General features: G+C 37.4%; 9 protein-coding genes and 1 long non-coding RNA gene across 10 annotated transcripts; 1 reads left to right on the top strand and 9 right to left on the bottom strand.

Annotated features, from left to right (window-relative positions):
- The first annotated feature begins 4,951 nt into the window (after positions 1-4,951).
- Positions 4,952-8,901, top strand: LOC119188828. The gene is made up of 3 exons (XR_005112129.1): positions 4,952-5,332; positions 5,917-6,076; positions 8,693-8,901. It is a non-coding gene; the product is annotated as an uncharacterized LOC119188828 (long non-coding RNA).
- LOC115454061 (probable ATP-dependent RNA helicase DHX35) lies at positions 7,195-68,839 on the bottom strand. Its single transcript, XM_037436841.1, has 17 exons — positions 68,650-68,839; positions 67,515-67,780; positions 22,880-23,044; positions 19,372-19,452; positions 19,180-19,239; positions 17,354-17,516; positions 16,127-16,224; positions 15,420-15,569; positions 14,856-14,952; positions 14,212-14,353; positions 13,493-13,612; positions 11,862-12,028; positions 10,598-10,725; positions 9,667-9,813; positions 9,187-9,277; positions 8,718-8,868; positions 7,195-7,340 (listed from the first exon to the last, which is right to left on the bottom strand). Exons 1-17 carry the CDS (start codon positions 68,681-68,683, stop codon positions 7,226-7,228), a joined length of 2,175 nt encoding a protein of 724 aa, XP_037292738.1. The 5' UTR covers positions 68,684-68,839; the 3' UTR covers positions 7,195-7,225.
- Positions 35,357-55,210, bottom strand: LOC115453083 (ceramide phosphoethanolamine synthase). The gene is given in 2 exon segments (XM_037436845.1): positions 35,357-54,594; positions 54,596-55,210. Coding segments are annotated over 2 exon segments (1,116 nt in total). The 5' UTR covers positions 54,742-55,210; the 3' UTR covers positions 35,357-53,624.
- A 1,969-nt stretch (positions 68,840-70,808) lies between the features above and the next one.
- LOC115453086 lies at positions 70,809-74,433 on the bottom strand. Its single transcript, XM_030181728.2, has 3 exons — positions 74,219-74,433; positions 73,682-73,777; positions 70,809-72,897 (listed from the first exon to the last, which is right to left on the bottom strand). Exons 1-3 carry the CDS (start codon positions 74,288-74,290, stop codon positions 70,861-70,863), a joined length of 2,205 nt encoding a protein of 734 aa, XP_030037588.2. The 5' UTR covers positions 74,291-74,433; the 3' UTR covers positions 70,809-70,860.
- Positions 74,434-74,596: 163 nt separating this feature from the next.
- On the bottom strand, positions 74,597-79,718 carry LOC115453084. The gene is made up of 4 exons (XM_030181727.2): positions 79,604-79,718; positions 78,676-79,015; positions 77,819-78,537; positions 74,597-77,629 (listed from the first exon to the last, which is right to left on the bottom strand). Exons 1-4 carry the CDS (start codon positions 79,658-79,660, stop codon positions 74,633-74,635), a joined length of 4,113 nt encoding a protein of 1,370 aa, XP_030037587.2. The 5' UTR covers positions 79,661-79,718; the 3' UTR covers positions 74,597-74,632.
- Positions 79,719-82,350: 2,632 nt separating this feature from the next.
- Positions 82,351-86,575, bottom strand: LOC115453082 (lactoylglutathione lyase). Its single transcript, XM_030181725.2, has 5 exons — positions 86,356-86,575; positions 86,171-86,243; positions 84,505-84,728; positions 84,018-84,128; positions 82,351-83,307 (listed from the first exon to the last, which is right to left on the bottom strand). Exons 2-5 carry the CDS (start codon positions 86,237-86,239, stop codon positions 83,187-83,189), a joined length of 525 nt encoding a protein of 174 aa, XP_030037585.1. The 5' UTR covers positions 86,240-86,243; positions 86,356-86,575; the 3' UTR covers positions 82,351-83,186.
- Positions 86,576-87,053: 478 nt separating this feature from the next.
- On the bottom strand, positions 87,054-87,898 carry LOC115453081. The gene has a single exon (XM_037438302.1). It carries the CDS (start codon positions 87,777-87,779, stop codon positions 87,249-87,251), a length of 531 nt encoding a protein of 176 aa, XP_037294199.1. The 5' UTR covers positions 87,780-87,898; the 3' UTR covers positions 87,054-87,248.
- An 11,572-nt stretch (positions 87,899-99,470) lies between these two features.
- Positions 99,471-248,062, bottom strand: LOC115453087. The gene is made up of 7 exons (XM_037436634.1): positions 247,711-248,062; positions 247,462-247,626; positions 105,723-105,886; positions 103,912-104,146; positions 101,257-101,346; positions 100,720-100,785; positions 99,471-100,193 (listed from the first exon to the last, which is right to left on the bottom strand). Exons 3-7 carry the CDS (start codon positions 105,872-105,874, stop codon positions 99,471-99,473), a joined length of 1,266 nt encoding a protein of 421 aa, XP_037292531.1. The 5' UTR covers positions 105,875-105,886; positions 247,462-247,626; positions 247,711-248,062.
- On the bottom strand, positions 234,863-239,425 carry LOC119188784. Its single transcript, XM_037436632.1, has 3 exons — positions 237,248-239,425; positions 236,286-236,612; positions 234,863-235,255 (listed from the first exon to the last, which is right to left on the bottom strand). Exons 1-3 carry the CDS (start codon positions 238,778-238,780, stop codon positions 234,863-234,865), a joined length of 2,253 nt encoding a protein of 750 aa, XP_037292529.1. The 5' UTR covers positions 238,781-239,425.
- Positions 248,063-258,042: 9,980 nt separating the features above from the next.
- On the bottom strand, positions 258,043-261,164 carry LOC115453439 (glucose dehydrogenase [FAD, quinone]). Its single transcript, XM_030182129.2, has 3 exons — positions 261,052-261,164; positions 260,450-260,583; positions 258,043-259,574 (listed from the first exon to the last, which is right to left on the bottom strand). Exons 1-3 carry the CDS (start codon positions 261,161-261,163, stop codon positions 258,054-258,056), a joined length of 1,767 nt encoding a protein of 588 aa, XP_030037989.1. The 5' UTR covers position 261,164; the 3' UTR covers positions 258,043-258,053.
- Between the last annotated feature and the right edge of the window lie 27,194 nt (positions 261,165-288,358).

Here is a 288,358-nt window from a genome sequence, read left to right as displayed (position 1 = left end):
CTGCTTTCCGAACTGGAAGAGTTAATATTGACGGAATCTAAATAATGTATAACATTTTACAGGGTCAAATAAAAATATTTTATTTCATTGCTTTAGTACCACAGTCAACGCGTAGAAAACTAAATTATGCAGTTCTTTTTCTATTTTATGAGAGAACGGAAAATGTTAAAAAATTCCACCCTGTATTTCTCTTATAAAATATTCCTTTGAAAATTTATTACACTTCTAGAGTCTTGGGTTAATTACATTGTCCGACATTTTTTTTTAACATTTCATTATAAAAATATAATATTTTCCTCAGCATTTTAGTAAACATGAACGCAAAAAAAAGATAATTACAAATAGTTTACGTCGTTAATATTGGCGGAACGATACGAGCTAATTTGGTGTTGCGTACACGCGTCCACATTATCTAATCGTTAAATAGATTCGTATAAACAGCAAATATATATGATATTTATAAACAATTGCTAATTTAAATTAAAAATATTTTTATACGTGTCTACGCACTTTTACTTGTTAATTTTGCATAAAATTATCGCTTTTGTTTGCTAATTTCATTACGTGAAGTTCAATATGCGAAAAATTAAAAAAAAATCGCCATGAAATTTGAGCCCTATGACATTATCTTTACTAATATATAAAACTGAAAGTTTTTTTTGTTTGAATGCGACAACCTCAGGAACTACTAATACGATTTTGAAAATATTTTACTAATAGGAAGCTGTATTACTCCTTAGTGCTAGGTATAGGCACTTATTGTCTTGGGAACATATAAAAGGCTTTTTTTATCCCTAAAAAAACTCACAAGGGCGGAGCCGCGAGCAAAAATTTGTTTTTATGCAAAGAACAATGTACATACTCATCAAAATGATTGGCATAATAGACTTAGGGTCTTCACAACTTCCGAGTAAAAGCTATTCGTCACGTAAGTAAATGTATGAGTCGACCAAATATAGAAGTCGTACTCTAATTTAGGCTTTGAAATGGTAATAAAATGAATACTATAGCTGTTTGATACAATAACTGCCTAATAGAATATTATTAAAACTTTAACAGGCACTTATAATCTTACATAGGTATTATAAGAGGTGATGACTGGTTGCAGCTTTGCATTTCGAAGTTCTGGGTAACGAATTACTTTTACTTCTGTTACCATTAGGCGACGTATCTGTTTCATTTCGCTATGTGCGCTGAAATGTAATAAAATGTTTGATAAAATTATACTGGTAGCAGGATATATTTTATATCCGCCCGGATAGCGACCACTGTACACAGGGTGGTAAAACACTCCATAGTGGCTCACGTTAGTGTGTCGCGTTCCGGAATTAGCCTTATATCCGGTTCCAACAGGCCGACATAACAGTGTCGACTGTCGAGAGGTAATCATCTCTCGTCAGTCGACACTGTGAACTCTACTTCACTTAGCGTCAGATGTAGTGCGGTCACGTTGTCATGCCGGTATGGAGAAATTATCTTTGGAATTTTACAGAGTAGTTAATAACTGTATATCTAGAACTTATTTGGCGTCAATAGATAGTCAGGTAGTTCATGTGGTAAATTAAAAACAACCAGATATTAGTTTATTTTCGTTGCTATCTCCGAGCTGTTATCTCAGTAAACAGTAGGAATATATTTTCGTACACAATATGTCCGGGTTTGAATCGTGAACTCATAATGGTTTTCCTAATTACATATATTAGTATCATGCTTTTATTCGAGGTAGGAAGTGTAAGATAGACTTCCTCTTGTTCAGTACACAATGCCTTTTACTGATGTTACTGGTGGTATGTCTCTCATAGGTGAGAGTTCGCCTGGGTCGGTACCACCTTAATTTTCTACTTCTGCCGCCAAGCAGCAGTGTGTAGTCACTGTTGTATTCCGGTTTGAACATTGTAGCCAGTGTTACTACTGGACATAATGAGACTTAACATCTCATGTGTCAGGATGGCGAGCGCAGAGGAATACCTAACAATACTTTGTAATCCAAGGTGTTGGATGGTGTTTCTACTGTTTATGGGCGGTCGTATCGCTTATCATCAGGCGAATGGCAAGCTGGTCTCATCACTCGAAGCAATAATAAAAAGTAATAATAGAGGGCAAGTTTATTACAATTTACTGAACACAATTCCACACTGATACTGAACAGAAAAACCTATTTTCACTTTTCCTAGGGAATCGAATTGTCTAACGACTTCTCTGGGTGTTCCAACCCCGAGCAAATCTTATAATAGACACAAGAAGAAAATTAATGTTTCCAAATGCGAATCTTTTATTTGATTCATTTCGTTGCGAACTACGACTGTTTCGTCAGACGCTCGGAGCTTCACCATCAGTGTCATAATGTGGGCTGCCGATCCTGGCTTGCAGGAGTTGCAGTGGTGGGTGTAAGGGCGCGGAAGTCATACCAAAAATGCTTGCGAGAATCATAAATCAAAACATAGTATTGTCATTTCATATGTGTAGTTAATATTTCATCAATTATCAAGTTCCGTGTTTAGTTGACTACCTTGGTGGCGTAGTTATAGCTACTGCAGGCGCGGTACGGCAGCCCTCTGAGGTCCTGGGTCGAACCCATCCCCAGTCGGGAAAGTGATATTTGGGTTTTACTGCTCAATATCAGCACGGAGTCTGGAATTTGTGCCCGATATGGCGATAGGCTCGCCCCCTATCACATCCTGGGACGGAACACACTTGGCGAAAAGTGAGTGTCCTGGTTGCACCTGTCCATACCCTTTCGGGGATAAATTCGTGATGGTGTGTGTGTGTGTGTGTATCAAGTTCCCTTTCTGTGGACAGTTTACCTATAATTTTTCTCTAATTAAGCGGCGTAAATAAATATTATCGCTATAAAACGAAGTCCATATTGGTCCGGGTGCGCGTTCTTAACCCCAGATAATGATCGGTTAGGTAAACCAACGTAGGAAATAACTTTGAATGTCACCTGGCCATATCTAGGCAGAGATAAGTATAAAGCTGAAAGATTTCAAAACTGACCAATCAGCGCCCTTAGTAAGTCCCAAAAGAACGCGACTCGTAAGTCGATGTTTCATTTTAATGTTTGTGATTGTTCCAGAGACTAATGCGTTAGTCACGTGGTAGTATCTCAACCAATCACAAAAAACGACATGGAGTCATTTTTGGCCACATTCTAAGCAAATAGAATGTTTCTGACATTCTTACAACGAAATTAATTTGGATTGGTTCATCTCAGGATTAGAGATAAAAAGTATAATCCCCATGTCGGATATAGTGATATTGGGGAAGCTAGGAGTCGCTTTTGTTCCCGGTAAATGGCAAGATTCGCCTCCTATTACATAGAATATAATATAGCTGGTTAAATGTGGCTGTCAAATTTTTGGCTACGTTTAAAAAGAGAAAAGCGTGATCCTACGTTTTATATACTGATTTTGATAAATAGATGCAAGGCAATGGGCATATTGACAACTCTCCCCTCCACTCATTCTGAGTTGATTCTTATTCTTCCTCCACACTTCCTTACCACCTATCTTTTCCCGCTTTCTTCCACGGCCCTGCAGGCACTAAGCCGGGGGAACCAGTATACCGTTCGCAGATTTCCCACAGTGTTGATGGAGGGTCTGTACTAAAAAAAAAAACCCACCGGTACGCAACGTAGTCTGTTGTGATTGTCATTATTTGGTTTTCTATAGGTTATACCAGGGGCCGGGGTCTAGTGTCTTCGCAAAGATAAAATCTATTTACTATTTCCTATATTGGACTCATTTGAGGGCGTGACCGCTCCATACCAAAACAAAGAAAGTGATTCACCCAATTTACAGTTGTGGAATTCTCACTCGTACGTTGAACTTGCCCTAATGTTAGATAAAAACACGTCAAAATAAAACTAACCTACAAACGGTTCGGTTAATGCACCCGAATTTAAGCATAAATACTTGACATTATTTACTCAAATCGTTCTCAGAAATCCCCGTGACTTCGATTAAATAATAGTATGTTTTTAATTTGTGTATTTTGAAGATTGTATAGGTGTCGCGTAGACGGTGTCAATTTGATTCCGAGAATCACTAGAACTATGAAATTGAACGTTGCTTATGTAAGGTTTTATATACGTATGAGTAATGATTTCTTATGTTTACGCGCATGTTAGACATTAAAATTAAACTATTTTTCTTTTTCCGACGTTTCGAAGACTTTGAGCCTTCATGGTCACGGGGGACTGAGGTATTAGTCTTCGTAAACAACACACCTCAAGTCAACAACAACAATAAAATGCGAAAAATAGTTTAATTATAATACGTATGGGTAAATTCGTCTGGTATGCTCCTTTTACAAAAACCTCAGAGAAGTAGCTTCGCCTCTGTGTAAAATGCAATCAACGGCTTTTTCTGCTTTTGGTTGAAGAATTTGAATGAAATCAGAAATTTATGTCACACACAAATCTTTTAGCCATGAAACCTGACCATCTTGCAGGAGTCCCCCTGCGTCCAACGATGCGCTTGCGAGTACGCGGTCTCCATTCGAGAACTTTTTGTCTCATCTACCATCAGTTCTGCGAAGTATTTGCCCTAATCACTGCCACTTTGCTAATCCGCTTTAATGTCAGCAACTTTCGTTCTTCTACGGATCTGTTATGATTTAATCGCGAAGACAAACACCGAGTGTATTTCTCTCCATGGCTCGCTAAGCCAATGTAAACTGTCTTAAACGGCTCTTAGTACAGGACCTGATTTCAGATTCGAACCTAGGAATTGGGATGTTGCAATCCACAAACTAAATGGACAGCAAATATGTGCGTATTTATTACCATATATAATTAGAAACCACCTCGCAATTTAATAAATCTTGTTAGAAATACGCACGAAAGTACAACTTGATTTTGGATTTGAGTCCAGAATGTGTCGATCACAAACCAAATGGACAGCAAATATGTGCGTATTTATAACCATTGACGAAAATAGAGCAAAAACAACAAGTAAATGTTCTGCAGACACAACAAATGAGTTCGTCTGTTAATGTAAACAAGCGGTTAATTGTAAGGATAAATAGAGTTCGCGGGTTGACCCCGTGTTGTAATTATTAAAATACTTTCTGTAGTTATGTGGAGGACTAATAATAACCGCTCCACCTCTCTCCATTAATCAAAAGGCTACCAGCTCGATATACAAATGTCATATTGTTCTAAATATTTATGTTTATTGATGCAGAATAATTATGTAATGTTATATGGAGAAGGAGAGTGAAAATAATCGTATTGAAGATATAGAAGTTAAAATGTATTGTGCACAGAAATTACTGTGAAATGAAAACTGTACCACCAGTTTGCAAAGCAGTTCCCACTAGTGAAGAACGGGTAAGAAACTTTGGTGTTGCTTTTTTCAAAATTAGTTTAAGGTATAAATCACAGTGCATGATACAAAACATTTTTTTATTGTTATTTAGATCAGTTCATTCATATACTCGCAAAAAAAGTAGTCAATTTAAAACTTTCATAGGAGTGCACAACCCTTTTCGGAATCATGTGCACTCTGGTACTAAAGATGGTTCATACTAACATGATATAACCAAGAAATGCGTCAACTTTTGGCATTCTTACTTCTTGTTGAGCCCCATTAATATAAAATATTAACTGATATGATACCACTGTTTTTTAGACTATCGTGTTCCGGTTTAAAGTATTGTAAATGTTTAGGGCAGTATGAAACGTGACATTTAAATAAATCTTGATAAAGAGTACACAGAGCTTATTTCATTGAAGCAGTTTGTGACTCTTTTAATTGCTTTGAATGACGGGAGCTTGTCGTTCACCTGATGGTAAGCGATACGACCGCCCATAAACAGCAGAAACACCATCCAACACATCCAATTACAAAGTATTGTTTGGTATTCCATTGCGATCGCTATAATGATACATGAGATGTTAAGTCTTATGTCCAGTAGTTACACTGGCTACAAGTCCATCAAACCGGAACGCAACAGTGACTACACAATACTGCGGCAGAAATACATTGCGGTGGTACTTACCCAGGCGGACTGTCACATATGAGACCTACCACCATAACAGAGAGTCAGTTTGGGATTGTCCATTAAAAAGGCTGTGAGTATACATATATAATTTCACTTGTATCACTATCATGTTAGACTAAAGTGAGAGTGTCGATTTACCATACATTGTGGCTGCTGATGGTAAAAATTCATCCCTCATGAGAAGTACTAGAGTCTTGACCCGCCAGTGGGAGGAACAGAGGGATGAGACATTTCCTCGATAACTCACCGCTCGTTATCAATGCAATTAGTGGCGACTCGTGTTTTAATTAAACCGTTTATCGCGGCCATTTATATCTCAAGTAAACAATGTCACCGATACGTCAGCGAGGTCAAGCGTTATACCTGGTAGGTGTTGGTTCAGATGCTAATAATAGCTGGGTATTCTTTGCTGGGTATGGGTTTCTTGTACTACTGGTTTAGGTCCTAGTTTACTACACTACGCTGTACGCTGGCCTAGTACGATGGCAGATTTCTCATAATTACTTTAGAAATTCTTATGGAGAATTTTGTTTATGCGTGATATGCGATTTGTGATCAATATCTAAAAATCAGATTTACTTTCTTTAATCTTAGTATAGATTCTTGGATATGTAGGTTTGCTAATGTTTTTCATCAAATTGACAAACCACACATTACTCAAGAAAAGATTTTTGCCCTAGGTTTTGTAACGAATTTTCGTCTCGACAGCCCGTTCTATCTACCACCAGTGCGGGATATTTCACGCTAGGTGTATTCCTTAACTCATGTAGTGAATCTAAATTCTGGTGTGATAGCATACACCTAACGTGTGAAAATGGGGGCTACGCTAGTACGTTTCAAATGACAGCTGCGTGTGGACTATGTAGATCACACCGTACGTGTATTGTCGCACTGTTTTAGAATTTATACACCATTGTAGTTTTTTTTTATTCCTGGTGTACAATGTCGGTTTGACATTGCGCTTTATAACACACAACAGGTGCCTGAACAAGATCAACGTATTAAATAAGGATGGAAATAAAATATTATTTTTTTTTTATCGTGAAATCGCGCTCATTTACACACACCAGGTGTCTGAACGAGACCAACGTATTAAATAAGGATGGAAATCAAATAACATTGTTTTTTATCATGACATCGCGCTTTTTAACACACTACAGGTGTCTGAACGAGATCAACGTATTAAATGAGGAAATACTTTTTTTTTTATAATTTTATTTCAAGTCTCGGTGTAGTAATGCGGCGCTATCTCGAGCAGCCAGTCCTTCTGTATCACCATGAGGTCCCGCATGTACGTCTTGTCTCCCGTACTTTGCACGCTCGTGAACACCACCCTGGAATGAGATACCATACTAAAGATGGTTCCACAGTAGGATCCAGCGTATGCACTTAAAACCAATATAGTGACCCATGTAAGTGTGTTGCGTTCTGGGATCACTCTGTGTATATCCGGCCAAACAGGCCGACATAATTGTGTCGACTGGCGAGGGTTAGTTATCTCTACTATGTCCTGCATGTATCAGTACAGTGCCCGTATAAAAAAAGTTCAAACTTAGCTACCCGGGTGTACCTTTTATGACATTTTTAGTTCCCCAAATTTTTCATTATTTTTGCTATTTACGCAATGACAAAGCCTAGGGACCCTCTGTGGCATTTATATTAGTAGTTTATTTATATGCATATTTATGACGTTTTGTTTTTTTTCTAATCTATACTATTATATAAAGCTGAAGAGTTTGTTTGTTTGTTTGTTTGAACGCGCTAATCTCAGGAACTACCAGTCCAAATTGAAAAATTCTTTTTGCGTTGGATAGCCCTTTGTTCGTGGAGTGCTATAGGCTATATATCATCACGCTATACCCAATAGGAGCGGGGCAGTAATGGCTAATCTCAGGAACTACCGATCCAAACTGAAAAATTCTTTTTGTGTTGGATAGCTCTTTATTAGTGTAGTACTATAGGCTATATATCATCACGCTATGACCAATAGGAGCGGAGCAGTAATGGCTAATCTCAGGACCTATCGGTCCAAACTGAAAAATTCTTTTTGTGTTGGATAGCCCTTTGTTCGTGGAGTGCTATAGGCTATATATCATCACGCTATGACCAATAGGAGCGAAGCAGTAATGACTAATCTCAGGAACTACCGGTTCGAACTGAAAAATTCTTTTTGTGTTGGATAGCTCTTTATTAGTGTAGTGCTATAGGCTATATATCATCACGCTATGACCAATAGCAGCGGAGCAGTAATGAAACATGTTGCAAAAACGGGTAAAAATTATTAGTTTTGAGAGCTTCCGTTGCGTGCGCTGCGTAAACGGTTAAAGTTATGCAACAATGATGTATGACGGGATTATTCCTCTTAAAAAGTTCTAAAAAATATATTATAAAAACAAAGTCCCCCGCTGCATCTGTCTGCCTGAACGTGTTAAACTCAAAAACTACCCAACGTATTAAGATGAAATTTGGTATGGAGACAGTTTGAGACCCTGGGAAGAACATAGGCTCCCGGGAAACTACTACTTTTATAACGGAAAACTTTAGCCTGAAAAATTTTATAACGCGGGCGGAGCCGCGGGCAAAAGCTAGTCAATAAATATTTGAACAAGCCGCATGCACTTATGAGTTGTATTTTTAAATAAGTGTATATTACAACCGAGTCTGTATCTATGATTTATAATTCCAGGGTGTATATGTACAGACTCCCTTACCACTTGGGCTGCTGCGTCCTGTAGAGGCAGCTGTCGGGGCTGATGTGTAGTGCGGCGCCGCGGATGCTCCTGTAGGTGGCGTCGGTGCTGAGACTCGCCGCCTGCGGGATGTGGCCCGACAATACACACTTCATTATGCGTGTGCATTTTGCTGCAACAAAAAAATAAAATAAGGTCAATATTACAGATTCCATTATTTCATGATTCCTGAGAGAGTTGAATACTCGTATGGGTATTATAAAAAAGATTAACTATTTTGCGAGTATATGAATGAACTGTTCTTAATAATACGTATATATATTTTTTCTCTATATCATGCACTATCAAAAATAATTGATTCGTCACGTTAATTTTCAGAGAACAGTAATATTACTTATACGACACAGAAGCATATCTACAGCATTGCAATAAAAAGAAACAAGTGACAAAACAATTATTGAGAATTCAAATTAAATAATCGACAACTCACCCGTCCCCAAATCTATTCCTTCAAAAGTTTTGTTCTCCATCTGGAACTTTCCTTTTAAAAGTTTCTCCAAACTCTCTCTTATTTCGAATGCCTGAAAAGATATCACCTATTAATACCAGCTCTGTATTATATACTTTCGCACAAATAAACCTTCTTTTCTTTAAAGGTTTAAGCCTTAGTCCTCCACCTTGACCTAATGCAGGCAAACTTCACATATCTTCGAAATTCTTATGAACAATTATAAAGTACGTAGGATTCCTCTTGACATATTTCCTTTACCGTTAAAGCGAGCAATAGTGACAAAGTTTACTGAATAACTCTAAACACGAATAGTAATAAAATGCTGAATTCTACGATTTTAATTCGAGAAAAGACATTCAGGTGGGTATACCTGAAAACAAACGCTAGCTGCCCCTTAAATTATAAAATTCATAACAGCGCCATCTATCAGCGCAATCGTCAGAACCACTTTTACATTACCTTCTCCATGACCTTGTAATTGAGGTACATTTTCTGACACCAGTCTTTGCACGCCTTCCTTGATCTGTGTTGATCGGAATGCGATGATTTTAGTTTAATGTAAGCGTCCATTATGTTTAAATACATTATTATGTCGCCTTCAGCCACCTAGAAATACAAATAGCATTAATTTTATCTTACTTATATAAAAGTAAAAGTTTGTTGTTTGGGTATTTGTTTAAAAATAAACACAGAAACCTTTGAACGATTTTGTATGAAATTTGGCACATAAGACTTTTTTTACGTAGACACAGTAAAGTGAACCGTCTGCACATGACGGTAAGCGTTACCCGGTTCAGATAGAGTGTTGACGGACGAGAAATGATTACCCCTCGCCAGTCGACACAATTACGCCGGCCTGTTGGAACCGGATACACACAGGCTGATCCCGGTACGCGATACACGTGGGTCACTATGGCGGGTTTGACACCTTGTGTACGTTGGTCGCTATCTGGACGGATTCGAGTATTCTACCACCAGCAAACCATGTTCTAGTTTAATTCAAAGACTACTTCTGCGTTTAAGATGTTTCACACGAAGGACGAGTTGCAGAAGTGGTCTTAGGAGGACGCGAGGCGGTCAACCAGCCGAGACTTAGCCTGATGCCTTGGCAGACCTTTTCTTACTATCTTACCTACGAAACTATCAAGACTGAAGAACTTTCTTTTGCTCCTTTTATAAGTCAAATACGATTTGTAATAATTGCTTGTTATATTGAAAGAGACGGTAACAAAGGAGTAATAGTTTTGACGGACCATAGTGCAGCATGAAGAAAAGTTTCGATTCACAAGATTTATGTTAACATTCCAATAGTTCCGCTCGAGGTCCCGCGTCATTTATGGCTGCCATTGACCATAAGAGAGAATCAAGATGTTCAGTTACAGTTGCTTACTTCAAAGTTATTCCTTCTAGATATCCTAGCTGCGACTACCCCTTTCCCACTGCTGGGCTTGGCGAACACTCCGTCCACTTGCAACATGGCGGCTATAGACAACGCCTCGTCGATACATCCGAATTCGCCTGTAATTAAAACAGTTTAGATTTAAGTTGTTAAAGGCGATAGGTTACTTGAGAATGGAATGGATTGCTTGGAATTTTTTTTTAAGTAATAAAATTTAAAATATTGACTTCTCTCGAAGAAAGAGAGAGTGAGATAAAGGGAGAGACAAGGGGCGAGAGGGTTTAAAGAGGGGGTGTATGGGGGCGATAGTCTAGTTGGGTGTGGAGCGGACTGCCGAGACGAATGTCCGCAGGTTCAAATCCCAAGGGCACACACCTCTGACTTTTCTAAAATCATGTGTGTATTCTTTGTGAATTTATCGTTCGCTTTAACGGTGAAGGAAAACATCGTGGGGAAACTTGCACATCTGAGAAGTTCTCTATAGAAATTTCGAAGGTGTGTGAAGTCTACCAATCCGCACTAGGCCAGCGTGGTGGACTAAGGCCTAATCCCTCTCAGTAGTAGAGGAGGCCCGTGCTCAGCAGTGGGCAAGTATATATTACAGGGCTGATATTATTATTATTATTATATGGGGGCGAAGAGTAGAGGTAGTGGGAAAGAGGTGGGAGATAGAGTTAATAAAAATATAGTAGTTAATTTTTAAATATTCTATGAAATGAATCACTACTAATTGACTGCTTCGGTAGCGTAACAACTTAGGTCACGGCTACAAGTCTCGGTTGTGATATATAGGGTTTACTACTACAGGGCCATTTTGACATTGCGTTAAAAAAATAACTATATATTTGTCTTATTCAATACAACACTTCACCATAAATTATTATAAGTATAGATGTAAAGTAATAAAAAATGTTTCCAACATTTTTTTTATTGTTGTTAATGCCGAGACGAGCTTGCCGTTCGCCTGATGATAAGCGAAACGACCGCCCGTAAACAGAGAAACACCAACACCTTGAATTACAAAACGTTGTTTGATATTCCACTGCGCTCGCCATATTGAGACATCAGATGTTAAGTCTTATGTCCAGTAGTTACACTGGCTACAATGTCCTTTACAACAGAACACAACAGTGACCACACACTGCTGCTTGGCGGCAGAAATAGACATTGTGGTGGTACCTACCCAGGCGGACTCTCACATACGAGAGACCTACCACAAGTCTAATAAATATAACTATAATATAAAATGACTTACCGCTGTTGCACAGCATCTTGGCACACATGGGTTTAACAGGCAATTCTGCCATGTAAACCCCAGTGTGTGGGGTCAGATCTCCTTGCTTGTCTATGGCCTTTAAAGCGTATAGAGTTTCTAGACTAGAGAGCAAGCTCTTAGCTGGAGGGGGAGTGGGGAATGTGAACCTGGAAAAAAGATTAATGGAGATGGTAAAATAGCTTGATCTATGTCTGCCGAAAAAATATGCCTATATTATAATTATTACCAGTTCTGTATTGTATACTGTTCCACTGAATAATTGAATTGGAAACCAATCATTTGTTTTACCCCGGGCAAATATTTATTTTGGAAAAACATTTTTAAACGAAACTGTGAAAACAAAAGCTAGTGTAAAATAAATTTCTCAGCTTATCTCGCGTGAAATTTGGTCCTAAATGCAATGCTTTTAAAAATCTATTTGCAAGTTTTTGGGTCATAAAATGGCCAATATGCATTGACTTATACTCTATAGACACGTACATCCATATAAACTATTTGTTCAAAATCTGAACTAAAATGACAACCAAAACGGCACTGTCATAATCTATTTATTCACTTGAACAACAAATAATTTTACTAATATTTTTATTCACATCCAAGTTTGCACTTAGACTTAGTTTTTATATTATGAGCGCACTCCGTTCCTTTTTACTGGCGACCTTTTATTTTTTAGGTATCCATGGCGCCGCCCTTGGGGTTATGACCCGTCAAGCCCCCCACCTTCCATCTAAAAAATTCAAAGTTTTTTCACGTATTTTGCGGCCCCAAACCTTTACCAACTTGTGACTGTGTAAAATATTTGGGTCTACATCTAGACCGTAGACTAACATGGGCCAAGCACATAAAGGCGAAAAAAAAGGAGGCTACCATTTTATATAAAAATTTTACGTGGTTAATAGGACGAAAATCGCAATTATCGCTGTGTAACAAGCTATTGATTTACAAAGCCATTATAAAACCGATATGGGCTTATGGCATAGAGCTGTGGGGCTCTGCTAATAACTTGAATATAGAAATTCTACAAAGATTCCAGAATATTGTCCTTCGTTTCATATCCAGTGCAGCCTGGTTTGTGCGTAATACAGAAATCCATAAGTATCTAGAGATGCCTACAGTAAAAGAGGAGGTTAACAAGAACAGTATACGCTATAAGGAGAGACTTATTGAACATACAAATGACCTAGCTAAAAAGCTCCTGAACACACATGAAAATGTAACTAGACTAAAATGATGGCACATATTTGATCTGAGGGTCTAAGATAGCACCTGAAGGTGACTCTTAATGGAGAATTACCTGAATACAATACCCCACCGAGATCACATCTAATTATGGCTAAGAAAGCCGATTGTAGATGGAACAGACAGGGAAAATAAAAAAAATAAAAATTGCGGCCCCACTAAACGAGTAAAGTAATCTAACTAACGATGTGACTTAACATCTTGTTTCAGGGTGTCGAATGGAATGCCACGCAGTTCTCTGTAACTCAATCCTTTAAAGTATTGCTATTGTTTATGGATGGTGGTATCTCACTCTCAGGCGAGCGGCATGCCAGTTTCGGCATTAAAAAAATAATGGTGCAATGAAGTAATTTTAAGTATAAAATATTTACCTTAATAAGTTATGTATGCCCAACGCCTTGAGCTGCAGCAGGACAGAGGAGAGGTCGCTGCGACACATCTCGGGGGGCACGGAGGGAGGCAGCTTGTCGTACTCCGCCTCTGTGTATAATCTGTAAAGATACGTTTTTTTCTTGTAATAACATAGTAACTGTTTAATCCCTATGTCGGGCAGTGATATTGGATTTTACTGCTTGCTTAATATCAGCCCGGATTCTAAAATAAGTGGTGGATATGACGATAGGCTCTGGTGATAAGTCTCTCATATGTGAGAGTCCGCCTGGGTAGGTATTACCGCAATGTCTATTTCTGCCACCTGGCAGCAGTGTGTAGTCGTTGTTGTTGTAGTTGGAGGACATTGTAGCCAGTGTAACTACAGGACATAATAAGACTTAACATCATGTCTCAGGATGACGAGCAGTGGAATATCAAACAATACTTTGTATGTCAAGGTGTTGGTGTTTCTACTGTTTATCGGTCGTATCGCTTACCATCAGGCGAACGGCAAGCTCGTCTCGTCATACAAGGTAATAAAAAAAAAGCTCATCTATGACATCATGGGACATGGCGACAACGACCCCTTTAGAGTGACATAACTTTTGGAGCCCCCCCCCCCCTGGGAGCGTACAGCGCGTACACGGGTCGCATGGGGGGGGGGGGAATCAATATTGTAAAAAAAATTGTTACGTAATCTTTGAAGGCCCCAAAGTACCTGTAGCACTTGCCGCGTCCGGTGCGTCCGGCCCGGCCCGCTCTCTGTATGGCGTTGTTGCGTGAGACCGCGCACACGGCGAGGCTCTCCACACCCACCGCGGGATCGAAGTACGGCAGCTTGTGGAAGCCGCAGTCTATCACTACAATTCATAATACACAAAATACTTACACACAGACCAAGAAAAGGGGGGGGGGGGGCAAAGAGAGAGAGGGAGGAAAGAGAGAAATAGAGAACTTACAGAGGCAGAGAGATACAGAGAGAGAACAGAGAGAAATAGACATAGATGGAGAAATGCGCGCAAACAGGCAGAGACGATGAAAACAAATTTATAAAAAAAAATGCTTTTTAATATTAGTATTTGTCTACAGATTACGTATAGCTGCTGTATTTTATTTATACATCGAGCGGTTTCAGAAGGGATAGTAAAGGAAAAAAATGCAAAGGTATAATTTTTTTATTCGAGCTTGACAGATGGTTGCGCTATATTTTTTAACCAAGTAGAAATGATTGTTATGTGTCCGCTACCTGTCCATCTACCCTTAGGACAGAATGTAATAGAAAAGACTATAATATTGACCAAAACTATATTCAAAATGAAATCTTTCCGATACAGAATCCTACGGTAGATCAAGAACCCTTACCATATACCACTCCAGGTATGGTGACGCTGGTCTCGGCTATGTTGGTGGCCAGCACCACCTTCCTCACGTTATGTGCCGCCGACTGAAAGGCGCGCACCTGCCGACCGACAGTACGCGCTTTTGTTAAGAGTGTATCAGTAATAACTCAATTAATCACCTATTTTCTTTTATACTGCACTGCAAAGTCACTCTATTATGGTAATTGAAGTGACGTTCAGGTCAGATATTGATAGTCGAGAGATGATTATCTCTCGTAAGTTGACACAATTATGCCGGCCTATACGTATGTTGACAGCTGCCGAAAAGTGGATGTACTAGTTACCTCTGCCCTACATTTCAGTGCAGAATTAGGCGTGTACGTTTGTATGTGTATGTTTGTACGTGTGCGTATGTCTCTCTCTCTCTCTCTCTCTCTCTCTCTCTCTGTGTGTGTGTGAGTGAGGGAGAGAGAGAGAGAGAAAGCGCTTATGTTCGCGTACGAATGTGTGTGTGTGTGTGTGTGTGTGTGTGTGTGTGTGTGTGTGTGTGTGTGTGTGTATATATGTGAGTGTGTGTGTGTGTCACCTGTCGATGGTGTGGCAGACTGCCGTAGAGCGGCACGACGCTAAGGTCGGCAGCTCGCATGCCGCTGGGGAAGTGTCGGCGGAGCTTGTTCTTCTCGTTGTTGTCGTCGGCGTACAGCTGCAGCTTCTCTAGAGCTATATTTATTTCTTCCTGAAAAGTGGACATTAGAAGAATTTAGAAAGATTCTTATGGGATTGCTTCGGAGGCGTAATTGTATTACATTACGATTGAGGATTGGGAGGGAACGGAGGGATGTTGTGCTGGCTCAGTTCGATTTCAGGGTCGGGTAAAGAAATACTGTTTGTTTTTTAAATTGGCCGGACCTTTTATGATATGGCGATAAGTTCGGCGTCTATCACATCATGGGACGGAATACACAAGTCAAAAGAGGGTGGTCTGGTTACACATTTGCCTACCCCTCCGGATAAAGGTGTAAGTGTGTATAATTTTACAGAACTTTGTAGTGCAATCAGTTCTTGCTATTTTTATTAATAAAACACTTTAATCATCATTCAAATATTTCAAAAACGCAAACCAATAAAAATAATAGCATAAGGATTTCCTAGACTCAGAGTTATCATTATATTATCTATATTATAGTATTTTCGATCAGTTTTTGCTATTTTTTATAAACAGGCGCTTAATATACATAAAAATGAAACCCAAAAATTAATAATAAGACAATCTCAGTATAACAAAATACGTACTTGAGAGGTCAAAAAAGCCAGAATGTCTCCGAACGGCTCCCCTTCGTGTACTTTGATGACCGTGTCAACCGTCGCTTGTACGTAGTCGGGCACTGGTTCTGTAAACATAAAATTCAACAAACCTTCTATGAATTTTTTTGGTTGCACATCAATTACTTAACTAGAGTTCTAAAAGCGCCAAAGCCAGCGACCAAATTAATTATTGAGTATTACTAGCGGTTAAAAAAGATTTCCAGACCTGCATATTGGAAGAATATTCTTATAATAAAGCGACGATAGCCTACTTAAGAGTGGAGAGGTCTACCCACACGAATGTCCGCAGGTTCAAAAACCAAGGGCACGCACCTCTGACTTACCAAAAGGTATGTGTGTATTCTTTGTGAATTATTGCTTGCTTTAACGGCGAAGGAAAACATCGTGAGGAAACCTGCATACTTGAGAAGTTCTCTAGAGGAATTTTGAGGGTGTGTTAAATCTACCAATCCGCACTACAGCGACTAAGGTCTAATCCCTCTCAGTAGTAGAGGAGGCCCGTGCCCAGCAGTGGGACAGTATATAATACAGGGCTGATATTATTATTATATTACTATTTTTTTATGGATTTGAATGACGAGATGTGTTTGTCGTTCGCCTGATGGTGAGCGATACGATCGCCCATAATCAGCAAAAACACCATCCAACACCTTGAATTACAAAGTATTCCACTGCGCTCGCCATCCTGAGACATGAGATGTTAAGTCTTATTATTTCCAGTAGTTACACTGGCTACAATGTCCCTTAAACCGGAACACAACAGTGACTACACATTGATGCTTGGCGGCAGAAATAAACATTGCGGTGGTACCTACCTAGGCGGACCCTCACACATGAGAGACCTGCCACCAGTAAAATACTTCAGTAATTAGTTCCCTTTATAACAGGGGTAGCCAACCGGTCGATCGCGACTTCAAGTCCAGTCGATCGTGGTAAGGCAAAAATATAAATATGTAGAACAGACCGCGCAACATGCCTAATCACTAACTGCTGCACGCATCGTCTTGTATCATTTTTTAATCAAAATAATAATAAATTGTGCACTGAACTATGTTGTTTCATTTAAGATTTCATGATGTATGTAGCTTGGTAGATCGCACAGTGTATCATCAGTGAAAAGTAGATCTTGGGTCTTACCAAGTTGGCCAACCCTGCTTTATAACAAAGCGGGGAATGAGTAGATGTTGCAAGTACCTTCAGCATACAGTATGTCTATCGGATGCGTCCGCCCCTGCATCGCCATTATGACCGAAGTGCTGGGTTTGGTTCCGCGCTTGTCCGACAGGTCGAAGAACTCCTTCAGGAACTCCGCGTCCATTGTGGCTGATGATATCACTAGCTTGAGGGTCTTGCGTTTCTGGAATATTTTTGTTTTTTAAACATTCAATTATTTTTAATGATTAAACAATTTATGATATTTAACAGTAATTTCTACAAAATTATAAATCTCTATAGATATGATTCAGCGCGGAAATCCACGCCGTATCTACATAGGCGTTGGCCCAACTCCTTGACAAACTCCCTGGCCTCCGCACACCAATCACCAATAAGTATAATACATCAATAGGTATAATATTATGTAGACTAATACTATAACATATTCAAATAAATGGAATTACAAACACACAACATATTTTGCTATTGGATATTAATGATGCATTCATGACGTACTTATATAGAATTAGCGACCCGCCCCGGCTTCGCACGGGTGCAATATTCTCCACTATTTAATGGATGTTATTATACATATAAACCTTCCTCTTGAATCACTCTATCTATTAAAAAAAACCGCATCAAAATCCGTTGCGTAGTTTTAAAGATTTAAGCATACAAAGGGACATAGGGACAGAGAAAGCGACTTTGTTTTATTACTATGTAGTGATTAGTCTCCGCGATTTTTTTTTATACGGGCAATATTCGGCAAATACCTCACTGCTCCTGATGGTAACTGGAGAGGGGTCCAATAGAATTTCAACTGACGAGGTGATTACCCCTCGGCAGTCGACATAATTATGTCTATTGAAACCGAATATACACAGGCTGATCCCAGACACGTGGGCCACTATGGCGGGTTTTAACACCCTGTGTACGGTGGTCGCTATCCGGGATATAAAATATATCACCAGCAGTTCCGAGAAATTAATTCCTTGAACTTGTCGATGTTACGTTATCGATGTGATAAATGTATTTCGCACTTTCGCCACCATATTACCTACATCGATAACTTAATATCGGTAAAATTGCTGCATTAAATCATTCAGTTAACATTCATAGGGTTCCTTGGAGCTTGCGCGCGAACTATATGCAATGTATATAGGTTAGGGATATCTTTCTATTTACTTATTATATCATACTAGCATTTGCCAACGACTCCGCCGATGATGATAATGATGATGATGATGATGATGATAAAGTTTTTCCGGGATCAAGATTTCCATTATAAAACTCATGCTATATATTTGCTCGGGATTGCAACTTTAACTGTTTACGTAGCGCACGCAACGAAAGCTCTCAAAAGTAATAAATTTTCCCAGTTTTTGCAACATTTTTCATTACTGCTCCGCTCCTATTGGTCATAGCGTGGTGATATATAGCCTATAGCCTTCAACGAACAAAGAGCTATACAAGACTAAAATATTTTTTCAGTTCGAACCTTCAGTTCCTGAGATTAGCTTGTTCAAACAAACAAACTCTTCAGCTTTGTATAATAGTATAGATTATTAGTACATGGAAGAGTCGGTAGGGGTCGACTACACCGAACCTTTGAAAGTCAGATAGATATCTTTCATTCCTAGTAAAGGCTAGATCAAAAGTGCCCTGAACCCGGGAGAATGCATGAAAATATTGATGAAGGCGGAGGAAGCGAGAGAAGTATGCCAGAATCGTGCAAAATGGCAATCTATAATCTCTGCCTACCCCTACGGGACAGAGGCGTGATACTATGTATATATTTATTTTCTAATCCAAGGTATGTGGAATCTTCCTATCAGCTTCCCAAGATAGTAAACTAAATTACTTACCTTGGCAATTTTTTTCAGTAGACCCATCAAGACATCTGTCATTTGAGAACGCTCGTGGACCTGCAGATATAAAATCAAACAATAAAATATTTACACCAGCCTAAACTTTACTGGTGGTAGTCCAAGTCCAATCCAAGAAAAATGTCCAACAAGAGATGTAGTATAGCATATACCTGTATGCTGTCAACTCACCTCGTCCAGCACAATGCAGGAGTACTGCATGAGCAGTGGCGAGGCGAACATCTCTCGTAGAAGAACGCCTTCCGTCATGAACTAGAAAAAAAGATGGTTTAAGTATACTTATTCCTTACCATTAATAATAACGAAGATGTGAATTTGGTCGCCTAATGTAAATGTATATATCAGCCCTGTATTATATACTGTCCCACTTTTGGGCACGGACCTCCTCTACTACTGAGAGGGATTAGGCCTTAGTCCACCACGCTGGCCTCGTGCGGATTCGTAGACTTCACACATCCTCGAAATTTCTACAGAGAACTTCTCTGGTATGCCGGTTTTCTCACGATGTTTTCCCTCACTGTAAAAGCAACGATAATTCTCAAAGAATACACACATATTTTTTTATAAAAGTCAGAGGTGTGTGCCTTTGGGATTAAACCTGCGGACATTCGTCTCGGCAGTTCGTTACACAACCAACTAGGCTATCGCATATCGCAATGAAAATGTATGCATATTATTAATTCTTATTCGATCTACTGCGATACAGCCTGGAGCCTGGTGCAGTGATCGCCGTGAACTGATGTCATATGTTCTTGTATCTTGTTTAATAAACAAATAAACCACACTTTGGTTGTGTCTTTATCCGAAAGGCATGCCTTCTATTATAGGGGAGACTAGGCTGGAACACATCTCTTGTCAGTCGACATGTTACCTGATTCCTACAATCAACGTTAATTGCAATAACTTTGCCGCGACCGTAAATAAATTTATCGCTTTCATACATCTCTGTCTATCCCTGAAAAATGGCGTGATCTTATTGTCCTTCTTTACTCGAAAGGTTTTCCTGATTGTAATAAAAATCAGTATACGTTGAAGAGATCATAGTTGACATCAATCTAAGAGTTTTCCGATGTATCTCTGAAGTTAAGGGTCCAACAACAATGAAATTTATATAGGACCACACGAAGCACCAGCTTTCAAATAAAAAAAGAATGTTCGAAATCGGTTCATCCAGTCAAAAGTTCTGAGGTAAGAAACCCACAAAAAAAACATACAGTCGAATTGAGAAGCTCCTTTTTTTGAAGTCGGTTAAAAACAAAAAATAAATTCTTTCTAACAAAAAGATATTGAATACAAGTCCCTAATACACAAACATGAACGTTGGAAACCGGAACCACGGTCATGGTAATCTTAAGACGCCTTTTTGCTTGCAATCTTGACCTATTGAGGTGTTTTTTGTTACAAACCGGGGACCGTTAAGTCTTTGTAAGCATTATCCATTCAAACTATGCCGCAATTATTAGTTAGTTGAGAAATCGTTATTCCAAATCTCTTACGCATAAAGTTCTGTACAGTAGCAGTGTACCAGTAGCACGAATAATAAAGAATTCAAACAGCATTACCTACGGAAAAAATGCTCTAAATACTGGAGGGAGTTAAAGTTTAACCCCCTTATTCATAGACGTTATTTATCTAAGGACGGAATATTGCTGTGATAACAAGTCTGTTTCTCAGCTTTGTTTATCTGACAGCTTGCTGTTTGTTCAGCGTTGTTTATCTGACAGCCAACTAGATTCAAGTTGTATCTCAATATTAGCCAATCACAACGGCCCTATGTCTACGCACTGCGAAGGCTGCCAAGCAGTCAGCACTGAGAAACAGACTTGTTATCACAGCAATCTTCCGTCCTTAAATAAATAACGTTTATGAATGTGGGGGTAAGCATTTGTTTTAATTATTATTTTTTTTTAATCTTTTTTGCACATGAATATAAAAATTTTATGAGAAAAGTTTATTGTAAGATGTTATATTCGGCGGGTACTGCGTATATTTTGAAATAATGAGGTATGACATTTCAACATTTCCTGGCCTTTTCTTCTCCTCTCATCCTAAAAGGGTACCTTCTCTTTCCCCCACATTTTCCCCAGATATTTTTTCCCGAATCCGTGCAGCGGTCTCTGCATTTACTTCTAACCGACATTCATCATTTTTACAAACATTCACCATTATAATATTAGTAAAAGATGAGAAGAGACAAATTCCATTTAAATGAAGTATATTTTACAAAAATACTGTCGCGTGCGAATTCTACACAGTAATGTATGTAATTAGTGACATCCATTAATTAAAGTATTTGGGTATCGAGGTCACGTGGGTCATGGCTGTTCGCACACTTAAAAGGGAATACTGGCACGTGTTGCTATATGAGGCTAAAATATTTTTTGAATGCTTTAAAAATAATAAATAAATTGATTTGATTTGAATTGATATGACGAGACAATCTTGCCGTTCGCCTGATGGTAAGCGATACGACCAGAAACACCATTCAACACCATGAATTACATAGTATTGTTTGGTATTTAACTGCGCTCGCCATCCTGAGACATGAGATGTTAAGTCTTATTATGTCCAGTAGTTACATTGGCTATAATGTGACATGGACTGATCAATACTATCCTTGAGCTATACATCGTCACAATGGTAAGCAAGGTACTCCTCTACTGAGAGGATTTAAGCTGTACCACCACGTTATAGTTCGGGCAGACTTCACATACCTTCGAAATTCTTATGAACAATTCTCAGATATGTGGACTGATCGATACTATCCTTGAGTTATATACCATCTCAATGGTAAGCAAGGTCCCTCTCTACTGAGAGGGTTTAAGCCTTAGTCCGCTGTAGTCTCGGCAGACTTCACATACCTTTGAAATTCTTACAAACAATTCTCAGATATGAAAATTTCCTCAAGTTGTTTACCTTCACTGTTAGCGAGTTTAAAATTTACAAACAACACTTAACTTTGAAAAGTCAGAAGAGTGAACTGGGTTTATTTTTGCAGATCTTTGTGTCAGCAGTCCGTGCAAATTCCGACTATCATGTTTAAATTATTTATGCCTTTTTCATGATATGCAAGTATAATGCTATTTGAGTAATTATATTTTACTAGAAATCATATTAGAGCGGCGATAGCCTACTTGGGTGTAGAACGGACTGCCAAAACAAATTTCCGCAGGTTCAAATCCTAAGGGTACACACCTCTAACTTTTCTAAAAATTATGTGTGTATTCTTTGTGAATTATCGCTTGCTTTATCGGCGAAGGAAAACATCGTGAGGAAACCTGCATACCTGAGAAGTTCTCTATAGGACTTTTGAAGGTGTGTGAAGTGTACCAATCCGCACTAGGTCAGCGTGGTGGATTAAGGCCATTAGGCCTTAATACAGTAGTAGATGCCCGTGCCCAGTAGGACAGTATAAAATACGGGACTGATATTATTATTTTTTAGACATCACATTAATAAGATATTCGGTAGATTTTTAAATGTAAGTCTGGAAAAATGAATTGTAATTTCTTCTTACAATATTTTGTACGCTACACAGGCCAAACATGATTGGACACTATATATTTATATTTGAACAACTTGCACCTTCTGTATGCTTATGTTTTACGAAGAAATTTGACATAATGGGTGATTTGTAAAACCCGACCATATTTCGTAACGCATTATAATCTATACATACCACTATCCCCGTCTCTGTCGTGCGCACGCTCATCATGGCGGCCGCGTATCCAACGCTCGCGCCCACCGCCTCGCCGCGCTCCTCGGCCACGCGGCACGCGAGCGACACCGCAGCGGTAACGCGCGGCTGCGTCACGCACACCTTGTGTCCTATCTCCTGCAGGTACTGGAAATTAGATTAGGTTATCACTTCCATGATATATTCAGTTTGTGCACCGTGAGATCAGAAGAAAAATAAGTAAGTAATTGAAGTGTATTTTAAGCAGTCCCGGATCTTGAATTTTTTGGAGGCGGGACAAAATCTGGATAATGTCGCCCCCGACCACCTATATTTTTACCTTTGTCATCATCATCATTTCGCGCCGCGCGGGAAATAATTTATGTGTTTAATGTACTGAACGTCGCAGTAGTCAAAGTTGGGTTAATGATGAGTCGTGTATGCGTCTGCCAAGAGTGAATCCCCCTTCCCCCCTAGATCCGGAGCTGATTTTAAGAGAAATATCCAAAAATATAAAGGTGGTATTTTCTTGCAAGTGAATCAGGCTAAGTAGTTGGTACCCAACACTTACGAAATAATTATTACAAAGTATAATGTGGCTTTACCTTGTGTAAGACAAAGTAAAGTCATATAATGCAAAATCCAGTTGTTACTGTTTAGAGGTCATCCATAAATTAAATTACAAATTCGTCACACGAATTTGATGATTTTTCGACCTTTCTCCCCGTCCTTGTCGCACGTGGGCACATTTGCAGTTCTCCCTTGGTGTGACGTCACATGTTTTGCACTTTTACACGTATATGTATAGCCAGAGGTAGAATATAATTTCAAGCTTTACAATTAATGCTCTGTATTATTATCGAAGAAATTGCCATGTGACGTCACAAAACTTATGACCCCCACTTCCTTGTCAAATAATGTCACACTTCGTTGACGCCTCTCCCGCTCTTAATGTGTGAGGTAACTTATAGATGCTTCTTTATGAGCGATTACCATCAGGCTCATAAGTTTTTCGTCTCATTACTTGTATAAAATATAAAATATATAAGAAGATTAACATTCAAGTCCTATGCTCAATACGACGATAGGCGCTATTAGAGATTCACTTCATAAGGATATAACCTCGAAGTGGCTACCTCTAGACGGTCACGTGATTTTGTGTGTGTAAGAAAGTGAATTGAGTAGCTAACACGAATTACGCGCAATAGTATACAATCAGATAGGTTTTGTATAAGTAAATTTTAATATGGAAATTTTAATAACGTCCCGTGATCGTATTTAGTTAAATAAGGTGTTATGATGACATCGAGAGCGTGTCAACTTCGAATATATCGTGTGACAATGATAACAGTAAACTCAAAATGTATAGGAGTCGGCAGCACGAATCCGTTTTTGACGTAAAATATTGTCTAACAACTGTAGATAAATACTTACCCCCTTATTCATTGACATTTTTTATCGAAGGACAGAGCATTGCTGTGATAATAAGTCTGTTTCTCAGCTTTGTTTATCTGACAGCCAATTAGATTCAAGTTGTATATCAATATTAGCCAATCACAGCGGTCCTATGTCTACGCACTGCGAAGGCTGCCATGCCGTCAGCACTGAGAAACAGACTTGTTATCACAGCAATGCTCTGTCCTTAGATAAATAACGTCTATGAGTAAGGAAGTTAAACTTTAATGATATAAATACTTGGCGTAGTTCTTTATTCGTGCTTATAGAATTGCTTCTTCCTTGCGATCTGAGATTCAAATTCTCATGTGACCTACACTTATATAAAGACTAGTATACGTCATTTTGTGTCATGTCATTTGAATTATCATAACGATATTAACCAGATGGTGTGGCGAATGACCTTTAGTTTTATTGTAACGTTCAAGGTTGCTTCACGTTCGGTTTGCATTTACAATGTTCCACAAATATTGGTAGGTTTGTACAATATCTCGGGAAAATATATAGCAGGATTTATATCTATCATGCGGACGAAGCCGCGAGCAAAAACTATGTATTATGAGAGTAAAAGCTTTACTTTAATTCCTAGTAGAATTGACACGGGTGACGTGCCGAGTAAAAGCTAAGTAATTTATACTATTTTACAAATTGACAGCCTCGGTGGCGTAGTTGTTTTATATGCGTGGTACGTCCACTGCTCTGACGTTCCGGGTTCGAATCCCGGGTTGGGCAAAAAAATTGGGATTTACTGCTTACGGAGCTCTCGGAGTTTGCATTTTGTGTCCGATATTTAGCTCACCCCCATGACATCATGGGACGGAGTACACTTGGCCAAAAGTCTGCCATGCCTCGTTGCCTACCGCTTCGGGGATAAGGCGTGATGTGCGTATAAACAAAGCCACGGTTAGAACATAGTTCACAAGACTAACCTTTACAAATGAATTAAAAAGTACAATAGAAGAAGGTTATTTGACGAAAAAAGATTTTTTAGTCTACTTAGTAAAAAAGTCAGCGGTGTACGTAGTAGCACACAATTATGTTACCTAATATTATATTAGTAAGGTCTAAAATTGCTTACTACAGAATACAATAACCAGTCACGTTTTTTGTATTCCAGTATCGTCAAACGATTATATTTTTTATCTAACTCACTTAAGGTTTGATATTGCTTATTTAATCATTTTCGGTATTTATTTTTGTTTCCTGTCGTATGAAACAGTGTGTTAGATAATAATATATTTCTCTAATCGTTGATGTGTCACCCTCTCTCAGTGACCGTCCTGAGCCGAGGTTCGAAACCCGTCAGTGGGTGGTCGCTTAAATTCAGAGTTGCGAGCGCCTAACCGCCATTCCATCTATACATCACTACATAGTATAAAACAAAGTCGCTTTCTCTATCCCTACCTTTGTATGTTTAAATCTTTAAAACTACGCAACGGATTTTGATGCAGTTTTTTTTAATAGATAGAGTGATTCAAGAGGAATGTTTATATGTATAAAACATCCATTAAATAGTGGAGAAATATTGCACCCGTGCGAAGCCGAGGCGGGTCGCTAGTAATATTATAAAAACAATGTCCTCTTTTCTGTCTGTCTGTATATTATCGATTTTTTCAAAATCTACTTAACGGATGTCTATGAAAGTTGGTATGGAGATAGTTTAAGACCCTAGGTAGGTTATAGGCTACTTTCTATTCCAGGAAAATATAGAGCGGGACTTTTCTCCCTATAGCTTTTTTCGATCTCAGAAATAGAACAAAGATTTTTCTAACATACTTGCAAATGATTTCTTCATATTCGGAATCGGATTGAAGATTGACATTGGGATCGTTTATTTAAAACCGTTGTATAGCGCTCGACATATAGTCTGATTTGTAATTAAATTTTTAAATAAGATTTTTGCAACATAAGTAAGAATTAACATAGGACCTTGAAATACTCAGTCAGTTAAATTACTGCGTGGCACTGAACTGCGCACGACACCCTAAGGCATTAGATTCTATCTCTAATTTTACTTAATAACGGTTAAAAATAAACCGTCCGCCCGTGACCACGAAGGCTGCAGTCTTCGAAACGTCAGAAGAAAATTATAATATATAAAACCACGATAAAATCCGAAAAATATTTTCATTTCCATTTCGCGTAAACATACTAAATCATTATATAAAAAAAGATTTATTACCTCGATAAACTTACTGAAGATAGCCAAATCTTTTCGACGTTTAAAAGTTACTTCAAAATAGAAATTGATAATACTTCAACAGCAGTTTATTTAGCTTGCATTCAAATATGAAAAGTCACGCGACCGCTCTCAAAAGTTTAAATGATATCGTTTCATCGACTTGCTTGTAAGTCTGCTGACCACACATAACAGTCCGTAACGACGATACGATGCTAATTTATGTAGAAACGAAAGGTTGGGACTAAGAAGTTATCGGTATTTCATACGATGTATTAATTGTACATCGTAATAAATACCGAGGTACCCTTTCTTTTCGCGGGGAAAAACTGCGTTATCGCTAACACCACATGGAGGGGTAAGTGGAAATACCCAGGCCCAACCCTTTGCCCTGCGCGGCACCGTGGCCCTACTGCGCCTGATGGAAGTGGAGTGGGGTCCAATAGAATGTCGATTGTTGAGAGATGATTACCCCTCGACTATCGACAGAATTATGCCTGTTGGAACCGGATATACACAGGCCGATCCCGGAACGCGACACTTACGTGGCCACTATGGCGGGTTTTAACACCTTGGGTACGGTGGTCGCTTTCTGGACGTGTATAAAAATCCTACCACCAACTACACATCATCATCAGCCGCAGGATGCCCACTGCTGAACATGGACCTCCCCAAAAGATTTCCAGATCGACCTATTGTAAGCGGTTCGCATCCAGCGACCTCCTGCGACTTTTATGAGATCATCTGTCCACCTCGTGGTTGGACGTGTGACGCTGCGCTTGCCAGTTCGTGGCCTCCACTCCAGAACCTTCTTGCCCCATCGGCCATCAGTTCTGCGAGCTATCTGCCCTGCCCACTGCCACTTTAGCTTTCTAATCCGATGGGCTATGTCGGTGACTTTCTTCTACGGATCTCCTCATTTCTGATTCGATCGTAGAGAAACACCTAGCCCTCTCCATAGCTCGCTGAGCGACTGCTTATACGGCCCATATTTAGAGCTTAGCTCATAGCTCGGCTATACAATATACATACCGCACTCTTAATAAAATAATGATCTATTTCAAAATTATTAATTTGTGGCAGTCTTCGGAAAACTGATTTTTGTTTGTTACCTTTTCTTTTGATGTTACTATAAAATTGACCTTATTAAAGATAGGTAAAAAATGAAACGTATAGCATGAAAAAAAGGGAAAAACTAAAAGGTCGCAAACAGAAATTGGTTGTTTGACGATTCCCACAAATTGGCAATTTTTGAATGGCTCATTATTTTATTAAGAGTGCGATACATAAACGCACCATTCTACATAGACATTTACCACTCATTTCACAATAAAACTCAAAAGAGAAAAATCTTAATTGTTGAAAATCAACATATTACGTTACAAAGTTAAGGTGATAATGAAGTCATTAAATACCCATAAATCATACACTAATGGTAATTAACATTATAACCTGAAGACATTGTCTGACAAATAGGGTTGCCATTCCAAGGAACAATAAACATTTCGTACGGCAAAACATAGGGTTGGTACTTTATGGAAATTTTATTTTAGTATTAAAGAGAAATAGTATTTCTTTATACAAATTGCTGAAAATATTCTTTAGTAAGTAATGAAATGGATATCGCGATGTTGAACACCTACCTGGGCAGGCAAAACGACACACAAATTACAACTTTAAAACAATATACAAAACGTATGAATTCGTGAAACACTCGTATTATACATGTTAATTAACATATTTAACACATGTGACAATGTTTTTTAAAATGTCTTTGAACAAATGGAAATCTTTCGTGAATTTAAAAATGGTTTAAACACGTCCATGTGTGACGAAAATGGACATACATGGAATCGAATTTACATATTAATAATTATATCCAACATTTATACACTCTATACAATTGTACTATGCATACAAGCACTTTTTTCCCTCTATAGCAGCACTTTTTTCCTGCTATGGAGGGAAAAGAACAATTAATATTTCCAACTCCTCCCTATCTTTCTATTTGATTAATTTCGTTGCGGGATAATGACATCATAGTTTTCCCTGAGACTCGCCGAGCTTCACTGCTCGGTGTCATAAATGCGTGCCACTGCTGATCCTGGCTTACAGGAGTTGTAGTGGTGGGTGTGAGGGCGGGAAATTCTCGTAAGCATTTTTTTATACGGGCAGAACAAAGTGATGCCACCGACGTGCATTTTTTTAAAATATATCCAAAAATATCAGTATTTCTCTTAAGTAAAAACTGAATTTATTAAACAATACTTATCATTATTATCTAATACCAACAGCTTCTTCTTGTAAACAGGCTTTATCAAGAAAATTTTGCATTATAGACACTAGGGCAGCCATTGATATATGGTAACCATACAAGCGTAAGGAAACATTATGGTAGTGCCCATGACCCAATTTTAAGAGAGACTTCGTTATCAAGACCCATGACCTCATTCAAAGAATTCCTGTACATGAAGTGGACGAAATATACACGTCACCAGTATTCGAACTGGTTGTCCCACATACTCAATGACTCACCCGCCATATGTTCAAATAATCATCTTATACATTGTTCAAACGGACGGCTTGTAAGCGCCACTGGTCATAATAGTAATCTTTGTACTGTTCAAAACAATTTGGAGAATATGATTTTGGACTTTTCTATAGTTTAAACTACAGTTGAGTATTGTTGGTAATCACTGCTTCGGTGGCGTAGTTGTAATTATACACGGTAGGAAGATGACTACTGCGTTGAGGTCCTGGGTTCGAATCCCGGGTCGGGCCGAAATAATTGTGACTGGGTTTTTCCATCTTAAAAAACATTACTCAGTCGCAGCTCGGAGTTAGGTGATGTGATACCCCCGTACCTCAGAAAGCACGTAAAGCCGTTGGCCCTCCGCCTGATCCCTCTCCAGTCATGTCAGATTGCCGCCTCACCGGATTATGGGAGCGAAAGAACAGAGATTGCAGCTGTATATTGCACACACAGTTATACACTATAGTATCTTCTGCGTACCGAGCTGACCTCTGTTGAGATTGGCCGCCGCAGCCGAAATTTCGGCTAGGAGGATTCAATGTTGGTAATGCACATATAATGACGTACGGAGTCGAGACGTGGACCCTGACTATGGGGCTAATCCATAAGCCTAAAGTCGTTCAACGTGCTATGGAAAGAGCCATGCTCAGAGTCTCTCTGAAGGACATAATTCGGAACGAAATGATCCTTTAAAGAACCAAGGTGACCGACATAGCTTTGAAAGTAAGTTGAAGTGGCCATGGGTTGGCCACATATGTCGCAGAACATAACCGCTGGAGTAAGCGTTCTGGAGTGGAGACCGCGTCTTGGCAAACGTAGCGTGGGACGCCCTCTGGCCAGATGGCGGGACGACTTACACAAGAGGGCAGCGACTGGATGCATTAAGCAGCAGACCAGGCTCTGTCCCGTATCTTGGTAGAGGTCTATGTTCAGCAGTGGATTACAACGGGCTAATGATGATGATGATGATGATGAATACACAGACCCGAATATATATCAAAAAGTTATAAGCCGTTCAATTTCGGTACAAGGAGTATCAAGATACGGGAAAAGAATCGCTATATGCACACGTGACGTCATCTGGGATTAGGATGCGTGCGAAAGAAAGAGATGAAGCGATGTCCCCACTACACGCCCACCCCAGCACATTGCAATATTTAAAAATGAATTACTACCTCATTTCTAAACCAATTATCGTGGAGTTTTCACATCTGTTATTTGTCTATTTGCTGTTGCATCTATACTAATATTATAGAGGAAGTTTGTGAGTTTGTTTGTAGTTTAGTAAGGGCTAATAATCTCAAGAATTGCTGAACCGATTTTGAAATTCTTTTACTAATAGCGAGCTACATTAATCCTGAGTACTATAGGCTACTTTTTATCTTTTTTTCCGTTGTACTTAGGATAATGTACAAAACCCAACTTAGGAAACTACTCCATTAGAGTTTTGATATTCATATATCCTGGTGTTGTTTGTAATTTAAATATATTGATGACATCAGTGGCGTGAGTAGTTGTATTGCGTGCGTGTTCTAGCGCATTGAGGATTTTGATTCGATCGTGGGTCTGGGAATGTTAAAATGGTATTAGTTCTACTCAATCAGCTTGGAATCTGGATTTTGCGCGATAAATGGTAATAACCTTGCCATTTTATAGGGATTTTTTTTATGTTATTTCTTTGAATGACAAGACGAGCTTGCCGTTTGCCTGATGCTAAGCAATACGACCGCCCGTAAACATAAAAATCATCATACAACACCTTGAATTACAAAGTATTGTTTGGTATTCCATTGCGCTCGCCATCCTGAGACATGAGATGTTAAGTCTCATAATGTCCAGTAGTTACACTGGCTACAATGTCCTTCAAACCGGAACACAATAGTGACTACACATTGCTGCTTGGCAGCAGTATTAGATATTGCGGTGGTACCTACCCAGGCGGACAGTCACATATGAGAGACGTACCACCTTAGCATATGACACACAGGCCGGCATAATTGTGTTAACTGGCAAGAGATAATCATATCTCGACACTCAACATTCTATCTGAACCCCACTCTGCTAACAATTACCTGCACATTGTGACATTTGGACACACAGTGGGACATTTTGCTTTGCCCGTGCATAAGAAATATATAGCTGAGATGTGAGTATGTTAACCTCTGCCTACCCTTGAACAGGGAAAAGGCGTGACGGTATGGTTATGCTCGTTTGCGGTTTGTGGTCTGCTTGTTCATCATTCAGTTGAATAAAAAACAGTCGTAAAATACATTTTGCGTTTATCTCCAATGTTACATGTGGGCGGATGTACCGATAGTGATTTAGCTTCGCATTTACCATCAGTCCTGTATTGAATGTATTATAGGGCTTTCCACAATTATTGTCGAATATATTATAATAATATCAGCCCTGACTGCCTCGGTGGCGTAGTTGTATTGCATGTCCGGTACAATAGCGCTCTGAGGTCCTGGGTTCGAATCCCGGGTCGGGCAAAGTGATATTTGGGTTTTTCTACTCAGTATCAGCCCGGAGTCTGGAATTTGTGCCCGATATGGCGATAGGCTCGCCCCCTATCACATCATGGGACGGAACATACTTGGCGAAAAGTGGGTGCCTTGGTTGCGCCTCTGCATACCCCTTCGGGGATAAATGCGTGATGTTATGTATGTATGTATGTAATATCAGCCCTGGGCACAGGCCTCCCCTACTACTAAGAAGGATTAGGCCTTAGTCCACGCTGGCGTAGTACGGATTGGCAGACTTCACAATTCAAAATTCTTTTAGAAAGCTTCTAAGGTATGAAGATCGTTCATCACGATATTTTCCTTCACCGTTAAAGCAAGCGATAATTCACAAAGAATACACATTACTTTAGAACTCAGAGGTGCGTGCCCTTGGGTTTTGGACCTGCGCACATTCGATTCGCTTGTCCAATAGGATATAAAATACCTATTTTCCATTTGTATAATTATGTTTTACATAATCAAATTATTTCATGATTCCTGAGAGGGTTGTGCACTCGTATGACAAATGAAAACGTAGTTTTGCAAGGAAATAAATGAACTAATCTAAACAAATAAAGTGTTATAATTGCCTTTCTTGCTTCGTCGTAGTAGAGTAAAAAATAAAAAACAAATTGTAATTTTTCTTTGGGTTATGCACTGTATCTACTTTATACTTCTGAACTGATTTGGAAAAAAGCAACATTAGAGTTTGCCCGTTCTTCTCTGGTGAAACTGCTTTCCGAACTGATAGTATAGTTAATTATTGGCAGAAAATAAATAATGTTTTAAAATTTTATAAATTAATTTAAATATAGTTAGGTACATAATCAATAATCATACTACGGCAAGAGCGGGATATTTTTCCTGTTACTTAGTCACTAGAATCTTAATCATGTTTTAAATATGAATTCAAATTATTTACTTCATTTCAATATATACTTAAGTAAATAATCATGGACCCTGTAGGGCACGATAATGTAGAAGAGTGGAAGACACTTTCGCTATATTTATTTTCTATATTTATTCTTTCTTTCTATCTTTATTTTAAAAATTGCAGTGATAGCTTAGTTGGGTGTGGAACGGATTGGCGAGACGAATGTCCGCAGGTTCAAAACACAAAGGGCACACATCTCTGACTTTTCTAAAATTATGTGTATTGTAACGACACAGCACATGCCAAGCAAATCCAGCCATGCAGCCATTTGTCCAAGCCAAAGCCAAAGCTAAAGCCATGTCACGGAGGTTGAATGCTGCAACTTCCACTCGAGCCAGCCAGCAGTATCAATATTGCCTACGGTCCGCCGTTGATGTTCGTGACATGTCATCTAACTGTTAAATGACGGGTATAAAACCCAAGGCATTAATTTCAATGGACATTCAATTATGTGCACTAGTATAAGGCGAAACGCTGTCCGTCTAATATAAGAATTAAATCATTTGCATTTATATTCCACCTTTCTGTTTTAGTATATTCTTTGTGAATTACAGCTTGCTTTAACAGTAACGGAAAACATCGTGAAGAAACCTGCATACCTAAGAACTTCTCTATAGGAGTTTCGAGGGTGTGTGAAGTGTACCAATGGGCCAGCGTGGTGGACTAAGGCCTAATCCTTCTCAGTAGTAGAGGAGGCTCGTGCTCAACAGTGGGACAATATATAATACAGGGCCGATTTATTATTATTATTTATTCTTTATTCTATCAAAGAAGTAGTCAGTGCCAGTCTTCTCAATAGGCCGTATAGACCGCGGTCTACGGGTTTTTTTTTATTGCACACAGGACTTACGGGGCAACACAAACTTCACTTTTGGAAAGGCGCTGAATGCGCAGTAATTATGACTTTCTACGATTCCACCTATCCAGACATTATCCCGATAGGAACGCCTTGACTATGGCTCCAGCATTGCAATGTCCTTTGCGAAGCAGATGCCGTATGCTACCAAGAGGACCGCTTGCTCGTTTGCCTACAAACGCAATAAAAATCATCATTTTTGTATAACTAACATTTGGGTTATTTACCTCTGCCTACCCCAGGATGTATTGTTAGTCAGCATCCTCGGTAACTTCCCTTTACTTCATATCATTACCTAGTTAACGGTTTTCCTTGTACAGATAAGTACCAAGAATTACAATACAATAAAGTTCATATTTGCTTGTTTGTTTTAAACTTATCAATTACTGGGCCCTTATTCTGTATGATTGTGTAAACGCGTAACGCGGCCGTGTCATGTTATCTTCGAGAAATGTGCGTGGAATGGTATTCTGTAAGCCAAATTTCTATAGTCCTAAACATGACGCGTTGTGTTACGTGCTTGTTACACACTGTCAAAATAACGTGCGGGATAGAGAATTAGGCCCCTGGTATGACAAAATAAATAATGTTAACATTCAACACATGTATGATCATTTGATCTAATAAAATCATTACACTAACTATATTTGTTACTGAAATTTTAAACTTATCTAACCTAACCTAACCTAACCTAACCCCTCCCTCCAGGCAATTCTTGTGCGCTCGGTCACCACACTGAATGCACACTCATGCACGAGGAGACATTTGTCGCGGCCCTAGGCACACAATTAAGTGTGTATACCTCTTTGTTTCCAATTCTCATTGAGGCCTATAAGGGCTCTAGAGACTTTACCGCCCTCACACCCACCACTACAACTGCTGTAAGCCAGTAACAGCAGTGGCACGCATTTTATGACACCGAGCGGTGAAGCTCGGCGAGTCTCAGGGAAAACTAATTTGTTATTATCCCGCAAGGAAATTAATCAAATAGAAAGATAGGGAGGAGTTGGAAACATCAATTGTCCACTACCCTCCATAGCAAAGCGGGAGACAAAATAATGAACATAGGAGGCGGTTTAACCTCTAGGATAGGGACGTTTACAACTAGAGAAGCTGGTTATAAAGCACCCCGGATAAAATTTAAATTCAAAGAAAGGGTCCTATCCTATAAGGGCTCACGAACGGTTCCTAGCCTAATCCCCTCCTCCCATCTTAAGAGGATTCCTTATCCTTCCCCCACATTTCCTTCACAGCTATCCCCTCCCAACTTTCCTCTAGGATCCTGCAGTCGCTAAGCCCGGGGGTTCTAGAATCCCATTCGCGGGTTTCCCCCGGTGTTAAAAAAACTAATAAAATTACTATACGAACTACATTTGTTATTGAAATTTGAAACTAACCTAACCTAACCAATGTCTAACTTTATATTGTTTCCATGCTAGTAATATTAACAGTTTAGGACAATCAAATGGCCTTGAGAATTTTCAATACATTTTTGGCACACGAGTTACGACCGGGAATATGCAAATTTACGAATAATTGCTTTCAAAATCAATTTTAGGATTTTTCCTTCATTTTAAAATACTAAAATGTTCTTTATTAAATTTTCTATCTAATCGTGTTGGATGTAAATTAATATGTGTACTTTAGGAAGAGATGCACGGAATCAACAATGTAAATGGCATTTTTATTTTTTTATTTTTTTAAGGACACTGCAAAATGCCTCCACTGCATCTGATGGTAAGTGGAGTGGGTCCAATAGAGTATCGACTGACGAGAGATGATTACCCCTCGACAGTCGACACAATTATGTTGGTCTGTTGAAGAATTAATGAAACAATAGATCCACATTTAGTAACAGATTTCAGGAATATCATGTTTTATTTATATGTATTATAAATTTTCAAATTAATATATTTTAAAATACGGTTCTTTTTATTTTAATCAAAATCACTTCAGTTCCTAACAGTATAAGGCATTTCATTGTACATTTTTAAAGGTTAATAAATGAAGAAACAAACGTTTTCAATAACATTTATTTTTAAATATCTGGACTTTATTAACAAATTCGTAAAATGGCATATTTGTTCTCCAAACTAATTTAAACAAAAACGAAATTGACATAATAATTACAATAGTGTTTAAACTTGAAGTTTCAGTAGCAATCAATGTATTAAACATAATCATTTTCGTCTTACCGTCAAGAAAGAAGAAAAAAAAAACATTATACAACTAATAACAAGTATCAAAACTAAACGAACGCAATACTTTTTTTGATACATCGCAAAAATCGGACCAATCAGAATAAAGGATTTTTTGTCATTTTTACAAATTAATTATTTTGATTAGTTTATACTCTTTACAGGAGGCCGTTGTACACCAGTGGACTACCTGTGGCTGATATGGTGTTCTTACAAATCACCTATTTTTAGTAGTTTATTCTCTTTAGAGAAGAGCGTTGCACAGCAGTGGGCTACTTGTGTGCTGTGGCTGATAATAAATGGGAAGAATCCCTAATGAATAGTGAATTATAAATACACTAATTGCTACTAAAATACATTATTAGCTTAACTCTGACATCACAGATACGCATATATTCTATTTTAATAATAATAATTAAATTATTTTACTTTAACAGTCACATAATTACAATTCACATTTCAAATTACGTATAACTTAAGTTCAAGTAAACACCGCGAGATGGCGCTATAACAAATTTATACATTAAGAAACTAAGATTATTTGCATGACTTCTAATCTCTAAAAAAAAAAAGAATTCAAAGAAAAGCCCTAGTATTATGGACGTATTTTCGTCTACCCATAGCAATATAATTAGATTGAAGGCAATTCGAATGGGCCACATCTTGGCACATTGCCACGTGTATTGAGCACAGAAGGCCGCACGATTCTTGCTCTTCAGAATGTCAATGATCCGATTTTGGGGATTTCTTACATTATTTTTAATACTCCGTATAACAAGTTATATTTATGTCTTACGTCTTGGGCCGGTTATGTAGTTGCTAAGGGAATAATTTATTGATTATTAATAATAAATACTAAAAATAACCCGCATATTTTTGACTCCGTACAAGTCCTTACTATAAAGTGTTCTTGTATACATATCAGCTTAAAATTAACATCCACACTTGGATCAAATGTTGGTTCACAATCTACGGCCATTTTCAACAAACGATCTCAAACTTTCGATCCAAAACCAATCAAAATAAGTAAGTGTAAGCATGTTTAAAATCCTTTTTCGTACGGCCATGGCAATGTGACCTCACTGCACCTGATGGTAAGTGGAGTGGGGTCCAATAGAATGTCGACTGACGAGAGATGATTACCCCTCGACAGTCGACACAATTATGCCGGCCTGTTGGAACCGGATATACACAGGCTGACCCCGGAACGCGGCACACTTACGTGGGCCACTATGGTGGGTTTTAAAACCTTGCGTACGGTGGTCGCTATCCGGGTGGATATAATATATTCTACCACCAGCTAAACTTGTACTAGTTCTGATTGGTACATTATCAATGGATCGAAAAATCGATTGCGATCGTTCATAGAAATCGGTAGTTAACGCAGTATCCATTCATAACAAATAAAACTACATAAGTCGTATATTTACAAAAATTAAAGGCACGTTTCACAAACTTTTATTTACATTAACGACAGTTAAGCTTCACGACTGCAATATATACAGTCTTACTTATAAAAATAAAAAAGCTATGTTTAGTTCAAACACAAATTTCCTCGATCAGCTGTAAGTTAAAACCCGCCATCTTGCCTTTTAATAAGGTTTAAACTAGGAAACCGCTGATGTTTTTGACAGCTATTTAAGCAATTCTTAACCATCTTTAATGCTAAAATACGTTTATAAGTAAGACTGATAAAGTTAACAATATCACACATTTTTCATACACTTTACAAGCTTTTTCTCCTATTTTTACAATGTAAATATGGACTAAATTGTTACAAATATAAGACCGAACAAAAGTATTGAAGAATTGTCTATTGTACGGATTTTTTTTCCAAATTTTTTTTTATTCACACCTTGTTTAAATAAAAAAAACTTTTTTTATTCGCGTAAAATATACAATTCTCAATTGTCTTTTAAGACTACAACAAATAAATAGTGCTAAGTCATTAAAATGGATTAGATTTGGTAAGTAATACATCTCTTTGCTAAATACACGTTTGAAATATTGTTTCTTCTCTTTCATTCCTTAAACATTTAATGTAAGGAAGAAAGTGACAAAACTATTATTAATATTACATTTTTAAATATATTTGTCATATTTAGAATTTAGGTTTGGTTAAAAATATTTTATAAGTATCATTTTCACCATCGATTTATAATCAGTATATAGCATTTTATATATCTTTTTGTACTATTAATGTTAACTTTAGATGTGAACTTCGCCCATAATAAGCAGTTGTCGCGAAATTTTCAAAAAAAATACTCTGATCGAATATTTGGTCATAATTCATAGCGCATATTTAATGAATGGTAAGTGGATGATAATATAACGGTTTAACCAGCCGATTTGTTGTCCAGTCGTATAAAAATGATCTGGATTCGAGAAGTGTATTCTTGGGAGCAATATATTTCATTTTTTTTTTAAAAGAGAATAAGCAAAATCTGCGCTATCCACCTTTTAAAAGCATTAAATTAGACTATAAAAGAAGCAACTCTTTTTTATGTTTCTACAGCCATGATATAATACAATCTATAGGTACAATGTCTTGGAAACTGGCACATAAAATACACTGTAATTTACTGATAATCTTTAAAACGTAGTTAATTTAAGTGATTAGTTATTATAAAAATATAAAAACACGTAGGTAAGTAACATAAAAATGAGGAACATCCGAAGAATTAGCTGATTATTCAGTTCAAAGTTCAAACTTCAGAAACGAGGTAATTATAAGCAATTATCTAAAAAACATTGCGCCTTGATATTTTTGTATTGACGAGTGACACACGCTTCTATCCCGGAAAGGTTGGCAGAGACGCAACTAAGGCACCTACTTTGTGTATTCCGTCTCATGATGTGATAGGGGGCGAGCCCATTGCCATATCAGGCACAAATTCCAGATTCCGGGCTGACACTGAGTAGAAAACCCAACATCTCTTGACGAATGAGTCAAAAATATTATTAATTATTAGAAGCGAGTTAATGTGTTTTAAATTGTTATTTTAACCTCCTTTTTGGTACACCTAATCTATGACAAGAACTATTTACTTGGTTACACGATAAACTAATTAGACCTTTTTAAATAACTTGTTTTGACTTTAGACCGCGTGATCTACAGTGACGTATTATTTCTGCATCGTCGATTGAGAAATTTAAGTTTATTTTCTTTGTAAACCTAAGTTGGAATAATTCATCAAACTTTTGTAATTTATCAAGAATGCAAACTATGATGAGATTATGAGAAATCAAAAACAATCACTTAAAACTTTAGTAATATAGTGCAGTGTATTTACTTGCCCATAATACTGGTAACCGTGCACAATGTATCTACTTAATAACATTTTAAACATTCACTAACTATGTAGTCTAAGTCAGATGTTCAATAATTGGTTCTATTCGCTTAAGCGAATATTTTATCGAAAATTTTACCTAGTTTAAAAAAACATAGAAAAAAGTGCTAACTTTAAATATGTAATGAAATTAGGGTAGCAAAAAAATGTTGCTTACGTCAATTAGCCTTTCCCCTTCTATATATATTTTTAGTGTAGCATAATACTATCAAAAATGTAAAGTCCAAGACACTGGCATATTTATTATTCATGAAACATGATAATTATACTCAAAGAACTAGTTCTGTTTTTAAAAGAGTACAGCCTCTTTGGAATGTTCCTAAAACCGCGACTCGTTATTCGATGTTTAAATTTGGTGTTTGTGATTGGTCGAGAGAGCAATGCGTCAGTCACGTGGTAGTCTCTCGACCAATCACAGTGTAACTACACGGAGTCTTGTTTTTTTTAGGCATTCTAAGCACACAGAATAGTATTTCAAACAGCATTTGTAACGCTCGCATTTTATTGTGCAATATTCAATTTTGTATTCATATTGTAACTGACTTTTACACGACCAACACTTCAGCCCCCCCGTGACTATGGCTGCAGTCTTCGAGACGTCGGGAGAAAATAATAATGTAAGAAACCGGGATAAAATCAGAAAAATAGTTTTATTTCAAAATTTAAGTATTTAACATGAAGCCTAGAGTTTTTAAGTATTACTAACATATCGCGCGTCAATACTTTGTTACAATAAACAAGACGTTTCACAAATCTATTAGTCACATATTATGTCGTATGAAGTGTACTTTTATTAAGAATAAAGAAATAAAGCATGATATAATAATTAAAACAGAATAAAAATTGGATTCCATAGAATTAATGGCATTTAAAATTCAGACATGTATATGTCAAGTGAATTATTGAGTTAAGAAAAATGGGATAAAGAAAGTGTAAGAGGAAGATAGAGCGAAAAGTCGTCCTAATGAGGACATAAAATAACAATAGTAAAATAAACGTAATACTACGCGATAATAACTGACTTTTTATATTTTTTATGAGTTAATAAATTTTATAACTTAACACTTTATAACGATGTATTTACACTAACATTGTATTATTTATTAAGCACGTAAAGCCGTTGGTCATGCGCGTGATCTCTCCCCGCTCATGTCGGGTTGCCGTCTCACCGTACTATGAGAGTGAAGGAACAGAGAGTGCTTGTGTATTGCGCACATTTGTGCACTATAATATCTTCTGTGTACTTGGCCGATCTCCGTTACCGAAATTCTACTAGGAGGGATTCATTCATTATTTATTACAAAGACTTACAAAGAAAGCAATATGAAGGAGAAAGAGGTGCTCTTGACGTGATGCTATGTTGTTTGTTTCTCGTATCATTGCCTGGGTAATTATTAGCATATTGTCAAGTTCTAGTAAATCTAGGACTGAATTTTTTTATACGGCCATTGCAAATAGTCCCCGCTGCGCCTGATAATAAGTGGAGTGGGGTCCATCAGAACGTCGACTGACGAGAGATGATTACGCCTTGTCAGTCAACACAATTATGCCTGTTGGAACCGGATATGCACTGGCTTATCCCGGAACGCGACACACATGGGCCACTATGGGTTTAACACCTTGTGTAGGTCGATATTCGGGCAGATATAAAATACATCCTAACCCCAATTATACCTTAAGTGGACTTTTAATATTTACAGGTCAAACATTTGTCATAACAGAATTGAACCGTGTTGTTTCGACCAGTCGCATCCGCTATGCCACAGAAACTCATTCCATTTTTAAACATCCACAAATTTTTTATCAGTATATTCCGCGCACGCGTTCCACAAACATTTTGTTATTTTAAACATATGTAAGGAATTCACTCGTGGTGAGTTTCTCATATGTGAGTCCGCCTGGGTAGGTACCACTGTAATGTCTATTTCTGCCGTCAAGCAGCAGTGTGTCGTCACTGTTGTGTTCCGGGTTGAAGGACATCGTAGCTAGTGTAACTACTGGACATAATAAGACTTAACATCTCATGTCTCAGGATGGCGAGCGCAGTGAAATACCAAACAATATTTTGTAATTCAAGGTGTCGGATGGTGTTTCTATTGTTTTTGGGCGGCCGTATCGCGCATTACCAGGCGAATGACAATTTCGTCTCGTTATTCAAAGCAATAAAAAAAATATTTAAAGGAACAAACTTGGAATATACGTATGGCAAGGAAGCATGCTACAAAATAGTATATATTTTTTTAATTAATCAATAATAATACGAGCAACCCGCTCGTCTGATGATAAGCGAGACCATTCCAACAGACACACCCGCCGAACTTAGAATAGTGTAGTTTGCTTTATTTAATTTTGAACATTATTTTATATGTAACAGAGAATAATATTGATAAATTAAATACAGCGAAACTGAAAATATCCTCTATTTAATTTGTTTTGTTACAAAGTAATGCGGTTGCTATGATGTCACAGAGTAGAAGAAAAAAAAAGCCTAAAAAGGCAAAGTGTGAGCAAGCCTTCAAAGGTGCTAAATTAAAAATTACATTCAACAAATGTGAAAAAAAGTCTGTAAAATTAGTGTCAATATTGGTTAAATAATAAAGAAGTTATTCATATTTAAAATATTGTCGAGTTAAAGCGGGGACATGGTTGGGTTCTTGTGCTATCTCTTTCCTACGCACGCAGCGTTACGGCCGATGACACTCGGTGACGTCACAGTTTGTTATTACTATTATTTGACAACTCATTCCACCAAATTTCAAAGTCATTAGATTTTGGATGACATAAATTTTTGATATATTTATTTAATTACTTAACTACCATATTACAATGCACTACATGACACTTCACTGCACTCGTCACCCTAAGACATAGACGTTAAGGCTCACAATGTTCAATATTTAACGTACGCATTCGTCCAAATTCCGACCTATCAGTTCATGATAAAGAATGAATCATCACAAAATTCTCTTTCATTTGAAATGTCACGGCCCATGGCTGAATGCGATAACCCAATATTTTTATCACAAATAAATGAAATAAAAAATATATATGTTAGCAATTGTATAATTATTCTATTGTTAGGCACACACCTTCTATACTGATAAGTGTAGGGTTTAGTTTATCCGTATCTTACTGCAGTACGGTTGTGCGTACTGCGCGCATTCCAAAACCCTAATTCAAAATTTTATTTTACGCCTTATATTTATATCGTGTATATTTTTTTGTAATCGGTTTTTTAACAAAGGTGTCACAAAAAAAATGACAATATCTGTCAAAAATCCTACCAAAAATCGTGCTTACAATAACAATTACCGCATTAATTTGTACTAACGACAGCGTGGGTCGATAGGTTATAAATCTTAACTGATATAAACGAAAATGAACTGTATTCCGTAATGGTAAGGCACATAATGTGTTAAGTGTGAGTAGACACGCAAAACAGCCAAGTTCCTTAGCCCAAACACAATGTATTGACCGTTGGCGGGACCTTGAATGGGCAGACATTGAGTCTGTGATTTTTTTCTCAGATTTCATTGTGGATACGCGAGGCGACACAAATTTAATTATGTATACGATTTTTTATAAGAATCTTTTATGTATCTTCAAAACCTCCTATGATTAGAATACATTTGCCATATATTCTAAATATCAGTCATTTAATTTGACTAATAATAGCGGAATTAGATGGTAATATACTAGAATAAATACACAAAACGGTCAAAAATAAACCGCCTTCAAAAACTCCTAAAAACTAAAAATAAATTACCTATATACTGATTACCGTTATTTTAGATTCGGTGACTAAATATTTTTTTTAAAAGGAAAAACCGAGTCTCTATTATGTTTAGCCCGATCTGGGATTCGAATCCGATACCTCAGCGCGGTAGTCGTACTCAAGCCGCATTATTTTTTGCTTTGAATGACGAGACGAGCTTGCCGTTCGCCTGATGGTAAGTGATAGGATCGCCCGTAAACAGTAGAAACACCATCCAACACCTTGAATTACAAAGTATTGTTTGATATTCCACTGTGCTGGCCATCCTTCCATCTGTGTAGGCATTACAACTACAACGACGAGGCAGTCTTGCTACTGTACATGGACAGGCGAATAGCTTACCATCAAGGAAGTGGCGGATAGTCATTCATTTCTATAAAAAATCTGATATGTGTCCCCACTTCACCTAATAGAATGGAGTGGGGTCCAATAGAACGTCAACTTACGAGAGATGATTACCCCACGACAGTCGACACAATTATGGCGGCCTGAACCGGATTTAGGAACACGACACACTTTTATGGGCCGCTATTTCGGGTTTCTAACTTGTGTACGGTTGCTATACGGGCAACACCAGCAAAATTTTGAATATTGGCAGCCAATTAGCATAATATCACGATGAATTGTTACCACGCGGCGTCATGGGGATTGATCGTAACACCTTAATAGTATCCGGTTATTGTATTATAAAAAATTATCATTTCTTGATAATCTATATTATCATTTATATTCATGCAATAAGGTATGTTTTTAAGCTTAGCAATAGTTTGACGCCGTATTAGATATGGTTTATGAGTCAAGTGTTTTTATCCCATCATACTATATAAATAAATATGAACAATTCGTGGAAAATCGATTTATTAACTAGCTTCTACCAGCGGATTTGTTTGTACCTTTCACTGGATCAAACTGGCTTATGGATTTCGGGATAACACAAACATCACGCCTTTAGTTCCGATAGGGTAGGCATAGTTGTTGATCCCATGATGTGATATGACCTATCCCCATGTGAGGCAACTAATTCCAGACTCTGGGCGGATATTTAACACAAAAACATCACTGCCCGATCAGGGTTTCGAACCCAGGATCTTCTAGCGGTGGACCACGCTCGCAATACGTATGTATAATGGGCTAAATGAATGTCTGTCATTAATACATTAAATAATACAAACGCTCTATTCGAATCAATCCGTTCATTGGTAAAAGCAGTAAGAAAATCCGTTCGTTAATTTTTGAGTTTATCACATTCAGACAGACGCGGCGAGGGTCTTTCTTTTTAATTACAATTAAATCCAATTTAAGAGGCAGTCTTAATGTTAGTAGGCCAACACAAAGAACTAGATAGAACCGATCCAACTACAATCCAGTTTACACTTTCTCTCTACGAGCTTTAAATGTATTTGCAAAATTTCACTTAGATAATCGAGTTAGTTTGCTCTCATTTTAATGTGACCTTTATTTGTCAATAATTAAGTCCCACAATTTATATGAATTTAAAAAAAGTATTTTAAAATAACACTAGCGACACGCTGCGACGCGTGGTCTCCCCACTCTATATGCGGCATCTAGGGAGCCCATGAACATTTGGCCTTCTTGAGAGATGAATAATTTTATCCCGGTCTGCATCAAAAGGTGATTGTGGTATTTTTGTCGCATCATTAAGTTGTGGAACAGTTAACCGGCATACGTTCCACCCCTTTTGCTGATGGTAGAATATATTTTATAACCGCCTGGATAGCGACCACTGTACACCAGATGTTAAAACCCGCCAGAGCAGCCCACATAATTAGTCACGTTTCGAGATCAGCCTGTATACATCTGGTTCCAACAGGCCGGCATAATTGTGTCGACTGTCGAGGGGTAATCATCTCTCGTCAGTCGACATTCTATTGGACCCCACTTACCATCAGGTGCAGTGAGGTCACTTTGACGTGCACGCATACAAAAAAACTTATTTCGTCCTTCAAGTTGAGTGTGCAGAAGCAATTATCGGGTCGGCATTACGACTTTCGTCCTTTGCCAGTGGACATTTTTCTTTACACTTAACACCATCGCCAAGTAACATTCCTGAGCATTTAATTAAAAAAAAATTATATCTTACTTAATTTTTTTCTTAAATACTTAATGTATGCTGTGTCTTAGATATAAGATACACATTGTTTCATACCATATTTTATTTTTATTTTAAGCAGTAATTGGTTTATGTGTTATCTTTTTTGTAGAACTTATAATAAATAAATAAAAAAAAACAATATCTGATGACGTGTTCAATGCAAGTTTGATGATTCAGTTTTAGGTAGTGTTGTTAATGGGTTGCCATGGCTTTTATTATGCAAGCGAAGTCCTCGTCATTTTAATTGTATAAAAATATATAAGAGAAAGTAAGGAAATAAACACATCATTAGAATTATAATTAGTTAGAATGTTAGCATAGGTAAGTTAATGATAATAATTCCTATTTAATTTTATATTTCACTCCACTTTCCAAAAGGAGGTAATGTTTTCACACATAAATAGAGACGACTAACGACCTGCCCCGGCTTCGCACGGGTGCAATGCTACAGAAAAACTGTGAACGTTGTATATAAAAACATAGCGGCCCGCTCTGGCTTCGCACGGGTATAACATAACAAAATAACAGTATTTCTCCATTATTTAATGGATGTTATTATACATATAAACCTTCCTCTTAATTCACTCTATCTATTAAAAAAAAAACCGCATCAAAATCCGTTGCGTAGTTTTAAAGATTTAAGCACACATAGGGACAGAGAAAGCGGCTTTGTTTTATACTATGTAGTGATATACCACTGGCAAACGGTCCATACAATCTAGTTCCTAATGCCTTCCCTTCTTGTAGTATTTATGTAGAATCTAATTATCATTAGAACGATTTGTAGACCGCGTTCATGGCTATTAGTATATGTTGTGACGGGCTCCCTTTTGGAAAACTTCACCTTTTACCACTGCGATATACCCCTACATTTTCGCACCGCCTTCAATCTCCGTGAAGTAAGAAATCCAAATATATTTCCTTAAACAAAAAGAACTTCATGTATACAGGGTCATCTTGACATCGTGTTATTAGATGAATCCACATATTTATCTACTTGGCAATATCACTTAACAATAAAATACTTGAGCTGTAGATGTAAAATAAAAAACTGTAAGTTTCGAACAAAATAAATATTAACAAAAAGGAATTATAACTTTACGCGCCCTAAAGCTACTACTACTACACTAAGAAAATTCGTTGCAGCGGCTACATCATAATATCAGTCAGAATTACACTCACGCACACGTCATATTCGCAGTAAACTACAAAATGATAAAAAAATCAGAAAATTAAAACCAGGATTTTTCGGTGAAAATATTAGTTATTAATCGATGATTTTTGAAACAATGTCAGCAAAGGTGAAGACGAGTATGTGGTTTCATTTAGTAACGCAATGTCAAAATGACTCTGTATACGGTCAGCCGACACACTACTGTTTTATGTGGCTTTAAAATATTCTTGTCTCGTGCGCGATGACGGAATGGTTTAAAAACTCCGATATAACTTATGTAGGTAGACTGGCGAATGCGTTGAACCGGTTCTAGTTTGCAAACACAATGTTCTTTACACACGGGTACGTTTTGAGTTAATGAGTAAGGCTGTACATATTTTTTAACTAACAACACAATGAGCCGCTCTTCTGTTGGTAAGAGATACATCCTTACACAATTATATAACCGTCCTAAACTTACAAAGCATAGTTTGGAGCTACTTTCTACTAATCTATATCTATACATATTATAAAACAAAGTCCCATTTTCTGTCTGTCTGTATGTGATCGATTTTCTCAAAATCTACTGAACGGATTTTCATGAAATTTGGTATGGAGATAGTTTAGGACCATGGGAAGGTTATAGGATTTAAAGCGGGACTTTTATACTGGAAAACTTATTTACGCGGACGAAGCCTAGATCAAAAGCTAGTTTAAAATATTAGAATGCCTCCTTAGTTTGTCTCCGCTTTGCTATGAAGTGGAATTAATATTTCCCACTTCTCCTTATCTTTATACTTGATTTCGTTACGGAATAAAGACAGATTAGTGTTCCCTGAAACTCGGCGAGCTTCATCACTCAATGTCAGACAATGCCACTGCTGATCCTGGCTTACAGGAGTTCTACTAGTGGGTGTGAACGTGGTTAGTCTCAAAAATATTTTGCTAAAGAAATCTGCAGTGTATAACTATCAAAAGTAGTAGTTTATTTAGGAAAAATCTTAAGCGACGTGAACAAAACATTCATCATTTCAGCCGGGAATCGTCCTCTGCTTTACATAGTCCTCCCCCATTGAGCGCCACAGGGACCGGTTCTGGACCGCCCTCATCCATCGGACTCCGGCGACCCTCAAAGCAAAACATTACAAATAAAGAATCGAACTAGTATCCCATCACGAGTCTACCCATTGAGCCCTTTAGTATAAGCAAATACTTCAAACGCCGCCATAAAAAGATCAATCCTATAACAGCATATCAAGGCAAGTTTGAAAAAAGCGCCGTCAATTCAAATGGTATAACGCGCGCACAAAAAATGAGCCTTGGACCGCGAGCACGCGACCTTATACGTTCGAAACTGGTTTAGGCAACGCTTGTCTAACGGTGACGAGTCTGCACATTCATACAGGTAGCGGGTTGGATTCCCGCTTCGTGATATCTAAATGAAACGAAGTTTAGTTTTTGGTTTTATTATTGACGTATATTCTATAGACACGAACGTCCCTATAAACTATTTGTGCAAAATCTGAATTAAAATGGCAACCAAAACGTCACTGTTATACCCTATTTATTCACTTGAATAGATAATTGTACATATTTGACTAATATTTTTTATTCAAATTCAGGTTTACACTTCTCGAATTCTTATATCATGAGCGCCACTCCGTACACAACCACAAGCTGTGATTATTGACCATACTAAAATCAGTTTGAATGGATTGCAGTTCAATTCAGTTGAACACAGTGAATGTTCGGAACGACAAATCTAGTACGTAGTACATATATATCGATGGGTTTTATAGACTGCTAACACCTATAATTACAAGCATAGTGTGGCAGAAATATATAAAGCTGAGGTTTGTTTGAATGCGCTTATGTCAGGAATTACTAATCCGATTTTGAAATATTTTCACTAACAGTAAGCTACATTACTCCTGAATGCTACAGCCTATTTTTTATCCCGCGAAAACGTAAAACGGGACTTTAATCCCGGAACACTTTTCACGTAAAGTTGTGAGTAATATCAAATACATTTTGATAAAAATATATGACTTAATAGATGAACAGATAGTCACTGTATTTATTCTTATAAAGATTAATGCAGTTATCGCGAAATTGTGTAAATATATCAATATAATCTACGGTTATGTCGATAAACTCTTCATATAATCGGGAATTCTCAGAAACTTTTGTGAACTTTTCGCAAAATTTCATTCGGAGTTTGCGATTGGACTTTGTGCCTTGTGTATGTAGCTATAGATTCGATTATCACAATGTCATATAACGACGTAAGAATAGTGGATCAACCCATATAGTTAGCTATAGACTGGACATCAGAAAAAATATGAAGTATTTTACATTGTTTTGCTATTTCGTGGCAGATTGAGTAACCATCGCATGAGCGCAATTTTTTATTTTATTTATTTATTTGTTTGGACAACCAACAAAACTATTTGTAACATTACAGTAAGTAATTGCTGCAGTGCTGTTTTAATTACAGGCTGTCACAGCATGAATATATTATTACCAGTAAACTATTGGCTGCACCATAAGCGCATTTTGTATGACAATCTTCCCAATGTCCAGTCTATATAATTTTACAACTCTGGGATGAACAATAAAACAAAAATCTTTGAGTGACAAATCTAGAAAAGATGCGACATTTACGGAAACACAAATACAGTACTCGGCAGATCACATTGCACATTGATCGATGAGAAAGACAATCGGCAAATCAGCGACGATATCTCGTATCTATAGTAATATATAAAGCTGAAGGGTTTGTTTGAACGCGCTAATCTCAAGAATTACTAAGCTGATATTGATTTTTTTTCACTAATAGCTACATTATTCTTGAGTACTATAGGCTTTTTATCCCGAGTAAATGTTTATCCCGGACAATCTTTTCCCCGTGGACGTAGCTTTAGCAAAAGCTCGTTATATTATAAGACTTCAATTGATTTCAATAAATGCCTTACGAATCAAATTGCTAGAAGCTTCCAAATTTATAATATTAAAGCAAAAAAAAATATTTATGAAATATTTTATCTTTACTTTAGTTGTTCCAATGTTTAATAATGTGCGTATTGTTTCGTTAATTTCATAGCGAAATTGTCATTAATTTTGATTCCGTGCATCTCCTGTAAGTAAACATCACTTTAATTTACAACCAACACTATTATATAGACTATTTAATAAATATTTTTGTAATACAAAATAAAAAAAAAAAACTATAATTGTTTTTTTTTTTCAAGAGATAATCTGTATTCTTTCTTGCATATTCCCGCCTATAGCTCACACCGCCTACTACGCAACGAATCACTCAAAGCCGTTTGCTCGAGAAGCCTTTAACTATAAAGTTTATTATTCACAGCCGAATGCGCGATATTATATCTTTATTCTACAACTCGATGAGTTAACAATATTCGTAAACTTTTTAAATTGTAAAATATATTTTAACTTTATCAATTGTAAAATGCTACCAATATAAACATTATCATTACGAACACTGCAATAAAATGCTAATAAAAAAAACGTAAATGAAGTGTCCTCCGCATAGACTATAGAGCATCGACTAGAGATGATTGTCCGTCATCAGTCGACACAATTATGCCGGCTTGTTTGAAACTGCATATTTGATAATAGCAAATAGGTATAGACGTATATTCTATAGGCACGAACATAAAAACTATTTGTTCAAAATCTGAGCTAAATGGCAACCAAAACGTCACTGTTGTAACCTATTTATTCACTTGAACAATAAATAGTTTTACTTATTTGGCTAATATTTTTTATTCAAATCCAGGTTTACAGTTAGACTCGCGTTTTTATATTATGAGTGCCATTCCGTAAACAACCACAAGCATCAATATTGACACCATACTAAAATCAGTTTGAATGGATTGCAGTTCAATTTAGTTGAACACAATGAATGTTGGGAACGACAAATCTAGTACGTAGTACATATACATCGATGCATATAGGTTAGTACCCGCATTCGCAAATCGCAACACATTTTGTAGGCAAGGTCAGGGTTCTTCTCCTTTTACAGGGCCAAACCGTCTTTTTGGAATAACAGGCGTTTTATCGAAGGATACCTTTGGGTAAATAGTGGATCTATTGAACCTTTTACTGCTATCGAAGCAGTCCTATTTCAACGCGCGTAATTGCTAAAAAACGAATTCTCCCCATAAGCGATGTAGTGGTCTCTGAACTTGTTTATTTCTTCCGCCTACAATGTACAATGTTGCATTCAAGTTTAATAATACACTAGCTTTTGCACGCGGCTTCGCCCTCGTGAAGGAGTTTTGCGGGATAAAAGTCCCGCTATATATTTTCCCGGGATAGAAGTAGCCTATAACCTTCCCAGGGTCTTAAACTATCTCCATACCAAAATTCATAAAAATCCGTTCAGTAGATATTGAGAAAATCGATAACATACAGACAAAGAGGAAAGGGAACTTTGTTTTATAATAATTATACAAGCTGTCCCACTGAACCTGATGGTAAGCGAAGTGGTCCCAAGTCAATCAAGTTGCTAAAGTTGTTTAAAAAAAAATAATTACATTGACATTTCGTGTTGCTAAGAGAATATCTCGAAATCCGGTATTTTATTACTAAAACAAGTTTTTGACTGGTTTTAGCATTATCGTTAAAAATTTATTTATGTTTATTTAGAGGCGGATTTTAATTATCCAAACAGTGAAATAAATTTTGTAATTTTATCACGGTTTATATTATAATTTTCTCCCGAAGTTTCGAAGACTTTGCAGCCTTCGTGGTCACGGGGGGACGGAAACCGTGTTTCAGTTTAATGTGTAACATTCGCTTAAACATAAGAAAGCATTATATCTAAGCAGTGTAAAATCTCTTCACTTTTATCACACTAGTTAGCAATTTAGATGAATACGCAAACAAATATTCAATACAATGTTTAATTTTAATAAGGCATTGACTCCAAAATTCGATACAAAAATATATAGGCTAAATATTTTTTTAGTGGTTTTTGAAGGCTGTTTAATTCTTTGGAACAATTTTTATAAAATGTAAATATGGTTAAGAATGCTTATTTTATACTGAGCAGGATAAGTACATTATGGTGAAAGTTTAGATTTATTTAAAATAGTTAGACGATATAAATTGAACACCGCGTCGTTTAAAAATAAACGCAACGTATTAATCAGCTTGTTCACATACAATTCAAACATATATTTTTTTATGAGTGCACGGCCAAATGACCTCTCAGCACCTGATGGTAAGTGGAGTGACGTCCAATAGATTGACTGACGAGAGATGATTACACCCTCTACAGTCGACACAATTATGCCTGTTGGTACCGGATATATCCAAGCTGATCCCGGAACGCGACACTCTTAAAGTTACTATGGCGGTTTTAACACCTTGAGATGATCGGAATCCGGGCGAATATAAAATATATCCTACCAACATTATTCAATTAAAATAATCAAATGTTTTGACACTGACAAATTGTACATAGCAAACGATAAAACAGTAAATCAAGTAAAGTTATTATCAGTATTTAAATTTAATTATTTGCGGTGCAAAATATTGAATCCGAAAGGTAATCCTCTTTTGTTTCAAGCACCGGTTAATGACGTTTCATGAGAGTGCGATAATCATCGTCACGATGACAAAAGCTACCGTATGCGCTGACTATAAAGCTCAGTTTAATTTAGCAACAAATTCGCAGAAGTTGACTCAACAAAAAAAAAATTATCTAATCATCAAAGCAGGCTAACTTCTGCTTTTACCCAGCGGACGTCCCGTATGCGCCGAAGAAGGCCGTGGGTTTTGGTTGCTATGTAGCTGTGAGGTATACAGGAGTTAGGGACTTGGTCTTATGCTCGCTCGGATGATGCTATATTCCCGAGTGTTGACATTAGGCTGTAAGACCGGTGAAACCAACATAACCGTTCTGTTTTATAATGTACTGCACCTAATTTATACATTTCAACCGATTCAGAAAAGAGAAATACCCGAGTTTTTTGCTTGTTCTTGAAATTAAAAATTTACGAAATTTATATAATTTTTAATATTTCGTTAATTTGAATAAATTATTTAAGTTCATTACTTGTATTTACTGATTATTATACGACGTCAATGATACAAATAAATATTTTACCGTATTTTTATTGGTAGCAAAGTAAGAAAACCGATGTCGATTTTATATTATTTTTTTATACAAAAATGCACTATAGGACGAATTTTCGGATAATTCTGACAGCTCACAGATAAATATTATATAACTGTTTACCTTGTTTGGAAAAATATAATAGGAACAATTGTTACTGTAACCGATGTTATTTATTCATAAGCTTTGTACCAAAAATGTAACCAAATATCTGTACTTAATAAATATATTTAATAGCTAATTGAGGCAATTTTATATTGTCTTATAGAAAATGTTAAAAAGAAGACTATTAGATACTAGCTTTTGCCTGCAACTCCGTCCGCATGATAGCATTTTCTGGGATAAAAATTAGCCTATAGCACTTAGGAGTAATGTAGCTTCCTATCAGTGAAAGAATTATCTAAATCGGTTCAGTAGTTCCAGAGTTTATCCCCCGCAAACATAGTTACACACATTTGCTCTTTATAATAGTATAGATGACAGTGTAATGTAACGCGATAGTACGTTATATTCGTGTAAATAGCATGGAATGACATTGTGCTAATTTCAATTGTCTTAAACGCGATGGGGCGCGTTACGTGTGTGTTACGAACTGTCAAAATAACGTGTGAGATAGGGAATCGAGGTCCTGGGGCCTTATTCTCTATCCCGCATGTTATTTAACAGTGCGTAACAAGCACTTAACACAACGCATCATGTTTAGGACTATAGAAATTTGGCTTACAGAATGCCATTCCACGCACATTTCTCGAAGATAACATGACACGGCCGCGTTACACGTTTACACTATCATACAGAATAAGGGTCCTGGTGTGTTATTTTCATAATCCTGATCGATTTTATCTATTTTACAATTAAATTCGGGCGCATGGGAGCCCAGCGCTGTCCGCGGCTTATACCTGAAGGTACTAATATGATAATATGAAGGTACATTATTTCTCAATGCTATTTTTTTGTTTATGTGGGAATGTGACTCGGGTGGAGTTGCTAGCGAAAGCTATTAATTGAAATAGATATTTGTTTACATTTTTGGTATGAAACTATTAGACAGTGTACATAAACATAATTTTAAACTATCGATACTTTAATCGATAATTCGATGGTTGAAAGGCTCATCGTAAGCATCATTTTTTGGGATATTGAGTCTTATACATATCTGGAATCAGCGCAGTTTTCTTTGTTTGCAACGAGCAAAACTTTTCGATAAATAAATGTCGCTTAAATTTAGCTTTACAACCGATCAAGTTCATGCGTATACGAACCTCAACACTATTAAGTCTTTACAAAGTCACTAATATCACTAGCGATCTGATTATTATCTAGACTTGAGGAGATCACGCCAAGGCGTAGTGCAGGACGCCTGAATGATGGATAGATGCGGGCTGAGTTACCCAAAAACGAAGACCGCTCATTTATGAAGGCAATCCAACACTTATTGTCGGTAGGTTTTAAAGTACCAAGACTTAGCATATTTGGGCTATTCCTCCTGCAATGAGGGATCATTCACCCCCAACCTAGGTTATTCATACCCTGGTAGCTCGGAACAATGATCATCGACCATCACCATCCATCACATACGACTTCAAATTCTCCACTAAATACTCCGAAACCCCCACTGCAGCTGCGAGGAAAAGGTACCCCGTAAAATGGACGGCCTTGAGGAAACACCAGGTTTTATCGCAGAAAACAGCAAGAGATAACGCATGGAGGTAACTGTGGGGGTTCACGATCCTCCAAAGACCGGTAGCCGAGAAAAACACGCCAGATTTGAAGATCGTCTCGCGCCGTACCACGTCGTATTCCGTGCAGTTCTCCAACAACTCTTGGTAGATGTCTATATACCTGTTCCAAGATAGAGAAGACAGCACCATCTGTCCAGAAAATAAGCCAACAACTTGTACTATCCTTTGGAAAGGGACTTTAGTTTTGTACGATATGCCGTTGTCTTGATGATCTTTTTCTATGTCCTCTGTGGAGTTGATCTCTTTGAGCTGGTGGTAAGGAAGCGTGCTGACTGGTGTCCCTTTATAACCTCGTCTTGGTGGGTTGTTTTTCAAATAGATTAATATCCCAATCATCATGGCCACTACGCCGATGAGATCGCATATTCCATCCACCCAATACCCTAGTGTGCCGACTTCGGACCTCTCTCCTTTTATGTGCTTCCTTTCTCTAGCAACATGACCATCTAGATCGTCGAGGAACATTCTTAACTGGAATAGAACTATGCCAAATCGTCTTGCAGCTAAGCTCTGACAGGTAAGAAGTTTCGCGCCGAGGAATGCCACGAAAACGTGAAAGAACGAGATCATGTTTGGCGTTATAAACAACATTCTATCCGATATGTCCAACCCTATATCCACAATGGCACACAAAGGGCCGTAAATAAAATGGTTTATGTGATCAACCATTAACGCCTTCACGGTGGGGTGGCACAGCGGGTTTATACTGCACGGTATCCAGGTGACATCTTCGTAATTCGGTCGGATTGAACTCTTTGCGGTTGTTGTTGTCGTGCGTCAAATTCCCCGTAATGTTTTCGAATGCATCGATTCTATAATTCTGTATTCTGAGAAACAGGAACGTATCCATGCATATGCAGTACACTAAACCGGAGAATAACAACACCGTGAGGACCTTACTCGCCTGCGATGATGGCCACATCATTTTGCTATGCAAGTTTATTTCAGTCAGGGACGTATTTCTATGGCTTCGCGTAAACAATGCCGTTTTCTGGGACAAATGGTGTCGTGGCGTGGTTTAAACCAACATACGCAATGAACTATTAATAAAAACCATAATCTTTAAAAAGATGCTGCACGCGTTTCGACCATCCGCGTGTTTTTATTCCAAATCACATCGCATTTGTAAAACAGCGAGTTTGCTATATGTTACAAGGCACTTTGTTATTGTAATTGTTTTTGTGTACACAGATCACTGAACAACATCCATCGGCAGTTTGTAAAGCGTGGGTACGTTTTTGGTGATAAATCTCGCGTAATGTTGCCGCATGGGCGGGTAGAGCGAGCGCAATGCGTACGCAACGGTCGACGGCGCGAGACTGGCGGCCGATCGAAGTGACGGGCGTTTCCCGCCAAAACCGCTGTCAAACTGACGCCCGACAGTAAACAACGCGTGTGGGACACTGGCTGGCGCTAATTGCCTTTTATTTCTTTTTAATTAACTTTAAATGTGTTCTTTTGTTTTTTTTTCGTGTTAATGATCGAAGGTTGATTGTCGACAAACCCGTCGAACCAGTTTATGGTAATCAATCAAGCGAGCAGCATTTTGGGTAATTAGTAAATTCATGTCAATAATGTAATTACGGTAGGTACATCCGATGAAATATAATAAAAACTCATTTGTGTCGACACGTCTTAAAGGTTTTTTTAGTGTTATATATTTTGCATAGGTAATAAATATATTTGGTAGTATATACCTAAAAATCCAACCCACAGTATGGTCGAAAACAGCCCCGGATCTATGGGAGGGCAAACCGGGGCCCATGCAACGGGCTGCGAATTCAGGGGACGGCAAATGCAAACTTTGACTACTGAGACATCCAGAACACAACAGACATAAATTATTTCACGCAGGACGCGAAATAATGATGATGACAAAGGTAAAAATATAGGTGGTCGGGGGCGGCATTATGCAGATTTTGACGCGCCTCCAAAAAATTCAACATCCGGGACTGGTAAAAAATGAGCCAAATATGCCAAATTAGTTCTAGCCTGTAAAGTTTATATTTTCCATTAGTAAAAACATCTAAGTCAAAATATGTTAATTTGAACTTTTTATTAACAAAATATAAAATATAATGTCAATGAGCAAAAAATACGATTTGAACTTAAATCTTCACTATTTCAAAAGTGTCATTTTGTGGGCCGGACCCTTTTTGCGTATCTACGTCCATTTTTTTTTAACTATAAAATCAATGGTGTAGCATTTTCACATTGTATGTAAAACGAAGATCTAACTACTAAAACACACGTTACGAACTATATTATATCTATAATATATTAAATTTTCGCGCGACGTTTCGAAAATTTTCCAGCCTTCATGGTCTCTTACTGAAGTATTGGTCGCAGGAAGTCACTATATCCACCCACATTTTACAATTATACAACAAAGTCCCCAAAAGCTACTGAAGAAATTTTTGTACGGTTTTTACTAAGAGCGGCGATAGCCTAGTTGGGTGTGGAACGGACTGCCGAGACGAATGTCCGCAGGTTCAAATCCCAAGGGCACACACCTCTGACTTTTCTAAAAAATCATGTGTGTATTCTTTGTGAATTTATCGTTCGCTTTAACGGTGAAGGAAAACATCGTGAGGAAACCTGCACATCCGAGAAGTTCTCTATAGGAATTTCGAAGGTGTGTGAAGTCTACCAACCCGCACTAGGCCAGCGTGGTGGACTAAGGCCTAATCCCTCTCAGTAGTAGAGGAGGCCCGTGCTCAGCAGGGGGCAAGTATATAATACAGGGCTGATATTATTATTATTATTAATTTTACTAAAAGATAGTGCAATTATTTAGGAACGTTTAGGTTTATAGTACATTACAGTTTACGAAAATTTACAGCACCCAGAAGCCGGGGGCTTATCCCTATGGCATTTTGCTTGTCAGGCCGCCCTATAATTACGTCACTAATACATATGTCGCAATTTAAGTGAAATTGAAAAAGCGTCTCTTACTTCCAATCTATAGAAGCCAAAACAACAGTTTATAGAATTTTTGTTAGTCTCTATGTTTGTGTGTATCACGCATAAACTATTCTATGGAATTGGTTGAAGTTTGCACCGATGATTACTAGAGGTCTGTTTTAAAATATAAGCTCTATTTTATCCCGGAAAAATATAAAGCTGGACTTCTATCCTTGCAAAACTTCATCACGCGCGTGTAGCCGCAAGCAAAACCTAGTATATAATATAACTTAACAGTAGTTATTGGAAATAACGTGAGCGATAATGTTTCCTGTATGATTATGTTATATTAAGTAAAATAATGAGTACCTACTACCTACTCGCTTGATATCGACATCTCCACCCATACACAGTAATTATAATACAATTGCGCGCGCGCACGCACGCACAATATGGCTTTTTATTCGTGTGTATTGGAATACACTCCTTTTGAGACCTCCCCTATTGAGACGGATTTTAATAGAGGACGAGACTATGGCCATATCGGGCACAAATTTGGGATGGGCTGATACTGAGAAGAAACACCTAATACCACTTTGCCCAAACGGATATTCGAACCCGGGACCACAGAAAAGCGCGGCGGTCCTACCGCGCAGACAATGCAACTCCACACAGCTGTTGCAGCGAGCTAGTATTATGCATGGTGTCTAGGTGTCAAAGCTATGTTTTATATATATGAAAGCTGAAGGATTTGTTTGAATGCGCTAATCTCGGGAACTACTAAGACGATTTTTTATTCACTAATAGGACTGTACATTATTTTAATATTCTATTTTTATTCATTCGTTTACTAACAGCCAATTTCTTCATGACTTTGAAAAGCAAAAGTAACAGCTAAAGTAAAGGTCATAAAAGTTGCCACAACACAAGCGTCATAAATCCTTATGTAGGCAAAGTAATTCGATCTTCAGCTGTAACTGTCGAATAAAGTTCTGTACAAGCAATCAGCTCTAACTATAGCTTAAATCAGTCGCGCTGCTTTGTATATACATAAGAAATGCCAATACAAAAACGACGCTAAACTAAAAGCCATAAGAGCGCATTCAATTTGCCTCTAAGTGACGCGCGGCTACAGCGCGACTGCATATATAGATTTAACTTGCCGCGCGATTAATTTGAAGGCAAAAAGTGGATGTATCAGTTGCCTTTGCCCATCTATTCCGGGGTTAATAAAAAAGGCGTGAGTATGGGTGTGTATACACAGGGTCATTTTGACATTGCCTAACTAAATTAAACCATATGCTTATCTTCCTGAAAATAACACTTTGCACTAACTTCCTTGAACCGTAGATGTAAGAAAAAGTGTAAGTTTTGAGCGAAACAAATATTAATAAAAAGTCATTATAATTATACATTCCCTTATGCCACTACTGCTATTCTAAAAGAATGCAGCAGCAACATCACACTTTCAGTCAGAAATTAATGAATGAATCCCTTCTGGCCGAATTTCGGCCACGGCGGCCAATCTCAACGGAGATCAGCCAAGTACGCAGCAGATATTACAGTGCGCCAATGTGTGCGCAATACACAGGTGCACTCTCTGTTCCTTCACTCTCATAGTTCGGTGAGACGGCAATCCGATATGACCGGAGAGAGATCAGGCGCAGGACCAACGGCTTTACGTGCTTTCCGAAGCACGTGGGTATCGCACCGCCAATTTCCTGGCTACGCGCTGCAATTGACAACATTTCAAAATGTCCTCCTCCTTGCATCGATTCCCCAATGCTGGGGGTCGTGATGTCATCAGGGAAACAGTCCTTCGCGCACGATGTTTTGCCATCTGGTTCGGTTTTTGGCGACACGAACCGCTTTAGTCACATTCATGTTGAGTGTGGTGCGGACCTGATCGGTCCAGCGCATAGGATTCCTACCTCTCGATCTCTTGCCCTCCATTAGTCCAGTGATTATCAATTTTTGGAGGTTATCACCTGGTTTGCGGGCGATATGGCCAAAAAACTCAAGGATTTTCCTGAGGCAAATTTTGGAGAGCTTCGGTTTCTTGTCAATCTTGAGTTCTTCTAAGATAGAGAGGTTGGTCCTGAATGCCGTCCACGGAATTTGGAGCATCTTCCTCCAGCACCACATTTCAAAGGCATCTACACGCTGGCGGTCTCTAGCTTTTAGTGTCCATGTCTCTGCCCCGTATAGGAAGATAGAGAAGACTAGAGCACTCACTAGTGCCACTTTTGTCTTATTGCTGATGCTCCGGTCCCTCCATATCCTGTCGAGCTGAGACATTGCAGCTTTAGCCATTCCAATTCTCCTGCGGATTTCACCTTCGCTAGATCCATTGTTACTAATGCTAGAGCCCAGGTAAATGAGGTGGTCAACGGTTTCTAGTTTGAGTATCCCATTTAATTCCAGTTTAGAAGCACGATCCACTACCATGATCTTTGTTTTTGAGCGATTTATAGTCAGTCCCATCTCCAAGCTATGTTGCTCCATTTTATTCAAGAGGTTGTACATTTCAGTTTCGTTGGATGCGAAAAGAATAGTGTCGTCGGCGTAGCGTAAATTCAGTATTCTCGTGCCGTTAACAGTTATTCCACCATTCCAATCTTCACAGATCTGACGTATGATATATTCTCCATAGATATTAAAAAGAATAGGGGACACGACGCATCCTTGGCGAACACCTTTGCCAAACGGGAAGGGTTTCGAAGTTGTCTTGTCGATTTTCACTGTCGCTTGACTGTCATAGTATAGACCCTGAAGCAATCCAACTATATGTTTTGGGACTCCCATCTCCAGAAGGACTGACCAAAGAAGCTTCCAGTCCACACAGTCAAATGCTTTGTTATAGTCGATAAAACACATGATGAAAGGTGCATTGAGTTCGTAAGATTTTTCTATGAGTTGCCTAACATTCAATATCTGTTCACGTGTACCCTTTCCCTTGACGAAGCCCGCTTGTTCTTGCGGGATCTGCCAATCAAGGAAGTGCCTCAGCCTTTTGTTTATAATGTGGAGCAAGATTTTGCTGGCATGGGATATGAGGGCAAGTGTGCGATAATTTTCACATTTTTGGATGGATCCTTTCTTGTGCAAAGGGAGAATGATAGACTTTGACCAGTCTTTAGGCCACTTGCCTGTTGTCCATACAGCGTTGCAAATGTCATGCATTTTATTAATTCCAACTTCCCCCAAGGTTTTGAGTATTTCTGCCGTTATTTCATCTGCTCCAGGAGCTTTTCTGTTCTTTAAAGAAGCTATGGCCGAAACAATTTCAGCACGAAGAAGGGGGGGTTCGCACTCCCAATCATTAGCTGATACCGGCGATTCCAAAGACGGAGACGGGTTTTTGTATAGGTCTACACAGTACTCACGCCAACGGTCAGCCACTTTTTAATATGACGAAATTTTAAAGGCAGAAATATCCATGATTATTAATTATTTTTACATTTTTCTTTCAACTGCGAGAACTAATCACTAACTAGACGTGAATTTAAATTCTTTACTTGCCAATACTTGTTTAGTTACCCAGATTAAAGCCGAAACAAAATTTATGAAAATGGACCTTGAGGTATCGCCTTAAGCAGAGATTTTTGATGCTAACATTCGTTATTCATGGATGATTTTTGACAAAATCTTAGCAATAGGACCGTTCAAGTATTACGTAACGCAATTTGGGGGGAGGGGGGGGGTCTTGTGAAACGTTACGATGCGTTACAGGAGCGGGATGGGGGGGGGGGGTTCGAGCAACGCGTTATGCAACATTGGATTTTTTAATTTAATTTTTTTCCGGTGCTTTGCGAAAAAAAAAATACAGTGTAGTCCGTTTACTACGACTTCGCATATAACAATCATCCGTTTCGAGCGACGTAACTATAGGCATATGTTTGGTTTTAATACTGGTCAAAAACCTTCAAAAATTGCGTTACGTAATACTTGAACGGCGTCAAAGGTAAAGAGGATTATGTGGTTTCATTTATTACAGGCAATGTCAAAATTACCTTGTAGAAATATGGATTTATAAATATCATAGTATGCGTCCCTATCTATGTTCAAATATAAGACAATAAAGTTTACTACATAAACGTCAGTTAAAATATAACAGTCATTACCACGCGGCGGCATACGCAAAGATCAAAGATAGTACATCGAATTTTTTACGGTATTAGTTCCTCATTGATAAGGAAATTAGTTTTTTATCGTGTCACAATTGGGCTTATCGATGAGTTTATTGGAAGTTCGTAACGCGGCAGGTGTTTTATCTTTGGGATGTCATAAATGCCTAGATTATGCAGTTATCTCTATAATTTTTTAGTAACGGTTACACTGACGTTTCAGTTTCGGCTCACGGTTTAGATAAAGCCGAGTTCAAGCCCGGAGTCTGAAACTGTGGCCGGTACATAGGCCCGCTACCTTATAACATAGAGCTAACATAGCTGGTGAAATGTGGGCTGGACATACCCCTGCCTAACCCTGAAAATAGAAAAGGCTTGATGGTATGTTTATTATCTGGCAAAATAGGATACCTATTACGGGTGATCTGGAATTTCGATGGTCATACTGTTGCCAAATGACTCCAATAAAATCCCCCCAGAGTAATTAAAGATGTCTAAGAAAATTGTTTTTTGGTGGATGGAATGACGGCCCTAAAAACAGACACCTGGCTTTTCACTGGTCAAAAAGACTGTTTATTTAAAATACACAATATTTTTCAAATCAATTTTTTCACTTCTAAGTCCAAACATTTTGTCACCCATATTGGCCTTCCGTGACGTTAAAAACTTGGAAAGGAATCTGGCTGTTGTGGGTGGTCAGCAGAACGCTCGTATACAGGGCCATTTTGACATTGCGTTACTAAATGAAACCACATACTCGTCTTCACTTTTGCCGATATTGTACCAAAAATCATCCATTCGTTCATTTATTCATCTCAGCCACAGGAAGTCCACTGCTGTACATAGGCCTCCCCCTAGGATCTCCACGTCGACCTGTTGGAAGCGGCCTGCATCCAGCGACTTCCTGCGACCATAGCCAGGTCGTCTGTCCACCTTGTAGGCGGGCGTCCGACAATTCGCTTGCCTGTACGTGGCCTCATCTCTAGAACCTTTCGAACCCATCGGTTCTTCGAGCTATGTGCCCGGCCCACTGCCACTTCAACTTGCTAATACTATGGGCTATGTCGGTAACCTTTGTTCTTCTACGGATCTCCTCATTTCTGATTCGATCTCGTAGGGAAATACCGAGCATAGCCCTTTCCATAGCTCGTTGAGTGACCTTGAGCCTTCTAATGAGGCCCACAGTGAGAGGCCACGTCTCGGTGCTGCATGTTGTCACTGGTAACATACAACTATCGAAGACTTTCGATTTAAGGCACTGAGGTATTTTGGACTAATTGATTTTAAATCATCCATTAATAACTAATATTTTCACCGAAAAATCCTGGTTTTAGTTTTCTTAATTTTTGATCATTTTGTAGTTTAATGCAAATATGGCGTGTGCGTCAGTGTATTTCTGACTAAAAGTATGATGTAGTTGGTAGTGGTTTAAGGGCACGTAAAATTAAAATTACTTTTTATTAATATTTATTTTGTTCGAAGCTTACAGTTTTTTATTTTACATCTACGGCTCAAGTATTTTATTGTTAAGTGTTATTTCCAAGTAGATAAATATGTGGTTTCATTTAATAACGCGAAGTCAAAATGACCCTGTATTATTACCATCTAATGCCTACAATCTTGTTAGTTTCTAAACGGAAAATAACCGAAATAAACAATTAACACTGTGGCGTTAGGTCATTCAAACTGATTGTAAAACATTTCATTAACATAACGATATATTTAACTTCGCGCATGTGCACGAAGTTGGTGAAATAAACTGTACGCCATGAGTATATAGTCGTTTTCCAGGGCCCTGCAGTTCCTGTAGTTCCTGAGATTCCTGTATCCCATTCACAGGTTTCCCTGGGATTGACTGCGGGCTCCGATAAAAAAACACATCTGATAGCAAAGATGTTTTATTACATAGACACGTTGTTCGAGCTCAATACTGGCAAGACGAAAGCAAGGTAATAGCCCGACTTGACGGCCAATGAGCGTGCGGCACTAACGTTGTTACGTAACTGTCGATGTATATATATCCTTTTCTAACGAATGTATGCTGCATCTTTTTATTCCTTCTTCGAGCCAATTTGTAATTATATGCACAGGTACGTAACTATAGCAAATAGTGCACTGTTTTTATGTGCCATTTTGTTAGTGTATGACGCGTCTATTTGTAAAACGTCACTGTCTGATAGGCCATCTACAGTCTGTCAAACTGTAAAAAAAATAATTAACACCTGCGCGTCAAACCTTCGGTTATGTGTTGAAAATGTAACAAAATTAGTAACACTTAACAGAAATCGGCGTGATGGTTTAGTTAGTGATGCCACCTTGTCGAGGTCGCAGGTTTGGTTATTCTCAAAAGACTTGTATTCTTGTTGTTCCCATTTGCAAGAGACAAAGAAATTAATTTTCATGTTTGTCTATCTACTTATATACATATTATAAAACAAAGTCCCCTTCTCTGTTTGTCTGTATGTAATCGATTTTCTCAAATTCTACTGAACAGATTTTTATGAATTTTGGTATGGGGACAGTTTAAGATCCTGGGAAGGTTATAGCCTTATACTTTCTATGCCGGCAAAATATATAGCCGGACTTTTATCCTGGAAAACTCCTACACGCGGGCGAAGCGGCGAGCAAAAGCTAACAATGTAAGAAAGGATGAATCAGTACGATGACTACTTATGTCTCAGATTGTTTTTTTTTTTATTATAAATAAAGGTTTTGATTGGTGATTATATTCATTAGCAGCATTAACACCGCCCCCCCCCCCCTCCCCCGAGACTTACAGCTGTTTTCAATAAACGATCGCAACCTCAATCTTCTATCTTTAATAACCTTATCTTCAATAAACCAATGAAAATAACTCATTTGTAAGCATGTCAGATACTTGTCAAAATATGTCATGTACACGTCAAAAGTCAAAGTAAGCACGTCAAGGGGTATGTTGCTGTTAAGCGGCGATAGCCTAGTTGGGTGTGGAACGGACTGCCGAGACGAATGTCCGCAAGTTCAAATCCCAAGGGCATACACCTCTGACTTATCTAAAAAATCATGTGTGTATTCTTTGTGAATTTATCGTTCGCTTTAACGGTGAAGGAAAACATCGTGAGGAAACCTGCACATCTGAGAAGTTCTCTATAGGAATTTCGAAGGTGTGTGAAGTCTACCAATCCGCACTAGGCCAGCGTGGTGGACTAAGGCCTAATCCCTCTCAGTAGTAGAGGAGGCCCGTGCTCAGCAGTAGGCAAGTATATAATACAGGGCTGATATTATTATTACACGTCAAAATACTTTGTTCTGATTGGTCCATTTTCGAAATAGATCGAAAAAAGCGATTGGTGTCACTTATTGAAAAAAAGGGTAAGTAAATAAGAGTTACAAACTTTTTGATTTGTAACTCTTATTTAGGAGGAATTATAATATATGGTGTATTGTAATTCCTCCACGAATATAAAATTGACATCGTAATCCTCGAAGATATTGGCGGAGACTTCACTAGGACGACTCCGACGCAGCATTTCCGTCCTAAGATGTGATATGCAAGCCCTACTCAAACGAACACTTGCTTGAAAATATATACAAACAAAACAATTATTTTCATAAGATACCATTTGTTCCTTCAACTTTTCCTTCCTCAAACTCAAGTACTTTCAGGTGGGTTCAATGCCCACGGCCCTGAACCCTACTCCGTGCCATGACGTCACCGCTGCATATTTCCACGCAGCACTGGCTGCACAATGCAGTTCCTTTGCCGATAAGCGGGTTTTTACTGATAACTAGAGTGCACTGCAAAGTGCCCCACATACAGGACAATGCCTATCTATTGAGGTTTTACGCGACTAATTACTGCACACGACGTGCGCTCAAGTCTTCGAAAACCTATTTAAAACTTTAAGGCTTGTGAAACATCGAATGATTTTCTTTATTACCGTTGAAAGGGACGAGCATGCTCGCCTGATAAAGCGATACGACCGCCCATAAACGGTAGCAACAACGTACAGAACTTTCAATTATATACTGCGTGATAGTCTACTGCGCTCATGACTGAGACACGATGTTTGGTATATCCGTACCTATAATGTATAATGTAGTTTAGAAATATTTATAAAGGAGGCGAGGGTAGACTTTCCCGCCCTCACACCCACCACTTCAACTCCTGTAAGCAAGGATCAGCAGTGGCACGCATTGGCCTCTTATTAATAGAGGACTGGAGGGTAGTGCGACCTGGCCTAATAAAAATCAGTCTTGTTTTACGTGGGTTCCATTGCGATTCGTCCAACACAATATCATTATGTCTCATAACGCCCGGTAACGTTACTGCTTACAATCTTCTTCAATCCGAAACACAATGCCAGTAGAAATAGACATTGCGGCTGTACCGACTCAGATGGCCCTCGCAACAAAAGACAAACCGCCAGTAAATTTCGTACGACATATGAATTTGTGGACGACGCATCATCATGCGAATCTGTTACCCACATTTGTTGTAGTAATTTTGTGAGATAATTATCAACAATCGGTAGTGTAGTGTATGCTTATCCTTGTGAATGTGGTGTCCGTAACATAGGCACTAATAAGTATAAGTCTGTCTCAATACTACACCAAGTTCCAAGCGCAGGCGCCCGTCTTAAATCCAAAGGACTGACGCTTCCGATACAAATTACAAGTAAAATCATGCCTGTTTAACTGTAACCAGCGATAGCCTAGTTGGGAGTGGAACGAACTGCCGAGACGATTTCCTTTGGATTCAAAACCCAGGGCACGCACCTCTGGCTTTTCTAAAGTTATGTGTGTATTCTTTGTGAATTATCGCTTGCTTTAACGGTGAAGGAAAACATCCCGAGGAAACCGCATATCTGTGAAGTTCTGTATAAGAATTTTGAGGGTATGTGGAGTATGCCTGCACTAGGCCAGCGTTGTGGACAAAGGCCTAATCCCTCTCAGTAGTAGAGGAGGCCCCATGCCCAGCAGTGGGACAGTAATACAGGGCTGTTAGTATTATGTTCAAAACAAATTGATCACGCAACACGTGGGCTATTATGCAATTGGATCAGTAAAAGTCTGGAATGGGCTGATGATATTCAAACGCTTGAACAGATTTTCATAATTTTAACACTTAACAACCGTCTCGATTATATCGGCTTTTAAACCTAAAAAATCACACAAAATTCGGTCCATTTATTGCACCTACGAGGCCACAGACAGACGCACAGATAGTAGATACACACCTTAAAATAATAACACGTCTCTTTTACTGGGGGTTAAAAATTTGCCTTAAATTTCCATAAGTTAAACATGTCCCAAATTTTGACCACGGAAATGGTTAAGAAAAAAAAGTATGGCATTTTAAGAAAAATAAAAAAGAATTTGTGTTGAAGAGGTTTCTTGCACCGCTTCTTCACAAAAAGTTCCTAAGCGTTAGTAGATCCATGACGATTCAAACGCTTATGAATAAACATTTAATTATTTTTTTTTACAATTTCTATAAGCGGAGTAGTCGCATCATTAATCAATTAAATATCAATTATAATGTGGATATCGACCTGTCATTAGAGGAAGTATGTACGCCTACGCGACGAATAAATTATTTTATTTATTCATAATTTAGATAAAAAAATCCTTTACACGTCTGTCAACCCCTCAGGACGCAGGGATGAATATAACAAGCTTCAAGTGTAGAACAAACATAAAGTAATTGTAACCAGCCTTGACGTCCACTCATGATGAAATAATGCAAGCACTCGTGTTGAGAGCTTACTGTGATAATGATATTAATAATACTGGCAAAAGGTAGTATACTTATCGGTTGCATATTGCGCAATTATATTTTACAGGCGTTTGTTTGTAATTCTTTGGTGGTAGGTCTCTCATATGTGAGAGTCCGTTTCGATAGGTACCATCACAATGTCTATTTCTACCGCCAAGCAGCAGTGTGTAGTTACTGTTGTGTTCCGGTTTGACGGACATTGTAGTCAGTGTAACTACTAGACGTAATAATCTCGTCTCGTCATTCAAAGTAATAAAAAAAAACAAATGACCAACAAATAGTTTGTAATTTGTGTGGCCAACTCGTGATAAAAAATTTCTGTGCCATAGTTATTTCAACCTAAAACATAGTGTCCTGTACCGTCACTTACTTTTACAAAAAAATGAGTGAAAAAAAATATAAAATTACTTATTAAAACACTGTTTCACAAATTTACAACTAAAATTATACACCAATCATATAACTTTTCTTTTATTTATTTGAGAGCTTGAGTATGTATTTTGTCGCCACACAATATATTTAACGATTAACATTTACTCAGTCATTGTGAATCAGGCCCTAAATAACTTTGGGCTGGAATTATAATTCAACATTTTTTTTTCCTTTTCTTATATTTGTTAGCCTGACAAGTATCGGCTTATACACACACACCACACCTTTTGAGTGGGTGCTTTAGGTGCTTGCAACATTTGAAAAATTCAGCAACCATACTGAGGTCAATCCACTAACAGGTTATAAACCTCAGGACGGTGACTGGGAAAGGATGAGACATCAACGATTAGGGATGAGCGTACTAAACAATATATCCATTACCATATTCATTGGCATGTGGGACCTAACTGCAGTCTTGTAGAGCATTATTCAACAATAATTGATATGGGCATTTAAGCAGTATAAAAATGAACTCACCTGAGGAACTTGCGTAGATTTACCACAGCCCGTCTCACCAATCAACACAAGCGTTTGATGCTTCTCCAACAGATACAATATATGATTCCTGTACTGGAATACCGGGAGCTTCTGTCTCTGGCTTTCCATTGGCAGGTGGTGGTACCGGTTGTAAACAAAACTGGTGCTAGAATCATTGTCTACTGATAGTGCTGAGTCTATGTTTGGGTTAATTAATGTCTCTATGAGGCCGTCCTTGTTTCGTGTTGGGTAGAGGGGTTCGTCACCTGAAAAAGGGAACGGGATTTTGATTTTTTCATAAATTTTCTTTTAAACTAGGTATATAGTAGGTAGGTAGTTGGATTAGTAAGAAAACTTGCTGAAGTCGTTTTCCGCAGCTAATACTGAGCACCATGTAAACATTTATGGCAAGCTGACTTCTACAGACTTATAAGTTTGCAGGACTTGCGACAGACTTAATGCTGTTTCACACCTGTGATTAGTGAGCAGACTCATCAATATATGTTGTAATTTAAATTAAGCATTTTTAGCCAACTGTGTGTGAGTTATTAAGTAAATGTATGGGACTATTTTTTTTTATTCATTTATTTATTTATAATATTGCCACTAGCATAACATATCTGGAGGTTCTTGCGCAATATATTACTACAGAAACTTGCTAATCTAAACTTAGTATTAAATAGATATGTCTCTGTATTTCCTATCTACAATCCTGTTACTGTTACTAGTGAATATAAGTTTCCTTTAAGCCGGTACGTATATTTTTTTATAAGCTAATTTATTTAAATAATAATTAAATATTCTCATGTACCTTGACTTATCATAAGTGCAACTATGTTCGCCTACGTGATGAATAAAGCATTTTATTTATTTTAGGTATGACTGTATATGGCCAATGGAGGTTATGTATGTAACATCAGCTGATCTAACTTTTTTTTAACACATCTACAGAAAGATGCAGAGCTGGGCAAATTGTATAGGAACGACTTTTAGAGTTGGCCTATCTGTGAATCGTATTCTGGCTTCGTATACCACATTACTATCGCTACTAATAGACTAACAAGACGACAAGGCGAAATAAATAGTTTAAGATCAAAACAAAATCATTTTTGCTTAAAAAGGAAGTCAAACTTACCAGGTTTTATGAACTTAGGTCTGTTTCCAAACATGTTGGAACACTAAACACAAGCTTTATATTTAAAAAAAATACTATTTGACACTGTTTTCAAGTTATTTCTAAATAAATAATACGATTTACAAGTAATGTTTACAAATTGAAAATAGACTTAAGTTTTGACAGATGATGACATTAGAATGCCGGTTTTTAGGTTATAATTTTATCTCTTTCTAAGTTCTTGTATCGTATAGAGAAATAAGATACATAATGCTTAATATCTTGATTTACCATTAGTACACAGTTTCACTTGAGATTGTATTTTTTTATTGTCGTACTAATAGCGTGTATTGGCTGAAAACTTTAGCCTTCCCAATATAAAGGGAAAATAAAAAAGTATTATATATCTATATACTATTATATAAAGCTGAAGAGTTTGTTTGTTTGTTTGTTTGTTTGAACGCGCTAATCTCAGGAACTACCGGGTCAATCTGAAAAATTCTTTTTGTGTTGGATAGCCCTTTGTTCGTGGAGTGTTATAGGCTATATATCATCACGCTATACCAAATAGGAGCAGAGCAGTAATGGCTAATCTCAGGAACTACCGGGTCAATCTGAAAAATTTTTTTTGTGTTGGATAGCCCTTTGTTCGTTGAGTGCTATAGATTATATATCATCACGCTATACCCAATAGGAGCGGAGCAGTGATAGCTAATCTCAGGAATTACCGGTTCAAACTGAAAAATTCTTTTTGTGTTGGATAGCCCTTTGTTCGTGGAGTGCTGTAGACTATATATCATCACGCTATGAACAATAGGAGCGGAGCAGTAATGAAACATGTTACAAAAACGGGGAAAATTTATTAGTTATGAGAACTTCCGTTGCGTTCGCTGCGTAAACGTTATACAACAATGATGAATGAGTATGACGGGATTGTTTCTCTTAAAATGTTCTATAATAATATATTATAAAACAAAATCCCCCGCTGCATCTGGCTGCCTGAACGTGTTAAACTCAAAAACTACCCAACGTATTCAGATGAAATTTGATATGGAAACAGTTTGAGACCCAGGGAAAATATAAGCGTGACTTTTATAACGGTAAACTTGAGCCCGAAAAACTTTATAACACGGGCGGAGCCGCGAGCAAAAGCTAGTATATTATATGTTGTCTGATAGGCCCTCTAGTTTTGTAGTTAGATGTATGAAGATTTGGGTTCGTTTCCATTTATTTTATATTTATTGTCATTGTTATGTTACGAGTAAGCCATAACTAAAGGTTTAATTTGATTATGAAATAGTGCAACCCGCGTGTTTTTTTCGTGAGCGCACGAACCTTGTGGCCCAGGGGATGCAAGTCCTAACTTTCAATTCAGCAGGGGGACAAAGTGGGGTATTTCTCAATTTATTGTAAGTGATCTCAAAAATTCAACACAAGTGGGTACTTAGTACCTACCTGCACACAACATTGCGTAGGCTATTTGTTTTTGAAACAAAGGTACCTACATAGGAGATATTGTTAAGAAGCATATACAAACTGCAAGTAAGTCGGTTTTTATTATAGACTTTTTACAAGGATGTAATTTTATAATGCTTTATCTTATGTTTTGACATTTTATTTATTGCTCTAGACACCGCTATTGGCATTTCATGTGCCTAGTAATTTTGTTTTAGTTTTAAAACTCTGCAAATATCTGTGGTTCTTTTTAAATTAAGCATCCATGATTTTGGCATTTTAGGTGACCATAGCAGCAAACTTTTTTCCATCACCTGGGGGTAAGTGGAACTGTTATGTTAGTTACACCGGTCTTACCGCCCAACGTCGACATTCGTGAGTTTAGCATCATCCGACATAGAGTAAGTAATATACTACGTAAGATCATCCGAGCGAGCGTTGGACCGATTCCCTAGCCCCTATATACTCTACACTAGCAGAGCAACCAAAACCCGCGGTGGCCTTCGTATTCGGCGCATACGGAATGGCCCCGGGGTATCTTGTTATACTATGCGCTTCTCACCCTTGAGACATGAGATGTTAAGCCTCATAAAGTCCATTTAATACGCCGTGCTAGCTACAGTACCCTAAAACCAGAACACAACAGTGCATGCGAATATACGGGATTAATTAAAAACCTGCAACAATTTCTTGTTTGTCAGGACTTTGCTATAAAAAAAATTAAGAAAACGACATAATTGTATTCTTTATTAAGCCAAGAACATCACAAAATTCTCATTATCCTTGTACTCCGAGTGAAAATGTACCATAACTTGATTTTTTAGCGCCTAGACTGAGTTGTTGAGGCCGTACTACGTTGGTACCGAAGGAAGCAAAGGTTACAGGACGCACACCGTATTTCGTAGTTTCCAACCCTTCTTTATTATGATTTATTGGTTCGGCATTAAATCCCACTCCAGTGCTGCCAAGGTCTAAATAAGACACATTAGGTTGACCATACTGTGTTAGCCCGGTACGAATGTTTGATGAATTGCTTTCGGGAATACCAGCTTTTAAAAGATTATTCTTATTAGTTAATTTCAAAATATCCGCAGCTCCGATACCAGAATTAAATCTTTGGACTAATTTCAATTGCTCGTTTAATGCGCTATCGTCTTTAACAAACTTAGCCGTAACCAATTCTCCATTTTTGTACGCCAGTCTCAAAATATCTTCTTTTTTATATCCCCTCAATGAAGGAGATATATCCGAAACATTAGACAAGGCTATTAACTCCTGATACAATTTCAAAGGATTAATTTTTAAATGTGGCTTTGCCAAGAGCAAATTATTCATATTAGTCAAGAAAGTAGAATATGGAATTCTGAATTTAACGAAATATAAAGGTTGATAAATGAGTGGAGTGGCGCGTTTGAGCACAAACGTGAGTTCGATAACGCTAGCGCTCGATGGATCTAATTTCAATGCATTTGTCACACCGTCGGATTGTTGCAAATTGGGTAATACGGGTAACTTGTTTAAATAATTATTGTACACGTTTTGTTGATATGAATTAGCGTCCATGTTTGGAATTTCGAATTGGTTCGATGTGTATTTATATTGGGGTTCCTTTTGGTATGGATTGTCCAGATTTGTGACACCGGGTGTCCCATATTGATAAATCAATTTTTGGTTTTGATACGGATAGATATTTTGATTCGGAATGTTAACGTTTGTGTCTGGATACATTAGATATTTTAATTGAGAATTGTCTTGTCCATTTTTGTCTTCAGGCGGTTTAGCTGTGGCCAACATAGACATGATTGATTCTAAAGAGTTCTGACTTTGCCCATTCATATCCATGTTTACAGGTGGTTTCCAATTATCTGGAACTTTCAAGTTCTCTGGATTAAAATTAAAATTTTCTGGAATAAAAATATTACTGTCCTTTTGTGGAAGTAACTCCTTTTTGTTAACATTGTCGTATATATTGTAAATATTAAGATTGCCATCGTATTTCACATTTTCTGTAGGTTGGTTTTCTGGTTTATAAAAGTTCAGGTCATTTGGTGTTAACGTATTAGGATTTATACCATATCCAAAAGGATTTAAATCATAAGCAGGTTTTAGTTTATCATCCATCAAATTACCAAAAATATTAGATTTCGGTTCTATATTACCAGCATTAGAATCAACATAAGAAAGAATTGGTTTATAATTTCCGTAAATATTTATATCATTAACATTATTCGGAGCTTGGTGGTATCCGTAATTATTGTCTTGTGGTTTTAGTAAATCGTAAATTGAATATTGCTCCTTTGTACCTGGTATTTTATTAGTATTGACACTGACATCTGAATTACCATCATAAGGTACTTCATAGGCTTTCTTTAGAAATGCTTCAACACCATCAGGGTTTTGGCACATGGGGTTTTTTGCTAGTTGTATGTACGCATCGTAAGCCGTTTTTATCAATCTCATAAACACATCTTTACACTGTGGTCTGTTTATACTTGGAACATCGTATTTGAAAACTATTTTTGTCTTAACTTGGCCTCTAGGTGTCCCGTAGATGCCCATTCTTAGCGTATCCTTATTTGCTGTACCTTGGTTTATTAATTTTAAATTTTCATGGGCTTGTGCATTATCAGCTATTTTTTTTAAGTACTCTTGTAGTAAGGCGGAAATTCTTGATACTTTACTGACGTTTGATGGGTCTTGCATTAATAAATTGATTAGTTGGTTTAGCATTGGTATAAGAACTGCGACGCCCTGGCATAACGTCGGCTCTTCTTTCTCTAGTTCTATCACATTGTCGTAATGAGTTTTTGGAGCCTGTGTAATGGAAAAAATATATAATTATTTGTTAAGTTTCATCGACAAAAATGATAGAGAGCAGCTGTTAATAATATAGCATTAAATAATAACTATATTTATTTGGGGAAAACTAAATTGAAATTGCTAATTTAAAAGGTTTATGTATGCTAGTTACAAATACATCTGGCCACAATTATACGAATCGATTCAGGTTCTTAAAACTAAATACGACAAATTAAGAGCTGATTATTATTTTTTTAATTCGAAATTTTTAAACAATATTTTTATTTTATTAAAATTATAATTAAATATGTAAAATCTTAAACGTAGATCAGTAACGTGTGCTTTTTATCGGTTGAAATCGTCTAATCTTTCGATTTGGTACACATACAATATGTTTACATAGAATTAAAAGTTAAACAATAGCTGAAGAATTTATAGTTCACTGTTGCATGGCGAATCGTGTAATACATTTAGAACATAATAAACTTTATGCTGTACTTTAAGGTTGATAACCCGATTCATATCGTTTTTGCTTGACATCAAAATAAATTAAAAATTAAATAGAACCTTTCTGGAACGATTACAAATTTAAGCAGTCCCAAATTACGAATTGGTTAAAAGTAAGTAATTACAAATGTAATGATTCTCATGTGTTTAGCAATTTCACTGACTATGAGTTCTTCCAAAACTCAAACAAGATTGTGCGCTGCTGCATGGCGACAAAAATCGACAAGCCTACAGCTGCTGGAAAGACCTACCACGTAGCAAATAAAATAGAGTTCAAATTTAATTTAGGTACCTGATTATTATTTAGGGTGATTTCTTTATGTTGGTTCTCATGCGATGGATTTGCAGATGAAATTAATGTCGGTATTTCGACCCCATTGGTGGGAACCTGTGGAATTATAACATTAGTACCTTTGCCAAAAATGCTGGCATTTGAATAGTCGAACTCTTTATTTCCTATCATAACTTTATTAAATACTACAGTAGTGGCGATAGACTGGTTGATAATGAAAGAGATTGCCGAAACGAATGTCCGTAGGTACAAAACCCAACTGGACGCACGTCTGACTTTTCTAAAGTTATTGGGATATTCCTTGTGAATTATCGCTAGCTTTAACGGTGAAAGAAAACGTTGTGAGGAAACTTACATAGCCGAGAAGTTATTTATAGGAATTTTAAGGGTATGTGAAGTCTGCCAATCCGCACTAGGACAGAGTGGTAGACTTAGGCTTAATTAGTAATCTCTCTCAGTAGTAGAAAGGTTCGTGCCCAGCAATAGTACAGCATATAACACATGGCTGATTTATAAATAATAAAATCATGAACTTACCAATTCATTTGCGATCACAGCATTTATTAAAAACACAATGACTAATTTCAGTGCCATTACGTGAGTCCACATTTCTCACCGACGTGTAGATTTAAATACGCTCATGTATAAATTACCAAGTGTGAAATAAGCTTTTAATTATGTTGTAATAAAAATATTGTGTGTGTACTAATTTTTGAACATGCATTATACGTTTCTAGCTACATATGTGTATAATTGAAATTGAAGTGAGTAATCCAAAAATTTTATTAGGCATGTTGTAAAATTTTATCCTACTAACATTATTAATTTGATTAAGTTTATACGAGTTGTGATTCTCGATTAAGTGTTTTTGATTAAGGTAAATGATTACCTGAATATACTTAATTAAAAAAATTATAAAAATAAAACCATTTATTATTGAGCTGTGTTTATTTATATATTTTGCACGATGTTCTCCACTACAAAGGCTATTATATCCATTATCGCTGAAGAAACTTTACGTAAACATTCCTGCAACTCCGCCGATTGGAATAAACGCAATTTATCCTGTATTTCCGCTGCTACTTTCATTATTAACCGTATTGGTACTCCGTTCGCTGCCAAAGCCTTTAATATGATTAGCAAGATTTTCATTAATGAATTTATTAACAAATCAAAGTTGATAGAAGTAATGAAAATTTCCAAGCCTAGGTCTCTTATTAATTTCTTCAGATAGACTATAATCATGTGTGTTAGAAGTTCTAAAGTGTCCTTTGAAATAAGATCGACTGAGGTTTGATTTTCAGGGTCTATTTTATTGATTTGTTTATTTTTGGGATCATGAACATCAACCACATGATGCAAAGGTCTCTTTTTAACTACGTAATCGTAAGTTTTGTCTATCCCAGGAACATTCTCTTTGATATTGCTTTTATCACTGCTTATATCTTTCGAAAGAATTTGATTCTCTATTTCTGGTAAATCAGACCAGTTATCTGCATCAGATTGTGCAATGTATTCATTATCTGGTTTTAGTTGTGGTACTTTTTTATTTTGTTTGGTGTTTTTAATCATATCAGGATGTTTAACTTCAAATTCGTGTTTATTAATATCAGGTGGAGAAATTATATGCAGATTGTCATGTACATCATCTTTATCATTAAATTCAGGTTTCGGTTTCCCCTGTTGGATTATATTTTTAATATCTTCAATGCTTAAATTGGGATGATGCTTTTTCAAGTTTATAATCTTAGCTTTGAGGTAAGGATCAATGTTATTGAGGTCTTCTTTTTCTTTGTTGTCGTGAATTATATTCGTTAAAGGTATATTAATTAAATTGGGATTTGGTTCTACAGCTTTATTTTTTTTCTCATATATAGGAGGTTTCAAAATATTTTTCCATTTTTCTAAACTTTGTAAAGGTAAATCCACCTCTTTATTTGAAAGCACAAGGTCGTGAATATGTTTGTTTTGCTGTTTGTCTATATCGTGTTCTGGAACATTAATCTGAGGAATAGGTCTTAAAGGCTTTATTTCTTTATTACCTGAATCTGGTATTGGGTTTATAGTATGGGCTTCTATATCTGAAATTGGGCTAATAGGTTTTTCCTGTAACTTACTCCAATCAGGTGCTGTATTTACATGATTTCCTTCCAAGCTAGTCAAATCGGGTGTTTGTTTTACGGGTTTATCTTTTATTCTATTTGAATCTGGGGCCGGTTTAAAAGGTATTGCGTCCAAGTTATCTACGTCTTGCATTGGCTTGATTATTTCTATTTCAGGCTCTTTAAAATCTTGTGTAGTATTAATAATTATTTCTTTTATTTTATCAATGTTTGGAATTGGCTTTATATTTTTATCACGTGAGTCTGGCATTGGTTTTATTACATCTTTGTTAAGTAAATCATGTAAAGGCTTACCTTTACCTGGTTCTATATTATTTATATCTGGTATGGTGTCCACAGTTATTTTTTCTATGTTATCTTTTTCAGGAAATGGCCTTGCAGTTATAATATACAAATTATCAGAATCGGGTACCGATTTTATAGGCGTATCATGTTTGATATTGATTTCTTGCATAGGTTCAATTGTATTCACCTTTTGCTTATCTATATCCGGTATGGTTTCCACAATTACATCTTTTATTTTATTTTTATCTGAAATTGGCTTCATATTATTATCACGTAGGCTATCTGATCCTGGTACTGGTATTATTACATCTTTGTTTAGTACGCCTTCTAAAGGTTTAATTGGTTTTCCTTCTATATTCTGTAAATTCGGTTTGGTTTCCACAGTGATTAGACCAATTTTATTTGATTCTGGAATTTTATTTTCAGTTTTGGTAGGCAAATCATCAGAATCTGGTGCCGGTTTTAAATCTTCTATGGGCTTAGTTTTTGTTACCTTAGGGTCATAAACAAGTGGTACAGTTTCTTCTATTATTTGTTTTAGTTTATCTGGACTTGGCATTGGCTTTATGGGTTTAGCTGGTAAATTATTGATGTTTGGTAGGCTTTTTATATCATAATCTTCAATATTTATATTTGGCACAGGTTTAAGAAATGTAGTATCTGGATAATTTTTGTGAATATCATCTTTGTGTTGCCAAACTCCTTTATTTTTTTCTACAGGTAATTCAATTTCTATAAAGTGACCCGGTGCTTTAATTGGTAGAGGCTTTGGAGTTTTACTTTCGAATTTATTTGTATCTAGTATCGGTTTAACAGTATTTGCTTCTACATTAATTGTATCCTGTACATGTTTAACAATTTCTGGAGTAGGTTTGTCTACGTTTTTATGACCTAGCGCATGTCCATTCTGTTCTATTTTAGGATTATTGTTTGGGTCATTAGGAACTATTGGTACTGTTTCAGGTTTTCCTCCAGACAATTTCTCTTCCTCAATCAAGTTATTAACTACGTCTTTAATTTTATTTCCGTCACAGCTCATGCACGGAGTATTTGAAATTTGTTTACTGGGTTTAGTCTCTGTATTTAAAAATGGTCCTAAGGAATGAATGTCTGGCCCGATGATTTTAATAATTTCATCCACATATTGCTCTACGGGCAAACCGAATTGCCTGGCATTGTTGAATTGTGTAAAAATCGTCAGAATCATGTATAACTTTTCTAAGTCTAATAAATTTTCTCTATCATTAGGTTGTTTGCTAAAGTAACTGTAAAATATTTTCCAGAAATCTTCTACGTTTTGATTAACTGCTTCGCAGATTTTCTTTATTAAGCCTTTGGGTGGAGGCATATCAATTGTAAGTTCATTTTTTGGCATTTCGTGTATTTGAAGAGGGCGATTTACTTTCTGGCTCTCAGACTTGTTGTAATCTTGTATGTCATTAATATTGGATTTCAAATATATATTTATGTATTCAGGGTTATTTATAACGGTCTCCTTCATAGCCTGCAGGAGCCACAATAAATAACCTGTTTGAATTTGCTGAAAAAAAAAGATAATTAAAAAATTGTAAATAGTTCAAAAGAAAATACACTTAAGCATTTACCACCATCTGTTTGAGTTTTTTATTTGTGCTTAGCAATACTAGAAGCATTACTTGACTTGTATGTAGTCGAAAATATTAAATAGAAATCGGTTTAAATAGGTATTCTAAATAGTTAGTGCACTTACATCATTTATTTCCTTTAGTTCTTCAACCATCACAATTAACTTATACCAGTAGGATCTGAAAATTTCAATCAATTCATCTTGGTTTACATTGCGCCAGTCAAGTTCTATTGCCTGTTTAATATTTTTTATATCATCATCGGTTAGCACAGTTAAATCTCCATTAGCATCTTCATCAAAGTATAATTTATAATTATCGGGTTCCAACAAATTATTTACTTTAATTTCATCGTTACCATCTGCTTTCGCTTTAATAAGCTTCCATTTATTATTTGTATTATCTTCATTATCTAGATCCAACAAATTGTCCCTGTTTACTTTGCCTTCATGATTGTATATTCCAATTGGTCTCCATCTTTGAATTGTAACTGCTCCTTTATTATCTCGTTCCATTAAAGTGTTTATATCTAATTTACCTAAATTATTGTCTGGGTTTACTTGCATTTGCTTCCATTTGTTATATGTAATATGCCCTTTATTTTGTAGTTCCAATAAATTGTCTATATTTGTCTTGCCGGAATCGACGTGAGCTGAGTCTGATACAGGCTTCCATCGATGACTTGGTATGCTATAGTTTTCTGGACCTAATAAAGTGTTAATATCAAATCTACCCAAATTTGTATGATCTGGCTCCATTTTAATAGGTTTCCATTTACTATTAAAGTTAGTATCAACTGAATTAATGTTATTTCTATCCACCCAGACCCTATTTAACGCATCACCTGAAAAACAAACCAAATTACTCGATGAAACATATTAAACATTATTGATATTATTATCCTTTTGTGAAAAGGGTGCATGAAAGTCGATAACTGATTTAAAATCGTCACAATGACGGAAAAGATTTATATAAAACTTACCATTTCGTCGATTTTCTTTTCCCATTTCAGATTCTACGTAAGGTTTGTCATTTGAGGAATGGAAGCGAGATCTCCATCGATTTCCATTACTTCTTCGATTCGTAATTCTTTCAGGTCTTTCCTCAAGTTCCTGATCTCGAAGTCTTCTCTCGATAATCCTATGGATGAGTTCACGTCTAATTTCCTTTCTTAAATCTGAATCTTCCGATTCAGAGATTTCTTCATCTACCTCCGGTCTTTGATGTTTGATATGTCTTTTTTTTGGTGCGTCATCAAAGGATTCAATAGAGTACTCATGATTATCGTTATTGTGGTTTGTATTTGTTATACTGTATGCGTGCTAAAATGTTAGAAGATTTTTAATATAATAATATTCGCATCGTCGTTAACCAGGGATCAGAATTGCACTATCTGGCAACCTACGATTGGGTAAGTTCTTAATTGCCTTTCAGTACGTACACTGAATTATTTCTATCTAATAAATTAATAACATACAACATTTTCATATCAAGAAATTGGCAAATTTTTTTTGAAACCTTATAACTTACGTCTCCCTGCTAGCAAGAGAAGTCTTTAGCAAATTGAAATAATGACATTTGATGTTAGATAAGATAATCCAATAAAGGATTTCTTGATTGATACAGCTTCTCTATTATTCTCTATAAGCAGCGATAGCCTACTTAGGTGTGGCACAAATTGCCGAGACGAATGTCCGCAGGTTCAAAACCCAAAGGCACACACCTCTGACTTTTCTAAATTACGTGTGTATTATTTGTGAATTATCGCTTGCTTTAACAATCCCTCTTTATTATTATAAAGCTTCTCTATAAACCATTGAACCGCGTGTCTGAGGTAAATAAAACCCATAAAAATAACAGACTGCATCGAAGGATGTTGAGGATCCACAAAAGCTAATAAAAATTCTTACCAAATGATTGATGGCTGTAAAAACAAACAATTTTAAGTAGAAACTGTGAACACTCATGTTGAATCTGTCGCCATCTAGACCCGTGTTGAAAATGATACGGATTTATTGTGTTCAAACTAAGTTTTATGCTTATTTGTGGATATATTCGCTTCTGTAGCGTTAATAATTATACAACGATATCATTATGTGTGGAAATGACTACTAGAAACCTACTAATTACAAGTTCATTTGGAGAATGAGAAAAGTATGAATTGTAGATAAAGTCGAGAGCACATATTCCTTTCCATTCACCCTCTCCTGCTTTAACAATAATATAGAGCAGGGCATAATTGAACATGCGAAATATTAGGAATGGAATTGGTGAATTCATTCGAGTTTAAGAACCTCTAGGTTTGGGCCCCCCTCCCTTGGCGACGCCTTCGTATTTGTGCAATAATTGGTAAGTGTATGTTGTTTTTCTTATAGTTGACTGAAGCTATTCTGCGCCTGATATACAGAAATCTCAAATATACAGGGGTATATTGCTGTTAAGCGGCGATAGCCTAGTTGGGTGTGGAACGGTCTGCCAAGACGAATGTCCGCAGGTTCAAATCCCAAGGGCACACACCTCTGACTTTTCTAAAAAAAATCACGTGTGTATTCTTTGTGAATTTATCGTTCGCTTTAGCTTTAGGAAAACATAGTGAGGAAACCTGCACATCCGAGAAGTTCTCTATAGGAATTTCGAAGGTGTGTGAAATCCGCACTAGGCCAGCGTGGTGGACTAAGGCCTAATACATCTCAGTAGTAGAGGAGGCCCGTGCTCAGCAATGGGCAAGTATATAATACAGGGCTGATATTATTATTATTATTATTATGTTGCTGTTAATTTACTATAATTAATTATAGAGGCGAGGTAGGCTCGGCTAGAGCTCGAGGCTAGGTAGACAGAATCATCACGGCTGAAAATGGATGCACCAGTTGCACCTCTGCGTCCGATTCGGGAACAGAAGGCAACAGTGTGTATTTTTATTCTTAAAATTTTATGGAGATTACTATACTACGAAATGCCATTAAAGATTTTACTACAAAAATTGCACATTGTAAAAGATCATAAGCTCCACAGAATATTCGCTATAGCATTCATTACAACTTCCAGTTAAACTCTACACTACACAAGTACGCTGAAAATAACCAATACCACATCCAGCATTCAAACATCTATGAACATCAACAATTATCTACAATTAAAACGGCTTTTATTCACGTCTAAACTACGCTCAAAATCCCATTAAACCACGCCTAAACATCCAGCCAACACAGATCAATGTCTAAATAACATTTTTATATTAATATTTCGTGTTTTCAGTAAAGTCACGGGTCTTGAACACCGTGAGTAATGAATTGAATTTTATAGCAACAGCAATTTTACTATGTCTAAATACATTACGGTCAGAATTATTGAGAACATTATATTGCATTTTATTATTCATATTTTACGGTTATAAAATAATCATAAAGTTCCTTATAGTTCTTAGAAAAAATGGAACGGTGCGTCGTCATATCAAAATGTACAATTATTCTGAACATCATGGGATGGAACACACTTGGCGAAAAAGAGGTGCCCTGGTTGCGCCTCTGCATACCCTTTTGGGATGCGTTATGTGTTTTGTTTGTTTAAATACCCTGCTTTAGGAACCACATTTTTTATACTAGTATGTAAAATTTATATTTACTTAAGTGAGGAGAGGGTTAGGGGCAGTAAAGTAGTTACTAACTATTACTAGCTAATAACTACCTTGGATGCAGGGGCGTAGTACCACCGCATCAGTGATACGGGGCCTTCGAGCTGTGGGACTCCTCTTGGCCCTAAATTAAACTAAGCAGGCGCCCAAAAGTTCGCACTGCCCTAAAGGGCCCCCAACAAATTTATTCGGGTGGCTCTATTGCAAGCTACGCTGCTGCTTCGATGATATGATGCAGATATCGTTTACCATCAGGCGAACGGCTAGCTCTAATCGTTCAAAGCAAAAAAAGATAAGCCAATGTAAAGATTTTCTGTAATAAAACGCAAACAAACGAATAACAATTCAATATATTTACATACATGTGTCCATGAGTACAAAATTTTAAACTTAAACGTGTTATAAATATTCACTTAATTATAGTATGTGAGCGTGTCAAAAATTATGAAAACAGTAACATGATGTATATCTTATACAGGGTGGCCGCAATTTAAATTTAGTATTTTTTTATGGCAACTCTTATAAATTCTGATAAAAGCAAGACAAAAAAGCTTTTAATGACATCCTGTATATTCAACATTCCTTTTAAAATAAGTTACAATGTAGTTTTAATTGACATTGAAGGTTACAAGATATATTTTGCCTTATATTGCTATAAACGAAAAACATGGTTAGAACCTTTACATGATTACAACCATAGATTACTTCCAAAAAATCCCACATTACGTGAACATGGGATTTCAATTTATAATAATCCAAAAAATCCAACATGACTTTTTTTTAGTCCAAATGATTCTACAAGATTTCATATATTTCGCAAGACACCAGTCAAAACATTGAGGTTTGTTAACTCTTGGTCTCTCGTGGCTCGCCGGCGAGCCAAGACAGCTACATGACATTTGCGTGTGTCACGGGATTATAACCTTATATACTACATAATAAGGTTATTTTTCCGTCACACGCGTAGCTGTTTGACAAGTCATGACGGGTTAATAGATGTGGGCATCACTAGTGTTGGCATTGCCCATCTCTATTGGTACTGTTTTAAAATGGCCACTCAATAAGTAAGCGTTGTGTTTTAGTTAAGATTAAGATATAATAAAAGGTTACTCATATATGTGCGTTTTCTTTACCATACATAAACCCTAACAAGGTTATCACAAAGGCTGAGGGGGGGGGGGGGGTCCGCTGTTTTAACATGACATTTAGGGGCCGTTGTTTTATTCGTGGTTAAGTAGTTATTGATTACCATGCCCCTACGTTTGTTAATAAGGGCCAACCTACAAACACACTGGAATTTTGAGTTCAAGTACTTTAGGCGTTCGCAACTCTTGAAAAGTGAAGGGTCTCATCACACTGGCACATTGCAAATGAATTCACAAGCGAAGCTCGTCCAATGCAGTGAACCAGTTAATTCTATCTGACCTCGGTTGAACGGCCCCTAAAACTCGCGACACGAATTCGCCGTCCGAGCGACATACAGTGATAGGGAGCATGCCTGGTAGAGAATAGGGGCCTTATTCTCTATGGAATAGTATGTCTGACCTAAAGCAGGGGCCTTATTCTCTATGACAGTAAACACGTAACACGGACGTTTTACGTAATCTTTGTAAAATGAGCGAGGAATGATATACTGTCTACCAATCTTTATTGTATTAAAACGGGACGCGTTACCCCATTTTCCTGAAGTATCAGACTTCAATCATTTCTAGAAATACGCTAGTTACAATGACTTCTACAGGATTACAGTAGTACCCAGAGTGATTCGTGCATCAACAACCTTATGCATGAAGTTAATATGAAATTCCCATCCTAGGACAATCAGTTGGAAGTAATCTTTGGCATAGACCTGTTTGTTCTTACACAACATCCTGCGTAAAAATCTCGATCCAGTAGCCGTCAGGGTCCTGGATGAACGCCAGGCCCTTCATCTTACCGTCGTTTGGCTTCTTGATGAACTTCACTCCATGCTGCTCGAACCTGGAGGAATATACAATTAAATTGGATATCAAAGTACATTTTTGCTCAACTGATTTGTGAAGGGTTTGTGCTTGATTTTCAGGTTAGTTTTGCTGGTGGTGGGATGATAAATCCGCCAGGATAGCGACCACCGTACACAAGAAGTTAAAACCCGTCATAGTGGCCCACGTAAGTGTGTCGCATTCCGGGATCAGCTCGTGTATGTCCGGTTGGAACAGGCCGGCATAATTGTGTCGACCATTGCGGGGTAATCATGTCTCATCAGTCGACATTCTATTGACCCCACTCCAATTAAATCAGGTGCAGTGACGACATGATGCCGTGGCCGTACTATATTTCCTTCAAAAAGTGTTGGCAACCCTAATTGTAGTGCAAATATTTTATACATGTAGTATGTGAAATATAGATTTATTTGTGATTTGGCGTTGTAGTCAACGCGTTAGACTAAAGTGTAGTCTGCAGGTTCAAAAATTCAAAAATGATGTGTGTATTCCATGTGAATTATCGCTTGCTTCAACAGTGAACGAAAATTCGTGACGAAACCTGCATGCCTGAGTAATTTTCTATAGGAATTTTGAGGGTGTGTGAAGTGACTGACTGGCCTTATGCCTCTCAATAGTAGAGGAGGCCTGTGCCCAGCAGTGGGACAGTATATAACACAGGCCTGATGATGACGAATGATTATGAGTTAACGCGTTATTAAAACCTACCTGGCACAAGCTTCATCCACGTTGGGCACGAGGATGCCAATGTGTCCGAAGCCACGGGGGTCAGAGTTGCCGTTGTGGTAGCTCGAGTCATCACTCTCAGTACCCCAGTTACTGTAATAAGAAATGTTAGGGTCAGCGGATGTTCATACTATAAAATTGGCATATTTCTAGTAAATCTGACATTGTAGATCATAAAAAATTAAATAAGTATTGTTCCAACAATGGCAGAATGATTGAACCAATAACTAAACTAAATAATATAAAAAATTTAAAATTTGCACCAGATAGAGCATAATATTAAGTCTGTCTGCATACTTTGTATATGGTGAAATAAATAAAATAGTTATAAAATTACAATAACAGACTATCTCCATCTCAAATATGCAACTCCTGTAAGCCAGGATCATCATAATGCGTATTATATGACACTAACAACAAAACTCAGTCTCTGGGAAACAAAATTAATAAAAAACGTTAGCATACTCACTAAGTCAACTCCAATGTAGCCTTCCTGGTCATCGCCCATTTGGCTCTAGCGCTCTCATCCTGAGGGATTTCAGCTGGGTTCTCATATCCCATGAAGAACAGGGAGAACTTCATGGCTGGGAAGTGGAGTTGCTTGAGTAACGTCATCCCGAGGACTCCAGTGTAGAACGGGATGGATTTCCGAGGGTCCTTAATCCGGTACATGGTTTGTTGGAACATAAAGTCCTGGAATGGCATTTAAATATTTTTTTTAGTAGGCAATAGGTTTTACATGTTATACAAGGAATTAGCTAGATAACCAGTGTCATTGGAAAGTAGTTACTGCTTGTTGGTAAGTAAAGTAAAGTAGTTACTTGTTTAATGTGTTAAATCTAAGAATGATAAGCACACCTTTAATTAAAAATGTGTTGAGCAATGTGATTGACTGGTGAAGGGTCAATCAAATTGTTACCTTCAACATTCAGGTATATTTTCTAGTATAACTATGGCTGGCAAATAAGCCAATATATAGCTAAAAGTCATAAATAATATGAACCTAAAAAAAGTTGTAATTATATGACAATTTCTGTGAGACAGTAACACTCAATTGAGGACTTCTCATATTGCATAATGTAATCCTAGATGAATAATTAGTCTGTTGTGTGGTTCTACTCGGAACAAAAACTGTAAAACAAGTTTAGTTTCTTACTAATGGACATATCATGTATCAACACTCATAATTCCTTTGATTTATCTTGTGATAGAGTATTTCTTTTAACTAATATTAATAATATGAAAGTTTAGATGTTTGTTGTGCAGTGATAACTTAAAAGGTTTGAATGAAATAGTATGCCAAAACTACAAACAGACTTTGTCCTGAATTAACACATAGGCTATTCTTTAAACCAGTAATTCTCTCTCACGGGAAATAATGAGATTTTTTAATTAGATGGCACTGGCAATAAAGACTGAGGGAAGACATTTCATGTGGGCAAACAGCAACAACTAGTTGTATAATAATAATAGCTATTGTTATTTGTCAATGATATTATTTGAAGGAGTAGGTCACAGATAAATATTTTTTTGATAACCTGTAGGCGGATAAGAGATTTATCTATAGTACTGTTTAATTAGATATCAATTCAATAAAATATATATTAGAAGGCCAGTCCATATAATACATACATATATAATATTATGCTTCTATCCCATAAGGGTAGGCAGAGACTATAGATTGCCACTTTGCATGATTCTGGCATACTTTAGGAATTTAAATACTCATTCAAGCTGGACAGTTAAATAATTTTACTGAATTTAAATTTGATCTTCTATGTTATCCAATTTAATTAGTATATGCATTGGGTTCAATATAACTCGGAGACGCTTCCATTATAATTTCATTGTTAGTAGACTTTGAATATTAAATTGGACAGGAACTCCACAAAATCATTGGATTTTGAGGTATTCAGATGTTTATTTAGTATTTATTATTCAGTAAGCCTCATATCTTCAACATAGCCTCTTAATTATAATAAAAATTATATTTATTCATGTAGGGTTTAAAGTATAACCTAAAACCTGCAAAAAACCTCACATATTCCTAAAATGAAATGATGTACTTTTATTATGTTTATAAACTTTGTTGTGACGCAATAGTACTAGTTCGGTTTTATCGAAAAATACTTTACCTTAGTACTAGGATCTGGAGTCTGGCATAGTGCCTCCACTTCTTGCGGCGATATACCTTCGCTCGACATGATTCTGATAAGAAAAACAGATAAATTCTTTAAAATTCAACATATAACCTCATAATATAATATTAAAGTTTTTAAATCTAATACAGTATACGTATATGATGCCGATATACACTTACGTGAAAGAAATTGTAAAACAATACACAATTATTACACTTAAGACCTAAACGATGGCTTATCAAATTGTCGGCGACTGCCAAAATTATGAAAATTAACAAGTCGGAATGCAATCTTCCGCAAATACGTTCATGCGATAATAGTCATAATTTGTATGTCAATAGAGTTGAGTTAATTTTGTAAATTTCAAAGTGACGTTTGAAAGGTTCAAGAACTTCCTTGACAATTCCACAGATTGAAATTCCCGATGGCAAATGCGTTTTATTTACGCAAAAGTTAGATGAAATGAAACGCATTCCTAAAATTTTATAAATATTGAGATTAAAAGTTTTAGGGTAAAAATTAGACATAAAATATTGTCGAGCAGGTACCAGTAATACAGTAAATAGAATTATTTTTAATTTATTTTTATTGAACTATAATTTAAACCTCAAGAGAAGGCAATGTATCATAATTTGCACTACAAAACATCTGCACTTGCACTAATGACGTATAAAATACGTTTAATAGATAAAAATTTAATATTTACTCCACTGCATTAGATAATTCAGGTTATTCAGGGGTTCAATAACCTGACTGATATACTTAGCAATATTTCATAACATTATACTGTTAAATAGTTCAAAATATAACCATGTTATATCCATTTAATTTTTACTGCTATAGAAAATAAAACCCAAAAAGCATTTAGTTTACATTTTATTTTTTACCATACAAATAATTTAACAAGATAATAATCACAATAACACTTTTAATTTTACCATAAACATAACTTAATGTTAATTAATTATGAATTATTGTCTTCATAGTTAATTATGTTCAAAACCTAGGACTTTGACAATGCGTTCATTAGCGAACCATTTCTCAATTAAAATCGCTTGTGTCTCCCAAGATATTACTCTTCAACTTTATCCCAAAGGTAAAATTTTTCATACAAATATCTCAACTCTTCCAACCATATCACATCACGTTCAACAGATGTCGCTTTACAATCATAAGCAGAAACTAAACGGCAATTTTTATCGTCAACAAAAATGTCACCCACCACACTAACGTAATCTCCTTCATTGAAATTAATACCTTGTCTACTTATTATAGAGTTCATAAGAGTTGAAACTATGCCCAGATTTTCATCACGGCGCGAAACATCTTCCAAATGGCTGTATAAGTCTTTAATGGCGCCTCCGCGTAGATTCATGTTGCTTTTAGTAACGTCGTAATAAATTTGCACCGAACCTGTAGGGTCGCTTAGTTCCAAATTAGTTGCGGAGGTTGTTTTGTTGTATATTGATGTTACGACGCCATGGATCATAACATTTTTGAATGTTAAATTGAATAACTCGTAGATGTATTTCTGCTCCGTTTTTTTGGCGCGAAAAATGTCCTGTATGTACACTTTCAAAGGCACGTTTTGGAAGTTGGACATGGCATTTGGTTATTTTGACGAAATAACTCACTGAAACGCGTGTTATAAAATTTGAAAACTGAGACAATTTCTGTAATTACAAACATTCAAAAGTTTACTGAACTATTGTCAAACTGACACTTCACAGGTTTAATGTTGCCACTATACGCAATAAAAAAAATATTTGTTTTATGAACCAAATCGATTTCCAAAGTTATTTAGATTATTTTCCCACACAATACTACCTATGTACGATTAAAGTATAATAATGTAATAGAATGAAATTCTTTATTTTACAGCCTATCTTTGAGGCATTACTTACTTAAAGATATAAAATGTATTAACCGTCCATTGCAATCCATACTTATAAATGCGAAAGTAACTCTGTATGTCAATGGCTAAAATCCCATGGCTACAACACTGGGCCGATGTTGATGAAATTTGGTACGGTGTAAGCTTGAACTCTAATAAGGATATAGGCTACTTTTTATCCTCGAAAATACATAGCGGGACATAATATTTATTCTGGAAAAAACTTTACTACGCACGAGAAGCCGCAAACTACAACTAGTTGTAAATAAAGCAAAAAGGTTTTATCTTTCCACCACGAAAAGGATAGTTTTTCTTTATTATTTTTTTAAATGTTAGGCGATTGATTCTTTCACAAAATATATCTTAATTTGACGGTGGTTAATAGAATAATGTTCAAGAAAAGTATAGATAAGCTTGTCTCATACCCTAACAAATGTAATAAAAATGTATTTTGCATGCCCATCTAGACATGTAAAATAAAATTATGTATCTACGTAATATTATTTTACATTTAACTACATCAATCTAAAAATAAACAAAACATAAAACGGGTATAAAATAGTGTATGCAATCATGCTAATTGGTAGAATTTCGAATATTCACATTGCATATCATACCTCTAAGAATAAAAATCATTAACATAATAACAAAGACAAAAGTGCTAACGGAAACTTTACTTGATTTATTTCATACTTCGCAGTTTTTTAATAACCTATGCTATTTGCTAAATGGCGATGTAATTAGCTCTTCTCCGAATAATTGGCCGACTTCCCAATTACAATATTCTGCGAATATGGTTATCGAGTGTGGGTGGAAGGGGTAGGGGGAGTTGTTACAGATAACGATGTAATCCAGCCTGTGAGGGCTTGTCTAGGCTACGTAATAGCTGTTATAGAATTTGGTTGTTTTAAAAAAAATCTAGTTTGTATTTTTCTTGACATTCGGCTTTATTGGCATTAATTTTATTTGGTCGGAGTATTTGTGTTACTAAATGAAACAATCGTTTAGTGACACAATGAAAACAATGTTTATTCGTTTGCATTCCATACATTGCCATACCGTTTAGCCAATTTATTTTAATAAATAGAGATATAACTTTGTTTACTTATTGCTTGCACTTGCAGGAAGATTATAGCCGTAGCAGATTTAACTCACAAAAGGCGGCGTGCGTGTCGTCCGTGCTAATCGCCCAAACCAACTGATTTTGATAAAGTATGAACGTATTTAGTTCCTCCTCGTTGAAAAATAGTTTTCGAGTTCCTAGATGGTGCTATTGTTGACATTTAAAAAAGAGCATTAGTCCACATAAAATTCTATCTACGGAGAAGGCGGTATGACAGAACCTTTGAATAGTATGAAATATTTCTTAAGATAGACATTTTACAATAAACTGAATTAGTGACTGCAACTTTAGTATTATATCATTAACCCCTTCAAAGATGTTCGTATGCTTAATGTTATGAAAGGAAATATAGAATATTGATTTAATAGAGCATTAAATCGAATCTCTATTAGACGATTGAATCTATATTGAACTTTCACGTGTATAACATACGGACTAGTTAGGAATTCTGCACAGGAAAAATAGAAATCATTCTAGCTTCACTTAGCTTAAACTTAAGCGTAGTGAAGCTACTGCCGAGCCTAGTTAAAAAAATTAGGCCTTATTTTTAGGGTTCTGTATTTCAAAAACACGGACGTCGACCCACGAGGTGGACAGATGACCTCATAAAAGTCGCAAGAGGACGCTGGATGTGGGTCGCTTTCAATAGGTTGATCAGGAAATCATTGGGGAAGGTCTATGCTCAGTAGTGGACATCCCGCGACTGATGATGATGATGATGAAGAATTAAAGTAAGAAGTAAGATTTAATTTAATTTAATTTAATTTAATTTAATTTAATTTAATTTAATTTAATTTAATTTAATTTAATTTAATTTAATTTAATTTAATTTAATTTAATTTAATTTAATTTAATTTAATTTAATTTAATTTAATTTAATTTAATTTAATTTAATTTAATTTAATTTAATTTAATTTAATTTAATTTAATTTAATTTAATTTAATTTAATTTAATTTAATTTAATTTAATTTAATTTAATTTAATTTAATTTAATTTAATTTAATTTAATTTAATTTAATTTAATTTAATACATATATTATAATATGATATATAATTATGCCGCTCCAGGTTTAATCGATTGGATTTCATCTTATCCCATGTTAACGGTGATATGCGTGCATTAGCTAGAAATTAATATTTTACGAATTTTATTGCGATTGTTTTGTATTATAATTATCTCCCGACGTTTCGAAGACTTTGCAGCCTTCGTGGTCATGGAGTGGACTTGATTGACTGCCTTAACTAGTCACTGTTTTGTAGAAAAAATCTTATTCTACAAAATAACCTTCATCCTACATATCTCGCTTCCTCATCTTGAATGCGGACTGATCGCATCGACAGTCTCCTCTGAGGGCTACACTCGTTACCAACTCCTTTGTGGCGACGTTTGTTTTAGCATAACAGCCTTAAAGAAATGGTAATACGGTTGTAATTTGTTGAAGATTGGAAACATTGTTATCTTTTAATATTATGGTAATTTATTTTAGTTATGAGTGGGTCATGTTGTGTTAGGTATAGAAGATAGCAATATGCGCCCGAGTTATCTACTTAGAGGGCTTCTTATTTATTTATTTTTTTCGGTAGAAAATTACAAATCGGATACTGGAGTCTTCCGGCTTTGAGATTGCAGGGCCCTGGAGGAAATCTGGGAAGGATAGGGAAACCTCTTAGGATGGGAGGAGGGGAGAAGGCCAGTAAATAGCCCAGTCCTTATAGGCCTCAATGTGATTTGGCAACCATGAGGTATACACAACGGTGTGTCTAATGAATGGGCGTGCAATGTGGAAACCAAGCGTACAAGAATTACCTAGGGGGACTAATGTGGGGTTGGCGCAACATTTTTGATGTATGGTGGCTTAGTTAACGACCATCTGTCAATCTGAGACAAATATCCTCTGGGGAAGCTAGTACCGGACAGTGTATGCTAAAAAATAGGAATCACCTTATTTTTACCGACATGGGACTAGATCCTAGAACTCAGAGGCCAAATACGCTATCACTCAATAACTTTCGCGTACAAGTGCCTTTGTAAATTAATTTTAACTACCAGATTTCATTTACAACAGTATAGCAAAGTGACGAAATCAGTACAGCGAACATTAAACAACTACCGTAAACAAATAGAATTACAGTTGTTGTCGGTTTGTCGGCACTCTCCACTGGTGTTGCTAGATGAAATTGCTCCCCGGAAAGTTCCGATTTGTAGGCCGACATAATCGTATTTGTAATAGCGGTCTATTCGAAATGTATAATACAGAAAGAAAAAAACATATTTCTACATGTTATCTTGACTTTAGTTGTTTCAAATATAATGTGGATCTTGTTTCATTCATTCCATTGTGCCACTAAAATTGTTGATTCTGTGTTGAAAAAGGTCCACGGAAACCAGCAAAATGTTGAAGTTGGTCTATCAGAAAAAGACGTTTGGGAACCTCTGCTAGTATATTCGGTACATACAAACCACTAAAATATACACTACAGCATTTATTAGTAAACGATACATTACATTGTGCCGGGCATAACTAGACTACTAACCGAGCTCTACAAGCTGCATATAAAGATTCAACTACGCAATAAGGAACCGGCCTATGTTTGAATTTGTTTATTATTCAAAATTCATTATTTAAAAAGAAGCACTCCTGCGAAAACTGCATAAAAATTGGTTACAAAATGGGCTAATAATTCATATTTCAAATATTGTAACGTGCAGACGGGCGCGTCGTGGGGATATCGCTTCATCTCTTTCTTTGGCATGCATCGTAATTCCCGATGACGTCAAATGTGGGTATTTCGTCTCTTTTCTGTTTCTTGTTAATTACCCCTTCCGCTGACATTCAAAGACTTATAACTTGTTGATTTTTTACCAGATTTGAATACTCCCTTTGTGTTATAATTTATATAACGTAAATATTTGATAATAGTAAAGAACAAAAATGAGTCCGGTACCCTATTATTAATACCTATATGTGTCACTACAGAAGTTAGAAGTTTGACATATTCTTGGAATCTGTAAATAAGCTAGTGGCAACACTATTCGAATCTGAAAACACAAACACAACTGGAAACTACGCCGGCGCGAGACGCGTTCCCGCCCGCGGTTTCGCTCAAACAATCATCTTAGCTTATTAGTAACTGACTGACTGGACTGGGTTCGAATTTGGTTTAGTCAAAGAATTGGAACGAAACGATTTTTTATGTTTACGTGAATGCTGGACATTAAAATAAAACTACGAATTGTATCGCGGATTTTTATATTATAATTTTTTCCCAACGTTTTTACTTTGCAGCCTTCATGGTCTATGACTCCCTGTGACTATGAAGGCTGCAAAGTCTTCGAAACGTCGGGAGAATATTATAAAAACAAAACGCGATAAAATTCGTAGTTTTATTTAAATTAATTGTGACGTATAAAAACATTATGCTTCTTCGGCACGGTATGACACCGCTGAAGTTCTGGATTCGAACCTTGGGACGAGGAAATTGATACTGAGTTTTTCTGCTCAGTATCAACCTGGAATTTGGAATTCGTGCTCAATATGGCGATAAAAGCGGCGATAGCCTAGTTCGTTGTAGAACGGGCTGCCGAGACGAATGTCTGCAGGTTCAAATCCCAAAGGCCCACACCTCTGACTTTTCTAATCAATCCAATCCGCACTAGGCCAGCGTGGTGGACTAAGGCCTAATCCCTCTCAGTAGTAGAGGAGGCCCGTGCTCAGCAGTGGGCAAGTATATAATACAGGGCTGATATTATTATTATTATGGCGATAGGCTCGCCCCCTATCACGTCATGGGATACATGTGACGAAAAGTGGATGTCTTGGTTGTACTCGGCCTACCTCTTCGAGGATAAAGGCATCTTATGTGGAGGGGTAAGTGTTTTGGAAAGCATCATGAGGCTCACGTTAATGTCTCCGATATAACACCCACACTAGAAGGTACCGTAAAGACAGACACAGACAGAAAAACAGACAGATCACGTTCTGGAAAAGCCACATTTGACTGACTTAATTTTTGAGGTTTATTTATTCAAGAAATGTCCGTTGCTCGGGATTGCTCGATTAGGCGATAGATTCTTCCAGATATGGGACGAAAATTATGTAGACAACTTGTGCACTTGTATTTCTGCCTACCTCTAATGATGCCAGTGTAACACTATATAACGATCACAATGTACAAATATCTAAAGCAAATTCTTTTAAAAACGATTAACTAATCCAAAGAATCTAAACTCGTTTCAATAGATAGCATCTTTCTACTTCTAATGGGCAAGTAGTAAGTGACGCAACACATAATAGCTTAGGAGTTAGCTAAATAGAGTTAAGGTGCCGCGCAGACGTGCACCTTTTGCGCCAAACACGATACAAAATAACGGAAGAGTTTTTAATATTTTGTTGTATTAAATTGACCATTGTTAGATGTAGTTGAACAGGATTTTTTTTATTTTGTATTAAGTGCACTGCAATTTTATACCTTATTTTATATTTTAACTATCAATAAAGTTTAGTTTAGTAATTTACTAATTTATTGAAATTTGTATACCTACCTAGTTCCTAACTACACGGTATTATTTTAATAATACTGTAAGTTGTAACCTATTACATTCGCGCATTAATTTATATTTCACATAAGTATATATTTAGTGTATACAAATATATAACAGTAGGTAGCACAAATTAACTAGGTATCTAATAAGTATTTTAATACTTCGGGCTGTAGCCCGCGATCCCCTTAGCCTTTTCTCAAGTGAATTAATAACAAAATTATGCGTACTGCTCCGACGAGTACGGTGCAAGAATTAAGTAAACGCAGGAAATAAGACGAATTTACAACGCCCAGGTTAAACTCCCAAGATTAAGCGCCAGTAAAATATCAAAATTTTACGACTTACACGGCGAACTTTACTCTCGCATTGACGTAAATTTACGCCTATTTGAAATTATGTTAAACATTTATAATGTTCTGTAGCATTAATTTGCGTAATAGAAACTAAAATTCTTGCTATAACATACCTTAATTAACTCAAATTAAATAAAACAAGCGTTACATTATTCCATTAACAAGGAGCTACTGTTATTGCGGGCGCCATTTTGTGAAACAAGCAAAATGGCCGCCCACGCCTGTGCGCGGGAAATCTTTAATATTTTTTTCAGTAAAATTAAAAAATAACTCCCTTTTATTGTAGTAACATAAAGTTTTATAGCTTTGTAACGTTTCTTGGTATTTTCTTATATTTTTTTATGTCATTAGGGTGTTAGTGTTAGGAAAATGTTTTCTGAATGGCGTTGATGGATACACGTGACGGCGCTTTTGTGTTGAATTTTGTTTATATTTAGGTTACAAATCCATAGCCGACACGACAGAGTGATTATCCATTGAACCATGAAAGTCAGGCAGCATTTGGTTGTACGCGCCGGTGACACAGCGGGATACAGATTACTTGTCTAATGCACAAAAGCTTGAAGTGGGTATTCATCGTTTCAATAGTTTGTCAATTTAATGTTTATGTAAATATTAATCAACACCTCATTAATACATCATATTTTACTGGCTTTATTGAATTATCTTTGAGGACGTAGTGGATGTGTAGTTTGTAGGAAATGATGTTGTAGTTAAAGAACTCAAAATTATATTTTTTTAATTTTTTTTTGTATCAACTATACATACGTACCTATAAGGTTTATTAGCCGTCGAATAACAAATAGCAAACTGTGACGTCACCGATTGTCATCGGCTATAACGTTGCATGCGTGAGAAAAAAGATAGCGCACACCACTACGCTCCCACTTTCGCTCACAACTATTTATTAGCATAATGGATATCTGGTTTATTTTTCAATCAATGTCAATGGTAATTTCACAGAAGAATTTCTCTTTCGTATTATTTTCTGTAACAATATAATTTACAAAACTTAAACATGGGAAACTATCCTATTATAATCAAACAATACACATCACACATTTATCCCCGAAGGGGTAAGCAGAGGCGCAACTAGGGCACCCACTTTTCGCCAAATCTGTTTCGTGCCATGATGTAATAGGGGGCGAGCCTATCGCCATATCAGACATAAATTCCAGACTCCGGGCTAACAATATGCAGAGAAACTCAAATATCACTTTGCCCGATCTGGTATACGAACCCAGGACCATAGAGCGCTGCCGTATCACGCATGCATTACAACAACGCCACCGAGGCAATCAATAACTACTATAATCAATAACATTTTAAATTACGATGAGTTGAAATTTTCTGTAAGCCGCCACGGTACCCTCAAAATTGCCAGTCTACTCACTACGAACGAGCTAAGATAAGGCGAGTTGGTCTCGCTGCGGTCTATGGGCTGTCGATTATTGCCAACGATTCTTCTAGTGACGTCTCCGGTATCGATATTTTTGTCGACCTCGTTGGCTTGTGTGAAGAAGCGAAAGATTGGGAAGTGTCTATAAAATTCTGTGAGATACTGTATGCAATGTTGTTTAGAGACTGTAAAAGGATAGACGAATTAAATACGGACCATATTGGAAGGCTGCAGAGTGTTATATTTAAATAACTTTATTTGGCATTCCGCTTACCTAAAAGTCTCTTTTTTATCTTAGAATATGCCCAAATCTATTGCAAATTACAATCAAGAGTTGAACTTATATTTAAACATAAAAACTTTCTCATTCTTAATACCTAAGGGATATTATCTACCTTCCCTTTTCCGTAGACAAATAACAGTGTAACTCTACCACAGAAAAATATCTTAAACCAAGCAAAGAAATGCATTATTCCAACGCTTTGCATTTTATAGCTAAATCTCGTCTCAGCACTATCGATAATTATCCCATCACTAGTCGATAGCGTCACGTGTTCCGCTGAGTCGAGACTGGCTGAATGCCAAAGATGCAATGCGTGGGAATCGAACCTACATTCGACAAAGTATGATATGATTGTGAGGACGTCAATTTTACGTGAATGAGTTTGATTAGTGGTTTGTTAAAGATGGCTTCGATGCCTGGTTGGGACAATTTAATAAATAAAAATCCGTTTATTGCGTTACTAGCTTTTGCTCGCGTGAAAGAGTTTTCTAGGATATATTTTTTTTCCGACTTATTTGATAGGTATCGTTATATTATGACCAAATTACACAAAATCATTATAAATTGTAGCCTATTTGTTATTCTGATCTATAATCAATATTACTGTAAAGTTACATCCAAATACGTACAGTAGTTTTTTCGTGAAAGAGGAACAAACATACATCCATCCTCACAAACTTTCGCATTTATAATATTAGTAGGATTATCTACTTACCTCTATTATTATTAAGCATAGTAAAATTGTAGAACTATAAAGGAAAAAGGTAGAGACTCAGAGCAGCTGGTTTTCAATCTCTCAACTGTATATAGTAACTCAGGAATAATTAAATGTGACTCTATATGGAACGGTGAAGTCCTTGTATTATAATTATATAATTATGAATTATCCAATGACCAAAATATTTTATTTCATTTTTGTGTTTGTAGCGTTTGAAGTCAACTTATTAGTAATCCATTTACACGCCTAACTATCCTAATATATAAAGCTGAATAGTTTGTTTGGACGCACTAATCTCAGAACAACTAACCCGATTTTGATACAAAATCACTAATTGGAAGCTACTACTAGCTTTACTGGTGGTAGGTCTCTCAGATGTGAGACTCTGCCTTGGTAGGGTACCACTGCAATGTCTATTTCTGTCGCCAAGCAGCAATGTGTAGTCACTGTTGTGTTTCGGTTTGAAGGAAATTGTAGCCAGTGTAACTACTGCACATAAAAAGACTTAACATGTCATGTCTCAGGATGGCGAGCGCAATGGAATACCAAACAATACTTTGTAATTCAAGGTGTTGGTGTTTCTACTGTTTATGGGCGGTTGTATTGCTTACCATCAGGCGAACGGTAAGCTCGTCTCGTCATTAAAAGCAATAAAAAAAGGCTACATAACTTCTGAGTGCTAGGCTACTTTTATCCTGGAGCAACTTATTCACGCGGGCGGAGTCACCGGCAAAAGCTAGAGTAAAATAAAGCTAGGGTTGATTTATTCTTGCAAAAAATACACAAACAAATTCAACACAATACGGAACAAACTCCCTTTTAAATTCAATCGTCCTCGAAGTAAATATTAAATATAATATTTGCGACAATAAACGAAAGTTAGTAACAAGATGGAAGTTAGTGTAACAAGGTTATTTCAGCAGTTACCCGAGTTGTGCAAACGAGACCGGTTGCCTTCAGGTAATTTTACGTGTGGACACACGGACAGGACGACTGGCGAACCTGAGATTGTTTTTTGTTGTTTTTAGAGTATAGTTCGACTGAAATTTTAAGTGACGTAAAAGACATTCCAGAAACCTAAGATTGCTTTTGTAATTTAGACTCTAATTTGAAATTTTCGTCGAACTATACTCTAAGCCTAACTATACTCTAAGATAACAAGTCTGTTTCTCGTTACTGACGGCATGGTAGTCTTCGCAGTGCGTAGATATAGGATATAGATTGGATAATATTATTGTATCTCAATATTAGCCAATCACAGCTTTGCTCCGTCCTTAGATAAAAAAAGGTCTATGAACAGGGGGGTAAGTCTTAGAGTATAATTCGACGAAAATTTAAAATTAGCTAACCTACCAGCCTTTCACTAGCTACCCAAGTGATGACTACCCGAAGAAGAAAGGCAGAAAGAAACTCCGGAAAGAAAAGAAAAAGTTCGCCGTCCTTACCAGCAGTGTGTGTTCCGAAACATCCAGCTATAGCCCCTGTAGATCTAGTCGGGCAGCGTGATGTTTGATGGATGTTTTGGCTACTTAGCTACACTGGATAATCCAGTTACTATCAGCTAATTTGCCGTGACGCGCAGACTCGGGATAATTTAGTTTCTTCATTTATTACGTTATGTTTAGCCTTTAACATTGATAAATATTGGTGTAGGTGGATTTATCAGTGGCATACAACGGGTGGAAAAATATGGTATCAATAAATGGCGAGGAAATTGGTAATTTACTGGTAGTTTTGCATTCAAAACAAAAGTAACTACTGGACATAATAAGACTTAACATCTCATGTCTCAGGATGGAGAGCGCAGAGGAATACCAAACAATACTTGTAATTCAATGTGTTGGATGGTGTTTCTACTGTTTATGGGCGGTCGTATCGCTTACCATCAGGCGAACGGCAAGCTCGTCTCATCATTTAAAGCAATAAAAATAAATGAAATTATAAATGATATCATATTTTTGACACACCCTGTATACAAGACTATCATTACCATACATTGGGCCAGATAAAAAATCCAATTTATTACCAACATAAAAAACCCGGCAATTTCAAAGAAATGTATCGAACGCTAGCTAGTCTTTTCACGATTCTAGGTGACCTATTTCCAACATGGGACAAAAACATATGCTTAGAATAGCTTAGTAGCTAATTGAAATGCCTCGCTCGAATAGATGTCTATATTGCTTTCATTTTAGTAATTTCGAAATGTTTGCCAATTATATGAAGATGTAAATATTTTAATTAAAGTTATAATAATATTATTATGAGCTCTTATGATTTTCATTTAAATTTATATATTTTTCAAATTGCCTCGGTAAAGCTCTTATTATACTTTAGTCAATAATGTGTTTGTGAATTCTTTGATTTAATTTTTATCTTTGTACCAGAACCTATGTTATGTGGTATATACGTTCGTTATAAATGTTCTTCAGTATTATCGAATTTCTCAATAAAATATTAATTAAACTTTTCTTTTAACGTTTAAACATATTTATTCTAAAATAAGACATGAGTATACAATTTGCACATAATATAATGTACTGATGGTAGGTTTCTCGTATGGAAGAGGTCCTCTGAGTTGCAGCGCAATGTCTATTTGTACTGACAACTAGCAATGTGCATGTACTGTTGTGTTTCGATTTGAAGGACATGGCAACTAGCGTAATTACTGGGCATTATGAGACTTAACATTTTGTATGACGAGCGTAGTATCACGCAGTTTGTATTTATTTGTATTTTAAAGTCCTGTTTGGTGTTGCTACTGTTTATGGGCGGTCGTATCGCTTACCAACAGGCGAGCAGGATGCTCGTTTTATTATTCAACTGCAATAAAAAGAAATCATACGTGTAACTGAAGGAAAGGTACAAGTGATTTGACAGTTCACCAATCATCCAACTCTTAATGAAAAACGAGGTTTATATTAAAAACAACAGAATGAAACTTAAAACAGTTTATTTATAACTTATTAATTTTACAGTCTTAATTGAACTTTAAATACTTATTGATTTTGTCTATAAACCTCCCCGAGAGTACGGGTTGGTTTAAATTTAATTTCTTCTTCAAACTTGCGATAGTCGGAGTTCTTGGAGTTGTTGCTGTTATTGGAGATACGGTAGAGTGTAGAATGTTAGTATATAGGTTAGGCTTAGCACCAATCAGTAGACTATCTGTTGTTACTATAGGATAGTTCGTCGTCTCATCAATTTTGTTGTAAAATTTGTTTGGTGTGAATAGGTTCTTAATTTCCTCGTAAGACGGTCTTACTGTTGACACTATGTTATTGTTAACTAAATTCGTGAACTTATTGTTATGTGGTAAATAATTCTCGTTGTATTCTGAGGAATAATCATTGTAATACTCTTTTGAATCGTAATTGTTGTAGTCTTTCTTGTAATCTCTTGGTTGTGCGTCATACGATTGGTAATCATTCTTCTCTGTTACATGATTGTTTATTTTATCGTCAACGGGTGTGTCGTAGACTATGTTGTAAGCGTTTACATCTCCATTACCGGATGTTTCGTCATATCGTACATCCGCTTTGTACCCGTTTTCGTCTGCTGTGTATGACACTATCTGCATCCTTCCGTCTGGGAGTCGAACCCTGTACTCTCCATTCGTGGTTGAACCGCTGCTTTGTTGTGAATGAGAGAAGTCATCGCCAGTATTCTTGTCTTTTACTGTATAGGAGAATGCGTAGTTACCCTGTAAAAGAAATGAGTAGCATAAGTTAATTCTGATTCGTGTGGTGCAGTAGACGAGCGCTCTGTGTCGCGCTGTGTCACTGGCGCGTACAGCCGCGTGCTGTCGCGTGTGATGCAGTAGACGAGCGCTCTGTATCGCGCTGTGTCACCGGCGCGTACAGCCGCGTGCTGTCGCGTGTGGTGCAGTAGACGAGCGCTCTGTGTCGCGCTGTGTCACTGGCGCGTACAGCCGCGTGCTGTCGCGTGTGGTACATTAGACGAGCGCTCTGTGTCGCGCTGTGTCACCGGCGCGTACAGCCGCGTGCTGTCGCGTGTGGTGCAGTAGACGAGCGCTCTGTGTCGCGCTGTGTCACCGGCGCGTACAGCCGCGTGCTGTCGCGTGTGGTGCAGTAGACGAGCGCTCTGTGTCGCGCTGTGTCACCGGCGCGTACAGCCGCGTGCTGTCGCGTGTGATGCATTAGACGAGCGCTCTGTGTCGCGCTGTGTCACCGGCGCGTATAGCCGCGTATAACACTATATATACTCACATAGTCTGCGTTGTTTCCATCGTGTACTTCGTTGCTCTGCTGATGAATGTAGTCTGGTTCTTTAATCTACAAACAGAATTAAACTTTACCGAAGTTACTTGACGTGTTTCGTGTTTCGTGTAGACTGTAAGCCAGCTAAGAATTAATATTAAAGTACTTAATTTGCAAATGTGGAATAATAAGTAGGTATACATCATGTTTTCCCAAAGGCTGTGAGTTTCGTGGAACGTAACATTAAACAATTTAACGTCTGTGTTATCTTAAGGGTCGATAGAGATGTAATTAGCTGTTAATGATTGTCGATCATATATTTTTGTGTTCTTTGTTAAGAGACGAGTTAAACTTAACGCGGATAATATTGTTAGCCAAATATTCACACAAATGGTAATTTTCTGACTTCGTTAAATGATCCAAAACCTCAGCTTACAGCCTAGAGATGGCCATAAACCAACATTAATCTCTGTCCATTTTTTTTTACAATCAATCCAACTATCACAAAAACTTTAATCTCATCGAATTTAAATGTTAGCGAGGTACCTGGTAATAATTTATAACCCTTTGTTCTGGGGTTGCGATAGTTTTTGCGTCTCCTATTGTCTTGTAAAGCGGCGGCAACGAAGTCTGCGTCTGGAAGACAAATCTTATTTAAATGTATTTACGTTAACTCTTTTGTTGGTTTCAGTTCTGGGAGTGGTTGTAGATATATTGACCAAGCTATTTGCAGTGTCTGTTATAATAGGTTTTGTTGTTGCTTTGAATGACGAGATGAGCTTGTCGTTCGCCTGATGGTAAGCTATACGACCGCCTATAAACAGTAGAAACACCATCCATTGAATTACAAAGTATTTTTTGGTATTCCATTGCGCTCGCCATCCTGAGACGTGAGATATTAAGTCCAGTAGTTACACTGGCTACAAGATATAGTGACAGCTTTTTGTTACCGGCTCGACTGGGGTGTTATCAATGTCACACAAGGCCAATGTGATGTAACAGCTTGCTTTGATTTTTAGTATTGTCTTGCATTTATTATTAATTTTATCCCTAATTTAAAATGTACGTAGTTATACAAAGTGAAATAATTATTTAGAAATAATAATTATTCTTATAAATTGTTTTGACGTATCATAAGTACTTCTTTGCCTACATGATAAATAAAGTATTGTATTTAACTTTATCCGTTCGAGAAATCAAACCAGAGACCAGTAGTCGAGGTTCTTGGATCCAAGTTTAGTATAAATCCATGTATCACGTACAGTTAATTAATGAAGGGCCCGAGGTCAGGGAGCACCTGGTGTTTACCACGCACCACAATGGAATTAATCAATCATCGTTCTCAAGGAATTGAATGGATGGAAAAAAAGAATATCACGGAATCCGTGGCGGCGGAGTGCGGCCATTGAAGCGGCGGGATCAGAAAAACATATGTTTTTATAATTGCATGGCGAGATGCCTATACCTATAGCCACTTTATGGTTAGCGTCCATAAATAATTGCAATACCATATAAAATTTTACAATCCACTGCGCGCCGATACTGCGCTCGTCACCCAACAAACTACTGCATACAAGAGACCTAAATAATATATTTTTATGGATAATGGGGACAATCTTCATTTTGATAATGATGAGCGTTAAGCACATTTTCATAGTGGCTATGGTAAAGCTATTGCTGGTGGTAGGATATATTTTATATCCGCCCGCATAGCGACCAACGTAGTCAAGGTATTGAAACCCGCCGTAGTGGTTCTCATAAGTGTGTCGCGATCTGGGATCAGCCTGTGTATATCTAGTTCCGACAGGCCGACTTTATTGTATTGACTGGGGGTAATCATCTCTCGTTAGTCAACATTATATTGGCCCACAAATCCACTACCATCAGATGCAGTGGAGTCACTTTGTCGTGTACCTATACAAAAATGTATATTATTTTGGCATTTCCACTAATATATAGTTACTAGATAGGTACCACCGCAATGCCTGTTTATGTCGTCAAGCAGCAGCAAGAATTCTGTGCCAGTTACAAACATGTAGCCAATAGATGGGCGTCATGACATTTAAAATCTCATGTCTAAAGCTGGCAATTACCGTATTGCGAGAAGAATTGAGAGAAAGCAGAAGTATACCTCCTTTTTCAATTAAAACCTAGAGTAAACATATTCTCTGCACAACCCGAGCTTGACTGATAAAGACTGCCTTTGGTCGCAGTTAAATGACTCATATGAAGTGTAAATATAAATAAATAAATAGAAACGTTTGTCCAATGGCCACAGCTAGTGGCTTCATGCACAAAAGATGGCAAGTCACAACACAAAAGGAGAGGCCACACCGACCCAAATACGAGCATCTCCATTGTCACTGTTATTCTAAAAACTAGCCTTTTATTCCCGCTCCTATACGGCTATAAAGGTTAAAGGCGAAACTAGATGGCGATATTTTGGAAAATTAACGGTTAATGCATAAAAAATATTTTAAGAGCTGATAGAAACTGACTTAGTCCACGGTTGTTAGGGATTTGTTTTTCTTATTATACTTGCACTGCAAATTGGCCCCACTGCACCTGATGGTAAGTGGAGTGGTCCAATAGAATGTCGACTGACGAGAGAGAATTGCCCTTGGACAGTCGACACAATTATGCCGGCCTGTTGGAACCGGATATACACAGGCTGATCTCGGAACGCGACACACTTACGTGGGCCACTATGACGGGTTTTAACACCTTGTGTACGGTGGTCGCTATCCAGGCGGATATAAAATATATTCTACCACCAGAAAACCTCAATAGGAACCTTTATTGGATCACTTTTGCCTGACCGTCAAGACGTTTTCATTCAGACACGCGTTTAGCTATCAAGTTGAAATTTGTATCAAATTTAGACCTATGGTCTCTTTCAACTGTGAAAACATCAAATTTAACTAAATTACTATTAAGAGATATGATCATTTATATCGCATATTTTCGTATAACAATTCCACTAATTTCTTAAAGTTCACGTAGTTTTTATATGATTACAGTAAAGTGCTCCGCACCTAATGGACAGTAGAGTGAGATCCAAGCAGAGTCAACTGATGAGAAATATTATCGCCAGTGGACAAAATACCGGCCTGTTTGAAGTCGCCGGAGATATATTATTTATAGGCAATCGCTCACTAGGGCAGCTACTAGCTCGATTCATAATTCACTTCAAAGTCTTACCTGATAATATCTCTCAGTAACCGGCCCCGTTCCAACATTAAAATACGGCTTATAATCTTTAACTCTTCCTAAATATGGTGCAAATGATACGCCGTTGTTCGATGACTCTGCTATGGAGTTGTTCAAAGGGTTCAGGTTGCTTCGTGCTATGGATTCGATGAGAGGTCTTGAGGTGACTACGAGAGGTGGTCTCGGAGGCGGCGGAGCGTCGTTTGGGAAGAGGACTGGGCCTTTCCTGGAAACATAGTCATAAAAAAAATATCAGCCCTGTGTTCATTGACGTATATTCTATAGACACGAACGTCCATATAAACTATTTGTTCAAAATCTGAACTAAAATGGCAACCAAAACGTCACTGTTATAACCTATTTATTCACTTGAACAACAAATGATTTTACTAATTTGACTAATATTTTTTATTCAAATCCAGGTTTACACTTAGACTCGAGTTATTATATTATGGGCGCCCACTCCGTACACAAACACAAGCTGTCAATATCGAACACACTAAAGTCAGTTTGAATGGATTGCAGTTCAATTCAGTTGAACACAGTGAATGTTTGGAACGCTAAGTCTAGTACGTAGTACTTATATATCGATGCCTGTATTATATACCATTCCACTGCTGGACACGGGCCTCCTCTACTACTGAGAGGAATTAGACCATAGTCCACCACGCTAGCCTAGGGCGGAAGTCCTACTTTCTTTTTGAAGTCGTTAAACATTTTGGCACATAATTATAGCTATATTCTTTAATTTTACAATGTTACACAAGCAGAGTCACATATAAAACCTAGTCTCACATATATAATTAAGCGGCTTGAAAGGGTAAGAAACCAAACATGCCTAATCTTTAACTATCTAAATCAAAGAAGCAAAGTTAAACTGAATTTTCAAGTTTGCACTCCAGTTAATTGATTTAGTTGTTAATTTGTGAATCGCAACACATTAACTAAGTTTACGTTTGAATTATATATAAATGTTAATGAATGATGTCCCAATTCGAGTAGATAGGCCTTTGAGATAGTGTTGCTTTGTCTATTTCATGACTAGGTCTCGGATCTTTGTGTACCTACACCTTTATTTTTGAGTTTTGTCGTATTTTGTTCAGTTTAAAAGATTGTATATTATAGTTACTATAAAAAAATCCGGGATAAATATTTTCCTGGAATAAAAAGTAGCTTAGCACTTAGGAGTAAGCTTCCTATTGGTGAAAAAAAAAACAAAATCGGTTTAGATCCCGAGATTAGCGCAAAACAAACTCTTCAGCTTTAATACTAGTATAGATATTTATTTATTTTGGGGAAAACAGTGCTAATTGCATTAAATCAATTAAACCTTACAAATTTCTAACAATATTTTTTAATGCATTATGTTTACTTGCCACGGCATGCATTGTTATATTGAAAAAAACAATTATAAACTCTAAAATAACGTTAACAATCTTAAAGCGATAATATAAAAATAATGAAATATGATTAAGGAACAAATATCTATATACATAAAAATGAATCCCTATTTCCCTTGGTCACGCCATCACGCGTGAACGGCTGGACCTATTTCACTTTTTTTTTGTTGTGTTTTTTATTGTCAGGAGAAGGTTCTTATGGAATAAAAAATACAAAAAATTGCGCGGATAATTAGAAAATTTAAGAAAACTTAACGACAATACTAATTTTACATACTTAACTGTCAGTGGTTTGAAATAACTGTCAGCGATCGACAGAATGCGCGCGTGCATACATAGTTAAGACAGGACAACGTCTGTCGGGTCAGCTAGTATTATAATAAAAGACGATATTATACATACGGTGTAGGCACAGGAAGGTTCAAACTCTTAAGATACTGCTCAGCATCGAACGCGTGGTGGTTGAAGTGTTTGGGCCCGAGGAGACTCGCCCGCGTCGTCACCTCTTGGGACATGGTTGACGTCACCAACAAGATGTAGAGAAGACGCTTCATTCTTCTTCTGTTCTGGAAATAGAAGAAAAAAATATATTGCAATATTATTAAGACGTGACGTGACGTAACTGTATCCCGCTTTCGAATCCCAGGTCGGGGAGTGATATTGCGTTTTTTTGCTCTATATTACTCCGAAGTTAGAAATTTGTGTCCAATTTGTTGATAGGATGGCCCCCTATCATACCATGGGACTGAACACAGGCGAAATAATCCTCTTCGAAATGAAATGAAATGATTTATTTGAATCTGTAAAATGGTATACATCATTTAGATTCCGTCAATATTAACTCTACCACCAGTTCGGAAAGCAGTTCTCACCAGAGAAGAACGGGCAAGAAACTCTGGTGTTGCTCTTATCAATCAGTTTAGGGTAAAGACTACAGTACATGATAAAGTGAGAAGAGAAAAAAAATACAATTGATTTTTTATTGTTGTTTAAAGCAGTTCATTTATAGGCTCGTGAATTATGAATTATTAAAGGTTATGTAATTCCATAATCCCAAAATATTATACAATATTTAAAAGTCCTTTATATGAATTCCGATATGAATTAAGTTAAAAGCGGCGATAGTCTAGTTGGGAACGGAACGGACTGTTACGGCGAATGTCCATAGGTTCAAAACTCAAGAGCTCGCTTATGTGACTTTACTTAAATTATGTGTGTATTCTTTGTAAATTATCGCTTCTTTTAACGGTGAAGGAAAACATTGCGCATACCGAAGAAGTTTTCTAGAAGAATTTTGAGGGTATGTAAAGCCTGCTAACCCACACTAAGCCAGAGTGGTAGACTAAGATCTATCCCTTTTAATATTAGAGGAGGCCCGAGCCCAGCGGTGGCACATTATACAATACAGGGCTGATATTATATGACTTTCGACTATAAAGTTTAGCAACTTCCAGCATTAAACGATCATAGGCAAATCGGCATTAGTAGAGGCTCATACTTTACGCAGCATACTAGTAGCAAAAGGTGAAGTTTTCCGAAAGGTAACCCGACAGATGTAGGTACTAAAAATGGTCTGTAAATCGTTCTAATATTTAAACTTTACATAAATTACGTGTAGGAAGCCGGCAGTATTCGAGTTATATGTATGTACCTTTTGCCACTGCAGAATATCACACAGGGATGATTAAACAATGTTTTGAGCAATGCCACTGATGCAGAACTGATTGTATCAAAGTTTTATCAAATTTCCAAAGGTCAACGACACCTATAGTTTTCCATTGAGTCAAAACAATAAGTTTCATAAGTTGCTGTGGGAACGTCGTGTCACACTTACCAGATTGTTATCGTGGGAAACACCATGGACGTGTGAACCGACCTTATTTTATATCATTAGCACCTTATTTGGAGTATGGTATTATATAAAATTTGTCACTATTGTTTGATATGGTTGCGCCTAAAGTCCACTCAAAAGTTCGGTGTTTTTATATAAGCCGACCCTTGGCAGGCTCACAAACGTATGGTCAAGTTATAATATAATATCAGCCCTGTATTATAAACTGTCCCACTGCTGGGCACGGGCCTCCTCTACTACTGAGAGGGATCAGGCCTTAGTCCACCACACTGGCCTAGTGCGGATTGGTAGACTTCACACACCTTCGAAATTCCTATAGAGAACTTGTGCAGGTTTCCTCACGATGTTTTCCTTCACCGTTAAAGCAAGCGATAATTCACAAAGAATACACACATAACTTTTTTGGAAAAGTTAGAGGTGTGTGCCCTTGGGATTTGAACCTGCGGACATTCGTCTCAGCTCTCTCATATGTGAGAGTCCATTTGGGTAGGTATCACCGCAATGTCTATTTCTGCTGCCAAGCAGTAGTATAGTCGCTGTTGTGTTCTGGCTTGAAGGTCATTGAGCCAGTGTAACTACTGGATATAATACGACTTAACATCTCATGTGATGGCGAGCGCAGTGGAATACCAAACAATATGGAATTCAAGGTGTTGGATGGTGTCTCCACTGTTCATGGGCGGTCCTATAGCTTACCATCAGACGAACGGAAAGCTCGTCTAGTCATTCAAAGCAATAAAAAAAAACTCAAAATAACTCTGATTACAAATTAAATTACAATTAAACGCTGGAATAAATAATAATTAATTTAACCTCCCTATTAATCAACCGAGCGCAAATCAAACACTGACACGAATTATAAACTATGCCACAGTAGAAGGCTTAATTATAAAATGAGCATCCCTTTTGTGATGCACTTGTTTATATTTTGAGAGAGCGCACTCGAGAGGGCACGATATACTTTTAAAAGTAACAATAATATTAAATGCATAGAAAAATAAATAGGTATCTTTAAACCTATAGTTTTTTATTACTAAGCTAAATAAAAAGAAATGGTGTTATGTAGGAAGGGTAAGACAGGCATGGCAAAGTGATCCCATTGCACCTGATGGAATGTGGAGTGGGGTCCAATAGAATTACGACTAACGAGAGATGATTACCCCTCAGCAGTCGGCACTATTATGCCGGACTGTTGGAACTGGATATACACAGGCTGACCCCGGAACGCGACACATACGTAGGCCTCTATGGCGGGTTTTAACACCTTGTGTACGGTGGTCGCTATCCGGGATATAAAATATATCCTACCACTAAATATAACTAGCGGTGTATATTATTACGTGAAGAGATTTTTTTTCGTCCCTGTAAACACATTGCGCGCACACAGGAGTGTAAAGTTTGAAATTATTAAAGTTCGTACAAAAGTTTGCAGAAAATCAAAATTTATACATAACATATGTGTATATTAAATTCGACGGTCGAATTACAATCACTGGATTTATTAATTGTATCTGATATAAGTATAAAAATCATATTAAATAATCCAAGATTTTAAACAGGTAAAGAAAGAAAGTAAAGAATTTCGGTATTTAGGTGTAATTATCTTACTATTTTAAATGCGAAAAATTGTGAAATGTGGATGTTCGTTAGAAGTAAACTCAGAAAAAGCTAAACAGATTTGGGTAAAATTTTGCAGATGGATATGTCGCGGATTAACAATTATCAAAAGTTATTTATAGTATTTTGTTTTGATTTTATTAAATATTCTAAGCTTGGTAGCATCTTCATTACAAGTAGGTGTTGCACACAACTTCAACTGCGTAAAAAGCCATTCCCGCTACGACAGACCTTATTTTTCTCAGAAGCTAATTACCAGGACAAAATGTACGTTATAATTTCTATGTTAATCCAGGCCGTGATCTATCCGTATAGCAGATTCCATCCACATCTGTTGAGCGGTTACTGTGTTTATTTTTAACAAACATCCAAAAATTTTCTGGAACGTGCGCATTTTTAATACTAGGAAAGTAAAGTTGGAATTCAAGCACTAACACAAATTTAAATATGAATCTGGGACTGGTAAATGTTTAATATTATAACAGGCCGATATTTGTACATTGTAAATATTGCAGAAAAGTTAATATAGCCGGTCTTTCCAGCAGCAAAAGCCAAAACAACATTTACAAATTGCTTGTCTATATGTTTGTACCCGCATCAAGCGAAAACTACTGCACGGAATTTAATGCAATTTTCACTTATGTAATACTGTACGTCTAATTTTATACATAGTATCACTCCTCTATCCCATAGGGGTAGGCAGAGACTATGAATTGCCACTTTGCACGATTCTGGCATACTACCTCGCTTCCTCCACCTTCATCAATCTTTTCATGCATTCCCACCAGTTCAGGGTACTTTTGACCTGACCTTTACTAAGAATGTCATATCTGACTTTCGAAGGTTCGATGCGGTTGATCCCTACTGGATCTTCCATCCACATTCTTAAAATATTACCACTTGAAATATAGATTCCATTTTATCCTGGGAAAATATATAGCTGGACACTTATCCCGGAAAAATTTAAGCACAAATTAGTTTAATATAATTTAACTTGTATTAAAAAATGAAAATTCCTACCTTAAATAAATATCTATCACAAATACTGGCACAGATCAAAACGTTGTCGCAGAAGGTTTACTTATGAAATGACAGCGTACCCTCCGTGTCGAACAGTTTTATATCTTAGGAGAAAGGAGTTGAAATTCTGATAAACACGCACCGAGTGACGCGTATTCAAAACTAGCATATGAAAGTATCAAAATTTGGCTTGTGACGTCAAAAATATTACGCGCGCAGTTTAGTACCCGGAGTAGTAGTAGTAAGACCGGATATGGCTGCGATATGGCGATAGCCTCGCTCTCTATCAGATCATAGGACGAAGTACACATGGCGGAAAAGTGGGTGCAGCAGTTGCACCTCTACCGACGCCTTCGGAATAAAAGGCATGTGTGTTATCCCCTAATTTTACTCATAAGAAATGTTTGAACATTATTTTTTCTCTTTATTTGTTTAAAGGCTTTGAGTCTCTTAGGAGACTATGTCAGCCCCATAGTAAAAGAAACAATAGTACAAATCATTTTAAATGAATTACAACTTAGTATATAAAAGGACGGCTGCGTCAGATTGAGGGTCTGGGAGAATACCCTGGAAGATGCCAATGTCCTTAAAGTTTATGTTATGAGTTCTTCTCAGATCTTTAGATTTGTTGAATATTTTAAAATAGCTGGCGCTGACGCTGTACCAAAAGCGCTGTAGATAGATATAGTAATTTATTATCTATTGTAACGGGAAAAGATTTACATACAAAGAAAGCCGTGAGCAACACAATTATTAATTCTCTCTTAGGGCTCACTTACATTTTGAAGAGAACACGTATGCAAAATTTAATATTTTAAAGTCACGTATTTGAGTCATGCTTCGTTTATGAGTTGATTGGAAAAATCATCCCGAAAAAATAATAATAATAAGCAGACAGATGGTTTTAACTACTACTTTTCTATACGGACATAGCATAGTGAACTCACTGCACCTGATAGTAAGCGGAGAGGAGACAAATAGAATGTCGACGGACGAGAGATGATTCTCCACAACAGTCGACACAATAGGGGACCGGCCTATGCTTGATTTTGTACATTATTCTATATTTAATGGTTAATAATACGAAAAAGAAGCACTCCTGCGACAACTGCATAACAATTGGTTAAAAAATGAGCGAGTAATTCATATTTAAAATATTGTAACGTGTCGAAGTGGGAGCGATGTGGGGATATCGCTTCATCTCTTTCTTTCGCACGCGTCGTAATTCCCGATGACGTCACATGTGGGTATTTCGTCTCTTTTCTGTTTCTCGTTAATTACCCCTTCTATCGAAATTCAAAGACTTATAACTTGTTGATTTTTTACCGGATTTTAATAATTCCTTCTGTGTTATAATTTATATTATGTAAATATTTGATAATAGTAAAGAACAAAAATGAGTCCGGTACCCTATTATGCCGGCCTGTTGGAACTGGATATACATAAACTGATTCTAACGACACACCCACATGAGCCACTATAGCGGGCTTTAACACATTGTGTACGGTGGTCGCTATCGGGGCGGATATAAAATATATCCTACCACCAGTAAGTCAAATCTTTCCATCAACATGTTTCTGGATGGTTTAAATTGCGTTGACCCCATATTGAAGATACATAATAAAATAAACTTAGCAAATATTTAAAATAAACTAAATGAAAGTCTTAGAACAGCCAATAATCCTCAGTCTAACAATCAAAAGTTAGGCATGACTTGGACGGTAGTTTCCATTGTGGATATGCGCCGTGGTCACAACTTAGGATTTAGTTTAACCGTCTTGTTCTAGCTGTTAGGTTATAGAGATATCTGGGTATTTATTAATTTTACTGAGAGTAATGAATAATATTTGATTAGCTATCTGTCCGTACCTATGGACGCGTAGAAGAATTTAAACAAAGTTTTTAAGTAAATTACAAATATCTTATAAGACAATAACTTTCTCCGATATTAATGAAACAAATCACTATGTTCTGCTTCCAAATATACTCTATCGCTATCGATGTACTCTAACAAACACCCAGAAAAAATAAAGAAATTCTAAATAACGCTGATTTTTAATCTATTATGTTTTTAATCACTCATTTTCTTTTTATTACTTTCTTTAATTGTACAAACACACCGGCTTCTGCTGTTTTAAAACTCAGTAATAAAGTTATTTTTATTTAAGTCTAGCGGCCCTGACAGACGTTGTCATGTCCTAAAAAGGAGTTTAAACCTAGCACTTAAGTACAGCGCCACCTATCAGAGTCAATTGTAAATCTAAACCATCCATACTCGAAAACGTATGAAAATTTCATCAAAATCGGTCCAACCGTTTACGAAGAGTGCAGTGACATATACACACTACAAAAGTTATATTGAAAAAATTATATTGACGGGTGAAAGGCCAATTCACTTAAGCAACATTTTTTTGCGACACTCCATTTCATACATATTTAAATGCACTTTTTTCTATGATTTTAAACTAGTAAAAATTTTCGAAAAAAAATTTGATAAATCAATTAGCCTATCAACCGTCGATATATATTTTTTTATATTTATCCGAAAATAAAACAGCGTCAGGAACATTCACATTCATCAAAGAAGTTAAAATAGGTGTAAAGTTTTTTTTTTTCATCATTTTTAACCGACATCAAAAAAAAGGAGTTTATCAATTGGACGTGATTTTTTTTCGGTAAGAACCTTCTACAACGTATGAAATATTTATTTATTTATTTATATTTTGTACGGTGGTATACAGGCGGACTTAATGCCATTGGCATTCTCTCCCAGTAAACCTTAGCCTGTAGAGAGGACGAAGGCATGTGCATAATAAAATTAAAAGAAAAAAAAAATGTGAAATTAAAAACGATGTCTGCAATACAGGCACAGCTTTTATTTACATAGCTCTGTGTGGGCACCTTTAAAGACAATTATGTACTTAGCAATAACTTGGATAAACAATTGACCCAAACTCCTCATAATCTTCCTCCTGACATCCGAGATCATTCACCTTTGCCAACAGAAAAATATAATACAGCTATCGACCTCTTATACCACAAACCGTGATTTTAAATTCGTGATCTGTTTTTACTCTTCTCTGACATAACCAAGAGCGAATGACCTAGATTTCTGTAAAAAATACTAGTTGAGCGTGGGTTTATGGGTTTGAGTCTTAGATAAGGTATTTTGTATTCGGTAAGTGTTTTTGCAATATGAAAAATATAATGATTTATGTTAACGCGAATGTTAGATATTAAAATAAAACTATTTTACGGATTTTTATATGTAAATTTTCTTCCGACGTTTCAAAGATTTGCAGCCTTCGTATACGGGGCGGACTGATGTGTTGGACATCCGAAAAGTCAAAGTTACAATATCTACCTACATTTTACAATTATAAGTTTTTTTTAAGTTTTAGTGTTGGTTGTTCGATCTACGCAGAAGTCTTCGAAACGTCGGGAGAAATTTGGAATATAAAAATCGTAAAATAGTTTTATTTTAATTTATAAAAAGTAGTATTGATTTTTTAGCAATTTCTACTTCAGATTTTTCTAAGATAAAACACTCTGGTAGTTCAAAACAAAATAACTCATTGTACTCTAGAATCAATATTAAAGAGGTTTTCTAATATAGTTTCTGTTTCGCCGACTTTGTATTATTTATTTTAAAATTTAATGTTACGTCTTACGTATATTTAGGTATGACTTCTTTTGCTTTCCTTATTACACTCCCAAAAGTTATTAAAATATCAGGAAACTAAATTTGAGTTCATTACAATGTTTCATATCGCAATATCCGCCAAGAGTCGTGCCGGCAAATAAAAGCAACGAACAACAAAAGATTGTATAACCGTTTTGCACGGTTCATTTTAATTGTAATTTGAAAATATTCATGTTATATTTCGATTGCAATGTGGATTTCTTTTTTACAATAATGTCATCGTGCGAATTTACTGTTTTTATTCGCCCCCGCTATTTTAATTTGATAATATTTAACCGATTGCCAATAAGAATTTCGCAATTCGTGAGATCTTATTTTTTGTGTATTTACAACAAATACTATCGGATTTATTTTCTGATTTCAGTGATACATTTTTTATTTATTAAAGTAAGTTTTTTTTTTATTTTATAAACGGTGCCATTGCAATATTTCTTTATTATGTGTTCATAATTTATATTTCGTAAATGTTTACCTAAATCTTTCGACTAGAGAGTTTTGCGAAGGGCCAATTTAACCTCATTTATACATTAAAGCCCTCCATTTTGATATTCCTGGAATATGGTTATCTTTATATCTTTTGCGTGTTTAAAAGTAATCATCAGTAAATTAGCACAGTCAAAATCTTATTTACAAAATATTAAAACACATGCAAAAACTTAAAAAAAGAATATAAAAACATCTTTATGGAAAATATAATGCATTTATTTTTTTATTAAAATAATTATTTTTTAATTCGCTAGATACGGTTCTATTATTACGTATATCTTTTATAAGACGTGTGAATAGATTTGAAAATATAATATAAAAAATCTGCCTGAAAAGCTTTTCGCGCCACAAAATCCTCTTAATCACTGCCTCGATCTATACCGCTATATGTACGACACACACACACACACACACACACACACACACACACACACACACACACACACACACGCAGCACGCACATATACACTGCTCTAAAAATACTATCTTATTTTTGCCTGTTATTTAATTGTGAACATAAAATGTAAATCCGTATCAGTCTTAGGGTATGTCTATCACATTGTATTACTACAATTAAATAAATAGATATAGAGGTCTATAGCTAGAGTTCGTTGACATCTCCGTACCCATTTGTTACAACTAAGGAAGTTTATTCAAGTCCAAAACTGAAGCCCTTACAATGTTTTAAACTACGGCCGGAGTCGATGTATCCGGGTTCCATTGTTTGAGTTTTGGCAGGTTTCCATCAAGAATATCTTCTGTTGCAAGCTATATTTATTACTAGAAACTGTTATTTAATACACGTTTTATATAACTAGGTTTTGCTTGTGGCTGTGTGGTAGTCCTAGGTAAAAAAAACAGTCTGTTTTCCGGATAAAATGAAGGTTTAATTAATGCAAACCTTGATTTATTTGTGTATTAAATGTTATCCAAATCTAATTTTAACAAACTTCTTCACGAGCTTTTACATTCATGACGGTACTGAAAAGCCGAATGAAGGAATATTATTATTTATTTATTTAATCGTGCAACTACCATATTTTGAAGGTACCCATGTAAATTCGCATTAGGTTGGCGTGGTAAAAACAAGAACGAAAGTAAGAATAAGAACCAGCAAAGAGGTAGGTCCAGGTGGTATTATTAATTATTTTATACTAGCTTTTGCTCGCGGCTTCGCCCGCGTGAAGGTGTTTTCCAGGATAAAATTCCACTGTTTGATAAAAGTCTTGCTACATATTTTCCCGGTACTTATAGGTTCAAACTAATTTTATCCCCAATCTATAATTTCAGTTCAATCAGTCGAAAATCTAAGAACATTTATACAAACTTTAATCCCCTATTTTATCCCCTTAAGGGTAGAATTTATCAAAATCCTTTCTTAGGGGATGCCTACGTCATAGTAGCTTTATGCATGTAAAGTCTTAGCCCGATCCGTCCAATGGTTTGGGCTGTTCCTTGATATATCACTGTCAGTCACCTTTGAGTTATATATTATATTAACAACTGAAGTTAGCTAAAATTGAGTTTCTCGAAGCCGACCACTATTTATGTACTATGTATTTTGAGACTATGCAATTTTGTCGCGTTCGCGATTCACTTTCACTTTTGTTGAGTTTCAGAACGCGATATTAGATCCTCCAACGCGCACGCGAATTTGAACTTTATGCAGCGGTAATAAATTACAAATTGACTCTCCATTTTATTTAGAAAACGTTTGTATGGGAAATAGAAAAATGCTGTTTTGAGGATTTTCCCGGCAATTATTCGAATTTTTCTCACCTTTTAAACCTTCCCTAGACCTCCACGAATAATTCAAGACCAAGATAAGATAAATCCGTTCAGCCGTTCTCGAGTTTTAGCGAGACTAACGAACAGCAATTCATTTTTATATATATAGATGTATGCACATAAATTAATTACCATAGAGCGTAAGCATGATTGACGCCTGACGGAATGTAATAGCAATATTGCGTGAATACATAATATCTTTGACTGTAACTGTGCTGAAGGTGCATTTTGAAGGTGAGACCAAAGAGTTTAGACAAAGGGAATGACTGTGTGAAGTTTTAGGGCGGACAAGTATATTCTGCACGGTGGAACTTTGTGCCAAGAACTACAATTACTCTATCTAATCTAAACTTCAAAGACGCGAGCAACGCTTCGTGCGCAAACTAGTAATATTTAGCAACCCATTTGGTTACAAGGCGTAAGTCATTGATCACCATTACAAGGCTGGCGTGCGCCCAAACATACGACAGATCTACCGCTTCGTAATATACTGTACATTAAACACCCACTGTTTATCACTTGAAACTGGAATGCCATCCCAGCCAACTGCTCGGAGTAGACGGCAAGACGCTTGCAAGAAGGGTTAGATATTCAGTGTTAGGAGCTTGGAGTTATTGAAGGGAAGATTCCGATAAGGTTAGAAGGCCCTATTCTTCTACATACGGAGCATACCCGTTCTTTCGTAATAACTTGCTTTCTAATCGAAAGACAGCTTTGATAGCCATATAGCTGAGGACTATAAGACTTTCCAGCTGTTCTTGTAGGCGGAATAGGACCCTCTGACAGGGTTGACTGGTCCATATAACCCGATTCCTGCCTTTGCTTTATGTAGTATGTATGTAGATTCTAAGTATCATTAGATCGATTTGCAGACCGCATTAATGTATATTAGTAGATACCTATACGTTGCCAGGTACCTTTCACAAAATTTCAACTTTCGCCAATGTCCCCTGACCCTACTATGTTTGGATATGAGGTATTTAGCTTATTCTACCACGGAGTAGCTACGCCGGTGCTCACGAAGCCTAGGCAAAGCATGCAGATCCTGGAACAACCCAGAAACGGTTTTAAGAATGACACAAAACTCATGCCTCATGGTTTACTCATAGAATATTATGTATTGTTTTTACACTTCCGTCTTCAGGCTGATTAAATAATCCAGTTATTGAACTCTAGACTGCACGAAAATCATACCAACCACGTTTAACTTCGCCTTTCAGAGCCCCGAGAAATTCTTTTTAATCGAACTCCGTTAACCACATCTTTGAACCACATGTTTTGTACATAAAACGACGTAAAAATACGCGCGCAAACGCTCTCCCAGATACTAACCAGTTTAGAGGTTAAACGTGCCGCGGCATAACAGAATGGCTGTTTGACGACGACAGAGGGACGCTAGATGTGGTATAAATAAACATAAATTATGTGAATTAAATACAAAATATTGTGTCCGCTTACGACATTTCGCACTCTTAATAAAGTAATGACCTATTCCAAAATTGCCAATTTGTGGGAATCGTCAAACAACCAATTTCTGTTTGCGACCTTTTAGTTTCCTCCCTTTTTTTTCATGCTATAGGTTTCATTTTTTACCTATCTTTAATAAGCTCAATTTTATAGCAACTTCAAAAAAAGGCAGCAAGCAAAAATGAATTTTCCGACGACTGCCACAAATGAATAATTTTGAAATAGGTCATTATTTTATTAAGTGTGCAATTTGGTTTTTAGGAATGGCGCGACCTTTGTTTTTATGGTGGATTATTTTTTTTATTTTTGGGTATGGGACTCCGCAGTCAACACCGAGGGAAACCTGCAAATGGGATTCTGGGATCCCTCGGCTTAGCGACTGCAGGGCCCTGTAGGCAAGTTTGGAGGGGATAGCTAGGAAGGAAGTGTGGGAGAAGGATAAGGAAACCTCTTAGGATGAGAGGAAGCGAGAAGGCTAGGAAATGTTCGCGAGCCCTTAGGGGCCGTTCAAGTATTCCGTAACGCAATTTTTGATGATTTTTGACCCCCCGTCTCTAAGTAACGCGCCGTAACGTTCTCCTGTACGCCCCCCCCCCCCTCAAAAAGTTATGTAACTCTAAAATTACATATTTTTTTTCGCAAAGTCAGTACCGGAAAATCGCTAAAATATCTTTGTTATTGTTTTAAAGAAAAATCCAATGTTACATACCGCTTTGTTCAAACCCCGCCCCCCGCGCCTGTATCGCATCGTAATGTTTCACATGAACCCCCCTTCCCTCCAAATTGCATTACCTAATAGTTGAACGGCCCCTTATAGGCTTCAATGTGGGTTGGCAACCATGAGGTACACTTAATTGTTTGCCTAGGGAAGCGACAAATTTTCCCACGTACATGGGCGTGCATTCGGTGTGGACAGCGAGCGCCGGGAATTATATTGGTTTTTTGAGAATTAAATTGATGTCTTCGGTGTAATGCAACCTGGAGATCTTCTTCAATTGTTTGGCTTAGGAGTCCCTGCGCATTGTGGGATGCTTTCAGCGTCTAAGATAGCATCAGGTCTTCCTCTCACACCCTGCCGTCGATGCCGAGGGTCACACAATGATATGAATTGTAAAGAGTACCTGGGATGCCATCCTTACTGCCTGATGCCTGCCTAAATGTCCTTATTTGTCGCCTGATATGACGAACAGAGGATACTTCGGTGGACTTCTCAAAACTCGCAATCCACAGATCTGAAGATAATGTAGCTGTCTAGTATTAAAAGAGTTTTCGAACGGGTCCGAAGTTTCAAGGATAGTCACATCCAAATATAGAAACTTGTAAACAAACTTTGCCTCTTTACAACATAAACTGGATTAAGAATCCGGAGAGATAATGTATTTAACTAGTTACTAGTAGGCTTTGTAATAGCAGTTGTTTAATTTGAAATGTTGACGCGATATTATACTGGTAACTTTTTTTTATAAACATTTTGTTTCCTATCCATGGTCGCTATATCCGTGTATTACACAGTATCGAATAAACAATAATTTAAATATTATCTTTGTGTGCTCTGGTTTAAAGCGAGCTTTAAAACTCTTACATAAGTGGTTTCACTTCGTTTCAGAGGTACGTGATGTCGTATCTCCTAGAAAACGAATTGTCGCTGTGCCTAGAAATATAGCGCTAAACAAACCGCTCGTCTACTGCACCACACGCGACAGCACGCGGCTGTACGCGCCGGTGACACAGCGCGACACAGAGCGCTCGTCTACTGCACCACACGCGACAGCACGCGGCTGTACGCGCCGGTGACACAGCGCGACACAGAGCGCTCGTCTACTGCACCACACGCGACAGCACGCGGCTGTACGCGCCGGTGACACAGCGCGACACAGAGCGCTCGTCTACTGCACCACACGCGACAGCACGCGGCTGTACGCGCCGGTGACACAGCGCGACACAGAGCGCTCGTCTACTGCACCACACGCGACAGCACGCGGCTGTACGCGCCGGTGACACAGCGCGACACAGAGCGCTCGTCTACTGCACCACACGCGACAGCACGCGGCTGTACGCGCCGGTGACACAGCGCGACACAGAGCGCTCGTCTACTGCACCACACGCGACAGCACGCGGCTGTACGCACCGATGACACAGCGCGACACAGAGCGCTCGTCTACTGCACCACACGCGACAGCACGCGGCTGTACGCACCGATGACACAGCGCGACACAGAGCGCTCGTCTACTGCACCACACGCGAGAGCACTCAACTATACATTGTGACACAGAGCTGCAACTGTAAACTAAAATAAGTGTAGCAAAATATGTGAAGACTTATAAAAGTTAAAGTGTTGTTGTGAATTCAAAGGGAAAGTCGTTGGAGTTGCAAGGTTTCTCGTGCAATAAATGTACACATGTATAAGCTCCCCACCAGAGGGCGTGGCCGACACTCGACGTTAACCTGCGAAGGCCACTAATAACTTTAAACCTTCACAAATCCTTCATAGCCTTATTCTGAGATGTTACATAAAATGTTTTTATGCGGAGATTTCCTATAAACTCTTCAAATGGTATATTAATGGAATGTCCAAAGTAAATGGTCAAAAGTGTTTCTTAAAGTACAATAGATAGGATGTATTTTTAAAATGGAGTAGGAAGAGTTACATTCGTCGTGTAACAGTGAGCAAATCTTTCATACGATCATCCTAATTTTTTTAGTGATATTATGACATTAGCTTTAGACGTAAATTGTTGCCCTACATTATATTAAAACTAGTTTTGATGCCAATTGACCTCAATCAACTAAGATTCGAAAACTCAACAGTAGAAATGGTAACTTTTTCTCACAACTTATGCTTTAAAAATCTAACTATGCCAGGAACGATCTACCCGCAATACAGAATAAGGAGATCCGCGAAACAAGCTCCGCATACAAACTACATGAGGAGGCTAATATATGCACTCTGCGACGGCACGCTGCAGCACAAATAACCCTTGTTATTCTATTAGCATACACGTAATGGCTTGTCTGTTATGATCTGGGTGGTAGGTAAGAATCTAAAATCGCCTTTATAATTATATATAAAATTATTTAAAATTAGGTTGCCGTTAAAGTCTTTCTGTCATGACAAATTACAAGCAACTTCGAAAAGGTTTTGAACCTAATATATGTGTATGAAGTATGCTTCACATTAAGCCAGCGTGGTGGACTAAGACCTAAACCTTCTCAATAGTACTATTACTGGTGGTTAGGTTTCTCAGATGTGAGAGTCTGCTTGGGTAGGTACCTCCGCAATATCTATTTCTGCCGCCAAGCAGCAGTGTGTAGTCATTGTCGTGTTTCGGTTTGAAAGACATTGTAGCCAGTGTAACTATTGAACATTATAAGATTTAAGATCTCACGAAACAATACTTTGTAATTCAAGTAGTTGGATGGTGTTTCTACTGTTTATAGGCGATCGTATCGCTTAAAATCAGGCGAACGGCTAGCTCGTTTCGTCATGTAAAGCAATAAAATAAAAGTAGTAGAGGAAGCCCGTGTCATGATACAATAAACTACAGAGCTGGTATTATTATAATTAACTAGCTGACCCGACAGATGTTGTCCTGTCTTAACTATGTATGCACGCGCGCATTCTGTCGATCGCTGACAGTTACTTCAAACATCTGACAGTTATGTAAAATTTGTATTGTCGTTAAGTATTCTTAAATTTTCTAATTATCCGCGCAATTTTTTGATTTTTTCTTTCATAAGAATCGTCTGACAATAACAAACACAACAAAAAAAAAAATTGTGATATCGGTCCAGCCGTTCACGCGTGATGGCGTGACCAAGGGAAATAGGGATTCATTTGAATGGTATAGCCTATTTTGAATTCCAGAAACTTAACGCGGGTAAAATAGTAAAATTATCAGTTCATAAAATATCCCCTCTTCATTGCGATGGTTTCCTCGAAGCCGCAAATAGCCAGTTAATTATATTTCAAGACACTCCGAAGTACATTAAAAGTTGACATTTAAACAGAAAACATAAACAACTGCTAAAATATCAAGAGTTTGCGAATTCTGATGGTTTTCACTTGGAACCGTGTTTCTTAATTGTACAAACTAAATGTTAGGGATGGGATGATGAAGATTTGCCAATTCTGACTCGTGTTTATTAGTTATGATTCTAGAAGTTTCTTTGTCTTTACTTATTTTTACTTATGTGAGGTTATCAGAAATTCTTTCAAGTTGCAGGAATGATTTAGGCTTATCTTGTAGCAGTCCAATTCCTTCCAAATATACATTGATTCATACAAAATGTTATCGGATCAGGAGATCTAGGATCTCTCAATCAAATTATGCAATTTACCTCTAAATTAAAGAAGATATTAGTTTTTGAACACTAAATAAAATTCAAGTATATTTTGTTTTCAATTAGTTTTGTTTTCTTTATTGCTTTGAATGACGAGACGAGCTAACCTGCATATCTGAGATGTTCTCTGTAGGAATTTTAAAGGTATTTGAAATCTACCAATGCCACTAGGCCAGCGTGGTGGACCAAGGCGTAATCTAGATAGATTACGTAAGTAGTAAAGGAGGCTCGTGTCCAGCAGTGCGACAGTATATAATAGGGGCTGATATTATTACTAAATATATACAAAAGTATGTAATTGTGTTTAAGATGATCTTTACAAAACAAAATTGCTTTGTTCCCCTTGGATTATAATTTGAAGTCTGCTCCTTCTGAGTTGAAAGTTGACAACACCCATGCTAGTAATTTTATTCCCGCAGTCAATGCCTCAAAAAATCCGATTCTAAATAAAACAATGCGATTCCGATTCCGCAGGTACATCTCTAGTGACGTTAAGAAACGTTTAACTTGGGAGATTAGTCGGCATTAGGGTGACGTCGCTGGGTTTCGTTCGTGACTACTCTAATTGGTTTCGTATTTACTTTAATGACTGATTTTGTGTTTGTCTTCTATTTAGTTATAGTTCATAAAAAGCGAAAGATATGATTTTTTATATTTACACGAAAGGGAAACATCGAAAAATTCTATTGAACTGTTTTTTATGTTCAGTTTTAAATCTGACTGCCTCGGTGGCGTAGTTGTATTGCGTGCGCGGTAGGACATCGCTCTAAAGTCCTGGATTCGAATCCCGGGTTGGGTTAAGTGATATTTGGGTTTTTCTGCTCAGTACCACCACGGTAATTTGTGCTCGATATGTTTAAAGCGTCACCTATCAATCATGGCAGAACACACTTGCTTAAACATGGGTACATTGGTTCTACCTCTGCCTATCCCTTTTTAGATAGTAACGGCGTGATATGTGTGTATTATTAAGTCGTTTCGAGGGCTTTGCGGTCTTCATGATCACAGGGTGGGCTGAGATGTTGGTCGTCCGAAAAGCAAATGTTACAGTATCTACCTTCATTATATAATTTATACTGTTACTAGCTTTTGCTCGCGGCTTTGACCGCGTGAAGGAGTTTTCTGGGATACATTTTTGGTCCAACTTATTTGATATTATGACTATAGGTATTACCTCCACAAAATCATTATAAATTGTAGCCTGTGTGTTATTCTGAGACTGCCAAGACGAATTTCCGCAGATTCAAAACCCAATGGTACGCACCTCCGAATTTTTTATAATTTTGTGCGTATTTTTTGCTAATTATCGCGTCATTTAACGGAGAAGGAAACCTGCATATTTGAAAAACTCTTTATAGGAATTTTGAGGGTGTGTAAAGTCTACCAATTCCCACTAAACCAGCGTGGTGGATAAGGCCTAATTTTACTCACTAATAGAGCAGGCCCGTGTACAGCCATGGACGTCGCCAAGGGGGACAGGGAGGGGCAGCTACCCCCGCCCCCCTAGAAGTTCTAAAACTCAAATGAATTCACCAATTCCATTCTTAATATTCCGCATGTTCAATTACGCCCTGCTCTATATTATTGTTAAAGCAGGAGAGGGAGAGTGGGCAGGAATATGTGCTCTCGACTTTACCTACAATTCATACTTTTCTCATTCTCCATATCAACTTGCTCACCCCTAGGCCGTCGGCTGCCATCGGGTGGCGATGCTCTCGTGTACAGCAGTGAGACAGTATATAATAAAGGGCTGATATTATTATTATTAACCACCTACAATGTTGTAGTACAATATATTATATTCAAGAATCAATTGCAAGTACAAAGTCAGTGGAGCGGACGCAAGTTGAACCAGAAAATGGCTTTTAATCAGTGTTACAGCTCACAGTGCAAAATCTAATTTCGGAAACGCCGCGGAGCGACTTCCACAAAATGCGGTTTGCAGAGGAAACGGCTTAGGCATGCGCTGGATGTTTTATCGATATCGATAGTTAAAATAGCCGGGCTTATGTTTTGCATACACTGACAAACTTGCAACAGTACTGTTTTTTTTACGGGCGCGAAAAAGTGACCCCACTACACCTGATGGTAAGTGGAGTGTGCTTCACAGTGCCGACTAACGAGATGATTACCCTTAGCCAGTTGACACAATTATGCCGGCCTGTTGGACCCCGATATACCCAGACTGATTCCAGAACGCGATACACTTACGTGGGCTACTGTGGCGGGTTTTAACATCTTGTGTACGGTGGTCGCTATACGCAAATATCCTACCACTAGCATATGATTGCATGAAGAGACAAGCAAGCCGCTTGCTTGATATCTAAGCGACATGAGCGTAAATTGAAAATAGCAACATATCTAATAGTTTGAAATACAAAGCTCTGTGTTGCACTTCACAGCGTTAGTCAACCTTAGACAATATGTCGAATTATTTCCGCCGCCCCTATATACGCTGAATAACATAGATAACTAATAAATAGGTAAATTAATAAAGACGCTGTAATCATTTTACTAGTGTGGAGGAAATCCTCAAAATATTGCTCATCAAATCACAATGCGCGCAAATTCCAACTGCAACTTAAGTAAGTTTAAATAATATAATAGAAACTTTTCCACCTCAAACCCACCAGTCACCACTACAACTCATGCAAGCCAGGATCAGCAGTAGCACGCATTTCATAACACCGAGAGGTGAAGCTTGGCTAGTCTCAGTGAACACTAATTTGTCTTTATCGCGCAACGAAATTAATCAAATAGAGAGATAGGGAAGAGTTAGAAATATGAATTGTCCACTTCCCCCCATAGCAAAGCGGGAGACAAAATAATGAACTAACTAAGGAGGCGTTTTAACCTCAAGTATACGGACGTTTAAAACTAAGCTAGTTATAAAGCACCACGGATAAAATTAAAAGAAAAGGTCCTATCACATGACCTGTTAGATAAGATTAAAATAATAGGCATGGCAAAACGCCCGAAAGCGCGGAAATTTCGTCTAGACTCTACAAGCTAAAAAAAAAAATAGTGCATACTTGGGAATCACAAATCCTTACAGTTCACAGCCAAAGTAGCCGTTTAATTAATCTAATTCTATCGATATTGGCACCGGCCATCAGCCCATCTCTACGTCAAATGTAAAGAGCCTTACATTTCAAACCTTCTGTTACTATCTTGTTCGATGTAAACCTAATATAGGAGATCAAAACCGATGTATATGAACGAGGATTTATTTCGGATTATGTGTGTACCGACTGCCAGTGGTATTGTGGTGCTGACTCGGGTTTTACCGATTGGGGTTTAATAAAACCGCATTAGGTTTCCCTTCTGTCAATCTGAAGTGTGGAATTGTACTCGAAATGACCAAGGCATATTATATGGGATCTCATGAAAACTGCCTTCCTTAGGGTCCTTCAAACGGAGCGTAGCAATTAGGCAGGCCGGCATAACAATGCCGATCGTCTGGGTTTTTGTTATGCCAGTCAATATTTATTTATTTATTTATTTATTTATTTATTTATTTATTATATTTTTAGGCATCTTTTCCCTAACCATCAGGTGCAGTTAGGCCAAATTGTCCTCGAAAAAAAAAATGAGTGTTACATACCTCTGCCTTGATATATGCATTATTAATAGTATCGCGACATTTCCCGTTTTGGGGTAGGCAGACTCGTGAACACCTGCATTGTTGGACCTTTTTGTTAGGTACTAGATGACCCGACAGAAGTTGTCCTTAACTATGTATGCACGCGCGCATTCTGTCGATCGCTGACAGTTATTTCAAACCACTGACAGTTATGTAAAATTAATATTGTCGTTAAGTTTTCTTAAATTTTGGGCGCAATTTTTGAATTTTCTCTTTCATAAAAACCTTCTCCTGGTAATAACAAACACAACAAAAAAAAAATAGTAAAATCGGTCCAGCCGTTCACGCGTGATGACGTGACCAAGGGAAATAGGGATTCATTTTTATATATATAGATAGAGAGCGAATGTATTGCCGTTTACCATGTACAAACATTTTATTCGCTAGATAACCTATTTAATTTAGATAGTACTCCTTTCATTACCAATTAATTAGGAGCGTAATTGATAGCGCGACTTGTATTTTCGTCTAATACTTGAAGAATACAATTTAATTTTATTGGCAGGTCTTTCATATGCCAAGGGCCTTTTAGGTAGGTACCATAATCTATTTCTACCGCCAAATAGAAATTTTTGCTTTGTTGAGTTTTGTTTTGAAGGCCATTGTAGCCAGAGTAATTACTGGGCATTCTGAAACTTAACATCTTGTAAGAGCGCAGTGTAGTGTAACGCAGTATGTAATTCATAGTCCTGTATAGTGTTGCTACTGTTTATACACACACACACACACACAAAATCACGCATTTATCCCCGAAGGGGTATGCAGAGGCGCAACTAGGGCACCCATTTTTCGCCAAGTATGTTCCGTCTCATGATGTGATAGGGGGCGAGCCTATCGCCATATCGGGCACAAATTCCAGACTCCGGGTTGATACTGAGCAGAAAAATCCAAACCTGTAAACTGTGATATATATTTATTAGCGAGCATTTGTAATTAGCATACGACTATATTTTGCGTTTAACTTCTACTGATGTAGTTTTCCCGTAAATTCTCCTAAAATAAATAAAGTATGGTAGTTTGCAAATGCGACTTTATCTGTAATAGACTGCGGCTCATTTAACAACCGTAATGCACACAGCAACGTTTAATAAAAAAGTGCTCCAACCGCGCAAAAAGGTGTCACCGCTTGCAATGTTTAGAATCAACAGATGTTACTTTATCCAAGTTAGACTTTAACAGTTTTTCTTACTTTAAGCTACATTACACAATTTATTTACTTTTATATGTCTATAAATTAAGTGAAGCGGCGATAGCCTAGTTGGTTGTGGAACGGACTGCCGTGATGAATGTCCGCAGGTTCAAATCCCAAGGGTACACACTTCTGACTTCTCTAAAATTATTTGTGTATTTTTTGTGAATTATCTCTTGCTTTAACGGTGAAGGAAACCTGAATACCTGAGAAGTTCTTTATGGGAATTTTGAGGGTGTGTGAAGTCTACCAATCCGTACTAGGCCAGCGTGGTGGAGGCCTAATCCCTCTCAGTAGTAGAGGAGGTCTGTGCAGCAGTGGGACAGTATATCGCACTCTTAATAAAATAATGACCCATTCCAAAATTGCTAATTTGTGGGAATCGTCAAACAACCAATTTCTGTTTGCGACCTTTTAGTTTTTTTCCTTTTTTTCCATGCTATACGTTTCATTTTTTACCTATCTTTAATAAGCTCAATTTTATAGCAACTTAAAAAAAAGTAGCAAATAAAAATTAGTTTTCCGACGACTGCCACAAATTAACAATTTTGAAATAGGTCATTATTTCATTAAGAGTGCGATATAATATAGTACTGATATGATTATAAATCAAGTATATCACCGATTAGACGGCGATAGCAGTTGGAGCGTAATACGGACTCTCAATATGAATATAAATTCTGTATTTATTTCAATACATGCACATTTGATTTGCCAACCTTTAAGAGAATTATTAATGAAATCGGCCATTTTATTGAAAGAAAACTTGAAGAAATCTATATATTTGATAGCTCTTGTGAAGAATTTCGAGGTTATATGAAGTTTGACAGCACTAGGACAGCGTGGTTGACTAAGACCTAACCTAACCTAAGATGAATAGGCCGGTTTCTAGCTGTGAAAAGGTAAGCAATATTGTAATAATAATTTTACCCGCGGCTACACACGGATGTAAGATTTTTTTCGGGATAAAAGTCCCTCTATATATTTTTACAAGATAGCCTATGTCTTTGTATGGGCCCTAAAACTATCTCCATAGCAAATTTCATAGAAATCCGTTCGGTCATTTAGAGTTTATAGCATTCAGCCAGGCAGACGTGGAGAGGAACTTTGTTTTATAATATGTTATTTATTTATTTGTAAAGATACACTAAACAGATTACTGACAGTAATTATGTAAATTACATTACAGTGGATCTAATGGCTAGTCAGAATCCAAACAGAAGTGTATACAACTTATTCAAATTAGGTGACACGTACATGTTATTTAGTTATAAAATAATAATAAATATGTTATTATTGAATATTAAACGTTCCAAACCGATACAAATTCCAAGTGAAATAAAACTAAAAACTATTTAACGGATTTTATCGCGGTATATATATATATTTTTTTTTTATAAAATCCGTTAAATAGTTTTTAGTTTTATTTCAATGTCTAACATTCGCGTAAACATAAGAAATCATTATACAAATTCCAAGTCTTATTATAAACACAGGCACTTACCATAAAAAAAACAACCATAATCCAAACTCTACTGCACAAAACTACGCGCTATTTTATTTTCCCGCCCCGAGACGGTTAGCCTCGGATTACGTCCGCCATCTTTGTTTATATCGTACACAGATTTCGGTTTTTAATTTTTATGCATTTTTTCGCTATCAACGTGCTAGGTTTAGGTTGATAAGGGTTAATTTGAAATAATGTTTGATATTGGGAGCTAGGTTGGCCTACTTTACTTGCGCGGGAAAGTTTTAAGAGGCCTGTAAAGACAAATGAATTTGTTTTTTAAGGCGATACCTCAAGGTCCATTCTCATACATTTTGTTTCACCTGCCTTTAAAATTTCGTCATATTAAATTTTAAAGGCCGAAATATCCATGATTATTAATTATTTTTACGTTTTTCTTTCAACTGCGAGAACTAATCACTAACTAGACGTGAATTTAAATTCTTTACTTGCCAATACTTGTTTAGTTACGCAGATTAAAGGTGAAACAAAATGTATGAAAATGGACCTTGAGGTATCGCCTTAATGGACTCCATCCACAAACGGTCATAAAAAAAGAAACTTGGATGACCTTATAATCTAGGTGTGCCTTTGAAATCATTTATTTATTTACTAGCTTTTGCTCGCGGCTTCGTCTGCGTGAGTTTTCCGGGATACATTTTTTTCCGACTTACGTCCTATATATAGTTATTTTGTGACCAAATTACACAAATCATTATAAATTATAGCCTATGTGTTATTCTGATGCATAACCAATATTACTGTAAAGTTTCATTTTAATCCGTTCAGTATTTTTTTCGTAAAAGAGGAACAAACATACATACATTCATCCTCACAAACTTTTGCATTTATATTAGTAGGATTTACTTTCCTTTGGCGAATATGAGGAGAAATACGAATAACCGCGAAAGAGATCTGTCAATATCGTAACAGATGGGCTAATTATCTCTGCTTACTCCTATGGGAGAAGGTCTTGAATGTGGGTCCTTTTAATTATCCCTAAGGATTAGCAAAGGGGATTATTTATAGAGAAATTTCACTCGCCAAATGCCACAGCATTATTGTCCTTTAGTTTCTCCAAGACTGCCTCGGTGGCGTAGTTGTACTGCGTGCGCGGTACAGCAGCGCTCTGAGGTCCTGGGTTCGAATCCCGGGTCGGGCAAAGTGATATTTCGGTTTTTTTGCTCAGTATCAGCCCGGACTCTGGAATTTGTGCCCGATATGGCGATAGGCTCGCCCCCTATCACATCATGGGACGGAACATACTTGGCTAATAGTGGCGACCTAGTTGTGCCTCTGCATACCCCTTCAGACCTAAATGCGTGATGTGTGTTTGCATAAGACTGTGGTATCCCAGTCTATCCAAGCTGTAGAATTATAACCGAGTTTTATCAGCCGAGAAGCCGCCAGTCAGCCGTAAAAAAAGTATTAAGATTTATTTTACTCCGCGAGTACACTTTAAGTTAACAGACGGTTGAAATCTCTAGTGTGCTCTGGGATGTAAAAAACAGACTTTTTCTTAAGTTGCATTAGCTGAGGATTGGATTTACAGCATTCTGAGACTTAAGACGTGTCAAGGCTCAAGTATGTTAAGAATTAACTTTTAGAAAGTAATTTTATGGGTAATTTTCTCGGAGGTTTGTAAAAAGTTAAAAAAGAGTAACCTTTGTCCTTTCTTGGTGTTCAAACTTCATCAAATTCGGTTTAATAGTTTAGTCATGACAGTAACAGACAGAAAGAATTATTTTCGCAGTCATAGTATGGATTTTTATAATGGTAAATAAAGCTGTATATCTCAAAATTTTTTAAGGAACTAGAAATGAAAAATAATTATTTTCGTAGTTATAGTATGGATTTTTATAATGGTAAATAAAGCTGTATACCTCAAAATTCTCTTAAGAATTAGAAAGTAAATGTACCCACGAGCAAAAGGTAAGGGACAAGTATCTCCTACGTGGTGGGTAATTTTTAACATCAGGGGCCTTATTCTCTATCCCGCACGTTATTTTAACAGTGCGTAACAAGCATGTAACACAACGCATCATGTTAAGGACTATAGAAATTTGGCTTACAGAATACCATTCCACGCACATTTCTCGAAGATAACATGACACGGCCGCGTTACGCGTTTACACTATCATACAGAATAAGGGCCCAGAACATTAGTATGTCCCAAAATCGAGTCGTAATTCGAGGTTTCATTTTAATGTTTGTTGTCCGAGAGACCAACGAGTCAGGCACGTGGTAGTCTCTTAACCAATAATTGAAACGGAGTCGAATCGTATTTATTTTGTCTCGTTTTAAGCAAACAGAGTTCCAATAATAATAAAAAATAAAATGGACATAAAAAATTATAATTAATTTACACAAACAACATAGACTCTAAAGATTCTAGCAAGCAAAGATAACTCTCTATAGGTATTAGGTTAAATATCTGTACCGTAGCACACAGCGCTATTATAATTAGACTTAAATCTGTGAACCTCTTTATATTTCTCTGTGAGTTAGTATGTGTGAATGAGAGATATCATGGTCATACATACCTAATGTCATTACCATATAGTCGGGCTTTATGTGTTTTTAGATGACTTGCTGCTTGAGTTCACTTATCTATACGGAATACTTTAGATAAACACTTAAAAAAACATGAACTATAAATACGGTATACAAAAATAAAACTGCACCCAACACAAATCGAACCTGCTATCCTGTCAATTAGCGATTTCAAAACAACACGTGTGAAGTCGAAGCCTTTTGCCAAGTAGCGACAACAAAAATGTACCGTGCAGTGCAGGTGCGGCTCGGCGGAGCGTGGCGCCTTCCGAGTACCATCAGCAGCGACGGTCGTCAAAATTTTTGTGTTTTAGGATAGTTGTAGGGTTTGGGAAGTTTCAAAATCCCGGAACAAGAGGCTACCCACGATAAAATTCCCGGAGAGTCCCGGTACTTCTCAAAATAAAATTGGAATCATCTATTTTTGAAGTTAGCTGTTTTAATTAAAATCAACATTCATGATTGGAAATTATTTGCCAAAGAAGCTTCATTTATCATAGCGTAACAAGTAATCACGTCTAGAATCGAGGTTTCAAGATACTACATATGGTAAAATTACCAGGACTTCAAGAGAAGGACGTCCCGAAATCAGAACTGTTGTCTAAAGAGAAGGGTTGATATTCCTACTAGAGCATCGTTGTGTTGTTTGGTATCTGTAGCTTGGTGTACCAAGCTTAAGACAAAGTACTAGTAAATAAAAGTGCAAATCGTTCTAATGATAATTAGATTTTATAGAATGGGAAGCCATTAGGAATCGGGTTTTATAGCCCTTTGCCACGTCTATCTAGACCTGGTTGACACCACTGCTTTAATATACCCAAAGATATCATTATTTTTATTGTTATTTGTTTTCTTTTTTGTAACTTTGAGATTTCGAACTAGAGTCTGACAAATCTAATTATTGTTACTGGTTTGTAAAGGATACGCGATACAAGTTCTAAAATTAGTGCGCATCCTAACGCAGTTGTAATAACCCACATAATGTAAGTGCCATGATTTGTAAATAAAAAAAAATATTTACGAAAGCCCAAAAAAAACATATAAGTTTTTTTTTTTGCCAACGGTACTTTACAACAAAGGGGCAATGATGCTAGTTTCACTGTCTCAAATATTTGTTCGTTAGCACAGACTTTGCCCTGACGAGGCAACCTCACGTGTTTTCTATTGATAAATTGCACAGCGAGACGAACAAGCTGGTCTTCTGGCACTGCCCATAGAGAACTTTGAACAAGGCTTGTTCGCAGTAGGTATCATCAAGTTGTACGTAAATAAAGAGACGAGCAAGTAGCTCGCTTGATGGTGAGCCTTACGACTGCCCATGAATTGCAACACTTGAACTGTGTATTAGAAAGTGCTGCACGATATAGTTTCCTTCACTATGCTATTAGATGGAAACAAATGTTAATTAATCATAATATATTAAATATCTTACTATTTTGAATCACAATAAGTCTATCTATATATAAACAAGCATTGCGGGCGGTTCAGCCAGCGTGAAACAGTTTACCGGGATAGAAATTAGCCTATGTTCTTCCCAGGGTCTTAAACTATCTCCATACCAAATTTTATCGAAATCTGTTCAGAAGTTTTTAAATTTCTCGCGATCAGACAGGCAGACATATGCGCCGGGGGACTGTGTTTTATAATATAATTTTTAGAATTTTTAAGAGTAACAATTCCGTCATACATAATTGTTGCGTAACTTTAACTGCGGCGCACGTAACGGATGCTTTGAAAAGGAATGATTTTTCCATTTGTTGCAACAGTTTTCATTGATGCTTCTATTGGTCGTAGCGTGATGTTATATAGCCTATAGCCTTTCTCAATAAATGGGCTATCCAACTGGTTGGTTTGAATTAAAACTAAAATAAGTTTTAAATTCAAACCAGAAGATTCCGAGATTTGTATAATAGTATAATTACATATTTTATATACATATTTTTTAAATCTTTACTTGCAAAAATGTGTGTCTTTACTGCGAGAGTAAATTTTTCTTTCAAATGTTTATGTAAGGGCAAGCAACGCAGGTCATCCTGATAGCCTTCCTCGATAGATGGGCTATCCAACACTCAAATATTTATTCAAATCGAAGTAGTTCATGAGATTAGCGCACTCAAACAAACTCTTCAGCTTTATATAATAGTTTAATAGATAAATGTGTTTTAGGTCATTATAATTACCCCAGTAGGTGATCCTGCGAAGCTTGGTAGCCGGTCTAAAAAACGATGCTCCAAAGACCTATTTGGGGATGGATATAATTTATTCAATGTTTCGGCCGGGACCCTAAATCGTTCAAAACGATTTACGACCCCGCAGTCTCTCCAAATGTGGCAAGTCAGCTGTTAAATTTAATTTAATAGATGTATTTACATAATTAGTAAATAGTAACTATATAATACCTGTAAAGTAGTAATAGTGGCGGCGAAAGCCTAGTGGGTGTGGAACGGACTGCCTAGACTATATCCGCAGGTTCAAATCCCAAGGGTACATACCTTTGACGTTTTAAAAATGATGTGTGTATTTTTTGTGAATTATCACTTGCTTTAGCGGTGAAGGAAAATATCGTGGGAAAACTTGAATACCTGAGAAGTTCCCTATAGGAATTTCGAGGGTGTGTGAAGTATATCAATCCGCACTATGCCAGCGTGGTGGACTAAGGAATCTTTGGATGTTACGTGTGTGTTGGTACTGAATGCCCTAATTACGCCTTTGCTTATACCTTTGAGGATAAAATCATGACGCGTGTTTATGAGAAAAGAACTTAAACAAACTATAATTCAATTTATCCATTTCTCAAATCAATCACAAAAACTTAGACAGTAATAAGTTTTTACTACAATTTCCACTTAAAGTTGGACGAACTTACCTACTTATTAAATATTCAGGGCCGAAATCTGTACGGAACTCAGCTCTGTAATTGAGCATTCGCTTCGGTAAAGTGCTGATACGTGTAACTATGTTTTGTTTATTTATTGGATAGGGTTCCCTAGCAGCACTGCTCGAGACGGTAGAATTTCAGATCGACATAGTTTCTTTCTGCCTTTCTTCTTCGGGTAGTCATCGCTTAGGTAGTTAGTGAAAGGTTGGTAGGTTAGCTAGGCTAGGGCTCATGACCTCACCGGTGAGGATCGCGACGCGTTCCTCCCTTTATCTTTATTAAGATTATATACATCATTTTATTTCTGCTTTCCTGCCAGCCCGAGCTGGCTTCTTTGTTTACTTTATAGTCTTCCATTTACTTTATGTCCAATATAAATTGTCTTTAGTTATATAAGCTTTATTTAAGTAATAATTAAATATTCTCATGTACCTTGACTTATCATAAGTGCAACTATGTTTATGTGATGAACAGCAACATTTTTTTTGACATTATACTGGTAATGGGTACATCCATCATATTCATCCCCGATATAGCGATAGGCTGCCCATCACTTAATTGTACGTAATATGAAAAGTAGGTGAACAAATTGCACCTACCCTTTTTGGGTTAAAATGCAAGAGCGCGCGCGTTTGTGTGTGTGTGTGTTAGTGCTGATAATACACTATAAACTCAGTCTGGTATTGAGTTCGATAAATGGGCTCCCTGTGGGCCCTAAACAGCTGGAGAAATGTGTGATAATATCCTCTATCTACCTTCAAAAAGATGATAAAGGCGAAATGCTATGCACTCTAATAATAGAGTAAGTAATAGAACAATTAATACTTATGTATTTATAGAGTATTAATACATAAGTATCAATTGTAAATTAAATTATAATATGTATAATATTTTCATATAAATCTTTTATTACAATGACATATGTCAATCAGACATCTATTTACTTTTTAGTGACCATAGAGTGGCTACGAACACAACACACTCTCTGTATAATATAGTTTGTTTTATGAAAGACTTATTTTTCCAGGACATTGGTAACGCCTTATCCAAATCTATTCAATAATTTATGCGCACAGTGAAATTCGCTCGAAAGGCAATCATATCTAAGCGACAATCAGTAAATTTTTGAGTAGACTGCTTTGAAGTTTTGATTTTAATTTAAAAATTCATAACACTATATTTTTTTTATTGTATAAAGATACAGTCTAATGGTATTAAAATTGTCCTAGACCTACAAAATCTAGATCAAATGACGCAGAAAAGTAAAGCGATTCGAAATTCTTATAATTCATTTTCGGTATATTTGTCGCTTAGATGTAATCGTCTTTCGAGCGTCGAATTTCATCCAAAATCTTACCGGTTTGAGCCTTTAGTTCAAACATCCAAACCTCACAAGTAGGGTGAACATATGTTTGACATCTCACCACCCCAGTAAACACAAGTCGTGAATATACGCGATACAAATAGGAGCATCATTGGATCGCAGTAAGACAGACGTGAATGACGAATGACATGACATTTACACCGTACGATACGATTGCGATCCGATAAATTAATTGTGAGGTTTTAATGTTCATTAAAAATTCCGACTTGCAACTAGGTTATAATATGTTAAGTAATCTCTACTGCTCTAAAATAACAGTAGAATTATATCGATGGTTGGCAGGATAATTACTGAAATGTTTTCGAAATATTGAGATTAGGTTCAGAATATGGATAAAAATGTGGTAATTCCTAATATGTTTAAAACTCAATGTCGCTTAAGTGATGAATTAGTGAACGAGTAAACGGTGCCTGGTGAAATCCAACAAGAATGATCATAGTATCAAATACCCAAGCCTTACTCTCTATCGACCACACATACATACTTAACACAACACTACAGCGATTGTTATCACTCATTCCACATGAAAAGACAGAAGAAAAAAATGTCGTTTAAGTTAATTTGGCGTGCCAACCGTCGACACGTTGGCGGTCTTAAAAAAGCAGTTGGGTTTGGGGAAGCCTTGAGAGCTATGCCAATGGATATCTATCATCATAAATGAAATAATCCAAAGTAATATCACGTTGCTTTCTTGGCCGCAGTGGCCCTATCCCAGTGCAGCTGGCCAAACAATTCATTTTTAAGATTATTATTTTTTCCTTGTAAAAGTTAGTTATTTATTTTTGTTCTTATAAATAAGTGGTATTTGTTGCTTGCTTTTCATGTGCGTAGTCAGCTTTTAGTTCCAAATTTGATGATTGGCAAAGAAAAAATTCTATATAATATAGTCCCACTAATTAAACACATTACAAAAATACTTACAAAAGTATGTACGTTGATAAAGCCAGGGGAGGTGAGTTCATAAAACCTACCCTGCCTCCCCTGGTAACACTTAAACACGCTTCCTTAATTCTTATTCCTTTAACCTATTTATGGACGGAGATCATTTAATATAATTTTAACCTTCTAACAAAAACAAAGACATAACTTCAAACTCATTTTACGACCGACACGATAATATATCGGGGGTCATAAAAACGTGTCAGCATTACGTAGATTAAAACAGTTTTTGTGAGAAGACGCTGACGTATGCTCTTTTGATAATATCGCCTTCATTACATTAACGGGCTATTTATCCTGCAACGTCCTGGGTTTGGTTCTCAGTTCGAGATGTTAAAGAATACAAGAAATTAATTGGATTTGTTTCTCAGGTTGAGATGTTTATTTTACTTATTTTTATTAAAGACGCAAAACAGATTACAATCGAACACTATAACAAGTTATAATTATACAAACATAAAACTAGAATGTATTCCTAAACTTTGCGCCTTTATTAATTACTTAAAATGCGGATTAAGCTAAATTAGAACTATCGATTATTGTGTATAGTCAAAAATTTGAAACAGAAAAATTGTTACAAATCAATGTGCATGATGTTCTATAATATAATTAAAATATAAATGTTTGTGGTCTGATTCGGTCGTAGGTTACCTTAGGTGGCTACTGCAAACTTTATGATGAGTTGGCCACTAATTGTCGCGGTGTGGACATTATCAGTCTTACTTATAAACTTGTTTTAGCGTTAAAAGGTGATTAAGAATTGCTTAAATAACTGTCAAAAACATCGCCGGTTTTCTAGTTTTAAGTTTTAACTATAGAAGGTAAGATGGCGGATTTTGACTTACAGCTGATCGAGTGAATTATGTTTTGAGTTTAAATATTATTGTAAAGGCGGGGTACTATGATTTTTTATCAAAAATGCGTTTCGATACTTATAATTTCTGTGATTTAAAAAAAAATGATTTTCGATTCTTATAATTTGCTCTGATGTAAAGTTTGCTATGTGTTTGGTAATTTATTCATCGTTTTTGTTTATGTAAGTTTTTGAGTAAGAAAAAGTTAAGCACTGATTAAAAGTTGAAGAGCAGATTAATCAAGACGTAACTAAGCATAGATTTGCGATTTTTTTATAAGTAAGAATGTTTGTCTGTGATTTTAAATTTGATTAATAATATCGCAGTACTCGAACGGAAGCTCTCATAAAGAACCAATTTATTCCGTTTACATAACATTTTTTAATGATGATTCGTTCCTATGTGTTAATTCAGGACATGGTCTACCCGTGTGTCAAATATCATCCAAATCTCTATAGTTGTTTCTACGTTTACTTTAAACAAACATCTAAAAAAATTCACATACTTTCGCATTTAATAAGTAAGTTTAGTAAGAAGTACCACTTAGTGGTAAGTCTCTCATATGTGAGAGTCCGCCTGGGTAGGTACCATCGCAATGTCTACTTTTGCCACCAAGCAGCAGTGTGTCACTGTTGTTTTCCGTTTTGAAGGACATTGTAGCCAGTATAACTATTAGACATAATGAGACTTAGCATCTCATGTCTCAGGATGGCGAGCGCAGTGGAATACCAAACAATACTTGGTAATTCAAGGTATTGCATGGTATTTTTACTGTTTATGGGCGGTCATATCGCTTACCTTCAGGCGAACGGCAAGTTCATCTCGTCATTTAAAGCAACAAAAAAAAGTAACATAGGTAGATATCAAATAGTTATTAAAACACTAACCCGACTTTTTTAAAAAGTTTCATGTTAAAAAATCCTGTTTGTAACTGAAAATATGGCGAATTAATAAAAACCAGTATCACTCTAAAGGCTAATACCGCAGGCAACTAATAGCCGCGTACGAGCGATGATATTCAATATAAGGGGGCGCGCAGACGCGCGTAATAAATAAGGCGTGATTTAGACGCGCGCCAGATCAGCTTAGCGCCTACCTGTGCGGGATGCGGTGCTGTCGATAGAGTGTATCGATATTTGAAACTTGATTTATTTTTAAGACAAGGTCGTGTCGACATTCAATTAATTAATGAAAACATGTACATGTTTTATTGAAAAAATACTTTACCGTAATTTATTGTTATCATAGATATAAAAAAAAAAAAAATATTATTAATCCAACATCTTGAGGTATGTACACCAAAATTGTCTTTAAAGTTTCTGTAAAATACTAAGATAAGACCAAAGCTAATAAAACGTGTTAAAATTGTTAGGTTTGAACAAAATTAATATAAAAAATAGTAATTTTAATGTGACATACTTTAAAGCCACGACTCCTACACGCAGAGAATTTGTCGGAGCGGCAACATCATACTATCAGTCGTAAATAAACCCATACACACTCTTATTCACACTAAACTAAAAAAAAATACAGTAAAAAAAACAGTACATTCCTCCATTTTGGAAGTCGGTTAAAAATGATGAAAATTTCAAAAAACTAAAACGGGTTTGTGGTGCAAATATTTATCAGATCGAAAAGCAATAAAAATGAATGTAAATGTCGAAGCATAAATCTATCGACACGTCCCCTCCCTATTTAAACAAAGCGCCGATCATTTGTATCTCAAAATGTTTTTTCTCGTTGATTCCTGCAGGAACCGGCGAGATGTAATAGCTGCCTTATTGCCTCCAAGATTTATATTGTCCCCGGTTCCCGGCCGGTGACGTCACGGGACGATTGCCCGGACAAATTGTATTACCCTGGTACCTTTTACGTGGATACCTTAGATTTAGAGTTATAACGATAATGCTGTTTGAGATAGAGATGTTATTGGGTGTCGATTTAGTTTAGTATCGATTAGAAATCGATTTTTTTGATTTTGTTTAAAATATTTATTTTTTGGAAGATTATGAATTACATTATAGTGGAGTTAAGGGATTTTATTAGTCTTTTGTGAGGAAATTAATGAAGAATGAAATATTAGCTGCTTTTATGTTCGCTGTGGGGTCGACCCAAAATTTTATTAAGGCAGAAAACATTTAGCTGAATTTAACGATTAGACATTTACCTAAGTTAATCTCCGTTGAAGAATTAAGTCCCAATAATTTTAGAAAACACAAAATCATCTCGAAATTTAAACTAATCTTCCGATCCATAGGCAAACACCTGCGTGAAGTATTTAAAGCTATATTCGTATGTAGCCGGCGCCGCGGGGCACACTTAGTGCGAAATAAGGGCGCAGTAATTGCTCCCTTCCGCTGCTCGCTAATTGCTGAGTTTAAACTTCATTAGTAGATATGCATTTAACTCGAAGCCTTTTTGAAAATCATTTCAAATAGAAGCTACGATCGTAAACAGTAAACATTCATGAGAGTTTATATATATTTCATAATTTGTGAGATTTACAAAATAAAAAATGTACTTTTAAAGTGAAATACTTTTTACATATTATTTATTGCTTTGAATGACGAGACGAGCTTGCCGTTCGTCTGTAAGCGATACGACCAAGAAACACCATCCATTTTGAATTACAAAGTATTGTTTGATATTGTACTGCGCTCGCCATCTTGAGACATGAGATGTTAAGTCTTATGTCCAGTAGTTACACTGGCTACAATGTTCAAACCGGAACGCAACAGTGACTACACACTAATGTTCATGATAGCGAGCGCAGTGGAATACCAAACAATACTTTGTAATTTAATATGTTGGATGGTGTTTCTACTGTTTATGGGCGGTCGTATCGCTTATCATCAGACGAACGGCAAGCTCGTCTCGTCATTCAAAGCAAAAAAAAGAGAAATAAATAAATGTAGGCATATATGCTCGAACGAAGCCAGAGCGAGTCATTAGTAAAGTAAAACTTCTCAATATGGGCACCAATCAGGTAGAATTAACGAACTTGCGTCATAACAGATGTTAATATAACTTTGTTAGTGTGTTCTTTGGAGAGCTAATTTTGTATGGCGGGCTAAGGTCGGGCGCACACTGCCGATTGGACAATGTTTTTATAACGACCGATACACTATTATTTATCATGTCTATTTGTTACTCGAATGCAGTGTAGTTGTACTTCATGCGCGGTACGGCAGAGCTCTGAGGTTCTGGGTTTGAATCCCGGGTCGGACAAATTAGAATTTGGGTTTTCTATTCAATATCAGTCTGGAATCTGGAATTAGTGACCGATATGACGATAGACTCGCCCCCTATCACATCATGGGACGGAACACACTTGGTGAAAAGTAGATGCCTCTAGTTGCGCCTCTGCATACACCTTTGAGGATAAATGCGTAATGTGTGTGTGTTTCCTATAAACAGCTTTGTCAAATATAAAAGCTCAAGTATAATCCGGAGCTTTATACCTACACAATAAAGCTCAAAGTTTTTTATCACTCTACATTATTGACCTAATCTAAGGTCACAAGTTATTACCATCTAAAACGCTACGAAGGTGTTGAAAAATATAATTACGCCATATATTCAGTGGGTACGGCAGGGCGGTAAAATTTGCATATTTTAATGAGAAATTCCACCAAAATATTACTAACTACACGCTTACTTACTCGCACGAAAGTGCCCCTTAACTTTAGGCTAAAAGTAGAATTTTGTTGTGCTCCAAAATAGTAGTTTTTAAGTATATTTTTAGAATAAAATTGTCTAGCATTGTAGTAGTTGGTGGCTTTTATTTGTTGGCCTATTTATAACGACTAGTTCTTGCATTTAAGTTTTGTAGCTAATATGGGTTTTAGACCTATCGTATAAAGATCTATGTGAATCTTTCTTTATTTTGTACTAGGTGATGCTGGCGGCTTTGCTCGTGAACAGCCTTTCCTGTTACAGAAGACCTAAAAAACTATACGTCAGGGCCATCTCTTACAAAAATTATATTAAAATATTCCATTATTTCCAATGGAAGCAATTTATTGTGATTAAAAGTTATTCTAGGACATACTCTACCCGTGTGCCAAATTTCATCCAAATCCGTTCAGCTGTTTCTGTCCTTACAGCTAACAAACATCTAAACATTATTACAAATTGCATATATAATATTACTAGCTTTTTCTCGCGGCTTCGACCGCGTTAAGGAGTATGCCGAAAAAAAATCCTACTCATTTGATATGTATCGTTATATTATGAACAAATTACACAAAATCATTATAAATTATAGCCTATGTGTTATTCTGATGTATAACCAATTTTACTGTAATAATAATATCAGCCCTATATTATATAGTTGCCCACTGCTGAGCACGGGCCTCCTCTACTACTGAGAGGGATTAGGCCTTAATCCACCACGCTGGCCTAGTGCGGATTGGTAGACTTCACACACCTTCGAAATTCCTATAGAGAACTTCTCAGATGTGCAGGTTTCCTCACGATGTTTTTCTTCACCTTTAAAGCGAACGATAATTTCACAAAGAATACACACATGATTTTTTAGAAATGTCAGAGGTGTGTGCCCTTGGGATTTAAACCTGTGGACATTCGTCTTGGCAGTCCGTTCCATACCCAACTAAGCTATCGCCGCTTATAATATTACTGTAAAATTTCATCCAAATCCGTTCAGTAGTTTTTTCGTGAAAGAGGAACAAACATCCATCCATCCTCACAAACTTTCGCATTTATATTAGTAAGATTAATAAGTTTTTTATATTGTTAATATTATGATATACAATTTCTATCTCCGGTCAAAACCAGAAATATAACAGCCATAAGTAACTAGAATATACTCATAAGGTTCCATTTCAATTTCCGACAATAGTAAGAGCTAACAGAGCTCCCGCAATACGTCAGGGAGGTTACATTATAAATCAGCGTTAGTGCAGTGGAACTTTAAACACCGTTTCCTTTAACAAAATAAACAGGAATGCACGCTCTGGAGATGTATAAACGTAAATTTGTGAATGTTAAAAGGTTTTTTTATGCGGCAAGACCATAGGACCTTATGGTAAGTGGAGTAGGTTCAAAATGTGTCAACCGATAAGAGATAATTATTGCTAACAAGTCGACATGAATATGCCGGTCTGTTTGGATGTAGGCTGATCCCCGAACGTGACACACTTACGTGGGTTACTAAGTTTAGGCATCCTTCCTCCATACTATCCCTTCCCACTTATCCCATTTCCCCCTCCGATCCCTAGGCCCCTACAGTTCGTGTGCGCTTGGCCTCGGGTACAACCGACTCATACTGCCAATCACGCAACGCGCACGCAGCCGAGTGTTCGAGACCTGCGTAATCGTTTGATTGAGTATTACCGGCTTTTCCCGCCCTGTGGAATGGGGGCGTTTGGAGAATTCCACCACGGTATCCCCTGCCTGTCGTAAGAGGCGACTAATAGAGGCCACGAAGGGGGTCGTCGGCGGGCAGCAGGGGGCTGTCCGCCCTAGTGCATTTCTGTGCATCCTTTGCACATTTTTCGGTTGACCCCGGGATGGACGGCAGTGTGTAGTTGGCCTCACGCTGCCGTAGACGCCGAGGGCGTCCTTCGGTGCGCGGGCTTCTGAGCCCCCCCCTCCATAGGAGACGGTCCGCAAGGCGGCACCGCGCAGGGTCGGTTTCGGTCGCAGACTAGACATTTCAACGTCAGAGGAAGCCCGCAGCCGTCCCTAATGCTCCGAAGAGGGCCACCGCGGAGTTTTAGCTGGTAGGCCGTGCATAGGTTAAGTTGTATATAGGGCTAGGGACTCGGCCCGGCGGTCGCCCGAAGGTCACCATCAAATCCGGGCGGCCCAACGCTGAGCCGTAAGGCACGGTTACCCCAGCATAACCGCTCAGTCGCCCCCCACGAAGGCTGGGCGGTAGTAATAAGGCACTTTCTCCGCGAAACCAAAAAAAAAAGGCCCCTACAGTTAAGCCAGGGGAAAACCAGTATACCATATACCATTCGCAGGTTTCCCCTGGTGCTGATTGCGGGGATGTCTATTTAAAAAGAAGTTTTAAAGTTTTGTTTGTATTTTTATGTATCTATACTAATGGCGCCAAGATTTGTGAACTGATTTGCGCGATCCTTTTTTTATTTAACCAAGGATATTCGTAATGTGGTCCCATTATAATAATTTTTCATTTTAGGCCTATTTTTTTAAGTACTAACAGTCCAGAATTTAAAATGTAATTTTAATATTTAACACCCAGAACTCAATTGACCTACAAATTACATGAATTAGGAATCGAACCCTTAATTACTGACGCTATGTGAAACCCAAAAACGGACTCCTAAAATCACTGCAGCATTTAAAGTAAGATTATATAAACAAAACAATATAAATATTCGAACAGCAAAAAGTAAATTCATGTTTGTATATCGGAGTTTTCAAAAAGCTTTGTTCATAACGGTCTAGTTATTTAAATTATACAATAAAACAAGCATTGTGTTTGTTTAGGAGTTAAATAAACTAATATGTGTTTTTTTGACAGGGGAATTGTAACTAAGCCAACTAAGCTAAAATATGTACGTATAAATTCTAAAACAAAGGAAATCATTGAAATCTGTTGGAGTCATCCTTAAGGTCTTTACTTTAGCGAAGTTTGTGTTGTGGCAAATCTTATATATTTTACTTTATAGACTTTTGTGTTGTTATCATTCTTAAGGTTTTCACGACGTTTGTGTAGCGGTAATTTGTGCTATTATTTTGGCTATTACCTTTTCCGTATAGCAGTTAGTATTTAATGAATATTAAAACAGTAAACGTACACTGGGACAAGTAAACAAATATTTGGCGACAAATTGAATTTATAGAAAAAAATGCGGTTGGGAACACAAAGGATGAATTGATAGATTGGATTTGGCAACACGAATGCGAATTCAATGTTATGATTTGGATACAATCTAATAAAATAACAAATGGTTTGAATAAACTATGTTATGCTCGCGGTGTCGCTCGACCAGAACCTTGCCGAAATATGTACCTTAATTGATTTGGAATAAAGTTTGGTATACGTCAAAATAGGAGTTAATCTTTGTGCCTTTGAACCAATTACAGTCAGATGTTTCTGTATTATTTCAACATCTCAAACGGCATATTAGTGGGATAAAAGCTTCTTAAAATACCCTGCAGACATAGTAAAATCTTTGAGTATATTTTTCTAAGTTTCAGTGTCTTGAGTTTTGTTGAAATTTCGTTAGCGGTATTTTCATAGATTTGATATTAGGTCTTTAGGAACAGAGTGGCATTTGTGTTATATATGGCGATAGGCTCGTCCCCTACAAAATTTTAGGATAGAACACATATAGAGGGTAAGCTGTTTGCAGCTCTGTGTACCCTGGGGCTAAAGGTTTTTTTTTTTGGGAACTGCTGTGGTTATCAGCGGGGGTACCCTGCTAATGGTGTACAGGCGATCCCCCGGCTTAGCAACCACGGCAGCCCCTGATGAGTTGGTGGGCCCTACCGCTATCACTGGAGGTTTGGTAGCCTCCAGCTAGGCGGTCTTAGGGCCCGGGAGGAAGAAGGGAGGGGATAGAGGGAAGGAAGAGGAGTTTTTAGGATGGTTGGAAGGAAGGTAAGGGAAATGTTCACGAACCCTTAGACAGACCTCAATGTGAACTTAGCAACCAAGAGGCATACGCACGAGCTGTGCGCCTAGGGTCGTGGCAAATGTGCCCCCGTGCATGGACGTGCATTTGGTGTGGAGACCAAGCGGGGTCTAAAGGTTTGATGCGCGTTTTTAAGAAGCCATACTTTGTGATTAAGGAATACTTAGCGCCGATAGTTTAGTTAGTTATGGAAGGTTTATGTTAACAGTACATTACGGTTTTACGTAAATTTACTGAAATATAACGATTAATGATGAAGACGTCGCGAGGTTGTAAAAAATCTCGTGGGTGGGATTTAATAGCATCAGCCCTGTATTATATACTTGCCCACTGCTGAGCACGGGCCTCCTCTACCACTGAGAGGGATTAGGCCTTAGTCCACCACGCTGGCCTAGTGCGGATTGGTAGACTTCATACACCTTCGAAATTTCTATAGAGAACTTCTCAGATGTGCAGGTTTTCTCACGATGTTTTCCTTCACCTTTAAAGCGAACGATAAATTCACAAAGAATATACACATGATTTTTAGAAAAGTCAAAGGTGCCCTTGGGATTTGAACCTGTGGACATTCGTGGGTGGGATTTACATGGGAAAAACGATGAAAATTTCGATGAAGCCGCGGGCAGAGCTAGTTTAATATAAAAATACTGAATGTAAACTAACATACCCTCATTAAAACCGACCTCACCCTCACGACCCTCGGACCTTGCTTCGAGGTCAATTTAGCTTGTGACGTAATGCGTCTTAATCGACCCAGTTTTAACTAAACGTAATGCAAATTGGTAAATGAATTTTGTACAAGTATTTTTTTTATGCCAGTATAGGCAGACGAGCTACCAGCCCGCCTGATGGTAACCCACCGCTGCTCATGGACAGTGATGCCAGGAACATAGACAAGCTTCTGCCAACCTTAGATGTGTGTTTAGAATGTGGCAAAAATACCTAAGACGATGTCGTTGTATTTTGATTGGTAGAGAGACTACCACGTGATGCCCTCATTGAAAGGTTTTTGTCAGCTCTGCGTCGATAGGGAATAGAATTTTATAAAAAAAATATGTATACAAAATTAAACATAGTCACCGAAGTCTGTCTGTATGTGATCGATTTTCTCAAAATCTACGAAGCGGATTTCGATGAAATTTTATGTTAGCTCTATATGATTATTTGTATACAGATGTCCTCGCGAGATTACTAAATTATTAGTTTTATTTAGTTACTCTAAGTTAAGCAATTTTCTCACGTATTTTTATAATAAATTATAGATTACATCAAACACCAGTTTAAAAGACACCCAATCAAAATATCATTTCGTATGTATAAACAAATTGCGGTTCAAATAAACCGGTAGTAAATTGGTCACGCTGCGAGCCGGCGCGTCGGTGGAATTAGTAAAACTACACGCTCCGGTTTTGCCGGAACTACTGGTTTTCCCGGTTCGGCCGGTGTCACCGGTCCGACCGGGCTTAGTCGGATTCAATCAATCGCCGCAGCGTGTGTCGGTCATTTTTTAATGTATTTTTGATTTTGTGTGCAATGCGAAGTGAGTTTCGAGTTGAGGGTTTAAAATGTTTAGCCGTTTCGATTCGCCGGCTAAACCGAAAATACGCGATTATTAAATAGTTTTTGCTCTGTCAGAATATGTTTGTAGTGTTTATTTTAAAATGTGACACAGGCTTGCATGTATACGGGATGTGAAGGCGGATACAAAGATAGATTTGCTGAGGTTATTTCCTTTTTATGTGAATCCAAGGGAGTTATATTCTGTTACAATTCTATTATAGGGTAATTTTTGAATTGAAATCAATTAGGAAATCTAGGATGTCACAGGTTTTATGAAAACTAAAGCTGCGTTGGGGTAACACCGAATGATGGGGTAATGCCGACAACAATTCCTAATATGGACAACACACCTTGAAGTGGTATTTTTATACACCACGATCATTTGCCAGTGTATAATTTTAGATTAAGTTTTAACAGTAATCATCAAACAATGGAATCACCTAGTAATCCGATATTACCCCAACGCACTGTATACATCTCGTAAAGTGTTTTTTTCTAAGATATTGTGTTTTATGGGGTAAAGAACGGATAACTATTCGGTATTTATCGGATACATAGTTTGTCAAATTACAAGAAATAAAGAAATCACCTGAACATTATTTTATTTTTTAAACAGTAGTATTACCCTTAAATTACAAAACATTGCGTGGCTTTGAGCTTTTTTTTTATTCTATATTTAACACGTTGTGTACGATGGTCGCTATCCGGGCGGATATAAAACATATCCTACCAGCACCAGCCTAATAGTTACCTCCTACTGCTTACCACATCGGTGATAAAAATGTGTGAGCGTTCAATATTTAAACCGCATACTCTTTAGAGGCAGAAATAGACATTTCAGTAATACATATCCGCTAGGGTAAACTTAAAATAAACCCGCCGTACAAAATTTGTTCATCGTGTGCTCTCGGCAATATATCAACGAGATGAAGCAATGATATCACTCTGCCGAGTGCCACTTACGTGGGAACAAAGAGGAATTTAATTTTTTTTTCAACATCCCCGTTGCGGTACTAATGTGGGTTGGGTCAGGGTGGAGATGGCATTTTATTTATTAAGCAGTAACTGGTGTGATAATGTGTTGAGAAAATGCTGTTTAGTAATGTATATTTTTACGCCTTTTTCATGCGAGCACAGCAAAGTGATGGTAAGTGGAGTGGGGTTCAATAAAATGACGATTGGCGAGAGATTACCCCTCAGCAGTCGATATAATAATGCCGGCCTGTTGGAACCGGATATATACAGGCTGATCCCAGAACGCGACATACGTGGACCACTATGGCTGGTTTTAACACCTTGCGTACAGTGGTCTATCTGGGCGAATATAAAATATATCCACCAGTAACGTGTTAAGAAATAATGAATATTATTTTATTTGTTGTTTACATAGAGTTGTCTATAGAGTTGAATTTTACTACAATTTCATCTTACAAATGGGGTGAAAACATTGTCGCATTTTGTAGGATTAGTCAGACTGTCGAAGGCTCAGGAAATCCTTCAGTCCTTCTGTGTAATGGTTGGCATCGATCCAATATACCCTCTGGCAATGTGAGTGCTCCACGACCTATAATCCTCACAAGCAGACTTACTTAATACTACACCAAATCAATTAATAAAAGTCCTCTCCACACAAAACAGGCACACATTTAAAAAGCATCTACACCGTAGCACCGTAGCCTCTACGGCGTAGCGCTGTTTCTACATCGTAGCATTATTAACTCGGCTCGGTTCTAACAACTGTTTGATTGTAACATTTTGTTCTTACGTATTTATGGAAATTTCATAAAATACGAGGTCCTGAAATATTACTCTTGATTTATGAACGTGTTGAAGCCTATATGTAATAAAATATGTATACTGTTCAGCAATTGTTATTTTTTCATGTAATACTGGGTTTTTGTGTGGTAGAACCGAGATATAGCCATCTCTGTGGAATCTTTGATACTTGTGTAATCACATTAGTTACCTATAATATTAAAGTAATATTTTTGTTTTGGGTTAGAGTAAGACTATCAGCTCAATGGCGCAGGGTCCATATAACCCGACTGCGCCTTCCTTTACGTATTTCTGTAGAATTTATTTATCATTAGAACGATTTGCAGAAAGTATTTATGCATGACTTGGGCTTCAAGTCGCCCTTGCGGAGTTGCACAGCAGAATAAGCGTAAAAATAAACTAGGTTTTCCGTGAAATAAGAACTTATATTTTTCTAACATATTACACGTTAGAAAACCGTATCAAGCTAGCACACAGCGCTTAGCAACAGTACATTGTTATTTATTTGAAATACAACAATTCAAATTAATACTATTATGCTGCCAGCACACATCTATATATATATATATATATAAATGTATCCCTATTTCCCTTGGTCACGCCATCACGCGTGAACGGCTGGAGCGATTTCACTATTTTTGTTTTTGTTACGTTTGTTATTGTCAGCAGAAGGTACTTATGAAAGGAAAAATTAAAAACAATTGCGCGGGATATTAGAAAATTTATGAAAACTTAACGAAAATATTAATTTTATATAACTGTCAATTGTTTGAAATAACTGTCAGCGATTGACAGAATGCGCGCTGCAAATTCATAGTTAAGACGGAACAACGTCTGTCGGGTCAGCTAGTTAGATTATAAAGTGTCTTTGTATTTGTCTATGCAACCTCAACAATTAGTACCTATATGTTGTGTCGGGCTTCCTTTTGGAAAATTTCACCTTTCGCCACTGATCCAGCCATAGTGACCCACGTAAATATCGCGTTCCATGATCTGCCTATGTACACTTCAAACAGGCCGGCATAATTATATTGACTTGCGACGGATAAACCTCATTCATCACTCGACACTACATCTGGATCCCACTCTACTTAGATGTAGTCATATCATTTGGTTATAGAAGTATAAAAAATAACATACAACGTCCTAAGATCTGTCACGCATCTACTTATTGTAACTATTCGTTATATTGTAGTCATTACCAACATCATCATCAGCCACATAAAGTCCACTGCTGAACTTAAACCTCCCTTAAAGATTTCCAGACAGACCTGTCGAAAGCGGCCTGCATCCAAAGTGTTCTTGCAACCTTTATCAAGTCCTCTGTCCACCTTATGTGGACAAACAACTATATTATAATGTTAGAAACTGAAGCGAATTGCTGAAAAAATAAAAATACTATCGCTGGCTACAGAAATACTTTCGCCGATAATCCAGCATCCAACCTGTCCACGAACAACTACCACAGTGTGTCAAACGCTCAGTAATTTTATAGCAAACTAGCTTCGGCTTCGCACGGGTGCAATGCTGATACTAAATACACTACAGAGAAACTGTGAACGTTGTATATAAAAACACAGCGGCTCGCTCTGGCTTCGCACGGGTATAGCATAACAAAATAACAGTATTTCTCCACTATTTAATGGATGTAATTATACATATAAACCTTCCTCTTGAATCACTCTATCTATTAAAAAAACCGCATCAAAATCCGTTGCGTAGTTTTAAAGATTTAAGCATACAAAAGGACATAGGGACAGAGAAAGCGACTTTGTTTTATACTATGTAGTGAAGAGTGTCACAAATACTAACAATATTTTTTATTGTAACAATAAAAATTTCAATATCTAAAATAAATATACGACTGTTATTTAATATTATACATAAAAAATAACATCAAACAACCAAAAATCCGTTTTATAAAATACTCGAATTATAACGAAATTAAAATATGAATTTATTGAAACGAAGTTATCAAGATAAAGCTGTTAACGATAAAAAATAAACAGCATTTATGCATGAAAAAATCCCTGAAAATTTCAGTGGGATAAACAAAAATAATACAATTATATATTGCAATTTAGTGATGATAACCGCATCACTCGGGTCTATTAATAACGTCACAAGTTACAGGCGGAAGCGGTTGATTTATGATAAACCTATTTTTTTTTGTGTGACTGTTTTTCCGGAATAAATGTATGAGACTGTCTTGGTCGCGTGGTTGTGTAGCACTCATGATACGTTACCTCCCTGAGGTCTCGGGTTTAAACCTTGGGTTGGACTAAGCGATATTGTTTTCTGCTTATTATCGGGGTTTGGAATTTGTGCCCAATACGCCGTGGCGCCCCTCCTATCACATCATGGGACGGATTACTTATTCTGAAAAGGAAATGCCCTGGTAAACCTTAGTCTACTTTTTTAGACAGAAGGCAATGATGATGTGTGTGTTTTAGAGCGCTTCGTGATGATAATTAGCAAATGAATTAGCCTACCAATGGCATTATAATAGTCGTCCTATGATGTGATAGTCAATAATATCGCCACGTATATAACATTTATAGTAACTACAGTAACTAACTGTAACTCTAAGATATTTATCAAGTGAAACCCTCAAGCAAATATTTCCTAACCTTAGTTTGACAGCTACTCAACTAATATCGCACTTGAGAGACGAAACTAAGTCATCTAATAACGACCACTAACAATTCAATCCGCTACTAGATATTCTCCTTAGACAGAAATTTCTAGATCAATTATAGCGTAAACCATAATCCACTTGCCAAAGTGGTGACTAGCCATCAGCCCATAACTTCCACCGCGCGAATAGCAGGCCAGCTTAGATGCAATTTGGGCGGCCCACTCAAGTACGGTACGCCGCACCATCGCGCCGTTTAATGGGATTTACCGGCTCTCACGCTCGTGTGGACGTGGCTTTATATCATATAATATTGTAATTGCTAAAAATCGCTGCGATTCGACGTCGAAATTATTGAGGTTTTAATTGTGGTGTAGCGTTGTGCGGTTGTAGGTCCGTTTCGGTTTGCGGTTTGAGTTATTGTGCTAGTGGAGCTTGATAAAAAATATTATTAAATTTACATATAATCAGCCCTGTAATTATATACTGTCCCTCTACTGCACGGGCCTCCTCTACTACTGAGAGGGGTTAGGCCTTAGTCCACCACGCTGTAGTGCGGATTGGTAGACTTTACACACCCTCAAAATTCCTATAGAAAACTTCTTAGGTATGCAGGTTTTCTCACGATGTTTTCCTTTACCGTTAAATTAAATTTAGGTATACGAAAATACATTTTTTATATTAAAATATGCTCAAACGAAATCATGCGTTATTAAAGAGCAATAGGAATATATTTTCACTAGCGTCACATAGTCAAGGGAATCATTTACCATTGTCGATTGAAGTGAAGAATTACCTTGGAAGGGTGGATTTAAGCCCTGAGTCTCGATGAACGTAGCCAATGCAAAACAAAGCTGTTACAGGATAAAGACGGATAGTGATGCCATCAGATCCGCTTATTCACTCCGCTAAACTTACTGTGAGGCTCTACCACGTATCATTGAATCGTGTTTCTTATATAACCAACTCTACCATACACAATAATATTGTGATTCATATCCAAAATATTATTTGTTTTATAGGTGTTCCGGCAGTCAATATTTGGGGAAACCTGGAAACGGGATACTGGAATCTTTGGCAGAGGCCCGATAAAGAGTGGGGGAAGGATGGAAACTTCCACAGGATATTTGAATCCTCCAGTTTCGCGACGGTTGAGGCCTTGTGGAAATAAAGGATGGAAATTTCCTATGGTGGGCGAAAGGGTGGCAGGAGTAATATTGGCAAGTAGTGGCGAAGGGACCATATACATAGGCTTACCATAATTACGAAGAGCCAAATCGGGACGCAGAAGAGAAAGATGCTCATTTTCATTTTGCTTTTCGCTTAATTTGTGTTTTTCATATTTGAAATGCAATCAAAATTATTATGAATTGAAAACATATTAATAAATGTGAATATATTTTTTATTAAAAAGAAAAAGAGACAAAGTACAATCACCCGGGACTCCGGGACACGGATCTCAAACCGGGACTATCCCGGTCAAACCGGGACGTATGGTAAGCATGTAAAGTCTAATTATCATTAGAATGATTTGCAGACGGTATTTATGTATATTAGTACTTATATGTTGTGTCGGGTTACCTTTTGGAAAACTTCATTCTTCGCCATTGGTTTGCAGGCCCTTTTAGATGTCAATGAGTTTTGCCAACCACGAGGTATAAACACTGAAGTAATACTAATTGTGGAGATATTATTAGCCATACATAAATTATTGCATGAATGTGAATAAAAACTGATAGAATTTGGTCTGGAATCTGGACTTACCTGTAGTTTTTTTTTTCAGCAAATCCATAATGGGAATTTTACTTCCGGAAAGTACGAATTCGATGCTGTGAGTGAAGGTGAGTATTAAGATATTAACCCCCTTATGCATAGACGTTATTTATCTGTGGACGGATCATTGCTGTGATAACAAGTCTGTTTCTCAGCTTTGTTTATCAGACATTTTGCTATTTGTTCAACTTTATTTATCTGACAGCCAACTAGATTTAAGTTGTATCTCAATATTAGCCAATCACAACGGCCCTATGTCCACGCACTGCGAAGGCTGCCATGCCGTCAGCACAGAAACAGACTTGTTATCACAGCAATGATCCGCTCTTAGATAAATAACGTCTAAGAATAAGGGGATCAGACTTTAATTAATACAATTTTTTGTCGAATGAAAATTCTCAGAGAGAAGTAAGTAGAAACGTCTTTATTGCTATTGTTATATTGCTGTTAATCAATAAGCATTATGAAGTAGGGGTCAACGAACCCACAAATCGCAGTATCGAATCAATTTAGTTTTTACAAAACAAATATTTAAAAACATTTTTGATTCAAAAGTTGGCAAAATATTTGATTTGTGTCTAGACGAGCTTTGCGTCAAATTATTTTAGAGGGCAAAGAAACTTTGAAGTTTGTGTTTATAGCTTTTTGGGTATATGCAGCAAATGCAGTTAACAATGATTATTTCTTCTGTCTTTACAACTATTAAGGTAAAGATTATACTATACTAGCTTTTGCTCGCGGCTTCGCCCGCGTAAAGAAGTTTTCCGGGATAAAAGTCCCGCTATATATTTTCCCGGGATAGAAGGCCTATAACCTTCCCAGGGTCTTAGACTATCTCCATACTAAATTTTATAAAAATCCTTTTAGTAGATTTTGAGAAAATCGATAACATACAGACAGACAGAAAATGCAACTTTGTTTTATTATATGTATTATGTATGGATGTTATTTTATCAATATTATAAGTACGAATGTTTTCGAAAATATTTTGATGTTTATTAGAAGTAAACGCAGTAATTGCTCAACGGATTTCGATGAAATTTCGCACATATATAGACCACCTGGGTTAATATACAGGGTAATGGACATTGCCTTAATAATAAACTTATCTTCTTGCAAGTAAAACTTTACAATAAGTTACTCGAAGCGGGAATGTAAAATAAAAAGTGAAAGTTTCAAACAAAATAAATAGTGATAAAAAGTAATTTTAGTTTTACACGCCCTATTGCCACTACTATAAGAGCATACACTATTCTAAAAGAATTTGTCGCAGCGGCAACATCACACTTTCAGTTAGAAATATACCCACGCACACGAAATATTCGCCCTAATGTACAAAATGCTAAGAAAAAAAATATAAAATTAAAACTGAGATTTTTGGTGGAAACAATCGTTACTCACGGATGATTTTTGGCATAATGTCAGCAAACGTAAAGACGAATATGTGGTTTCATTGACTTACGCAATATCAAAACGATCTTTATGGCCAAATTTTTATCCTGATTATAATTTGCTCCCGTAGGAATTGTTTGAATTTTAAACTCAGATTTTTTAAATAGACATCGTTGTCGTATGTATGGCTCTATTTTGCTGTGCTAAGCGTAAAAGTGGTAGGTATGTCATTGAAACCTTATTTCGAGATAAGCGAAGTCGTGAAAATATAGTTTTATAGTTTTTTAAGTAAAACTGAGATAGAGAAAACTCTTTTAAGGTTTGTTAAACAAGTTCTAAACAAGATACCGTTATTTAGGTAAGTTCATTGGATGGGTATTTCTTTAAGCTATCTGACGACATAAAAATCAAGACTGATTTTTTTGACATACCGCTTTTGAGCTTAGCACGGCAGTATAGATTAATAGAGTTATTAAGTTACTTTTGTCGCGAAAAAGGTATTCCACGTGGGTGAAACCGCGAGCAATACCTAGTTAAACATATGTATGTCGGAAGTCTAATTTTAGCCTATCATATTATTTCCCGCTTATACATGAAATGATCAATAATTTTCATAATTTTATAGCCTGCTTTGCAGGTTAAAAATACTTTAGACATGACTTAGTGTCACTAACATTTTGGCTTATATAGCAGTGGCCTTCTCAGTAGTAGAGGAGACCCGTGCCCAACAGTGGGCCAGTATATAATACAGGGCTGATATCATTATATAGCAGTGGCGATGGTTTATTTTGGGCACGGAAAAGTGCACTGCGCTTAATAGTAAGTGGACTGGGGTCCAAAAGAATGTCGAGTGTCAACAAATGATTATCCCTCGACAATCGACACAGTTATGCCGGCCTGTTGGCACCGGATATGCCGGCTGCCTCGCTGGCGTATCTTGCGTGCGCGGTACGACTACCGCTATTGAGGTCTTGGGTTTAATTCTGTAGTCGAGATAGTGGGTTTCTCTGCTCAGTACCATCCCGGAGTATTGATTCGTCTTCGATATGCGGATAGGCTTGCTCTGTACTAGATCATGGCACGGAGAATACAGCGAAAAGTGAGTGAACACTTTTTTTTATTGGTAAGTGGATTGGGATCCAATAGAATATCCACTGACGAGAGATGATTACCCCTCGACAGTTGATACAAATATTTTTCCTTTTCAAAACGGATATACACAGGCTGATCCCGGAACGCGACACACTTACGTGCACCACTATGGCGGGTTTTAACACTTTGTACGGTGGTTGCTATCAAGACAAATATAAAATATATATCCTACTGCAAGGTAGTCTACACGTATCTATTTCTAAATTCTACACTATGCAAAAAGGAACCAGCTGTCATGCGGACAGCCAACTCATTTCCAACCGGAAAATACACTAAAACAACGCCCCGCACTTTACTTTCAGATGTTTCAGTAAAAAATAACAATGCCCCTACTAAGATCAGTTAACTCGAATGTATATATCTAAACTGAGTATTTTAGGTTAACTGTTTAAGGCCGGCATAATTGTGTCGACTGGCGAGGGATAATCGTCTCTTTATAACACTTTTACATCATTTTGCTGTACCCCGTTAAGAAGTTTCCTAAGTCTATTTCTTCCGGCAAAGATTGTGTTTTTGTAGGAAGGATTTTAAAGTGTTATTATTGCATTTATAAGAAGCTTTTATTTACAGGTGATGGTGTAGAAACATATGCAGTTCGCAGTGGGACATGACGTCGCCGAAATATCACACCTCTGCCTACCCCTAAAGATGAACAAGCATTGTTTTACATTACAAAAAAGTTAAGAAATTAAACACGCGTTATTAATAAAAAACATAAACAAATTAACACCCTTCATCGTTTCACATCTCTACACAAAGGCTGTCAAATGCTCCAGCATTTAACACGAGGTCGCGCGGTCGACAAAGTTACGTCGAGTTAAATTTACTTAAGGCAAGTTTAACGTGACATTAATATGCCAATGTCGAAGCTTTCCCACCGTGGGATTAGTGGACTATTTATTTGGACACGATCAATTATGATTACACCTTCATCTTTTTTATTAGTGAACATCGCAAATTTTATCTATAACTAGGTACAATTGTAGTCAACTGGGAGCTGTAGAGGGGGTGTGGACTAACCGATCGGGGCCTTAAGGGCTTCGCTCGATATCTAATTAAGCATCTTTTGTTAGATTACTACTTTATCCAAGCTCAAGCATCTGCATCTTTCACTAGCTACCTAAGTGATGACTACCCGAAGAAGAAAGGCAGAAAGAAACCGACAAATTATCTGTAAACGTTCTTTTTTATTGATATTTTTGCTGAAATAAAAAACTTTTTATTTTACAGAATATTTGGTATAAAGAAATATAGATGATTTAAAATTTTGAATTGCTTATTTCCCTGACTGACTACATTCGAATGTAAGTGAAATCTATCGCGTGCACTCTAAACGCGACTGACCACTTGTGCGAATGAGTGGCTTTGTGAAATTAACTGTTGGTCGGACTGGTCCCATTACACAATTGATTTTCAAATCTCTATTTTGTTTTCAACTATCTATGATTGTTGATTTCAATTTTCACACAGTCAATATTAATGTAATTGCGATATTAAAGATATACAGGGTTTAACAGCTAAATTGATGAACCAATTTTGATGAGGGGAAATAATTTTGCTGGTGACATTATTTTATATCCGCCCGGATAGCGTCCACCGTATACAAGGTGTTAAAACCCGCCATATTGGTCCACGTAAGTGTCGCGTTCCGGGATCAGCCTGTGTATATCCGGTTCCAACAGGCCGGCATAATTGTGTCGATTGTTAAGGAGTAACCATCTCCTGTCAGTCTACATTCTATTGGACCATCAGGTGCATTGGGGTCAATTTCCCGTGCACGTATAAAAAAGGCTTTCCACATGAGCGACACCGAGGTTATATACAGCATGTTTTTTTGTCGACACCGAGTCTACCTACATATACAGCATGTTTGTTTTCGTTAGAAGTATGTACGTCATTGTTTATGTAAAAGTTATGGAGAATCGAGTATACTTTACGTATACGTCCGTAGTACTGGTGACATTGGCGACATTCTCCGCGGACGTTCGGTTGCCATGTTGCCTGTTAGACACTTTAGAATTTAGGGTTGGCACGAGAGTTTTTTAAAAATAGCAAATTTTATAAAAATATTTTTTGTATTGTAAATAGATTTTATTAAAATTATATACATAAATATATAACATACCTAATTTCATCCAAATCCATTTACACTAAAATTGTAAATGGATTTGGATGAAATTAGGTATGTTGAAAGACTGCCTGGGTAGATAACACCGCAATGTCTATTTCTGCCGCCAAGCAGTAGTGTGTAGTCACTGTTATGTTCCGGTTTGCAGGACATTGTAGCCAGTGTAACTACTGGACATAATAAGACATAACATCTCATGTCTCAGGATGGCGAGCGCAGTGGAATACCAAACAATACTTTGTAATTCAAGGTTTTGGATGGTGTTTCTGTTTATGGGCGGTCGTATCGCTTACCATCAGGCGAATGGCAAGCTCGTCTTGTCATTCAAAGAAATAAAAAAAAAACGAATTCCTGAAACAATAAAAAACACAATGGAACATTTCCCAGAAAAAATGGACGCGAACGGGGCCGCGAGCAAAAGTTAGTATTACAATACAATATAGTTATGTTCAACGTTGACAAACAAACATATCTCATAATAGATCATAGAGAGATTAACTGTATAATTTAGAGGTAAATTATGGCAATGCAATACAATTATTGTGGGATTAGACGGGCTTAGTCTAAACATTATTCATGCATCGGTTTTTGCTAATGCTTTGTCGGTTTATTACCTACAAACACGCCTTGTATCAAAGGGGTAGGTAGAGATGTCATTGGAGCACTCTCTTGTCACCATGCGTATTCCGTCCCATGATGTGATAGGGGACGAGCCTATCATCTTATTTTTTTCCATATTTATTACCTTAGTAAGATAAATTTGTAGGTCTATAAATGGTAACTTTGTAGACAGTTTTGACTACAGAAATGAGTGGGATGGTATCTGTTTTTTTAGGAATATAAAGTGATAGGTTTCCTGTTAATTTAATAGGGTTAGTGATATCGTCAGAGGCTCTACAGTTGCTCTACATCTTATAATCATATCAATTTCGATTTTTTTTTAAATCACAAGTAAATACATATACAAACATCACGCCATTATTCCCGTAGCAACAGCTGTTATTAGGGCATCCACTTCTTACCCTGCATGTTCCGTCCTGTGATGTAATGGGGGCCAACCTATTGCTATATTTGGAACAATTTCCAGTGCCCAATCTGATACTCAGCAGAAATACCCACAATCATTGTTCGACCCGGGATTTGACCATGGAACCTCGAAGCAGTGTCACACTGCACACGCAAAAGGAGAGGCAGGTTATATGGGTAAATATTCTTACTAAACAGTTTTAACAAACTACAAAAAATGACAGTCAACAAATATTTTGAAACTGACAACCCTATGAATGTTTTCTGAACAAAAATGTACTCTCACGTACAAGAAATACTTATTGCGAATATACGGGCTAACTGATATATTTTGACTACCCAAGATGTCTAACTTCCGATCTGACAGCTTTGACATTTGTTATTTAACGAAAAATATGTCGGTCGTAAGCAAATTCGCGGCGAAGTTGCTGTCGTAGAAGGTTTAAAGGTAAAGTTTTATTTATCGAAATGTTGGTGAAAATATTTCTGTATTGAAAATGTTTGTCTTTTAGCTGGGTTGATGCAGATATTTATATATCAGCCCTGTATTATATACTTGCCCACTGCTGAGCACGGGCCTCCTCTACTACTGAGAGGGATTAGGCCTTAGTCCACCACGCTAGCCTAGTGCGGATTGGTAGACTTCACACACCTTCGAAATTCCTATAGAGAACTTCTCAGATGTGCAGGTTTCCTCACGATGTTTTCCTTTACCGTTAAAACGAACGATAAATTCACAAAGAATACACACATGATTTTAGAAAAGTCAGAGGTGTGTGCCCTTGGTATTTGAACCTGCGGACATTCGTCTCGGCAGTCCGTTCCACAACCAACTAGGCTATTGCCGCTTACCATCAATTAAGAATAGTTAAATTCATTATTTATGTGACATCATTTTCGTTATCATTCTAAATTGATTGACGTACGCGCTTCAAACTCGCTGTTTTGAAGACCGCATATCGTTTCGACGTCAGCGGCATGCGACAGAGTTGCTCTTCTGTTGGTATATATTACGTTATGAAATACAAGAAGGGAATACATTGTTTGGAGATTGAAATAAAACTATTTTCCGGATTTTATCGCGTTTTTATATAACTTTCTTAATAATAATGTAAAAGAGAGGAAAACTCATATTCGCGTAAACTTTAGAAATCATTATATTTTAGGAGGGTTAAAAAATAGTAAACTAAAAGAAAGTGTGTATCTAATTAGTTGATGCCATATGTAAGAGTTACGACGAGTTACAAAGCAAAATTTCAAATCGATGCGATCGACAACTTGCTCGGCAATTCTTAAATAGGCGTAAAGGTGCCACACAGGCGAAAAGGTTGTTGAGGTATATGTACGCCTACTTACACAAACGTCTATCACCCGCTTAAAACATTGCAATTTTAAAAAGATTTGACGTTTCTACAAAAGTACAAGCCTTTTTCACGAATTGAATTGACATTTTTTAGAGACATTTACATAGTTATAAACTATTTGACTTTCAAAAGCGTTCGATATGCAGTGCCCGGACAAATGTAGAGAGATGTATTCGACATGAAAATGCTAGAAAAAATGCACCAAAACAATACACTCGACGTTCCTAACAAGAGTATACTTCGCTAAAAATCGAACACAAAAGGAACGGCATGTAACAAAATAACACAAATATCCGCGCTCTCGCATAACATGTACTCCAATTATTTTCACTAGAACATCACGATATCTGCGTGGAGTGTCATCTACCACATTTCAATTGACAAAGCAACGATGCGATGCATTGATATTCATGGTTATTACGTGCCGAGCGAGAGCTGTGACGTACAACTATTGTGAGGCGCGACTTGCGAGTGTGGACTGATAAAGCGACGAGCTGACGGGAGTGTATGAGAGCTCAGGAGCGAGTGTGAGACCACGTACAGGGAGCGTGGTGTGACGCGCGGACCGGTGGAGCGACGAGCTGACGGCAGTGTATGAGAGCTCAGGAGCGAGTGTGAGACCACGTACAGGGAGCGTGGTGTGACGCGCGGGCCGGTGGAGCGACGAGCTGACGGCAGTGTATGAGAGCTCAGGAGCGAGTGTGAGACCACGTACAGGGAGCGTGGAGTGACGCGCGGGCCGGTGGAGCGACGAGCTGACGGGAGTGTATGAGAGCTCAGGAGCGAGTGTGAGACCACGTACAGGGAGCGTGGTGTGACGCGCGGGCCGGTGGAGCGACGAGCTGACGGGAGTGTATGAGAGCTCAGGAGCGAGAGTGAGACCACGTACAGGGAGCGTGGTGTGACGCGCGGGCCGGTGGAGCGACGAGCTGACGGGAGTGTATGAGAGCTCAGGAGCGAGTGTGAGACCACGTACAGGGAGCGTGGTGTGACGCGCGGGCCGGTGGAGCGACGAGCTGACGGGAGTGTATGAGAGCTCAGGAGCGAGAGTGAGACCACGTACAGGGAGCGTGGTGTGACGCGCGGGCCGGTGGAGCGACGAGCTGACGGGAGTGTATGAGAGCTCAGGAGCGAGTGTGAGACCACGTACAGGGAGCGTGGTGTGACGCGCGGGCCGGTGGAGCGACGAGCTGACGGGAGTGTATGAGAGCTCAGGAGCGAGTGTGTGACCACGTACAGGGAGCGTGGTGTGACGCGCGGGCCGGTGGAGCGACGAGCTGACGGGAGTGTGTGAGAGCTCAGGAGCGAGTGTGAGACCACGTACAGGGAGCGTGGTGTGACGCGCGGGCCGGTGGAGCGACGAGCTGACGGGAGTGTATGAGAGCTCAGGAGCGAGTGTGAGACCACGTACAGGGAGCGTGGTGTGACGCGCGGGCCGGTGGAGCGACGAGCTAATGGTAGTGTATGAGAGCTCAGGAGCGAGTGTGAGACCACGTACATGTAGCGTGGTGTGATGCGCGGGCCGGTGGAGCGACGAGCTGACGGGAGTGTATGAGAGCTCAGGAGCGAGTGTGAGACCACGTACAGGGAGCGTGGTGTGACGCGCGGGCCGGTGGAGCGAGTGTGAAGCGTGGTATGACGGGGCCCGATAGGCATCGCTGCGTTACATAGTGCATGCGTGTCGCTCCAGCACGCTGCACGACACAGTTTCTCGTTAAAGCGCGTGGCGCGGGGTGACGGGAACATGTGACGTGCGCCAGATAACGAGCCGTCACGTCAGCCCAAGTGTTCCAACTTCACGCGTCGAACTAGTTGCGTAGTTTGTTCGCGTTATTACCTCAGAGGCTTAATGTATAAAAGTTCGAGATTAACTACTTTGAAACGACAATAAATGCTATATTGGTTTAAAAGTATTGTAACTTCGGTGAAGTATGTTTTGGGTTAAATTCCGAGGTCAGACAACTAAAATTAGAGGATTTTTCGATTACAAACTCTCCTTTAAAAATCATGGAAACGATAGAACCTTGGTGTGGTGTTATAATACTTACATTTCAACCTACACCTGCAAGAATAGCGAGAGCTTATACTGCCAGCGGACTGGCAAGTCGGATTTCTGTTAGTAATCACCGACGTAACAATCTAAAATGACCCTTAAACTTCTCTGTTTACGCTTTGACTATTCTGCCGTTGGCACTGAAATATTAATTATAATACAAAAAGAAAGTTGCGGAGGCTTTCGCGGTTTTTTTTTCGCCATTACGCCGTCAAGTGGTCGTTAGTCCGCCGAGTGACTTCGAATGACGACTTGCTTCTGTGATGTAGGGTGACGGTGCTTTTGGGATAGTTTGGGATATACTCTGCTTTTTATTTAATTATTTATTATTAAATAACTCAACTTTAAATCATAATACAGTAAGAGGAGAGAGAAAGGAATAAATGGCTCTATTGGCCATGAATATTCACAAACATATAGGTATTCATCACTTAGGGAGCTAGTGAAAAGCTGGTAGGTTATCTAGGCTAGGACTCATGTCCTCACCGGTGAGGAACGCAACGCGTTATCCTTTATTTTCCCCTACTTACCCGCCTGAGCTGGCTACTTTGGTTTGCCTTATATTCGTTATAAATTTTATGCCTAATTTAAAATATCCATAATTATAAGAGATTTTAAGAGTTATTTCGTAATAATAATAATTATTATTCTTATAAATTGTTTTGACGTATCATAAGTGCAACTTTGTTCGCCTACGTGATATTTAAAGTATTTTAATTATTTCATTTTATTTACCAAAAGTACCATTTTCCTTATGAACTAAAACGAATCATTCTTAGGTGGTAACATACTAATAATATTAAATTGCGATCATAGGACAAAAACTATACCTCGGTTCCTAAACTAGACACGGCATGTATCGTATGTCATCGATTTTCATACCGTGTTACATATTATAATGAAATAAAGTGTGAAACATCATTATAGGAGGTTGAGATAGCAGTGGCGTGCCTACCATGTTGGGTATGGGCAAACCAAAGCAGGACAAAAAAATTTCGTCTCCGTTTCACATAAAACTGACGTTATAAAAATTTGGGCCCTCGTGTCCTCTAAAAGAAGCTAAATTACCTATATCAATTATCAACCAATCTCAGAAAAAATAACAATACAACGACTGTCGAGTGTCGACGCGCAATGTTTTGTTTTGAAATTTCGTCACATATCTACCTACTGCACCTACTTAATTGTTGAAATAATAAGGTTACGTTTCGCTGTTTATCGAAATTATTACGTTTGTATTATGTTTTTGTAAATTGGTATATCTCTTACATACAGAACCGATTAAATCATTATCCTTAACCAAAAGTATCCCAAACACTTGTCTCGTTCGAGAAAAATGTGCAAAGCCAATGATACAACTTAGGTAATGTTTGTTCGTATGGAAGTATCCATCACGCCAATTAGTTTTGTATACTAGACTAAATACCTTATAAGGTTTTTCAACTCAGAAGTACATTTCGCGCCTCTCGCCAGCTTGTTGAATGTTGTTGTTTTTCATCATAACCTAACAAATTTACTTTCTTCTCGGCTATCAAACTTTCACACACTTGAAACTATTATAAGGTATCATTTCACTCATCTTCTTTATATTTAAATGTTTTAAATAATTCAAAAACACGCAATAAACACAAAAGCTTAAAAAAATGTATCACCGGCTCAATCAAAACAAACAACTAGTGTTGCCAGTTACTAATCGCAAATTATACTCAAAATTTCTACTAAAATTATACGAAAGGTTTTATTAAAATACATATAATACATAAAAATAATTATTATTATGTAAATAGAATTATGTTTATTATAAAATCATAAAATATACATGAAAAATAAAAGATTAAGCATCTAAATAAGGAATATTATTTAGAATAAATGTTTAATATTAGTAGAAGTGCAAACACTTGGCAACACTGTTCATAAAGCATGGATTTATTTCTAGTACTGATTGCTATAGAAACTTACTATAGCTATATGTGTGTGGTAGGATTTTATCCGTATTCAATCTATAAGTGTGAGAGAGAAAAACTACCGAGGCCAAAAGCCTCATGGAAGCCCACGCGAGAGAGAGTGATGGCATATATTTTGTGCGCGTGTTTTATACTAATAATGAAATGCGTGCATACTGATACGGTTTAGATGTGTATGTGTTAAGGTGTATTAGAGTGTGTGTAGGTGCACTCGAGGCGAATCGGCTCGGTGCATCGACACTTAGCGTGGGAATTTACTGTATCGACCGTAAATTTATGATTATTGTTCCATATTCCCTTTTGTGCAAATAATTTTAGGGCAAGCCAGGTTTTTGGGCTTCTATGGAAGAACCGCCACTGTGAGATAGGTATTTCATTGATTACGAATCGCAACTACAAAGTTATTTTGTACCCACTTATGTCACGCGGTACTACTTTTATCAGAGCACGCAATGAAGCTATATTCACGTCAATCACAAAGACTCTACCATTCACTCTCTTACCATTTTTAGTCTTTGGAGTCAATCCGACAAAAACCAATTACCTGGTCACCCCATCACTCTAGTGGAGTGCGGGACATCAATCAATAGTGTCGGGACACCGGTACAGACAGCAAAAACTGAGTTACAACGCGTACTTATTTTTTCAACTGTACTACGTAGTTTTATGGCCGGGAGCTTTCGTAACTTTGAAGGGCGTGGGGCGATTTTTTGTATGAAGCTTTGGGAAGTATAAAGTTGTGGTTTGTTTCTCTTTTATTTTGACGTCGAAAAGCGGCTGTATGTTGGAAGTGATGGCAAATCATTTTCAAAATATTATTAAATCAATCAAATAAATCGGCTTCAATGTATAATAACCTAGTTTTTAGATGGTTATCGCCTTATAATGGAATTCGGCTTGGAATTAGCTGCAATGCCAACATTTTCGTCAGAATCTATATCTATTAGTTAAGCCATTCAGATGTAAATATATTAACTATAATGTTTGTTTTTATTACTTTAAATGACGAGCCGAGCTCGCGTTCTCCTAATGGTAAGCGGTACGACCGCCCATAAACAGTAAAAACACCATCCAACACCTTGAATTACAATTTATTGTTTAGTATCCTACATAGGAAACTAATCTGCACGAATGCAGTATGCAAATCGTTGTAATTACATTTTACATAAATTACGAAAGTGAAGCCGATAGGAATATGGTTCTATGGGCCCGTCGCAACAGTTACGTGTTGTTCCTTATAGTTTTGTATGAAAGAAAATAGGCATATATGCTTTGCTACCAATGTGAAGTTGTTTGAAATGCTAGTTTTAAATGAATTAGGAAAGTGAAGCCGGTAGGAATCAGATTATATGTGCCTTTCACTTCTGTTATTTACTACTATTACGTGGAATTAGGTATGGTTTTGTATAAAAGAAAATAGGTATATATGCTCTGCTACCACGTGAAGATGTTTGAAACGCTAGTTTTAAATGAATTAGGAAAGTGAAGCCGTTAGGAATCGGATTATATGGGCCCTTCACTTCTGTTACGTGTAATTAGTTATGGTTTTGTATGAAAGAAAATAGGCCTATATGCTCTACTATCCGTATGAAGCTGGTCGAAATGCTAATTCTTACTAAAATTAAAACCCTAACAAGATTACTGAAGTTAAAACCTCCCCGGAGAAGATAAATAGACGTATCATTACGACGATTAGGCAGGGGCGAAAAAATCGCACCGCAGTCACCGTAGATGGATGACGTCACTTGCGGTGATTATTCACTAGTGAAAATTTAAAAGTTGCCGCTCCGAAAATTTAATTTGAATTCCGTTTGGGGGTGGAAAGTTTCATAATTGAGTTGACCTGTGATTGTATTTTGAAGACGTTAAGGAAAATTGGTTTTGAGGTTAAAAATTATATCCAGAGATATTATGTTATTGCACTAGAGTGGATAATACATTAGTGTGGAAAAAAGATAATACATCATTGGCAAGTAAGTAAATGACATGGTCTAAAAAAGATTAAAAAAACTTTTGTATTTTGCACTGTTTATAAGCCTTACTTATAAACTTGTTTTAGCGTTAAGAAGTGGTTAAGAATTGCTTAAATAGCTGTCAAAACATCACTGGTTTCCTAGTTTAAACCTTATTAAGAGGCAAGATGACGGGTTTTGATTTACAGCTGATCGAGTAAATTTGTGTTTTAACTAAGCCTTGCAAAATTGTTATAAGTAAGACTGATAATCTTTGAACTGATTTTAAAAAGAGCAACGCTGAGTTTTTCGTCCGTTCCGCTTTGGTTGAAATTTATTTTACTACTTAAGAATGTCGTGCGCAGAAGTGTAGTATTTAAAATCTAGTATAATCAAAATTAAGATATTGTAACATTACATTTTCGTATGACCAACACCTTAGTCCTCCCTGTGACCATGAAGGCTGTAGCTTTCAAAACGTCAGGAGTAAAATTAAGTAGTTATAATTATTTCTTATTAAAATTATTATAACTATTAAAACAGTTACACAACATTATATACTTTAACGCTAAGCTCTCCGATGTTAAAGTTTTGTCCGATATTGTTACTGTTTATTACGTAAAATTGTTTATTGTCGTTCAATTTCATATAGATACAGCTTTATAGGATGTTTTTCTGATATTATATTTTATTGCAACAAAGCCAGTATTTTTCTCCCAAATAAATTCTTTCCACTTTTGAAAACTATATGAATATCTTATTAGTAGTTTCAGAGATGTTCTATTAAAAACAGAGATAGATTTCTAAAAATGGTTTATTTGTGATCTATGATAATCTTGTTTGGTCATTCTCTTACTTTTTTATTAGGTTCTTTTAATGTGAATTATTCTTAGCCGTATTTCGGCCATAGCGGCCAGTTTCATCGGAGATCAGCCAGGTACAAAGAATATTATAGTGCACAAGTGTATGCGCAATACACAGATGCACTCTCTGTTTCTTCACTCTCATAGTCCGGTGAGGAGACAATCCAACATAACCAGAGAGAGGTTAAAACCTCGCGTGTGTCTACATCAGGCTCTAGGCTCTACCATTTTATTATATTAAGTATAGATAATAATACTACCTTATGGACCCATATATTCATGACTCTACCATTAAAACTCTCCAAAGTACTTTAGACCCTAAGTTACATGATTTTTGGTTCATTATTATGCGCACCCCATTTAAAACGAATCTTCCACTTGACATTTTGTAACGAGTTGACGAACGTTTTTAGACGTTGTTTTATGATCCTGGTAATTGCTAACTAATTCCGGCGGCGCGTCCCGTGATTTGACCCGAAAATGTATTTAAATCCCTAGTTAATAGGGTTGATTGTAAAAATTTCGGTGTCATTGAACTTAAAATGTTTTGAAGAATTTTTCCATTTGTCTTTACAAACTTACTTGATGATAAGTGAATGAATTAATAAAACACTATTGTATACACAGAATGGAACAAAATGAATACAATTATTAATATATATACTAAAACGAGCACCATTACAAGGTCTTATCGCAAAAAGGGATCTCTTATAGACAATATAATGTATAAAGTGACTTATATTTATAACGAGCTAAAGAAGGGGTGTACACTAAACAATTCAACAAGTATTTTACTAATGTTAGTATCGCTTATGAGTTAGTTTCGTTGTTTATGTCGAACAATTATCAATCGTGAAAACACTATCCAAATCGGTTTAGCTATTTTTACGTATTCACTATAAGAATATAGAGTCTGAATACTACAATTTACTCTATTTATAAATATGGAATAATAATTAAAAAGTCGGAGCGTGGGGTAAATAATCACTAAACAAATATAAAAAAATACGATGAAAATATAAACCTTCTTTCTTTGGAGTCTGTTTCATAAATAAATATGTACAAGTTAATGATCGATATTTTATTATTTCTTTTATTCATATTTCTATGTTAACGTGATAAAACCAAACAAAACACATTGCACCATTATCTTTTAAAGGAAAGGCAGAGGTGCAACCAGGGTACTAATTTTCCCTCACTGTGTTCCGTCCTATGATGTGATAGGGGTTAGTTAGTTAGTCTATCGCCACATTGGACACGAATCCAGACTTTACTGAAACTGAGAAAAAAATCTATATTATCTTGCCTAGGATTCGAACCTGTAATAGCGATGTTGTATGGCAGTATACGTCTAAGAGGCAGCGTAGTAGAATCAAATATCCAATAACCTGAAAAAAACATCGCATATTCTGTAAAAGCCCCATTACAATCAAGCATTTTTATCCTATAATTAAGTCTAGTCAATGTTGATTATATATTTTTGTTCCAACGCTATTACATCTGATACAACAGAAATTCCCTTGATGAAGTACCGGGAGCGAGAAATCTGTGGATGCTGTAAATATAAAAAATATTATACAGTTCTTCTGATGTGTTTAAAAATATATGTAGAGGTCGTATAAATGTATAAAGAATGTTAAGGTAAAAAATCTTGGTAGTAAATATCTATTAGTGGTATCAGTTAGGAATTAATGATAGAAGGAACGAAACTTGGAGATTCATCATCATCATCAGCCCTGTATTAAATACTTGCCCACTGCTGAGCACGGGCCTCCTCTACTACTGAGAGGGATTAGGCTTTAGTCCACCACGCTGACCTATTGTGGATTGGTAGACTTCACACCCTCTCAAAATTCCTATAGAGTATTTCTCAGGTATTCAAGTTTCCTCACGATGTTTTCCATCACCGTTAAAGCAAGCGATAATTCACAAAGAATACACCCCTAATTGTTACAAAAGTCAGAGGTGTGTGTCCTTGGGATTTGAAACTGCGGTCATTTGCCTGGGCAGTCCGTTCCACAACCAACTAGACTATCGCCACTTTTTGAAGATTCGACATTACGATATTGTTATAGCGATAATTATATGCCATACTTCAGTGAAAAGGTGACATTTTGAAATAAAAACTAAAAACTATTTAAACGGATTTTATCGCGGTTTTTTATATATTATTATTTTCTCCCGACGTTTCGAAGACTTTGCAGCCTTCATGGTCACGGGGGGACTGAGGTGTTGTTCATCCGTAAAGTCAAAGTTACAATATCTACCTACATTTTTCAAATATACAACTTTTTAAAATTTTTATCTGTTGACGGTCCGATCTACGCAGAATGAGCTCACAGTGTCTTGAGGTCTGGCAGCCGGTCTTTTGAGTTCCGATTTAATTAAATGTAGAACAGGATCCCAGGCTTGTGCAAGCTTCCAACCATATTCCCTATTATTTATTTCCCTTAGTTTTTATTTCAATGTCTAACATTCGCGTAAACATAAGAAATCATTAGGTGACATTTTACGAAAAGGAATCCGACACAATATACAGGTACTACTAATATATATACGGTTTGCAAATCTATATTTTACATAAGTTATGATAAGGCAGTAATCGAGTTATATCGACTCTTCCTCACTGCAATACTTAATTAATAATTACTATTATTTAAAATATACTGAAAAATGAAAAATAAAACGATGCACACGATAAAGGTACAGCTTAGTGTAGACAGCGCCGTTATAGCGAATTATGCACTTTGTTTTAAGATGGATAAATATATTATTATTATATTATAAGCTAAAGTATGATCGTGAGAGCATTAGCTGTGTTTTTATGTAATAATTTTGCGACAAAAGCTTTATATTAACACACACTCACGCCTTATGTGGTGTTTTATGTTTTGCCCTTAAAGTGATGTTTGGATTTTGCTTACTTAGTATCAACCCGGAGTCTGGAATTTGTGCCTGATATGGCGATAGACTCGCTTCCTATTACATTATGGGACGGAACATAATAGGCGAAAAGTGGGAGCTCAGGTTGCGTCTCTGCATACCCCTTCGGGTATAAATGCGTGATGTGTGTTTGTGGTAATTAGTTCCACAGTTTTATAACAATATTTATAAAAAATATTAATTACCGCATCCACCACATTAGTGATACCCACATCGACGTCAGAAACCATTCATTAACTGGGGAACAGTTTAATTCTCGTCAGTAGAAGTTAATGAGACGTCCGAGGACGGAATCGCGGAGTTTTTAATTTTATGCCTTCATTTAGTGAACGCCCGTCTACGGTGCTACGTCGCTACGTTGCTACGGATCTACGGTGCTACGGAGCTACGTGGCTACGATTTAATTGTCAGCGTAGAAGTGTGGGTAATGGGTATGTATCTAAATAGAAAGAGAAATGGAATTAAAAATGCTTAGGTATTTGTGATATTTCGTTCCTCTCTAAGATATAGATGTCGACAATTTTTTTTTAATAATTTACACAATACGTTGTCTGCCATCAGCATTGATCGATTTGACTGGTTCATTACCAATATTCCATTAAATCCAGTTTTAAAAAGCAAAAACGTGTAATATTAATTTTCAGCATCTCTCCCATTATAGTTCTTAATATAATTACTGTAATGGATATGGTTCAATAAAAATACAGGACTTATTAAGCTACGTGATCATTCGCTTGGAATCCTTTTGTCACCTACACTGAACAATGGACATCCTCCATCCCTGGCTTCTGAATTCAGTTCTTTAATATCTTCAAGCTGCAAGGCTGTCTTGTGGCTTCGGAATTTGAAAGCTGTGAGGTTCGAATTTGATTTCCAGCTTGTCCAATTTTCTTTCCAGATTTGAAATTTTTTGAAATTAAGATTTGTGTGGATAGATTATTGTGTGGCATCGTGAGATGAAGTAGATTTGTCATTGTAGCCAGTGTAACTATTGGACATAATAAAACTTAACATCTCACGTCTCAGGATGGCGAGCGCAGTGGAATACCAAACAATACTTTGTAATTCAAAGTGTTGGATGTTGTTTCTACTGTTTATGGGCGGTCGTATTGCTTACCATCAGGCGAACGGGAAGCTCGTCTCGTCATTCGAAGCAATAAAAAATGTATATCATGACATGTATATCATTATAATTTCCAAACTGTCAAAAATGATCTTCACTCATTATTTTTACATAATATAGACTAACTTTTATAACTACATAATTAAGTTTTAAAACAGTATAGCATATGTTTTAGCATGAATAGGTACGCATAATTTTATTTACATTTGAAACTAAATTATTTTTCAATTAATGTTAAAACTAACAGTTTGACAATATTAAAGTCAAACTATTAGTTTGACATTCATATTTTAATATCGTTAAATTTATAAGGTGTACCATTTTCGAATACAGCATAATTGTTTCTCTGCTTATGCCTTTTGAAAGAACTTATTCCCGAATTAATATTAATTCTTCAGCCAACCACGAAGGCTGTTAAACAGATGAAAGCCTCAAGATTAACTTGGTTCATGTATTTTAATTCCATTATTATACGTAATGACGTTGTAAAAGATTATGTCAGCCATGTGCGAAGGTTTTACTCAATTGTTACTATGTAATGTCTGTTCATACAAATAAGTAATGTGAGTAAATTGCTCGTTTGATGGTAAACACTTGCGTATCTTAGTTCTTACTCATACTAATGTATTGGGAATGTTTTTGAAAATTAATGAATTGTTGTTCGTTAGAAGTCCGTTGAAAGAATTTGGACGAAATTTAGCACACGAATAGAACATGTGTATTTATTATTCTGGTAATTTTCATCTGATTTTCAAGTAAATGGCGTTAGCGCTATACAGTCGGTTGTATGGATCGCAATAATGATATTTCTGGATTTTTGTTGCGAGAAAGGCTTGTCTCACGGGTGAAGACGCGAGCAAAGCCGTGTAAGTAAATAAGTGTTGCTCTCAGTTTCGTTCGTGCTAAAAATCCGAAAATATCCTACTATACGTATATAATATTCCGGGGTAAATGTAGTTTTTAATTAATTTTCAATAAAGCAGTTTTTATTTTTATTTCTTAGATATATAAACATTAAAACACGGTCATTATTAAAATAATATGAAATCTTTAGGTAGTAGGTACGTAAACATACTACTATCACAAAGTATTACTACTATTTCATGAATATCGTTATGTCTTCCAATCTTTCAACAGTTCCGAAGTTTAAAATGTTATCACGATTTACTTCCCCATTCCCACATCGACATATTTGATTTATTACAATATTTTTCTATATCGAATCAAGAACCTGTAAAGTTTCTGATGAAGTTTAATGTTAAGACGGTAGGAGGTTCTCAAAGTAACGTAAACAAAGCATTTCAAAGTTTCTTTGCTAAGCTTTAATATAAAATTGAACCCCGGGAATGTTTTGATAAGGATTATAATGTATACTCCCGTACGTGGTCTCACTCTCGCTCCTGAGCTCTCATACACTCCCGTCAGCTCGTCGCTCCACCGGCCCGCGCGTCACACCACGCTCCCTGTACGTGGTCTCACTCTCGCTCCTGAGCTCTCATACACTCCCGTCAGCTCGTCGCTCCACCGGCCCGCGCGTCACACCACGCTCCCTGTACGTGGTCTCACTCTCGCTCCTGAGCTCTCATACACTCCCGTCAGCTCGTCGCTCCACCGGCCCGCGCGTCACACCACGCTCCCTGTACGTGGTCTCACACTCGCTCCTGAGCTCTCACACACTCCCGTCAGCTCGTCGCTCCACCGGCCCGCGCGTCACACCACGCTCCCTGTACGTGGTCTCACTCTCGCTCCTGAGCTCTCATACACTCCCGTCCGCTCGTCGCTCCACCGGCCCGCGCGTCACACCACGCTCCCTGTACGTGGTCTCACACTCGCTCCTGAGCTCTCATACACTCCCGTCGGCTAGTCAGAGCTAGTCTACCAACGTAGTAGTAGTCTATACTTCACTCCAGATTCTTTCCAACATCTAATTTCTCCTTTTAAAGCAGAAGGACCTAATTACAGTCCGTTTCAACATTTTATTATAATTTTAATCTTATACTTGATTCAAACAAAGTCAAATTTAAAAATTCATTACAGTTGAGATAAAGTTGTTGCCGGTTCGGGGTTCCGCAGTAAAACTGTTGAAGTAATTTAAATGAATTTTGAAAATTCTTTTGAAACGAGTTGTTTTATTTTAATTGTTCCGTTCATTTTAAAATCTTCTAGATTCATTAGTGCACGAGAGATTTATTAAAATAAATAAAAAAATATATATGTTTACAATTGTCTGTAGAAATCAAATGTTTGTCTAAACACCTATAATTTCAATTATGGGTATAAGTTCACAATTCAAAGGCTTGATTATCTATAGACAATCTATACGATCACAAACCATCATTTATTAGTAACAAATTTAGCAACTCTATAATCAATAGAATCACCGCAAAATATTTTAGACAACGAAACACGAAGCCCAGCACTCAGTTTATAAATCTAATTTTGTACGGAACCATCGCTTTTAATTACATAATCCACTTCCCTAGCGATATGGCAACTGCGGTAATGCTTGTTAATTAATGTTTTTACACAATGTACTAGTAGGGACGGGTCGGAATATCGATAAAATAAATTATCTAGTAAGCGCATATTGACTGCAGTGAACTACATTGCAATTATATTTATGCGCAAGTTATCCAGCCTTTCAAGGTCTTACCGCTATCTTACATGACATTATCCAAGATGTTTCGAATGACTTTGACGCTCGACATTGATTAGCGTTTATTAGAAAAATAATAATATCAGCCCTGTGTTAAATACTGTCCCACTGCTGGGCACGGGCCTCCTCTACTACTGAGAGGGATTACGCCTTAGTCCACCAAGCTGGCCTAGTGCGGATTGGTAGACTTCACACACCCTCAAAATTCCTATAGAGAACTTCTCAGGTATGCAGGTTTCCTCGCGATGTTTTCCTTCACCGTTTAAGCAAGCGATAATTCACATACACAATAATTTTAGGAAAGTCCTCAGGGTTTCAATCTGCGTATTCGAGTTGGCAGTTCGTTCCGCACCCAACTAGGCTATCGCCGCTTTCTTGCCTGGCGTTTGTTCTTTGACAATTCCAAAATCCATATTGTGGTCCTCTGTTGATGTACTCAGTTTGTTTGCCATTTATATTACATCCTGTTTAATATCTCTGAAAACCTGGTAAGAAACGAATTAGGTGCGCTAAATATATAATAACATATACAGGGCCATTTTGAGATTTCATTAATAAATGAAACCACATACTCGTCTTTACCTTTGCTAATATTGTCCACGAATAACGAATATTTTCACGAAAAATACCGGTATTACTTTTCTGAATTTTTGATTATTTTGTAGTTTAGTCCGAATATGTCGTGTGTAAGTATATTTCTGACTAAAAGTATGATTTTGCAACGAATTCTCTTCGAGGAGTAATGGAATTATATCGTATAAAATTAAAATGACTGATTATTGAAATTTGTTTTAAAATTAAACTATTTCCAAATTTTATCGTGGTTTATATATTCCAATTTTCTCCCGACGTTTCGAAGACTTTGTAACCTTCGTAGTCACAAGGGGGAATCAGCCCCCCCCCCATTAAAATAGTTTAATTTTAATGTCTAACATTCGCGTAATAGCGGCGATAGCCTAGTTGGGTGTGGAACGGACTGCCGAGATGAATGTCCGCAGGTTCAAATCCCAAAGGCACACACTTCTGACTTTTCTAAAATCATGTGTGTATTCTTTGTGAATTTATCGTTCGCTTTAACGGTGAAGGAAAACATCGTGAGGAAACCTGCACATCTGAGAAGTTCTCTGTAGGAATTTCGAAGGTGTGTGAAGTCTACCAATCCGCACTAGGCCAGCGTGGTGGACTAAGGCCTAATCCCTCTCAGTAGTAGAGGAGGCCCGTGCTCAACAGTGGGCAAGTATATACAGGGCTGATATTATTATTATTATTATTCGCGTAAACATAAGAAATTTGAAGTTTACAAATTTTTATTATACCTCTGGTGTTTCATCACTTATTGTATGTTATTTCCTAGAGGATAATTATGTGGTTTAATTTAGTAAGGCAATTTTAAAATGACCTTATACATTTTATCGATAATAGTAATCATTATTCCCATCACTAGTCAAGGCTTCTTCCTAATCCGCAAAGGAAATGAGTGGGCGTCAAGAAAAATGTAAAACCGGGACGTTTCGTCTGAAAACGTATTAAAATGAAGTATTATATTAATGACTTGTTTTCCCTGAGTTTTGGAAAAATAAAACCCGAATTTTCCCAAGCCATAACCGAAGATGGACTCAAATTATTTTTGTACGAATGAAAAGCCTGGAGTCTTGAGTTATGCTCGTTATGGCGATAGGCTCGCCCCGTAAATATTTTGAGACAGAAAACACATGGCGAAAAATGCGTGTCCTGGTTGCCCCTACCCACCCCTTCAGGTATTAAGACGTGTGCTTTTGAACTATTTGTTAATTTAAAATATTTTTGAACAAATAAAATCATCGCATCATAGATAGCGAAATGTGAATGAGTTATAACTCTGTCTACCCCTTAAAAGAGAAAGGCGTAATGCTATATATGAGTGACGGTAGTTGAAATTTCCCGAAATGGAACCTGACAGAACATACCTATGTTACTCGTATCGTATCTAACATTAGTAGGTACTAATGTTAGATATGATACGAAAATACTATCATATTTTTAGAAAACTATGAATTATATTGACTTGTTACAAACTGTAATGAAACGCAAATAGGTAAAATTATTGAATTATTTACTAAGAGTTTAACTACAGTAGGTTGATTCCCTATGCTACTCGCGATAACACACCGTAAACGCGTGTTGTCAAAACAAGCTCTAAACACAAACGCGTTTCATACACGCGCCACGATGTGTAATTGAAAAATAGGTATTGTGTATGCCATACGATAGGTTGTCTATGCTTAATATTTTTTATATTACGATGTGTTAATGCGTTCAGAAATCTTTCATCCCCTCGAATCGGCAAGTATCGGTTTTTTTGAAAAGGCTTTTTTTTGTTTGTATTCGTGATATTAAATGATGTAACTCGAATAAATCACTGCCAAACTTTATTTAATCCCATTTTTGTATATACTTAAATGTAAGAAACATGAAAGGAATATAAAAATAATTTAAAGAAATTTCTGTAGACTGTGATTGTTTTCAAACGAAAAAATATAACTTCAAAATGATTGTCAAATGTCAATGTCATAGACTTATTTACTTGATTTGTTTACTAAAGCCACATTTTAAAAATTGAATTGAATTGATATATTTAATGCTACTGAAGATTTTACACGAATGCTGTTATATGAGTAATAGTAAATGCTGTTGTGCTAATGCAGTTTGTGCTAAATTGGCGCTAACAACGTATATTAAGAGGAATTCTACGGACCTTCCATCATAAAATTTGTTGCAAAATCGTTAAGGCATTAACACAATTTTTTTTTATTTAGTTAAATAATGTGACGAGGATGCCGTTTATCTGATGATAAGCGATACGACCGCCTATAAACAGTTACAATGCCATCCGGAACTTTGAATTGCAAAGCACTATGTGACGTTCCACAGTAGGTTTTCAGAATGAGACAAAGATTTTAGGTCTTATAAAGTAATTACGCTAGTTACAATTTCCTCTAAACCGGTACACATCAGTGCATGGACACAGTTTAACTTGGCTATAGAAACAGACATTGCCGTAGACACCTTATAACTATCAAGACAGACATTCACATATAACAGACTTACCACCAATAATTAAAATAAGTGTAAATTGTCTATTAAACGTTATTTTTTAAAATTTATAGCTCTATTACCTAGTAACTTCTATTAGCCGCTCAACCGGCATTAATCTTTTTGGAATAAAAAGTACTCTATTCAATCCACAGCTCACTGTCTGAGTACCATATTTCATACACATTCATTTAGTTATTAAGGTGAAACTGATTAATTAACAAACATTCAAACTCAATTATAGAAATTTTACTTATGTTATCTAAGACTGAACAACAAATAAAAAATAAAACAAAGATAATGTGTTGTTAAAACTGAGTATATTTTACTATTATTTATTTGGAATATCTTGCATTACATTCACTATCCTGTAAAAGTAAATAATTTTATTATTACATTTGATATTATCAGTTTTGTTAACATTAGTATTCAATGTAAGATGCCTTTGGTCTCCTAAAATAAAAAGTAAGTGTTTGTACAAACAATTTTAGATTCAACATGATTACATACTTTTGTATGTAATTGTTTAAAATGATTGGGATTACCTACATGAAATTTTTGCTTTGTTTCTCTGGATCGATATTTACATTTTGTAGATTTTGATATTTAATTTAAAGCTGGCTAAGCCCTTGATTAAGACGTCTACCAATTACTTATAACAACAATAATGTATAACTAGTAAAAATTTCTTCAATAATCTTTATTGTTATCAAACTTTATAGGTACAAAACTTTCACCACAAAGAAACTACATAGTATTAATTGTAATGTACATAATTAAGAAAACATTGTTTAAAAAGATACCTTCATTAGTGTTTTATATTTGTTTGCCTATCTATTTACTAATAGAAATATTACATCGAAGTAATAAAAATAAACTTGATTGACCTCAATTCTTGTCAAAAGTCGGGTTGCCAGTAGTAAAGTAGCTTATTTTTCACCGCTGAGCCCATAACACAAATTTGACTATCAAGATACAAAAACATAGGTTTGAATATTAATTCGATCATTTAGGATTTATGTTTGTTTTTGTTTCTGATAAGGTAGAATATTATATTTGAGTTTTCACGATGTAAAGAGGATACTATCGTCAATAGAAATTATACAGTCGTTGTATCTAAATAATTAATTTGTCTAAACGCGCATAGACGCGCTGGATTGCCGCACGTTATTTTGACAATTCGTAACATGCCCGTAAGGCGGATGTGTCACACCGCATCGTGTTCATGAAATGTCAAATTAGCATCCAGAATACTCTTACACAGTCATAACACGAAGTTAACGAAACACGCCGTGTTACAAGTTCGACATTGTCGTAGAGAATCATGCCCCAGTTCACATTATTAATAAAGACTACATATTTTTCATTAAGCATAACTAAAATTTAATTAAAATTCATTTGTAATCGATATACGCTTTAAAGTCTTCATTTGTAAAGTTGTTGTATTGACTACTTGAAGTATGGAAGGGAGGCTGTCATTTTTTTATATAAAAAGCAGGTATCAAACAGCGCTCAGTTGTTTGTGCAGTACTAAAAGTGAACAAATATAAGTGTATACGCTAAGGAAACTATTTTTGATTATATAAAACAAATCTCTGCCGGATTTATGAAAATAAAAATCTATTACAAGTTTGAAATCTTTTACTAATATGCATAAATGCGGTATGCAAATCGTTCTAATGATAATTAGATTCTACATAAACTATTCATAAAGGGAGGCCGATAAAAATCGGTTTATATGGACCCTTAACCACTACTATATATGTATGTTTCGAAACTATAAACAAACAATAATGTAAGAGTAAGTTATATCCCAAGGTAGTGTGCTTGAAATATTACAACTGCTTAAGAAAATTAAAGTTTCATTGATTTACTTAAAGTTATTTGAGTGAGATTACTCTTAGCATATTAAATCAATTAATTTTAGTTTCAAACAAAAATAATTAAGTTATGAATTCTTGTGCGTGAGTTCGTAGGTACTATTTTTACTCGCGGCTTTGTCTACCTCAATTTTTTTTTATTTACTAGTGTTTGGCAGCGGTCTTGCCTTGGGCCGCATTTTTTGTAAAATACTTTTTATTATTCAGGTATTGATAACAGCGTCATCTATTGGGTCCAAAATTATCTTATGATACAAGTTGGCATTCATTAAATCCTCACAGACATTTTCATTGAAATCGGTTCGGTGACTTAGGGGATTCGTGATTATGAAAAATATATTCATACAAAACTATCACCCAAATAACCAATCTTTCCCGTCTTTACGTCATATGATTGGTGGATACTTAGAACAGAATAGCATAGAATTTAGATAATATTTTACATTTTTAATGTGTTGTAATATACAGAAATAACCATTATGATCCAAAAAAACTCATATGATTTTAAAACAAATTCACTGAAATTAAAGTATAATTAAATACTAAAATGTTTACCAAATGTTTTCAAAGTTAAAAACGAACCGCATTACTATTGTTAAAAACAAATCCCGTAAAAGATAAACCGTGTTTTTAACTGAACATTTGTCACCGCAACAGACAATGGTTTAAAACGCGAGCCACAGTTAAAGTTACGGTTAACGGCCATTCATCATAAGTTGTGACAATCGCTATACGCGGCTGCGATTTTGTATATTTTTTCGTTCTAGTGATGTACCGAAGTTATTAACACACACGGTGTTTCCTCGGGGTTATGACCTGTCTTTTAAACAAGGTTTGAAAAAGTTTTTTCACGGTAGGCAGCGGCTTGGTGGCCCTGGCACTGCCGATGTCCATGGTACGGGGCTGACACTGAGAAGTAAAACACAAATATCACGTTTCCCGACTCGGGATTCGAACCCAACCTCAGAGCGTTGTAGTACCGTGCATGCAGTACAACTAAGCCACCGAGGCAGTCGAAGTTATTAAGATAGAACTAAAGCCTGATTTTAATATACATATAATAATAACAGCTCTGAATTATATACTGTCCCACTGCTGGGCCCGGGTTCGCTATATTAATAAGAGGGATAATGCCTTAGTCTACCACGCTGGCCCAGTGCGGATTGGTAGACTTCACACACCCTCAAAATTCTTAGAGAACTTCTCAGGTATGCAGGTTTCCTCACGATGTCTTCTATCGCACTAAACATACACTCATGCCTTCTATCCCTAAGGGGTAGGCAGAAGGACTGGTGCACCCACATTTTGTATTTTTTGTAGGTGCGTATTACATCACATTATGTAATACGGGGCGAGCCTATCGCCATATCAGGCACAAATTCTAGCCTCCTGGCTGATACTGAGTAAAAAGAACAATATACCGACTTTGATTTACTTGAATGGAAGCCATGAGGAAAAATCGCCCCCGAGGAAGACCACAAATGCGCTGGAAAGACGAAGTCAAGAAAGTCGCCGGACCGAACTGGATAAAAAGAGCTCAATCCCGCAATGAATGGTAAATGTTAAAGGAGACCTACACCGAGAAGGTTGAATAAGGCTAACGAAGAACGAAGACTGGAAATGAAATCTAAGACCTCAGCACTGCAGTCGTACTGTACAACTACACCACCGAATCAACCTCATTAAAATAACACTAAAATCAAAGTTAAACTTCGATCGGCCAAGAATTGTTTCTAGTGCTTACTTTAATAACTAAATTCAGTCTTATTAATATTGTAAAATATTTCAACAGTGTAATAGAACTGAGCTCAAACTATTTAATATGCATTGTGAACTACGATTTGCTCGCCATTTCGCCCGCGTGAAAAGTCCAGAATAAATGTGTTAATACATGTTTTTTATATAAGTTAACATTTAGTTCTAAAAAACATCCAAACATTTATAGAAACTTTGGCGTTTATAATATAATTAAAAAAACGTTTTTTTCAGTGACTTATTAAATTTTTTATCTAAACTAGATTAATACATGATGAGGTCCTCCACGACGTATCCGTCGACGGCGACTCTTATTGTTTTCTTAGATGAGATCGGATATGGCTGGAGAATCCTAATTTTGTCTTGAAAATCCGGTCACATGTGACGCAATAAAGTTGTCCTGAGAGGTTATAAGTGTAGTTGTAGGAGACCTTAGGGCGGGTTTTGCGGTGTTTGCGCTTGTAGTTAATTTCTGCCAATTGGGCAGACTCGAAAGCGTAAATACATGAACTAATATATGAAAACAATGTTTAATTTTAATTAAGCACCGACTCCAAGCATTGGGCTAGCGTGGTAGATTAGGGCTAATAGCTCTCAGTAATAGAGGAGGCCCGTGCCCAGCAGTGGGACAGTATATAATACGGGTCTGATATTATTATCTATATGCCGACTCCAAAATTATTTTTTGATTATAAAAGGTTTTCAACTATCTTGTCCAGTTGGCTTTACAAAGTAAATTAAAATGATAATTCATAAACGTACCAACACTAAAAGTGTTTCAACTGCACAGAGATAAATCCATATACATTTCTGGAAGCGTTCGCGTAGAACATCATTTATTAAGGGTGCTTGACTCTTCACTTATTTTTAATTGTATTTTGTTCTGAGTATGGCCTTTTTGGCTTTTTTATTAATTCTAGTGTAGTTCATATATAACGGCTAATAGAAAAGGGTCGATAATTATGTTTTACTAACACTAAAAAGAAACATGGTACGGTTTCGCTCTGAGGTCCTGGGTTCGATTCCCGAGTTGGTCAAAGTGATGCCCGGAGTCTGAAATTTGTGCTCGATATGGCGATAGGCTCACCCCATATCACGTCATGGAAACACATTTGGCAAAAAGTGGGTGCCCTAGATGCACCTCTGTATACCCTTCAGGGACAAATGCGTGCTTTGTGTGTGTGTGTGTGTGTGTGTGTGTGTGTGTGTGCAGTATTTAATTTGAAAAATACTATTGACTTTCGGTTTATCAATAAAGGATCTATTACTAATCAAAGGTACATACTCTGATGATCTAAAGATGAAAAGTGCAGTAAGCAGATTACAAATTGTACGACATAGACTCAAAAAGAAATAGGGGTAGGTAAACTTGTAAATGGGACGACGAAATTAAGGGAACGACGGGACCGTACTGGCTAAGAGTGACCGAACACTCACTGGAGAGAGTTGAAGGAGGCGTTTGACACTATTGATTTACGAAATTATATGTTGCTTATTTATAATTGAAAATTAGTTTCTACAGCTTAATTTTTTTGTTGTAAACATCTTTGTAATTCGCTCTGTTAATAAAGACTATTTTATTTTATGTAATGATAATAAGTTATATCAATATATTCGCCTGTGTATGGTTTCAACAGATCGGCATAATTGTGTCGACTAGCAGAGGGTATCATGTCATCAGTCGACATTCTATATGGACTGCATTCTACATACCATCAGATGCAGTGGAGTCAATATACCGTACAAAAAGAAAGGATCTACAACAAACAGTATCCTGATTTTATTTACTGACGATCGCTTATTGATGACTGTACTGAAGGTCGATTGAGCATCAAACCCAAGACCACTCAATCTACAGCTCACATACACTACCACCAAACCAAGTGAATATGAAATACATTGTTGCGTGATTTCAATTAACTATATGAAAAAATTAACAATAAAATAAATTGCGATAGAAGAGTTTCACGGACCCTCTAAAGCGAGGTAGATAATAATCAACGTAAAACAGCGTATAGTCAGATCTGAAGAGCGTGGATAGAATGTAAACAAACATTCAATAAGTCAATAAATGCTTACCTCTATCTGTTGCTAAGGGTCCATAAACCCGATTCCTGTCAGCTTCTCTTTATGTAGAATCTAAATATCATTTGAACGATTTGCATATCAAATTTATACATATTAGTATTTATATGGTGTCGGGCCACTATGACGGGCTTTAACACATTGTGTACGGTGGTCGTTATCCGGGCGGACCTAAAATATATCCTACCACCAGCAATTACAATTTTATAGTCCCAGATTATAGCGACCACTGTACACTAGGCGTAATCCACATGTGACCTACGTGAAGCGTTCCCGGATCAGCCTGTGTATCATATTTGAAAAACGCCGGCATAATTATGGCGACTGGCAAGGGATGACTCACTAACCATCAAGGGGAATCACTTTGCAATTTTCTTTAAACGTGTACTGCAAAGTGACGGTATAACAGTATACCTGTATACTTTTGTTTACGTATATTTCAAACACTATTTTTCCCGACTATACAAACATACCTAACATTTGTACAGAGGTAGGAATGTTTCCAAGTATCCCGCCGGTAAAATTTACTCTGCACTGCGTACGTCAGAGAACTGAGTGGAGTCGATCGTGTTTTTTATTTTTGACGATGACTTTTTTTTCCCCTTACCGGCTCTGTCCTTTGGGAAAATTTTACCAACGTCAAGTAAGATGGATACACTATAAACTTCTTAGCATACACATATAGAAAAAAGAAAACAATGTCAGAATTCAGATGACATCAAATTAGAAACAAGTAACAACACTGAAGAACGACAACATACTTCACATACTTGAACAAGAATATGATTGAATATTGCATGAGATGTCAATCGTTATGTCAAAAAGTACCAACCCAATAGGGTATTTGCAACTTTTTTTAAATAAATTTTTCAAAAATGTATTTTATCTGATGTTCGAAAAAATAATTTTCAAAATCCACGCAATAATAAATAAGTTATAGAGCTTTGAAATTTGTTGGAAAGGGTAGCCGTCAAATTACAGTAATATTGAAACGTGACATCACCCAGTGCCACCGGCCATAACGTTGCGTGAGGGACAAAAGGATAGCGCGATAATCCCACCACGTCCCCAGTTTTACAATATTTCAAATATGAATAACTGTTATATTTTTCAACGAATTTTGTTGTTGATTATACAGAAGAATTTCTTTTTCATATTATTTTATGTTACATATAAAATAATAAACTAAATCAAACATCGGAAACTACTTTATTATCCAAGTGATAAATATTTAACACGCAGTTAATCCAAATATGATTTCTGTTTAGCAAAATACGACATATTTATAACAGAAAAACTATGTGGAAACCTTTGTTTGGATTTTCAAAAATTTTTCGTTATTTTCCCATGTATTTGCGGCAATTATACAGCAAAGACATAATATAAGTTACATGAAATACCTAATAACTTTATATTATTATAAATAATATTAGATATTAATTTAAAAAAAATAATATCGCCTCCATCCCCACTTTGTTCTTGTTCATTACACACATCGTAATAAGAGAAAACGTTAATATTAGAGAGTGAATATTCCGCCATTTATGTGCTAACATCAGTCAGTGCGACCTCCGAAGGCTTTATTGCGCCACTGGGAATACCACACGGGAGGTAACTATCTATAGGGGAGAAATGACGAGCTGATAGTGTCTGAGAGCTCAGGAGCGAGTGTGAGACCACGTACAGGGAGCGTGGTGTGACGCGCGGGCCGGTGGAGCAACGAGCTGACGGGAGTGTATGAGAGCTTAGGAGCGAGTGAGAGACCAAATATAAACATAATTTATAATCTCTTTAGTTTGCTAGTAAATGCAAAATACAGAAGTGTTGTGTAAAAAAGCAGATGATGAATATTAACGAAATAAATTAATTTCATGAGACAAAGGTCCAAGAGCGACAATTGCGCTTTTCAAGGTGGAACTAAGAGAATTAATTTGCCCTAGAAACAGTCAGTTAGAACGTTGGGACGGTGTTATGCAAGTTGTTGTAAATTGAAAAGTTTTATTTATATTCATATTATTTTGTGTAATACTGAATTTTAAGCAAGTATGTCCACGTGCAATAGAGGACCGGTTTTAAAAAAAAACCACATGTTATACACGTTGGATAAATCAGTAAAATAAATACTTGCGAGGTTACTCGACCTGGGAATTAAACCCTAGACTTATCGGTGAGTATCTCTTGTATGTTGCCACTACACGATGACAACTGCCCACCTAAACTAAATGCGCCTGAACAACACGAATAGCAATGCTAAGTTTTTTACGCATTACTAAAAGTACTATATTTAAAACACTAAATTTATTTTAATTCAAAATTCAAACATCTTAGCCACTAGTCTTGTCAAATAGTTGTATCTAATGACTTTTTTGAATTTCATAAAACAAAGTTCGATTTTAATTTAGTTACATATAACAAGTCAATAAAACACGCATCCGAAAATACAGTGTATAATACAGAATTCAATTACAAAAATTTATGTTGATTGGAGACGACCAATAATAAATATCGAACATTAAATTACAATTTCATATTCATTTCATTTAATCACTCAAATTTGTACCATCGACGGAGTAATGAAAATGTTGAATTAATTACGTTCGATGTATTCTGAATAAAAATCTCTTTGCCATTAAAATTAATAGCAATACTAGAAATCTTCGTAAGTGCAAAAGTTTGTGAAGATTATTGGAAAATCTTAGAAGTAAACTTAGGAATCGCTATACGGATTTGGCTAATATGTTGTCAAATGGTTAGACAGTATTCTAGATTAACATATTTAACTTAATGAAAATGTTTTATTTAATTTTGTGACTTAGGCAGAGTTTCCTTTGCAAATTGAAAAGAACAATGTTAAACATGTTTTATATACTAGCTTTTGCTCGCAGCTTCGCCCGCGTTTTCCGGGATAAAAGTCCCGTTTTATATTTTCTTAGGATAGCCTAAACCCTTCCCAAGGTCTTTAACTATGTCCATTCCACATTTAAAAAAGAATCCGTTTAGGTAATTTTAAGAAAATCGATAACATACAGACAGACAGAAAAGGGGACTTTTTTATAATTTGTATAGATTTTGATAAACAGCTCAATAACTATAATTGAATCTTACTCTTATTACTATAAATACAAAAGACTGTGATAATATTGAATGTATCTTAGAAGTAAAAGCAGAAAAAACTGAACGGATTTGGATAAAATTTGACACACTGGTAGGACATGTCCTGGATTAATACGTAGGTTATAGTTTATCCTGGTAATTAAGTCCCTCGAGAAATAATGTTTTTTAATCAGATTTTTAAATATGTGGCGCAGGTGTCGTACAGTGAATTAAAGACTTTTGTAATGCTAGCAACTCCTAGTACAATACAGTCAGGATATGTCTGAATACAGAGCGTCTTTTATTTCAGGAAGAATCTTTCAGGTAACTCGACCAACAGAAAGACCTAGTATATACCTAATATCACGCTTATACTCCTCAGAGCTAGGCACAGATTGTGATATAATTTCATTTTATTTTCATGTTTAAGTTATCACTAGAGTGTCAACCAATAAGCAGCTGCCGACAGCCCAGAGCGACTTTATTGTACATTAAATAAAGTCTTTTAATTTTTGACAGCGCAATAATTCATAGGTTAATAGTTTAAGTGTATTGATTTGTCCTTTACCTGGTGTTAGTGATTTAATCTTTATAAGACGAAGATAATTACAGACTAATTCACTTTTAACCTCACCAATGATTCTTTAACAGTAAAAATAACCAATAAACAACAAATTTTAATTTATTAAATAAAATTAATATTTGACTCAACACATCGTGCATAAGCCCATCCATTTGAAAGCTCATCTTGTGAGCGAGAAAATATCATTAGCAATAGAACCAGAGCGTAAAAGAGGCTTTCATACAATTTCTTAGTTCATATTTTATGGTATCCACCCCCTTGCGTTAACGGCGTGATGTTATGATTTAATGATTATACATATTTACTTATATCACTAAGTGAACCGGCGTTCCTCGGTTTTAAAAAAAATTAAAGAACTGTTTATATGCTTGTTGTATCCGAAGTGGTATAGGATGCAAATAGTGCTCTCTACTTGTGCTTGCCATGTGTGTTCCGTCCCCTGATGTGATAGGAATGAGTACCTACACTATTAAAAAAATTATACATTATTATTGGTATCGTTAGTGTAAAAATATTTGGAGAAAATTATGGCGGAATGTTAAAGTAAACAAAATAATATAGAATACGCACATACGTCGATGAATCCTCGAAGGGGTAGGCAGAGACGCAACTGGTGCACTCAATTTCCACTGCGTGTAATTCGTCCCATGATGTGATAGGGGGCGAGCCTATAGCCATATCGGGCACAAATTACAGACTCCGGGCTATTAAGTAAAAAACCTAATATCACTTTGCCCGACCCGGGATTCGAACCCAGGACCTCAGAACTCTGCTGCCACCGAGGCAGTCATGTCAGTAAATTATATTCATGCATTTCGTTATATTTTAATAACTACAACCAAAAATTATACGAAAATAATACAATGTGTAACTATCGATATATATGTACTAAATACTAGATTTGGCGTTCCCAACATTCACCGTGTTCAACTGAATTGTACTGCAATCCATTCAAACTGACTTCAGTATGGTCAATATTGACAGCTTGTGGTTGTGTACGGAATGGCGCATATAATATAAGAACTCAAGTCTAAGTGTAAACCTGGATGTGAATAAAAAATATTACTCAAATAAGTAAAATTTTTTGTTGTTCAAGTGAATAAATAGGTTATAACAGTGACGTTTTGGTTGCCATTTTAGTTCAGATTTTGAACAAATAGTTTATATATGGACGTTCGTGTCTATAGAGTATACGTCAATATTCGTAACAGTCTCAGTTCAACGGGTCTATCTTACCGCCTGTGTCCAAAAATCAGACGGTCAACGCTTTGTCTAAAGACTTCCAGATATTTAAACACTGATTTGTACTGTCTAGATATTTATAAAAAAACAATTAAATAAACAATTTGTCTGTCTGGGTTTTTGTTTATGAAGTTACGAGCCGTAATAAACTAGTCTCATCTTAGAGGAAGATCTTAAATAAGCGTATGAGATTTTGAACGATTTGTTAAAAAAATTGAGATACTTGAGCGCCTGTTATAACTGAAACAACGCTGTTTAGTAAATAGAACTTAGCTCTTAAAAATTGGTCTTACTGGTGGTAGTTCTCTCATATGCGAGAGTCCGCCTGGATAGGTACCACCGCAATGTCTATTTCTGCCGCCAAGCAGCAGTGATTAGTCTCTCTTGTGTTCCGGTTTGAAGGACATTGTAGTCAGTGTAACTACTGGACATAATAAGACTGAACATCTCATGTTTCAGGATGGCGAGCGCAGTGGCATACCAATCACTATCACTACATAGTATAAAACAAAGTCGCTTTCTCTGTCCCTATGTCCCTTTGTATGCTTAAATCTTTAAAACTACGCAACGGATTTTGATGCGGTTTTTTTAATAGATAGAGCGATTCAAGAGGAAGGTTTATATGTATAATAACAACCATTAAATAGTGGAGAAATACTGTTATTTTGTTATGTTATACCCGTGCGAAGCCAGAGCGGGCCGCTAGTACTTTATAATTTAAGGAGTTGGAAGGTGTTTCTACTATTTATTAGCGGTCGTATCGTTTACTATTAGCCAGTGATCGAACGAACGGCGAGCTTGTCCCGTCACTCAAGGCAATAAAAAAAAACAACAGAAAATTTTGTAACAATACATAAAGAAAAATATTAAACATAATATATCTGCAATTTATTTTTCAGACTGGCAAAAGTATAACACACTCATATTCAGCCATTGTCTTATGTTATAGAGAGGGAGCCTCTTCCCATTTATGGGGCAACATTCCAAACTCCGAGTTGATACTGAGCAGAAAATTCCAAAATAATTTCTCCCGACCCAGGACATGAACTTGAGATCTCAGCGTGGTTGATGCACACGGAATACAACTACACCATCAAGATAGTCAAGTGTAATACAAATTACAACACACAAACCATTATAACAAATCAAAACACAAAAATACATTTGCAGTTAAACTAAGAGCACAGTATGAAAAGTGAATTCATAGAAATTATATTTTAGAACTGTTTATATGGCGTTGTGTCACCTGCAACTAGCTCGTGTTATATCAGACGAGTGACATGCTCTTCTCGTCATACAATCGTAAAAAAGCCCATCTCATACAATACCCGTTAAGAACAAAAGGAATTACAATTATACGAATCTTGAATAACAATTCATTCTCTTTTTATGAGTTTTATGAGGTTTTATTCTGCCTCTGCGATGTAATGTGATGTGGATCTGTTTCATTGTTTTTTTTTTGTACTAGATGCGTTGTTTCTACTGTTTATGGACGGTCGTATCGCTTACCATCAGGCGAACGGCAAGCTGGTCTCGTCATTCAAAGCAATAAAAAATGCGTACAGTTTTTGTCCAAGACCATTATTAATAATAATAAGATGGAAAGTGTACCTGCTAGCTTCGCTTATGTAGAAAATAATTATCATTAAAACGATTTGCTGACTGCATTTATACATATTAGTACCTATATGTTATGTCGGGTTTTCTTTCGGAAAATTTCACCTTTCGCCACTGCAAAATACGATATATCGAAAATGACCGAACAGTTTTTTTTATTGCTTTGAGTGACGAGACGAGCTTGCCGTTCGCCTGACGGTAAGCGATACGGTCGCCCATAAACAGTAGAAACACCAACACCTTGAATTACAATGTATTGTTTTGTATTCCACTGCGTTCGCTATCCTGAGACATGAGATGTTAAGTCTTATTATGTCCAGTAGGTTATTTCATATTCTCTCAAAGCGATTGATGACTGCTAGAAATTATTGCTCAATATTTTCATTTTCAAGTCACTAAGGTTACTTTAAAATAAGTAAACTCGCGTTCAACGCACATGTCTCTTTTCCTATACATTGTATTGTAGGTAAAACCTTTAAAGGGAATTCGTAAGTAACATCACCCGTTTCAATAATATAATGTAACAAAAGACGCATACTTGAAACCCGGCGCGAAAATGTAGGCTTTATTTTTCTTCGACAGCTAGCGACTTTCCAGGGGCTATTATAGTTACATAATAATATCAGCCCTGTATTACTGTCCCACTGTTAGGCACGGGCCTCCTCTACCACTGAGAGGGATTAGGCCTTCCACCACGCTGGCCTAGTGCGGATTGGTAGACTTCACATGCTCTCGAAAATTCTTATAGAGAATTTCTCAGCAGGTTAAAGCAAGTAATAATTCACAAAGAATACACACATATTTTTTTTTAAGAAAAGTCAGAGGTGTTTGCCCGCATCGCCGCTTCCATAGTTACAATTAACAATGTTATTTTTTAATTAAGATTTAACAAAAAATTCTCAGGAGTAATGTATCCTATTAGTGAAAAAAAAATCCAAATCGGTTTATTAGTTCCTGAGATTATTTTCAAACAAACACTTAAGCTTTATATATTAGTATAGATTAAAGTAATATTATATAGCAGGAGATTCCTCACTTTCAATTCCTAACCATGGTAGCTTGGGTCTCGAGTTGTACTATCTAAGAGTGATCATTTTCATATGTATTTATGTTTTTATGTGTGTATAAAAGGACATTTTATCATAAAAAATAATAAATGATATTATACTATGGTTTAATTAAAGTTCGTAAACAACTTATTGGAGATAGGTTGGTTATAATTTTTAAATCAGCTGGTATAAAAACGAATGCAAATATTCAATATATTAGTCAAACGGAATTGAAAATTACTATTACTTCATATTTTTTTCTGCAATGAACGTTTTATTTAATGTAGCTATCTCCGCACAAACTGTCGTCGAAATTATTTTACTAAACAAGAATGGTAAACATGCAAAATCCCAAAAAATTGTACCGACCCACCGATACGATTTAAAGGCTAATAAAATTAAACCTTTCGTGAAACGAGCTCGGCCGGGTTAATAGTTCGGAATATCACTTAGTGCAACCCCACCCCCTGGAGCCCCGCACGCCCCCGCGCCTTCACTGGCTTACGGGATCTGCGGGATTTGATCGTCTGATTTTTCGATGATACACTCAAGAATGGCTTGTGGATTTTAAATTGAGAGACTTTGGAAAGGTATGTAATACATGTATTCATTATGTTTAATCAAGTTGTATGTTGTTTTGTTGGCGGTAGGATATATTTTATATCCTGGATAGCGACCACCGTACACAAGGTTTTAAAACCCGCCATAGTGGCTCACATATGTGTCGCGTTCCCGGACCAGCCTGTGTATATCTGGTTCTAACGGGCCGGTACAATTATGTCGACTGCCGAGGGGTAATCATAACATTCTATTGGACACTAGTTAACTTACCATCAGGTGAAGTGGAGTCACATTGTCATGCACGTATTAAAACAATACAAAGAATATATACACCAGTAACAGCCAAAAGGTTAGGCAAAGATGTATCCAATACCATCTTTCGCCGATAGAATCGGAAATGTATATAAGTTCTAAGTAATTCGGATGCATTTACTTCGCCTAATCATTTGGTCGAAAAGGAGATTTTATGCAAACCCTCACTTTGCCATTTGTGGACTAAGACTTAAACTTCTAAACGTGCCCAGCTGTGGGATAGTATGCAGGACTGAGCTTACTATCCCTCTGCAGCACAGGCCTCGATTTCTGAAAGGGTTTACGCCCTAGTCCACAACGCTGGCCTAGTGCAAGCCTACTTCACATGTCTTCAAAATTCTTATGTACAAATTTAGGTTACCTCAAATATAGTATATATACAAAGTCTTGTTAAATAATATGTTATACCAACAAGTCTACGCAAAGGCCCGTACAAAGGATATTGTTCTAAAAGCAAAGTTAGAACCTTTATGCTCGCACAATATCCGGCGCAGGCCGGAAGTTCAATCAACAGTTTGTTACACCTCTAGAAGCCATTTCCTGTTTATCCCCATACGTAATTTGATATAGGATTAAATGTAAGTTCCTCTGTAGATTTATTGGATTTAGTAAAATACTTAGCTTAATGGATAAATGCAAGGTAACGTAAATACTAGACTGCTAATATGGTTTGGTGTTAATCTGCCACGAAAATGTTCTTTACCTTAAACTGATTTTGGAAAGAGCAACACCAGTTCCTTGCTCGTTCTTCTCTGGTGAGAACTGGTTTCCGAACTGGTGGTAGAGTTAATATTGACAGAATGTAAATAATGTATAACGTTTTACGGATTCAAATAAATCTTGTCATTTCAAACTATTATATTGAGGCTATTTCAAAACAAAGAAAATACGCGTTATGCCTTTATCTTTGATAATCCAAAGGGGCAGGCAGAGGTGCAACCAGGGTACTTATCGTCATTTGTGTTCCGTCCCGTTATATGAGCTATGTATATGCTGCATACATAGCTCTCATTTGATAACGAGTAAGCCACAAATTTCAATCCAAAGCATTTTTGAAAATTTACCAACCGAGAATTGAATTTAGATGTGATCAGTTATAATCCTCGAGACCAATGAACTAGTAATGTAACCTTTACAATGTCACAAATGATTTCTTCATTAAGATATTTTTTGTTTGTTTGCGACGCTGAGATTTGTGGGAAGGTTTTTAAGCCAAGAATGTTAATTTTGGCAGGATAGCTTTGTGTTAAAGATTTAGGGTTCCATATCCTTCTTATATTTATAATATAAATGTGTGTATATGTTCCCTATGGACTCCAAAATGTCTTGAGCGAAATTTGAATATCTTAGATTTTTTTTAGGTAATCTACAGATTAGTCTATCTGGTGCTTTTTTATGGCAAGGCAAAATGGCCCCACTTCACCTGATGGTAAGTGGAGTGGGGTCCAAGAGAATGTCGACTGACGAGAGATGATTACCCCTCAGCAGTCGACACAATTATGCCGGCCTGTTGGAACTGGATATACAGAAGCTGATCCCGGAACGCGACACACGTGGGCCACTATGGCGGGTTTTAACACCTTGTTTACGGTCCCTATCCGGGCGGATGTTAAATATACCCTACCACCGTCAAAACATACAACTTGATTTAAAACATACATGAATTAAAAACCTTGTCAAAGTCTGTCAATTTAAAATCCACAAGCCATTCTTGAGTGTATCATCGAAAAATTAGACTTCTGTGAGATTTGGTTGCCAGACTACCAGAAGACGTCTGGTTATATGTAAGTGCTTCCCGTGGGAAGCCAAAGCGCGGCCTCCAGTGTCCATAGAACCCGATTCTTACCGGCTTTCCTTTGTGTAGAATCTAATTATCATTAGAATGATTTGTAGACCGCATTTATATATTAGTAACTATATGTTGTGTAGAGTGCCCTTTTGGAAAATTTTATCTTTCACCGCTGATGGCTTGTACCTAGCCTTTTAGGGAGAAAGGTATTATGTGGGCAGATTTACAAGTAACATCTCTATAAATATAAGCGGAAGTTATTATGAACACGCTAGTCAGAAACGATTGCTCTGATTTCTAACATTGTTAGTAAAGAGCTATATTATTCCAGTTATAGGCTAGACTGGATTGTATTCCAACTCTGAGAACTGACTTCGAGATGCGAGCTAAAACATCTTCTACATCTATATCTATACTATTATATAAAGCTGAAGAGTTTGTTTGTTTGTTTGTTTGAACGCGCTAATCTCAGGAACTACCGGTCCAAACTGACAAAATCTTTTTGCGTTGGATAGCCCTATGTTTTTGGAGTGCTATAGGCTATATATCATCACGCTATACCCAATAGGAGCGGAGCAGTAATGCCTAATCTCAGGAACTACCGGTCCGAACTGAAAAATTCTTTTTGCGTTGGATAGCCCTTTGTTCGTGGAGTGCTATAGGCTATATATCATCACGCTATACCCAATAGGAGCGGAGCAGTAATGGCTAATCTCAGGAACTACCGGTCCAAACTGAAAAAATATTTTTGCGTTGGATAGCCCTTTGTTCCTGGAATGCTATAGGCTATATATATCATCACGCTATGCCCAATAGGAGCGGAGCAGTAATGCCTAATCTCAGGAACTACCGGTTCGAACTGAAAAAATATTTTGTGTTGGATAGCCCTTTGTTCCTGGAGTGCTATAGGTTATATATCGTCACGCTATGACCAATAGGAGCGAAGCAGTAATGAAACATGATGCAAAAACGGGGACAATTTATTAGTTTTGAGAGCTTCTGTTGCGTGCGCTGCGTAAACGGTTAAAGTTATGCAACAATAATGTATGATGGGATTGTTCCTCTTAAAGTTCTACAAAAATATATCATAAAACAAAGTCCCCCGCTGCATCGGTCTGCCCGAACGTGTTAAACTCAAAAACTACCCAACGTATTAGGATAAAATTTGGTATGGAGACAGTTTGAGACCCTGGGAAGAACATAGGCTCCCGGGAAAATATATAGCGTGACTTTTATAACGGAAAATTTTAGCCCCAAAAACTTTATAACGCGGGCGGAGCCGTGGGCAAATCTAGTCTATACTATTTTTATAATATAAAGCTGAAGAATTTGTTTGTTTGTTTGTTTGAACGCGCTAATCTCAGGAACTACCGGTCCAAACTGAAAAATTCTTTTTGCGTTGGATAGCCCTTTGTTCGTGGAGTGCTATAGGCTATGTATCATCACGCTATACCCAATAGGAGCGGAGCAGTAATGGCTAATCTCAGGAACTACCAGTCCAAACTGAAAAAATATTTTTGTGTTGAATAGCCCTTTGTTTGTGGAGTGCTCTAAGTTATATATCATCACGCTATAACCAATAGGAGCGGAGCAGTAATGGCTAATCTCAGGAACTATCAGTTTGAACTGAAAAATTCTTTTTGTGTTGGATAGCCCTTTATTTGTGGAGTGCTATAGGCTATATATCATCACGCTATGACCAATAGGAGCGGAGCAGTAATGACCATGTTGCAAAAACGGGGACAATTTATTAGTTTTGAGAGCTTCCGTTGCGTGCGCTGCGTAAACGGTTAAAGTTATGCAACAATGATGTATGACGGGATTGTTTCTCTTAAAAAGTTCTAAAAAATATATTATAAAACAAAGTCCCCCGCTGCATCTGTCTGCCTGAACGTGTTAAACTTAAAAACTACCCAATGTATTAAGATGAAATTTGGTTTGGAGACAGTTTGAGACCCTGTGAAGAACATAGGCTCCCGGGAAACTACTACTTTTATAATGGAAAACTTTAGCCTGAAAAACTTTATAACGCGGGCGGAGCCGCGGGCAAAAGCTAGTATTATATAAAAATGAATCCCTGTTTCCCTTGGTCACGCCATCACGCGTGAATGGCTGGACCGATTTCACTATTTTTTTTTGTTGTGTTTGTTATTGTCAGGAGAAGGTCCTTATGAAAGAAAAAAAACAAAAAAAAAAACGCTGAAAATTAGAAAATTTAAGAAAAGTTAAATATTAATTTTACATAACTGTGAGTGGTTTGAAATAACTGTCAGCGATCGACAGAATGCTCGCGTGCATACATAGTTAAGACAGGACAACGTCTGTCGGGTCAACTAGTTACTTATATAATTTATATTCGTTTGCCTATTAAGGCAATAAAAAAAATTAAAAAGCAACGTTTGTAAATACGTAATACCAAGCTTATTGTAATTCATGATCTTAGTGTTAAACCACGTTATAAGTCCACAATCACTCGCTGTACTATAGGCTCACGGAACCGCAAAATTATGCTAATGTCGAACAAGTAAAAACTGAATATTTAGGAGCTTTGTCCGGTCAGATAATGTTTGGACGTTCGCGAACCGCGCAAATGGCAATTTCATTACATGTTCTGGCTTCAGCCAACTCGACAAATATGGAGATGACTTCCAGGCATGTTTTTTTTACGAACGAACCGCTTGTTCTGTACGTTTTTTTTGAAAGGGCACGAGAAAGTGACACCGCTGCATTTGAGAGCGTGGAACTTGTCTAGATAGAGTAGACTGATGAGATTCGTTGCCAGTTGTCACAATTATGCCGGCCTGTTTGAAACTGAATATACAAAGGCTGATCCCGGAACGCAACTCACTTGTCATTATGGCGGGTGTTACACCTTGTTTACGGTGGTCGCTATCCGAGCGGAAACAGATACCTTATCTAATGAATTTACCATACCATACCATTTGTATTACTCAATATTATATGGCTAAACAAATTTTGATTAAATCTAACGACTAGTGATTTGCCTAGTCATAATAATTCATGATATTTTGTTATACAATTGAGCAATTTTTGATAAGATATTAAAACAAAAATAAATTTTGTCGCAGATAAAATCGAATGCATTCTGAATGGACTTCCAATGACTAAAATTGCACGTATTTCGAAAAAGAAAAACATCATCATTAGCCGCAGGATGTTCACTGCTGAACATGGGCTTCCCCCAAAGGTTACCAGATCGACCTATTGGAATCTATTGGATGGGAACGGAACGTACTGACGAAGACACACAGGCAAACCTAAACCTTAGACCTATAGTAGTTACGTGTGTATTTGTCAATTATCGCTTGCTTGAAATAAATCATTGCTAGGAAACCTAATTGCATAATTCTACGTCAGAACTCCAAAAGTTTGTAAGAGGCCAGCGTGGTGGATTAAGGTATAAATTAATAGATTGAATTAATATTAAAACTACGTATAACATAAAAATATGACAAATTATAAATATATTGTATGTGCTACTAGCTGACCCGACAGACGATGTCCTGTCAACTATGAATTTGCAGCGCGCATACTGTCAATCGCTGAAATTAACTTTTGTTAAATTTTCTAACGTTCCGCCCAACTTCCTTAATTTTTTCTTTCATAAGATCCTTCTCCTGACAATAACAAACATAACAAAAAAAATTGTGAAATAGGTCCAGCCGTTCACGCGTGATGGCGTGACCAAGGGAAATAGGGATTCATTTTTATATATATAGATATGACAAACTTAAAAATATATTTCATATGCTATATAACTGACTCTTTACGCCCTAAATTCTAGAAAATACAAGGACACTACGTCCTGAATTCTAGACTTACAAAGTACAAGGACATTTGAATACTTTATCATGTACGCCTAAAAGTCCGCCTCCATACAAATTTTCATTTCAACGGTCGCGATGTGACATTATTAAAAGATTATTCTTGGAGAAAAATGTATTTTTAAAGAAGACCCACGGCCCACTGTCACCCAGATCTTAGATGATAAAGTGGGTTGATTGATATTAGGCGTGTTGTCATTACTATGGCTAGAATTTTGTCAGAGAAAAATCCTGACGAATTGAAATTACTTGTTTTGTCAAATTGGTTTTGCCGTTTCGAAAATTAAAAAGTAGAGAGAAAAATAGAATTACAAATTAAATGATTTTTTTATTGCTTCGAATGATGCGACGAGCTTGCCGTTCGCCTGATGTTAAGCGATACGACCGCCCATGAACAGTAAAATCACCATCCAACACCTTGGATCACAAAGTATTGTTTAGTATTTCACCGCGCTCGTCATTCTGGTGAGATGTTAAATCTTATGATGTCCAGCAGCCGCACTGACGTTTTTTTCACCCCTACCTACCCTTTATATAGAGCGAAATTTAAATTATTTTAATTAGAAAACGATACGACCTACTCTAAGATCTGTACCTACATCATTTCTCACACGCCATATTTCCACACCTCATAAGGAAAGTCGGAACTCTCCCCTACTTCCCCTAACGTACAAAACTAAAGCGATACGCGTGTATTTTTTTCAAAACACTTCCACTGACCAATTAAAAATAAATTACGTGCGACAAACCACATTTAGCGAAAATGCCTGAGAAAACTGTAGGGTTGTGACGTGGGAAAAATACTATATTTATGGATGTTGATTTTGAAGCTTATAGTTATTTATATCCATCAGTTATTGAGTTTCGACCCGAAAATATGCTAAAACTAGGTTTTGCTCGCGGCTTCGCATGTATGGAAGCCTCCCCGGCTACAAAAGTACCTAAATGTCTATAGCGATCTGTATCGTCCGTACGACGCGAGCGCTATCTATATAGAAAATTTCGCAAAAAACTAGTTATTTCCTAAGGATACAATTAGTAGATTATACTGTAGCCTAATGTGAGCTTTAATTAATATTAAGTCCATGTTTTATATCCTCTGATTATACTGCTAAGTGAACTAAAATAAATTTTAATCCAGGTCAAGGTCCAACCGAGTGCCAAATTTAATTCATAATCGTCAGTTTCTGTGTTTACTTTCGACAAACATCCAAACACTATCACATTTATAATCTTAGCAAAAAAAAAATCATACGTCTATAATATTGAGCAAGGTTTTAGGGGACACGTTTTTCGTACACGGGGAACAACAGGGAGACTGAATAACCTCTTCCCTGAAGGTATCAGGGCGGGTGGATAACAAACCCGAGCAAAAAGCACGAGTCAAAGAAAACTCTGACTGTTAGAGTATAGTAGAGTACAGAGTATGATAGTATCACCCGTATTCACAAACAATACTATGAGGAAGCACAGTGCGTCCGAATCTTATCACCTTCAAGCTTATCATCAGGTGAATGCCAAGTCTCGTCATGCAAGGCAATAAAAAAGGCATTTAATTTTTAATTCTTTTTTTAAATAATAATATTAGCCCTGTATTATATACTGTCCCACTGTTAGGCACGGGCCTCCTCTACTATTAAGAGGGATTATGCCTTAGTCCACCACGCTGGCCTAGTGCGGATTGGAAGACTTCACGCACCTTCGAAAATTCCTATAGAGAACTTCTCAGGTATACAGGTTTCCACACGATGTTTTCCTTCGCCGTTAAAGCGAGCGATAATTCACAAAGAATACGCACATAATTTTTTAGAGATGTCAGTGTCAGAGGTGTGTGACCTTGGGATTTGAACCTGCGGACATTCGTCTGAGCAGTCCGTTCCACAACCAACTAGGCCATCGCCGCTTATTGTTCTCTTCTTAATTATCTTTTATTACTTTTAATTTTTAAGCTCCAAAACGGCCGAACCAATTTTGACAAGAATGTTTCCGCATTATGTCAGAAACACAGTTTTCTTTGGCTTTGTTTATCTGACAACTGAAGTAAAGTTGTATCCCATATTCGCTAATCATACTGCCCCTGTATGCATCAACCCTCTCAGTAATAGAGGAGGCCCGTGCCCAACAGTGAGACAGTATATAATACAGGGCTGATATTATTATAATATCATACCGCCCTTATGCCTACGCACTGCGCAGGCTGTCTCGCCGAAAGCATTAAGAAACAAATTTATTATCATACCATCGCTTCGTATTTAGTTAAGTAACGTTTGTATATAGGCCTAAGATTATTTAAAAATCCTTTATCTATTTCTCAATACCATCCTCATTAAATTGTTTATATTGCAGTGACCAGAATTATATGGAACTTTCTAGAATATATTGACATGATCTTATACAAACATCTTCTATATTTTTAACAATCTGTACTTATTGCAAACGACATCCTGTAAAACTGGATTTTGTATTTAACTTTAATGCAGTTTATATACAACTTGCGAATAACAAGAGAAGCCGCGGGCAGTATGTAGTAAATTCGAACCCGCGTCTCTGAGTTCTGACCCACTGCATAACTTCACAACGTTTCCGTGCATTTTTTCCGGTTCAAACAAGTTTTAACCAGCATGTTCCGCTTTTAACAATTCGATCTAAGTTCCAACTAAGTTAGATTTAACTGGTTTGGTTGTTATTTTATGATCTGGTTTAGATCTGGGGGTATTTTGTTTGAGTCGGATTGAAAAATACTTTGGATGAGTATTATGGCTTCGTCTATTTCTGCTTCTAAGCATGTTATAGTATCCGTTAAATTAGACATTGAAAACACAACACTGAACTGATGAACACACAACATCGCCCGCGTGATGGAGTTTTTCAAGATAAAAGTCCCGCTGTATATTTTCCGGGATAGAAAGTAGCCTATAACCTTCCCAGGGTCTCAAAATATCTCCATACCAAATTTCATAAAAATCCGTTCGGTAGATTTTGAGAACATTCATAACATACAGACAGACAGAAAAGGGGATTTTTTTTTTTAATATGCATAGATAATGCTAAATACAGACACTTTAATATCAATCCAATTTCTCAAACTTAAAAATGTTTTTATTTCCAAACGATTACTAAGTAATGTCATTGGCTGTAAGACCCTTTAAAATTATCAAAAAAAAAAACAAGCCCCTATTCTAAATTCAAAAAGCGCATTTATAGAATTGTTATTTAAACTAGAGCTCCAATTTCGGCATACTCGACATTGCTCGCCTGACGACCCTACTTCACGGGGAAATATGGTGCGAGTGTTCCCGCGTTTCTAATTTCAAAAGATCCCGCTAGGTAACAGGCGTTCATGAAATTCAAATTTAGAATTCGTGTTCGCTTTTTAAAATCTACCGAGGATTACCGAGCGAACCATGATGTTAGGCCAGCATGTATAACCTTTGTTCTGCCTAGTAGTGGCCTTGCGGTTTGTGTTTGAGATAGTGGGCTCTAATATGACCTTTATTAGTTTATATCTAACGGGTTAGGTGGCGTGTTTCGTTTAATTTGAGGAGATTCATTTACAGTAGTTAACTGTAACGCATTTTTATTAATATTTACAATTGTCACGCGCGTTAGTATTTTTTATATTAGTGGATATAATATAATAATTACAAGTCCCGGTTTTACCAATATAAAAAATTATTATCGTTAATTGGGATGAATACCTAGGTATTTAATGTGTACTTTTTTATAACAAAAATAATTAATAGAAATAGATTAGTCACATATCTTAATGACCGTTTCCCTATGCCGATTACACTAAAGTAAAAAAAAATCATTCTACATTCAAACTAAATAAATAAAAAAGAGGATTCTTTATTTAAATAACGTTTGAATCGCCATGTTAATACCTCTCTGGAACGCAATAACACAAAACCATGCTAAAACCTCCGCGAATTTGTAATTCTAAATTTGAATTTGACAATTCGATTCGCAAAAGCCGAGCGGTGTTTGGTGTCCGGCAGTCGCCGTTCACAATTCACGAATATATTAAACTGTAATTTGGAATCTTTATTGGCTTGATAATAGAGGTTTAATAACGGGAAGTTTTGGCGGAATTATTTTTATGTTGATTTATTGAAATAATATTGTGGTTTGTGGTAATTTTTAAGGGACGTTACAGATTTTAAATATTCAGATCTACTATTACAAAGACCCTATACCTACGCTTCATTATTGTAAAACTGCAATAGTTAAATTACAAATATCCGTAAGATAGAAGCTTCAGTATCAAATTGTGTATTAAAAAAAAAACTCTATTCGTCTTTGACACAATATTTCTTGTTAGATATTTTGTACTTACTAGCACGTCTCGTCATCACATGAAGTCCATTGCTGGATGTAGACCTCCCCCATAGATATCCAAGCTCGGAGTTCCCTACGCCATATGTTGGGGAAAAGTTCTGGAGTGGCGACCACGAATCGGAAGACGCAGCGTAGGCCTCCCACAAGATGGACCGACGACCTGGTGAGAGTCGCCGGAGTTCGATGGATGAGGGCGGCCCGGAACCGGTCCCTGTGGCGCTCAATGGGGAAGGTCTATGTCCAGCAGTGGACGACGGCTGAATGTTATTTTGACAGAGCGTGACAAGCCCGTACCGAAATCCACGTTAATTAGCAAAATGTTTTTGTAAAGAAAATTACAAAAACATTATGCTGTACTCGAAAAATAAGAAAAGAACATCTCTACATATTCTAGAACGCAAGTCACCGAACGATAAACATACTTTTTTATATATTTCATACGCCAGAAAATAGGGAACCCCGCAATATCTAGATGTGAATTTTTGAAATTCCGCCGTCTCGCGCCGAAAGACGTAAACGCGAAAGTGTAAAAATATTATGACATGTTTAAATATGAATTCACGGATTCGAGTCTAGACGTGTTGGCTTGTGTGAATAATTTAAGAATGGATGTCTACTAGGGAATCGCGAAGTTTTGCCGAACACGACTTTAATTCCTGGGGTAGATAGAGGCGTGACTGGTTCACTCACTTTTCATTGAGCGTGTTCTCCCGTGATGTGGCAGACGAACCTATCGCCATATTGGATACAAATTCTAGATTGGTAGTGAGTAGAAAAACCCAATATCTCTGCCGGGAATCGAACCCGGGATATGAGCAAAGCAGAAGTAACAAACATACATCACGCATTTATCCCTGAAGGAGTATGCAGAGGCGTAACCAGGGCATTCCCTTTCCCAAGTGTGTTCCGTTCCATGATGTAATGGTTGAGCCTATCGCCATATTGGGCACGAATTTCAGACTCAGGGTTGATAGTAGAAAAACCCAATATAGATAGATATTGTAACTTTGACTTTACGGATGAACAACACCTCAGTTCCCCCCGTGACCATGAAGGCTGCAATGTCTTCGAAACGTCGGGAGAAAACTAAAATATAATAAACCGCGATAAAATTCGAAAAATAGTTTAATCCTGGGATCGAACCCAAGAACACAGCCAAGAACCGTTATACAACCACGCCATCAAGACAATTGAAGCACTGATAAATTGTGAACAGTTCATGCTTACTATAAGGCGATTGGAACTCATTATTTACTCAAATAAAATCATCAATTAATAAATAGTAATTGTTAGCCTTTATTTAATATTTGTTTGCTTCGTTAGTTATATTGAACGTAGTTGGGTCTGCTTTTAATTAGGTGAATAATATTATAAGTATTGTTTGTACATTATATGTGTGCTAACTATTGTGGACCAAATAAAATGTTTAATAAAATAAAATAAAAATCATTATCATCATCATCAGACACTTAAACTCCACTGCTGAACATAGCCCTCCCCAAAGATTTCCAGACAGACCTGTCGAAAGCCTGCATCCAGCGTGTTGTTGCCTTTTAAAATATTGTAACAAATTTCGTGGTAGGGGATATCCCGCAAGATTTTCGCCAAGGGTTAGACACGGTCGTTACTAAGGCACGCGACCGGTGTATTTAACAAGTCGGTTACTTTTGACCTGGCCCACTCAACTGTCACGTTTGCACGTTGCAAAATGGTCTTAAAATGATCGTGCGCGTGCCTCGCCGGCTAATTCGGCTTCGGGTTTAATTCTCGTTGGACGTTGTCTCATCTCTAGTTTAGCGTAACGGCCAGTATTTAAAAAAAGAATTTTCAAATTTCTTTTTTTTAGGAAAATAAATGCCACATATTACAAACAAATTATAATGGATTGTTATAATCTATTTATGCACTTGAACAAGAAATAATTTAACTTATTTGGCTGATAATTTTTATTGACATCCAGGGTAACACTTAGACTCAAGTTTTTATATTATGAGCGTCACTCCGTACATAACCACACGCTGTCAATGTTGAAATCATACTAAAGTCAGGTGTACGGATTGCAGTACAGTTGAGTCGAACACAATGAGTGTACGGAATGCCAGATCTAAATTATAATATCTATAACACAGACAAACATTTGTACCTAAATATAATGTTTCATTACGTATTGGTGTGAAATTTGGTAATTTGTTAATTATTTCAACTTGATTAATCTCCTTAATAAACGATGTATTATGTGATGCGGATATTATGATGACCAAATGACGGAATACAATACAACGTATGATATGACAATTTACAAGAATAACTCATCATTATACAATATATGTCCGATATTGACAACAGCTTAAATGTAAATCACCATCACATTAACAATGTTATTAATAATGAAAAGCGTTCAATATAAACATTAAAGAACTATTTTAATTCGGCAAGTACATATGAACAGCGAACTAAGTGATTGCGAGCGCACTACAAAGGCATTAAAATTTCATATCCAATCACTCTCGTGGACGACCTGTGGTCGCGCCACAAGGGCAAGCGATTTATCTTTAACAGCGGTACATTACTGTAACAGAGCTCGTCTACTGCACCACACGCGACAGCACGCGGCTGTACGCGACGGTGACACAGCGCGACACAGAGCGCTCGTCTACTGCACCACACGCAACAGCACGCGGCTGTACGCGCCGGTGACACAGCGCGACACAGAGCGCTCGTCTACTGCACCACACGCGACAGCACGCGGCTGTACGCGCCGGTGACACAGCGTGACACAGCACGCTCGTCTACTGCACCACACGCGACAGCACGCGGCTGTACGCGCCGGTGACACAGCGCGACACAGAGCGCTCGTCTACTGCACCACACGCGACAGCACGCGGCTGTACGCGCCGGTGACACAGCGCGACACAGAGCACTCGTCTACTGCACCACACGCGACAGCACGCGGCTGTACGCGCCGGTGACACAGCGTGACACAGAACGCTCGTCTACTGCACCACACGCGACAGCACGCGGCTGTACGCGCCGGTGACACAGCGCGACACAGAGCGCTCGTCTACTGCACCACACGCGACAGCACGCGGCTGTACGCGCCGGTGACACAGCGCGACACAGAGCGCTCGTCTACTGCACCACACGCGACAGCACGCGGCTGTACGCGCCGGTGACCAGCGTGACACAGAACGCTCGTCTACTGCACCACACGCGACAGCACGCGGCTGTACTCGCCGGTGACACAGCGTGACACAGAGCGCTCGTCTACTGCACCGCACGCGACAGCACGCGGCTGTACTCGCCGGTGACACAGCGTGACACAGAGCGCTCGTCTACTGCACCACACGCGACAGCACGCGGCTGTACTCGCCGGTGACACAGCGTGACACAGAGCGCTCGTCTACTGCACCACACGCGACAGCACGCGGCTGTACTCGCCGGTGACACAGCGCGACACAGAGCGCTCGTCTACTGCACCACACGCGACAGCACGCGGCTGTACTCGCCGGTGACACAGCGTGACACAGAGCGCTCGTCTACTGCACCACACGCGACAGCACGCGGCTGTACTCGCCGGTGACACAGCGTGACACAGAGCGCTCGTCTACTGCACCACACGCGACAGCACGCGGCTGTACTCGCCGGTGACACAGCGTGACACAGAGCGCTCGTCTACTGCACCACACGCGACAGCACGCGGCTGTACTCGCCGGTGACACAGCGTGACACAGAGCGCTCGTCTACTGCACCACACGTGATAGCACTCGAATGTCCACAATTGCACAGTTCGGGACAGACAATTAGACATAATTCCATCACTTGCACCACAAATGTGTCGCTAGAACCGGGTGTAACCAGTTTATTGGTTTAATAGGTTTCGTTTTAATTGACTTGCAGCTCTGAAAGGGAATTTTGTAAAGCCTCTTTATTTAATGTTGTCTACAACTCTGATTGTGTGACGTGAATTGGCTTAAAGTGGTCTATATTAGCTAATAAATTTCACAAGGAGTTGGAGACGCAATTGTACATGTCGAAGCCTCGAGTATTTAGTCACTTAGGCTCAAAATGGCGTGTATTCTAAATACCAAAGTTTCAAGCGTCACAACTATTCCTTCAAACTAGGATTAGGTTGAGGACAAACAGTCCGCTTCTTCTATTGTGTGGAAACTAGTCCAATGTTCTTTACTATTGGATTGCAGTCATGGCCGAATGAACTGGGCACCTTGTTTATTATTTAAAAAAGATTTTTTTTTGTTATTACTGATTGAATGACGAGACGAGCTTGCTGTTCGCCTGATGAAATAATAGCCGCCAAGCAGCAGTGTTTAGTCACTGTTGTGTTCCGGTTTGAAGGACATTGTAGCCAGTATAACTAGGACATCATAAGACTTCACATCTCATGTCTCAGGATGGTGTGGCAGAGGAATATCAAACAATACTTTGTAATTTAAGGTGTTGGTGTTTCTTCTGTTTATGGGCGGTCGTATCGCTTTCGAACGAGGCAAGCTCGTTTTGTTATTCAAATAAAAAAACCTTATTCCAGTTATTTCGGTTTAAAAACCCACTGCACCGATTTTAAAATATTTCTATGGGACCAAACGAAATGTATTCAATTGTATTGTTCAGTTTTCCTGTCCGCCAGTGCAGTGTATGTCTCCAAAGGATCAGAGCCGATCCCGTTTGTCCCCCGGTGCATCGAGCTTTGTACCGGCTGCTATTTCATTTTCAATGCGCCTTTTTATGTCCGACGACCGACCGCTTATAAACTGTGAAATGTTACAACCATGTATTTTTGTTAGAAATATGTGAAGAATGAGATTAGAAATCATCGGTCAGTGGTTTAGTGGGGCTTTAGAATTGGGAGGTTTGATTAGAAGTTCAAAGCTGGTAACTATTTATAATAATAAAAATATTATTAGCCCTGTATTATACATATATTGTCCTACTGATGGTAACTGCCAATAAAAAAGCAATCCGTGCTGTTAAAAATAACACATTGATTTATATTTCATTGGCTGACATTGTAATTGTACTGTTTCCCAAATATTACGTAAAACAAAAAAAAATCACTTTAGAAAAAGAATCGGTTAAGGCTTTCGAAGACTACATCACAGTCACTAAGTCCGTTTTCTGTGCCCCAATGGTACTGTCGAGTCTTTCCTGTAGGCGAATGTCCACAGAGTGTTTTTTCAGAGAGAACCGTGCTTTTGTGATTAATTTACGCGTCGTTTGTATCGGCGATCGCTCGCCAAATCGCCGGCAAATGATTCGACTTACGCCCAATCTTCTTTACCAAACGAATGTAGGGGCAGCAGAGAAAGATTTTGAACTATTAAAAATCTGGGACATATTTTGTTGTCCTTAAAAAAATGTATTTGAGTGATTTAAATGCTTTCGATGTTTTTATAAATGCTTGATCCCTTACTAAGATATAAGTCTAGTATCTTGAGAAAAAGCGGCGATAGTCTATTTGGGTGTGGAACGCACTGCCGAGACGAATGTCCGCAGGTTCAAATCTTAAGGGCACACACCTCTTACTTTTCTTAAAAAATGTGTGTATTCTTAGTGAATTATTGCTTGCTTTAACGGTGAAGGAAAACATCATAAGGAAACCTGTATATCTGAGAAGTTTTCTATAGGAATTTTGAATGTGAAGTCTACTAATTCGCACTGTACCAGCGTGGTGGACTAAGGCCTAATCCCTCTCAATAGTAGAGGAAGCACGTGCTCAGCACTGGGACAGTATATAATATAGGGCTGATATTGTTATTATTATTATATCTTGAGTAAGGACAAGGCGTCCTATTTCATAGGGGCTAATCCGTATTTTATAATTACTGGCGTATTCAAAGAACAGCGTAGCCATATAGGTAAGAGAATCAAAATAAAATTCCTATTTATCTATACGGGTATCAAAGCTATCTTTCGATTAGAATGCCCGTAACAAACACAACACTAACACCAACATTTTCTAATCACATAATATTCAGAAATATGCTATAGAAATAGACAATACACTATCTTGAACACGCATACAAGCCCGAAATTGCAATAATACGGATATATCCCCGTAGACGGAATAGGCCCCCTGATCCCATTATGAGGGACTATTTTGAATCACATAATAAGTCAAAGATAGTTGTAGGAATAGACTATATTTTAAACACATATATAGACCCATCATAGCTATGGCTAAACGATTCTTTGAAATTCCGTTTCTGTGCTATAAATCCGTATTTTATAAAATTCCAAACCGTTTTTGCCGACCGTCCTGTCGGGTTATCTTGGTGCTAGCCCATTAAAGCTCGAGACTCGCGCCCCTAGCGAAGGAATTTCACTAATACATCTCCCCTGAGTCCCCCCCTAGCACTAAATTCCATTCCGCCCCGACCGAAGATTAAATGTCTGAATAATTAACGTATAGTTTTTGATTTTGGTACGGCCGGCATAATTGTATTTAAGTGGTTAATTTTGATGATTTCCTAGTTTTGTTGGTATTTTTTATATTGCTTTATTAAAATGTAATTACATACTTATCTTCTTAAAATAAAAATAATAATTAGAATAAAGGTCCGGCCTTTATACCGTGATTTCCCGCAGGAAAGATACAACATAATAATAATAATATCAGCCCTGTATTATATACTGTCCCACTGTTGGGCACGGGTCTCCTCTACTACTGAGAGGGATTAGGCCTTAGTCCACCACGCTGGCCTAGTGCGGGTTGGTAGACTTTCACACACCCTCGAAAATTTCTAATAGAGAATTTCTCAGGTATGCGGGTTTCCCCACAATGTTTTCCTTCACCGTTAAAGCAAGCGATAATTCACAAAGAATACACACATATTTTTTAGAAAAGTCAGAAGTGTGTGCCCTTGGGATTTGAACCTGCGGTCATTCGTCTTGGCAGTCCGCTTCACAACCAACTAGGCTATCGGCGCTAAAATTCTTGAAAATAATACTTTTAATTATAAGTTACTCGAACCGGAGATATAAAATAAATAGAGCAAGTTTCGAACGAAATAAATATCAATAAAAGTAATTTCAATTTTACGCGCCCTAATGCCACTAACTACTCTAAGAGAATTCGTCGCAACAGCAACATCACACTTCCAGTCACTCACTCACACCATACCCGTCCTAAACTACAAAATATCAGAAAAGTAAAGCAGGTATTTCTGATGAACATGTTCAATAATCATGGATGATTTTTGGCACAATATTAGCACAGTTAAATACGAGTTTTTATAAACACAGCGAAGTGAACCACTGCACCTGATGGTAACTGGTGTGAGGTCCAATAGAACATCGACTGATGAGAGATGATTACCCCAGGGCAGTCGACACAATTATGCCTGTTGGAACCAGATATACACAGGCTGATCTCAGAACGCGACACACTTACTTGGGTCGCTATGGCGGGTTTTAACACCTTGTAATGGTCGCTGTCCGGGCGGATATCAAATATATCCTATCACCAGCAAGTATGTAGGTTTTTTTAACGATATATCAAAATGACCGAATAAAATAATTCATAGTTTACTGACATACTTTGTAGATATACACTGCAAAAGATCTTTGTAAAGCCAAACTATTTTTAATTAAAAAAAAACTACAAATTATGTACAATTCAAAAAACCATTAGCTGTAAATGATTTTCACCTTTAACGCTCATGTAATTAGCGTTATTGTCGATCACCATGTAGTCACATAACGAGAGGTCGCCACTCGTATTCGTCACTCGTTAAAACATTTACTCGTTTGATTTCGTTTTTAGCTGGCGTTCGGTCTCGTTTAATTGCCCTGACCTGTGACACGAGCGTGGGGTTAATGGGGATGCGACTTCCCAATACCAACTATATTTATAAAATACTAAACGAAACCTAGCCGAATTTCGGCCACAGCGGCTAATTTCCACGGACAAGTGTGCGCGCAAAAACACTGAATGAATCCCTCCGAGCCGAATTTCGGCCATGGCGAACTAGAATACTAACTACTACTAGACTACTACACGTCATGGGACGGAATACACATGGCGAGAAGTGGGTGCTCTGGTTGCACCCCTGCCTACCCCTTCAGAGAAGGACGTGATGTGTTTGTTAGTTTCTCTTATCCCCGAATGAACAATATTTTATTTCTTGCCTTTCGTAAAACCTATTTATTAAGGTATATCAAAGAAAAGCTGTACCAGAAACTCTATAAGTAATATTGGATACAATGAAAAGCAAAGAGAAATTCAAATATTAGTAAACATAATATACAATAGTATCGAAGAGTCCGTATAACTTGATTCCTGCCTGATTCCCTTTCGTAATTTATATTTATATTCGTATTTTCGTAACTAGCTTTTGCTTGCGTCTTCCCCGTGTAAAGAAGTTTTCCGGGATAAAAGTCCCGCTATATATTTTCCCGGGATAGAAGGCCTATAACCTTCCTAGGGTCTTAAACTATCTCCATACCAAATTTCATAAAAATCTGTTCAGTAGATTTTGAGAAAATCGATAACATACAGGCAGACAGATAGGGAATTTATTTTATAATATTATGTAGACATACATTTCAGGCCCCCCACGAGATGGACCGACGATCTGGTGAGGGTCGCCGGAGTCCGATGGACGAGGGCGGCACAGAATCGGTCCCTGTGGCGCTCGATGGAGGAGGCCTGTGTCAAGCGACCATAGCCTAGTTGGGTGTGGAACGGACTGCCAAGACGAATGTCCGCAGGTTCAAATACCAAGGGCACACACCTCTAACTTTTCTAAAATCATGTGTGTATTCTTTGTGAATTAATCGTAATAAAACGGTGAAGGAAAACATCGTGAGGAAACCTGCACATCCGAGAAGTTCTCTATAGGAATTTCGAAGGTGTGTGAAGTCTACCAATCCGCACTAGGCCAACGTGGTGGACTAAGGCCTAATCCCTCTCAGCAGTAGAGGAGGCCCGTGCTCAGCAGTGGGCAAATATATAATACAGGGCTGATATTATTATTATTATGTCCAGCAGTAGACGATTCCCGGCTGAAATGATAAGACATAGATTTAATTATCATTAGAACGATTTGCAGACTACATTTATGCATATTACTGCATACATATTGTCAGAATTCCCTTTAAAAATTTCACCCTTCCCTACTGATACAATAACGAATTTTCGGCACAACATGCGGTCCCATCAAAACCGCATCCATACAATTCGTTCGATTGATATCCTGAACGGACTCTCCCGTTTTGCGAAAACAATGGGCCCTCGGGCATTCGCGCTGTTTGACTCCAAATAAATATTACGTAAATGTTTCATTAAATTTGTTTTGGTTATACAGTTTATTTTAAATATGCTCAGCACAATCACGCCTTTTATTTTTGACGGTAGGTAGAGACGCAACTGGTGCAACTTTTTCGTAGTATTTTATTCCATTATGTGGTAGGGAGCAAGACTACGGCCATATAGGACATAATATCCAGACCTCAGGCTGATATTGAGCAAGGTTTAAAATTCTAGTTTCTTGGCTGATATTGAACAAAAAACTCAAATAAAACTTTGCCTGACCCGGGGATCGAACCCTAGACCTTAGCACTGCAGTCATACCGTAAAACTACACTACCTAAGCGTGTGGAATAAACAAATGGATTTATACTTGTATTTATATTAATAGTGTAATCTATGGTACGTATAACTAATTATCATTATAATATTTTTGGTTTATGTAGGTACTTATAAAATAATGGTTTTAATACTACCACCATATTTACAAATAAACAGTTCCATTATATTCCGCGTTTCATTGGGCATCTCATATTTACAGGGAGTTGGATATATTAATCATACATTACCTTCCATAGCAAGTCGGGAGGCAAAATTATTTAACCTCAAGTAAAGATACTTTAACAACTTCAAAATCTCAGGAAAAGTGAAGCCGCGAGCAAAACTTAGTAACGTAGGTCATATAACATAACCCTTCTCATTACTAAACACTAACAAACCGCTTAAAGCAAAACCTTACACTTAAACAGACTATCTGATCGAATATCCTGGAAAAACCAGATAAAAAATATGATAGCAAAGAATCGGCTCTAGGGAGACGTAATAACAGCACTTAGAGCGAGGCTTTGTATTGGAATCGGTGCGATTTGCGATGGCTGATTTGTGCCAGGGTTGGTTAAAACCGGATTTGAAGTTTATTTTACTTTAGAAGACAATCAAATAAAACGCTTTTTAAAAATTATTTATTTTGCCGTATGTAATGTATGCCGTACGTACCGCCATCTTGTCAACATTGCCAGAACTGCAAAATGATCGATGCGTTGACTAAACTTCAATGATATCACACAGCAATTACGATAGATGGCGACAGACGATACTAGCTTGCGATTGTAGAATTTGTTCGATACGCAACATATAACATAGTACCACCTCCGAATAGGAACTGTCGGAGGGGCCGTGGCAGGTTAGGCGCTACATCTGCCTGACTGGAAATCTTTCCCTTCTATAGAGGAATGCAACCATCTGTTTCTCTACAGCGGTGTCTACCTTATTACCTTTACGCCGCTACATGTATACTAAGGTCTACGAAGGCTCGTGAACATTCCCTGGTCTTCTTCCCTCCTCCCATCCTAAAAGAGTTCCTTGCCCAGGTACCCCCTCCCCCCCCAACTTATCAGGTCGTTACCTCGGGGATTCCAGTATCCCATTCGCAGGTACCCTGGTCTTGACTCCGGGGTCCAATACAAAAAACGAAAAAAAAAAATTGTTTCGGCACTTCCTACAAGAATAAAACGAGAGTTTAAAGTAGAGTTTGTGTAGATTTGGGAGTATGAGTGGGACCTGTTTACTGTATTAAAGAAAAGCAAAGTGAAGTGCCGGATAAGATGTTGGTGAGTGAGATTTCAGTAGGTCCAAAATTTCCTTTCCCCTTTTCAATCCGTATTCCTTTTTAAAGGGATGATTCCACTGCACCTGATGGTAAGTGAGATCTCGTCCAGATAAAATGTCGACTGATGAGAGTTATCCCGCACCAATCGACACAATTATGTCGGTCTGTTTAAGCCTACACCGGCTGAAATGTAAAATGTTTACATTACGCTGCTTGTTTTAATTAAAAGTTGAAATTATGATTTTTAAATGCTTTGAAGTTGCTTTTATATGAAAAGGTTTTTGTATTTTGTTATTTACAAAACATATTGAACCTGATACAAAAATAATCGTTACATGCTATTTGATATATTAAATTTAATTATTAAAAAGTCAATTTTTGAATTATACGAAATTTTAGATCATTCTGGAAGGTCTCTCATATTTAATAGTCCGCCTGGGTAGGAACCACCGCAATGTCTATTTCTGCCGCCACGCAGCAGTGTGAAGTAACTGTTGTGTTCCGGTTTGAAGAACATTGTAGCCAGTGTAACTACTGGACATAAGACTTAACACCTCATTCATGTCTTAGGATGGCGAGCGCAGTGAAATACCAAACAATACTTTATAATTCAAGATGTTGGATGGTGTTTTTATTGTTTATGGGCGGTCGTATCGCTTACCATCAGGCGAAGAGCAAGCTCGTCTCGTCATTCAAAACAATAAAAAAAAATACAAAACTAAATCTATAAACTATGCTTAATACACTATACTTTATACACTTATAATAGGCTATATTAAATAATTCTGTGAAACGGAACGTCAATTACTATTTCCAAGAACTAATAGTACAAAATCAATAGTTGATTATTTGAAACTCTTTTGACACATGAATTGACAACCCTCGACGTCAACGTAATACGACACAAATGAATCCAATTTGTTCTTTGATTATTTCACATGACTGCAATACTTTTTGAATGCGATATTTTAGTGATCTAATTAGTATCTGTTTCACGATGTCGATTTCGCTAAATGTGTAATATAATATTACAGAGCGTCTTTTTTTTATTTACACAGTTTAAAACATACGTAGCCTATTCTAATGCATTCATAAACTCTAAGTTTATCCGCGCATCATTATTTTATTGACAATTGTATAATTAAATCATGATAAGGAGTAAAATCGATAGCAACTGACCTCGCTAAGTGGGTTTTGAGCAATTTACTTTATTTATGACAAAATTATTATTTTTATTACAAGACCAATTTTCTTTTTTTATAAATTAAGAAATGTTGAATTACACAAATAATTAATTGAGAAAGCTCTAGTATTATAAAAAATATTCATATTTTTCGATATTAAAGTCTCTACAGTATAGTTATCATCATCTATTGGCGTAGTATTTATTATTGGTATTGAAATACAAAAGTCAAGCTCCCAAATAACTGGTAAACTAAACAGACAGATTTATACGTTAACTAACAGATAACATATTTTACTGGAACATTATGAAACAGCCCTAATAAAGTAAATGCCTGTTGTGAAGATGTTTGAATCGGCATCATCTCGTTGCAGTCCACTGCTGGACATAGACCTCTCCCAGATAAGGCACAGAGCCCGATCTCCAGCTTTATGCGTCCAGTCGCTGCCCTCTTGCGTAAGTCGTCCCGCCATCTGGCCAGAGGGTGTCCCACGCTACGTTTGTGTAATGGAAGGATATGTATTGACACGTGTTGTTGGTTTTAGACTCTTTATTAGGCTGCACTCATTATACTAACTTAATACTATACATTACATGACTTATATACTACGACCCGCCCCGGCTTCGCACGGGTGCAATGCTGATACTAAATACACTACAGAAAAACTGTGAACGTTGTATATAAAACATAGCGGCCCGTTCTGGCTTCGCACGGGTATAGCAACAAAATAACAGTATTTCTCCACTATTTAATGGATGTTATTATACATATAAACCTTTCTCTTGAATCACTCTATCTATTAAAAAAAAACGCATCAAAATCCGTTGCGTAATTTTAAAGATTTAAGCATACAAAGGGCCATAGGGACAGAGAAAGCGACTTTGTTTTATACTATGTAGTGAATGAAGTACACACACTACATTTCCAAGACATGGTCTCCACTCCAGAATACATTTATTCTAGCGGTTATCCTGCGACATATGTGACCAATCCATTGCCACTTCAAATCAATGAATGGATACATGTAATGTAGAAAAGGAAATCTAACGCTGACAAACAAAACCTCTAGGACAAAACCAATTAGCAAATAGGGTTCAGTTTAAAAGCCTTTATTTCTTATCTATTTTGTTTCACTAGCTCTTTGTCGCTTTGTTCTTTGAGTCTTATTGATTAGTCGGTTTTAAGTTGGGACGAACAGGAAGACAAAACTGAAAATGATTATAAATTATGTTGGTAACGAACACATAATAATAATAGATTTTGTCTGAGGCTCCGTCCGCGTGGAAAAATAAACAGGTTAAATTTTTTTCTAAGATAAAAGGAGCCTAGTTGGTTGTGGAACGGGCTGCCCAGACGAATGTCCGCAGGTTCAAATCCCAAGGGCACACACCTCTGAGTTTTCTAAAATTTTGTGTGTATTTGTGAATTATCGCTTGTTTTAACGGTGAAGGAAAACATCGTGAGGAAACCTGTATACATGAGAAATTCTCTATTGGAATTTTCGAGGGTGTGTGAAGTCTACCAATCCGCACTAGGCCAGCGTGGTGGAGTACGGCCTAATCCCTCTCAGTAGTAGAGGGGGCCCGTGCTCAGCAGTGGGACAGTATATTACAGGGATGATATTGTAAAAGGAGCCTATAGCACTCAGGGGTAATGTAGCTTCTTATTAGTAAATAAAAATTCGATATCGGTTTAGTACTTTCTGAGATAAGCGCGGTCAAACAAACAAAAACTCTACAGCTTTCTTCGTAAGTATACATAATATTATTAAAAAACTTTTTACAATACCTACCAATATTATGCAAATATAATATACGATGTAAATAGCTGCGATGGCCTAGTTGGCGGTTTAAATTGCAAAGGCACTTTTCTAAAATTAGGTATGTGTGTATTCTTTGTATAATCATAAACACGTTTGCTTTACCGGTGAAGGAAAACATCGTGAGGAAACCTGCATATCTGAGAAGTTCTCTATAGGAATATTGAGGATGTGTGAAGTCTAATAATCCGCACTAGGTCAGCGTGGTGGACTAAGGCCCAATCCCTCTCAGTAGTAGAAAAGCCCGCAACCCAGTAATATATTTTATTATTACTTGGGATATTATAATAATATACGATGTTGGTTTACAATAAACATTAAAATAAAAAAAAATACTCCCTCACATAATTTTTACCTGCCCTTTGATACAACAATATCTACCAATTAGCTCTAAACAATATACCAAACTTTAAACTCCCAACATAAATTACACGCTGAATAATTTGCAAAAAAGAGAAAAACAAAAATGGCGATTCTAATAAATCAATTGGAGAGATGAATAGCTGAATCAAAGTCAATATAATCTTTCGTTATGAGGTAACTTGCCCCTATTTGCTATGGAAAAATTGGTCATAAATAAAGAGGGTGAGTTTAGGCAAAATATTTGGGAGTTCGGGTTACTTTAAGTATGGGAGGGATTTTGATGTTTGAAGTCTTGATTTATTTATTATCTTTATCTGGGACTTAATTGTATTGTGATTTATAATGCTAATACATATATCTAAAAGTATAGCATATAATTGTTTAATAAAATAGAAGCCACAGTAAAAGAGATATAGTAAAAAGAAAGGAGGTAACTAAAAAGAGTATTAGAATATAATTCAGCAATTTTTGAAATATTTTTTGTCTGTTTTTCTGTTTGTTAGCGCACATTTCCGAAACAACTACTACAAAACAACTATTTTATTAATGTTTTTTAACTTTTATAATTTGAAAAGTTTAGCATCACCCTTTTATTCCCTTTAACGTCATCTGTTGAAACAATTTAAAACTAATCTATAGATTGCATTACTAAATCCATTACATACTACCATTTACTACTAGATGTCGCTATAAAATATAACATCACTGTAAATCAATGTACCTTATGACACTGTATAGATTAATAGTATAATTTTCTTGGACAGAATAACGTTTATAACAAGATAATAAAGTAACAAGTATATTATTATTTTTAAAGGTTCATTTCATATTGATTTTACAACTTCACCAATAGATGTCGCTGTGTGAAAGGATTTATTCAATATATAAAATACTATTTTATCAAAGTAGTATTTATCTAATGGCAACCTACACAAATCATAAGAATATTGAAATAAAACTATTTTACGGACTTTATCGTGGTTTATTGTAATTTTCTCCCAAAGTTCCAAAGACTGCAGCCTTCATCACGGGTCGACTAATAAATATTATCAAAATAAACTGCATCTCTCAATAACTTTTTATACTAAACCGTGATAGTATTAAGAGTTAATTACTCATTAATAACTTGACTGGTCGCCGGATATAGCCAGTGATAAATAAATCATACCATGTAGTCAAGACGACAGTTTTTATCACGTAAGAGCAATGACTGTTATATAGTTTTATAAACATACTAGCTTTTGCTTGCAGCTTCTCCCGCTGAAGAAGTATCCGGTATAAGTCCCCCTATACATTTTCCCGGGATATAAAGTACCTTCTCTGGTTTTTAGACTCTCCATACCAAATTTCATAAAAATCCGTTCAGTAGATTTTGAGAAAAATACAGACAGAAAAGGGGACTTTGTTTTATAATATGTATAGATAGATTGGTACAGAGTGGATACTTAAGTCTGTAATATTAAGTTTTAGCCTAGATTCTGGTCCGCATGAGATGATGGCGTGAGACATCTTTTTGCGAAAGAGTTTTATTGTAAAACATTTTTCTAACACAATTTAATGTCGTGATAGGCTCGCTCCGTACAATATACATGGCGAAAAGTGCACCAGTGTCGCCTCTGCGTACCCCATATGTGATAAAAGGCAGGGTGTGTACTTATTCCTCGCGTCTCCTACTTATTTCATATAATATTTAATCTAAAGACAGAAATTCTAGTGTTTTATTATATGTATAGATAACATGCATGTAGCCGAAACCGCGCGCGAATAGTATCAGATAATTACCACGGATTGCCGGATATCACTATCATGAACAAAAGAAACAGACGCCATGTTTGTTAAAGAGTTTTTAATGTCCTTAATTATAACCTTCGTAGTCTAGTTGCCTTGTTGCTGATAGCCTAGTTGGGTGTTATGGACTGTGAGACGAATATACACGGGTTCAAATCCTAAGGGCACATACCTCTAACTTTTCTATAACTGTATGTGTATTTTTCACGAATTATCGCTTGCTTTCGGTGAAGAAACACGTATTGTGACTGCATACATGAGAAGTTCTCTATAGGAATTTTGTGTGTGATATCTACCAATCCGCACTACAGCGTGGTGGACTGAAGTCTAATCCTTCTCAGTAGTACAGGAGGCCCGTGCCTAACATTGGGACAGTTCACATATTTCGTTGAAAGACTACTACGTGATGCATTGGTCTTTGGTTAATCACAATAATTAAATATCGATTTACGAGTCGTGGAAACATCAAAATTAACATTGTTGGAACATTCTAAGAGCACAGAACCTGCGACCTACGTATTGGTAGACCTTATCATTCCCAACTAGCAAGCCGATAATCAAAGTGAATTTTTAGCCGGCCATCATACAAACAGGTTTGCTACTACTCGCCACGGGAAACGCTTATAGTTTTATTATGTTCCACGGCAACTGGTTTGGTATGGGGCAAGTGAGTAGATGCTGGCGTGTGTTAGGCGCCGCGCAGACGTTGTTTTATCGAGAAATCTTATCCTATTTTATCTTACTAATATCATGAATACGAAAGTTTGTAAAAATGTTTGGATTTTTATATGTTTGTAACAAGTAACGCAAAAACAACGGAACGGATTTGGATGAAATTTGTTACACATGTAGATCATATTTTACATTAATACATGAGCTATTTTTATCCCGATAATTTGCTTCCATAGGAAATATTTTTTATTAAATAAATGTGGTTGGCTCCATACTGTACTCCATAAAATTTATTAACATTTTGTGCATTGGAACTTAAAAAAGGTCGCCCAATATCTCTAGTTAGATATCTTAGGAGGGCTCCTTTTGATTACTTTGCCACGGGTCCTCTACAATGTATGTACTTAGGCCATATCAAACCGATTTTCAAACCTCAATAAGTTTACGCATTGCGTTGCGTGGCAAACCGGTCTGCATGAATACGAGCATGAATGGACAGGGAAATCAACGGGTCCACGTCCCGCCACGTCTCACACCGATGTGTAACCAACTACGAACTAATAAACATTGTATAATTGTCACTTTTGACTGCCTCGGTGGCGTAGTTGTAAGCATACACGGTACAAGTACGATTGCCGCGCTGAGGTCCTGGGTTCGAATCCCGGGTCGGGCCAAAATAATTGTGACTGGGTTTTTCCATCTTTAAAATTACTCAGTCGCAGCTCGGAGTCAGGAAGTTGGCGGTGTGATACCCCCGTGCCTCGGAAAGCACATAAAGCCGTTGGTCCTGCGCCTGATCTCTCTCTGGTCATGTCGGATTGCCGTCTCACCGTACTATGAGAGTGAAGGAACAGAGAGTGCTTGTGTATTGCGCACATACTTGTGCACTATAATATCTGCTGCGTACTTGGCTGATCTCCGTTGAGATTGGCCGACGTGGCCGAAATTCGGCTAGGAGGGATTCATTCAAAATTGTCACATATACTCTTAGGCCAGCAAAACATGTGAAACTCTAACCTGTATTGGCGTAAAATAAAAAAGTGTATTTTTCGAATATTTTTTTATACATCCACTGAAGGTGGAGTGGGGTCCGATAGAATGTCGATGATTACCCTTCGGCAGTCGACGCAATTATGCCGGCCTGTTGGAACCGGATATACGCAGGCTGATCCCCGAACGCGACACTCTTATATGAGACAGTATCGCGAGTTTTAACATCTTGTGGTAGTCGCTCTCTGGGCGGCTATAAAGTATATCTTACCACCAAGAAATGAATATTAATAATAGTAATTCTAATTTTACATGCGTTAATTTCACAAATTTTGTACTCTAAGTGAAGTCGTCGCGGAGGCAACATCACACCGTCAGTCAGAAATAGACCCAGGCACACTCTATATTTACACTCAACACAACGATAAAAAAAAATAGAAAGTAAAACTGAGATTTTTGTTGAAAATATTCGTTATTCATTGATGACTGTAGGGACAATGTAAACACAGATAATTATAGGTATGAGTATGTGGTTTCATTTATTAATACGTCAAAATGACTCTATATTACTAATGGTGTCATTAAAATTGCCACTTTATTAATTTTTATCACGTTGTTATTAAATTAAAACATTTTTACTGTGGGAAAACGGACTTCAAGGTCACTATTCCATTAACATGAGGCGAGTTAGACTCGTTCGACATGTCAATACGTACCTTCGCATTGAAATGTTTGAATGAGCCAAGGCCCCTATAAAACTTGATTATTACTTATGAATGGATTAACTTGATATTGCGAAGTACTAAGTTATACAATCTTACAAGTTATATAATCCATGTTATGAAATAACTGGTGCTCGCAACTCTGGCCGCAAGAAATATAATATCAAATTAGTACTGCCTACATTAGCTGTGTAATACAGTCTGAGGGTATAAGTATGGTAGAAGGAATTGGCTTTTCTATAATAAACTAAGGGACAAAATGATTCCCCTCCTAGGCAATTCTTGTTCGCTCGGTCTCCTCTCCGTATGTACAACCGACGAGGGTACATTTGTCGCGGCCCTAGGCACACAGTTAAGTGTGTATACCTCATGGTTGCCAATTCACATTGCCTATGAGGGCTCCTGAACGTTTCTTGTCCTTCTCCCCTTCTATCCTAAGAGGTTTCCTTCTTCCCGCAAACTTCTTTTCAAGATATCTCTAGCCAACTTTCCTCTAGGGTCTGCAGTTGCTAATCAGAAGGATTCCAGTATCCCAGTTGCAAATTTCCCCTGGTATTGACTGCGGTGTCCGACACCCAAAAAAACTGACAAAATGTGGGTGTTTTATAATTCTGCTTACCCCTGAAAGGGAAAGCCTGATGTCCGCGAACAAATTAAATCTTTTATTCGGTGTAACATGCATCCACCGTGAGATTCATTCATGATCCAAGATATATTATCAAGACGCCATGGTCTTTTTAACTTCTTGTAACAAAATGATGGATCTCGTCATACATTTATAAACAATATTAATAAGCAGAATAATTGGCAATTAAAATGGCATTTTATTGATTATTAGATACAATGAGTTAAATAGGATATTTTTATAATCAAGAATTTAAAGATTATACCAAAAAGTCATGTAATAATTGATTTTGTATTTTTCAGACAAAATTCTGAAAAGATTTTTTATACGATTGAATTGGGACGAGTTAGACTCTCGCCTGGCAGGCGACATGATCCATAAATAGTATCAAGACATTTCTTGTTACTACCTTAACTGTAAAGTACAAAGCGTCGTAAGTGAACTCCGTCTGTCACTCTGAAATATCAATCTATATATAATGATATCAGCCCTGTATTATATACTTGCCCACTGCTGAGCACGAGCCTCCTCTACTACTGAGAGGGATAAGGCCTTAGTCCACCACGCTGGCCTAGTGCGGATTGGTAGACTTCACACACCTTCGAAATTCCTAGAGAGAACTTCTCAGATGTGCAGGTTTCCTCACGATGTTTTCCTTCACCGTTAAAGCGAACGATAAATGCAATCTATATCTGATAATGACTATTAATTACACAATGCTTTATGGTACAGACAGAAATGGCGGTGGTACCAACTTCGATACCAAAGACCTTCCTAGTAGGATACATGATTCAATGGCAAAAGCAATTCTTGTGCGTTCGGTCTCCTCACCGAATGCACGCCCATGCACGGGAACTCTGGCCGGTAGAAATATACTATCAAATTAGTATTGTCTACATTAGCTGTGTAATAAAGTCAGAAGAGATAGGTATGGTAGAAGGAATTGGCTTTTTTATAATAAACTAAGTGACAAAATGACTCCCCCCCCCTCCCTAGGTCAATTATAGTATACTCGGTCTCCCCACCAAATGCGCGCCCGCACGGGAGGACATTTACTGCGGCCCTAGGCACAGTTCAGTGTGTATATCTCATGGTTGCCAAATCACACTGAGCTTTATGAGGGCTCGCGAACATTTCCTAGCCTTCTCCCCTCCTCCAATCCTAAGAGGGTTCCTTCCCGTTCCCACACTTTTTTCTCCAGATATCCTGCCAGCTTTCCTCCAGGTCCCTACTTGCTAAGCCAGGGGATTCCATTATCTCTTTCGCAAGTTTCCCTCGTTGTTGATTTTGGGGTCCGATACAAATAAAAATATATATACTAATATGTATAAATACAGTCCGCAAACCATTCTAATGATAATTAGATTTTAGATAAAGAGAAGCGGACAGGTATTGGGTTATATGGACCCCATGCTACTGATAATCTTTAGCATCACACAATTTCTCTTGATACGACCGAAACCACGGTGCAATGAACTTCATTTCCTGTCCCAAATTAAAATCAAATAAAGACTTCGAAGCTAATTCCGACCGTGTTTGGTGTTGTAACAAATTATACGACAAAGTTTAATTAAAATAAAATGTGCTGCGGTGAAGAAAAACATCGTGAGAAAACCTATGTAAGAAAGAAGAAAGAAAGAAAGAAAAGAAAAACAGAAGATGGTTAGAACAATTTTTATTTTTATTTCTTTGAATGACGAGACGAGCTTGCCGTTCGCCTGATGGTTAGAGATATAACCGCCCATAAACAGTAGAAACACCATCAAACACTTTGAATTACAAACTATTGTTTGGTATCCCACTGCGCTCGCCATCCTGAAACATGAGATGTTAAGTATTATTATGTCCAGTAGTTACACTGGCTACAATGTCCTTCAAACCGGAACACAACAGTGACTACATACTGCTGCTTCGCAGCAGAAATAGACATTGCGGTGTTACCTACCCAGGCGGACTCTCACAAATGAGACTCTTTACCAGCAGTAATTAAAATCACAAAATGCTAAATAACATAACCAATTATTGCACAAACAATGGACCTCCCATTCAGATATATACTGCAATGCCTATGTAATACTACAGCGCTAGTTTTTAATAAGTAGACCATACCTGATATTCTTCAGAAGAATTCAAACATGTAAATTTCTTTCTTTATGGGTACCTGATGGAGTAGAGTCCATACACTGACGAGAGATTAACGATGAGAGATTGTCGGGCAGTCGACACAATTATGCCGGCCTGTTAGATTAAATAACTAGGCTGATAACGCGACTTACGTGGGTCTCTATGGTAGATTTTACACCTAGTGTACTCTATCAGGGGGGATATACTAAATATCCTACCACACTTTGCTACCACTAGAAAGTATTGTGGGTATTATGGGCCAAGGTGACATATCAGGTTATTCACTTGATATAAAAAAAATACTTGGAAAGCTACCAAGGTGGATTGACTAAAGCAATTATATATTTAAAATGTTGTTTGTATTTCAAGTTTAAGGAAATTTACATTAACAGTTGTATTTAGAGTGGGGGAGGTTGGGGAAAAATGGACACTCGCTTTTTGGTTTAGGATTAGCCAAATTGTTTTGATTAAGAGTTATTGGTAAATACAAACGAATATTAATAATACGTGATGGTACTCTTTATTTCACGGATTAATGTTAATAATGATATTTAGGCTGAGCTTCCGACTGTACTCGCGTGAAAAAAAAACAGAATCAACATCTAAATACCTATCCAGGATACACAATATTTACAGAACCTTTCGGATTTATACTATTAATAACCGACAGCCTCCTATGTAGGGGGTGTCTGTTGGCCGACGAAATAGCTTACCACGTCATCCTGGAATGTGAAGGTGTAACTGAAGCTGTGCAACGGGCAAAAATTCTCGATTCGGTCACTCCGAGAAGCCTGTGGACAGATCACACCTGGAAGATCCTGCGCTTCTGGACGGAGTTAGGCTGGCTTGCTTTGTAGCCGGCATGCATGTCACGCACAATGGCCTGACTACTTTACGGGCTAAGTGCGGAAAAAGGAGCCCATTTATATATAAAAATGAATCCCTATTTCCCTTGGTCACGCCATCACGCGTGAACGGCTGGACCGATTTCACTATTTTTTTTTGTTGTGTTTGTTATTGTCAGGAAAAGGTTCTTATGAGAGAAAAAATTCAAAAATTGCGCGGAAAATTAGAAAATTTAAGAAAACTTAACGACAATATTAATTTTACATAACTGTCAGTGGTTTGAAATAACTGTCAGCGATCGACAGAATGCGCGCGTGCATACATAGTTAAGACAGGACAACGTCTGTCGGGTCAACTAGTAACCAATAAAAATATACTATTAATGAAGTTCATAAATCGTTAATACACGGTAATTCTACTTAACTGTATTAAAAACAATATTACTTTTTATTCGAAATTGCAAGCAACAACGCGTGTAAAACTCAGTCATACATGAAGTCAACAAGACATAAAAATACTCGTTCATCGCGAGCGAAAATTAAAAATTAACATTTTAAATTGTCCCCCGTCTCCCCGATGAAGCAACGCCTTGTAAATGAGAGTGTCAACAACAGACTTACTGTGTGTTTACATAGCTTTGTGCACGAACGTGGAGCAGAGATCGTTGCACCAAAACTCGTCAAAATTAGTACAGCCTTTGATAAGATCTTGGAAAAGTATATTATTGACAGTACTAATGGATGTTGCATACTCGAAATTCCAGTAAGATGTTCTGAAGAGTTGTTTAATAAATTGTGTATATAGTGTTAAGTATTTTATTAGAAATTGATTGATTCCTTCCATAACCGAATTTCAACTACGGCGGCCAATATTGACAGAGATCAGCCACGCAGGAGATATTATAGTGCACAAGTGCGCTTTTCACAAACACTATCTGTTCCCTCACTCATAGTCCGGTAAGACGGCAGTTCGACATGACCGGAGAGAGATGAAGTGCAGGACCAACGGCTTTAATTGCTTTCCGAGGTACGGGAATATCACACCGCTAACTTCCTGACTCCGACCTACGACTGAGACGTTTTGAAATCAGTTAAAAGGCTACAAACATATTAAACTACCAACAGCTAAAAAAAAAAATTAAATGTTGTATAATTATAAAATCTAAGTTGACATTGTAACTGACTTTGCGGATGAACAACACCTCAGTCCCCCCGTGACCATGAAGGCTGCAAAGCCTTCGAAACGTCGGAAGAAAAGTAAAAAATATTAAAACCGCGATAAAATCCCAAATTTTAACATAGTATGTTCTTAAAGTAAGCACGTAAATTTTAATCAACATCAATTTTATTATCCAAAATTATAATTAATTAGCGACCCGCCCCGGCTTCGCACGGGTGCAATGCTGACTATTTAATGGATATTATTATTATACATATAAGCCTTCCTCTGGAATCACTCTATCTATTAAAAAAGCCGCATCAAAATCCGTTGCGTAATTTTAAAGATTTAAGCACACATAGGGACAGAGAAAGGGACTTTGTTTTATACTATGTAGTGATTACAGTAATGAATACTATTCATGTTATTAACACACAACGTATTCATAGAATAGGCAAATAACCCATTATAAATAAACCTCATAAAGTCACATAGCTAAAACCAAAAATCTTAACCGCAAAATCCGTTACCCGCTACATCTTAACAAAGTAACGCTAAAATAATTAGAGGCATCCCTCGGTCATTATTCAAGTGGTCCGTTTGACCCTGGAGGGTTAGGGAGCCCAACCCCCCTCCCCTGTACATGTAAAAACAATTAAACAACCCTGGAAGTATGTGAGAAGACAATGGTTACAACTCCAATATTGAAATTTGTTACTTTGTGCATTCGCGGCCCGGAGTTTCGTGTGACTCTTTAAAGTTCATAGTATCGAATAATACTAAGGCTTTAATAATCTAATTGTCTTACAGTGGCGAAGGGGGAAATTTCCGAAAGAGAACCTGACAAAATATAGATGCATTACAACAATTATTTTCTAAGAAGTTGAAGCAATTGATTCTAGTGTTACTGTTATTTAAATTTGTTGAACGCATTTTAGAAGAAATAATTAATACAGCCATAAGCAACAGTAAAAAAAACATGTATTTTGCTAGTACAGTAACATACATAATCCTATGGTCATAATAAAGGCTAATATCATTAACTATTCCATTAAGATACATAGGTATAACCACGAGTTAGCTCAATAATATTATGCATTAAGTAACATTAGGCCTTTGAAGATAACAGATAAATATCTTAGTGTAGACAATTTTGTAAGCTAAAAATCCTTTAACCAATATGAATATGTATATCTCGATGGTGCAAGCAACTTACCATTCAGACAACTGACTTTTTTATACGGCAAAATAACCGCAGTTCAACTGATGGTAAGTAGGCTCCAATAGAATGTCACGAGGGATGATTATCCCCCCGCAGTCGACACAATTATGTCTGTTAAAATCGGATATATAAATGCTGATCTCGGAGCGCGACACTGCGTGCGCCACTATGGCGGGTTTTAACACTTTGTACGGCGGTCGCTATCCGGGCGGATATAAAATATATCCTACCACCTAAGATATTTTTTTAACATAGATACGTTGCCCGAGCTCTATACTGGACGAAAGCAAGGTAATTGCCCGACATTCACTTAGTCAAGCTCCAACCACTGTCGCGGCTAGTCGACTTACTAACTTTTTGTATTTTTATAAATAAAATGCCTTCCTGTGTTTTTAAATGATGTACAAATTATACTACAGCTGTGAATGAAAAAAAATATTTCATTTCATACATTTTTAACGAGTAAATGCATTTTATTCGACTGTCATGGCGACAGCGGTCGACGCTCGGGCCGTATTAATGCGAGCTGCTAGGGCTGTACAGGTATGTGACTATAGTAAATAGTGCGCTGTTTTTATGTGCAATTTTGTCTATGACCCGTCTATTTGTAAAACGTTATTGCCTACCACCAAAATTATTAATCGTGTATTAATACGATCTAATACAAACGGAACTGCAAACATAAGCTAGTATTATAATCAAATGCCCGAAATTCCCGGCCGCACCCACACTGCCAGTGTAATTAATTTAACTTGTATAAGTTAGAGCGTTTGTGCGCACATCTCCGGCTTACTGCAACTTGGCTAAGTCATTTTACTCCTGCCCATATGACGGAGAATTTACCAGCGGATTACTTGTATTGTGGTTGGCAGATTTGCGGCTTTTGTACAAGTTATAGTCGCGGATTTGCGCGCGTTTTTAGTAGACCGCTGTGCGTTTTCAGGGTGTATAGTAGTGGAAAAGGGTAAAGTTTTCTAAATAGGAACCCGATACAACCTAGGTACTAATATGCATAAAACCCCTAGCGAGGCAATTCTTGAACGCTTGGTCTTCGCACCGAATGCACGCCCATGCACGGGAGAACATTATACCGCAACTTATGGCATATAGTATAATGTGTATACCTCTTGGTTGCCAAATACACATTGAGGCCTATAAGGGTTCGCGAACATCTCTCCTCCCTCTCCTTTCCAACCATCCTATCAAAGCTTCTTCTCTTTCTTCTTCTCCTTCCTGTTCGCTACCTTCCCTCTATCTCCTCCCTTCTTCCGGGCTCCGTGACCGAATAGCTGCGGGTTGCCAGCGTACCGTCCGCTGGCACCCTCAGTGATAACGGTAGGGCTCACCAAATCTTCATTGGGACTGCAGTGGTTGCTAATCCAGGGGATCGCTTGAACACCGTTCGAAGGGTACCCAAGGTGAAAACCGAGGCAGTACCAAAAAAAAAAAAACTCATGTCTCAGGATGGCGAGCGCAGAGGAATACCAAACAATTTGTAATTACTTTGTAATTCAAGGTGTTGGATAATGTTTCTACTGTTTATGGGCGGTCGTATCGCTTACCATCATGCGAAAGGTAAGCTCGTCTCGTCATTAAAAAAAAAATAAACCTCTTCTAATACAATAAAATACATTGAGCTGGAAAATTATATAATTCGTATGGTATTTACGGATAAGACTTTCACTTTAAACGAATATGACATCCAGTTAAGATGCTAATTAAATCCGAATAAGTACATAGGACTTTCATTTCTTATATTTCTTATCTATAAACAGGTCTTTTAATTTACCAGTGATATATAAACAATTTTATACTTCCAATATGTTAATTACTGCGCAAAAATATTTTTTGTGGCTACACGTCATATATAAGAAGATTGGGTGTATTCCACATTGCCGACTAAAAATCGTTAATTGTTATATTATGCAAAATACTAATGAATGTCAGCAGAAAAAATCGAGTAATAATGATTTGTAAACTAAAGAAGATGAGGATGATTGTCAGCACCCCGTAACCATGAATGCTGCAAAGTCTTGGAAACGTCGGGAAAAAATATATATAAATAACCGCGATGAAATCCTTAAAATAGTTTTATTTCAATCCGAATATTGGTGAATAGAGCCATTGCCCATACGACATCAGACAGAACTTTGAATTCAAGGTCACCTATGTTGCAATTTGTAACTGCATTAAATTTGTCCCTGAGTTAATAGATGGTAGATAGAATCACAATAGTACCCTCGCAGCTGATTTGCGACAAGCATAAAGTGCGGTAGTATCTAATAACTATTTAACGAATTAACATTAGAGACCTATTACCTAGTGGTAAAATTGTAATAAGTAATATTAGAAAAATAAAATTGACATTTTATATCACCTACTAAAAATGTTGCCTCCAATAGAATTTTCGACTATTTTATTTTCGCTAAAACTTTTCTATCCATTTTGTTATCCTTAAACATTCCGTCTATCTTGCATTAGACACAATAGCAGTAGTTAACTTAGACATACGGTTTCTCAAGCCTAGCCAATTTTGGTACGCAGTTTTAACCGCACGACTTAAAGTCGCAAGCGTGCGAGTACCCTTATAAAGTGTAAGCCACACTAACCTAACAAGCCGTAGTATGTTTGCGCAGTTACGAACATCGGTCTAGCAACGACTGTGTTTTAATTGCTCCGGCTGGACGCATTAGCTCTTCGATAAAGTCAGACGGGCCAAGGAATCACCAACGTGGGAGTTTCGGATAATAGCGTACGCTCTTGTTTGGCAGTTTCGTGTATTTTCATAGCTATTATCTCCTAAATGGTTTTGATGAGAAGTAGCGAACTTACTGTCTGACTAAGGTGTAAGATTGGCAGTAGACGAGCGCTCTGTGTCACCGGCGCGTACAGCCGTGTGCTGTCGCGTGTGGTGCAGTAGACGAGCGCTCTGTGTCGCGCTGTGTCACCGGCGCGTACAGCCGCGTGCTGTCGCGTGTGGTGCAGTAGACGAGCGCTCTGTGTCGCGCTGTGTCACCGGCGCGTACAGCCGCGTGCTGTCGCGTGTGGTGCAGTAGACGAGCGCTCTGTGTCGCGCTGTGTCACCGGCGCGTACAGCCGCGTGCTGTCGCGTGTGGTGCAGTAGACGAGCGCTCTGTGTCGCGCTGTGTCACCGGCGCGTACAGCCGCGTGCTGTCGCGTGTGGTGCAGTAGACGAGCGCTCTGTGTCGCGCTGTGTCACCGGCGCGTACAGCCGCGTGCTGTCGCGTGTGGTGCAGTAGACGAGCGCTCTGTGTCGCGCTGTGTCACCGGCGCGTACAGCCGCGTGCCGTCGCGTGTGGTGCAGTAGACGAGCGCTCTGTGTCGCGCTGTGTCACCGGCGCGTACAGCCGCGTGCCGTCGCGTGTGGTGCAGTAGACGAGCGGTTTGCCAGTTTGTCGGTAAGTAAATATTATTTAACAATTTCGAAACGTCTAATACACTCCTACACATGTTATAAATGGCGTTTGATTGCGTATTTTTCACACCGTGTGTTGTTTTCACGTGTGGATATTCTTTTGGTTAATTACATAAGGTATGGCGGTGCGCCGGATGTGGCGGTGTGGGTGGCAGGTCGACGGTCACTGTTGTGATTTCTAAAGCGGCGCAAGTTGAGGACGGTAGCGGTGTAATTAAATCTGAAGTTTGGTGTTTAGTTGGGTAATCAAAATGTGGAAAACATACGTCAGTTGCTCGGGCTTGAGGATACTACTTTGAGATTTATAGACTAAGGCTTACTTACTTATACCTTAATCAGCTAGGACTGCCGTGAGATTTGTAGTATAACATTTATTTCAAATAGATTTAAATATATTTCATTCCATATATTTTTTATAATCACTGTATTTAAAAGTATCAAATTTTTATTGATGCTAGATTCATTGCTTATGTATTTTATAAAATATTGATTACATGAATGTTTCGCGTTTTACCTATTACAAGTAAATTATAAAGCAAAGTCGTCCGTCTGATGGTAAATATAAAAATGAAAGTAATTACATAAATTTCGGTCTGTATCAGAATCCCTTCCAGGCCAATTAGAACAATATAAAAATAAATAAGTCCGTAACTTGTACCATACGAACGAAGTTATCAATTTCCTGAGGAGTGTGGGTGCCAGTTGACCTCAGAAACCTGTGGGACCTCGAGCTGGCATCCTGCAAGGATTGCACTCTCTCGCGGGAAATTATGTTGCTAAATGTTTTGAGAGCTTTACGAATTTGTGTCATTCTTGGTGTAAGATTTAGTCTAAAGTTTGATTTTCTCTTTTCTATAAAGTGCTAGGGGCTTTATTAATAAACTGATCTTAGCTTTGAGTGACTATTTTGTGGATTTTGTCGCGGTTGTATATTGTATTATTTTTTCCGACGTTTCGAAGACTGCATGGTCACGGGGCAGATTGACTGACTGGAAGACCAAGGCTGCAGTCTTCGAAACGTCGGGAAAAATAAGAATATAAAGAAAGAAAGATTTATTATTGGGACAATAACAGTATAACATGTACAATATAAGCAGAGAAAAACAAAACTTTTAAATAATACACAATTATACCCATTGTGCCGACAATGGGAACTCTCATTTAGCTTGCTGTAGTACCAGTATGACTGATACTGTAGCACTGATTTCCAATATAGAATATAAAAACCCACGAAAAACCTAAAATAGTTATTTCAATGGGTTTTTCTAGTCTGTATTAGTTTGGTAGCTGGATTTTGTGCTTAATATAGCAATAGCCTTGTTCGCTACTGGTTACGGAATAAATGAAAAGTGTGTGCTCGAGCTACGTCTCTGCCTACCCGGGAAAAAAGTGATCCAAAATGCTCCAGTCTACAACTAACAAGTCGATTAAACTAATACAACGATTGTTCAAAACCTACGCACGCCTACGATTAAGTTTTATTACCACTTACCGTTAACTTTAACCGGGTTTCGAATGAGCAACATTTGAAAGTATGTAATAGTATACTACGGCTGTGAGGTTCGGAGTTCGATACCCAGGTGAGTATTCGTTTTTGCACGAAAATTTGTTGTTATATTCAGTCTTACTTATAAATTTGTTTTAGCAAAGGTGATTAAGATTTGCTTAAATAGCTCTCAAAAACATCACCGGTTCTTAGTTTAAGCCTTAAGAGGTAAGATGGCGGGTTTTTATTTACAGCTGATCGTTAAATTTGTGTATTAACTAAGCATAGCTTTGAATTTTTTATAAGTAAGACTAATTGTGTCTAAATGAAACAAAAAATCTTGGACGACATTAAAACTGCTATCCTTTTTACCGACTTCAAAAAAGGAGGAGGTTATCAATTCGACGTTAATGTTTTTTTTTGTATGTTTGTTACCTCAGTACTCGCTCATTTATGGATCGATTTGGAAAATTCTTTTTTTATTCGAAAGAGTATACCTCCAGATTGGTCCCATAGAATTTTTTTCAAAATCGCTTCTGTAGTTTGGTTTTAAAAGTAAAAAAACTAGAATAGTTATATCATCCAAGTGAACGTTTAATTTTTTGTTAAAATTATTTTTATGTAGTAAAGTCGTGAAGTTATATTTATGTGCCATCATTATCAGCCGCAGGATGTCCACTGCTGAACCTGGGCCTCCCCCAAAGATTACCAGATCGACCTATTGTAAGCGGCCCGTATCAAGCGACCTCCTGCGAGTTTTATGAGGTCATCTGTATACAGGATCGTGTTGACATTGCGTTAATAAATGAAACGTACTCGTCTTCACCTTTGCTGACATTGTGCCAAAAATCATCCATTAATAATTAATATTTTCACCAAAAATCCTGGTTTTAGTTTTTAGATTTTTGATCATTTTGTAGTTAAATGCGAATATGGCGTGTGCGTTAGTGTATTTTTGACTAAAAGTATGATGTTGCCGCTGCAACGAATTCTCTTAGAGTAGTAGTAGTGGCATTAGAGCGCGCATAATTAAAATTACTTTTTATTAATATTTACTTTGTTCGAAACTTACACTTTTTATTTTACATCTACGGCTCAAAGAACTTATTGTAATGTGTTATTTCCAAGTAGATCCGTATGTGGTTTCATTTAGTAACGCGATGTCAAAATGACCCCTCATATTTATGTATATTAAAAGAAAAATGTTCATCGAACTTGACTTGGGAATCGAACTGGCGATTAACATTGGTACACAAGATTGTTTACTAGAATTCTATTCTGGGTCGATTCGAAACACGACCGATTTAAACGAAAACGACCCTTATTGTAATAGCGATAAGGTGCTAATTACATACGCAGTATAATTGTCTTGAGGTCTATAAATATGAAACGACTGGTTCCCACGGATGCAGCGAGTAAAAAAACATAAAGTTTAAACAAAACTGGTTAAATTGATCTTTTTGCGTTAACTGTAGTTTACTTATATCGTTGTTAATATTATTTAATTCGTGGCCCGTATGCTCACGACTTCAACTTTGAGGGTAGGCAGAGATGCAACTTTAACATTGTCTAATTACCATCAATTACAGATTTTATTCTGGTACAAATCCGTTCAAGTCATATATCTATACTATTATAAAGCTGTAGGGTGTGTTTGTACGGACTAATCTCAGGCGCTATGAACCGCAAAAACGCAAAATTTCTGTTTTATTTATTTATTTATACATATTTTACAACACCATAACAGTTGATACTAATGCGATGTTATACAGATTTAATTTTAACAATTTATTTCAATACATTTATGAGCCATTTCTGTGAATTCTGACAGGTTACATATAAATATATCCAAGCTCTGGGATATAGTATTAAGCAATCGTATGGCCCGAGACAAGGGCGCAAACCTTAGTACATTTGTTCTACTATGACTATAATAGTACACTTTAGAATACTTGAAAGGCCCCTAAGTTATATAGGCTACTTTTTCTCAGAGAATGAGCGGTAACACGTCCGAAGCCGCGAGAGAAGGCTAGCTAAACATAAAAAGGTATTCTAGTTTATAAAATCTTTCATCCCACACCTGCCATCTGCCAAATGTAAACAGACACACATGTGTAATATTTTATATGAATATTTTATTACATTAACGTAAACCATACGGGTGGTCAGGATTCGTTGAATTTCTGAGAAAAATATTTTAAAGTTATACCGGGTTTGGAATAGCAGGATATGTTATTTCGGATGCTATTGATATGTTTGACTAGTGTGGCACGCGGCTGCACTCGCTCTAGATTCGACGGGGAAGACAAATTAATATTTTTAAATTATATACCACTAGGTTTTAATTAGAATAAAAAAAATCACGTCGAATTGATAACTTCTTCCTTTTTTTTAAGTCGGTAAAAAAACGACGTTATTTGTTGTCGTTAGGTACTGAACTCATATTTGACAAAAAAAATACGATTACCAAAATTATCCCTTTTTTATTATATGCCACTATATTTTAATTATCACAAAATAGCGTTATTTGCTGTCGTTACCTATTGACGAAAAACATTGACATTATTTGACAAAAAAAATATCATCACCTAAAATTAAGTAAACCATTGGCCGTCAGCCCTTTGATGCTTAGGTTCCTAATAATTTACCGACCTCTGTGTGGTCTATTTCATCCAAATTAGGTGACAATATATTGCTAAATTATGAGGTCTAATAATGACGATAAATGAATTTTATACCTAAATTAGCTCTTGCTTGCGGCTTCGCTCGCGTGAAGGAGTATTCTGGGATAAAAGTCCCGCTATATATTTTTCCGGGATAGAAAGTAGCCTATAACTTTTCCAGGGGCTTGAACTATCTTCATACCAAATTTCATAAAAATCTGTTCATTAGATTTTGAGAAAATCGATTACATACAGACAGACAGAAAAGGGGACTTTGTTTTATAATATGTATGGATCGATAGATATTGCTAATTAATAAAGAAACTAATGTGAGCCGATTGCTAATTTTAACCTTTATAATAAAGGAAGACGAATAACTATTTTAACTAACTTCAATTATTTATTTATTTATTTTTTTGAACAGCCAACAAAAACATACACCTTACATTGTTTTTTTTTTAAATTAATGTATTAAAACCCATAAAATACATTGTACCTATAAATAATTATTTCGAACATGTTTGATATTCATGCATTCAAGGCACACATCAATAAAAAAAACTTTATAAGGAGATATAAAAAACAATTTAAGAGCAGAAAATTCAATAACAATTAAAAAGTTTAATGTGAAAATTATTCCAAACCAGATTTCGAGCAATCACAGTAATTATGTATTCGCCATTTATCCGCCGTCCCGATTAACGTATGCTCCCACGCTATACTTTCGCTCGGCCCTCTTCGAGAATATTCGTGCATCATCGTAGGACACTCGGGCACGCGCGCACGCTATCGTACAACCTCGGCAATCTTCGTGCAACGTGTTCCCTGCTACCGGTCGTTTGGTCCTTGACCTACGCGTTCCTTTTTTAAATTGTCGATGCGTTAAATGCTCTCCGTTTTTGTTTATGGCCAGTCCCTTGTTGAATTTGGAATTCCAAATTCGATTTTTTCCAATTTCGGAATATTTACGTTGTTTGGAAGTTTCTAATGAAACGCTAAGTGGTATATGAAATGTTAAAGAAATAAGTGGGTTTTGTTTGCAAAGGACGGGCATTGGTTTTAAAGTTTTATAAGTATCAACGATATATGGGCATTCTAATTTTGAATTTGTTTCTTGAAAGGTCCCTACAATATAGTACAAATTCTTCTGTGTATTATATTTGTTTAGGGACTAATGCAAAGTTATAAGGCAACCCGCATACCTGATTTCTTCATTAGAATTTTGCTACAGTTTACCAACCGGCATTAGTTGAAGACGTGAACCTGTTCTTTCTCTTTTTCAACCTACCTTAAGCTTTAGGAATAGATGCAAAAGTTAATACTATTTGTTAGTACGCTGGTTTGCATATTTTATATCCACGATAGCAACCACCGTACACAAGGTGTTAAAACCCGCCAAAGGCCCACGTATGTCGCGTTTTGAGACTAGCCTGTGTATATCCGGTTACAATATGCCTTCATAATTGTATCGACTGGTCGGATAATCATCTCTCATCAGTCGACATTCAATTTAACCACACTCCACTTACAATCAAATGCAATGGGATCACTTTCCCGCGCCTGTATCCACAAAAACCCGCCATAGTAACCCACGTATGTCGCGTTCCGGGATCAACTTGTGTATGTAGCGAGTGCGTCGCACATAGCATCACGTATGCTTGGATGAGCAAATGTAAATGTGGCAAATGTATATCTATTTTCATTTAGGCCGGCATAATTGTTTCGATTGGTCGGGTCTTCTTGTCAGTCACACGCTGACACTATCAGGACCCTACTCCAGTCACCATCTAGTGTAGAAAGGTCACTTTTAGGGCCCGTATAAAAAGGTCAGATTCAAACCGGGTGATCTTATTAAATAAGTTCCAAGCCTCCACTGCAGCTGATGGTGACGTTGACTAAACAGATTATTGATCTGATAATAATAATATCAGCCCTGTATTGTATACTGTCCCACTGTTCGGCACGGGCCTCTACTACTGAGAGGGATTAGGCCTAAGTCCACCACGCTAGCCTAGTGCGGATTGGTAGACTTTACATACCCTCGAAAATTCCTGTAGAGAATTTCTCAGGTATGCAGGTTTCCTCACGATGTTTTCCATCACCGTTAAAGTAAGCGATAATTCACAAAGAATACACACATATTTTTTTTTAGAAAAGTCAGTGGTGTGTGGCCTTGGGATTTGAACCTGCGGACATTCGTCTCGGCAGTCCGTTCCACAACCAACTAGCCTATCGCGACTTTTCATCTTTTTATCGATCTGATATCCAGGCGAAAACAAAAATAAATCTAACACTAATAAGTAGCTAAATTATCATAGAGTACTTGGGCAAAGTCGCGGGTAGAAGCAAGTAAAGCACTCGGAAAAGCCAGGGTTCCTTGAACCTAAAATCATTCTATTTACACGGTCTTTTTGACAATGCGTTACTCAATAAAACCAAATACTCATCTTCAACCTTTTCTAAGATTGTGCTGAAAATCATCATAACGAAAATTTTCACCAAAAATCCAGGTTTTAGTTTACTGGTTTTATGATCATTTTGTAGTTTAATACGTATATAGCATGTGCGTGAGTATATTTCTGATAGAAAGTATGATGTTGCCGCTGCAACGAATTCTCTTAGAATAGGAGTGGCATTAGGGCGCGTAAAATTAAAATTACTTTTTATTAATATAAATGTGGGATATTGTAAATAAAAGATTTTTCTTCACTTTGTACTCGTTTTATATTATTTTACATTACACGTCTTTTTCCTTGCGTCTTAATTCTCCATACTTCTAAAACTACCCCCTTACCAAAAAACATCCTCCTTCCCCCTCACACATTACACATTCCGTTTCACGCACAAATTACGTTCCGTTTATCCTACATTCGGCCATTCTGCCTTCATATCTGCCCTCAGATATGCAGTCATCCCCTTACTTTCCTATCATTCATCATATCTCATTTTTTACAACTTAAGCAAATTACAAACATTAACTTCTATTAATTACAGTTACATTAAGTATAAAGTAACAACTCTATTTTATACGAAAAAACAAAACACACAAATGATAGAAGGAACAATGCCGCATTTAATATTGATACTCTACTCTGTTAAATCGTGAAGTAGGTGCTATGCTTCTGTGACACAACTCAAAGTCATACAATACCTGGCCATTTTTTCATCAGGTCAGCAGAACTAGAAGTCTTGTTTGGTCCTTCTGTTGTGTCATACAGCTTTTCAACATCATACCTGTCGTTTCTTTTTACTTTGACAACCCTGTATGGCCCCAAAAACTTAGGCTTAACTTTCTGCCCTGGTCCGAATTGCGTTCTCTTAATAGCCACTAAGTCATCTAGCTCATAAGATGAACTGGGTTTTCTCTTCTTATCATATGCTTTTTTATTCTCATCCTGCATTTTTTGGATCTGCTGCTTGGCTTCTTGCCTTAAGCTTTCTCTACTTTCATCATAACTCTCAATAATTTCTTGTTGTAATAGTTCCATCACTTGAATGTCTTCTTTACATCTCATCTTTGTTCCAGTTAGCAACTGAAAAGGTGAAGTATTAATTGCTCTTTGATAAGTGCTATTTATAGCTCTCTGTACTCGACTTACATGCCTATACCATAATGACTTGTCCTCTAAACACAGCTTTGTTAACATGGGAATCAGAATCCGATGAACTCGCTCTACCTGACCATTTCCTCGTGGCACTCCAGTCGTTATCTTTATATGTTGTATATTTTCATCCTTACAATACGCTTCAAAATCTTTACTGGTGAATGCTGTGCCTCTATCAGTTATGATTCTGGATGGATTACCAAAAGTTTGCTGGTGAATCTGTAGTTTCATGAGTACCTCTGCACTTGATGTTGACTTAGTTGGGAAAAGCCATATAAACTTCGTAAAGGCATCTATCATTGTAAGAATATAGTTATATTGCTTCCTTGTTTCAGTAAAGGGTCCAATATGATCCAAATGAAGGGTATGGAAAGGAATATCTTCTTTGTTAATCGGGTTAAGATAACCTTCTTGCTTCCCCCTCCTTTCTTGTTGCGAGTAAACAGGGAATACAGCTTACGACCACTTCTTCAATCATTTTATTCATATTCTTTAAATAATAATCCTTTCCTACTGCTTCTTTCATTTTTCTGACTGAAAAATGCCCTTTTTGGTGAATTTTCCGTATTATTTCTTTCTCTAGACTCCTAGGTACCACCAATCGCTTCTCTTCACCTTTGTACAAAATTCCATTATCTAACCAAAAATCGCAATACTGTCCGCTTTTCAGTATTATCTCTCTGATAGCCTTAAGTTCGTCATCAGCCTCCTGGCCTTTCCTTATCTCTTCTTGCAAACTTACAATTGTAGCCACAAATGGGTTTCTGCTCAGGGCATCAACGTGCTGCATTTTGTGCCCGGCTCTATGTTCTATCACATAATCATATTCGTCCAATAGAAAGACCCACCTGGCCACCTTTGGAGTCAAGTCCTTTTTCTTTAATGTTTGTTCAAAAGCTTTACAGTCAGTTACAATTTTGAAATGCATACCATATAAATAATGTCTAAACTTTCTTACTGCTTCAACAATGGCAAGTGCTTCTAACTCATAACTAGAGTATCTGCTTTCAGCTTCAGTGGTCTTGCGACTCATGTAATGAACCGGATGAAGTTCACCTTCTGGATGCAATTGCAACAATATAGCTGCCAACGCACAACTTGAGGCATCAGTGTGCAACTCGGTTGGTAGGTTAGGGTTATAAATCTTTAACACTGGTTCACTGGTGAGCATTTGTTTTAATATATTGAAAGCATACCTTTGCTCATCCTCAAATATAAAGGGAACTCCTTTTTCATTAAATTCGTCAGAGGTCTGGCTATTTTTGCATAATCTTTTATATATTTCCTGAAATAAGAGGTTAAACCAATGAAACCCATGATTTGCTTAATATTTTTAGGTTCTGGATACTTAGCAACTGCCTGTATCTTGTCAGGGCTTGGTCTTATTTCACCATCTTTAATTAAATGTCCAAGATACTCAATCTCGTGACATACCAGCTTCGCTTTCTTCCAGTTAATCTCCAATCCATTCTGTGATGCTACATCTAGAACCTGTCTGAGCCTCTCAACAGCTTGGGCCTCGGATACCGCTGGTATAACTATATCATCAATAAATATTGCCATAACGCCCTTCGCAATCAACTCTCTAAAAATTATTGAAACAAACCTCGAAAAATATTTAGGTGATATGGACAGACCAAATGGTGCACGCAAAAACTCAAACTGTCCATGGTGAGTTATGAAAGATGTATAAGGAACAGATTCCTCACTTATTTTGAGATGGTAAAATCCATTCTTTAAATCTAACACACTAAATATTTTAGCATCTCCGAGCTTATCAATCAAGTTATCAATAATTGGTAATGGAAATTCATCTTTAATTATTTTCTTATTTAGTTGACGATAATCAATACAAAGCCTCGACGAACCATCTTTCTTTTTTATTAAAACTATTGGACTAGCATACTCTGAAAAACTTACCCGAATTATTCCTTTATGAAGCCACTCTTCTACCAATTCCTCTACTATTTTTTGCTCCCCTATTGATAACCTTCGGGGTCGCTGAGCCACCGGAATATCATCCTTCAATACTATTTTCATCTGGATAGGGGCTTCCTTGATTTGGTTGGGCCTGTATTCTTCTATTAAACGCGTGACCTCCGTCTTTATATTGACGTTGGAAATGTGACCTGTAACTTCACAAACACTCATACAACAGTTCACCCTCGCCAACCATTCATCATCTTGTGTCAATAATAGCACAGCACCTTCACGTACTACCATAACAATGTTTTTAAGAAACTCTTGGCCAATTATTAACCTATACGGCATTGATTCTTTAGATATTACATGAAATATAATATTTGAATAACAATGTCCATCTACACTTATATTGACGAAAACTTTTCCGCACGATTTCACTTTCGCGAGACCGAGTCCAGACAATAAAGTCTCATCATCTACGCATTGCACTTTTAACTCTTCACATAAGTCTTCAGACATCAGATTTACGTCGCTGCCGGTATCCACCAACGCATCCACAATGAAATCTCCTAGTTTGACTGCCTTTAACGCGTTGTTACTTAGTATTTGCCGACTTTGTTTATTGTTTACAACTTGCATGACAGCTCCGCTGACGTTTTCTTCATATAAATCATGGCCGATCACTCCGTCGTTTTGATTGGTCAACGCTTCGACCATGCCAACATGTTTACTGGGTTTTGATTGGCTAACGTCACCGCGCTGCTTTAGCGACGGTCGTTGTTGATACGTCGATCCACTTGCCACATGCTGCTGTTTTGCCGACGTGACGTTGCCACTAGCGCCAATGTTTGCCTCTGTCGCCGTGCATTTGGTTGAAATATGGCCGAATTGGTTGCATTTAAAACATTTTAGACCATTTCCGCATGCGCTTGCTACATGATTTTTCCCGCCACAATTATAGCAGTGGTAACGCGAAGTAATCTCGGCTTGCTTCACCGCAGGTCGTTCTACATGCTTGGCTGATTTCTTCTTAATCATTTCATATATCGTCAATTTCTCTTTAAACGCCGGGTACGTTGCCGCACCATATAATATGCTCTTATTAACTTCCAAATCCACGATTCCATCAATGATGTACTGAATGGCTATATAGTCTGGGAATTTCGCCCTCTTACCCATCTCCTTCATAATTAACATGTATTGATAAAAGGACTCTTCTTTTCGCTTTTTCCGAGCTGCCATAAGCTCGTGCATCTCCTTTATATTGGTTGCGTCTGGAAATTCCTTTAGGATGGCCGTCTTCAACTCATCATAGGTCTTGTGCACTCTTTCAGTTTTCAGCCATAGCTCAGCAGTTCCCGTTAATGATCTCCGGGCAATTACAAGACGCTGTTGCGGCGTCCACCCGAAGATTTCGGCATTATCGTCTAGATCTTGCGCCCACTTAGACGATGTATACGCGGGATCTTCGCCGCTGAATCTTATCATATCCGGCACGAATAATTGGGTTTGCACGTCTTGTTCCGCCATTTTTCTGCTCTTCGTCTTTCGCAGTTTTACGCCTTAATCTTCTTATCTTGCTAAACAATATCCCGGACGAGCCCCCAAAATGTGTGGGATATTGTAAATAAAAGATTTTTCTTCACTTTGTACTCGTTTTATATTATTTTACATTACACGTCTTTTTCCTTGCGTCTTAATTCTCCATACTTCTAAAACTACCCCCTTACCAAAAAACATCCTCCTTCCCCCTCACACATTACACATTCCGTTTCACGCACAAATTACGTTCCGTTTATCCTACATAAATTTTGTTGAAAACTTACACTTTTTTATTTATCTATGACTCAAGTAACTGATTGTAAATTGTTATTTCCAAGTAGATAAGTATGTATCGTTTAGTAACGCAATCTCAAAATGGGCCTGTATAACGAAGGCCTATTCTAATCATCCGAAATGAATGGACAATTATGTGACTCAGTAATTGTGTTTAAGGTCCGACACGGAGCTGAAACAGTTGTACCATTCACTTCATTACTAGACCGTTGACCTACTTGTTAAGATTGTAACATAGAATATAAGACATTTTGTCACTTATCTTTACCTCATCTTATCCTACTAATATTATAAATGCGAAAGTTTGTGAGGATGGATGAATGGATGTATGTTTGTTCCTCTTTCACGAAAAACCTACTGAACGGATTTCAATGAAACTATACAGTAATATTGGTTATACATCAGAATAACACATAGACTACATTTATAATGATTTTGTGTAATTTGGTCATAATATAACGATACATATCAAGTAAGTCGGAAAAACAAATTATCCCGGAAATCTCGTTCTCGCGGGCGAAGCCGCGAGCAAAAGTTTGTATTTTATATGTTCGCGAAATAAGACATAAAAATAAAACTATTTGGCAGATTTTATTACGGTTTTTTATATTTTAATTTACTAAATTAGTTTTCAAAATGTTTGTATAATTGATATTGTAACTTTCATTTTTCGGATGACCAATACGTCAGTCCACCCCGTAACAATGAAGGTTGAGAAGTCTTCAAAATGTTGAGAGAAAATTTAAATATTAAAAACCGCGTAAGGCCAGGAAAGCGACGTTGTTAGTTAAAAGTTATCCCCAAGAATTGAGGAGGTAGAAGCCAATCAAACTACAATTATTCCTGCCCATCGCTTCTGTGTTGCTTATTTTTTGTTACGGCCTTAGATGTGTTAGTGATAATTGTTGGTTTTATACAACCTTTATAGTTTTCTAAATGGTAAAAAATTTATAGTTTTTGTTTGGAGTATAAATCGCATTCATATATTTCAAATGGCGCATCTATTTATTACTCTTTGGAGTTATGGATTTAGTTAAACTAATATTGCTTATAATGTTAACAACATAATTACATTGAAGGACTTATGGGCTCCAGGATATAGCTTTACATCCGGCTTTGTTTACACCACTAGGTTGTGTGAAACAATTTAATATAAGAGCACAATCTCTTTATTCTAGAACGTATTAAATCAGTGGAAAACCCGAGGTCTGATCTAGGTTTTTAGCAAAAAAGGACATAAGTTACTCAAGTTATGAATTCTTATTTAACAGAACGATAGTCTCATCTCTTACATTGTACGGTAATCATTTCTTAGAATCTTCTGTTTACACTATCAGAGATGTAAACGAGAACTTACTTATTAGAAAATGTATTAATAAATAGTTGACCCGACAGACGTTGTCCCGTCTTAACTGTGAATTTGCAGCGCGCATTCTGTCAATCGCTGACAGTTATTTCAAACAATTGATAGTTATATAAAATTAATATTTTCGTTAAGTTTTCTAATTTTTCTTTTATAAGATCCTTCTCCTGACAATAATAAACACAACAAAAAAAAATCTGCGAAATCGGTCCAGCCGTTCATGCGTGATGGCGTGACCAAGGGAAATAGGGACTCATTTTTATATATTATATAGATTACACACTTACAATCAAAATACATTTCAAAGTATCTCTGAATATCCAATGGTAAATGTGAAGGCTTAAAGTGCATGACTGGGTAATCTACGGGATTACACCCTACCATGGTTTGGCCATGTCAACGAAAGCCACGGGATTATGACCGTAATCTGCGTCTTAGGATATTCACATTTACTGGCAAACCGATCGAACGATGAGGCTAGCTTTATACTTTAATATTCATACCAACGCTCTGTGTCACCGGCGCGTACAGCCGCGTCCTGCGCGTGTGGTGCAGTAGACGAGCGCTCTGTGTCACCGGCGCGTACAGCCGCGTGCTGTCGCGTGTGGTGCAGTAGACGAGCGCTCTGTGTCGCGCTGTGTCACCGGCGCGTACAGCCGCGTGCTGTCGCGTGTGGTGCAGTAGACGAGCGCTCTGTGTCTCCGGCGCGTACAGCCGCGTGCTGTCGCGTGTGGTGCAGTAGACGAGCGCTCTGTGTCGCGCTGTGTCACCGGCGCGTACAGCCGCGTGCTGTCGCGTGTGGTGCAGTAGACGAGCGCTCTGTGTCGCGCTGTGTCACCGGCGCGTACAGCCGCGTGCTGTCGCGTGTGGTGCAGTAGACGAGCGCTCTGTGTCGCGCTGTGTCACCGGCGCGTACAGCCGCGTGCTGTCGCGTGTGGTGCAGTAGATGAGCGCTCTGTGTCGCGCTGTGTCACCGGCGCGTACAGCCGCGTGCTGTCGCGTGTGGTGCAGTAGACGAGCGCTCTGTGTCGCGCTGTGTCACCGGCGCGTACAGCCGCGTGCTGTCGCGTGTGGTGCAGTAGACGAGCGCTCTGTGTCTCCGGCGCGTACAGCCGCGTGCTGTCGCGTGTGGTGCAGTAGACGAGCGCTCTGTGTCGCGCTGTGTCACCGGCGCGTACAGCCGCGTGCTGTCGCGTGTGGTGCAGTAGACGAGCGCTCTGTGTCGCGCTGTGTCACCGGCGCGTACAGCCGCGTGCTGTCGCGTGTGATGCAGTAGACGAGCGCTCTGTGTCGCGCTGTGTCTCCGGCGCGTACAGCCGCGTGCTGTCGCGTGTGGTGCAGTAGACGAGCTCCATGTTTACACGTGTACTTGATAGTCGTTTAGTAAACTGATAAATCTTTATAAATCGTCCACACCTAGTGCCTTTGTCATCCATCCTTTATATTTTTTCCACGTAAACACACATTAGATTCGAGTTATGCAGTGAATGGGCGGCATTACGTAAATGAGTGGCTCATCGGGCGGAGGGACATTTCCTCTGATGTCCCTCGATTTACACAAATTGCAGCCCCAATGTATTGTGGTGTTTAGGTTGCTTGGAATTTCCTTGTTCCTCAGATTTTGTATTTCCGCCGCATTAAACCCTTTGAACGCTTACGTGTATTGCTGTCTGCCTATTTCTCTTCACGTGCCTTATCGAAAGGGTAGACAGGGACCGTTTCGCGCAGAGTTTTTGTCTTATATTTCTGTTTATTCGAGGTTATAATATCAGAATCTCTTAAGTTTTCAGTATTCTAAGTAGAAAGGTAGCCTATTGTAGTAGATGAAATTAATTCCAGATAACAAGTGTTTTTTTCTTTGTGCGTACGATCAAAGAAATAAACTAATGTGTATGTGTGCCACTAAGGACCATTGTACGAACTCCGTTGAGTTTCGTTTTGAATGCTATTATAAACGATATAATTATTGGGCTTATAATGTCTTAACATAACTTTATTAAAATATCCTCAAATTCTCCGACTGTGGTGTTAGAGAAGATGTAAATCATGTTTTGTCGGAGTGTATGCGGAGTGGACCTTTTTTTATTGCTTTGAATGACGGGACGAGCTTGCCGTTCGCCTGATGGTAAGTGATACGACCGTAAACAGAAGAAACACCAACACCTTGAATTACAAAATATCGTTTAGTATTCCACTGCACTCGCCAACTTGAGACGTGAGATGTTAAGTCTTATTATGTCCAGTAGTTATACTGGCTCTTCATTAGGATTCAATGTGGGCATTATAATTTTTGTCGGTTACTACGTCGGAAGGGGCTGAGGTTTTATTGAAAAAAATGGTTGAAATCAATGAGTGAACACCCGTGAACACTCGGGACGGAGCGACATGGTCGTGAAATTTTGACCTAGCTCCTTAAACAAAGTACCACATAAATGATTGTAGGTATATAAAATTCTTTTGTCTTTCTTCTAGAGTTTTATTTTCTAGACTTTTTATAATAGCAAAATGTCTCAAGCTGCAGCATTTAAGTCAGTGGTTCCTCACCTTTTCAATATCGTTACCCCTGTGATCTATGTGGAAAACTATTTTTCTAAGTGCTCATCTATCTCTATAATATAATAGATAAAGACTAGTTATTGGCTTTTATTAAACTATCATAGCGCTATTTGTATAGCTGTAAGTAATCCATATCTTAATAAACAAGTTACAACTGTTAAAAAGAGCAACACTTATCAAGCTTGGTAGTCTCCAAGAATATTATGAAAAAGTGACTATTCTTTTCGTTGTTAAGAAAAAAACATTAACTCGTTTACGTGGACTTTACCTTGTTTAGTCCCGTACTCATTTGTAGCAGTCATGTTATGCAAACAATGCATCGTAATATAATTTGCAGTTGCGTTAACTGTGGTTTAAGGAGCTATACTACTTTAAATTTACTTTGAGTTTTAGGATTAAGATTTCTATACGGGTGTGACGAAGTGATTAATGTTTGATGGTAAATGGAGTATGGTCTAGACAGACTATCTGATAGTATCAGCCCTGTATTATATACTGTCCCACTGTTGCACGGGCCTCCTCTACTACTGAGAGGGATTAGGCCTAAGTCCACCACGCTGGCCTAGTGCGGATTGGTAGACTTCACACACCTTCGAAAATTCCTATAGAGAATTTCTCAGATATGCAGGTTTCCACACGATGTTTTCCTTCACCGTTAAAGCAAGCGATAATTCACAAAGAATACACACATATTTTTTTAGAAAATCAGAGGTGTGTGCCCTTGGGATTTGAACGTGTAGACATTCGTCTCGGCAGACCGTTCCACAAGCAACTAGGCTATCGCCGCTTCTATCTGATATAAAACGGTTAATCCTCGCCAGTAGATACAATTTTGTCGGCCGGTGGTTCTATCTTAAACCCATTTCATATCAGAGAAGAATTTCTATTAGCGGAATATGTATTTCAGGGATAAAAATAGTTTTGTGGGGGTATAGGTGACACTTTTAAAAAATAAAAACACTGAGCATTTCTAGACTTAGTCAGTTGCTTATGAACAGTCGAATGTTATATTCTCTTTGGACAGTCGTAGCGGTCGGTTAGTTGGTGAAATATTTGTGAGAGCATTTCTGTTTTCTTTTCTTATTTTTTTATTGCCTTAGTAGTCAAACGAGTAAGGAATCCACCTGATGGTAAGCAGCATCTACCGCCCATGGACTTTGCAATGCCAAAGGCACAGCCAAACCGTTGAAAGTCAGAAATGGTTCTTTCTATTTTAAATCAAACTCGCTCCAATATTCTCATATTATTAAAGATTAATAGAAATATGTCTACCTCTTAAAGTAAGAAGCGTGATGTATACCTATAAATCTAAGTGGAAATCAATAAAAACAGTTTATAGAGGAAACATTGCATAGCGTTGGATTGATTTATTTCTTGATTGTTTAACGTATATTGTTATCGATTGTGAATTTTATGGCCCTATTAAGGTTTGTTATAGGGCTAAACATCACGCCTTTTCTGAAGGGTTAAGCAGACATTACGCAAACTTCATTACTATCTCTTAAAACTTGATGTTATTAAAACATAGTGAAGGAAATGGTATACAGCAGAGGTTCCCAAACTCTTTTTCCTTATAGACCACTTTTAAAATTATGCTGGTTCCAGTGGAACCACTGCAGCTAAATTTCTACCATATTCCCCAGAATATGAAAGTTTTTATATATAACAGTCGCTGAGATTCTTAAGATATTATCTGCCTACATTGATAGGTGAATTAGAGCGAATATTAAGTAAACTCTTTACTTTTAAAACTAGATAAATTTTCGACGACCCCCCATTTTTTGGGCACGGCATCGTAGACCCATCGAGTCTCCTGCGGATCCAAGGGTGTACACCTGGACCACTTTGGGAATCAATGATGTACAGAATAACTGAATGGACGATTTACGGCTCTTTAATATAATAGTCTTAATCGTTGTTCCGATCCCGAAGATGAACCAATCAAAATAAGTCATTTGAAACGTTGTCAAAAAATTCGATTCTGATTGGCAAATTTTTGTGACGGATCGAATATAGCATTTGGTATACTAAATCGTATCGGTAGCAATTTACGATAGTTACCTTATATCAAGATCAATAATATTATAATATTAGCCCTGTATTATATATGTCGCCGCAGCACCTCGTTATTCGTTGAATTGGTGAATTTCCGGAGCGATAGTGGCGCCATTTATCATTACATCGAGGAAGTATTAGAAGAGGAGGGAGGTCGACTGCTGTCAATATAAGGACCGGCCGAACAACGACGAGAAGAATCTTGTAGAAGTTTTTGTACGAGTCTTATTTGGACGCTCGAACCGAGCACATTGTGTATTCCGCTAGTGTTACTATGCAGTAAATTGTTAGTGAAGTAAAGAAGTGTTTCAATAATTGAATAACTGTCTGTAAAATAAATATAGACCGGTGATACTTTACCGGTCATGTAAAAAATAATCAAGTAAATAGTTTTCACTACGACATATACTATTCTTACTATTGCACAGGCCTCCTCTACTACTGAGAGGGATTAGGCCTTATTCCACCATGCTGGCCTATTGCGGATTGGTGGACTTCACACACCCTCAAAATGCCTATAAAGAACTTCTCAGGTATGCAGGTTTTCTCACGATGTTTTCCTCCACCGTTAACGCAAGCGATAATTCACAAGGATTACACACGTCATTTTGTAGAAAAGTCAGAGGTGTGTGCCTTTGGGATTTGAACCTGCGGATACTCTTCTCGGCAGTCTATTTTACAACCAACTAGGCCATCGCCGCCCCGCTATCAAAATGACAGGTCCTGAAAGCGTGAATACTTATTCGAGATTGGACGTAAGGTGCAGTTTAGGGACTACACAGGCCGTGACAAGTGGGAATTTGGCAGAATCGAGGAAGTCCTAGGTCACCTACACTATTTAATCAGAACAGAGAGTGGAGAAGTACACAAACGTCACGTGGACCAGATCCTGGACTTACATTCTAAAGAATAAGTAAAAAACTATGTTCATTTGAGGGGGAGGAAACTGTTGTGTTCGTGGCCACTCTATGGTCACTAAAAAGTAAATTGTATGATTGACATTTGTCATTGTAATAAAAGAATATTATATGAAAATGTACATATTATAATTTCATTTACAATTAATACATAATATAGCTAGAGAGATTTTCCCATTAGTGGTGAAGAGTCCATCTAATCCAATTCTTGCCGGCTTTCGTAAATTATGTTAAATCTAATTATCATTAGAACTTTATCCAGACCGCATTTATGAATAATATTAGTAAGTAGTTTCTCTTTTACAAAATTTCCTCCATCGCCATTGCTATTCAATCTGATACATTATCTTATATTTTCCTCCCAGCTTAGACTTTAAATGGGTAAAATTCTTAACACAGTATTCTAACCATGTTTGGACTAGTTTTTAGCTTACTCTTTAATCTGTTTACCCCGCAAAGGCCGTAGCGTGATGTAAAATAAGCAAAGGTAAAGAGGAGCATGCACAAAGCTCTTCTATACTCGCTTTGTGAGAAATAATGCATTGTCTTTGAAATAGGGTTGTCACCTAATTATGTTATATTAAATATCAGGCCGTCTATATATAACACACACACACATACACACACAACATCACGCATTTATCCCCGAAGGGGTATGCTGAGGCGCAACCAAGGCTTCTACTTTTCGCCAAGTGCGTTTCGCCCCATGATGTGATAGGGGGCGAGCCTATCGCCATATCGCGCACAAATTCCAGACTCTGAGCTGATACTGAGCAAAAAAGCCCAAATAACACTGCCCGACCCGGGATTCGAACCCAAAACCTCAGAGCGCTGTCGTACCGCACATGCAGTACAACTACGCCACCGAAGCAGTCTGTATATAACAGACATTGAAAATCTGATATGGGGGTTATTAGAGCTACAGAAGCCAAAACAGTTTTTTTGTCTGTATGTACGCGCATCACGCAAAAACTACTGCATGAAATTGAATGCCGTTTTCACCGATGTATTACTTGAGGTTTAACTTAAAATATAGACTCTAGTTTATCCCGGGCAAGTATGAGTGGTTACCTTTATCCCGGAAAAACTTTTTCACGCGCGCGGAGCCCCAAGTAACACCTAGTGATATAAATAACAATGAAGAAATTTGTTAGAAAGAAAAGTAAGTAAGAAGTAAGAGGTCCTTGTGCAACCTAAGGATGCTATCGGCGTCTACGTCAGCACGAGGCCTACACTCCACGCTGACGTCCATCCCGGAAGTCCCCACAATGTGCTTAACATGAACAACGTACACTAATAGCGGATACCCCTTGGCTGCTCGCCGGCGACCCCCTGATGGTCCTTATTAGTCGCCTCTTACGATAAGCAGGCGATGTCGTGATGAATTTCTCCAAAATTTCTCCAAATTAAAAATGGCTGCTCGTCGTAAATTGCATATGGCAAGCTTATTGTTCGGGCTGATAAATACACACAAACCGGCATACCTGTACAATAAGTTAAGTTGGAGACATGACCACTACAAATGCTCTGCTCGTTCGACATCTTATCCACTCTTGACGCCTAGACATAAAACTGCTGCCTTTAGGGGATGTTTCAAGTTCGCGGCCAGTCACTGCTGGAATGTCTTACTGCCACCATATATTAGATCCCTGAAAACAAAGAATACATTTAAATTACATTTAAAAATACATTTATTAAATGAACAAAAGAACGAAGACACGTAATATACTTACGCATGTTTTATGACCTTTGCATGGATAAGGCTAGTTTGACCTCTAAGCAACTGGCAGCGAATAATCACTGTTCCATGTGATTACATCCTTAATGGCATGGTTTCCCATAACTTCTTCGTTAACTTTTGCTTGTAAGTTTTTGTGACGACGCATTGATTATTGATTATTGTTTCGATACACCTACTATAAGTGAATATTTTTCTTATAATATTATTATGTTTATGACACGTGCACGTGAGCAACGTGCGCCTGCGACGGCTTGTCCGACGCAACTAATAATAATATTATAATCGGCGTGGTTGGGTGCGTGCACTCGACAGCTCCTTTAATGAGCCTCATTACGCACAACTTGAATAACTTTGTTTTTATATAGACATCTTATTATTATTGTTTATTGGCTAGTTTAACACCCGTTGATACGTCACTTAAGGTGACTACTGAAAAACAGCGTTGTGCTGTGGTTCGCACCACATCACAACATTATGCTGAGTGGTCACCTACCGGTCACAGCCGCGACCAGCCATTTTTTATTATAATTTTTTTTTTTTTGTTGTTTTTTTATTATTATTTGTAATTAACGTTTATTGTGTTATTTTTATTATATTATTATTATTGTGTTTATTTATGTTGCGACTGTAGCTAATAAATCGTTTTTCTTTCTTTCTTTCTTTCTTTCAAAAGCCCCCAATCCATAGGGCAGAAGCTACATTAATCCTGGGTGCTAGAGTCTATTATCTATGCAAGGAAAATTTTCTCTAAAACCGTTTTGATGATGATACGCACATTAGAGTTTTGAGGGTATAATGTCTGACCAATTAGAATTTATGCCTTGGTGCGATGAGTAAAATAAAAATCATAGATGGTGTTGCTAGTGTCTATATGTATTCTTTGTACGAATGAACTTTGTTTAAACGAAAATGAAATATTTTTATATTCATACGTGCCAACCCTGAGAGCAAGCGCGAGTGCAGTTCCGGACTACGATCCCCCACTCAGCCCCCCGTTTCCGCGCACTACTCCGTACCTGCAAACTTATTATTTTATATCTTACAATATAATACTAGTTTTGTAACTTATTTCTAGTGTTTGGCGACGTGGCTTTATTGCGTATGAGGTATTATTTCGTTCAGGATCAGTTCCTGGAATGGGCACTGGTCAATGTGACCGGATTTTGGCATTATGCCTGCTATTATAGGATCGCTCAATATTACATGAGACCTAACATATAAAAAAAATGATTACAGCTATTTACTATAAAGCTGACTAACATTGCCACACACACTCATGTCTTTTATCCCCGAAGGTGTACGAAGAGGTACACACCACCAATTTCCGTCGTATATATTCCGTCCCATGATGTGATAGGGGGCGAGCTACAAATTCCAGACTCCGGGCTGATACTAGAGTAGAACTATCATTCTGTCCAACCCGGCGATCGAACCTGAGACCTCAGCACTGCAGTCGTACTGTGACACAACTATGCTACTGAGACAGTCATGAAATTATCCTCTACGTTTTTTCTCGAGTAGCTGAGAGTTCCACTAGTCTTTTCATATCATCGAACACAGATGTTCCATAATGTGACAGGAAGCAAGTCTATGTATGTGTGGAAACGTTGTCCTGGATTATATATTTTTACTAGTGGTAAGCCTCTCATATGAGATTCTGCCTGGATAGGTACCACCGCTATGTCTATTTCTGCCGCCAAGCAGCATTAGGTAGTCACTGTTGTGTTCCGGTTTGAAGGACATTCTAGCCAATATAACTACTGGACATAATAAAATTTAACATCTTATATTTCAAAATGGCGAGCGCAGTGAAATACCAAACAATGCTTTATAATTCAAGATGTTGGATGGTATTTCTACTCCTCATGGGCGGTCGTATCACTTACCATCACGCAAACTGCAAACTCGTCTCGTCATTGATAGCAATAACAAAAAAAAAATTAAACATATTATAACCATACAGTAAATTTATTAAAAACACAACATTTATGCTTGCTTGATATCATTAGCGATCTTTTCAACGAGCATAAGGGTCGCAGCCAGGTTATTGAATCTAGATAGAGGTACAAGAGCACTCGAAACCGCTACCCTGAGTTCTCCCACTCCTTTAATCTTGCCTTTGCTGTCCAGAACTGAACCCATTGCGCATGTGCTTACAGGATATACAGGATATTCACGGTATGCTACTTGGCGTAACAACTCCAGTAATCTCCTGCGCAGTCCAGCTCAGACTTGATAACTTCATCCTCAGCATTCTTGAAGAACGTCGAATCTTGAATGCGCAAAAAGTCCTCAATGTAGCTCAACATGTCAGTGAAGACAGATTCTTCGTCGTAGAAGTTAAGTTTGATTTTAGGGTAGAAGAATGGGTCAGCGCTTTTTTATTTTAAAACAATAACGAAGGTATTATAGCGACATTCCGGTATTTTGGGTAAAATAATTGAGAATATTACAAAAAAATTGACACTTTAGAGTTACATAACTTTTAGAAGGCGGCGGGGGCTTACAGGAAAACGTTACAGCGCGTTACATACGAGGATGGGGTGGTCAAAAATGTTCAAAAATGCGTTACGTAATACTTGAACGGCTCCTGAGACACTTTTCCGTCGCAGGAAGCCTGCAGTAGTATTTACGTGCCGAAGAAGGCCACCGCGGAATTTTAGGTGGTATTGTCAAGCATGGAGTGTACGTAAGATTTCTGAGATGGGACGGTACGGGTAGCTTCGGCGCTATTTTTTTATGTGGGTGAGTGGGTCTAATGGAATGTAATATACAAGAATAATTATTATTATTTCTAAATAAATAAGATCACTTATACTACGGCCATTCTAAATTAGGTATAAAATTCATAAGGAATACAAGACATAAGGTAGCCAAAGTAGCCAGCTCGGGCTGGCAGCTAGGGGGAAATAAAAGGATAACGCGTGGCGATCCTCATCGTTGAGGACATGAGCCTTAGCTAACCAACCAGCCTTATACTAGCTACCTAAGTGATGACTACCCGAAGAAGAAAAGCAGAAACAAACTCAGAGCATACTTTTTTCACCAATTGTTGTTGTATATATTTTTTTCAAGTTTTTCTTGTACAGAGTCACAATAGTTATATAAGCTAAGGTACATACATTACCGTTACTTTTACTTTTCAAGAACGACCTGTTCTATTAGTATTTAGAGTTATATCGTTATTGAGCTTAGAATCAACCAAAGAAATGATTGAAGATTGTCCGATAGTAGTGCAATTAAACCGACCTTTCTGCTAATTACATACATTTCCACTTTCCCAGTGGCGGCCTGTGAGGCGTGCTGGCGATGGGAACATTACAGAATGACCGATTCATTGTATTCCGTGTGAATTTCGCAGATATAAAGATGTTTTGTACTAATTGCTATACTATGTATGGTAAGATATTTGTATTAACTAGAAGGCGACCGCCATACAAGGTGTAAAACACGCCACAATGGACCACGTAAGTGACGCCTTCCGGGATCAGCCTGTATACTCAGTTTCAAACAGATCGGTTTCGTGTCTATTCGCAAGGGTTACTCTTCCTTGTACTTTTCTCTCGTCAGTTCCAATGCAGCCATGGCCATATTTTATAAAATAAATTATCCACAAAAATTCCATTAAAATTTTTGCTGTATATTTTTATAACGTTTTGTGATTCAGATTTTATTTTCTCAAACGCGGAAATAAAAGACTGATTAAAATGTACATTCATTGAATTAATAAGAGACTGTATTTTCTCCAAACCTTTTGTTCTCCACACATGTTCATATATTTTCACGCTGTTACAACTTTAATGACAAACCAGATATTTTAAACAGTTTATATTAAATCGAACTAGTAAGCCAGCTGGTCGTATAATAATTATAACCTCGCCATAGTGGCACAAGTGTGTCGCGTTATGGAATCAGCTTGCGGATACTCAACCTGAGGCCTTCTTTTATATACCACTAGTTGACCCGCCAGACGTTGTCCCGTCTTAACTATGAATTTGCAGCGCGCATTCTGTCAATCACTGACAGTTATTTCAAACAATTGACAGTTATATAAAATTAATATTATCGTTAAGTATTCTTAAATTTGCTAATTTTCCGCGCAATAGTCTGATTTTTTGCTTTCATAAGAACCTTCTCCTGACAATAACAAACACAACAAAAAAAAAATAGTGAAATCGGTCCAGCCGTTCACGCGTGATGGCGTGACCAAGGGAAATAGGGATTCATTTTTATATATGATATATAAATAAGTCATTTTGATATTACATAACAAGCACCTAACGCACTGCGTCGCGCTAAAGACAACAGAAATTGGCATACAGAAAATCTTTCTACGTTAACTTCACGAAACGTAAACAGCCGTGTTACGAGTTTACAGTCATAACCCCTTATTCATAGACGTTATTTATCTAAGGACGGAGCATTGCTGTGATAACAAGTCTGTTTCTCAGCTTTGTTTATCTGACAGCCAACCACATTCAAGTTGTATCTCAATATTAGCCAATCACAACGGCCCTATGTCTACGCACTGCGAAGGCTGCCATGCCGTCAGCACTGGGAAACAGACTTGTTATCACAGCAATGCTCCGTCCTTAGATAAATAACGTCTATGAATAAGGGGGTTAGAGAATAAGGCACCAGATAACTTCTATCAACTTTCCATAATACTATCTGTATGCCACTACACGAACCAAAGGTTCACCTTGCTGTTTCATTTTAAAGAAAATCGCTAGCTTCTTTAACTGGTAGACAGACTTATAGCTCCATTATTAAACTTATTTTGACATGGGAACCGTGATAATGACCATTTCATATTTAGTTGTAACAATAGAGTACTGATTACGTAAAATACTGTTTGATAGGTTCGCGCTCATATCAAAAGCGTTGGCTCAGTCAACGGTCTCTGGGACTTCACGAAGGCTGCAAAGTCCCCGAAACGTCGGGAGAAAATCTATGTATATAAAAATGGTATATTTCCCTTGGTCATGCCATCACGCGTGAACGGCTGGACCGATTTCATTATTTTTTATTGTTGTGTTTGTTATTGTCAGTAGAAGGTTTTTAATGAAATAAAAAAATCAAAAAATTACGCGGAATATTAGAAAATTTAAGAAAACTTAACGAAAATATTAATTTTAATATAACTGTCAATTGTTTGAAATAACTGTCAGCGATTGACAGAATGCGCGCTGCGAATTCATAGTTAAGACGGGACAACGTCTGTTGGGTCAACTAGTTATAGTAAAAAATGCAGTACTTTTATTTTACTACAAAAGTTAATTTAATGTTCTGCATGAGGATACTACTTATACGGTCTCGTGACGCTAATCAGTTGAACGATCCGTTTTGTTATAAAAAAAACTACATTTTGTCTATTTCCTATCCCAAGCAATATACTACGAAGTTTCCAGAAGTCTATGGAATAAAGCACAAAACTTTGCCACTGTAAAAGGGAATTCGATAGACAAAGATAATTGCGCAGTCGCGAAAGCAACTATCTCTAACTGTTTCTATACTAACCCTTTAGTTTTCACGCGAAAATGTATTTTTGTTTTCCGAATTTTCACGACGCCTATCTTACCTCCACTGTTTTTGAAATAAGGACTTTAATACATGTTTAATACAGAGCAATTTGGACTTTATGCTTCAAACATAAGGTTGATTATAGATTTTGTGTATCATAAAAGAGCTAAATTTAAAACGTAATACACCAATGTGTTATTTTACGCAATTGTAGACTCTATTTCACTAACAATAAGATCAATCTTTTGCTATAGCACCAGTGATTTGCACATATGTTACTAATCAATTTTAATCCTTAATACTCAGAACATAAGGTCAATTTTTGCTAAAATCCGCTGAAAAGTCCATAAACGCGAGTCTACAGTAGTTTGTCGAAGTGTAGTTGACAAAATTGTCGCAATTTTAAGTAAACTTCTTAAATTCGTTACATCCACTTTAGTAGAGTAGTCTTTTAAGTTTACCTTTGATAGGAAAAAAGTTTTCAAATACTGTTAAAGAAACTTGGGTAAACAAATTATTTCTTGAAGAACTTTTGAGTTTGGTAGCAAGTTCGAATCCTGAATAGGGCATGATTGTAATATCATTAGCATCAAAGGGTAGGTAGAGATACAGTTATATGACTAATCCCACTATCATTGCGTACCCTCAATAATCGAAACATAATAAATCAGCAGTAAGTACAAATTTATAAAAGGATCTATATCCTAGTTATGTTTACTTTGTAATTATTAGTTGGTAGATTTTAGTATTAATTTGTATTTTTGTAAAATATCAACATTGCGTACTAATTTGTGAGTGTTGTGTACTCCTATAACTGGTACACACATCAGAATGTGACCTTACTACTTTTATGTTATTAACAAGAAATGTGTGTACTGTTGGAGAACCTTATTTAAATAAATAAATAAATATGACCCACATTTTGGTGTTATATAATCAACATCTACATTTCCCATTTTGGAAATCGAACCCGGAACCTTAACACCAATGACTACCACATTAAAGAGTTTTTTACACCCACAATCAATTAACTAACATTCAACCAATAACTGCATTTCAAACAGTTTCCTTGCATTAATTCCTTCAGCTTAAAACTTGCGTAATCTAGATTTAACCGGTCTCAACTGGTTTGAACCGGCTCACGTTTTTGCCACTAATGATCGTTCTCAACTATTTGCTATCGATCCTTGTCGACGTGGCGTTTACTGGCTATTATAACACTTATTGAGTTATATTAAGGTTTAGTTTTGATGTTTGATGACGTATGTTAATTTTAAAAGATTGTATATCTTATTTTACTTCTTACACTACCAAAATTTTAGTGCAATGAGTAAATCATGCAGCAAACAGATATGTTTCTCTGTAATGTACAAACTCAAAACAAACGATTATTTTTGAACAGGCACAGCAAGGTGACCCCTCTAGACCAGATGGTAAGTGGAAGTCGAATAGAATGTCGACTGACGAGAGATGATTACTCCTCGACAGTCATTATGCCGGCCTGTTGGAACCTGATATATACAAGCTAATCCCGCAACGCGACTTACGTGGGCCACTATTGCGGGTCAAAATATTGTGTACGGTGATCTGGGCAGATATAAAATATATCCTACTACTAGCAAGATTTTGAAGATTATTTTATTCTTAGAAAGTTACATTGACCCTAAATTCTATAGGCTATTTTTATCCAATACAAAATACGTAACAAGCAAAATCTAGTATAAATATAACCTATACGAAAAAATACAAGATATTTCAATCGGTATTCACAGTAACAGATCAATCGGAAGATGGAATTGAGACGGAGTTTTCGTTTTTTAAAGTAAAGTTGTAAGTGGGCTGAAAAGTTTTGATACCTGAGCAAATGCCGGCAACTTTCTCGAATGTTTGGAGTTGAAGGGGCGTAAATTCTCATCAAACTCAAATGGGGGAAGTATTTTGACGGAGAGCTACATTGGGCAAGATGAGGTAATGATATGTAATTTTTTAAAGGCTGCAAAGTCTTCGTAATGTTCACAGAAAATTTTGTAATGAAACAATCCAATAATTAGTTTTATTTCGATGAACATTCGCGTAAACATATGAAATCATTATGAAATTGTTTGAATTTTCTACTACAGGGACTAGGGCTCCTGCATACATGCATATTTCGCATTTGACAGGTATTTTAAGATATAGATTGGCGTGTGGAATGCATAGGTTTGAGACAGGCATTAAAAATATGTCCTCTAAAAAATGTCAGTATTTGTCTTAAATAAAAAAAACATTTTAATAAATTATTGTCATAATTATTACACGTTTTATTATTACTTACTGCTTTTAACTATACACAGACAATTTTCTTAACATCAGCCATTTTAGGCACGCTAGACAGCCATCCCTCCATTTATAATTGGTAACCCTAAAATCCGGGGCCAAACAATACTTGCAAATAGCCCGAATATTTCTTTAACGTCCCCTTCCAGTAATAATTAAAGGACACTAAACCCACGTCCGCCGGAGTCAACTAATTTAAGATAACAAAGTTTGAAATACCGGTGCTCAGTAACTGACTGGCTTTGCAACATTGTGATACTAACATTGCTTTTAAAATGAGCCTCAGGTCAACGTTTAGTATTTTTAAGGCTGTTGATTTGTGTTTCTTCTAAGTTGGGTCTGAATTCTTGGATATTGGAGGCAGATTTAGGTGGCGAAGGTAAGCAATGCTGTATAAGAGTTGGGTAATGTTGCTGTTGGTAAGCGACTGCCTCGGTGGCATAGTGGTACTACATGAGCGGTACGGCAGCGCTCTGAGGCCTGGGTTTGAATCCCGAGTCAAACAAAGTGATATTTGTGTTTTTCTACTCAGTATCAGCTCTGAGTCTCAAATTTGTGCTAGATATGGCGATAGGCTCGCCTCCTATCACATCATGGGATGGAACACACTTGGCGAAACGTGGGTGCTCTGATTGTGTCTGTACATACTCCTTCGGGGATAAGTGCGTGATGTGTTTTTATTTGTGTTCGATAAGCATAGTGTTACTTACCATCAGGCGAGGGGAATCTCGTCTCGCTATTCGTTTGTGTAAAAATGATAAAAATAAATCTGTCACACTTGATTAAAGCAATAAAACGATTTGAATAAAATTTTGTATGGAGTAAGCTATAAACCTGAGGAATACCAGGACTATTTTTTAAAATAAATAATTGTCTAATCAAGGTCCAAGTTAGGTGAATCCGTGAGCAAAAACAAATTCAAATTGATGTCAGTTTTAGGTTAATAAATAATGCTAGTGTCTATGTATAATATATTTTTTAATACGGGCACAACATTGACCCTACTTGCACTTGCTGGTAAGTGAAGTGAGGCCTTCTCGGCAGTCGACATAATTATGCCGGCCTGTTGGAACTAGATATACACAGGCTGAACTTGAAATGCGACATACTTACGTGGGCCACTATAGCGGGTTTTAACTATATGTACAGTGGTCGCTATCTGGGCGGATATAAAATATATGTTACCAACAGTAGAAATTATAGTATTATTACATCTACGTGTTTAACAATTAGTTCCCTCTTTTCAGAAAATGCAAATTTAAAACCATTTCAACCAGTTGTCTCCTCTGTTGTGCGAACGAACCTTCCGATCCGACAGAACTAATGGGATGAGCACTCAAGACCGGGTTTTGCATAATTAACGAGTGCACTGAAGGGTACGGTGGAAAGAATAAAAATTCGCAAATTAAGCGAGCGTTTGATCTTTGACAGGTGAATTTTAACATTGCAGTAGAATACAGGATTAATGTACTTTGAAGGCATTTAAGATCTTTTTATTCCAGGTTAATGATAATAGTTGACGATGAAACAATTTAGCTGATGGTACGTTTGTAGTGAACAATTAATTTATATTTAAATATGATATTGGATTGTATACCTTCTTATTTTCCTTCTTATTTATTTTGGCATAACAAACAGCTGCACGACAAAATTTACAAACGATTATTATTGCATCAATATTGACATAAGTGTACAGCCCACATCATCCAGTTTACCACAAATATAATAACGAATTGTCGTAGATTGATACAAAATTAAAAAGAAAAATACATATCAAAAAACAAAGTAATAGCAATGTATCTTAATATGCCAATATTATGCACAATATCGTTTATTATATTCACATTTCTGTGAGACTGAACTGATACTAAGCATTTGCATCACGCACTATTTTGTATGTTGTTCGATCTATTTCCTAATACCATCGATGTCATTACATTCTAATTATCAGTCATATCTTACCTATCCTATCCTATTAATCCTCTAAATCCAGCCTCTAAATTTCGGACTAATAATTCTAGAAAATACCCTAACCTAAAATTCACACCATGATTAGTCCATATGATACCACTATCCCAAAGCAACCTAACACCCTTATAAAACAAATTGTATTCAACCAATCTAAAGTATAATTGACATTCAGGGCTGTTCGGACTTCTCAGACCTTCGGAATAGTTTGAATTCAAAATAGTTGCTTTCGGTTGGATAGTTTTGAAGTTGCGAAGGCTCTTCTGTCTTGATGTGGCCTTGTGTCTTCAAAAATGTGTTTAAAAGCAAAATTGAAAGTAAGTTTTTCTTTATATTTTTTTGGGAAAAAAGAAAAATTATCAGCTACCAGACAGTTAATACACAAGGCAATATTTAGATGACCCAAATCTTGTCTTCTTTCGATAAAAAAAAAATACGGCAAGTCATTAATATTGATAACAAATTAAGGATTGTCAAAAAATAAACGCAAGACAAAAACAAATAGAGATTTATTTCAAAATACCATTTTCAACCTGCACAAGCACAACATTTGCTATCACCTAAACTTTCAGCATCAGCTTTGATCATATCAGCAGCCTTTTCAGCTATCATTAAAACAGCTGCTTCAGGGTTTCCTCTAGGTATCTTCGGCATGACACTAGCATCCACGATCCGAAGCCTCTTAAATCCATATACCTTTAAGTCTCCATCAACAACTGAACCCATAGGGCACGAACTTGTTTGATGGTAGAGAGATGTAGCAGAATTCAAAGCATAGCATTCCCAATATTTCTGACTACCATACTTAAAGTTGTTACAGGGTAGTTTAGGATCAATTAACTCAGCATTAACGCTTTGAAAGTAGCTAGAGTTTTGGATTCTGATTAAATCTCTGATGTATTTTGCCATTTTGGTAATATCTGTCTTGTTGGTGTAAAATCCAGTGGTAATTTCGGGTGGGACAGTAGGATCTAAACTGGCTAACCTGACTGTGCCAGTGGATGAGGGCTGCAATAGTGCTACTAAGTTAAACATTATATCTCTGCCAATGCTTTCTTTCTTATACCTATCGCAAATATCATTTCTGTAAGCAAATACAAAGCCACAAAACAGAAGTATGAATGGGGTATCATGAGGTAGAACACTAAAGAAATTCTGATAGTCAGGGATATTGGACGATTTGTTTAAAGACACCAGCCCGGTTACTAACGGTACAGCTAACTCAGTAAGTGGGCGGACTGGGGGTATGGCAATAGACTTTTGCATTTTAAATACTACGATGCTACCTAGGTGATCTTGAAGATTGTCTCCCACAGGAAGATCAGCTCGGACACAAATTCCCATTGATTCTAAGTGTTCCTTATGCCCTATTCCAGACAGCATTAGTATTTGAGGAGTATTAAATACTCCAGCGCTGACTATTACCTCCTTTCTAGCTCTATAGACCTTGGTCTTTCCAAATTTGTCTTGAGTTTCAACAGCACATGCAGTTTTTCCATAGAAAATTATCTTAGTAGCCAGTGTAAATTTAAGAACGTACAAATTTTTCCTCTTTCTTATCGGCCTGAGGTACGAATAAGCAGTACTTTGCCTAACTCCGTCAGCTATTGTGAACAAACATTCAGCATAGCCCAAATTTTCCCTTCCGATTAGGTCTGGAAAAATATCATAACCCAGCTCGTTCAATGCGTCTAGATATTCCTTGGTTTCTTCCCTAGGTTCCCTTGTAAGACCAACTGGACCTTCAACTCCGTGGAACTCTCCATCAAACTCTAAAATTTCCTCATCCTCAACTCGTTCACTCTTAATGAAATACGGCAAAACATTTTCATAGTTCCAAGATTCGTTTGTAATTTCGGCCCAATAATTGTAATCTTCTGCTACCCCTCGTTGGATAATGAAGTGATTAAGACTACTACTGCCACCGAGCATCTTCCCTGATGTAAGAGTTGTGCGATTGTTCGTCGCTCGAGCAGCGTAGTTGTCATACGTTGAAGTGTAATTCCAATCCCTTGATGTTTGTGGTTGCGCCACGAAGAGTCCTGCTAGCTGATAGAGAAAGATCATTAATTAAATGATGTTTTTTTATTTACCCTTTCTAATAACGTCTCAGAATTAGATTGCAGCTATTAAACCTTGGGATAAAACCTTATTTGTCATACTAATATTATAATGAAGTAAATGAACATGTTGGGTTGTCTTTAATGCACGAATAGTAGCATATCTAATTAAATATAAGGGATACCATAAGAAATTAAACGGAAGTTTTTATCTATGTGCTAGCACATTTACATTTTATTGAAGTACGGTTTTATTAGAGTAAGGTTTTGGGAACAAAACAAGCTGTCTTTTGAATACAAAAGGACATACTTTTTCAATATTTTTAATACGGCAAGACAAAATCGTTTTTTCTTTGTCTTCTCCCTCTTATGGGATCTTATCCCACCAAAAGGAATCCACATAGGAATTGAAATTCCAAGAGTCCTTTTCTAAGGTCAATTCTTTCATTGATAGTAACACATCAAAGAACGTCATAAAGTGAAGGTATTTTTAAATCAATGTCTCATAATTTGACTATTGCTCAAATTACCATGTTTGTGTTTGGATAACTCTTGTGGGTTACACTTTAAATAGCATGTATTAATTTAATAGATCATAAAGGAGACTCTAAATGCTCCAATATGGTACAATCAGCCACAAAAGTAGCTGTTCAAATTCAAAATTTCAAATCGCTCTTAAACTTTTATGTCCATAGCATCAATGGGTTTTTATTTACTAAAATAAACTTCAAAGGGCTCACTTTATTTTAAATTATAAAGACGTCTACTGAAGTAAATGTGTAGAAGCGATTTAAAGTTTTTATTTTGTCAATTTACTTTCATGGCTGACTATGCATAAGAATGTTGTATGTAAGTACCACTTACCAAGGCCTCTACATTAGGATTCCCACCAGCCTCTATCACCAAGACTGTAGTCTTCTCATCTTCTGTCAGGCGATTAGCAAGGACACTTCCAGCAGTTCCGCCCCCAATAATAATGTAATCGAAGGCGGAACAATCTGGAACAAATTGTATTTGAATGGTCGAAGGTATGTTATACCTAATCGGATTATGATATTGCAAAAAATTGCAATTACGGCTTAGTTCTAGATGTGGTCTAGATTTATATATTTCACATTCAGAGATGATATACTTTTATAGAGTCGAGGTATGGCTCCCGATTGACATTGTATTTGAACTGCTGTGCTAAGGTTCCGAGTTTGATTTCTGAATCAGTTAGTGATATTAGTTTTACTTCTCAATATTAGTCTGGAGTTTGTAATTGTGCCATGCGAATAGTAATAGGCGCGTTCCACTACTTGGGATCATAGCTGGTAAATTGTGGATGTGATGCATCTGTGCCTACACCTAAAAGAACCCAATATCAGTTTACTCTGGACCTCAGTATGGCAGTCACATCATGCACAATTATGTAACTGCATAAAGGCTGTCAAATGTCATCCCACACTCACATAGGGTCTACTTACTCTGAACTTTTGCGTTTTTCGGCCACAGAGGTCCAGTAAGTTGGAGGAGGGTTAACAGACTCAGTGGCACCTGAGTCGCCTTAACAGCAGCTACTGCGGCCGCTGTCTCCATTGTTCCTAAAAACAGAGTTATTTAGACGCGAGGTGAAGTTACTGAACCTGATGGCAAGTGAAGTCAAGATAGAGAGATCATCGCCAACGGACACAAATATGCTATATCCTGGAACGCGATCCTAACAGGGGCAACTATGGTTTTAAACCTTGTGTGCGGCAGTTAACCAAGGCAGCGTTGGACGTCCACCTGCAAAGTAGACAGCCGACTTGATAAAGGTCTCGGTAACACGCTGGATACAGGCCGCTTTCGACAGGTCCGTTTGGAAATCTTTAGGGGAGGCCTGTGTTCAGCAGTAGACTTTATGTGGCTAATAGTGACGTACGGCGATTGCTATCTGGGTGAATAAAAATACCATCAGACATATTACTTAGAGGGAAGATTAGTTTGGTTTTATCTTCAATGCTTCCTCTGGTGTTTTTAATGTTTATTGGCTGTGGTGGCAACTTCCTGTTTGAATCCTTATTCTCTATACCACACGTTATTTAGGCATTATGTAAGCACGTTACGCACCGCGTCGCGTTTAAGACAACAGAAATTGACATAGAATGTAATAATATCAGCCCTGTATTATACACTGTCGCACTGCTACACGGGCCTCCTCTACTACTGAGAGAGATTAGGCCTTAGTCCACCACGCTGACCTAGTGCGGATTGGTAGACTTCATATACCTTCGAAAATTTCTATAGAGAACTTCTCAAATGTGCAGATTTCCTCAGGATGTTTTCCTTCACTGTTAAAACAAGCGATAATTCACAAAGAATACACACATCATTTCAGAAAAGTCAGAAGTGTGCCCTTGTGTTTTGAACCTGCGGACATTCGTCTCGGCAATCCGTTCCACAACCAACTAGGCTATCGCGGCTGACATAGTATACCGTTCCACAATAATTTCACGAAACAACACTGCCTCACGAGTTTACAATATCATAGAGAATAAGGATCCAGGTAACCAGCTCGCTTGCGTTTCTACTATAAAAATAGACACCTTACCTGATCGCCAGTAGTAACACAAATGGTACAATAGATGATTCACTGAAAAGTGTTAATGTGTTTTGTAATTGTCAAATAACTATTCAAACAATCTCATTACCATATTATCATACAATAAAGTATTTAACTTGAAAATCCTTTAATTGTAACGTTTAAGTAGTTTATAGTAATATATTAACTAACTTCATTTTGCTCGCGGTTTCGCCTGCGTGAAGGAGTTTTCCGGGTTTTTTTTTCCGACTAACTTGATATGTATCGTTATATTATGACCAAATTACACAAAATTATTATAAATTGTAGTCTACGTATTATTCTGGCATATAACCAATATGACTGTAAAGTTCCAACCAAATTCGTACATTATTTTTTTCGTGAAAGAGGAACAAACATACATACATCCATCCTCACAAACTCGCAATTATAATATTAGTAGGATATACAGCGAAAGTATTTTTATTTGCGTGCGGTAATAATGCGTTATCGCTACCGCCACATTTGATGAGTGAAACATGTTGGTTTTACCGGTCTTTGACTATATATACTATATGTATATTTATACTTATTGGTACTCGCAACTCCCCCCGCGTGATTTCCTTCTCAGAAACATCACTACATACTTTACCGACGTTTATATGGTTAAAAAAATATATAAAAATATCATCCTCATAAATAAAAACGTATTTCGAAACCTTAGTAAAAAGCGATAGATATTACATTCATATGCATAGTTTTCCAACGGTAAATTTGGATATATTTATTGTACTACAGTTGTTCAAATAATTGCTTTTAATTTATAATTAGGTTTGCTCATAAGTCTGCCCGCCTAGTTTTAATATCTAAGTATTACAATGTTCTGACAGTAGAAAAGACATTTATCAATAAAAATATTATTAAAATTGAGGTCGCCTTCCGAAATAGATAATATAACAAAAAATATTGGTCGTTGGGTCGGAGGCCAGATATAGAAGGCAGTATTGCTGGACACGGCGCGCATGGTGCGGAGATTCCTCACTTTGAATCCTTAATCACCGGTGGCTTGGCCATCGAAGAGTTATTTATTTATTTATATTTTTATACGCATGTTTTTTTTAAGAATATATAGGTAAATATGTAAAAAAAGCCTTTAAAATAAAGAGAAGACAAATAAACAAAAAACACGTGTTGACGATGATTGTTTTGATAACTTAAACCCAAAAAGAACATTTTTGAAATGGTAGATACACCTGTGGTGAAGGGTCCATATAACTTGATTCCTACCGGCATTCCTTTCAAAATTTATGTAAAATCTTTATTAGACCGCAATCATGCATAGTAGCTATATTGTATCGGGTTCCCTACGGAAAATTTCACCTTTCGCCTCGAATGCACACATATATGTTATTTGAATAAAATAACCTGAAAACGTATCAAATACCTCATAAATACTCCATCCGAAGATTACAGCACCAGTATAATTCCTAAAATACATATTTTATCATTACCTTCCGAAATTCATCACTATCCATAAGCCCGGAATAGCGTATCAAAATTTTACGCGAACAGTTACCACGTGTTAAGCCGACTAATGATCGTTTAAAGCATAAAGATCTAAACATGTAAATTTACGGGTGAACAAGTTCCAAAGCAGTGGAATGCTTTGTGTTCCGACGTAGAGCTACCCCATGACAGGCAAGACTATGCTAATATAATATCTTACACGGTTTCGCTGCTTTACACCCTTTTAGTATGCAACAGAGCTGTCATACTGATGTGTACTTGCGGAGGTAGGACGTTGAGCTCTCATACACTCCCGTCAGCTCGTCGCTCCACGCTCCCTATACGTGATCTCACTTTCGCTCCTGAGCTCTCATACACTCCCGTCAGCTCGTCGCTCCACCGGCCCGCGCGTCACACCACGCTTCCTGTACCTGGTCTCACACTCGCTCCTGAGCTCTCATACACTCCCGTCAGCTCGTCGCTCCACCGGCCCGCGCGTCACACCACGCTCCCTGTACGTGGTCTCACACTCGCTCTTGAGCTCTCATACACTCCCGTCAGCTCGTCGCTCCACCGGCCCGCGCGTCACACCACGCTTCCTGTACGTGGTCTCACACTCGCTCCTGAGCTCTCATACACTCCCGTCAGCTCGTCGCTCCACCGGCCCGCGCGTCACACCACGTTCCCTGTACGTGGTCTCACACTCGCTCCTGAGCTCTCATACACTCCCGTCAGCTCGTCGCTCCACCGGCCCGCGCGTCACACCACGCTCCCTGTACGTGGTCTCACACTCGCTCCTGAGCTCTCATACACTCCCGTCAGCTCGTCGCTCCACCGGCCCGCGCGTCACACCACGCTCCCTGTACGTGGTCTCACACTCGCTCCTGAGCTCTCATACACTCCCGTTAGCTCGTCGCTCCACCGGCCCGCGCGTCACACCACGCTCCCTGTGCTCTCACTTCCATCTCCGCTCATTTCTGGCTCATTAAATTCATGTTTAAAGCCCGCAAACTGTCACTTGATGGAATATAAACACAGCACAGTTCATTTAATTAAAACCAAGATCTTTTCGTTTTTCACCCTTTGTCACGAGACTTCCCTCACAAAGAGTGAAGTCCCTCAAAGCGCATACTCCCGGCCGTCCGTGTCTACATTTTAAACTAGGTTATTTTTCCATCTCCTGTGTCTAGTTTGCCTTGGGCTGTTGTCACCATGATTTCGTTTAAGACTTTCCTTTATTAGCGTTTAGATTTTATGATGTGAAAACTGTGTGATAGTTTTTTGCTCTTCTGGTGAGATTGTAAAGATTCACTAACAATTTGATTATATATATGATATATTTATAATTAGGGAGTAGAAATATGTAGTAAATGCATCAAATCTAAAAAATATATAAAAATGCACGTAGTAAACACTCGTTTGATTCTTGTCTTACACCACTTTTTTACTAGTCGTTAAGTTTTCTATTTAGCATTACATTTTCTAATTCTAATCACTTTATGAATATCACATAATTCAATAATTATTGATTCTTTAAAACATATATGAAAGTCCCACAACAAACAAACACAAGGTGTCAACACAAAAGACCAACTGCTCGCTGTAGCTTGAACGCGTGGCAGTTTATTTCAGCATTGTTTTTATAAATTTGACTTGTATCTATGCTAGTTAGAATATTATGGTAATAAGGAATGGCATCTTATATGGGCATGGATTCCACTTGATGGTAAGTGGAGTGTAGTCAGTAGAGCATCTATTGATATGATTAACCTTCGACAGTCGATCCAATTATGCCGGACAATTTGAACAGGATATACGCAGACTGATCCCGGAAAGCGACACTTACGTGGGCCACTATGGCGGGTTTTAACTACTTGTGTATTATGGTAGCTATCCGGGCAAATTTAAAGTAAATCCTACCACCAGCAAATAATATAACCGATTATGCTGTTATCGTTTTATTACCCGTTACCAGCCAGCACGAGCTGTTTTCTTTGGTATACCTTGAGATTTTTTTATTAATATTATTGGTATAATTACTTAAATGTAATTTAGTAATAATAACTATTCTTATAACTTGTTTTGATGTATACGTATCATAAGTGCAATTTAGTTCGCCTACGTGATAGGTAAAGTATTTTTTATTATTATTTTGAAACCGAATATAGAAGTGACGTAGGCTAATAAAAGCAACGATAGTCTAGTTGGTTGTGGAACGGACTGCCGTGACGAATGTCCGTAGATTCAAATACCAAGAACACGCACTCAGTCTTGTTTAAATTATGTGTGTATTCTTTGTGAATTATCACTTGCTATAACTTTGAAGGAAAACATCGTCAGGAAACTTGCAACCTGAGAAGTTCTCTTTAGGAATTTTAAGGGTGTGTGAAGTCTACCAATCCGCACTAGGTCAGCGTGGTGGACTAAGCCCTTATCTCAGTAGTAGAAGATGCCCGTGGCCAGCAGTGGGACAGTACATATTATAGGGATAATTATAGGATGATTCTAAAATGCGAGACTTTGAGTCAAGCAAATATACACACACCATAACGCATTTTATCCCCGAAGGAGTATGCAGAGGTGCAACTAGGGCATCCACTTTTCGCCAAGTGTGTTCCGTCCCAGGATGTGATAGGGGGCGAGCCTATCGCCATATCGGTCACAAATTCCAGACTCCGGGCTGATACTGAGCAGAAAAACCCAATTATCACTTTGCCCGACCCGGGATTCGAACCCAGGACCTCAGAGCGCTGACGTACCGCGCATGCAGTACAACTACGCCACCGAGGCAGTCAAGCAAATATATATTATCTTGAATATATCTTGCTGTGATATTAATTAATGAGTTCCGGAATCAGATTGCGTATATCCGATTTCTAAGGTCGGTATTGTGTCGTGTAGCGATAACCCTCTATCGTCTATCGATATTCTATCTGAATGCCTATCAGATGCGTCACCATACTATGGTTTATGCACTCGTATGGAAATTTAAAATTAATTTATTACTTATTTTGCGAGCTCATAAATGAAGTGCTCAAATAACAATAAAAATCATTTGTAATTTAATGTAATAAATTTTATTTATATTTTTAATGTAATAATAATATCAACCCTGTATTATAAATAATATCCCATTGCTGGGCACGGATCTCTACTACTGAGAAGGATTAGGCCTTAGTCCACCACGCTGGCCTAGTGCAGATTGGTAGACTTCGCACGCCCTTAAAATTCCTACAGGGAATTTCTCAGGTATACAGGTTCCCTCACGATGTTTTCCTTCACTGTTAAAGCAAGCGATAATTCATATAGAATACAAACATTTTTTTAGAAAAGTCAGAAGTGTGTGCCCTTTAGTTTTGAACCTGCGGACATTCGTTTCGGAAGTCCGTTCCACACCCAACTAGGCTATCGCCGCTTGTGTTTTTTAATGTAAACTAGTATTGAAAATCCAGTTTTGGCGAGTTTGAAGCCGCGACTCGACAAATGGGATACGCTGAATTAGATACCTAGATATTTAGGTAATCAAACCAACTGGGATAGAGTATTAGCATAAATAACTTCGAGCTAACCGTGTTTCAAAAGGATAACAACCGATTTGGGACCAATAACAAGTGATATAGCAATGAAACACAAACATATTGTTGCCGGTTTTTAATTTAGAGTATTTTAGGTTTTTATACTAAAATAAAAAGGAAAAGTTTGTGCGTTTCTTTGTAGGGGTTGATCCCTGGAACTACTGAACCAAGTTTGAATATTCTTTCACTAATTGAAAATTAAATTATTGGGGGAGGCCTAAATTCAGCAGTGGACCTTCTGTGGCCGAGATGATGATGATGATGAATTGGTAATTAGAATACGCTACTTATTTATTTTATTTTTATTTCTTTATCTCATCACCGCAATAAATGTTACTATTAAAAGTACATGTATTAAAGATAAAGATGCCTGATATAGGCAAGGCTTGTGTTTCAAGTCACCAAGTTCTCACCTCTTGGAAGTACAAATACAGTAACAAAATTTACTTATTTATAATGTAGAAATACTATTTTACACAGAGCCGCGATGACTAGCCAGTTCATAATCTTATTAAAATTGAATGAGAATGATCGTACATATTGAGACAATGTTTGGATGTTTGTTAGAAGTATACAGAAAACCGCTAAACAGTTTTGCATAATATTTGGCCCAAGTATTCGCCACATCATTAATTAACAGGCTACTTTCTATCCCAGTAACTGCCATGGAAATATTTGAATTTTGAAGTAAAGATGGCAATATTTTTTTTTTTACAAGCAAGACAAAGTTGCCCCACAGCACCTGATGGTAAGTGGAGTGGGGTCCAATAGAATGTCGACTGACGAGAGATTACTCCTTGACAGTTGACACAATTATGCCGGCCTGTCGAAACTGGAAATACACTGACTGATCCCGGAACGCGACACACGTAGGTCACTATGGCGAGTTTTAACACCTTGTATCGTAGTCGCTATCCGGGCGGATATAAAATATATCCTACAGCAAATAAAGTATGAAACGCTAGTGATTTAGGTCTTTTGGAAGCTGGAGAGGCTTTTCATGCAGGCGAATCCGCAAGCAACAACTATAATAGTATTTATGAATAGTAGATTACTGCTTAGTATTATTCTAGTTACCGTTGCTCCGGGTTAGTGTGAGTCTATAGAAGTATGTTGTTCATAGAATTTAGCATCCTACATAGCCTTTCTCTGGAATAACTCGGGAAAATCGTCGTATTAATATTTGCACAAGATATTTCCTGTTCTGAGAATTAAATTGAGCTATTAGTGCTTATACACTAAAGTACTTTATCGTAAAAAGGTTCGGCAAATACTGAAATCAATAATTCTCAGCATACCTTCCACGAGATTTAGGTACTAAAGTTACCATTTTTTTTTGCTTTCACGGAGAAAATGCCTTATTACTACCGCCCAGCCTTCGTGGGGGGCGACTGAGCGGTTATGCTGGGGTAACCGTGCCTTACGGCCCGGCGTTGAGCCGCCCGGATTTGATGGTGACCTTCGGCGACCGCCGGGCCGAGTCCCTAACCCTATATACAACTTAACCTATGCACGGCCTACCAGCTAAAACTCCGCGGTGGCCTTCTTCGGCGCATTTGAGACGGCTGCGAGCTTCCTCTGACGTTGAAGTGTCCGCGGTGCCGCCTTGCGGCCTGTCTCCTATGGGTGGGGGGCTCAGAAGCCCCCGCGCACCGAAGGATGCCCTCGGCGTCTACGGCAGCATGAGGCCAACAACACACTACCGTCCATCCCGGGGGTCAACCGAAAGATGTGCAAACATGCACAAAATGCACTAGGGCGGACAGCCCCCTGCTGCCCGCCGACGACCCCCTTCGTGGCCCCTATTAGTCGCCTCTTACGACAGGCAGGGGATAGCGTGGTGGAATTCTCCAAACGCCCCCATTCCACAGGGCGGAATTAAAGTTACGATCACATACTACCATCCCCCTTGAGCTGGTTTATTCGAACAAATAAGGCTAAAGATTCGGTATGTAATTCAAATACTAAATATTTCATCCACGAAGACGCGCCCTACTACTTTCAATAATCACATACAGTGTGCTAAGTCATCATCATCATCAGCCGCAGGATGTCCACTGCTGAACATGGGCCTCCCGCAAAGATTTTCAGATCGACCTATTGTAAGGCTAGAATTCAGCGACCTCCTGCGAGTTTTATTAAGTCATCTGTCCACCTCGTGGGTGGACGTCCGACGCTGCGCTTGCCAGTACGCTAAGTAGTATGAGTTAACACGCACACTACAATGGATAGCGTAGGAGAAAGTGCTAGAATAGGTCCCCCTTCCCCCGCGACACCTAGCAACACCCCCGCGCAAAAAGTGGCGGGGCGCGTCATCATGAATGAAATTATATTAGTTCAAATATTATCATTTCATAAACCGTAATTAAATTACTTTACAGAAATAATTCCGCACAAACTAATTGAATTAAATCGTATTTTTAATTAGCTTCACAATAAAACGTATAGGTTAATTTTGTTCGGAGCGAATTTCCAAATTAATTATGTCTGGAACCCCACTTGGCATGAAGCTTTGGAATTTCAACTTGGCAAGGATTTTCCTATTATTTAATCTCGAATACCCGAGATATTTGGGGACTCACGGGAGCAAAATCTGTCGAGTTTGCTTGAATAGTTTTAGAGTTGATACCACATGTTTAAATAATGCTGGCAGGTTGATGTTCATGCCAATTTTTTTGTTAATGAATGACGAAATAAACAATTTAATGACCTAATGGTAAGTAACATAACTAATTGTTACCATTAGTAAGTCCAGCCGAACTTTCAATTACAAAGTACTGTACACTTTATTGCACTTCTCGCTCTAAGACATAGAACGTTAGTTGCATATGTCCAATAATTAATGCAATGTAACCCCATTACATCTGATGGTAAGTGAAGTGGGGTCCAATGGATTGTGGACTAACGAGAGATGATTACAACGGCGGTCGACGGCTTTTTAAAAACAGATATATACAGACTGATCCCGGAATGCGTCACACTTACGAGGGCCACTATGGCGGGTTTTAACACCTTGTATTCGGTATTCGCTATCCGGGCGGATATAAAATACATCCTACCACCAGCAAATAACTCTTTGACTACAAACTTTACTTACTCTTGCTACGGGGGAAGAATAATAATAAAATCTGTTTACGTACAACTTAATCGGCCCCAGAGTCTCTTTTAAATTAAAGGCTTGATGCAATACCTTCCCGTACCATCCTAAGAAGCTCCTAAAGAGAGAGCCGTCCCATGTTAGCCGCCGTTACAGAATTTACTGTGACATACAACCATTCCACTGTTTGTCTTCCTTATTTACTCTTTTGATGCTGCTTTACAGTTGCGAAACATTTTTGATTGTTTGCTTTTGTTTTCAAACTTTGCTTTGTTGTTATGTTAAGTCTGGATGACGTGGTAGGATTGTGGGGGTTAGTTGCGAATCCTGGGTCGGTTGAAATTGGGTTTTTTGGGTGTCTGGAGTCTGGAATTGGTACGATATGGCGGTAGACTTACCTTCAAGAACATAATATCTTCCAGTACTTTACTTATCTCCAGAACCCGAAACTCGTATCCTCTATGATAATAGTCTTATCTTCTATCACATGAATAGACATGGCCTGTGTCTACCTCTTCGGAAGCGATAAGTATGCTTATTAGTTGGGTCTCTGCCTACCCCTTCGTAAAAGGCGTACCTGTATTATTTAAAAAATTTCACCCATAACAAACGCAATTTGTTTCATTTCTATAAAAGTAGCTAATTTTAATCACATTGCCTTTACTCCAGCCTACATTAAAAGAAACAGTTTAAGAAAAAAATGCAACTAAGCCATTTAAAATTATGTACGTATGTTATTCCCAGACGTTATAGCGAAGGTACAAAAATTCCTACACCGGTATATAGACTTAGCAAACTTATTCAAACACCACGCTAAATACTGCAGGGCTGGCAGGGGTGTAGTTTTGAATTAATATTTTCATTATTTTCCTTAACCGTTACAGCAAGCACAAATTTGCATAATTTAGGAAAGTCAGGTGCGTGACTTGGGTTTTGGACGTGCGGATATTCATCTCAAACATTGTGGGGATAATAATATAATAATAATATCAGCCCTGTACTATATACTTGCCCACTGCTGAGCACGGGTCTCCTCTACTACTGAGAGGGATTAGGCCTTAGTCTACCACGCTGGCCTAGTGCGGATTGGTAGACTTCACACACCTTCGAAATTCCTCTAGAGAACTTCTCAGATGTGCAGGTTTCTTCACGATATTTTCCTTCACCGTTAAAGCAAACGATAAATTCACAGAGAATACACACATGATTTTAGAAAAGTCAGAGGTGTGTGCCCTTGGGATTTGAACCTGCGGACATTCGTCTCGGCAGTCCGTTCCATAGCCAACTAGGCTATCGCCGCATTGTGGGGATATGTCTGAGAGAATATCCGGGATGTGGTTGTAGCAGAAAAAGTGATCGGGTTTATCAACAAACTTGACAAGTATTTTGCTGGAAAGTAAAACCGATATCGAGAATTGCAGGATACGGGCGTATCAGTTAAACTGCCTATCTGATAACAAATAATAATAATAAAGTTCTCCTTAAAAATTTCGAGGGTGTTTGAAGTCTTCCCGTACTAGGCCTGCGTGGTGGTCTTACGCACCCTCAGCAGAGGCCTGTGGAAGGCAGTGGGACAGTATATAATATACTACAGGATATATAATATACTATATAATACAGGATCGATATTATTATTGGTGTTAGAAGCAAAAAATCTCTAGATGCGGTCATTATCAACGACGCAGTAATTTCCTCACGTCCGTAGGTCCTTTTGGTATCAAGACAATATCTATTTCCGCTGTTAGGAAAAAGTATGTTTGCAGTATGCAATAAATATTGTTTTAGAGAAGAAAACATACTTCACACAAAAATTAAGTTAAAACTATTTCAGTAGTAAATGTTGTGGCAACCCTAACGCCACCCCTCTGCGGGGGTTGGTAGCAATGTTACAAGGGTATCTCTTAGTGGCCTCAGTCTGTACCGGAACTTCCGTTTTGTTTGAGAGGGCGCGTTTACATAGAATTCATACGTTTGTATGTATGTAAGGAATAATTTAAGGAAGAATTGTGGATATCAAGATGCTGTCGCTGAGAGACAAAAATCAAAAATGTTTATAAAGCGTAAACGGCGACAGCCTAGTTGGGAGTCGAACGGAGTCTTACGACGAATGTCCGAAGGTTCAAATTCCAAAGACACACACATTCTAAAATTATGTGTATATTCTTTATGATTATCACTTGCTTTAACGGTGAAGGAAAACATCGTGAGGAAACCTGCATTTTTAAGAAGTTTTCTATAATAATATGAGTGTGTATGCACGCACAATGGCCCGACTTTTTTACGGGCTAAGTGCGGAAAAAGGAGCCCATAACCATGAGTGTGTATGAACTCTGCCAATACACACTAGGCCAGCGTGGTGAACTAAGACCTAATCACTTTCAGTAGTAGAGGAGCCCAACAGTGGAACAGTATACACAGGGCTGATATTATTATAATAAGACGTTGCGTATTATTACAATAGCGCTCTGAGGTCCTGGGTTCGAATCCCTGGTCGGGCAAAGTGATATTTGGGTTTTTCTGCTCAGTATCAGCCCCGAGTCTGGAATTTGTGCCCGATATGGCGATAGGCTCGCCCCCTATCACATCATGGGAGGGAACATACTTGGCGAAAAGTGGGTGCCCTAGTTGCGCCTCTGCATACCCCTTCGGGGATAAATGCGTGATGTTATGTATGTATGTAAGACGTTGCGTCGTTGTCAACTTGCTACCCATAAAGACTCTACTTCTATGAAACTGACAGGTGCTAAAGTTATCTGTTTATCTAGAAAAGTTATTGGCGTCTTTGGAATGCTCTAATCATATAGGCGAACATAGTTGCACTTTTGGCAAGACAAACAAGATTACTTAATAAATGGAGGTTATATCAAATATTAATGTTAAAAAGTATGTGTATTTCCAAATAAAAAGTTGTAATTTTGTATTAATCCAGCATAATATGGTCTATCATCATTAAAATTTCAACCAATTTGAAAACGTTGGACAAACGTAAAAGAGGAAATCAAAATTATCCAAATCTATCTATATATAAAAATTAATCCCTATTTCCCTTGGTCACGCCATCACGCGTGAACGGCTGGACTGATTTCACAATTTTTTTTGTTGTGTTTGTTATTGTCAGGAGAAGGTTCTAATGAAAGAAAAAATTAAAAAAATTACGCGGAATATTAGAAAATTTAAGAAAATTTAACAATATTAATTTTACATAGCTGCCGGTGGTTTGAAATAACTGTCAGCGATCGACAGAATGCGCGCTGCAAATTCATAGTTAAGACGGGACAACGTCTGTCGGTTTAACTAGTCATAAATAAAAATGTAACGTACGAATCCATCTCATTTAGCCAAATATAAATAATGAAATATGGTCTCTCTTTACTTTTAATAAACATCCAAAAATCTCTGAAATTCCCACTCATGGCACTCTTCTTTAAGATCCAACTCTCTACTCTATGACAATCACTTTATGTACCCGAGCGCTTGCATAGTATTATCTGCGCTAAGAATAGCTTAATTTGCCAGCACTAGCACGACTAGGGTGGTAAGTATGACGCCTGTCAAACTTGAAATTGTAAAGGGTAGGCTATGGTAGGCTTTGTGGATTTTTAGGGTTATGTAGGGGAGTTGGCAGGAGTGTTAAGGCGTGTTTAAGTTGAAGAATTCTTTTTTTGTTGACTGTAAACGTGAAATACGAATAATTTTCAAAGTCTACACATATTTTTACTAGGTGCTGCTCGCGGTTTCGATCGAATGAATAACCTTTCCCGTAGCAGAAAGCTATAAAACACTGTAGCGATTTATAGCACAAGTTGTACGACATCAGCGCCATCTATTTTAATATCAGATTTAAATATCTATTATGTCCCAAGGGACCAAGTTATCGGGTTAAAAAGTTGCCTATTTGTTAATCCAGGGTATGATCTCTAGGTGTGCCAAATTTCATCTAAATCCGTTCAGCTGTTAATGTCTTTACTGCTAACAAACATCCATACATTTTCACAAATATTAGTAAGATATCTATAACTTTAAAAAGTAAAGTAGCGCCCTCTAAGCAACTTTTTTACTTTCCAGATATTACGTAGTATCACGCCTTATTCCCAGTAGGAATACCATACAGAACTTTGAATTACATACTGCATGCAACTCTACTGTGCTCGACACTAAGACATGTGATGTTAAGTTTCATAATGCCTAGTAATTACACTGGCTATAATATCCTTTAAAACAAAAACGATAATGCAAACACTTCTGCGTTAGAAATAGACTTTGGTACCTAACCAGACGGCCTTCGCATCACAGAGACCCACCAACATTATTAGTATATATTTTATATCCGCCCAGATAGCGACCACCGTACACGAGGTTAAAACCCACCATAGTGGTTCACTTAAATATATCGCATTCCGAGATCAGCCTGTGTATATCCGGTCTCAACAGGCCGGCATAATTATAGCAATTGTCGAGGGGTAATCATCTCTCGTCAGCAGACATTCTATTCGACCTAACTCTACTTACCATGCAGCTGTCTTACTTTGCTATGCACGTATAAAAAAACAAAAAAAAAATCACAAATTCTACAAGACAGAAAAGGCCAAATAAACTAAAGAACAAAGTCTGTCTCGTGCTAAATTACAGACCAATGTAATCTATAATTACAGACAGTGTTTCTCATCTACGACTATAGATTCGATTTTGCTTTGTACAATTTGCTACATAATTATAGACTGACGTGTCTCTTTGGTTTATACATCTGAATAAGACGAGACAGCAGCTCGTCTGAAGGTCTTACTTGATAATTCACGAGCAATAATAAATGAAACTTTGAAAGGACAGGGACGAGCAAGTAGCTCGCCTGACTGTAAGTGACTTGATTATTTACTGACAATAATAAGAAACTTTGAAAATACAGAGAATTGATCGCTCCCCTTTAAAATTCCAATTATTTACATTGGGCTATTCAGTAGGCTTATTATGAGATGAATAACTTATAATAATATCAGCACAATGTACTGTCCCACTACTGGGCAAAGGCCTCTTCTACTACTGAGAGGGTTTAGGCCTTAGTCCACCACGCTGGCCTAGTGCGGTTGGCAGAATTTACATACCTCAAAAATTTTCATGGATTTCTCAGGTGTCCTTACGATATTTTCTTTCATCGTTAAAGCAATTAATAATTCACAAAGAATACTCGTATAACTTTAGAAAAGTCAGAGGTGTGTGCCCTTGGGTTTTGAACCTGCGGACATTCGTCTCGGCAGTCCGTTCCACTCCCAACTATGCTATCGCCGCTTTTTAAGTAGTATAAAAATACAGTTATATTTACCTGTCTTTATGATATATTATGTACAGTTAGGTATTATACATGGTAATTTTGACATCGCGTTACTGAATGAAAGAACATACCTATCTATTTGGAAATAACACTTTACAATCAGTTACTTGATGTGTAGATGTAAAATAAAAAAGTATAAATTTCGTACAAAATAAATATCAATAAAAAGTCATTTTAATTTTACGTGCCCTAAAGCCACTACTACTACTCTAAGAGAACTCGTCGCAGCCGCAACATCGCACTTTCAGTCAGAAATACACTAACGCATATTCGCATTTAACTACAAAGTAATCAAAAAATCAGAAAACGAAAATCGGGATTTTTGGCGGAAATATTCGTTATTAATGGATGATTTTTGGCACAATGTCAGCAAAGGTGAAGACGAGTATGTGGTTTCATTTAGTAACGCAATGTCAAAATGACCCTGTATGTATCTATATTTATAAACTTTAGAGGACAATAGTAAGGACATGAAGGCTACCCCACTCCAGGAACCTAACTATCGAAATAATTACCCCCCTTCATAAATTCCCCGCAACGGCTCAAAAGACTCGCCAAAGCATCCGAAGAAAGATCGCTTCCGTTTCCGGGACAATTATGTGCCAGAGCTTTTTCTTCCTACCCCTGCGAGCTTAATTTATATAACAAAAAAGAAAATATTGGTTTGAAATATTAATTATGAAAATCTGATAATAAAAGAAAATATTTTTTTTGTTTGTCTACTTAAAACTTATGTGGATAAGTTAAAGTTCTTACAACATTATCTAAGCTTATTATTTAAGAGGTTTTAACTCTTCGCTTGAATTATTTCACAGAATAAAACAAAAAAACAAAATAAACGTTAATAAAATTATTTTTCGTATTTTATCGCGACTTTTATATCATAATTTTTCTAGAAGTTTCGAAGAATTTGCAGATCTCATGGTCACGGGACGGACTGAGGTGTACATAGGTTGACGAAAAAGTCAAAGATACAGTATCTACCTTCATTTTACAATTGTACAAATAAATTGTTCTAGCTGTTGACAGTCCGATCTACGCAGAATGAGCTCAGTGTCTTGAAGTCTAGCAGCCGGTCTTTTGGATTCCGATTTAATTAAATGTAGAACTGGATCCCAGACTTGTGCTAGCTTCCAACTATCTTTTCTATTAAAATTCTTAAGTTTTTCATTTAATAATCTCACGAAGCACCCTAGGCAGGAATCAGTTTTCAAAGGATTGACACTAGGTCTAGGTCTTACTACATTAATTTTCAACCCACATTCATATTATTTATACAATTTAAGTAGATGAAGTGTATATTGTCACTATCCAAAACCTTGCCGTAGTTTTAATTACTTAAATACCTGTATATTTTATGCCTGTTTTTAGGCTCAATAAAACTAATAAATTTATAACTGATAACAATGTGCAATGCTGATTGGTTAGTTAATTAAAGCGTAGCGTCTATAAAACCATATATATGCAATTTTAAACACGTTTCAGTACAAAGGAAGTGGATTTAACGACTATTGATAAGTAAGAACTGTTTATTTTGCCTATGAATAAAATTAAAGGGAAATAAGATTCCTTTTCGTATTTGTTATGTGTAATATTTTTTGCGATCAGTGCTTAATTTTGTATGTGTTTATACTTAAAACAGCTAGAGTTAGAGAAAATCGAGGGAATCGGACGAGGTCTAAGCAAAGCAGGCCACTTCTTCTTCAAAAAAAAAACATTGATGCAAATGATAAGTCGCAGCAGGTCGCTGGTTGCGCGTCCCTTCCAATAGGTCGATCTGGAAATCTTTAAAGAAGACTCATGTTCAGCAGTGACATCCTGAGGTTGATGATGATGAAGCAAATAATTTATTATATTTATAATTTCTATAAACATAATTGTAATGTTATTTAAATATTAATTCTAATGATACATTTTTTTTTAAAGTCGGTTTATAAATACAACCTCGCAATTTAAGAGTGCTGAACAAGTGACCTATGTCTTCAATTACAATTTTAAATTCGCAAGGTGGTGCAATTAAGAAAGATGTCTCAGCATCTGTCGGTTTAAAGTATTTGCACCTGTAATGTCTAAAAGTGATAAAATATATCAACTGAAGATACCCATAAATATGTCGTTATAGAGTTATTTAATTAGCCACCGACTCTAAAATTGGTAATCAATATATAGGTAATGTTAAATTATTTCTCGGTTTTTAGTGGTTTTTAAAGGCACCATAATTTGTTAAAAAGTTCTTTTTTTTCCTAAGAGTTTTCTGATGTATCTCCGAAGTCAAGAGTCCTACAACAGTGAAATTTATATGGAACCACACGGGAAGTACCAGCTTTCAAATAAAAAAAGAATCAAATCAAATCAAAATCGGTTCACCCAGTCAAAAGTTCTGAGATAACAATCATAAAAAAACAGTCGAATTGAAAACCTTCTTCTTTTTTTGAAGTCAGTTAAAAAAACACTCGAATAAATGCAATATGTTGGTCAATAAACTTTTTAAAATTTCTAATTTTTTTCTAAGCGTCTTTGCGTCTTGAAACCGCTAATGAGATGTATTAATCTTCTCATCTATCTCGCATAATGAATATGACGAATCCCCTATTTTAGCCAAAGCGACCAATCTCAACAGAGATCAGCCACGCAGGAGATATTATAGTGCACAAGTGTATGCGCAATATACAAACACTCTTTGTTCCTTCACTCTCATAGTCCGGTGAGACAGCAACCCGACATGACCGGAGAGGTATCAGGCGCAGGACCAACGGCTTTACGTTTCCGAAGCACGGGGGTATCACACCGCCAACTTCCTCACTCCGAGCTGCGACTGAGTAATTTTAAATATGGAAAACTTAACCAGAATTAAATTGTGCCGCAAAGTACCAACTTGGACTTGCTTAACCAAAATTAAATTGTATCTCGCAAAATACCAATGCCATGTTGGACTTGTGTTTTTCTAAATACTTTAGATAATTATTGGGACATCCATACTGGTTGGTCTACAGACTCTATAGTATACAGGCGGCTTATCCTCTTAGAACTAATTGTGCTAAATATTATATGTGTTATTGATTGTCTTAATTGGATTAGTGTTGTTAGCTTTGTGCCTGCATAATTATTTAAGGTAATGCATATCGGTCTATTATAGTTTTCGCAGAATAATAATAATATCAGCCCTGTATTATATACTCGCCCACTGCTGAGCACGGGCCTCCTCTACTACTGAGAGGGATTAGGCCTTAGTCCACCACGCTGGCCTAGTGCGGATTGGTAGACTTCACACACCTGCGAAATTCCTATAGAGAATTTCTCAGATGTGCAGGTTTCCTCACGATGTTTTCCTTCACCGTTAAAGCGAACGATAAATTCACAAAGAATACACACATGATTTTAGAAAAGTCAGAGGTGTGTGCCCTTGGGATTTGAACCTGCGGACATTCGTCTTCGCAGTCCGTTCCACACCCAACTAGGCTATCGCCGCTTCTATAAAATGGTATTCTTTCGCAGAATACCATTTTATAAATTACTAGCTGTGCCCGCGGCTTCGCCCGCGAGGAAATTAGTGTGTCACAAAGATTATTCCGCGTAAATCCCACCCACGAGATTTTGTACAACCACGCGACCTCTTCAACATTAATCGTTATATTTCAATACTTACATACATACATACATAACATCACGCATTTATCCCCGAAGGGGTAAGCAGAGGCGCAACCAGGTCACTATTCGCCAAGTATGTTCCATCCCAGATGATAGCGGGCGAGCCTATTACCATATCAGGCACAAATTCCAGACTCCGGGCTGATACTGAGCAGAAAAACCCAAATATAACTTTGCCCGCCGCGGGATTCGAACCCAGAACCTCAGAGTGCTTGCTTGTACCGGGCATGCAATACAACTATGCCACCCAGGCATTTTTTTTTTTTCATTTTTCATATTTTTTTTTTCATATTTTCATATTAAAATTTTCATATTTCAGTAAATTTACATAAAACCGTTATGTACCTATTAACCTAAACCGTCGTTAAGACTTGCATTATCTTTTAATAAAAACCGTACATAAATCCGTTCAGTAGATTTTAAGAAAAATCGATCAGTCAGACAGCTTTTGGGGACTTTGTTCTATAATACGTATAGATATTATGACTGAAGGTGTAAATAAATCGCAGTTTTGAAAATAAACTCATATTTTTGGAACATCTGTGTCAAAATCTCAGGATATTGGCAACCGAGTTCAAATGAAAAAGCTAGCTAAAAGTGAGTCGCTTTTAAGTTCATATTTTTTAATATTCGTCGAATGCCGTGTCAAACGATATTGAACTGCATGTGACTCAAAACTTGAATAATATTCCTTATGCACCCTTTGGGTAATAAACCCCAATAAAACTGGCCCGTAGTCTACTGTATCGACCCTTATAGGTGGTCAGATTTGCCCATTTTCAAAACTCAAAACAAAACCGAAGATACAATCTCATCAAGCCAACTACACATACAGCCGTTAAAAATTACAAAAATGGAACTCATTCGAAATTTCAAATTTAGCTCCCGTGTTCTTAAAACAATAAAATTCAAATCTGTAACGTAGGTATACCTATTCCACTCGGCGATCGCTCGGCTTTCATTCGGAATGAGTTTTTAATTGTTTGAATTTCGAATGCGAAGGTTTTTTTTTCGTTAACCGTTTTGAATTCTTTGAATGGCCGCGCTCGGGCGCTGGAATCGTGCCGCCTCGCTGCGATAGTTTCCTTTGCCTAAAAAACATAAACTAGATATAAAATTTAAATTCTGAAACGCTTTTGTGTGTGGGAATGAGTTTCCCTTGCATTGTCTATTGGAATTGTAAAGAATTTTACTTCGAGACATTTATTAAGTGCTTCAATTAAGGCACGTGCGGGATAAAAGAAAAATAATACAAAACATGACTACAAAATTTTAGATGCAATGTTTGTCAGTTTATTCCGAAATACAATATCTTCTGGAAAATATAGGTAAAGAAAAGATGCCACTAAACCAGCTAAGTCAAATAATACAATAAGGTAAATAATGTAAAAACATGTACTCCTACAATAAATATTTATTTCATAATACAATACGACTACGCGAAAGTAGATTGGAGGATAACAACAAGCAAAAATGATAATCATTACCCACTTATTCTGGCCATTTAAACAGGAATTTCTTCCTCGTTACACCAATTTAGCTATGATTATAGAATCAATGATAATTATCCATATTATATCGGAACGGCTTGAAATTGAGCCACGTTACCGAGCCACCGTCTAATACAAGATTATGAATGATAGAGCAAGATGTAAGCTCTCGCGGGGAAGATTCATTATCGACCTTCATCACCCCCTAACCCACCCTTAATTTTGTGAGCTCGATCTCCACACCGAATTTCGAACATTTGCCGAGGCCCTAGGCAACAGTTCATTGTGTATATCTCATGGTAGTAACTACATATTAAGGCCTGCGAGGGTTTGCGAATATTTCTTGGCCGTTTCCCCTCTACCCATCATAAGTGGGTTCCATTCCTTCCATCACACTTCCTGCCTCCAGATTTCCAAACTTTCCTGTAGGTTTCTGCATTCGCTAAACGAGAGATTCCAGTATCTCTTTCGCAGATTTCCTCCAGTGTTGACTGCGGCCTCTGATACATAAAAAAAAATTCTTTATCGCTCGTTGCTCCACCGCCCGCACCTTTTCCCACGTTCGCTTTACTTGGTCTCACACTCGCTCCTGAGCTCTCATACACTCCCGTCAGCTCGGCGTTCCACCGGCCCGCGCATCACACCAGGCTTCCTGTACGTGGTCTCACACTCGCTTCTGAGCTCTCATACACTCCCGTCAGCTCGTCGCTGCACCGGCCCGCGCGTCACACCACGCTCCCTGTACGTGGTCTCACACTCACTCCAGAGCTCTTATACACTCCTATCAGCTCGTCGCTGCACCAGCCCGCGCGTCGCACCACGCTCCCTGTACGTGGTCTCACATTCGCTCCTGAGCTCTCATACACTCCCGCCAGCTCGTTGTTCCACCGGCCCTCGCGTCACACCACGCTCCCAGTACGCGGACTTATATTGGCTTTCGGCATTTCCTAAAATCTCGTGTCTCGTGCCACACGTCATCTTACATATAGAATTTGCATATTATAGTCGTGTCTACGTATATATTGATTTAGTAATGACTGGTAATGAATGAAGTACCTTTCATTAGACCCACTTATGATGCGTGCGTGTTAATTATGTATGCTAATTATTGCGGAGTTAAGCGAAATTTGACACGGTGCCGCGGCCTTGGCTGAGGGGTCCGGGATCTGGGCGCGGTGGGGTCAGGTCGGCTGTTTGTATGGTAATGAGGAGTTTCAGTTTTGTTTCGAATTGACGTTTGTTTGGTGTCTCAGGCTGGGGTCTTAGGATGGTTAAGTCTGTTAATTATTTTGGGACCGTGCGATAATTCAATGTTATTGTTTTCATTGATGTTAATTGAATTCATCTGGCAAATATATGACTTCTAGATACAAAGGCTTTGGTCACGTTCACTCGTCATCTTTACTGCAATTTATTCTATATTGGAATGCACAGACTAGCACGTTGATTTGGTGATCTAAACGCCATCATTGATTGTTAATAAAACCAGCCAGAATATCAAATAGATGTTGAGCCTTACCGTATTTCAATGTAAATTTCCTTCAAACTAAGAAATGCTTGTAGACTGTGTAGCAAGCCACTGCTTCCTTTGCTTGCCTGCAAGTACCGACTACCAATCGTAGGCGTCTAAGAAAAAAAATATTAAAATACATATTAAATAAGATCAGATATAAATTATTGTACACGGGGTGTAAAACCACAATTCCCCACGAAAGTGTGTCGCGTTCCAGGATCAGCCAGTACATATACTGGTTGTAAACTTGCATAATTGTGGCGACTGGCGAGGGTTAAACATCTCTCATCAGCCAAATCTTGACCATAAAGTGCAACCATAATGATTTATTATGTTTACGCGAATGTTAGACATTAAAATAAAATATTTTGCGGATTCTATTGCAGTTTTAATATCATAATTTTCCTGACTTTCTCGAAGGTTCCACGGAGGCTGCAGTCTTCGAAACGTCAGGAGATTATTGTAATGTAAAAGCCGCGGTAAAATCAAAATAGTTTTATTTTAAAGTGCGGCCTACCTAATACGCACTCTTATTAAAATAATGACCTATTTCAAAATTGATAATTTGTGGCAGTCGTCGGAAAACTCATTTTTGTTTGCTGTTTGCTACCAATTTTTTAAGTTTAGCTGAAAGATAGGTAAAATATGAAACCTATTGCATGAAAAAAAGAGAACAAACTAAAAGGTCGCAAACTGAAATTGGTTGTTCATGATTCCCACAAATTGGCAATTTTGGAATAGGTCATTATTTTAGTAAGAGTGCGATATATTCAGGACTATCAAACAGACAGTGCGGATCGGCACCGCAAGCCAACAAAAGGACGGCTGAAATTTACGCGTTCTTCATTCATACGAATTAATTGGAATCGCCCCTTATGTTTCCTCATTGTCTTCTATCTAAAGTGTTTTATGGGGGAATAATTAGTCTTTTCAAAGTATGCTATTACACAACACATCTATGGTTAAGTGGCAATGTATAAAAGTGCAGGGTTTGGGTCTAGGTTAGGTCATTATCTAACCATTTGAAAGGAACAGGATCATTTGAACTGGGGATCACCATATCAAGGATGTTTTCGGTCTTGAGTAGGTCATTTTAAAACCATTTGCCAGGGATAAGATCATTCTGAATGGGATCACAATGTCATAGATTTTTTTTAAAATACACAAGTTGATTAAACTCCCTTTTTTTGAGGCGGTTAATAAAAGGAACCAAATTGTTTGCAACAAGCCTGAAAGTATAGCGCTAACCTCACAATGACGTGGGAAGGATGGAAGAATTTAGTGGTTTGTAAATGGAGTGTTTTTGGATTTAAGAATCTTGTAAGGGCCAGTAGCAAGAGTGATAATACTCATCTATACATATTATAAAACAAAGTCCCCTTTTCTGTTTGTATCGATTTTCTCAAAATCTACTGAACGGATTTTTATGAAATTTGGTATGTAGATAGTTTAAGACCCTGGGCAATATATAGGCTACTTTCTATCCCGGGAAAATATATCGCGGGACTTTTATCCCGGAATACTCCTTCACGCAAGCAAAAGCTAGTTTCATAAATAATTATATAATAATTTTCTTTCATAAACGCTGTTACAATCAAATCAAATCAATCACATCATAGCTGAACGACCTAAAACCCCTTTAACTCCACTGACCGAGAATTTATTAATTGGCCGAACATAGACCACAATTAATTTAATATTAATTAAACACAGTACATGTCCTGACTGCAATAAGGCTTCGCGCAGCCTGACAAAGTGTTTAAGACTTTCAGTTGACATGTTGTAGCTTTGAGAAGGTGTTACTCTTATAATACTAATCATATCATACATCAACTTTCAGAGTTTTCTCTGACTCGAGCTTTTTTGCTCGGGTTTATTGACCACCCGCCCTGATACATTCAAGGAAGAGGTTATCCAGTCTCCCTGTTGTTCCCCGTGTACGTAAAACCTGTCCCCTAACACTCTGCTCAATATAATAGACGTATGGATTGCTGCTTGTTTTGAAGGATGTTGATATCTATGGTGGAATTATATGTGTTAATATACCTGGATAATCTTTTTGTTACTATACCAGCTGAACCTATTACTATAGGGATGATATCATACTAATATTATAAATGCGAAAGTTTGTGAGGATGGATGTATGTATGTTTGTTCCTCTTTCACGAAAAAACTACTGATCTGATTTAAATGACACTTTACAGTAATATTGGTTATACATCAGAATAACACATCAGCTACAATTTATAATGACTTTGTGTAATTTGGTCATAATATAACGATACATATCAAGTAAGTCGGAAAAAATGTATCACAGAAAACTCTTTCACGCGGTCGAAGTCGCGAGCAAAAGCTAGTATTTTATTATAATGTTTTTCTTTTAAGTGTAAGCAATATTGTAACAACTACTGGTTGTCTTAGATAAATAAATAAAGACACGTGAAATAAAATAACTGAAATTGACAATTTTGTTTTCATGAAATCCTTTAAATTGGTAAATACGCAAGAGTTGATTAGTTTAGCAATTTATAGAAACACCTTTCAACTAATCGACTGTTATTAGTTTTGAGCATTTAGTTGATGCAACCGTCTACCCGTCTTCCACATGGGTATTGCCCTGATCTCGTCATCTTTGGACGTCTAACGTCTTATCCACACTGGCTATAATGTCATTCACTTGCACAATGTTTCTTATATGCAGAAATAAACAATACATTGTATATTTCTAAATGCATTTTACCTAGTTAACTCTGAGGTCTCAGGTTTCAATTCCTGGTCGAGGAAAGGGATATTGGACATTATTATTGAGTATCAGTCCGGAGTATGGAATTTATGCCACATATGGCGATAGGCTCGCCTCCAATCACATCATGGGATGGAACACACATGGCGAAAAGTGGGTGCTCTGATTGTACTCTGCCTACCCCTTCGGTGTTAAAGATGTGTACGGTTTTTGTGCGAAACTCCATCTAAATCCATTTATCGTTTTTATTAACTGTTGTAGAACCTCTTGTTCTAATATAATTTAAAAATTAAAAACATAAATGTCTTATGTCAACTCATGTAAAACAAGTGCTCAATGATAAAAAAAACATTCTCTGAATTTATCCGTATTTTTCATTTCACCTATAGTATTTCATTATTTTTACTACATTAACTAATGCAGATATTTACAAACATTGTATTTAAAAAAAGCTATTATTTCAAAAAAAGATTTATTAATATTATTTCTAACAAGCATCTAAACATTCCCAAACTATCGCATTTATTAGTAAGATCTCACGAAAACCTATTAGCAAGTAAATTAACCAGCCTTTGACTTGAAATGTTTCATCCATTATACTATCACTACATAGTATAAAACAAAGTCGCTTTCTCTGTCCCTATGTCCCTTTGTATGCTTAAATCTTTAAAACTACGCAACGGATTTTGATGCGGTTTTTTTTAATAGATAGAGTGATTCAAGTGGAAGGTTTATATGCATAATATCGTCCATTAAATAGTGAAGAAATACCGTTATTTTGTTATGTTATACCCGTGCGAAGCCAGAGCGGGCCGCTATGTTTTTATTACAACGTTCACAGTTTTTTTGTAGTGTATTTAGTATCAGCATTGCACCCGTGCGAAGCCGGGGCGGGTCGCTAGTTTCGTATAAACATAATAACGAAGCAAGTTAACATGGTTGTTATAAGTTCGCAGTTGTACAAAAGTTTTTGAAGATTCAGATATCAGAATGCTAGATATGTTTAAGCTCAAAATTCATTTTACTATCGATATTCATATCTCTTAGTCTATGCTTGGTTTTGCTTATTGGAGACAGACAAAAAATATTACATTAAAATTAAATTATTTTTCGGATTTTATCACGGTTTTAATATTTTAGTTTACTTCATTAACAATCATTAAATTATTTTTAATGGGTTTTGGTAGTAAACACTACCTACTGAAGCGTTAAAAAAGGGAATATCGATTACATATTATATCAATACTAGCGACCCGCCCTGGCTTCGCACGGGTGCAATGCTGATACTAAATACACTAGAGAAAAACTGTGAACGTTGTACATAAAAACATAGCGACCCGCTCTGGCTTCGCACGGGTGCAATGCTGATACTAAATACACTAGAGAAAACCTGTGAACGTTGTATATAAAAACATAGCGGCCCGCTCTGGCTTCGCACGGGTATAACATAACAAAATAACAGTATTTCTCCACTATTTAATGGATGTTATTATACATGTAAACCTTCCTCTTGAATCACTCTATCTATTAAAAAAAACCGCATCAAAATCCGTTGCGTAGTTTTAAAGATTTCAGCACACATAGGGACAGAGAAAGCGACTTTGTTTTATACTATGTAGTGAAGTTCCATATCATGTACCCTATTTACATATTCAGAAATAGCAGCTCAATAAAAATACAACCGCGTAATGAATTAACAGGAGAAAAGCGTTCTTAAATAACCATTGACAGATCCACCCTAAGTGTGCCACCCCTCGGATTAATTGGATTTTTACCACCCTTTGTATTTGTCGACTTCCATTTTTTTGTTGTTTAATTAAGCTCGGCGCGGCCGTCAATGTCTTTTAAACGGTTTTAGTTTGAGATAAATTTCATTAGTTTTTGCTGTGGCTTCGTGTGAATGGCCTGGAAAAGTATGGTTTCAGATTGTGATCTGTTTGCGTGCGAATATCGGAATTTGCTTAGCTCTAAAAGGTTCCTGGCTTTAGATCAGATGTTCCAAAACTTTTTTAACTTTAAAAAGGAAGTTATCGATTCGGCGTGAATGTTATTTTTTTATTATTTGCATTTATTTGTTTCATGTATTTATCTGGCTTAACTAGCAATTTTAATTAGTCACCGACTCCAAAATTGGTATCCAGTATATACCTGTTATGTGAAATTATTTTTTGGTTTTGAGTGGTTTTTGAAGGCGGTTTAATTTTTTGTTATCTCATAGTGACAAAATCTCGAATGCAACATCGACTTGGCATTCGATAGTTTATCTCTTTCAAATGTTGTGGATTATAAAATCAACACAATGTTTTTTACACTTGTATCATTGTAATTCTAAAGGTACGATGTATTATGAGTTAATCATATCTAGTTGTGCAAGCCTTGATTGCATTAATACATTTTCCATTTTCAGAAATTTACCAAACCAGTGTCTAATATAAAAAGCGACGATAGCCTAGTTGGTAGTCGAATGGACTGCCGAGACGAATGTCCGCAGGTTCAAATCCCAAGGGCACACATCTCTGACTTTTCTAAAAATTATGTGTGTATTCTTTGTGAATTATCGCTTGCTTTGACGGTGAGGGAAAACATCGTGAGGAAACCTGCACACCTGAGAAGTTCTCTATAGGAATTTCGAAGGTGTGTGAAGTCTCCCAATCCGCACTAGGCCAACGTGGTGGACTAAAGCCTAATCCCTTTCAATAGTAGAGGAGGCCCGTGCCCAATAGTGGGACAGTATATAATACAGAGCTGATATTATTTATATATATTATTATTAGTTTCCAATATCCATTATATCCCTATTTATCCAGAATTAACTAATCAGCACAGTAGCAATACAAACCTCTCATTAGTCTGTCACTGTGTTTGTAAAAAAGGGAATAATAAGGCAGGTGTACAGCCGCGAGCCATCCTTAAGGAGCTAAGACATCCCTACAGGTGATCTCTGAAATAATTAGGTTTTTGTTAAAATTACGGTACTGTCACTAGTTTTCAAGTGACGAGCGAATGTGAACTGTGAACTTTATTGGGTTTAAGATTTAAAATTGGTTGAATGGTTTATCTGTATGCTAAATATTCAATTATGTACCTACATTTCGGTACTTGTAATAACCAAACAACTTTACATACGTATATATAGTATTTTTGTCAAAGATATAAATATAAGGACAGAAAACAATTCAGTGTTACTGTTTAATAATACTAATAATATACTAATACCTCTAGAGCTTATTGACAAATAGATGCCAGTACATAGTTAAAAACAAAGCCACATAGTTTCCGCAAAATGTTTGATAAAGGATATTGTATCGACCAGTTTAGAGTGGGATAACTAGT

The sequence above is a fragment of the Manduca sexta genome, chromosome 2 (genome assembly GCF_014839805.1).
Source record: "Manduca sexta isolate Smith_Timp_Sample1 chromosome 2, JHU_Msex_v1.0, whole genome shotgun sequence".
NCBI classification, from domain to species: Eukaryota; Metazoa; Arthropoda; class Insecta; order Lepidoptera; family Sphingidae; genus Manduca; species Manduca sexta.
The sequence above is the reverse complement of the archived record's forward strand: the minus strand, read 5'-3'. Positions and strand labels throughout refer to the sequence as shown.

What these genes read in the sequence shown, in the direction of transcription:
- LOC115453439 (XM_030182129.2), bottom strand. Translation starts at nt 261,163, where the DNA reads ATGGAGACAGCGGCCGCAGTAGCTGCTGTTAAGGCGACTCAGGTGCCA. An exon ending in GAAAAACGCAAAAGTTCAGA is followed by an intron (nt 260,584 to 261,051) that starts GTAAGTAGACCC and finishes AATTTGTTCCAG; the next exon opens with ATTGTTCCGCCTTCGATTAC. An exon ending in ATCCTAATGTAGAGGCCTTG is followed by an intron (nt 259,575 to 260,449) that starts GTAAGTGGTACT and finishes TTTCTCTATCAG; the next exon opens with CTAGCAGGACTCTTCGTGGC.
- LOC115453087 (XM_037436634.1), bottom strand. Translation starts at nt 105,874, where the DNA reads ATGAAGCGTCTTCTCTACATCTTGTTGGTGACGTCAACCATGTCCCAA. An exon ending in AACCTTCCTGTGCCTACACC is followed by an intron (nt 104,147 to 105,722) that starts GTATGTATAATA and finishes CTATGTTTCCAG; the next exon opens with GAAAGGCCCAGTCCTCTTCC. An exon ending in GGGTTATAAATTATTACCAG is followed by an intron (nt 100,786 to 101,256) that starts GTACCTCGCTAA and finishes TTCTGTTTGTAG; the next exon opens with ATTAAAGAACCAGACTACAT.
- LOC115453084 (XM_030181727.2), bottom strand. Translation starts at nt 79,660, where the DNA reads ATGAGTGTTCACAGTTTCTACTTAAAATTGTTTGTTTTTACAGCCATC. An exon ending in AAAAGAAAATCGACGAAATG is followed by an intron (nt 78,538 to 78,675) that starts GTAAGTTTTATA and finishes TTTGTTTTTCAG; the next exon opens with GTGATGCGTTAAATAGGGTC. An exon ending in AACTAAAGGAAATAAATGAT is followed by an intron (nt 77,630 to 77,818) that starts GTAAGTGCACTA and finishes TTTTTTTTTCAG; the next exon opens with CAAATTCAAACAGGTTATTT.
- LOC115453086 (XM_030181728.2), bottom strand. Translation starts at nt 74,290, where the DNA reads ATGTGGACTCACGTAATGGCACTGAAATTAGTCATTGTGTTTTTAATA. An exon ending in CTGTGATCGCAAATGAATTG is followed by an intron (nt 73,778 to 74,218) that starts GTAAGTTCATGA and finishes ATAATTCCACAG; the next exon opens with GTTCCCACCAATGGGGTCGA. An exon ending in TCACCCTAAATAATAATCAG is followed by an intron (nt 72,898 to 73,681) that starts GTACCTAAATTA and finishes TCCATTACACAG; the next exon opens with GCTCCAAAAACTCATTACGA.
- LOC115453081 (XM_037438302.1), bottom strand. Translation starts at nt 87,779, where the DNA reads ATGTCCAACTTCCAAAACGTGCCTTTGAAAGTGTACATACAGGACATT.
- LOC115454061 (XM_037436841.1), bottom strand. Translation starts at nt 68,683, where the DNA reads ATGTTTGGAAACAGACCTAAGTTCATAAAACCTG. An exon ending in AGACATACTGTATGCTGAAG is followed by an intron (nt 16,225 to 17,353) that starts GTACTTGCAACA and finishes TTATGTTTACAG; the next exon opens with AACCAGTGCCCGACTACGTA. An exon ending in TGGCTTTTTTGACCTCTCAA is followed by an intron (nt 15,570 to 16,126) that starts GTACGTATTTTG and finishes TCCACTTTTCAG; the next exon opens with GAAGAAATAAATATAGCTCT.
- LOC115453082 (XM_030181725.2), bottom strand. Translation starts at nt 86,239, where the DNA reads ATGTCGAGCGAAGGTATATCGCCGCAAGAAGTGGAGGCACTATGCCAG. An exon ending in CTCCAGATCCTAGTACTAAG is followed by an intron (nt 84,729 to 86,170) that starts GTAAAGTATTTT and finishes ATGCCATTCCAG; the next exon opens with GACTTTATGTTCCAACAAAC. An exon ending in GTGGATGAAGCTTGTGCCAG is followed by an intron (nt 83,308 to 84,017) that starts GTAGGTTTTAAT and finishes ATATTCCTCCAG; the next exon opens with GTTCGAGCAGCATGGAGTGA.
- LOC119188784 (XM_037436632.1), bottom strand. Translation starts at nt 238,780, where the DNA reads ATGGCGGAACAAGACGTGCAAACCCAATTATTCGTGCCGGATATGATA. An exon ending in TTCATAAAGGAATAATTCGG is followed by an intron (nt 236,613 to 237,247) that starts GTAAGTTTTTCA and finishes CTCTTATTTCAG; the next exon opens with GAAATATATAAAAGATTATG. An exon ending in CACTTGCCATTGTTGAAGCA is followed by an intron (nt 235,256 to 236,285) that starts GTAAGAAAGTTT and finishes TCACCTTTTCAG; the next exon opens with TTGCTAACTGGAACAAAGAT.